This window comes from Lytechinus pictus, chromosome 2, assembly GCF_037042905.1.
Source record: "Lytechinus pictus isolate F3 Inbred chromosome 2, Lp3.0, whole genome shotgun sequence".
Lineage (NCBI taxonomy): Eukaryota > Metazoa > Echinodermata > Echinoidea > Temnopleuroida > Toxopneustidae > Lytechinus > Lytechinus pictus.
Genome location: NC_087246.1, coordinates 2,752,510 through 2,996,302, shown reverse-complemented (window position 1 = coordinate 2,996,302; position 243,793 = coordinate 2,752,510). Strand labels below are relative to the sequence as shown.

At 35.1% G+C, this 243,793-nt stretch overlaps 8 protein-coding genes across 13 annotated transcripts; 4 read left to right on the top strand and 4 right to left on the bottom strand.

Moving 5' to 3' along the window:
* Positions 1–257: 257 nt before the first annotated feature.
* Positions 258–29,767, top strand: LOC129253674 (ras-related protein Rab-34-like). The gene is made up of 8 exons (XM_064107328.1): positions 258–430; positions 3,058–3,146; positions 9,971–10,138; positions 13,494–13,558; positions 15,988–16,118; positions 17,628–17,721; positions 18,684–18,821; positions 22,693–29,767. The coding sequence occupies exons 1-8, from the start codon at positions 380–382 to the stop codon at positions 22,758–22,760; spliced, it is 804 nt and encodes a 267-aa protein (XP_063963398.1). The 5' UTR covers positions 258–379; the 3' UTR covers positions 22,761–29,767.
* A 3,465-nt stretch (positions 29,768–33,232) lies between these two features.
* Positions 33,233–53,091, bottom strand: LOC135156105 (ABC transporter B family member 1-like). The gene is made up of 6 exons (XM_064107320.1): positions 51,931–53,091; positions 47,738–47,864; positions 42,235–42,368; positions 41,628–41,798; positions 39,580–39,702; positions 33,233–38,655 (listed from the first exon to the last, which is right to left on the bottom strand). The coding sequence occupies exons 1-6, from the start codon at positions 52,153–52,155 to the stop codon at positions 38,452–38,454; spliced, it is 984 nt and encodes a 327-aa protein (XP_063963390.1). The 5' UTR covers positions 52,156–53,091; the 3' UTR covers positions 33,233–38,451.
* Positions 53,092–62,069: 8,978 nt separating this feature from the next.
* Positions 62,070–85,051, bottom strand: LOC129255007 (ABC transporter B family member 1-like). Of its 3 annotated transcripts, none has more exons than XM_064107268.1 (9): positions 84,933–85,051; positions 77,881–78,027; positions 74,938–75,182; positions 72,078–72,326; positions 71,715–71,832; positions 67,869–68,104; positions 67,259–67,394; positions 64,967–65,190; positions 62,070–64,089 (listed from the first exon to the last, which is right to left on the bottom strand). In XM_064107268.1, exons 2-9 carry the CDS (start codon positions 77,984–77,986, stop codon positions 63,991–63,993), a joined length of 1,413 nt encoding a protein of 470 aa, XP_063963338.1. In that variant the 5' UTR covers positions 77,987–78,027; positions 84,933–85,051; the 3' UTR covers positions 62,070–63,990. The 3 variants fall into 3 exon arrangements, with proteins under 3 accessions (XP_063963338.1, XP_063963349.1, XP_063963360.1); XM_064107279.1 differs by lacking the exon at positions 84,933–85,051 and adding an exon at positions 83,514–83,602; XM_064107290.1 differs by lacking the exon at positions 84,933–85,051 and adding an exon at positions 83,519–83,581.
* A 3,305-nt stretch (positions 85,052–88,356) lies between these two features.
* On the top strand, positions 88,357–107,353 carry LOC129255008 (phosphoserine phosphatase-like). 3 transcript variants are annotated; one of them, XM_064107306.1, is made up of 6 exons: positions 88,357–88,435; positions 94,519–94,669; positions 98,952–99,086; positions 101,472–101,617; positions 102,395–102,543; positions 103,390–107,353. In XM_064107306.1, the coding sequence occupies exons 2-6, from the start codon at positions 94,530–94,532 to the stop codon at positions 103,507–103,509; spliced, it is 690 nt and encodes a 229-aa protein (XP_063963376.1). In that variant the 5' UTR covers positions 88,357–88,435; positions 94,519–94,529; the 3' UTR covers positions 103,510–107,353. The 3 variants fall into 3 exon arrangements, with proteins under 3 accessions (XP_063963376.1, XP_063963370.1, XP_063963383.1); XM_064107300.1 differs by lacking the exon at positions 88,357–88,435 and adding an exon at positions 88,731–88,934; XM_064107313.1 differs by lacking the exon at positions 88,357–88,435 and adding an exon at positions 89,112–89,286.
* Positions 107,354–108,386: 1,033 nt separating this feature from the next.
* Positions 108,387–128,633, bottom strand: LOC129255009 (putative phospholipase B-like 2). Of its 2 annotated transcripts, XM_064107253.1 has the most exons (13): positions 128,429–128,627; positions 126,839–126,900; positions 123,641–123,887; positions 121,787–122,030; positions 120,599–120,693; positions 119,354–119,571; positions 118,590–118,681; positions 117,880–118,040; positions 116,584–116,676; positions 115,936–116,007; positions 115,010–115,162; positions 112,723–112,882; positions 108,387–112,098 (listed from the first exon to the last, which is right to left on the bottom strand). In XM_064107253.1, exons 2-13 carry the CDS (start codon positions 126,870–126,872, stop codon positions 111,928–111,930), a joined length of 1,740 nt encoding a protein of 579 aa, XP_063963323.1. In that variant the 5' UTR covers positions 126,873–126,900; positions 128,429–128,627; the 3' UTR covers positions 108,387–111,927. The 2 variants fall into 2 exon arrangements, with proteins under 2 accessions (XP_063963323.1, XP_054749532.2); XM_054893557.2 differs by lacking the exon at positions 126,839–126,900 and having other exon boundaries at positions 128,429–128,633.
* A 49,547-nt stretch (positions 128,634–178,180) lies between these two features.
* On the top strand, positions 178,181–201,732 carry LOC129255010 (mitogen-activated protein kinase 3-like). The gene is made up of 8 exons (XM_064107247.1): positions 178,181–178,303; positions 181,234–181,289; positions 183,310–183,499; positions 191,822–192,026; positions 193,240–193,398; positions 194,603–194,712; positions 196,153–196,271; positions 197,573–201,732. Coding segments are annotated over exons 2-8 (795 nt in total). The 5' UTR covers positions 178,181–178,303; positions 181,234–181,278; the 3' UTR covers positions 197,574–201,732.
* Positions 201,733–204,057: 2,325 nt separating this feature from the next.
* LOC129255011 (NADPH oxidoreductase A-like) lies at positions 204,058–220,672 on the top strand. The gene is made up of 13 exons (XM_064107242.1): positions 204,058–204,287; positions 206,277–206,418; positions 206,887–207,026; positions 207,769–207,913; positions 208,450–208,657; positions 209,363–209,579; positions 212,785–212,921; positions 213,741–213,899; positions 214,520–214,754; positions 215,845–215,928; positions 216,471–216,592; positions 219,481–219,626; positions 219,982–220,672. Exons 1-13 carry the CDS (start codon positions 204,134–204,136, stop codon positions 220,049–220,051), a joined length of 1,959 nt encoding a protein of 652 aa, XP_063963312.1. The 5' UTR covers positions 204,058–204,133; the 3' UTR covers positions 220,052–220,672.
* Positions 220,673–221,776: 1,104 nt separating this feature from the next.
* On the bottom strand, positions 221,777–229,748 carry LOC129253675 (lysophospholipase D GDPD1-like). Its single transcript, XM_054892094.2, has 9 exons — positions 229,557–229,748; positions 227,934–227,976; positions 226,982–227,117; positions 226,458–226,503; positions 225,795–225,919; positions 225,058–225,147; positions 223,845–223,981; positions 222,350–222,449; positions 221,777–221,967 (listed from the first exon to the last, which is right to left on the bottom strand). Exons 1-9 carry the CDS (start codon positions 229,690–229,692, stop codon positions 221,845–221,847), a joined length of 936 nt encoding a protein of 311 aa, XP_054748069.2. The 5' UTR covers positions 229,693–229,748; the 3' UTR covers positions 221,777–221,844.
* Between the last annotated feature and the right edge of the window lie 14,045 nt (positions 229,749–243,793).

The window sequence follows — 243,793 nt, the reverse complement described above, 5'->3', positions numbered from 1 at the left end:
CGTAAAAATTATCACGTACGTACGTAATAATACTGCGTACGTACGTAATAATACTGCGTACGTACGTAATAATTATCACGTACGTACGTAATAATTATCACGTACGTACGCAATAATACTGCGTACGTACGTAATAATTATCACGTACGTACGTAATAATACTACGTACGTACGTGATAATTTTTTTTTTTTGGTTGTCAAAAATGTCCGGTTTGGGGCTTCGTACATATCCCTCGACTGTGTTCCGTGTACTGTATACAGTATTCAATTTCTGGGGCCGGGAGTAAACGATCTGAACTACAGTAGCACTCACGTCACACTCATTGCCGCGATCTGTATCTGGAAAAACTCTGTAACGTTGATTTAAACAGTTATTAACATGAGGATCAGTCAAGCTGCAAGAGATAGAATTTTGACGAAATTTCCACAGGTAATCATCAACAAATCAGATCTTCTAAATGGATTCTTAATCAGTCTAAATATTTCACTTTATTAATGACTGGTGATGACCATGGTGATGGTTGTTGGTGCCGATGCGGTGTCCCGGGCACGCGGGCCGCGGCCGTGGCGTGCATGGTGGTGGTAGCGATTGGTAATGATTGGTGGTGGTGGTGGTTTGCAGAGTGTGGTGGTGGGGGCAGTGCAATGGAACGGTGATGTACTGATCAACTGATGTTTATAGAAACACGATTAAAAGTATAATTAAAAAAGTAAGGAAGAGAAATGGATAGAAAAATTAGGAGAAAGAGGAGGGGAAGAGAGAGGTGGAAGCAGCTTGCAGGAAGATGATATTCACACTCAGTCTCAGGTAGACTAGAAGCACTTACATGTATTCAATTAACAAGGAATATGATAAGACCAAAACTAAAGCTTTCGTTTTTTTAGTCTCTGTATTTGGTTGTTCTGCAAAACATGTCAGAAATTGTTCAATAAATCCCCAGAAACGATGGTTATTCCTGTCCTGTTCTCTACTACTCTGTTACTACTCCTCCTTATATTATAACCTCGTTCGTAGGATGAGTGCTCCTTCCCTGTGTCAGTTTGTAGCAAAATTCAAAATAAGGTTGGCAATGTTTGGCTTATAAATTTCTCTTGTTTTTGGGGACAAATGCTTGATTTTTTTACTGTATCAGTTTCTATTACAGATATAACTTGTAAGTTTAATTCTTTTAATGTCTTTTTCTTAATTAAAAATAGATATTGAAATATGACAATTTTCTTGCAATATTACTTTCCACCAATAATATGCCCAAAATTCAAATTTGTGAGCGCTCTGGTGAATACAAAAATGATCCCCAAGTTACTAATGAACAATAAATTGCACCTGCATGGAAATAAGTATTTTTGGTTACAAAAATTCCTTCCCTGTTTAGCTTCCAGGTGATGCAAAAGGGATTATTACTTCAAGGTCCAAAAGTGACATTTTAATGAACTTTTTAAGTTTATGCTGTGTACTGCATTGGCATACCATGGATTCCCCACAGGCAGAGTACGGTGGTTGCAGTGAACAAGTGGGTACTAGGTGTAAGAAGAGAAGAAAGGTGACATAAGGAAAATAATTAGCAGAGCCAGAAGAAGATAAAAGAAGGGAATAAGGTCTATGTTTGTAATAAAATTTAAAGGACAAGTTCTCTCTCTTGTATCCTTCCTCCGTTAAGATCGGAGATCGCTAGTATCAGAAGAAATGAATGCAGACACATCCTAAGTGTTGTTAGAGCTAGAAAAGTTGCTGAGGAAGTTTTGGCGGGTTGTGTGAGGATCTTTGCGAATGAAGTATAAAATAAGTGTGTGGAGCTGGGTTTTGCTGGCATTGTTAAGATGCACGGGGGAAGAAAGAGAATACACTCTAGAAAATGCTGAGGGTCTGTCTAAAGAAAAAACATACAAACAAACCAACAAACCTACAAAAAACCCCAACAAAAAGTTGATTTGAATCATTTTAAAGATAAAAATCCAACAAGCATAACAATGAAAATTTCATCAAAATCGGATTTAAAATCAGAAAGTTATGACATTTTAAAGTTTCGCTTAATTTCACAAAGCAGTTATATTCGCATTCTTGTCGTTATGCAAATGAGACTGATGACATCGCTCACCATTTCTTTTGTATTTTATTATATGGAATATGAAATATTCAAATTTTCTCCCTGTTGTCTTGTGAACAACGATTAATTCCTCCCTGAACATGTGCAATCAGCATTGTTTAATACCATACATGTATGGTTCAATCAAGTTGGTCCTTATTGTCAAATCTGTAAAAAATGAAATATTGTATAATTCAAACAATAAAGAACAAAAGAAATAGTGAGTGAGGGACATCATGGACTGTCTCATTGGAGTTGTGCATATCACTGTTCAATCAAGTTGGTCCTTTTTGTAAAATCTGTAAAAAATGAAATATTGTATAATTCTTACAATAAAAAAAAAGAAATTGTGAGTGAGGGACATCATGGACTGTCTCATTTGCATGTCACTGAGTTGTGCATGTCCCTGTTTTGTGAAAAATAAGCGAAACTTTAAAATGTCATAACTTTCTTATTTTATATCGGAATTTGATGAAATTTTCAGCATAGTGCTTGTTTGATTTTTCTCAATTCATTCAAATCAATATTTTTCTGGAGTGGACTTGTCCTGTAAAGATAAATACCAGTTGTGGTACTGCAACAATCTCAAAATGAGTTTGAACAGAATCCAATAAAATTATGTTTGTATGTATTATGAATAAAAAATATGTGCCAAGTGGCTCTGGAAGAAAATGTGTACATGTAATTGCTTAGAAATCAGCGAAATGAGCATGGAATTCCATCAATTTAAATGTCAGGTATTTTTCCGAGCAGTATTAATACATTGTCCCACATATACTTTTCTGTGTTAGTGATCATCAGGATTATTGGTTTTGAGCTAAGATTTCATGATTTCCCAAAGCTAAATTTACTTTAATGTACCAGATTTAGATATGATATTTTGACAATTAACCTTGATTTGCAAGAATTTCTCATGAAATAAGTGTTTGCTGCAACTGCTATCTTTTACCTTTATTATTCTCCTAATTTGTAGCCCTATAAAGATGAAACACCCTATAAAGAGACTGATTTTGATCCTAAAGTAAGAGATGCATGCTTGGCCAATAAGACTGGAACAGTCGGGTAAGAAAATTTCACTTCTTTATATTTCTTGTGTGTGTGTGTGTGTTAGGTTAATTTTAACTCGTCAGAGACCTTAGCGTAGGCCTGTTTCATGACGAGATGAGCGATACGTTTTTGTAGGAACATGTTTCCAGGGACCATTCTCCCTGTCTACCAAGATACGAAGATGACTGACAAATCAATGCTTTCAGGTTTACAAAGGAATTTGCCTTTCATGTCTGATATTGGTATCATTTTTTATCTTACCCTGAATATGAATGACGACTTTTTATGAATTCTTATATTTCAACAAATGAAGATCAAATAGTTTATAATATCTTACAATTTTCAGAATTGACATCTAGGAAGCTTATTTCGTGAAGTGACAAGAGAAGCTTGGTTACAAAATAGGAGAAAAATAAGTAAAAGAGAATGGTGACAGTTTGAAAGAAATGGGACTAGAAGAAAAAAAGTTATGGCTAAATATTTAAAATTGATATCCCAAAGACTTTGTAAATTTCAAATTAGCAACTGGGTATTAAATGTAAATTATGACAAGTGGACGGGATAACTTTCCTATAGTCCATGTAACTTACTTTTAATCAAGGATTTTTTGTGTTTCCCCGAGTACCTACATGGCGACAATTGCTCTGATTGAAAATCTGCACATAAAGCGAAACATAAAACCTAACCTCCGAACCTAAATAAACCCTAATCCTAGTCTATATATATATATATGTATATATTTTAACCCAAAACTCTATAACAATCCTAACTCTTATCTTATGACTTGTGAGATCTCAAGACCGGAGCAATTGTCACAGGAGCAGATGTTGTGTCACCAGAAAATAATACTGGTGGCATAAAGGTCTTCATGAAAAGAAAAATAAAACTTTTGATAATAATGATGATATTTTGTTTTTTTGCCATTTTGTGCATGGAAGAATAGTTCTAGACTTACATTGTACATATAAATCACTATTAATGTACATTCCCAAAGCAGCCAATTCGATATGTACATGTAGATTTGACCAGTCGGAGATTAAGTTTAAAAAAAATATGTGTAGTATAAAATAACAGAATAATTCTATGCTGCATGGAAAGGAAACGGCAGGAATCAAGTGACCCTTGTTATTGACCAACCTACAAATCAATATGTGTTTTCTGATGTCAAAAAATGAAGAAAAAAAATGGAGAGCCCTACTTTGCATTGACCTATCAAAATTTAAAAGAATACTTGAAGATAAAGACAAAGCCTTAAGTTTATTCAGGGTCATATATACTCCCCTTAAATCCCTAGATTATGAAAGTAGATGGAAGATGATAGGACTTTATTAGGCCTACATCACATTTCAAGTTTGAAGAGTGTGTCTTCCAAGTCGATATTACTACATGTACAGTGTATATCATTTGAATCAACTTATTCAAATTGAGTAAAAAAACCATGACTAAAAAGTTTCAAGAAAATGGTGTTTAACCTTTAAAGGGATGGTCCAGGCTAGAGATGTGTTTTATCTTTAAATAAGTAAGAGTAAAATTCAAAGAGAAAAATGCTAAAAATTCGATCAAAATCGGATAACAAGTAACAAAGTTATTTAATTTTAAAGATTTGCATTATTCTGGTGAAACAGTTCTAGGCATCCGCATGTCTTTATGAATGTTCATATTTAGGTGTGGCTGATGGTGCCATATCCCCACTTGTTCTTTTGTATTTTATTATGTGAAATTAGGTTTATTCAAAAATTTTTCTACCAAGAACTAAAACAATTGGATTGACAACCGATTAAGTGCATTATTTATTTATTGCCTAACTTAAATATCATAATGGAGACGCATAATGTACTCATGTATGAAGAAATGAAACGTTTATGATTTCATGTAATAACATGAGAACAAGGAAAGTGGGGATGTGACATCATCATCAGCCCACCTAATGAATATTCATGATGATGTGCATATTAATGTTTTCACAAATTATTGATAAATATTGATATTTAATGACTTCGTTATTTGTTATCAGATTTTGATGAAATTTTCAGCATTTTGCTCAGTGAATTTTACTCTATTTATTTAGATATAAATATTTTCAGCCCAGACCATCCCTTTAAGGAAGCATGATCAGATAATGCACTTCTCACAGTAGGCTATGTACCATCTGTGAAATATGAATCATCATGACAAAGAGAGAAAAACAACTGAAATATCAAATGTCAGAACTTGGTAAATTCATTCAACTCTGTTCATGTCATATCTAGAATCTCATGTCACATTTTCCTCTTGTTTCTGTGTTATTCTTATTATTCTTGACTCTTTGCTCCCTGTTAATAGCAATTAAATGCACAAAAATGATGATATGATAAAAAAAATGATGTTTTTTTTGGTATGAAATAACAACCTGCTGACTAAGTAATAAAAATGATAATAAACACAGCATTTTATTTATTTTGCACCATCTATATAGTAAACTATTCCGAAGCACAGCTTGATTTGGTTTTGCATGCCCTAAATGCTGCATTAATGCAATGATCATCATAGATTTCAATTTTGACAAATCCAACCTCTCCCTTATCTTTGATATATCATCATTTCAAAGAAATTGAATGGAGCGCTGTGATGATTGTGTTGATGTCAAGATCAACAGGTCATCCATAGGGGTCCAGTAGATTGACTCCAAGGAGGTATTTAATTTCATTGTTATAATTGGGGATGCTGTTCTGAAAATGAAAGGATTTCAGTTCATGACATCAGTCTAGAATGTTAGGTTGCTGTTCTAGGAGTAAGACCTGTAACCTGGCCCCATTTCATAAAAGCTTTTTATAAACAATAAATCAGGGTGCTACATAAGCACTTGCCCGATTGGGCATGCAAAATTTTCACAATAGAATGACCAAAATGTGGTCGATATATATGAAATTGACCCTTATTTTGTTCATGGCAATAACAAGGTAGATCAGTTCATGTCAAAAGAGAGAAAATGTCAATGGTTTATAAAACTGCAATACTTACTGTCTTTTGAAGAGGTAATACTTTTAACAAAGTTATTTAATTTTAAAGATTTGCATTATTCTGGTGAAACAGTTCTAGGCATCCGCATGTCTTTATGAATGTTCATATTTAGGTGTGGCTGATGGTGCCATATCCCCACTTGTTCTTTTGTATTTTATTATGTGAAATTAGGTTTATTCAAAAAATTTTCTACCAAGAACTAAAACAATTGGATTGACAACCGATTAAGTGCATTATTTATTTATTGCCTAACTTAAATATCATAATGGAGACGCATAATGTACTCATGTATGAAGAAATGAAACGTTTATGATTTCATGTAATAACATGAGAACAAGGAAAGTGGGGATGTGACATCATCATCAGCCCACCTAATGAATATTCATGATGATGTGCATATTAATGTTTTCACAAATTATTGATAAATATTGATATTTAATGACTTCGTTATTTGTTATCAGATTTTGATGAAATTTTCAGCATTTTGCTCAGTGAATTTTACTCTATTTATTTAGATATAAATATTTTCAGCCCAGACCATCCCTTTAAGGAAGCATGATCAGATAATGCACTTCTCACAGTAGGCTATGTACCATCTGTGAAATATGAATCATCATGACAAAGAGAGAAAAACAACTGAAATATCAAATGTCAGAACTTGGTAAATTCATTCAACTCTGTTCATGTCATATCTAGAATCTCATGTCACATTTTCCTCTTGTTTCTGTGTTATTCTTATTATTCTTGACTCTTTGCTCCCTGTTAATAGCAATTAAATGCACAAAAATGATGATATGATAAAAAAAATGATGTTTTTTTTGGTATGAAATAACAACCTGCTGACTAAGTAATAAAAATGATAATAAACACAGCATTTTATTTATTTTGCACCATCTATATAGTAAACTATTCCGAAGCACAGCTTGATTTGGTTTTGCATGCCCTAAATGCTGCATTAATGCAATGATCATCATAGATTTCAATTTTGACAAATCCAACCTCTCCCTTATCTTTGATATATCATCATTTCAAAGAAATTGAATGGAGCGCTGTGATGATTGTGTTGATGTCAAGATCAACAGGTCATCCATAGGGGTCCAGTAGATTGACTCCAAGGAGGTATTTAATTTCATTGTTATAATTGGGGATGCTGTTCTGAAAATGAAAGGAGTTCAGTTCATGACATCAGTCTAGAATGTTAGGTTGCTGTACTAGGAGTAAGACCTGTAACCTGGCCCCATTTCATAAAAGCTTTTTATAAACAATAAATCAGGGTGCTACATAAGCACTTGCCCGATTGGGCATGCAAAATTTTCACAATAGAATGACCAAAATGTGGTCGATATATATGAAATTGACCCTTATTTTGTTCATGGCAATAACAAGGTAGATCAGTTCATGTCAAAAGAGAGAAAATGTCAATGGTTTATAAAACTGCAATACTTACTGTCTTTTGAAGAGGTAATACTTTTTTTTCAATGATTTTTTCGGGCAAGTGAAATAGATTTTTGGGCAAGTATATTTGAACTATTTAAAAATTTACTTGCCCGACTGGGCAAGTGCTTCTAAAAAGTTATGTAGCACCCTGTAAATGCAAGGCTTTGTTGCCGATTTGGCTCTCAACAAATAAAATGGTTGATGTTAGTATGGTTGCTTTTTTGCAACATTAGTTTGGAGCCTGTCGTGATTACAGTATGTGTAGGAATAAGTTTACAGTGTACTTCTCAAAATTACTGGTCGTACTGTACATTGAGAGAGCTATCAACTATCTTCTGTACCAGTCATATCCCTTAAAAAATTGCTACAGCATACACTAAAGAAATTCTGTGTAGCAGTCATAAAAAAATGTGGAGCAAATGCGATACCAGGACAATTTTTACCTCTATGATGTTTATATATATGTTTGATATTTCACTTGTTATAACCTTTTCCAATTCACGTTTGACATCTCACTTGTAATGACCTTTTCCAATTCCAATGCCCCACTTCATAGATTCTTTCATGATTTTTTCCCCTTGGAAGACTTAACTGATTTGTATTGTATGGTAAAAGTATTGGCAGAAATTTTGAAGGAACATGATGATGATTATTTGTTCATGTCAGCAGAATGCTATGATCAACTTAAAAAAACACTATGATGTCAACACTAGGTACATGTAGTTTCAGACCGCCTCGAAGTTTGTCAGTACCAGGTATTTTATGATCGGGAAATTAACCCTGATTCAGAAATTACCAGGTACCGGTAATTTTGGAAATGTGAAAGCAAATTACGCGTAATCTCCCCAAAAGAGAATACCCGCGAAATAGTAGGTACTTGTCAAAATTACAAGAACTTTCGCGGGGATTTTTCCAAGGTCGCAGGTATTTTGGCAATGTGAAAGCAAATTAGTGGAACTTTGAGCACAGCGTGTAGTTGGGCGCGGGAGCCGTGGATGGCTGCTGAGCTAGCGATTTTGAATCTCGCACCTTGCTTGCTTATCAGACCCTATACTGCGCATGCTCGTAACTTCAGGAACTTATCCCGGGGCGGTATGAATGTGGGAATAATTAAGGGATATATACTTGCCTGAAAAAAAGTTCTCTTAATTTAATGGGGATTCTTGTGATCAAGGCAGTTTGAAACCACCTATTGAGGGATCCATTCTCATATTTTATCTTCATTATTTGGAAAGAGAAGTTTATTTGCAAAAGAAGAACATGTATATATGTAGTGCTCAGCATCAAGAGCAGACATTTTAACTCATTCATATCCTGGTATGTGCCAAAGTTCAATCGTTTTTGTCACTGAAACAATTTTTGCAGAATCAATGATTGCTTTTTATAGCACTTGTCAACAAGTGCTCATTGAAATTACATAGGTTGTGGATGTGATTGTAATCATACGTATTATCCATTTACCTTTATTTTTATTCTGATGCAGATTTTTAAAGGACAAATCCAACCTAGCAAGAAGTATGAATAAAAGGGAAAAATCAAACAAGCATATATATACACTAAAAGTTTCATCAAAATATAATGTGAAATAGAAAGTTATGATATTTAAAAGTTTCGCCTACATGTAATTTCACAATGAAACAGTTATATCTGCACAGTATCCTGGTTGGTATGCAAATGAGGGAACTGATGACATTACCCACTCACTTTGTACATGTATTTTATATGAAATATGAAATATTTCAATTTTCTCCTCATCATGTGAGACAAAGTTTTATTCTTCCCTGAACATGTGGAATTACCATTTGTTTTAACTATTTGTGGGTCAGTCAAGATGGTTGTAATTGTCAAATTTGTAAATATTGAAATATTGTATAAAATAATAAAAAAAGAAATAGTGAGTGAAGGACATCATCGACTCTCTCATTTGCATATCACTGAGTTGTGCGTATATATAACTTTTTTTGTGAATAATAAGTGAAATTGTAAGATGTCATTTAACTTCCTTATTTTTCATCGATTTTGATGAAATTTTCAGTGTCATGCTTATTTGATTTCCATATTGATTCATATCAGCATTTTGTTTGGGTGGACTTGACCTTTAAAGGCTATTTTAAAGGGGCTGAATGAGAATATTGTTTTTGCAACTCTGTGATCACTCAGTTCCCAGTTAACCATCAGAATAACAAAAACAAACTAATGCATCATCAATTTGAAAGTTCATCATTGATGCTGTCTTGCCATGTACTTTTCAAAGAATTGACCTATAGGACCTGCCTCATTCAAATTAAACTTTTGTTTCTTATTACAGTCCAGTTTTTAAACAATTTTCTCTGCAGAGCTTTGGTATTGTAAATATATTTTCCATTAAAAGATGTATTTTTCTTGTATTTTGCTGTCTTTAGTTTGCAGGTTTCCAAGGTGATAGTTGTAGGGGATGTCTCTGTTGGTAAGACCTGTCTAGTGAACAGATTTTGCCATGAAGTTTTTGATCGTGACTACAAGGCCACTATAGGAGTTGATTTTGAGGTGGAGAGATTTGATGTTTTAGGGATACCATTCAATCTCCAGCTGTAAGTATCATCATCACCACCAGCTCCATAGCATTATCATTACCATCATCATCATCATCATCATCATCACCATCATCATCATCATCATCATCATCATCATCATCATATCATCATCATCATCATCATCATCATCATCACCATCATCATCATCACCATCACCATCATCATCATCACCATCATCACCATCATCATCATCATCATCATCACCATCATCATTATCATCACCATCATCGTCATCACCATCATCATCATCATCACTGTGATCATGATCATTTTCAAAGTCAGCACTGCTGCTATATTGAATTGCATAATGCAGGTGAGACTGCCAGAGGCGCGCCACTTGTTTAAACTTACTACCTTATAAATCATCATGTGACCAATTTCAGATTTGACCACACTTCAGTGTATACATGTACAAAATATATATTCTTAAAACGGATACATTTAATGCAGAAAATTGTTCCCCTCTTCCATATTTTAATACCAAGCAAGAATAAGAAGGACTGATCTAATCACAGACTACAAAATGATTAATGCAAAAGGGTTAAAGTGTATTTCATAATATAATTTTAGATTCTTGCTGTTTTGTATTGACAATCTTTACTCAATAAGGTGATTGCTATCAAATAGTGTACATTGTGTGCAGTTCTTCCTGAATGTTACTGTGACTTTTGTCCATTTCATATTGTGAGTAATGCTCGTTATTTTTGTACATGTAGATCAAGTATTTCCCAATCCACTTTAACATGCAGAATTACACAAATATTCTCTGTACATGAATGGGGAAGTTTAAAAAAGGAACTAGTGCATGAAGTATATTTTACTTCCCTATTTGCATGATAGTGTACATCCAGACCATGTCATTGTTTTGAAGATTCTAAAAATATGAAATCTGATATCTCTACCCCTCCCCCATAAATCTTCACATTCATTGCAACTGTCTTCTCCTCTCAATGCTGAATGATGGTAACTGTACAGTATTTTATTCATAAGGTATCAGAGTCAAAAGATGTTCAAGTATATTATATAGCAACTCACTTTTATTTGTATAGGCTATTAAAGTTTGGGTAAAGTCCCTAGTTTTCCAAAAGCAAAATGAAACAATAAAAGGGAAACAGAGTGTTCCAGAATTTCCCATTGCCAGATGGATTTCACATAATTCCATGGAGAACACAATTTTTGGTTGGGATTACCAAGAAATAACAACACAAAATTATCAAAGCATACATGTATTTTAACTCTTGGTAAATCCCCCAAATGTGCACATGTGATGATTCCAATTCATTGCTACAATGTAGGTATAAACAGTGACATGTAATACTAAAACACACATGTGTTTTCTTGGATAGATTTTGTTATTTCAACTTCTAAATCCAAATGATTGGGTGCCAGATAAAAATAAAATATATCATTCTCTAAATAAGCATGGAATTGAATGGCAAATTCAGGATATTATGTTTATCTGTATGTTTTTTGATATCCAAGGACTAAAAGAAGGGCATTTTTTTATAAGAAAAAACAAAATATTTCTGAGAGAGGGGACTTGTAAAAAAATGTTTAAAATAGATTGTTGTGACTATGAAGGTTGCCTTTATAGTAATTCTAATTTCAATATAATACTCTCCTTGTGAAAAACTTTGCCATGACAGAGTCATTTTTATTTTTATTTTCAAATCATGTCCATGAATAGACCTATCTAGGCTCCTTGATATTTAGGGGTTCTTAAATCTCCTTTACTATCAATACATGTCAACATCCAGCTGAACTCTCAATTTAAATTCAATACTCTGTGTCAGGGTGAACTTTTGTTTTCTGTTGTTGAGGCATGATCAATGTGTGCAATTAGGTCTTTCAAGATATGAAGAACTTATACCCTTTTTACACAGGATTTTCTTAACCCCGGACTATCGCTAACCCCGTACTATCCTTAACCCCGTACTATTTTTTTTCCTTTTCACACATGCCAAATTGTTATCGCTAACCCCGGATAAGGATTGCTTGCTTTTCACACACGAAACTCGCTAACCCCGGACTAGTGGTTTTTGTCGATCATTCGTAGTACAAGTACTTCACTCGTACCTTTCTACACACGCTAAAATTTCCTTAACCCCGTACTATATAGTACGGGGTTAAGCTTAGCCCACTTTCGTTTTACACTAGCGATCTTAACCCCGTACTATCGCTCTTAGCACCGCAATTGCTGGGATAACCCTGCTTTTTTGCAGGGCCAAATAATCCCGTACTAAAGGTGGGGTTAGCCCACTTTGCAAAAATGCTGTGTAAAAAGAAAGTGGGCTAAGCTTAACCCCGTACTATAGGTGGGGCTAAATTGCCATTTAGCCCCACCTATAGTACGGGGTTAAGGAAATTTTAGCCTGTGTAAAAAGGGTAAAAGAGTATTCTGTAGACAATATATCGCCTGTACTGCAATTAATGAATTGACTATTGTTTATATCAAATTCGATCCTCAAAACAAGTAGGGTCTACATCAATATTGTAGAAATATGATACATGTAGCTGCATAATGAATTGATGAAGCAAGTTTTTAGAGCTCTTTTCATGTTTACATGATACAGCTACACAGTAAAGATATTTGGCAGTGGTATAGTGTACAAACCTCTTTATTACCCTATCTTTGATCATGATCCACTCATTTGTTGTTAAATGTGCAAATATGCCTAGATATATCCCAGAGATATGTAGCCAAGTCAAAAGTTTGGTACATGTAGTTTGGTCGAGAAGGGGGTGAATTATAAGGAGGAGGATAAAAAGGAGGAGTTATTGTTGAAGTCATTGTAGTACACGTAAATGTGGGAGCAGCAATAATTTTTAAACCAATCTTTTAGATTCGGATTCATCACAGTTTTGGTACCTCAGCATAATATTTTTATTTTTTTACTATTTTATTTCTTCTGCATTTGTATTTTTAAATATTATTGTTACTTTTACACTTTTATGTACTTTTATGTATTTTGTATTGGGTGTCGCACTCATCAAGCTCCTGCTTTTATTTAGGGGTACCCTAATCAATTAAACTCTATTTTCAATAATTGTGCATTCATGTGTATACATGTACATGATTTGTGTAGGCCCTTATATTGATTTTTAAATGATTGAATCAAATAAAATTAAGTGAATTAAAAATTGAAATGTTACCTCATATTTTCGCATCAGCAGCATTTATAAGAGGCCAAAATAAGGTGAACATTTTTAGCAATTTTGGACTAAGGAATTAGCAAATTTTTTCCACCGTGAAATTTCATGTCATACAATTGTCAAAATATGTCACTGTTTTTAAATGGATATATTTTTTTTAATATGATCCTGAAAGTCATGTTTGTTTGTGTGATTTCAGATGGGACACTGCAGGTCAAGAGAGATTCAAGTGTATAGCAGCTGCATACTACAGAGGAGCTCATGGTGAGATAATCATCAATACTGTGTACAGTACAAATAAGCATAAGTGCAATGGTACAAGACTTGTCATGTTATTAAGGTGTAAGAAAGATGCTCTCTCCTCCACCAAATGCAAAATCTTGTACCACTGCATGTAAAGTGCCTGAAAAGCTTGCAATGCCAGGAAGAATAATACTTATATAAGAATTATTGAAAGCCAAAACCAAAATCCCTGAGCAGCATATACATGTATGCAAGTGCATATAATATCAGCAGCAGGTGTGCGCAAATAGCCTGTACATATACATGTAGGCTTAATATCCCAGGGGGGGGGGGGGCAGTCAAATAAATTGCTGTATACACGCGCGACCCCAAAAAAACTTGTTTAAAGGTTTTTTTTTCAGTTTTGGACGCGGTCCGCACATGGACTCGTTAAGGGTATCAAAAACACAGATTTTCAAGACAAAGGGTGGTTTTGAAAGACTGGTCACTGGTCAATCACGGGGTCAAACGTACAGGTATTTAGGGTATGTTTTTTTCCACAAAGCTTTTTTTTTAAAGACTAGCCAAACGTGTTTAGGGTAGACTTCTATGTTTTCCCCAAAGCTTTTTCCTCCCCGAGGTCATATTTTGGCGACAACTTGTTTAGGGGCCAAAATGTGTAAATAATGCCCGCGAAAATCTTGTTTAGGGGGTTATTTTGCACATAGAGAATAACTCGTTTAGGGGGTGTTTGGAAATTCCTTGGTCACGCGTGTGTACAGCAATATATTTGACTGGCCCCCCCGGGCGTAATATGTATATTGTACCTACATTTTATAAAGCTAGTTGTCCGTATTCTGAACTCGGGTCTAAATTGAACCCCGGTTTAAAGGTTTGGTTTAACCATGGACCAACCTAGTTTAACTATGGAAAGCCAATTTGGGCAGAAATCTCTATTAGTACAGGTTCAGTTTATTTACTCACATGACACTCAAATCATTCATAACTGCTTGGAATGATAACTGAAGTAGTTTTCTTCATTATGAAAGCAAATGGAAACAAAATAGTAAACGTAGTATACAATGTAAACATAATTTTGGAGTTTTTGGCTCCCCATGATTTTAGCACAGAGTTAAACCATGGTCTAAGTTAAACCTGACTTCAGAATACGGGCCAGTGTATTTTATTGAATCATATTTTGATACCACCTATTTTTCAGATTGTCCTTGTGCAGTGGCATAAATTTGCTTATTCAGCCTCCCTTTCCTTGCATACGATTAGCTATTAAAGCGTTTTACAATGCAAACTATAAACATTTCAGATTTTCAGAAATAATTTGTCCATGATATCTACAGCATAATTTTATCTCTGCTTCTAGCTCTAGGTCTTATTGTTGCATTGAAATTTGTTATGTAGACTTGCAGAATTATAGATAATTGCTTAAAATCTGTGAAAATTCAGCTTTGATTATAGAGTTCTTGTTATGATTCTGTTTTCCAAAACAAAAAATAAATTATTTGAACTGGCCATGTAATGTAATTCATGGGTTTCTTTTTTAATTTCCCTTGTTATTCTATTATGATTTGTAGGCCCTAATGTTTACTTTTGTAAACTTGTATTTTCAATAGTCTTTTGTTTTTGTTGATTTTTTATTTAAAAATCAAACCTGAAATGGATTTGCATACTCCTTGACAGACCAGTACCATGCATGTAGTACAATGCAGTATCCTTATCAGAATATTACTATTTTTTGGTTACTGATTTACATGTACAAGTACATGTAAATGCTGTTCTTAATAAAATTTGCCACAGTCAGCTTATAATGACCTTGCCAATAGCTTTGACAAAACTGCATTAATGTGTCAGGAATATTCCTATTTCATTGATTTTTTCAAGCCTTCAACCCTATGGTCACGTGCATTCCTTGGCACAACATAGCTTCAAGACTGCAAAGTGTTTGTTATTGCAATGTTTCAAGTGAATATTAAACAAATTGATTATTCATAGTACAGAGTCCAACCTAGTATTTAAATAGTAAGCAATAATAATAAAAAATGCATTCCATTAAAAGATGGAGAAGATCAGGCAATATAAATGATTTCTGAGTAATCTTGAGTCTTTCAGTTTAGGGAAATCATGGGAACTGGGATGCTTGTTTCTCACATTTGTTATTATTTTGTTATTTTCTTTTTTTGGGGGGGAGGTAGTACAGATTATATCACTATAGTGTGATCAATCTCTATAAGTATATAGCTTGGTACCATAATATTGTCCTTGTTTCTGTATTCTCTTCATAAAGAAATTGAAGAATATCTAGATTATAATTGCAGTAATTATGCAATGCACACATAGGCATATTATGTATTCAAAAGAATGCAAACAGTAAAAACAAGAAAAGATCAAAGAAATTATTCAAACTGATATATTATGTATAACTTTTATTTCTCTTTTCTCTCCCTCTCTTTCTCCAGTTGTAGTTATTGTTTTTGATATGAAGGAGTTGTACACGTTAGACCATGCAAAGAGATGGTATCAAGAATCATTACTGGAAAACACTCATGATCCTCATATATTCCTTGTGGGAACCAAACGAGATTTATGTGTAAGTCAGGTTATTTGTTATAGAAACACTTCAAGGTTTAGTGGTTATTATAGATCAGTAGATGATGTGTTCAAATCTTTCTCCGGGTGTTCTCTGCAGCAAGAAATCTATCCTGATTGTGCTGCACTCGACATAGGAGTGGTAATTGGGGACCAGATAGCTTCCTTGAAACACATGACAGTTGCTTTGCTTATGTCAGGTTAATTATGAGACTACGTTTTAGATGGTATGTCAATATAATAAAGCAATATCGACTGGCCTCGGGGCGATACGACATATATCGCCCAAACTAGATTTATATCGCCCGAGTGGTAGACGAGGGTGATATCAATTTAGTATGTGAATATAATATGATATATGATTGCAAGTAGAATTGTTTTGGTTAATTTTCCCAGTATTTGAGAAAGTAAGTAAGCCTATACATTATGATTTACACTATGAATTATTCAAGTGACCAAAGTAATGCCCTCAAATAAGGGTACTACACAGTGCACCTATTTTCAAAAGTGAGTCACATTCAGAATTTCAGGGCTTTTCATTTTGGTACTGATCATATACTATGTTTTTTTTATATTATAAAACGGCAGGCAAAAATGACACTGGATAAAAGGACTTCATTTATTTTGTTTATTATTGCTGTGCATGAAAACAAAACCAACATCATGAAAGAAATTTTGAATACATTGATTAGTAAAAAAAAAAAAAGACCGTATAATATCTAATTATGCAGAAATTATGGCGTTGACAGTGTAATAAGTTCATCAATTTGCAACAGAGTATAGATGCCATAAAGTCTGTGCACAAGTCCTGTATCACATGCAGCTAATATGCAATTACACATACTGTATTAATCCTTTTATGGACACGGTATACTTCCATTATATTTACACTTGTTCTCATAAGAGCAGTGAAAATATAATACCAGTATATTTCACAATACGAATGTGTATGAATTTACAATTGGATTATTATTTCTATGGTTTGAAACAGTTGTTTCCTGATGAACATCCTGTTTAATATTCTTGACTTCCTTTTCAGCATTGACCCATATTGCTAAAGTGTTGGATTGTAAAAAAAAATGTTGATTCCTGGAATTCATATACCACTTGTAGTCGTCCTACATATAATGTGAAAATTGCATGCTTTAACTACATGTAGATCTTTATGTAAAATTATATTATACAGAAGCCTCCATAAATATTGATTTCTTTAATAAAACACTAGCTTTAAGAATAAAGAAATACAATGTTAACAATTATAGTTGATTTCGCAGAAAAATACATGCTATATTAACCAGTATTTGTCATCCTTATACAACTGTATTCTTTATACAACTGTATCTTCAAAGTTGATTTCTTGTAAATATAGATATGTTTATATATAACTATTTTTTCTTTATTTATTTTATTATAAAAAACAACTTTATATTATTATCATTATTATTATTTTCATTGATGTTGTTATTTTGATCACCATCATCATGTATGTTGATATATCCATTGTTTCCAGGAAACACAGGATGAGGTTCATGAGGTGGAGAAGGCTGCTATGGAGGTTGCTAAAGATATTAATGCAGAATACTGGACAGTTTCTTCATTATCAGGTGAGGGGGTGATAGTTGATGATCATGGTGGTGGTGGTCGTGGTGATGATGATGATGATAATGATGATAAGGAGGAAGAGGTAGAGGAGGACAAGGACTATGGCATTCACGGTACTGATGGTGACAGCAATACTGTTTTTTTTATATTATTGATGATGAGGATGATTTGATTACTAATGGTTATGATGGTGCTGATGGTTACAAAATAATACTGGTGTTCTAGAGCTTCATGGAATGAATCTGAATTGCAGATTTGTCTTACACCTTTCATCATTCTTGAGCTTTGTAATTACAAAATATGTGATTCCTGGGGGCCATTTCATAAAGCTGTTCGTAAATTAAGAGCGACTTTAAGAATGACTGGTGAACCTTTCTTACGAGTTGATCCATTGCCAATGAACATTTTGTTGTATACCATTCACCACAAGAAAGGATCACCAGTCATTCTTAAAGTCGCTCTTAACTTACAAACAGCTTTATGAAACACCCACCTGCTATGTTGTCTGAGTTCATAACAAAGAAATATTCAAAGAAGGACCATTGCACTTCACAATTACTCTTAAACATTAAGGGTTATGTTTTAAAACTAATTCATAGTGGTGGTTCAAATAAATGGAACGGCAACATAATGAATATGGTTTTGAATTATTATGACTTTATTTACATGTATCTTATCCTCTGTCAGAGATTGTGGTCCCTCCCCCCCCCCCCCCCGCTTTCTGGCAGAATACAGGGTCGTACAACAATGCCAATGTTCAGAAAAAACACACATGTTCAGTGATAACAAGCAATATAGCAAATAATGTACATTATGTTTGAAATAATGTTGACTATCAGAGATGCATGAATGAAATGCTTATTTTGTGAAAAGAATATGTAAAAGTAGCTAGTTGAATTAATGCATTGTAGCTTCAAACAAAACAAATAATTACAGATGATATCACAATTGTTCCTTGAACCAGGTCAAAATGTTGAGGAATTCTTCAACCGCCTAGCAGGTATAACTTTCAATTCATCAGTACTGAAAGCTCTGGATGATCTTGAGGCTAAGTCAGCTAGTCGACAAATTGCCATCTCACAAAGCAGTGAGAATAGAATAAGTAAGTGGCTGTAACATTCTTGAAGGAGACTTCAATCTTGGTCCTATTACATGAAATAATGTACATAGAATTCAAATAGTGCACTTTCCACCTTAATTAGATGCCCAAGGCGCTTCAGAGCAAATTACAGAAAGGAAAGAAAAAAAACCCACAATCCAGGTTCGAACTTTACAAATGAATACATATCTTGTTGTCTGTCAAAAAGCTCTGAACTATACAAGTACAGTATATTTTCAGGTTGCCCCTGAGTTTGGAAATACATGGTAATATGATATCTGCAATGGCTCTACAGTGCGTATAAAAAAAAACGGGACAGATTTGAAAAGTCTATCAAATTTTTGTTTCAAATAATGATGTCTATATTTTAGTGTTAATAGATGCTCTAAGGTCTTATCTTTGAAATGCAATTAAAAAAAAAAAAATGTTATTCATGCTTGAGCAAACACATGACGTTTTTGTTGGGGGTTCAAAAAGAGGCTTGCGCCAGAATTGCAGAATATGTGTAATACAATGATCAGACTTCTTGCTAATCAGGAGACTTCCTCTTGACCTTTTCATTATCTGTGCCACACTTTTCAAATTATGCTGTCAAATTTCATTTACAAAGTTATTTATTTAATTGAATTATTTTGTTTTTTTCATTTAAACTTCTCTTACCTTTTAATTTTCCTTCATAAGTAACTGAGGAAAGAAGATTTTTTTTGTCAACCCAAGCAAGAAGATTTGAATTATTAATTGGGAAAACTTGTGATTATTCAAATCGTTTTATTATGTGAAACAAATTATGTTATGTACCTTTAAAAGACATGAATCTATTTTTCAATGGGTCATTAATTCCTTGACCAAGTTTAATTGCTTGACAGGAAACACAGGAAGGGATTCATGTCTTTCAATGACCATGATGTATTGAGTGAATTTTGAAGGAGCTAGATATGGCAGATCGAGTAAAATGTATTAAAAAGTTGTGAGCGAGCGAAGTGAGCACGCAAATATTCCCACTTTTTTAAATTACAATATCAAAGTTTGTGATAGATTTTGACATAATATTCAGAAAATAATATCATATTTTACTTTCTATCTTTCCTTTTATTTCCTGTCCACTTTTTTCTTGGTCATGATTTTTGTCTCACCTGCATAGCAGAGTGAGACTATAGGCGCCGCTTTTCCGACGGCGACGGCGGCGGCGGCGGCGACGGCGGCGTCAACACCAAATCTTAACCTGAGGTTAAGTTTTTGAAATGACAGCATAACTTAGAAAGTATATGGACCTAGTTCATGAAACTTGGCCATAAGGTTAATCAAGTATTACTGAACATCCTGCCTGAGTTTCATGTCACATGACCAAGGTCAAAGGTCATTTAGGGTCAATGAACTTAGACCATGTTGGGGGAATCAACATCAAAATCTTAACCTAAGGTTAAGTTTTTGAAATGTCATCATAACTTAGAAAATATATGGACCTAGTTCATGAAACTTATACATAAGGTTAATCAAGTATCACTGAACATCCTGCATGAGTTTCACGTCACATGACCAAGGTCAAAGGTCATTTAGGGTCAATGAACTTTGGCCGGATTGGGGGTATCTGTTGAATTACCATCATAACTTTGAAAGTTTATGGATCTGATTCATGAAACTTGGACATAATAGTAATCAAGTATTACTGAACATCCTGTGCAAGTTTCAGGTCACATGATCAAGGTCAAAGGTCATTAAGGGTCAATGAACTTTGGCCAAATTGGGGTATTTGTTGAATTACAGCCATAAATTTGAAAGTGTGTTGGTCTAGTTCATAAAACTTGGACATAATAGTAATCAAGTATCACTGAACATCCTGTGCGAGTTTCAGGTCACATGATCAAGGTCAAAGGTCATGTAAGGTCAAAGAACTTTGGCCACGTTGGGGGTATTTGTTGAATTGCCATTATATCTCTATAAGTGTATTGGTCTAGTTCATAAAACGTGGAAATAAGAGTAACCAAGTATCACTGAACATCTTGTGCGAGTTATAGTAGTTTTCAAAATCAGCACTGCTGCTATATTGAATCGCGTGATGCAGGTGAGACGGCCAGAGGCATTCCACTTGTTTTAATTAAGGGGGGGGGGAGCAACCCGAGCGCCCGCCCATCTGTGTGGCTTTGTTCAAAAGGAACCATAATCTTTGTAGCACATAATGAAAGGATTTGAATAAAAAAATCCATGCTCTCCCATAATTCGGTTGTAAAGAAAAATTTTAGCTTGAAGAAGGAATATTCAAAGCTAACAGAGAGCATATTAAAAAGAAATAACAGAATAATTCAAGCAAATAAAGAGATCTGAAAATGAATTTTGACCGCATGATTTGAAAATTATGGCAAAGATAATGAAAAGGTTAAGAGGAAGTCTGCTAATTAGAAAGAAGTCCGATCATCATATTACTCATATTCTGCAATTCTGGCGCAAGCCTCTTTTTGAACCCCCAACAAAAACGTCCCGTGTTCGCTCAAGCATGAACAAAACTAAGTTTTTTTAATAGCATTTGAAAGACAAGACCTTAGAGCACCTATTAACACCAAAATATAGACATAATAATTTGAAACTAAAATTTTATAGACTTTTCAAATCTGTCCCGTTTTTGTTGATACGCACTGTATATGTAGGACAATTCCTTAAGGAGAACCTCTCTTGCATCTTGGAAGTTTTCCTGTGGTGAGATCTTATGTAGAACATTGCAGATATTACCATGCATTTCCACCTTCAGGGGCAACCTGGAGGCATAACCTTTTTTTGTGTTTTCGCTCTACTGTAATTGTGTAATTACTGTTAGGTGTTTGACCTTTGGAAATCCCCTACATCCACTTCAAATTGGTTTTACCCTTTTCCTTTTGTCTTTTGATATCTCGTATATTTGATTGTTTTCTTTTTGATTTTCATATTTTGTGTATTCTTTTTTTTTTTTTATAATAAAGTGAATTTGAATTGTCCTGCTCAAGGTTTGCCCTCCAGGGAGATAACTTCCAAGGGAGCTTTACTCCAGGAGATTTTTATGTTGGAATTATTTCCAAAAGAGTTAACCTCTTCATGCTTTTGACTTTCAATATAACTACCGCAGTAACAAAACAAAATCAACATTCCATGGAAATCGCCATTAATTGAAGGGTAACATACAAATGAGATTAGGATGGAGAGTGGTTTTCTTTTAATTCCAATGAGACATAAATCAATGGTCTCTTTATACAAAAAAAAAAAACCATGAGAAATTATATGGTGAAAAAGCAGTGATAGATTCAAATTTCTATACCATCAGTCTTGCAGGAGTCATTAACCTTTAGAGTCAACCTATATGGCAAGAATGTTCCCCAGACCATGATGAGTAATACTCATATTTATGCAAATGCCTTGTAATACATGTAGGCCTACATCTAAAAGAATTGACAATCTTATTGAGCTTCAAGAGTGGCAAATAATCACCCTTGGACCTCAGGTTAATAAAGACTTCATTTATGAACCTGGTCAGCTAATAAATTTGAATCGATATTTGATTGATCCAGTCTTGTGACAGGAAATGCAGTTTGAACTTTGGATCGGTCGTAAAGAGTATTTGTATCACACATTTTATTTTATTTTATTCTTATTGTTGAGAGATTAGTCTGCTTACCTCTTCAAAGATGTATAGTCAAAATAATAATCTTCCATCCAAGTGAAAGTTGGTTAATTTTTGGTTTAAACTTGAAATCAGGTGATAAATGAGGACATTAATGTATTATATTTCATGTATACAAAAATGTCTGTGTTTGCAAGAAGTAAACACAAGAGCTCACAAGGCTGCAAAACTTCTGTCAGTAAATATAATGTGTCAACTGTATAATGTTACTCTTGTTTTTCTCTCTAGAATTGAAACCTGATGATATAGATGGAAGGTCAAGGGATAAGAACAAAAAAGCAGGATGCTGCAATTGAGACAGTTACACTATCCTATGAAAGATGGAACTTGGTACAGGCACAGAGTCTGACGGTTGAAACAACCCCTGACAGAAGCAGGAGAGATGTCGCTCAAGACTTTGAACAACTCTACTCCTGTTTGTATGGATGCATCATCTAGACTCTTACTAGTGCTATTGACTGTCATTGGCTATTGCTTACATGAAGGTTAACTAATGTCTGTTTTGTGAAAAACTTCTTGGACAATATGGTTCTTTCTGTATGCATGTGGTTCTTGCCTATTTCATACTGGAGAGCTTTAATTCTCATGGTGATTGACTTCTGAAGTGGCTGATACTCTCGTGGGAAAGACTAACACAGGTCCATATCAAGTGTGGATGGAGACATATTCTGACAATCTTTTCAACAATAATGATTCAGTGAGGTAAACAAGAGGGAATAACATCATAACTTCAGCAATAGCTTATAAAACATGATGCTCACCAATTTGTCCCTCAAGAAGTGAGAATGGGAATAAAGTAAATACCAAGGGCCGTTTTTATACAGAGCTTTATGCATAACTGGTTACTCTTTCTCATGCTTAATGGGATACCCCCAATTTCCCAGTTTTAATATACTAGGAGTGCATGTGAATGTGATTTAGCACCATGTGTAATCAGTCATATGTGACTTATAAACAGATCTATGAAACACCAACCAGGTTGGTATCAGGAACATAAACTACTTGGACTCGTTCAAAACTCTTATTCACCGGGTAGGTATCAAGAATCATCTATTATTGTACTATACTGATGAAAAATCCTGTTAATAGAAAGATATGAGACCTTTGCTTTGAGTTCATCAACAATGAATGGATAAAGATCAATTAGTGACAATTTTGCTTGTTAATTTAAAAGTACATTTGATGTTTACAGTTAAGTATGGCAAGAAACTGATTGAGATTAATAGCACTGTATCTCCAGTTTGAAGCTCTGTCCATTGGTTGATTTCAAGTTCAGTATTGATGTTGAAAGCCCAAATTACATGTAGATTGCTTTCCCTTTCTCCAGCACCTAGGGCCCATAACACAAAGCTTATCAATCATCGTACAACTTTTTTTTTTACAATTGATTGCATTGGCTACAATGTACAATTATTTGCGAAAATCAAGCGTACGATCAATCACTAACCTTTGTGTTACGGGACCCAGATCTGAGTTTACAAGCATGGTTCAAATCACATCAGAGCATCCTGTCCCAAGGTCAGTCTCAATTGAATTTTGATGCTGTACTGATGTTCAAATTGCTTTAACACCAACACCAAAAGGTCAACGCCTTACTTGAATCACCCATTTGCAATTGGCAAGAAAACAAAAATACTAACTATCCATTCATTTCTTGCATCAAGATTGGATCTTGATCAATTTTGTCTATATTATCAGTTCTATGTAGTACTATAAAGGGCATTCAAAGTTTTACATTATAGCTTGTATTCTGAACTCTGTCTACTGTTCTGGTTTAACTATTAGCTAATTATGACACAACATCAGCTCATTTGACCTAATTTACAACTGGGAATGTTAATGAATAAAAATTGACGCATGCTATTAATTGGACTATTTAACTTGAAATTATGTTGTTCCTCTTTAATTGTGCTGTGTAGTAATAAAGTTGATTTATAAATCATGTGATCTGAATGTGCATTCAGTACATTGAAAGCTCATGAAAGTCTGATTGTCATGTTAAATTGCCATTGTTAAAACATGAGAAACCTGAAAATTTGTGGGAAAGTTTATATTATATCAAGCAATTTTACTTGCTGGTCAAGTCATCTTCTGCATTACATCTCACATTCATTTTTATTTTATTTTATTTCCAAGATATGTAGTTTGTACATAATTGAACAGTTAGCTATGTTATTTTGTACTTTTTATTTTTTGTTTAGTTTTATTTTTCATAGTTCTGTGTGTGAAGTGAGAATAATTTTGTTGATGACTATAAAGCTAGACATGATGCAAGAAAGCTCAGCAGCATGCTTTCTGTGTTTTCTGTGTGACAAATCATCCCTTTTTTGTATGATGTAGGCTTCATCTCTGAAAATTCCAATTTTGCATGAAAATCTCATGACATTAAGCACTTATAGAATGATATGTCCACGATTGGTACGAGATGGTGTCATATTAAGGCATGCTATATGCGTCAGGTCCTCACCCTCGCCGACTAACAAAAGTGAGGACCTCCCCACCTCAATTCTGCCGATCTAAATCATAGTCGACGTGCGCGTGAGTGACGTCATTTCAACCGCTCTAGCTTAGCATGAAGATCAATGCAATGGATCTTTTCCCTTATAGAACACAGTTTTCAGTGACTTTTCACAAAATTAATGTAAGTTGTACGATGCTTTATGTTTATCATATTTGAAATTGCTTTCTGAACACCAAAATATACAGGTAACTCTACCTAAGTCGACCTTCCATAATGTACATGTAAGTCGAATAATCGCTTAAGTAGAAGCCTTTTTTTCTTAGACCAGATTATTGAAAACATGTTATATACCTCTTATATGTCAAAATTTAAGTGGAATAGATTTCTCTGGTCCCAAGAGTTTTGACTAAGGCAGAGTTGCCTGTCACCATATGATATCCCCTAAGTCATGTAAAAAAGAATCAAAGCAAGTGTGCACAAGTTGCACCTTTGCATCACCCAACCAGGTCGTGACATGATGCTATGCAAGATCTTGCGGGCTGGGCAGCGTGTCATGACCTGCTAGTTATCTTGCTGTTTCATGTGGACGAACGTGCACATACAAGTTTAGTGAAATCTAAAATATTTGTATCTGTAGTGAGCATAGAGAGACAACTACGTTGACACACATGATGTAGGGATGAATATCACATGCAAAATGATTGTTGTAAAAAATGACTAATAAATGAGAAATGGGCAGAATAATTCTGACATTTGTGCCATGTGACATATCTTTACCCATGCGATACTCTACATGTTCCAATACATCTGTGTCAATTATCTTCATTGTGCTTGATTTTCAATGTGGAGTGAATTATTTAATGTTTCATTTGTTTAAACCTATTTATATGGGTCAGTTATTGTATGATAACAATTAAACTTGATTTCAAATAAAAACTTTCCCAGGAAATGTTGCTGGCTTCAACTGCATGAGAAAAGCTTTGTGATAACATGTTGAGTGATGTCATCAGTTTGTCAGCTCAAACACTTGAGAACAATTTTGTGCAAGATTTGTAAAAGAAAGTGATAGGCTCACAGTTAAGAGTCTTCTAGTTTTACCTCTTAAACCTTTATTTTTTTTTGCTTATATCATTGAGTTTTACATAAAAACATTGCTGAGCATTGTTGCCCTATGTCTAAATGAACTTTTCAAAGCACTATTTGAATTTTGTTTTTCTGAATTGTTAATTTTTATCCAGCCAAAGAGTACATCTCTACTTCTAGGTTTACCATTTTTTTCTTAAATAAATTTGCATTCTTTTCAGTCTTCACATATTTTACCGTTCTAGATGATCATTTTCATAGTTGAAGCTGTGTGCAGATATTAATAGTCAATATTACCAGATTTTGGCATGGTTCAAAGCTACATGTAGATATAAAAATACTTTTAACTTTATTTTCTCAGGTTGTGTTAGGTTAAACTTTGTCTTCTGATTTTTCTTATTACTTTCAATCCACTTTGAAAGAAATTAACTCATAAATCTTTATATTTTGTTTTCTTTAGATTTCTTTTACATTAAATATTTTTAGTTTTCTTCATAATGAAAACATATACCAGTTCATTTTTTTATGTCAAAACAAACTGATAAAATCTTTTCTCTGTGCTTATTATTTGAACTGAATTATATCCTCCATATCTTTTTGTTATAATAGTTTGCATTATCTATGTAGGTGCTCATGCCCTTATGTGCTATTTAGTTACCTATCTTGTTTCGCAGCTATGTGCATATAAGCTTGTATATTGTATTTTATATTTAGTTTATACAAGGATATTCATATCCTTCCTCTTGTTAGGTGCACCATTATGTCATACAAGACATTTGTTTTAGTTTAAATTAATAAACCAATTCTGAATATATTTCCTCATTCAGATGATATGATAGTTGGCTATAATTTGTACAATTGGGGCAATTTATAATTATAAATGTGCAAATCTGCAAAGATTTAAAGAGGTACTATTTATTTGGAGTGTTTCTTTGAAAATCACTTTTCTTTTCTACATTCCCTTTATTAAGAATCTCATTCTTAATTCCCACCTGAAGTCCTAATTACTAGTGCATTTTTTTAATATGCTGCAGTCATGTGTTTTTTTGTTCTAAAATCTAATACTAGTATTTGGAATACACATATGTGCAAATTTTGCTTGATGTGTTGACATCATTTCTATGGTAAATCATGTTTTTGATTTACATCTATGTAAGTAGTAGACTAAAGACTTACAGAAAAACAAAGAGAAATAAACTTTGACAAAAGTTAGTTTTAACAACATTCTAACAACATGTTAAGAGTCTAATGTTCATATATTGCTTGGGTAAGTAGTACCATTGAAAAAATGATAAAATTGAAGATTTTGAAATAAGAGATGAATTTTCTTTGGCCAGGAGTAAAAATTTAAGGGTTTCATAAAACTCTTCAATGTTACATATGACTAGTGACAATTTCTTATGCTAAATTAGAAACCCATAATATTCCTTGTTTTGACATATTCTCACAACCACATCAAACATGAAATGTTGAAATATTTCAAGTCATGTGCTTTCTGAAAATGAGAATTATGATCTTGAAAGATGTATACACTGTATGTAGGTGACAGGAATACAAATGACAGACAATAGCGTACCCAGCATCAACTAAGACAAAGAAATGTACTAGCACAAGCATAATAGTGTCACTATTGTCCCCAGACAATAGGGCCAATGAAATGCTTTGTAGGATCTGATGCTTGATACACCTCTGACAGAGAACTGATTGGGATCCAATGAAAGATTATAAATTATTTGTAAAATGGTGTATAACTTATAGATTTATTAAACCTCACATGTAATTAAATATGAGATCATTGATCTCTACTTGGTGTGAGAGGGAGTTGTATAGAGGTTACTAATTCAAGGTTGTGAGTAAAGCAGTCAATGCACAAAGATAGTGCAGCTTAACATGATGTACATGTAATCATCTTTTTGATATACTATTCCTCTTCAATATATAAAATATATTTCTTGTATTGTATTTGCAGTGTTCATACTATCAGATTGAAATATTTCTATCCACCTCATATAATGCTCTTCCATACATGTATATGCTGAAATCATAATCATTTCACTATGAACTAGTTTTTCACGTTGGGTTTGAAGTTTTTGATAATCTTAGATGTAATTTCATTCTTAAAAAATCAAAAGATGGATTGAGGATTGTAAGAAAGAAGGGGTACAAATGAAGCATATAACATCTAGTGGACTGGTGGACTAGTACAGGACTTAGTTTATGTACTTCATAAGTATATTTTTGTAAAGCATTACTAAAATTCTTTTTTTATTCTTGATTCTTCATAAATTTGTTAGCCTAAAAGGAAAACAAATGCTGCCAGGATTCTTTTTAAGACAGTGAAATTTTGAATAAAAGAAGATACACTGTTATTACAGTATATATTAATTTTGTAATTGTACTTAATGTTTTCCTCATGTTTTCAGTTTGGAACAAGATGTATTCCCATAGAATGATAAGCAGATAACCTTTTCAGTATGTATCGATAAAGGCCAAAAGGGTTTCAGTCAGGTGTAAAGATTGCTGGATTCACTATCAGTCTCGCTACAGATATACACTAATTTTCCTTCATTTTATTTCTCTCTTTTCTTAATTTTCTTTTGAAGCATTCCAAAGGAAATAATATCTTTTTCCATGTACTGTACTTGTCACAATCATTGATGAAATGGTTTAATCAACTCTTTACTTGTCACTGTCGCCAAGTGGTACCAAATAATACACATAATTCAAAAAGAGCTGCAATTTGTCTGGCATGTTTAGAGTTAAACTTTTTACCCTGGCTAAACCCTGTTTGTCCAAATTTTTTTAATTGTCACATGATCTAATTTTCATTAGGTATAATAGACTAACAACCACTTGGGCGAATTATCATTAATATAGAGTACTATTTTGGGTAATTGCTATGTCATCCCCCCCCCCTCAGAAAAAAAAAATGATTGAATTGAAGTAAAATAGAAAAAAGAAAGGATTAAAAAACAGGATATTAGATGAATTTGTTGCTTACAAAATGAATTGATACCACTTTGAGTTTGACCATATGTCATTAAGATCTCTGTAGACCAAGTGGTTTTTAGATCAAGGGGTGTGTCAATTAAATTGGATGCATTTTCTAAAAAATACATGTAACATTAATACCGTAGTCCATTCAAGTTTTCCATCAACAATCATATCATAAGAATTCACGAAGATGGTGTTTGAACCTGTGGTTTGACATTGCGATTTATCCAGATTTCATCTTTAATTACGCTTCAGCAAGTATATTCAAAACCACCTTTAAGAATTTCGGCCAATGTTTCAAAAGGAAGTCACTTCTAAATAAAGCATAATAAATTGAGAGTGTTTCATGATCCTTTAGAGGATTTATACTATGGTTTGAAATTGGATATTGACGAGTCAATCTATGAAACAATTTTCAGGGATACATGTGTGACTATCTAGAAAAGTAATGTTACGTTCTGGCTCCACCAACTTTCAGGCCACAGAAAGACATTTATGTATACAAATTAGCTTATCTTTGTTATTTTAATTTTTGATATTAATATATCAACTTGGCTCTTTCATATAAAAAAGACAATTACTGAGTTCAGAGGAACAAAGTTGAGTTCTTTTCTCCAATACCTTGGTAAGAATCATAGATTGAATATGTATAAAGTTTTAGCTCATGTGTTAGCATTAAATTATAGAAAGTACTGTATACATATATACAAACTATCAAGATTTTTGTAACTATGAATAAAAGAACTTATTAAGAATGAGAGAGAAGTGTTAATGTTGTATGATTTGGTCTCTTTTCAAGCTCATCTTCCAACTGTTTGACCGGAATTTAGATAATGAGGTATTAATAATTTTGATGATGATAAATCTGTGTAGTTGTTTCTTCTGCAAAAAATAGAGAAATGTTTGCCTCTAAAGGGTGAGATAGTTGCATATCCTACCTGCTGCAACATTACAAGCTAATGCATGATTTTCTCATTTATTATTATACATGTAGTCAGGTACCTGCCATGTAGAGCACATAACCATCTGAGACAACTAACTTTGCTAGTTATGATGAAAAGAAAATAGATTTGATTCACTCAACAGTCGGCATTTCCCCCGAGGATGAATATATGTTACAATACATGCATCTCCAAAATTTATTTTCATGAAAGGTCTAATTGCAGGTCAACATCTTTTTCTAAGTGGCATGTACCGTAACTGAACGATGAATCCAATAGTGCAAAGAAGAATGTGGATTAATCTGTAGAACAAGCATTGAAAACCCAGGTAAACTATAGTGCTTAACTGCCCCGTGGGGGGCTCTCACATACATTGGTGGTATAGGGACGTGCTGCTTTGATGACCCCCCTTTTCAGACCTAATTTTCAGTTCACTCTGAATGACAAAAATTATGTTCAGAAAGCCACCCGACCTGCTCGCATGACCATGAAATGCGCGCTAATGCCCTCCATTTATTTTGTTATGAAATGTCTTGCACAAACTTCTCATTAACCTCAGCTTTACTACAAGAACCATTCTTTCCGTTAACATCATTTCATGATATCTGTCATCTGCATCTCCATCTTCTAAATTTCAGATTATTTCATAATGGCTATGTCCACTCCTACATCAAAATTATTTGAATAAACAGGACAAATCAAACAAGCATAACATGAAAACTTCAGCAAAATCTTATGTAAAATAACAAATTAGAGGAATGTTTAGAGAGTTTTTTCCTGTTCAGCCAATGAAGGCATGCTCTATTTTTTATTTTTATTATCTGAAATTTTAGGAATTTCATTTATGTTTTGCTTCAACAAATAGTCTGACTCAATAGAGAGTATCTTTATCATAAAATCTATGAAAAGTGTCAAATGAAATTTCCAATTGGTGAAAAATCAAAGGCAAGTGTGTCATGTTGACCAGAAAAAAAAGGATCAAACTAAAATATATCAATAACTTATTGGTTTACATTGCCTAGACACATGATTATATATATATATTGCTGATGCAGTTTCTCCATGAAGACATTATCAGAACATGAGATAAAAGAAGAAATACAGCAAGACAAAGACACGAAAATGCAGATCAGAATAAATGTCTAATAAATCCTTTATTTACGATTTTAGTACACAATAATTACCATCAAGTAAAAAAAAAAAATAGTTCTATCTGATTCGGCTATCAGAAGTAATTCTTTACATTCCAAACAGTAATATTCCTTTTGAAAATCATTCATAGAAATGAAGAAAAAAAATCAACATTGAGGTTTTTGACAACTTCATATACAAATGAAATTTTAATAACAATATTCATCATGAAATTAAAACAAATCATGAAATGTATAACAGAATATATTTTTAAAATTATTTAGTTTCTTTTGAAGATAAAAATATACATCAATCATGGAAAAACTCAAAGAAATATTTATCAATATAAATATAGGAATTATTGGTCTATGTATGTTCCATATATCATCATCAATAACACTAAATAAACATCTTGTGACTATGTGTCTAATGTATTTAGTAAGATGAAGTGTGTGTGTGTGTGACATTGAAAATAACCTTTCACCCAGCAAACAAAAAAATATGAGCAATAATTTTTTTTTAAATTTTATTAGACAGTCTTGTAGTTTACATTCGACTCTAAGCGCGTGCAATTTTTTTGTGGCAATAAGCCGCCAAGATTTGAAGGGGGAGGGTCAAATTGACCCCAGAATAAACCTGGTCTGAAATAGCCCAGTTAAATTAGGGTTCGGAGGGAGAGTCCCTACAGTAATGTGTCCTTAAACACCTTGGCCTGTATTCTGAAGTCAGGTTTAACTTAGACCACAGTCTTACCATGGAGCTATTAAACATAGCTCCATGGTCTAACTCTGTGCTAAAATTATGGGGAGCCAAAAGTTCAAAAATTCTGTTTATATTGTATATTTCTAATGTTCACTATTTTGTTTCCTTTTGCTTTCATAATGAAGAAAAAATACTTCAGTTATCATTCCCAGACAATTATGAACAATTTGGGTGTCATATGAGTTAATAAATTGAATGTGTAGGGGAAGGCGGGGTAAGTTGTGACACTTTTTGCATTTTGCATGTTAGAATTGATATGACTAATAATCTTGTAGAAATAAGTACCTTGCCTTTAAATTTAATTTTTGGGAAATATATTTTCCACCTACATATAACTTTCTACCCCACACTGAAAGTCATTGTGACCTTTGAAAAAACGATGTCAAATGGCTCAACTTGCCTCATCTGCAGAGTAGGTTGTGCCACCTTCTGGGGTAAGTTGAGCCACAAAAACTATGTACAAAATGTATGCGGGAAGAACAAGCATGTCAATTTTTTATTCAGTCTTTTCACTTGCTAATTCTCTATAAATACTAACATCCTCTAAAAGTCTAAAAGTAAAAGAACTGTCGTGTGAATTTGCTCCTTTCTACCTGCATAATGGCTTTTAAAGTTTTTTAATTTTTTTTTTTACTATACATTACCATAAGAATTACCATGGCTCAACTTGCCCCATGTTGGCTGGCTCAAATTACCCCATTTCGAACTTAATGTGACATTTTCAATTCTATACATTCTTATGCATCCATAATGTAAAAGACTATGACAGAAATGAGAATCCATACCATGTCTAGCAATATTGTTCTTATTTCTTTATTATATTTAAAGATGTGTGTGGATAAAAAGCAATGATCTATTTCATACTTTTTTGGCTGAAATTTGTATTTTCCCTCTAAAAAAGTAGTTTTTGTTTCAAAGTTAAACACAATGTGGTGGGGTTAAGGGTTATGTAATGGGTCATCAATACATGACACCACAACAATGTCTGACTCATTCATTATTGGCCTGGGGGTGGTGGCTCAACTTGCCCCTATGCTCAACTTACCCTGCCTTCCTCTACTGTTAGGGATTTGTGCTCCAATTGGCTCTCCATGGTTAAACCACAACTTTAAACCAGGTTTTAATTTAAACCCCAGTTCAGAATACGGGCCCTTGTATTTAATGAGCATGCTATTATTCTTAACCACCAACCAAATGTTCCAAGATTTCAAAGTAACTGAATTCTAAAGCTGTAGCATAAAAGAATACACAAAAAATTAATAATTTGGTATTGATAAAGAGATGAAAATCTGTCTATTGAATTTCAAAGCAGTAAGATAGAATACAAGTTTTTGGTAGTGCTGATAGTCAAACAAACAGATGAAATACAGGATATCTAGGACCTGTAACACAAAGCTTTGTAATTGATTGTATTGTTTATTTTTATGATTGATATCACATGATAACCAATGCAATCGATCATCAAACTCAACTGTATGAACAATCTTTATGTAACAGGACACAGATCAACTAGGAATGTTTACATACATCATACTAGTCTATTCCCTGCCAGCTATCCAAGATGACATCATCAAACAACCTCTTAAAATGAGCGGCAGTAATTCAAGAATAGTGCACTCTACAACTTGCAAAGAGTTAGTGAGATTGTGCAATAGTGTAGAGAAATTATGAAAACTATCAAAGTTTTCTACAATCTAGACTAATATCACACACAAAAATATTAATCATCATCTTGTTTCAAGATTCAGTTTTATGAATTATTACTTTGTAGATTAATGATGATTGAAAAAGGTAGAGTGGCAGTTTGTACATGTCTACCTTGTTATTAAATTGTTAATGAGAGAATGATGTGCTTCAATTTTGGCAGATAGATGTTTGAAGTTAAAACAAATTAAGTCTGCACTATATGCAGTATTTCCAACCCATTATACTATTGAAATAGAACATTAACAAAAATTATTATATAATTCATAAATAGCGCCATGAAATGGGATTAAACTACAACACATACAGGGGCCGCGGAACCGGGGGGGGGGGGGGTTCAGCCCCCCCACTTTTTTCCAAAACCGTGTACAAAAACGTAAAAATGACCATATGATTGTGATTTTTAGCATGGTCAGCCCCCCCACTTTGAAAACCGTTCCGCGGCCCCTGACATACACTTATTAAAGTCAGAAAAATAGATTACAAATATAAAATTATTTAGTCTAATTTTTTTTTTAAGAAAAAAGAATTCACCATGGTCCTGCAAAATAAACAATACCATTGTGATCAATTACAAGATTGATGGTATCTTAATCTATAGGCTAGCAATCTGACACACCAGGTTTTATCAGCAATAACATTTAGATGTATACAATATACAAATAAAATGAGCAAAAGGCTACATTGACAAATTATCATTTTATTTAATCAGATGATGTTTGAAGGCTTGCATGTTGCATAGCTGCCAAGTAGTACTGGTTTCCAGTAATTATTACTGAAAGAAATGAGAAAAAAATACTGGTAGTTTCCCGCAAATTACTGATTTCTAAAGTTTCAGTTTATGTGTTGTCCTATGGTATTTCTGTGAAAATTCTGATTTTCTTACCAAAAAAAAAAAATGATTTTCCGCCTTAAAAACACTGAAATGTTCTTGATCTGGTTGGCAGCTCTGATGGTGCTATCGACAATCATGGAAGTGGTCTACGATACATGATGTGTTGTGTAAACCATTTCAGTGATATATTTTTTAATAATAGTCCTGGAAATGGTTTTAATACGTTGCACTTGGTACACCAAACAATACAGAGGATATTCATCAGAAATCATTTCTTGATAATAACAGAACCCATGGAATATGTATATTCAATCATCAGTATTGCTCACTTAATGTATCATATTCAATTCTACTCCAAAAATTCAAACCAAAGTTTTGATTAATCCTGAAAATTTTCCACCTATCTTGATATCAATTCAAAATCAAATTTAGTTGATAAATCACCCCTTGCACATGTTATGAACTTCAAAAGTGAAATACTCAAAAGTTAGTGAACCCCACCACAAAATGCACTCCTTCATACTGAGTGTTGAATGTAGACAACAACAACAGTACAATGCTGACCCAGGGCAACACTTTATTGAATGTAACATTTTTTCATCAGACTTTATAATTAAATATCTAAACATGGCAGATCTTGAACACTTTACATTCTCTGTTGGGGGTCACTAACCTTTTTCAGCACCACTGTAGGTCATAGGTGACAAGGGTTTAACAAAAGTGTGATTGATAAAAGTTACAAAAGTCAACATGTTTTTCCACATACATGTACATTCATGTTTGATGAATTGTAAAATATAAAAACCCATAGCACTGAAATGTTCATCAAGTGAATACATGTACATGTCACAATATATACCAAATACTTATACAAGATAATTAAAAGAGTTATAAAAAATCTTAATAATGACATCACTCATCATCAGGCTAAATAAATTGAGGAATAACACAAGTACTGGTCAAGGAAAAATGTGAAAACTACTAGAAAAAAATGCATTAGGTAACTGATGATTTTTCATGGCTGACAGGTTGAGAAGTGAAGTATCAACATTTGTTTGGTAGAAAGTAGAGAAAATTAATTATAAGAAGCATGTTGTAAAACTATTAATACATGATTTGAGTCTCCTACAAAGAGTAAGTAATTGATCCAATTAATCTCACCTACGGACGTCGACTAGAACACGGTCAATGTCATAACTCTACATCTTCTATTAATGAGCACAATTGATTGCAGAAGATATGAACAGGCTTAGTCCTACAACATCGTTGGAGTAAACTGAACTAAACTAAGATATTTATTGTCACGACCTTTTGTGAGACAGGGCCACGATCTACTATTTTTCACAGATACAACAGATAAATAAACAAAGGATGGGGGTAGGAATAAAAATAGACATAACATATCACATTTAACACACTGTGTGTGTTTAGAAGGTGATAAATGTTATTGCAGTTAGTCTTAGGTTCTAGCATTCTTACTACAATAGTCATCAAAAGGATGACAGAAAAGCTTTAAAAAGCAAGGATGTATATATTTTTTTAAAATCTATTCAAACACCTAACAATTAACATAAATACAAGACCTAAACAAACTGACTTCATGAGCTTTCACATTATTATTATTATTATTACTCTTCATAGTAGTGCACTTCAGAATACATTATTTCTAAATATATGCACTCTATAAATTATCATTATCATTACCAAATAAATTTTTATATGAACATTTAAAAATATGAAATGCCAAATCAAAAGTATTTTATGTTACAAGATATTTGATAGTATTTCTCATCAATACCAAAATTTAGAAATTTTCTTTGTTTAAAATTGTGTCTATATCAGTAAAACTATATTCAACAGACATTCAATGATATAACCCCCTTCTCAATATAAATCTAATAAATGAAATGAGAACCCCACTTGGCACTTCATACATGTATTTATTTACAAAGAATCTTCTAAAGTATCCTAAAGCCCCAGACCAGAACATGATCTATAAAATTCTATCACAAAGAAAGACGGCTGTTTCATTTATATACGTACAATGTATATTTATCTGTGTCATCATTTGCACTATTTGGTATTAAAAAGTAAAACAAAAATCTATTATTTACAATATCATGTCTAAAAAGGCAAGGATATTGCTAACATCATTAGCCATACTTACATCAGTACTGAAAGGTCCAATACAAATGAATGAATATTAAAACCAACATTCATTTCTATAACATGACTCTCAATAAGATACAGATATGAACACAGATCCATCTTCATATATGTTTACAATAAGAGCAAGAAAGATGAAAACTAATAAACATCAAAAGGACAGTATATGCAGAAATTACCAATTTTGGCCTGAAATGATTTAGACATGTTATTCATGATATTACATATAAACAGAAGTGGCCCAAACAAATGAAAAATCATGTGTATAATGCCAAACAAATCATTATAATACTGATTTGGGCCAATAAACAAAATATCAATTTGTTCCATGATGTCATGCATTTTAAAATTTTCGCTGAGTACAATATGGTTTGTAAATGCCTGTACAAATCTAAAATATTCTCTCGAAATATAAGACTGGCCCAGTGATGACTGCCACTATATAGAGAATGGAGACTCATGAATATCTATATGTATGTTGCATTTGGGATACAGTTGTATCAACAAATAATAGAGAGCTGTATTGGGAAAGTCTGGTTTGAAAAAAACCATAAAATGTTGAGATTCACCCCAATCGTAATCTAACATTTCTTTCACATTCTGGAAAGTTTCAGAACATGAAAGGCCACCATAGCAATGCAATAAGATAAACAAGATTTTGACTTTGATTAGACTCATGTTTGATCTGGTGTAGAAATTAATTGGGAATTCCAAATACAAGGGTTGCTGATAAAATGCAAATTAGGGTCTCACCCTGCACTTGCAATGCCAGGATAACAATTATGTAAATTAACATTCAGCAGCAAGATAATCTCCTCTTTCCCATACACTGAATAGGTAAAATTATTGCACAAATCCATTGAAGGCAAAAGAATCAGTGATTGGTTGAAAATAGTCCCTGCTTATGCTATATATGATCGTATTTCAATAACAAATAAATTCCATAAATCTATATTCATCATTCATGGCAATATCTGATTTGTTTTCATCTCAACATATATAATTTCAACATTTTTAACACAGAATTTCCTCAGTAGAACTTCTTGTCTGTGCATGACTATTATACAAACAGCAACCTATTTCAGGTCATTTGCTGAAAATAAACTGATGATTCTTCACCTTGGAACATGGAATAATAATATCTCAATGGCAGCCAAATTATTTCTAAATCCACTAAAAGGTCAGTGCTTTAAATTTCAAATTCAAATCACTCATTTGTTTGACTCTCTATCATCTTCAGTATGTTTCAATAATATAAATCTTATATTTTCTTGAGGTGAATCAACATAATTATGTACCAATAAGATAACTGTACTATACTAACTTCCCACTGCATGATAACATCACATATGGTCCAAATCATGTCATCAAATACTGAGTTTCTATTTCCATTTTAAATGTTGAAGGTACATTTTGATTACATCTCTTGAGTGCAATATCTAGGATCTTTATCATTAACATGTTAAGCAAAATTTCATATCTTGAATGAATTTTATAAGTTAGAAATTCAACATCAGGGTAAAAAATGAAAATTTGTCTAGAGTGTTTTTTTAAACTTGTATCCATCTACAAAATTTGAATACCAAATTAAATGAATGTAATATCAAATTATGTTTTTGATCTATTGACTCAGTTTATAACCTTCATACATCTCTATTGAATTGCATTTTCATTTCATTTTAGTTTTAAAATTTCAAATATACAATTAAATCAATGTTTGATGAACTCATAATTATACCTCTAATGTTAATTATAACTGCAATTAAATTTCAAAATATAATTTTCAAATTCATTGGTCCACTCTCCAACAGTTTATTCTATCTGCATTTAAATTTCAATTTGATATTCCATTTTCAATTTCAATTTCCATCACTGGTCTATTCTCCTGATAAAAGATCAATCCAGGCAACTTAATCCTCTTCCATCTCATCAACATCATCTAGGTCTTCATCTTCCAGGTTGCCATTCTTCTCAGTAGAGACCATACCAACCCCTCCTCCTTGTCCTCCTGTACTGAGCTGCCTAAGTACCAGTTTCTTGTAGACACCACCCTTATTGAGAAGTTCATCATGGGTACCCCTCTCTGCAATCTTACCCTTTTTAATCACAATAACCTGGTATGATAGAGAGAAGAGAAAGGGAAGAGACATATCAAATGACTATATTCAACAGAAATAGCTTGAATCCAGCATATAACATAGTGCCTGTTCTAAGGCCTGTCTATAAATAAAAACACATTACAGGGCATAACTTTACTTTCAAGCCATTGCGAGAACCGTGGTGAAGTTACAACAAATATCCATGCTCTCCCTATTTATTCTGTTTTATCAATATCCATTTCACAGTTATTGCAAACATGGTATTAGAGGCTTGCTGTGAGTTTCAAATGGTGTAAATACATGGCTGCCTTGCATGTAACAGATCATATCACACTCGACTTTACAATGAAATAATTGGAATGCCCTTTATCACCTCTCATCAAAATCCATCCTATATACTGGCTTTTTTTAAAAAGGTACATGGGGGAGGGGGGGGGGGGGGAGTATCAGGACACCAAAGTCTAGAAGACTTACAACAGGTTTTAAAAATTTGATGAAAAGGTTCAGTCAAAAGGAAAGGGGAGGGGGGGGTGTAGCTGCTTTGAACAATATTCCTGGATCTAACACAGTTTTATATATCTACTTTTATAAAATCTTTCATCATAAAGAAGGCTGTGTACCAAACATTTTCATTTGAATTTTTAAACGTTCAGGGTGCTTACCCAAATAAGGTAACTGCCATCATCCTGAATGGAATATTGATTTACAGACAATTGACATCATGTACAAATCATCATCTCACTACCCTCATTCCAACTATTACCATATATGGTAAAGGATTATCTGTGATTCAATATGAAAATGCAGACTAATTGCCTGAGCACCAAAGATGTAACAATATTACAGAGATTTATATTGCTTCTTACGTCTGGTATCAACAAATTATAATGCACTTCTCATGAAGTGTCAAGCTTGATTTAAGTTACGCTGTCTACTCACCTGAGATGCATGTTTGACTGTTGATAATCTATGAGCAATAACCAACACAGTTCTACCAACCATGGCCCTGTCAATAGCTTCCTGTACAAGATGCTCACTCTCTGCATCTAAAGCACTTGTTGCCTAGACAACACAAATTAATAAGATGGATCAGAATAATAGTCTCTCTGTTCATGTCATGCACGATATTTCACATGCATCTATACAATTTTTCATATCAGTTTGTGGGAGTTTCATTAATTGCCTGGTAACAATCAAACCCTACCTGAGTACAAAAGCAAATACATTCAATTCCTACAAATTTAATATACGAGTACACCTATGTGAAACGATGAACAAAGAATTACAATCAAATGTTAATATTGGTTTTATTTCTGCATGTCACAGGACTCTAATAATCAAGTCTACCCAATAAAAAGTTGGTTTGAATAAATAGAGAAAAATCAGACAAACAAATCTGAAAATTTCACCAAATTTGGATGTAAAACAAGAAAATTATCTTGTTTTATAAGTAAAAACAGTTAAATACATAGCCTGGTCAGTATTCAAATGAGGGAACCGATGGCATCACACACTCACTAAATCTTTTGTACTCTATTGTATAAAATATGAATTTTTGTTTTTCCTTGCTATAATGTGAATTAAGTTTGAATTCCTGTCTGAATGTGTGGAATTACCATTGTTGCAACATATGATTCAATTGAGCTTCCTTTTTCCACAAATCTACAATAATTAAAATATTATTTGATTTCAGATAAAAAATACAAAATAAATAACAAGTCTGTATCATCTAATCCTTCATTTGCATCTCACCTGTGTTGTGCATATATTGAAATCAATTAATTTAAAATGTCAATTATTTTCTTATTTTACATCCAATTTTGTTGATACTTAGTTTCATGATCTGTTGATTTTTCTATAAACAGTCAAATCAACTTTTGTTTGGGTGGAGTTAATCTTTAAGAGGGAAAAATATCATAAACATAAGCATACTTACTCATGCTTTGTTCTGCTATTCAATACATAGAGTATAATGAAGTGTACTGTGTGAGTAAAACAAAAATTGACACCTCACAAATCCTGAATTAAAGGAAAAATATGTCTTGAACACATAATTATTATATATGGCATGAACGAGTATGTTCTCCCAAATACCATATTCATGTGTTAATGCTTGGATAATCAGGAGGTATTCTTTGCAGTGATGTAAATTTTGATTTGTGCCATAGTAAGGCATGACTGCAATGAATGAATCCAGATGTCAATGAGTCTTCATCCTACAAGGGTTACATCAAAATCCATTTCACAAAACTTTTTCAATAATTTACACTATAATTGTTTGATAAACACTTTTTAGTATCAATTCTCAAGCTAATTTCATTGAAAAGGGATTTGAAAATATATTTTCTAACTATTGTAGGGTTATGACATCATTGGCATCTGGTGTTGATTTATTGCATTCATGCCTTACTTTGGTGCAAATCAAAATTTACATGACAGTTAAGAATACCTCCTGATTATCCAAGCATGAAGACATACATGTACCACATAAATATGGTATCAAATTATTTGGGAGAAGATACTCTATCCAGCCACATATTATAATGATTATTCGTTCAGGACATATTTTTTTGAGGTGTCAAGTTTTTTTTTTACTCACATGGTATTGCATAAATATTAATTTTCCTTCAAAATGAAATTCATTTTCCAAAATTTATGACAGACAAAACATACAAATCAGTCACTTAAACAATATGAACACACACGTCGGTAATGAATTACAATCCATACAGAGTACATAGTAAATGAATAAAAATACAAAAACACGGTAATGAATCACGATTCATACAGAAAACATAGTGAGCAAATTATAAGGGGAAAATAATAATATGAATGCCATTGTTTCTTTGGATTTTTTAAATGGAGATATATCAAATTTGTTTTTACATATAATCATTATATTTTAAATAGTATTGAATTTCATCATTAATTCATATTCATTTAGCATTGAGAGAAATCCAGATAAAACAAGAGTATATTATTCTCACCTCATCAAGCAATAGTATTGTAGGATCCATGATAAGAGCTCTAGCAATAGCTAATCTTTGCTTCTGACCTCCTGATAACATTATCCCTCTCTCACCAACCAAGGTATCATAACCTTTCTCAAACCCTGTCACAAAGTCATGGGCATTCGCCATCTTAGCTGCTTCATAGATCTATCAAAGAAAATATTTGAGACTTGAATTCAAACCGGACAAGAAAATTCCTGTTACAAAAATATTGTAGCTCAGAATAAGACCAGTGTATTGACAGAAACTGCTCTGCAAATTACTGAGCAATTTACTCATTTTTTTTCCATTGTTTAACCATACTTATTTTGCACGATATACACAAAGTACAGAGACTTCATTATGGCTTTGGTACAGATTCTATCCAAATTAAATTTGATTTCTTTACAAGTGTAAAGTGTTTTTACATTAAAAATATGAATCAGCAGAAAGAATACCAAGAACTCACACCTGTATTTGAACTGATGCATTTACTTTTTCTAGAAATACTTGAATAATTATAGAGTCATAATGACTTCATGACAAACTTTTGAAACATCTCTCTCCCTCCTTGGGTGTTAATTGTACTGTTTACTGATCTTACCTCATCATCTGTTGCATTCCTTCCATATGCTATATTATCTCTGATGGAACAAGCAAAGAGGACTGGTTCCTGACTCACTAATGAGATCCTTTGTCTAAACCACCTGGGATCAAGACTTGCAAGATCAACACCACCTGCAATAACAAAGTTCAGATACAATTATATATCTCATACAAAGATTCTTATCAATGATTGGTCAAAACTACATCATGTGACATAGTGCAGTTCTGTCTATCATTGTCTCACAGGTTTGAATTGCTATCAATTTCTATTTCCCTGTGATAGAGCACGTAAACCCTTGAAGAAGGGGCCATGAGTAGCTGTTTAACTATGCACAGCTAGCTGACTGCTGCAACTGTACATGCAGCCAATTGCTTAACTCATACTTGCCAACCATCCCGATTTTGGCGGAATCATCCCGATTTTTTATTGCCAATTCCGCATTACGAATATCAACCCCATAATTCTGATTTTCATTAATTTTTACATTGATAATATTGAAAAAACGGCTGGAGCGAAGGTTAGAACAAACTGAAGCTTGCGGACATCTGGATATTGTGATATCCCAAATAGCATTTTTCCACCAACTGAACACACTCTTGTACGTATTTTTTCACTTTGCCTATCTCACATGGCGCGCACATTGCAGAAGCGCGTGCAAACACAGCTAGAGCGACAACACGTGCAAATACAATGCACACTGCGACGTCGCGAGTATACCGCGCTGAATGCATTATACAAGTGCATAATACGTGTGCAAACGTAAGAATACAGCTCAACGATCGTCGGACTAATACTAATGGACAAAGGATATAGTTTTTCCGTGGAATTTTAAAGCCAAAATTACAATTTTAGTGTGTGGAAAGTGGATACCGTCGCCAATGCATCGTTTGGATTGTGAATGTGACTGTGATTCCGATCGTTATACAGACAATGCAGTGGGCAGTACAACACAGTGACAGTGAGTGAGTGAGTAGCGTACCGGTGCATTTGCAATTGCATAGATTCTAAGTTCATACATGTGCATTTAGACTTAGTCTGTTTTCGTGAAATAAAGTCAAAATGAGCAAACCCAAAATTAATCAGAAATACAAGAAGGAGTATTCTGAGAAATATCCAGTTATTTCACGGTCGGGTAATGGAGAGTATTTTGCCTGTCAACTTTGCCGTACCGACTTCTCTGTGTCTCATGGTGGATTAAATGACATTGAAAAACATTTAAGAACAAAAAAACACAGCTCTATCAGTAAAGCAGCGAGCAGTACGAAAAGTATCTCCACTTTCTTTGCTTCAACGTCATCTTCAAGTGTTAATGTTATTCGAGCGGAGACTTTATTTACAGACTTCATTATTGAACATTCCCTACCTATCAGTGTGGCGGACCACGCATCAAAATTATTCCCAAAGATGTTCCCTGACTCGGACATCGCCAAGAAGTATTCATCAGGACGAACAAAAACTTCGTACAATAGTAGAAACATTGGGGAAACATGCAATGTCCAATACTTTGGATATCATTAGAGTATGAGTATTAGAGTAGCCTTTTTCAATGGCTACAGATGGCAGTACGGACTATGAAGATTCAAAATTGTATCCCATTTGTGTGAGGTACTGTGATCCGACGGATGGCTTAGTCAAATCAGTCATCTTAATTTTGAGAGAGTGCAGTAAACCATCAACAGGAGAGAACATTTACAAAATCTTGGAATGCGAACTAAACGAACATAGAGTTCCGTGGGAAAACTTGGTCTGCTTTTCAGCAGACAATGCGTCAGTGATGCTGGGAAAAGTAAAAGGGGTTGCTGCATATCTGGTCAAGCGATCTCCTTCTCTCTACGTTGTTGGTAAGCATGGCTTATTTTCTTTATTTCTTTTACTTGAATCAACAGTTGAAAATAATAGAGAAAATCTGCAAAGGAATATTTTATTTCCTGTCTCACTTGTGTGTGAAAAGGACACATTAAAAATAATTATAATATTAATATTTCACTTGTTAGTAGCTCTAAATTTATTTCTTCTTTGGCCTCATAACTTAAAGCATATTTCATACAAAAACAAAAGCATTTGGTCGCATGTCATAAGTTGGATACACTAGTGACTACTACAAGGGTGGCAAAATTTCATTTGACCAAAAATTGTGTGATATGTTTGCTCATATCTTTGCAATGCCTATCAAAGTTTAAATGGTTGATATCTCATTTTAAAGCAAATTTAATACTCTTTCAGAGCTCTAAGTTTGAAAACATTTAGACATTACATCTATCACAACCATAACTTTCCTTTTTCATTGATCTGTTTGTTGAAGTTGATCCTTAACTAATTATAATATGGGTGATATGCTAAATTACCCTAATTCCATCTCACTTTTATTACAGGTTGCCCCTGCCACCTGATGCATATTGCAGGGGGTAAAGCAGCCAACCAACTGCCAGTGAGGGTAGATTATCTTCTTGTAGATATATATTACTACTTGGAAAAAAGTAGTAAGAGGAAACAAGAATTCAAAGAGTGCCAAAAGAAAGTTGGTGTACCGCTGCATAAAGTCCTCAAGCATGTATCCACCAGATGGCTTTCTCTGGGGCATTGTATTAAACGTTTACTGGAACAGTGGAATGCTTTGCTGGCATTCTTCAAGGAAGAGGAGAAGAAAGTCACAGGCAAACGTAGCAGAACAGACTATATCACTCCTCCAGCTAAAAAGCAGAAAACAGTTGATCCTGGAACATCAAAGAAAGCTCAAGTGCCTCTGACATCCAAGCCAACAATGGAAACGTCTAAGCAGCAAACATTACTAAACGTTGCTGGAACAACAAAGAAAACTGCACTACCAGCGACAGTCAAGACTTCAACTCAGAAATCAGCTCAAAGCCCTCTGACATCCAAGTCCACACTGAAAACAGCTAAGCAGCAGACATCAACAAGCGTTGCTGAAACATCAAAGAGCACTGTACTACCGATGATAGTCAAATCCTCAACTCACAAATTGGTTAAGCAGCAGGATTCAATGCAAACATCTAAAACATCACAAAAAGCTCAAGCTATATAAAGAACAAAGGCAGCTTCATCATTGAAAGCGGGTAGTGTCAAAGCCTCTGCTGCCAAAACACCCCTCTCAGCTTCCACTCAAATTCCTTGGACTTCAAGTTTACACAGAAAACATCTAAGCAGCAGACATCAAAAAGCACTGCTGAAACATCAAAGAGCACTGTACTACCGGTGACTGCCAAGGCCTCAACTCACAAATTAGCTAAGCAGCAGGATTCAACAAACATTTCTAAACCATCACAAAAAGCTCAAGCTGTAAGAACAAAGGCAGCTTCATCATTGAAAGCGGGTAGTGTCAAAGCCTCTGCTGCCAAAACACCCCTCTCAGCTTCTGCCTCAACAAAAGTGAAATCTGTTGTTAATATGATGACAAATCCAAATGTAAAACTGTACTGCTTGTTTCTATCTGAAACTATTCCAATTTTTGAGGAGGCCAACATCTTTTTACAAAAAGATGAGCCATGCATTCATCATCTCCACCGTGTTATGTGCAATCAACTCCGTGAATTACTGATATAAGATTTGTTAAACCTGCTGCTGTAATGGAGCAATCAAAGACCTATAAGGTAGACTTCAAAAGAGCAGAAAATCAGAAGACTGATGAAGAGTTGTACATTGGACACAAAGCCCGCACTTTCCTTTCAGAAAATGACTCGGTCTGTGATGTGAAAGAATTCTATCAAAGTGTTCGCAATTACTATGTGGCAGCATGTGACTACATGAAGAGAGCATATCCATTTGAAGAGAAGATCTTGATTAATGCAGAGATTCTTGATGCAACAAAGTAGTCCACAACAACACTACAACAGTGGTTGTTCTTTGCAGAGCGTTTTCCCCAGTCTCTGTCTGCAAATGAAAAGCAAAGCCTTGAAGAAGTATTTTGCCGCTTTCAAGTGGAGGAGTTCTCCAATGATATCACACATGCTGAGAGAGTTGACCAGGCCTGGCATTCCATATCAAAAATTACCTCAGTTGCAACAGGCTTGCCCAAGTTTCCCTCAATGACCAAAATCGCAAGACATATTCTCGTCATGTACCACAGCAATGCAGACTGTGAAAGAATTTTTAGTTTGGTCAACAAGAACAAAACAGAATTCAGGTCTCTCCTTAGTACAAAAATGCTGGGTAACCTTATGACAAGACAGATGGACCTCATGTCTCATGGAACTCCTTGCTACTCTGTGAAATATTCACAGGAACTTTTGGCAAAAGCAAAGAGTGCTACTGCAGCGGGTTTGAAGGGCTCAGACAAAGAATAGATGTAAGTCTTTCATTAAATCAGCCCTCTATCAATCTCATCCAAATTTTCATTCAGGATATATCCACAGTACAGTACAATATTGTAATGGAAATATATGTTTTTGAAGTTTAAAATTTGGTACAATTTCATGAAATGAATCCTGTTGATTTTCCTGTTTCATGCTTCATTACACTGGGACAAAATTAAGATTTTTTTCTTCTTTGTGGAAAGGTAAAAGGCACTTTAAAAGTGAAGGAAAACCCCTATTTTACGTTCTTAAATTCCAAAAATTTCAAACGTGGCAGGGGGGTACCCCCACACCCTTCCCCCGCAAAATGTCACTCGCTCGTTACTCTGATAAATGGATTCCTCTTTTTTTTTCTAAAGTTGGCAAGTATGTTAACTGGCCGGTAGATGCCTGATCAATATTGACTGCTCATGAGGTGATAAACAGCAGCACAGCACATTTAAATTACAAAGTGATCTAGTGAATCAACTTAGACTTGATTTACACTAATGGTCCTCAAATAGATATTAGTGGCCCATGAGATCAGATTTAGTGTAAGATACAACTTTATGAGTTACGATGATGTCATATAAATCAAATATGGACTGCTCTGTAGTCGGATGATCGTGGAAACCATCACTCACTCTCTGCTTTTCATACTGGTCCTTTTATCACGCTTAGACCACAACCTTGAGGTGATAGAAGGGACAGTATGAACAGCACCTCAGGAATGATAATTTACATGGTCATCCTCATGAGCAGTCAATATTGATCAGGAAATAAAAGGGTAAAGACAAACTAGAATGTAATCAGGTCACAAAGGTTATTTCTGGCAAGAATTTCATGAGAGGGCTTGTCAGATGTTTTCTCAAATGAAATATTTATTTCTAAAAAAAGAAAGAATAAGAACAGTCAGACATCCGTGCTTCTTAGTTGAACAAAAGTTGTCTGAAGACAAATGTTGATAATATGCTCTAGAGCCAGAAAAGGGATAGGGGATAACCTCGTAGTGACTACTAAAAGATTGGCTAATGTTCATTTATGTACAGAGATCTGTTTCATACAAGTACAGCAAAGATTTCATACAAGATACATGCAGTCCCTTTCAGACAATGAGTATTATGGGTGTTTGGACAGGAACATTTTGCAAAGTGTAAAGTAGCAGTGTGGTTCCCAACATAAAAGAAATAGAAGTGACAAATTGTGCTTACTGAATTTAACTTGTCCTGAATCTGGATTGTAGAAGCGTTCCAATAGATTGACAATGGTAGACTTGCCTCCACCTGATGGACCAACAAGAGCAACCATCTGACCAGGCTGTACATCAAAACTAACATCCTGTGTGCATGATAAAAACAACAAAATCTCATTATATTCTGGCCATGAATCTGAATATTAAACTCTTATGGGAAGCATCAATATTTGTTCATCTCCATTTCTGTTGATTTCCTCACTATCATGCATTTCTATATCATCAACACATACTTCTCTGGCATTATCCTCATGATTAACAGTAACACCAAACAACAATCAATTCCACCAATATCATCACCAACATCAATACTGGTAATTAATATTGTCATCTACCCCACAAAACATCCAACCCCCTATATGCAGGAACTTCCTAAAATGAATTTGTCTCTGCTTTCTGTTTCATATGAAAATGGTGTAATGCTCTCAAATTATCATTATCAAATTATCCACTAACTCACAAACTATTAGCCGTTTTTAACCGTTTGTACATTTTTTAATCTCCTTGATGTTCTGTGTTGATTGTAACTGTGCAGCACTCATAGATTGTCCTTTTTGTAAAGACTCAACTTTCATTGATGTAGAATTATGCAATTGTACGTTTTCAAGATGTGTACATTCTGTATTTCCTTTTAGTAGTATTGACAATAATGAATTTAAACTTTTTTTCAATGATACTAAAGCTTTATTAAACCATCAACATATCAATGATTTGAATAACTTAAACAGTAGCTTTACCAATGATTTTGATGAGTTTGATGTGCAATATGACCTTGATTTTAATTGTAAATACTACCTTGAAAGTGAATTTGAAGACTTTTATAGGGATAAGTGCTCGGATAACCATTTTAGTATGTTAAACTTTCACTCACGCAGTCTCTCTAAAAACTTTCAGGCTATTTCTGACTTTATAAGTACATTACCTTTGAGTTTCACTATTTATGGTTTCTCTGAGACGTGGATCAATGATAGCACTCCCATTTTGTTTAATATCACAGGTTATGATTTTATCAATAAAGACCGTAAACATGGAAGAGGTGGTGGTGTGGCCTTGTTGTTTGATGTTAAGTTAGATATTACAATCAGAAACGATATACTTGCCAATGAAGATGATTATGAATCCCTATTTATTGAAGTTAATTTGAAAAAGAGAAAAAATATATTGGTCGGTATTATTTATAGAAAGCCACAATCTAGCATTACTCATTTTAACGACATATTTCAGAATTGTTTAGAAGAAATTGATAGTGAAAATAAACCTTGTTATATCATGGGAGACTTTAATATTGATCTTATTAAATCAACCAGTGTGGGTTCAAACCATTTTCTTAATGTCTTATATGCCAATAATTTTCTTCCTTTAATTGACAAACCTTCTAGATTTTCAAACACCTCATATACTCTTATAGACAATATATTTACCAATAACCTAAATTGCAATATATCATCTGGCTTATTTTATAATGACATTTCAGACCATTTACCATTTTTTCAGATCACCAAAGAATATAGCCTCAATACTAAAGATAATGTTTGTGTGAAACGACTCATTAATAAAAATACTATAAATGAATTTCAAGAAAAGTTGTTATCTATTGATTGGAATGTATTATTTGATTATGACAATGCCAACAAAGCATATATTTTCTTAAATAATTTTTTTAAATCAAATAATGCAAATTTAAAAAAGGTAAAGTCAAGACCTAAAAATAGAACTAAAAATTATGGATTGATTCATCACTACCTAAATGATTAGAAAAAAACATAGACTTTATAAAGCATATTGTAAAAATAGATCTGTAAATAATAAAAAGAAACATGTTAGATTCAGGAACAAATTAAATAAATTACTAAAAGAAGCTAGGAGGAAATTTTATGTAAACAAATTTAATGAATGCAATGGAAATATTAAAAAACATGGAATGCTATTAGAGAGATACTCGGTCAAAAGAAAAAGAAGTTACCAGATTATAATTATAAATGATAATGATACAATCCATGGTGATGATAATATTGCCAACTGTTTTAATGATTTCTTTGTGAAAATTGGTTTACTTTCAAATAATTCTACAAACTTTGGTGGTTCAAATATTTTTACAAAGTTTCTTCCGGAACCATGTGATAAATCATTATTTCTTCACCCTGTTACAGATAGCGAAATATTTGATGTTGTGAAGAATTTAAATTCAACTTCCTCTTGTGGAATCGATGGTGTTAGTCCTATTGTCATAAAGAAAATTATATACTTGATATTGGACCATTGTGTAACATTTTGAATTAATCTTTATCTTCAGGCATTGTTCCTTCTAATCTAAAGATTGCTCGAGTTACGCCCATATATAAAAAAGATGATGTATATAATGTTTCCAATTATCGTCCAATATCTGTTTTGCCGATTTTCGCTAAAATTCTTGAAAAAATAATTTACTCCAGACTGTATGATTTCCTATGTAAAAATAATATTTTGAACCAGTCTCAATATGGATTTTTGAAGAATTCCTCCACTGACTTTGCCGTTATAAAATTACATGACTACATTGTTGATGCTTTAGATAAAAAATTAATTACTATTGGTATATTCCTTGATCTTAGTAAAGCTTTCGACTGTATAGATTTTCAAATATTATTGTATAAATTGCAATGTTATGGTGTTAGAGGTACATGTACCTCTTTACTTTGGTTCAAACATTATTTGTATGATAGATCCCAATATGTATTGTACAATGAAACCCTGTCTGACTCTCGTTCAATTTCATGTGGCGTTCCTCAAGGTTCCATTCTGGGCCCACTGTTATTTTTAATTTTTATCAATGATTTACCATATTGCACAGACAAACTCAAATTTATTTTGTTTGCTGATGACACCAACATTTTAATCTCCAGTGATTCGTTTTCTTCATTAAATACTTTACTTAATACTGAACTGAAGAAAGTCTCACTCTGGTTCTCTTCAAATAAACTTTTATTGAATACAGAAAAATCTAATTATGTACATTTTCATATCAACTCAAAAAGTAAACACAGCAATCTTTGGATAATTTTCAAATAAAAATTAATGATAAAATTATTGAACGTGTCCATCATACAACATTTTTAGGTGTTTTAATAGATGAAAAATTATCATGGAGTATTCATATTTCTACTATTACAAATAAGGTAGCAAAAAATGTTGGTGTTATCAGCAAACTCCCTCATATTCTCCCTCAACGAGTCCTTCTGACTTTGTATAATACATTAATCCTATCTTACCTAAGTTATTGCAATATTGTATGGGCTAATACTTATCATTCAAAACTACAACCATTGTATCTTCTCCAAAAGAAAGTAGTCAGAATATGCACTCGTTCTCATTATTTGGCACATACAAAAGATCTTTTTGTTCAACTGAATGTACTTAATATATTTCATCTAAATGATTACCAATGTGCAATACTTATATTTAAACATGAAAATAAAATTCTTCATAACACAATTTCCTGTATGATAAATCAAAATTGTAATATACATAGTTATAACACAAGAACTTGGGAAAATTATCACTTATACCCAGTTGCAAAAAATTTTACACTTCAATCTTTTTGACATCGTGCCCCAAAAGTTTGGAATAGTCTTTCAATAGAAATTCGGTCTTGTAAAAAACTTAACATATTCAAAAGGAAACTTAAGAAATACTTGCTGACATCTTAAATATTTTAGATATGCTGCTTTGTATAGGGTTGTGTGGTATCTGTCCTATTCTTCTGTTAATTTAATTTCAATATAGTTTTATATTTGGTTTCATTTTAATATTGACAATAATTTATTTCCCCCTACTAGGGTAGCCTGCTCGACAAGCCATCTGGCTTTTTGTGGCTTTCCCCTAATTCCTGTTTTAACTACAATATGTTAACATTATTCGTATATATTGTATACCAAATTATTGTTTAATCTTTGCTTTCCTGTTGTGTATAGAAATATGTAATTTTTTTTAAATGTTATTTTTATATGGAATTTGAAATAAATGAACTGAACTGAGTAATTCATGAAGTGAAGTAAAAATGGGGTCAGACTTATTTAAATTTGATTACATTGTGGCATTGCACAACTGTATCACCAATGCATTGAACACCACAACCAAGAGCAGCAAACCTTGACTGCTATAATCCAATCTAACCTGTAATATCTTGGACTCTGGTCTTGATGGATATGTGAAGCTAACTCCTTCTAGAGAGATCTCTCCATTGAAGTCCATGATCTCTTGACCCCCCTCTTCTGGTATTTCAGGTTTCCTGTCCATCAGCATAAAGATTCTCTCTGATGCTCCCACAGCTTTCATGAAATCACCATAGAGGGCAGACAAGAATGCAAATGCCATGGCCACATTCAATGTGTAAAGCATAAAGGCTGTCAAGAGATGAAAGTGAGTAGTATTAAAAGTTAATAATAACAAGGAGTTTTAAGAGATGGAGTAACAACGGTATCCAAATCAATTCATGTAGCTTTAAATTTCTAAAGAAATACAGAAAAATACATAGGTGCACTGGAGCTTTTGGTGGCGACATGTGATGCTGCCAGATTCATGGGAAAACTGGAAAGTGATTTGTGTTGAAAATAAATAATTTGGAATATTTTTGCAGTTTTATTTGATACAGATTTTAAACAAGACAAAATATATCCCAAAGCCTTATCATGGTCTAAAGTTGGGTGAAATATTGTATGATAATAGTTTCAAAATGTGAATAACTGTTAGAATTTGAAAAATTTTATATTAACATTTTACAAATTTCCACAATACAAAAAATTAAGATTAGTTTGACTGAATATATCTATCTGTGATGTTACGTGTCACAGCTGCGGCAAGTAGAGTATTCTGAAATCACACTTTCAATAGATATTGCAACGTTTATTTTTGCTTCCCCGTAAAAGTTAGCGATGTGTCTGCTCATAGTATCCGACCAGAGGCAGCGAAAAGTAATCATCATTACAAAAGCATACTTCCTATTGTATCTGACCAGTAAGTCTGTAGTTAGGTAGGAATCTTTTGTCTACAGTTGCAAGAAATTAGACAGTTATGAGCAATGTTGAAATTAGGCTGAAGTCATTCATTAATTCTGAAAAATGTGAAAATGTTATTAATACACAAGCACTTAGGTTTAACCTCCAAAATCACATCTTTACTTCTATGAAATGCCCATCTTTTTTCCATATTTTTTTCAAATTGTTTTGATTTAGGTGGAAACTATTAAGAAAGATCGTTTTCAGATAATGAAAGCCTACATGTGGGACTACTACAAAATCTACAATATTGTAGTTCTACATATTAACTTTCATGTGGGTTGACTGAGTGACATAAACTGAAAATGATCTTCAGAGTCAAAAAGAAGGGAATAATAATATTCTTCATTTTATTGGTAGTTTCCAACTCATTCAGAACAATTTCAAGTAAGTATAGACAGGGTTCCAGCTTTTCAAGAAAACAAAATTCCCTGATTTTCCCTGATGAAGTTAAAAAATTCCCAGATAATTATTTAAACCCACTCCCAGTTTTGCATGTTTTCTAAGTTGTTGCAGTGAATAACATGTATTTTCAGTATAACACAATACAAATCTAATTAGTACCACCATAACCAGTCATTCAATGGATGTTATTTTGATATGCAACAAAATATAACAGAGTCTGACTGACGACTGTGCTTTCGACTTTTGGGCTGATCAAAATTCCCTGATTTTCCCCTCGTTTGAGGCATGTTTCCCTGATTTGAGGTATTTTTCAATCAAATTCCCTGATTTTTCCCTGACTGGAAAAAGTAAAATAATTTTCCCTGATTTCCCTGATGGGCTGGAAACCCTGATGGAAAAAGTAAAATAATTTTCCCTGATTTCCCTGATGGGCTGGAAACCCTGATGGAAAATTGATTACCATTGCATGGATGTTGTGCTAACAGTTGTTTGAACGGCTTTGAAATGTTTTTGCTTGAACACATTAATTGCTGTGGAGATCCTCCAAGGGCGATGCGACCAATTTGTAAATTTCCCCCATGTAACCTGGATTACAGGTGCATGTTACAACCCCCAGTATGGTATTTTATGCTTCTCTTCAAAGCATTCATACCACAGTATTTGCTATGATATCACACATGTACATATAAGGGAGCTTGTCAAAAGTCCATGCACCGTTCTATACCGTCTTTACTGCATCCGGGTTTTCGCTTCGGCTTTCCTGCCCAACGTTCCCTTCTCTTCAAAGGAACGGCCGCCATCAAAGGCCCATTGATGCCACCGTTCTTTTGTTCGTCTTTCCTGCAAGTCTTAATTTCTGTCGAAATATCGAAGAATCTATTCTAAATAGCTCCCTCTACGACCAAAACAAATGCGTGCCTTCATATTGACTGTCGGATCGGAGAGTTCGGGTCACTGTTCTGAACTGTGGTTCGCATCTATCATGTCTGTAATGGAAGTTCGGGTGCATTTATAAAGCCACGGTAGCTTAATAAAAAATCACGCACGTTTCATAAATCGTTATGGATCTTTCGAATTTGCTGCAATAACCATGAAAACCTCTTTTTTTTTGCAATTGGAAGAAAGTCAATTCATGATGTTTTAGGTGGGAAAATAAGATTTCACACATTTTCGTTTCGTAGGCCCAAGCCATTCGTAGAATTCACGTCAATTTGTAATGTTCATTATAACTCGCATCTGAAACAAATGTCGGGAGCCCCCCCCTCCCCCCAAACAAAAACAAACAAAAAAAAAGACAGAAGGAAATAGAATGATAAAATAAATATGACCGGAACAGCTTGACACTATTACGCATAGATATATCAAAGATTTATTAGAAACTGTTGTTAATAGTTTGTTCAATTTTTGGACGGGCAACCATTTCCCCGGGATAATTTCTTTATCTCCTTGTTTTAAAGAAGCGGGACCAAAAGGGAAGGTGAAAAGATGAAGAAGAAAACTAACAAGTCATAGGGAAAGAAAAGGAAGGGGAAACAGAGAGAAATAGGAAAATAATATTGGGATGGAAGAAGAGGAAGGGTCAACAAAAATAGGAAGGAAAACAGTTGAAAGAGAAAAAAAAAGGAAATTTGAGAGGGGAAGAAATTTAGGATCGAGAATCAACGGGAGAGGGGGGACAAAATAATATTGAAATGGATAGAGACAGAAAATAAGGGGAAAGAAGTAGAGAGAGCTGGTGGACGATGGGGGAGAAATAAAGGGGGGAAGGGAGAGAGTGAAAGGGGAACAGAGGGAAATTAGACATGGAGTGGCCATGCTGAAACGGTTCTTTATTCATTCAGCTAACAAGAAGAGAATGAAGAAAAATGAAGCCTAAAAGCTCGGAGTTAAATTGGCCGCAACTTTAATCTGATTGCGAACCCCTTCTAGCAATATTTCATGAAAAGATATACAGAGCAAAAAAGTGAATAAAAAAGGAAAATGAGTCAAAGGAAATTGAGAGAAGAAAAAAAAATAACTATACTAAGATTTAAGAAAAACATGAGAAAGAGAAATGGAAAATAGTGTACCGAAGAAATATAGTTATCGAATTGCTAATGTAGGAACCTAAAGCACTTATACCACATCAGTAATTATCAGGATAGGAAAGATAACAAAAGCAACATGATTATAGGGGTTGAAGCGGGCTCCTATTTGCGGCGACGGAAAAAATGGATTAAAGATTCAAAGATAAAAGGAAGAAGAATTAATGCAAGGAAACATGACAAGGGGAAGGGATAAAGAAATGAGGAGGTAAAAAGATTAATAAGAAATACAAGTGACAAAAATGGAGTGGGAGAATTGCAAACAGGAAACCCTCTTACATCTGCAGATCGCTTCCCTAGCTCTGTCATTGCCCATGAGTTCTTGGACCTATGATAATTACCCGTTCCGCCCGATTGGAATGACTGTGGGGGAACCAACCCGTCGATTTAATTTAACATGAATCAGAAGACCATGCCGTAGCCAGTAGCGTAACAGGCGGGGGGGGGGCAAGTTGCCCCCCTCCCCCCTGGCGGATTTCACCGGGAAAATAAAAGAAAAACGGGAAAAAGAAAAAAGGGAGGTAGAAAGAAAGGGGAAGGAAAGGAGGAAAAGGAAAGGGAAAGGGAAAAGAAAACGAAGAAAAAAACATTTTTAATGGAAAAGGAAGGAAAGCGGGAAAATGTACGAAAGAAGAACATTTGAACAAATCATTCCGAACTAGGCCGATGTAATGCAAAAGCACGGTGGGAAATAAATTAAAAGATGACAAAATGGTAACAATAGCGGGAAACGAAGGTAAAATTTAATTAATAAAAAGCTTAATTGGAAAACGAAGAAAAAGGACAAGAAAAAAAAAACGACCGGGCTACCGATAATTGAAATTAAAGAGCGGAAAAAAGATGGACTGCATACAACATTTATTAAAATAGCGGCAATCTGCGAGGTTTAAATGACTTTGATATCAAGAAGTTTCGGGGGCTCCGCCCCGGACCCCAACCGCTCAGCACTGTGTATGGAAGGATGGGGCCATGACTCCCAAAAGTTCTATAAATAAGAACAAAAAACGGAGGAAAGAAAAGCAAAGGAAAAGTGTAGGATATGATTTTATTTACTGAATTTACTTGATTTCTCTATTATAAGTATTATCTTCGTTAGCATTTCTCCCATGAACAATATAGGGTATTCTCCCTATTAAAATCTTGACAATGGGGTCAGCTGAGTACATCAGCGCGCTGGCCTGGGTCATTTTCAACATCCGGCTTGCGGGGAATTGAAATAAGCATCAAAGGGGTCGTTTGATTGTCATGTTGCCACGAGAAAGCTTTTTTTTTTCTTTTTATATATACATGTATGTCTATACAATGTTGTGCGCATCATGCCACGGTCACATTATATTTTTCAACTTGTTTACACTTTCCTAAAGGTTAGGGTATGGTGTTGATAGAGAAGCGCAGAGCCCGGTTTTTTATTATTATTTCTCTTTATAGCAGACACGCTTCGTTGTGGGCTTATTCGCGTTATTACTATTTTTTAAATGCTGAATACCCAAAATATACACAAAAGCGAAGTGAGTTGTGTGCTGCCCTGGCCATGATGTCGACTCAAGACGACAGTTGTTAACACATGACCCCCCCCCCCCCCCAGAAAAAGAAAAAAAAGTAGAACCCTACATGCAGACGATGATGTTTATTTTTCGAATCTAAAGCCGGGCTGAGTGCTCTATAATGAGTTCGTAATAGATAAGTAAATAATAAAATGTATTCATTATTACATCAGCCATACAAATCTGACCTCTTTGTCATGTTTATCTTAATTTGTTATCGTGTATTGATTTTTTACAAACAGTATTATCTTTGATTTTTTTTTTAAATTTCTTAATACAGAAGAAAATCAGTTGACTAATAAATCGATTTTTACTCACTTTTGGAATTATTTTATATGATTAAATTGTTATTTTCATATAAAGAGTTTCAAATTTTCATTGGTATCATCTAGAGCTAGGTAACAAAATTTAATGACAAATTGTCCTAACCCCTTGCAAATAAACTCTTTATATGCAACCGCTATGATTTTATGAAAAGGGAAAGTGTAAAATAAACTAGAAAGAAAAGATTGAAAAGACATGTAGTGAAATTAAGGGGTTGGGGTTTTGTTTTTATTGTTATTCATAAGTGTACTACATAAGTACATTGTATTCTTTCTTGGAGTTTTGGTGGCCCTGAAAAGGGCCGTTCGGTTTATACTCAATCTTCAAGATGAAGATGAGGATGAAGAGGAAGAGTTTCTCCTCCTCATACGCACTTTCCGGCATTTGCCGTTGACGGCCTCTCTCATACGTCGCAGATTCTTTGGCGAGTCGAATCCTGGATATTATTTTGCGACCTGGCCGCGAATAGCCTGAAAGCGGTTATCGGAGACCAGTGGTGCAAGCTCTGGAAAGGCATTGCGATCTCCGTTGAAGCTGAAGGTGGCGAGTTCTCCGGGGTTGAATACCATGCCCATTAACTTGAGGAGCAACTGTCGACCTGTTGTAGCGAGAGAGACAGCCCGCTGGAATCGCTGCTTGTCGACCATCACCGAATGCTCGCAGTTTCCGATCTTTACCAGAGTCTCATCTTCTTCCACATCTTCGAAGAGGGGTGCCGTCCGTTGTTGTGGGCGAGACCGACTCATAACAACTGCATGAAGCTCAAGGAGGAGATTCTCCATTCGGACCATCCTTTCTTCAATGGCAGCAATTCGTGCATCTCTATCGCCAACCTGGCTGGAAGTTGCGGCGATGTCGTCGTCATCCCAGTGTTCTTCTTCTTCCGACTCTGATAGCATCAAGTGCAGATCGTCGCTTGTAGAATTCGCTTCGTTGGTTGAGTTGTCCATGACTGATCATCAAGTGGATATGAGAAAGCCCATAAAATACGGCGGTATTTAAACGTTTCAGGGAGGATCGCTTTCTTGGGTAATTTGCATAAATCTTCCCGGATGCTATACCTGCTAATCGATAAATGAGCTGAATAAACCAATCAGGATCGTGCGTTTATAATAATCCTTAAAGAACAATAAGTGTGATGCCGAGGGTAGCACGCGACCGGACCAGTATACCGTTGATCCCCATGATCGATAGATGCAGAAGCAAGCGATACAAAATTCATTTTTACTACTTAGAAGTATAATGCAAGTAAAAACAAAACGTAGTGGGGGTGATAATATTTTCTATATTTAATGTTCCTTCTGGAACTGATTTTGTACAATAGAATAGGTAGTATATAAATATATAGGGCCTATATATTAATACAGGGTGCTATACAAATATTCGACGATGCTCTATCTTCTTTCGATTCAGGTATAGATCAGATCAAATAAATTACGTTGGAATATAAACATGGAACTTTTCTACTTTGTTTTTATTAGACCTAATATTGATCATACACGTAGACTATCGATTATGAATTAATGCATACATATAATATTTAATTTATTTCACTATAATAATATATAAACCGGATACTTAAAACTTTACACAACTTTTTATATTAATTTACATTTTTATACTACTCAATGAATGCCCCTTTCTGAAAATAAATAAATAAATAAATAAATAAAATAACAAAATAAAAATAATAACGATAAAACACAGATGTTTCTGTCCTTTCCTTGTACATCACCTCGGCCTTTCCATTATGACATTTTTCCCTTCGTGATGGAGTTTTCTAATCTAAGAAAAATCTGATTAATTAGAGCAGGTTAAGGTTTCAGAATAATTTTGAAAAATTCAGAGATCAAACATTACTTGCAGAAAGGAATGTTTTTTCTGCATATGCACATGTTTTCTACTCTGTTTTGCGAGTTAAAGATTATTAATAAGGCTAAATTATTTTGATATAAAATCTGATCCGCCCAAGATTGGCATTTTATACCACTCAATGAATTCCCTTTCCTGAAGAGGGATTATTTCAAATTACTCAATCTTTTCCAATTTTTTGACGCTCATAATTTCTTCCTAAATCCATTTTTGTCACCCCACCCCAAAAATTTTCTTTGCCCCCATTAGCCCCAATACTTTTGAAAACACTGGCGGTGCCGTCTTTAATCTTGTTTAAAATTGTCAAAATAATGTTTTATCAGCAAGCTTTGCTTATCAGTATATTACATCATCTGATCGAGTTTTTTTTCTCATCTCGATCGTTCTCTGCATGGGTATAGTGTTTAATTCATTGTTCTAATTGTCATGTTAAAACTCTTCGATTAACTTTGATAAATGATACGTAATTTTGTCTTTAGAATTTTGTCGAGTATCAACAAGCATTCTAAATTGTTTACAAAAGTGCAGTGATCATCGGATTTTTTTAGATGTCACGAATCAAGCACCATTTCTCGATGATGTTCTATTTTAGAAATAATCTTTTGAGCACCAAACGAAGTATATGTTGTAATGTTATTCAGACCCAGATCGTGAAGTCTGTCCCGATAGATGGTTTACAAGAAAAAAATACGCAGACATTTTGGTCGGTCGCCAAATCGCTGGGAAAAAAAATGAAAAGGGCTAAATTTTCCAATAAAACACATTTGATTTCATACCTATCACATCACAATCATTTAGGGCCATGCTTATATAATACAGTAATAGGGAATGGAATGGTGACATGAACTTTTCTGACCGGGATTTACCAATATAATTATAAACTTAAAAGCTTTAAACCATAAAGAAGGAATATGAGCGGATACACTGCAGTTTTTTGTAATAAGAATAGATTAAATAGGAGGCCTACAAGAAGCATACATTGTGTGTGAATTTTATATCATCAAAAATTATGTTTCTTGGTATTATTCATTGAATGTGTGACTTTCGTAACTTTCAGTATTTTCATTTATTATAATCATCAAGGCTGCCACATTCACTACCACCGCCACCACCATCATCAGTGTTAATTATCATCACTATCATCAGCAGGATCATTATAGTCAAGTCAACAGCAAATCATCTATGTCATTATCGTAGTTATTGAAATTAGGATCATTTTGGTAAGGAAATAATAAAAATGAGAGAAAGGTTGTAGCGGGAAGGGGGGTGTGAATTTGTTCTAAAGTAAAATCAATGTGAGTAGAATTAACTTTGTTTTTATCTATATTGCAGTGATGGTAAACATCATTGCAATACTATTTAGGATGCCATGATGTTCAATAATTCAAGCTTAAAAATTCAATACTTCACGGGTGAAGATATGGGGCCGTAAGCTGCAGGGAGATAATTATGTAGAATAATATTAAAATTAGATCATTACTCTAAAATAGATGAAATGTAATTATTATATATTTATTATTTATATTAGTTTGTACACTTAATGGCCTAACGGCAAAAGCAAATAGGGCCATGATATAGTCTTCTCCATCAAGAGAATTGAACATTATTTTCCTTTCAGGATTAATTGCTGGGCATTATACTCATCGAACTGTTCTAAGTCATTGCCCAGGCCTATGATCATGAAAAAGCAAGATCACTGACCCGTATAGTAGAGAATCATTGACAATGGCATGCTCAGCGCGTTCGCCACAGAGAACAATGGGAGAGACGCGCACAGACTTTAGTTCCCCATATCCGCTGTCGTGATTATAGTCGTAATTTCAATAGATTAACTTACTTCAAAAGACCGTTGGCCGGTCCGATGGGGAATCTTTTGTACTATAGTGTATTAAAGTGCGTATATACAGTAACTACCGTCCCGACTTCTTTTGTGCTATTTAAAAGATTTCTTTCACCACCATCGAGTAGCAATTAGCACGTAAAATCGCATAAAATACCTGACAAAACGGGTCTAATGTTCATGATTACCAGCATCACCATAATCATTACTATTACCTTTCATATATTTATAATTATAGAAAATATAAAATTGACATTGGAGAACGATTGGAAATAGATAATGAATGATGATGATAATGATAATAACAGTGATGATGATAATGATAATAATAACAATGAAGTGATATTAACGGACATGATAATACGAATAATAATATAAGTGAAAATGTTGATGATCAAATTATAACAAATGAAGATGATTGGTATATTTTGCGGTATAATGAACCATGTATAACATGAGACACATTTTTCCTTTATCATGTTTGTTATAAAAGGATTTTTATATCATGATCCTGAAATACATAGATTATATTTCAGTTTTCAAACAAAATTAAGAAGAGGGAGAATGGATGGCCTTTATCTAATTATGGAAAAGTTTTTGCTGGTTGCCAAGTCCGATGCAGTATCAATCATGATTGCATACCGAGGTCGATGCGATTTTTATATCAACGTCATCATCCCCCAGAGTTTATCAAGTTTAATTTGAGTTTGTGTGCATTTTCGCAAAAATTGAAATTTGTCATGTTTGTAATACGAGATTATTCTAATTTTAGAGTGCTGTATCATCCGAACTGCATGCCATCCCGGCTATATACGTACGTTTTGAATTCATCGCCTAATTCAATTTCTGGATGCATGATACCATGCACTGCAGTTAAAGCGGAATGTCTCGGTCATATGTCAAAACTTAAGGTAATAATATTCAAACATATCAGCTCTTTTTTTAACTGTGATCCATATCCACTCACAATTTTCATACAAATCTCGAATTTTCCGCTTCCGCTTCGCATCAGTTGCTTATTTGTATAACTATATTTTTCATGATTACAAAAATTGCTTAGAATTTTCATTCTTCAGGTAGAAATGTCAAGATTTTCAGCTCACGCTTCGCGCTCACATTATTAACTTGTTGAAATATGTAACGTTTTCACTTACGGATATTACAAGCAGCCGTTAACAGTTCCCTTTTTATCAGAATGATCAAAACTCATTTTATTCATCTCGTTTAGGATGACAAACATTGCCAGAATGCCACTTTAGGACAAAATACATGAAATAATAATTTAAGAAATATCTCGCGCCTCGCGCTCGCACTATTTAAAAAAGGCTTATGAGACTATGTTAGATTTATTTTGATTTATAAGAATAAAGCTTAGAATTGACAATAGGACTACCCCTTCAAACAAAACAAAAAATCAGATTTGAGCGGCTGATCGCGGGTCATGCCTTTTGTGGATAAAAAAATTCCGCCCGCCCCCCCCCCTTCATCGCTGTGATGCCAACACTGAACAGTTAAATGTTCTTACTCGCGATGAACATGAACAAAGGTTATTTTGCCGAAAGCATGAATCCAGTTAATGCTTATTTAACCACATGTCTATCAGGGTTTTTGTATGAAAAAAGATGAAAAAAAGATCGGGCTCAGTGTGATTTAAAAAAAAAATCTTACCCGCGCCTGAACATTAACCCTTAAAGGACTGGGCTATTTGAGATGTATTTAGGACTGGGGGGATGATGCCCCCCCCCTTCTCATATCGGCCGCTGTTCACACGATCGCGCCGAAATTTGGTACGCACATTCCTTGCCATATAAACTACAAGATAGTATTAAAAAATTCTGAAAATAATTATTTTTTATTTATTATGAATAAGATATGCAAATTTATTCATGAAAAGCATTATTTGCATATTTTACACCCAATTTCACTTCAAAGTTTCTTCTTTTTTTCTGATCTCATATTTGTAACCTTATTTATATTAAACCCTAAATTAATCAAGCAGACCAATTAGAACGACAAATATTCACCCTTTTATAATTATATTTCATCTCCCATAGACTTTGTACACAAATTATGAAAATGAGCCATTTTCGGCATGACATTGTCTCGTAAAAAGTCAAGTGACGTCGCGATGCTTATACCCGTATGTCACAAATTCGGTCTCAAAAGTTGCGCGAGACTTCAAAAAAAGGTCATAAAATTTTGCGGGGCTATCTGTTTGCGTTTCAGAAATATCGTGCGAAGTGTCGAAGGGGGGCATCATGCTCCCCCAGTCCTTTTAGGGTTAAGTTTTAGACGGTCAACACGGTCTATTCTTGAAACTAAAACAACATGTTCATGCTATTAAGCTCAATTAATCTATCAAAACAATCTAAATCTAGTTGAACTTGTTACTACTGAAGCCTGAAAGCAGGAAGTATAAACATTTGTAGAAGCGTAGCTTTTGGAAAATATAACAATTAAACGTACACGCCACTGAACTATTATCGGCCTTTGCATGGATCCTCGCATTGTCAACATAGAGGGCGCTCATGCAAAAACAACAAATCGGATAGTTGCTTGAGAGGATTCATCGAGGTGTCACTGTAAAAGATAAAAGAGCCGCGTCCGTTTTCGCTGCAAAAGGGCACGCTGGCGTCTTGAATGGCAAGAGCACTGACCCGTAGGAAAGAAAAATGGACAATGGCACGCTCAGCGGGTTCGCCGTAGATTATAAAGGTAAAGACGCACGCACACTTTTGACAACACGCCTAAAGATGCTACCAATATTTCCTTTTTTCCAATAGAAATCTAATGACCATATTTCTTTTAAAAAGATTACAGAATTTTACCACTTAATTTAAGAAATCTTAAATGTATCAAGACTAATTTAATGCACATGGTACAAAATTCATTGTGGGCTACAGCTCCTTGAAGTTCAAGGCAATGTTTCATTAAATATTTCTCAGTGGTTTTAACTGATGAATTAGCCAATCAGATGCAGGGATTTACAGTAGCTTATAACACATATCTGTGAAAATCACTGACAAATCTCTAAATGAACCACTCCCCTGATCTACACTAAGTTAGTTAAGCCATAATTCAGAAGATGGGTCATATTTTGAAACAATATACTAACATGTGAGTTGTCCAACAGAGATTCCCTGTGTCTGGTCTGTTTGATTCAAATGAACCAACTTGCCACCGTACCAAAGCACAAGTGCTATAGCTCCCTGGAAGAAGAAGATAATATGAAATACAACATCCTAACATTCTAAACCAAATGAATACAAACAAAGACTCTCTATATAGTTAAAGCATGTTTTGTATTGGAAACATTCTCTTTCAAAACCACTTAAAGGAGAGTTATTGTGCCTTCTTTACAAGTAAACAATCAATACATCCTCCACCAGACCCAGGAAGTCATTGAAAAAAGAGAGGAGAAAATCAATAAATCCCTCTTCACAAACAATACCATGGTCAAGTTCATTGTTAGGGATTATGACTCATAAAACCTATACATGAAATAAGTTCTTTTATCAGATATACTTTGATCAGATTATCATGATTTTCATATCAATAGATAACTTGTATATTGAACTGTCCGGGCTAATTAAACAAAAACAAAAACAATCATGCCACTGAGAAGCAAAATAAAGGATTATACTTATATTGGAAATGTAAGAAGAAATAGTTAATAAAACATAATATACTGTTCTTTATTACATTTCCCAGATTACATTAGTTATGCAATAAATTTATTTATGACACGAAAAAAGTCCATGAAACACTACAACTTTGCTACACAAAATTTCCTTTTAATATATTCAGATAAAAGTCCTTGCCCTCCATATAAAATAGGAAATTATACCACGTACAAAGGTTCACTGCTAAAATAGTGCAACACACAGAGGGTATACGGGTCAATGCCCCAGAGTTAATTCGGGCAAAGATGCTTGAGTAGGATAAAATTCTCATTATACATCTATCAAATTATGGGCTACAAACTAAGTCGTTCCATAAAAACAAATTCAACATAATTATAGAAAGCACAATATACAATTCACAGAACTAGGAACCAACAATTATCTGGTTTCCTCTGTCCCCTACCTGCATGACCAGACCAACAATTCCATTGAAGACACCATTGGCTGCAGAGATACGCTTTCCAAAGAAGTAGCTCTTGTCAATCTCTTTCTCATAGCTTTGAATGGCCTTGGGTTCTCCAATGAAGGACCGCACAGTCCTGATACTGGACAGGGCCTCCTCTGCAGCAGTTCCTGCATCTCCAAGGGCATCCTGGAAGTTCTTCTGGAAACTCTGAACGTATCGTCCTGTCAAAGATTATAAGGAGCATTTAGTGCAATCATTTTCAATTTGATAATCCCTGTTCATTTTCTGATTCGATTATTTTCATGCAAATTTTACCAGTATTTCCAGTGCATCGGTTGGTTGGGCGGAGGGACCATTAGGTCACAGTGATTGAGTTTGCTCTCCTCTTTCCTGGCCACCAACTGATGCACTGGGCAAACTGCTATCAAATATTGCACGTACCTGTATAATTTTTATGTCATTTTATGTAATGTTTGATATTGCTTTGTAAATCTTAAATATGTTTGAAGTGCCGAATAAATAATAAATAAATAAATAAATAAATAAAAGCTGAATCAAACTGTCAGCAAAACTGAAATAATAAATCTTCCTGTTAATGTGAGAGATATCAGAATTTTGAATAAGGAGAGATATAAGTCTTGCAAGAAACATTTTTTCAAAAGACAGAAAACCTGAAACTGGAGAGTTTCCTCTCTTGCAATGCCTGTATTATAAAAAAAAATTCTTTTAAACTTTTCAAAATTAGTATTTACTCAAAAGAATGTGGCCTTCTATATCTTTGCAAACAGCACTGGTATTTTTTAAGATGATACAGAGCAAATTTAACAATAACAATAATAATGCATCTCAACGAATCAGGCCAACCAACCCCAATGCTCAATAGGTAAACCAGATTCCTCTGTATTGTGTTGCAGTTCAAATTGTAAATAATACAATCTAAACTACATGGATTTGGAGTGGTTGGGGCTGGTCAGTCTCTTGATTTAATTTGGGTCCTGAAGATTTGTTTTTAGGTCTGAAATTGAAGTCTTTCAGATTGAAATTACATGTAGAACCTTGGGATTCGACTTGGATCCAGAATTTGATTGGTCCTTCACGAACACAGACAATCTAGATTTATTTTTAAGCCATACAGGTTAATGTGAGGGCAGATATATTTTCTTTAATGAAAACCCTATGTATAAAAGTCTTTAGCTTTCTGAAAAAAAATTATGTTTACTTAAAAACAAAAAAGCAAAATGATGAACAGTTTATCAATTTTTACCTATGTTCCACCACGAGTTACTTTCGTTGCTTATGAATATATTTTCATCTCAGTATTAAACTCTTTGGTACCGGTACTTCATTTTACTATTTTTTTATGTTCATGTGTCCTGCGTAATCAATAACATGGCCTAGTCCTGGAATCTATTTTACTATTTGTTATCTGATGGGCAATTCCAAGCAAAAGTGGACATTTTCCAAAAATTTATATTGCCTCTATTTCAAATCTGGATCAAATTTTTCTATCAAAACTCATATGGGATTTCATAAATACAAAAGGGAAACATAATTAGCCACAATTTTTTTTTCTTACGCATCTCCTTATAGGAGAATCCAAACCATACAAAAAATTCTATACATGGGACTAAAGGTATTGTTTTTTACTTAATTTCAATTTAACAGAAAACTATTGCTTGTTTTGTAAAATTTTCTTTTGGATAATCTGAAGGTCATCATTTAACATCATATCAAAAGAAAATTTTAAAATTTAAGTTCATTTTACGTTGCCTGTGTGTGAATATTTCAGATGTCACTCCGTAACCGGGTATGGGTTTATGTTTTAAGTTGTAATTAATGAAAACATTTACCAATTTTTTAATGTAATGCAGCGTATTAAAGCTAGAACAACATAGAATCCAGTCAATAACTTAACATTGTGATAGCCATTTAAACTTCACATAGTTTTTTAGCAATATGTTTTCTCCTCAAATATGCATGTCCATTTTACGTCACTCCGTAACCATGTTTTTGAATATTCATATCTCATTAATTCAGTGGATCAAAATAACAAATGTTATTATTTTGAAAAGTGGGTTTCAGCAACTATTGTCAGGTACCATTTCTTTGCAAATAACTATTTAAATATGGGTGATATCTTTGTTTGAATGCTAAAAACTTGTTTCTGAATGTCACTCTGTGGAACTGCCCTGATATATACAATGTATTTGTCTTGTATTTTACACTGTGACTTTATTGTTAAATGTTCAAGAAAGTAACACAAAACAATATAAATGTATCTGTACTTACCATACTGCACTGCACCAATTGCTATAATAGGGACTACAGAGAGTAAGACACCAGTAAGGGATGCACTCTGACTGAACATGATTGCAATGGACCCCAAGATTTGAAAAGAATATCTGACAAGCATTGAAATGTTCACCTGTTAAAGAGATCATAGAGAGATAGCATTCATTTATAGTGAGAGACAAAATAAGATGCATAATAAATAAATGAAAAAAAATGATGAAAATCCATATTTTATTGTTCGAAAATTGACATGAAATGAAATACTCAGAAAATTTGCTTTGCCAAATTGATCGTGGGCCCGGCAGCCGCTGTGCAGCGCCAAATCAACGAGGCTCTATCCCTTTAATCGTTGAACGCCAAACAGGGTAGCAGCAACTCCCATCTTTTAAAATCTTTTGGTCTGATGCGGCCGGGGTTTGAACCCGCGACCTCCCGGTTTTGAGACGGACGCTCTACCAACTGAGCCAACACACAAACAAAAGGGAAAAGAGGATGAGGAGGGACTTGATGGTTGTTATGAAAAGAAAGAATGAGATAGAACTGCCCTTGATAGTGAAATAATGTATATGAAATGTGAAAGGGCTAAGGTGAAGAAGACCAAGCTCACCGTGACGGCATTCTGCACCACTTGAGTGTCGGATGAAAGTCGGCTGGTGAGCTCACCAGTACGGTTAGTATCAAAGAATGCCACTTCCTGTCTTATGATGGCAGCAAACAGGGTATTCCTTAAACGACAGACCACACGCATCCCAGCCAGAGTAAAGGACCAAGAACGGACCATAGAGCAGATAGCGCCCCCAGCAAAGATGAGGAATAAAATGAGGACAACTCTGTTCACACCATCTATTTGTTGTCAAAAGAGTGTAAGAACAATCACAAAATTTCATCAAAATCTGATAACAAATAAAAAAGTTAGTAAATTTCGAAGATAAGCAATATTAATGAAAACAGATATATGCACAGCATCATAAATATTCATAAGTGTGCTGATGTCATGTTATGCACCCACTTTCCTTTTTCTTATGTTATTACATGAAACCATAATTATTTCATATTTCCATATATGGATAAATACATGTATGTCTCTCTTGAAACAAAATTAGTTACAGTCATGATTATCTTACACATTTAATCAGTTGTCAATAAATTTTTTTAAATTCTTGTAGACATAATTTGAATAAATATAATTTCATGAAATAAAATTCGAAAAAAAAGTAGGAATGTGACATAATCAGCTTGCTCATTGCATATTCATGAAGACATTCATAGAGAACTGTTTCACTAAAATAATGCAAAAACTTTAAAATGCCATTACTTTGTCATGTACCTTGCCCAATATATTGATGATATTTTCAGTGTTTTTGCTTGTCTGACTTTATTACATCATTAGTGGTTTAAATTCCCGGGGGGGCCACTTCCATTGACGAGTGGATACCATGCGCGACCAAGGGGTCTCGAAAAGCACCCTAAACACGTATTTTCCAAATTCTGAAAATGCACCCCTTAACAAGTATTGGCGTCTGAAACCCTACCCTTAACAAGTATTGGAAACAAAACGATACTCTTGGCAAGTATTCCCTGAAATGAACCCCTAAACAAGTACATCGATATTTGATTGTTATGTCACGAGTCCATCGGTCGTCGGTTTTATTTTACCTTTACAGTTTACACACCATTTGGTTTAGTACGGCCCCAGCTTCCACACCTCGCGCAAATCGGACTCTAAACACGTAGTGTTGGGGCAAAAAGGACATCCTTTATAAAACATTTTAATTTTGTTTTATCATTCCCCCAAATATGACCCTAAACACGTAGCTTTCCTAGCGAAATAGATACCCTTTTTTCATTATTTTTGTGTTTTTGACACCCTTATCACGTTACGTACGTAACGTGCCCTATCTTGAAAAAGACATCCTTTTTACGTGTTTTTTTGGTCGCGCATGGTATCCACTCGTCAATGTAAGTGGCCCCCCCCCCCCGGGTTTAAATTAAGCCTGAGTCGAATCGATTTTAAAATCGGTGCTTGATCGATGTCATCGAACGCCGGTGCAGATTTTGCAAAATCGGTGCATCGAAAAAAAAAAAAAAAAATACGTCGGCCGGCCGATTCATTTGGTTCACACAATCAAACATCAAAATAAACAGTAATATCCAACTTGACTACTACTTACTTCATTTACATTGCCCCCAAAATGAAACCGATTGTGTAAATATGATGCCTATTCACCATTTGAAGTTTATCTCGATCATAGTTCGAGTCTTACTCGCCTGCCCAGCTCGTCTGCTCGTGCCGAGATAATCTATGCACAATGAATTTATGAATGGAAGTCGCCATTGATCGTGCAGGCGCAGTACTGTGCTTTAATCAAATCAGAAAATGGCCGGAAAATTGACCGATCAACGTAAAGTAAATCTTGCTTTTTCATGAACAATATTAATATCATGACCATAGAACATGATTTAATCGTAATATTTAACAACAATTTGCATATGATAATCATTCATATGAATTTAGAGCTTGGTGTGAAATGTTTGTATTTTGTTTCAATTTTAAATGGCAGACATCACATGACGATCGACTTGAGTAAGTGCACTGCACTTGTCTAAAAAAGATAATTATCACGTCAGGATTGATTATCGAACATTGTCAACATGTAGAAACTCTTTTGAAGATCGTAATATCACCATATAATAATATTTTACATGACAAAACAGAGAAAAATTACGTTTGATATTTTTTCCCCATCAATTTGAAGCTTGTTTGTGCCCAACTTTGGGCTCTGATTTCATGAATGGAAAATATGTCAGACGTCATCGAGCGCGCATGCGCAATGTGCTTCTTTTCTTGGAGCTCGGAGACGTCCAGAGATAGATGGAATAACAAATAAAAATAATTCCAGTAATTCTTCCATCTGAACATAACATACTTTGCTGACATCGTCAATATTTTTAGTATGGCCATAAAATCTTATTAAATCGTAATTATTCAACATCCAATAATAATTTAAATTTAGAGCTCGATCCGAGACATTCGTATTTACTGTATTTCGATCACAAGCTCTTGTGTCTAAAAAATGGATTATCATTATCAGGATTAAGTCTCGAACATCGCCAGAACTCATATTCCACAATCTTTCCTCACAATCGTTATATCAGCATTGAATACCAATTCAAATGACCGTCCAGAGAAAATTACGTATTTATTCCCATCAATTTATTTGGAGCTAATTTTGGATCCAACTACCCCGCCAACTACACAATCTCAGGCAAGTTACAGCGCTCTCCCCGCTGTTTGCACAAGTTAGATGGCGCTGGCAAGCACGCCTGTCGTTTCGGGAGAGTGAGTGTACAGTACGTCGGGCTGCGGACGGGGCGGCTAGGTGTGTGCGAGTCTGGACTGCGAATGCTAGTTGACCGAAAATCATTCGGATCGACTCTGCGTGATTCATGTCTTTAATATTGTTTCATTTTAAACTTATATGTTATCATCTGCAAATATTATTGTTGAAGATATTTTGGGAAGAATTCTGCATTGCTCCCCGGCCTTTTTTGTGTTTTGTGATCATGGAAAATACAAACGAACTTTGCTCTGTCATCTGCTTTTGCAACAACGCTCACCCGGCCAGCGCAGACCGTCAGTGCATGTAGTGTATGCATAGCACATGCATCGACGGCTGGCCGGAGCAAAAAAAATGACTCGATTTTCCCCGCCTTCAAATTTCGATGCATCGATGTTCGTTCGAATTAAAGCTGTCGAACACCATATGACTCAGGCTTAGTTTAAATCATATCATTTTCAGCCTGGAGTACCCCTTCAAGTGTGATCCTCTCTGTCAGTTTTATTATCTCCAAGAACAACAATTACAAAGCAGCTTTTCAAGGATTTGAAATTAAACGTGTTAAAACGCAAGTAGAATAGTCCACTATAAAAAGTACAAGAGCCATTTTGCGAAGCAGCACGAAACAAATGTATCATGGACAAACAGATATCTTTTAGGTGAGGTACCTGATCACATGGGGGACAAAAAATGCTAGAGTGCAAAAATTGCAGCAATTGTACATGTAGGCCATAGTCATAAAATACTAAGCATCAGGAATGTCATATCAAATCTAGAACCCACTAAACTACTGTCTTTATCAGGATAAGTCCATTTAATCTTGTGTAAATATTGACATTATCTCTTTACGTAACAGGGACTTGATTAAATAAATGCCCATTCATGCCTTCACATTGTCTGGCTTATCATGTGATAACTACCAAATGATACACAGTCACAGAGACTGACTCATATTCAGACTATGAACCCTCAATGCGGTTATGTTTGTGATTTCCAGTCAGGATGGTAATGATCCGCTTTCTAAAAATAGTTTAAAAAACTCTATGAATGTAATGTCTGTAATGGTGGTATTGTTCACATACAATGAAACAATATATAAAGCTCCCCTGACTCACCCATTGTTTTTGAAGTGACTGCTTCATCTACAACCTTTCCAAAAAATAAAGGGGCTGCCATGGAAGATGCACTTGATCCGATCAAGCCAACCATTCCTAGTGATATCAAACCTACTTCCTAAAATATGAAAAGAAGAAAAGTTGTGGGGTTTGTAATAATGTGGTGGTTGTTCTATATCTTCTCAGAGTGAAACAAGATTAAATATTGAAATATGCTGTAAGTCAACACACAATAAAATATCCAGTCAATCATATGAGTTTGGATAATTTAGAAAAAAAAAAGAAACACAGAAAGGTAACAGCTTTAAAAGGCAATAAAGAGATATATGTATTGCCACTGGAAACTAGGTTTAGTTCACTTACTGATTTAGCAAGAGACAACACTCTGCCCAGATCAGCTTTGCTTTCTTTCTTCTCCTTCTTTTCATCCTCATCATTGAGTCTGTTTTCAATGCGGATGATCTGCAACTTCCGCATAAAGTAAGGTCCTGCCAACGATGTAATCAACTCCAGAAATGAGAAGGCAACCGAAGATATCACAAGGATGTTGTAGGTAATATGCATCAGTTCATATTTGGGGTTGTTCAGAATAGCATTTAACACAAGGCCACCCTATATAAATAATATATAAAAATAGATATGAAAATATCGACATAACATCACCTCACCAAAAGTAAGAGCTACGTCTTTCACAAAGGAAACCCACAAGCCCTTTCCATCACATATATTCATATTCCAAATAGGTGAAACCATTGTGTAAGAAATTCACTGTGTTTATACAAAGCTCCACATTAACTTTTTTTGGTGGTGGCCCATTCGGGCCACCAAAACCATCAAATAATTTTTTTTGGTGGCCCGATATTAAAGTTTGGTGGCCCGAAAAATATCAAGAAACACATTAAAAATTAATAAAACAAACTTCTGAAATATTAATTCTGCAGCCACTACCACTAAGTTACTTTCACTTAATTATCTTGTACAGTATGTAAACCTTGTTTGCTGTTATTTTACTTTGCTAATTGGCTTGTGGTAAAATGTAAATTGTTTCTATCGTTGTAAAAATGAAATGATTGAAAGAGAATAAATGAATTTTATTGTTCGCAGGTTGTGTGGACTTTTTTTTTTTTAATCTCCGTATAGACACACACTCATAATGGTAAAGTAAATAAATAGTGCGTAGCAAACTCAGATAGATGTACAAAACAATGGTTTTTCATTTCTTCCTCTTTGAATCCTAAAACCTAGATTATGCAGGCCCCAAATCCAGTTTATTTCTGTTTTCTCTTTTGCAGCATATTATAGCAGGAGAAAATCACAGAAAAATATGCTGCAAAATTAGAACAATGCATAAAAGGGGGAAACAAATGAAAATAATTTTCAAAAAGTATATTACAAAAAGAAAACAAAAATAATAAAATAAGTGAAATAAAACAAAAGAAAGACAATGAAGAAAGAAAAAACAAAGAACAGGGGAAAAAAAAAAATTTAGAGAGAAAAAAAAGAACCGAAAGTGAAAGAAAAATGAATAAAACAAAATTAATATATTAAATCATGGGGAAACTTTTGAAAGGGGAAAATTAAGAAGCCATTACGAATATTTTTTAACAGCTGTGCATGGCAACAGTCTATTCTGACTGGAATATAATTAAAAGCCAAGCAAATAATTTTCACTTACCTTCTGGGAATGGCACATTTCTATTTTTATATCCTTTAGTTTGTATTATTTTATTTTCAGTAGAAACATATTTTTTAATCAGACATATTCAATGGGAAGGGGTATAAATGGTTTAACCACTGAAAAAAAAATGAAAGAAAAAAAATAAGAAGAAAACAGCAAAAGTTATATCTGGAAAAAAAGTGTGAGAAAAGTCCTTCCCTATATTTGCCAAAATGTTGGAAAAATTCACATTTCATATCAATGAAATGCCTTCCCAAAGTGTTTACTTTCTCAATTGGTTTAAGAAGTCATTTATAAACAAGAAAGAAAGAAACTGTCTGTTTATTTTTGGCTAGAAAAGACACAGCTTCGAAAGAAACCAAGTATCAACATACATACAAATGCACACGTGGGACTGTAATGTACTTGCCTATGTATTTTATGTGTATTAATTCATTTGGAAATCGGTCTTTTGTAGTCAAAAGAGAGGTCATAATTCCTCTTCCTAATGCTTGCAAATAATCAGGGTACACCAAATTTTCGTAATATAGACTGTAGAATGTCATTTCATTGGTGTAAAATGTGACTTTGACTCAGATTTTCAAAGTTCTGTGGAAGATTTCTTAGCAGCAACATTTTTTATCGCAGCTCCCGGAGTCTGAATAGGGTGAGCTAGATCTAGTATAGAGCACAGCTGTATGCAGCGCAGTGGCTTCATGCAAAGCTCACGCCAGCCGGCCGGCGCGGCTGGCTGGATAATAGCTACTGTATGCAATAGCTGTAGGCCTAATATGCAAACTTTGTGTGTGTGTATTTGTGTGTAGATCAACGAAAAGGGCGCATGACGAACTGGGTTGCAATTTGAACTGTAAAAAGTTGATAAATGCGTGCAAAATCGGGAGAAAAATTGCGCTACTTTGAAAATTATTGGTTGCCCGATTCGGGCCACCAAAACTTAACATTTTATCAATAATGGTTGCCCGAGGTGAATTTCTGGTGGCCCCGGGCCACCGGGCCACCGCTAATGTCGAGCCTTGGTTTATAGATCATATAGTGGGATTCAAAGTCATCACACTTTCAGAAGGTTTCCCATATCCTTCATAAAAGTGAGGGTTAGCAATGAAAAGACAGTTGAAAGGACGAAGGTAAGTGACTTTTCATATAAAGACATCTTTCATTCTCTGATCTTCACTACATATTTCAATGGATTACCTCGATATCGTGTTATGTAGATTATAAATCACATCCATATGTACATGTAGCTTAAGAATAAAATGTAGATATCTATGGATTAATGTCTGTCTGAAATAAGCAGTGTGATAAACATAATAGGCCCAGGTAAAGAACATCTAAAAGCCATAAGGTTTTGAAAACAGCATGTTAAAGGATTTCTCCTCCCCCTAAAATAAATATATCATTTGCTGGAAAAAGGGACAACCAAGATAGAGCAGCATAGTAGCCTGATTACATGCAAGAGAGTACCCTATTAAGAGATTACTTGAAAACACAATAATTTCAATATAATCTGATTCTAGTTGAATATCTATATTCCTTGTAAGAGATTACCTTCGTTGTTGTGTATGCCAAGCTGAGAAAACTGAAGAAAATGGTAAACATATGGCTTGACTTCTTCCATGACTTAAGAGAAGCATCAAAGGGATAATCCAAGAGAGCCAGTGAGTAGTCTTCCATCTTCGTGAAGGCATAGAAGAGAAAGAGCATCTTGAACAGGCCCAAGAGGGCTAACTCAAATGTAGAGCCAAGGATAGTCCATTGCGTCACACTGCTCTCAAGGTAGTTTGTATGACCACCTGTATTTAAGAGAAATTAAAAGAGATTTTCTTATCAGATTTAAAAAAAAAGAGAAGATTACATCACTGGTATACAGATGGGGAGCTGGGGGCAAAGGCCCTCAAAAGTTTCATGACCAAGAAAAAAATTTGAAAATGAAAGTAAAGAAAAAGGTAAAATATGATATTATTTATGTAACATTATGTCATTGAATTCTATCACAAAATAAGATTATTGTATCCAAAGGTCAAAATTTAACTCACTTGCTTCACTCGCTTGAAGAAAATATTTCAGTAATCTTGCCCCAAACGTCATGTCTGGCCTCTTCAAAAATTTTTGCTCATAATGCCAATGGGTTACATGCATAAATTGTCAAGTGTAAAATAAGAACTAGGTGTAAAAAGTAATACAGACATGAGTGGAGCCACCAAGTTTTCATCACCTTAGCCTCAGGGACTAGAGATAGAGATCTTACTATACGAGGCTATGTGCAGAACATACAGTGCATTTGTTTGCTCGTCATAAAACTGAGTGGATCAGCATTTGACTATTATCAAATTCCCCACAAAAACCTGATGATATGACTTTATACCAATTGAATCTGGTATTATTTCAAATGACAGAACAAGGGAGACAAGTCATCAGAACATACGTGGTCTTATCAAAAGGTTTACCCACGAGGAAACCAACATTACACAGAGGAAAAAAAAGAATCAAAAAACAAAATCCATCTATAGACATGGGTGTCAGATAATAATAAAATAAAAATCTGAATGCCTTAGGGTCCGTTATATGTTTTTATCACTAAAAAGAATGTTTACATCAAAATGGTGTACATTTCAAATAATCATTCCATATTCATAATATTCAATTTTTAGTGATACATTTTTCCATGTTACTCTTATTATGCATGGGAGGAATAATGTTAAAGGGGAATCCAACCCAAATAAAAAGTTTTAGAGGAAAATAAAAAAATTAGACAAGTAAAAAGGTGAAGGGTTGAACAATATCAGACAAATAATAAGTTCTGATATTTGTTTTAAGTTGTAAAAATATCATGATGCAAACTTTAAGTTGGCCGCATTGGTAATGATATAGAAGGCAAGGACTACTCTTCCATTTACTCCAATAAATAAAATGGCTATAATTTTGTCTTTTTTTCAAAAGTTTTACTTCAAATTATATTTTTCTTTTATGAGGACATAAAAAATACGCTGCCTTGGTAATATTTTGATAAATGCTCCAGGGGATAAGGTACTTAGAAGAAAACCCACAAATCCCTGATAATTAAGTACATTGCCTATGAGAAAGTTTTCCCTACCACTTGTCTTAATTTACTTAACCAGTTGCCAATTTGAAATTTGCATAGTCTGAGGGATCCCAATTTTAAAACAACCATAACTTTCTTATTGGTTGTCCAATTTCTTTTAAATGTTCACCATTCTCTTTTATTTTTTTTCTCCTCTCTCACACAACTAAATGTTGGATTCCCCTTTAAAGACCAGGGGCCCGTTGCATAAAACTTTTTACCTGAGAAAACTCAGGTTGTTTTTACCAGAGTTTTTGCCCTGTGTTAAAGTCAATGGCAGAAATCAGACTAACCTTAGTTTTCAGTTTTTACCAGAGTTTTCTCAGGTAAAAAGTTTTATGCAACAGGCCCCAGGGTGGTATTCTGAGATCCATTTTATCTCAGATGAAATAAAATATTTTTATCTCCGTTAAAATCAGTGAGATAAAATACCCTTAAACTCTCCAAATTGGTATTCTGAGAACAATTTTATCTTCATTTTATCTCTGTAAGACACACCTATTTTTTAATCAATATCCAATGAGAAACACGCTTTTATAGCTCTCTCACCTCACTCAACCAATTGAAATCCATTCCGCCAGGTGTGGCAAAGGAGTGAGATTGCATCAATTTATTGACTTCAAATATGCTTGCACTATACTCTAGTGCGTCTTCACAGAGATTTCTCTTTAAAAAATGACAAGAATCTCATTCTTTTTCAAAGTCTCAATCGCATCTTTTCAAGCATCATTTCAAAGACAATATTAATCAAGAAAAGTCTTATGAAATAATTCCTGATTATAGAGGAATAACGTTTTAGGTGTTATTCTGAATAAATATAATTCACCTAGAAATATTGATGAAATCAACGTCGCGGAGATAAAATAGCTCCTACCCTCTTTCAAGTCTATTTTACTTACTTATTTATTTTTTCTTTTTTTTTAAACAAACAAGTGCACGCCAAGTTACAAATAATGCATATAGCATTTATTTGAAAGCAGGATAAAAGAGCATTGTAGTTTGTACATTAAATGCCTTGCTCACGGGCATATGTGCCGCGGCCGGGGATTGAACCCCGGTCTTTCTCTGTATAGCCAGGCGCCTTAATAGACCACTCGGCCACGGCACCTCCACATTTGATTTTTTCTTCAAAGTAACATAGGTGCTCGCACTTCATCCGCGTTGCAATGGTAAGATATGCAATGTGTATGTCTACGCAAGCATTGTTCTGTCGTGTATCACCTATAGATACGCAAGATAAAATATATGTGCAGGATAAAATTGAAAATTTTATCTGAGAGATAAAATGTCATCTCAGAATACCATTCTCATTTTAAGAGATAAAATAAGATATTTTAAAGATAAAATGACCTCAGAATACCGCCCCAGATTTACTAAAATCAAGATGCACAATGTATCATAATACTCACCAGTTACCCATAGAGCAAGAGACGCAGAGCCATCTAAGAAAACTAGAAACCTTGCAAATGTACTGAATCTCCAAAATGGCATTGAGTATCGTACTTTTGCCATCATGTACTTGTCTAGTTGGATAAATTTTGAGTATTAATCCCCTCCTGTAAAGAATAAAGACAAAAAGTATATATATTTATTATTTTCTCAATATGCTTTTAGTTTAGTTGTTAATTATGAAACAGTGTAATGCGCGATAATAACATGTACCCAGGAGGTCTTGGATACATGTTTTGCCCACAGAGAATGTACTGCAATGTCTGATTCCTATGCAAACTAAAATCTCTATATTATGGAGCTACTAAACTATTTCTTTTTAAATCTTGAAATGACATTTTAAATTGTTAGTTTGGCCAAGGAGGGCAGGAAAGGAGTTGTTCATTCTATGGAAGCCCTGCAAGTAGATCTAGATGGAAATTAGATCCAAACTTTGTTAATGACATTCTTTTTTTTATAAAGTCAGATTCACTGAAGATGATCTCGCCATTCCCCAGTTTTGCATCTCTTTTTATGCATAGATCTTCAGTTGACCTTTGCTTTGCTTTGCAGAGAACTTGACAAGCATCTAACATGCCTTGCATGACCAGCACAAGGAGCAAGCATATTGAGAATGCCAAGATGTAGGATTCACTTTCACTTTGTCCAAATTACTTATTTTTACTCATAGGCAACATGTAGCTGGTTGCATGTCATTAGTTGAGTGCACTAAAAGGCTGACCTTAAAATCTATATTTTTGCTAATACTTTTGCAATACCTGACTCAAATTTAATGGTTAATATCAAATTTAATACTCTATCATAGCCCCTAATTTCAAAACAAGATATCATATGTTGACAGATTGGGTGAATGTTGTACACAGACAATTACACATTGAAAATGGCCAAATGGAAAAAAAAAAATTCTGACCTACACTTTTTTGCAATGCATGGCTCATTCATATTGAAGATAGATCTATATTTTAATTCTTTCACATCTCAAAATCTCCTGTGAATTGTCTAGTGAATATTGAAACAAGAAGAGTGTAAATTAAGGCTTAAGTGTGGATGGGAGGTGAACTAGGTGGATGCTGGAAATAGACACCATAAAATGTCTGAATGCATGAAGGATTGAAGAGACCAGGGTTGAAAAATGGAAGTGAAATATGTTACTAGCATGGTGTGTACTGTATGTGAGCTGGGGGTGGGATGACATAAACATAAGGGCAATTCCATGAACTTTAACTCAACTTGCAATTTTATTGAGAAAAACAGTAAAAATTCACCTAAAGATTTCACTTGAATTTAAAAAATAATCAAAGAATGGTTAGCAGATGTTTAATTGATTTTTAGAATATATGGGGCATTAGTTTTGAGTTGCGAAAAAGAAAAAAATGTCCTCCAATTCCATGAGTGGGTAAAAAGCATTCCACCCGACTGCTTAACAAGAATTTTTTTTTTTAAGTTTGATTTTTTTTACTATTCCCTTCCATTCAAAATTTGCCAAAGGAAATTCTCTTCATACTCCTTGTACTTGATAAGAAACAAAAAGTAGTAGCTGTATACATGATATGGTTTTAAAATAAATGAGGCCCCAAACCTGTAACATGAGTAATGATGTGCAACGTGAGTAACATAAAATTGTAATATTAATATGTTTTTCACAGGCTATGGTACAGTATTCTTTTACTTTGTGACTAAGGGGTAAAACAAAGAGTTTAGTCCATTAATGACCCTTTTCAAGTGGTCATTAATATTGTCATTAAAGAGAATCTGCCAGTTGTGTGATAAACGATCACCAAATAAGTTTGATCAAAGACCAATTAAACGACTACCCAAGTGTTTTTATGCATATTGTATACATGAAAAAAAATGTGCCAAATGGCTCTTGAAGAATATGTGTAATTGCTGAGAAATCAGCAAATAAATTCCATCATATGTCAGGTATTTTTCCAAGCAACATTATTACACTGTCCCATGTATGCTTTTCTGTGTTAGTAACCATAAGAGTTGTCAGTTATTGTACCATCTAGATCTATGATAATAGAATGACAATGAACTTGATTTAAAGACTTTTTGTGAAATAATTGTTTTCTGCAACTACATGTATGGCAGTGTATCCTATTGCCGGACACCTTTATTTCAGTGCTTTAAAAATGACAACTAGAGGAAATACAATCAAGAAAAAATCACACTTGCTATTCCAAATATTGTGAAAATTTTGAATATGATAAAATTATTTTATATTTACCAACCATTTTCTTTGCATCGCAGTTGCCGCATACCCCTCCACGAAAAACAATTATTTTCGTGCGCGACAAATTACATCATGATTCCGGACGCGCGCCGGACGGGTAAAGATATCTTTGATTATAATGATGTAAGAACAAATTTGTGTGATTTTTTTCTTCTTATATCATATCATGAGTAAATTCTAAGTTTTTATTTGCTTTTTATATCGAATCTGAGCAGATGTTGATAATAAATTAGTGTTTGATAACTTATTTTATTTTTTCTTGTTAGCTGCATGTTCCATGGCACTTTCCAATAATATATGCTCGCGTTCGTATCGTGACGCTCGTCAAGTTCTATCGATGCGCTGCCGATCGACGGCTCTACTCACAGTAAACCTCGCGCACGGGTACCTTGAGAACTAGCCGTCGACGGTCACCCACAATCAGTAGAGGCGCACGGCCAATATGGGAGACTGTCTCCCATGTGGGAGATTATCTCCAGTATCAGAGACTTTTGTAAAGAATTTGGGTATCCAATTTCAGAGACAGTCTCCAGTGTGGGAGATCAATTTCCTTTGTTTACATTTGCTGCAAAAGGATTACCTTGGCGGCAAATAAAATTGTGATAAGCAGATTCTTCATGAAAAATTACCCCTTTTCACCGTCTACTTTAAAAATTCACCGTCTACTTTTGTTTTGATAAGGATTTTTGTTGTCATTCACACACAAAACAATGGGCTTCTGACCTCAGTGAGACAAAATTTTGGGTGGAAAAAATCATGCTTTTGTTGGTGTTGTTTCTTTTGTCCTTTTGCAAAGCAAGTCTCCAACATGGGAGATTGTCTCCCATATTGGAGAGAGTCTCCCATATTGGCCGTGCGCCTCTACTGACAATACACCACACCTCATCATTCGATCGAAGGAGTGGACGAGATTGAAATTCGGCAAATCAGGCCCATATTTCCGTTAGAAAATATATCAATTGTTAATGTAAAACTATGTTATATGATATTTTAAGCATTTTCTGTCATTTTAGAGATAAATAAGGTAAAAGTTGGATTTTTCGCCTTGTTTTTGCAATCTTGTTCTATGTATTGCTCTGTGAAATTGAATTGCGGAAGTCTTACGGTACGAAATTGTTTTCGAACGCAGTAATATGCGCGTCCGGAATCATAATGTGTCCGGTCAATACGTGACTAGGCCTAGGCCTATACATCATTTAAATATTGACATCTAAACCGGATGGATGTAGCTATAATCATTGTCCTATCAAGTTTACTGTTTAGTTTTAAGCCTTTCTCAGACTTTTCATCAATGAAGATGAATAAATTTGTATCTTTGGTTATAATAAGTCTGCATGATTATTGCATATCTATGCCTGGCCAAATGCTTCGATACCTGATATGGTGAGACTACCACATATCGACCACCTCTTTTGAAACCGACCACCTTGCGCGCGTTAAAATTATTGCGTATTACAAACGATACGCGCGAGAGAGTAGGCGCAGTGTCCATAGAAACGGTAAGAATCGAATTTACAAGAAAAAAAGAAGCAACAAAAAGTAAAAATTTTGTAGAATTAATCAAAATTGTATTGACCAAACCCAAAACCCGCTGAAAAACCAAGAAATCCGATAGGAAACGGCTTTAGAACAAATATCCGTCGTCAATCGTCGATTCATGCGCCGGAGCTCGCAGTGGAAGTAGTGAAGCGATCATTTATTTAGCATGTTGACGTCATGGAACTGATTTGAAAGAGTAAAAATGTTTCGCCACCGCGACAAGAATCGGCCGTAAACTTAGTGTACCGCGGGTGGTCGGTTTCAAAAGACGGGTGCAAATGAGCAAATGGAAAATCGTCGCATTCGTTGATCGTCGATATATACGCGGATTGAATCGGAGTCGCCGAGCGAAACATGGGAATCTGATCTGCTCAATTTTCTGCACAAATGAGACGAAAACTGGGTAAAATTGATGAATATTTTCGCAGATACGATGCTTAGAAGATTAGGTGGTCGATAAGGGGTAGTTCCAACCATACCACCACCTAACTTTTACCATAAATTTATTATCAGGATTATCAGTAGAGGCGCTGGTCCAAAAATTGGGATTGTCCCAGAAAACAAGGATATCCTCATAAACCAAGACAAATCATGTCTTGATAAATTGAGACTGTCCTTGTTTATGGGGACGTTTTTTTTTCACTTCCCTCTACGGGACAAAGACAGCAATTACGGGAATTGAGAGTGCTAAAAATAGATTCAGTGACCTCAATTCCCCCCAGTTCACCGTCTATTTTTCATGACTTACTGTCTTCCCATAATCTTGTTATGAAACCCGATATGTTTACATTGACTAGCACACTTGATTGGTGTCGGCACTTGACAGGTGAATGAACTTTCCTAGATTTCTTGTGTGAAGAAATCCTTATAAACTGAGACAGTCCCTGTAAACTGGGACGATCCCAATTTTCTGACCAGCGCCTCTACTGATTATGGACTTTTTTTATGGTAAATTACTTTCAAAAAATTATTTCTAATAGGCCTAGGGCTAGGCCTACATTAACCCAGAGAGCTCCCGCCCGCGCAGCGGGCGGGAGCCCAGAAGCTTACCGTGTATTTTACCATTGTCACCGGACTAGGGTGATTTATGGTCTAAATATTTCTCCAAATGAATTGTGAAAACAGAAAGTATACAATTACCACGATTATATGGATGAAGGTCTAACGAGTGGCAGATTCCTGACATCTGGGCACAGTCTGGAACCTCAAAAAAACGAAAAGTTCTCTCCTTCTACCCCGTCTCGATCGGCCATTTTTGTTAAAAATCGTAACAAAATGGCCGATCGAGACTGGGTAGAAGGAGAGAACTTTTCGTTTTTTTGAGGTTCCAGACTGTGCCCAGATGTCAGGAATCTGCCACTCGTTAGACCTTCATCCATATAATCGTGGTAATTGTATACTTTCCGTTTTCACAATTCATTTGGAGAAATATTTAGACCATAAATCACCCTAGTCCGGTGACAATGGTAAAATACACGGTAAGCTTCTGGGCTCCCGCCCGCTGCGCGGCCGGGAGCTCTCTGGGTTAGGCCTACATGAAAGTTTCATGTAGGCCTAGGCCTATTAGTATTAGAAATAATTTTTTGAGTTAAAAGAATAAATGATTAACCTGGATAATAATTACAGATGAATAAAAGCATAACAAATAATAGACCAAAAGCTTCAGTCTCTGTATTTTGGTTGTTCCGCTGAACTACGTTGGCTCCACTCACCATACATAAATCATGGTAAATGGGGATTACAGTAAAATGTCAGAAATTGTTGAATAAATCCCCAGAAACGACGGTTATTCCTGTCTAAACAAATAAATACACTTACTGTACCAGGTCAACACTGTCCGCCAGCAGAAGATAATTAAGTTAGAAGATGACCGACTAGACTCAGAGTCAGACTAACGTTAGGCCGGCCGAGCGCGAGACTTACAGAACAACCACAAATTGGCATCTCGTACGGTACCAGGGGCCGATTGCACGAAAGGGTCTTTCCAAGGACCGTCTTTCGTGTCGCCCATCTTTTATGATACGCCATGTGAAACGCATTTCAAATAAATTATCTGCAAATATATTTTATTTGTCCGTTAAAATAAACAAAATATTTGTTTATAAAATGATGTGATATCTCATGAAATTGTATAAAATTTGATTTAAAAGCAAGCTTACGAATTTTATTTGTTTATCATAAATTTCAGAAACACCCCGCTTATAGCGCATCATAAAAGATGGGCGACACGAAAGACGGTCCTTGGAAAGACCCTTTCGTGCAATCGGCCCCGGTTTACCGTGTACCCTCGAGTCATCCAGGGGCCGATTGCACGAAAGGGTCTTTCCAAGGACCGTCTTTCGTGTCGCCCATCTTTTATGATACGCCATGTGAAACGCATTTCAAATAGATTATCTGCAAATATATTTTATTTGTCCGTTAAAATAAACAAAATATTTGTTTATAAAATGATGTGATATCTCATAAAATTGTATAAAATTTGATTTAAAAGCACGCTTACGAATTTTATTTGTTTATCATAAATTTCAGAAACACCCCGCTTATAGCGCATCATAAAAGATAGGCGACACGAAAGACGGTCCTCGGAAAGACCCTCTCGTGCAATTGGCCCCAGAGTTATTAATAGACTCTGCAGTCATCCAAGGCCTATCGTGTTGCTGCCCTCTCCTTTTGTTGGCCGTGAATTACATGAATTAGGCCGAACGATTTCATGATTTTATTTTTACACAAATTTTTGTTTCTCCGGCCTCATGAGGTAAGCCAAACCCTAAAATCTTGGATTTTGCCCAGAATATATTCCAAAATTATCATCCACAACAAAAATTTGGGGAAAAAACCTCTGAAGATTTGGAACCGAAGGCAAGAATACCGAGTAGGAGTAGGCCTAGGCCTACATATGTTAGGCCTAGACCAAAAGCTTCAGTCTCTGTATTTTGGTTGTTCCGCTGAACTGCGTTGGCTCACTCACAAAAGCTTCAGTCTCTGTATTTTGGTTGTTCCGCTGAACTGCGTTGGCTCACTCACAAAAGCTTCAGTCTCTGTATTTTGGTTGTTCCGCTGAACTGCGTTGGCTCACTCACCATACATAGACTGAAGCGGAGGGGGCCCCTACCTACAGCCAACGTATAGTGAACTAGCGTTTTATAGATCGCGATTTAAAACTTTTTTTAGGCAAAATTGACATTTTCATGGTTTCCATTATCAGTGTAATATAGATAACTTAAGCTAATTGCATACCTTGGGCCGGAGTTATTGAAAAAAATCCTCTGGATGATTGAGAAATCTGTCATCTAAGACATTTTCACCTGACCTGACGGGTTTTCTTGCAAGTTGCCATCTTGAATGACGTCATTATCGTTATTAACTTTTTCATGTCTCGATTTATCGCGATTATAACTAGTATCGTTTATCTTCGTGTAGTGTATCGTATCGTATTATTTTATTCGTATATTGCCATGTATAACGTTAGGTGTGCTGATTGCTGGTGGTAATTTTATTTGATTCATTAATTCATTTTAGTAATTATGGCTGACTACTGGTGTTGTAATTGTGACCGTAATTTGAATAATCATCCTAATAAAAGAAGATCTTTGAATGCAAAATTGGATCACCGTGATTACACCACTGCTGACGCTGTCGAATCATTGGGAATTAAAGTGACACCAGATCAAAAATCAAAAAAATTCATTTGCGACAGATGTTGCAGAATAATTTCAAAATTATCTGAAAGCAATTCAAATGTAATTGAAAATAAATCCAAATTAAAGAAAATTAGTAGAATCAATGTTTACCTGGGGAGGAAAGTGAAAGTGACCAGCTATGCTTCGCCATTTCTTCGGAAGAAACGAAGAAGACTGAGCCTATATTTTGGTGAAAAATTCCTGCGCTTCCACAGAGATTCCAAGTTATGACAGCCCCTCCCCCATATTCACGAAAGTGTATATTTAAAGGATGTTTGATTCGTTTAAGGTCCATAGTTATCATCATATTTAAAAGTCATTGGAATCTTATATTAAAAAATTGAATTATTATAAACATATTCCCATTACGCAGTGGATATAAATTAACCTCTGCAATAAGCTAAACGTAGTGATTGTCAAGGCCAAATTAGATTAAGCGCGGGGCAGAGCGGCCGAGTGAGAAATTTTTCATCTTTAAAATGGAAAAACTTGGCAAATTTAAGCACCTTGACTGCATTTAAAGATAAATCCACATACTAAAAGTTATTGACCATTTGATAATTAAAGAATATTTTTTTTCTGTGTTGAAAAGTGTGGGGGGAGGGGATGCATACCCCCACCCCCCTCTGGATTTACGCTCGTGTCATGAAGAGTAGACATATCTCACCAATCAGTGGAGTGACTACGGGGGACATGGGGGCACCCCCCCCCCCCTCGGCTGGCAAAAATATTTAAAAAACGGGAAAAGGAGAAAAAGAGGGAGAAGGGAAGAGAAACGTAGCTTTTGAGATATGTACATGGATATGGATTCCTAGAATAGGCCTATTGTCCTTAAAATGTCCCTGTTTGGGGTCAATAAATACAAACATTTCAGCAGTTTTGCATTGTTTAGCGAGACGGGCACGTATCATAATTACAAAAAAATGCTTGTGTCCCTTTTTAGGTCTGAATATCAAAGATTTTCAGCTCGCGCTTGGCGCTCGCATTATTTTTTATCAGTAATATACATATCCGTTTAATGGCACTGCCCTTAAAATGCCTCTATTAGTATACTCATTTTTTTTTGCTGGTCCCCCCATGCCGTGACACACGGTACGCCACTGTATGGCCAATGCACTAATGTCAACGTAAGCACGGACTGGAAATGTTTTATATTTAGACCTTAAATGCGGCAAATGTAGTAGTCATTAAAAAAAATCAATGTCACTACATACAATAATTTTGAAAAATCCGAATACAAGGAAATATATTTGGTGTATATTTATGGACTTGGAAACGGGATGATTTAGAACCATTTAATCTCCTTAAACAGGATTATTTATCTCATCAAACAGACAACGCAAGCACCAGTAGGGACTAACATTTAAGCAAATTATGTTTCATAAATAGTTCTGAAATAAAAATACACGTAATATAATTTCATATATTATAACATACTTTGTATTTTTCTCTCTGTGTTTTTCTTTCTTTCACTGCGCCTCGGGCACCCTGCCGAGTGGATTTGGCGCATTACACATCCATTATTATTATCATTATAACATAGGTCGACAATAATTCTTCTTTAACCCCACTTTCTTTCTTCCTTTCTCTTTCTCTCCTTTTTTTTCTTGCCAGCCGATTGGGTGGATCTGAATTGGCGTTCACTCTGTGTAGCATTAATTGGTCTGATTGTCTTTAAAGTTTTGCGTTTTTAGAATAGTTAGACCTAAAGGTCCTACATGAGAGTATAAAGGTCAATATGGATCTAATATTACGAGTCGTCTTAAACAAGCAGTATAGCCTCTATTGTGGTGATAATAGCGACGCAAAGGAGACACTCCCCTTTCCTTCAAATTTGAATGGTTCGATGATAAAGCCTATAATTGGAGCCCTCAAATAACACTTTGAATAGATAGCTATTGCAGAATTTTAACATCATTTCTTAGAGTTTGTTCCCCCTTTTTTTTTTGGGGGGGGGGGGTGTTTGAAGGTTTCTTAATCAGACATTTAAATATGATAGGTATAAAGATGTTGGAAATGTCTTTTCAAAATTGACTCATATCCCCCTGAGACGACAATCATAGCAACTCTGTACAGCGATTTGAACGTATAGGCCTATACGAGAAGATCCAGGACTTGACTGTGTGGATTGCAATAATCGACGTTATACTTAATTTCAGTCAGTGTTCACATAGAAAAGATTTAAAAACATTGAAATAAACAAATGCATTCAATGTGGCCAGTCATCAGAATAGCCCAACACAAAATAAATAGTGTAAAATGAAAGAAGAATAGAAAGAATAAGGTGTAAATAAACGTAATAAATTGTGTATTTGATTTAACTGGGACTGTATGTCTGGTCAGTTGGAGTAGTGGTCTATGGGAACTTCTAACCTATAAAAATATTTTCTGTTAAAATCATTTTTTCACTCATTTTATGTTCAGTGTTAGACTAGTATGCAGATATAGCATCATATAAGTGTTTTAGTGCCATTTGATATTCAATTGAAACGATTATGTAGTATAAATAGGCCATATGTTTATACTGCTTGAATTTAAGTGATCCACAAACCTAGATCTGGGTCTAAACGATGAAAGCTGCATTTTGAATGTCAAAGTTAATACTACGGTAGTTATCATTTTCCCAATATTTTATAATAAAGTAGGCCTATTAAAAAATTAATAACCTTTGATTTCCATATCGGAAAGACGGTGAAAATCGCCGACTTTCCATGTCCAGTGGGGAGCTGGACCCACAGGTCTCTCCCGTCCTCCAAACACTGTAGCGCTTCCCGCTGGTCAGGCTTGAGAGTGAAGTGTTCCCCGAATATCCCCTTGGCTACAGCATCCATCATGCAGGCCTTTCGTTTATGCTGCTTGAACTAAAGTGATCGTTTGATTGTCGTCTGCTACTTGTGATCGTAGCGGTTTCGCTCGCATAAGGAGCAGATCGTATAATATCGAAAGCAATATCGATATCACATTCGTGATTGTTGACGCCCTCTCCGTTCGTTTGTAAATATTTCACAGTTTGGCTGCCATATTGACTATTTTGATCGTGTTCAACCCAATTAAACATCGGTAAAGTATAATTTTTCATGCCTTTTAATCTATAATACTATATCGTTTAAAATATTGTCTTCACTAAATATCATGGTTTAAAAGTTTGATGGCTATACATCCTTAGATTGTAAATTCGATGTGTAAAATTACATCAAACTTTGGACTGTGAATTGACAAAAGGGTGGGAATGAGAAAACATGCGAGCCCACACGTATACCCTACCGTCGGTTAATGGGGATTACAGTAAAATGTCAGAAATTGTTGAATAAATCCCCAGAAACGACGGTTATTCCTGTCTATGTTAGGCCTAGTCCCACAGGCCACATATAGCCAATTTTGTTGCCTGAAATTCAACCTACACTTGAAATCTTAGTCTTACATCATTATTTTTATAATCAAGGATATCTTTACCCGTCCGGCGCGCGCGTCCGGAATCATGATGTAATTTGTTGCACACGAAAATAATTGTTTTTCGTGGAGGGGTACCGTATGTGGCAAGTGCGATGCAAAGAAAATGGTTGGTATAAATATAAAATAATTTTATCATAGGCCTAGGCCTATTCATATCATAATTTTCATAATAATATTTGGAATAGCAAGTGTGAATTTTTCTTAATTGTATTTCCTCTAGTTGTCATTTTTAAAGCACTGAAATAAAGGTGTCCGGCAATAGGATACACTGCCATATTAGGGTGTCTGAAGCCACACTGAAAAGTGTCGGCATAAAACGGGCTGATTTAGCCTAGGCTAAGGGAAAATATGGCACATTTTTTTCGGAAAGTTCAGGCTGCTAGAAAAATGTGATCTGAATTGATTATTATCTTGTGTTTGGCATGTTAGAAAGAGAAAATTCAGGGCTTCTTTTGACAGTAAGGACAAGTTTATATGATCATTTTTTAGAGATAAATTGCAAACCCTTATTTGTGTGTGTGTTGAGATTGCCATTTCCCCATGCGTTTTCTATGGGAAAATGAAATGTCTGTTTTGCACAATTTTTTCACTTTGTCACAATTTTTCATTGTGATCTGGTTTCTAAATCTTTATAAAAATCATACCATCAGAATTCAGAAAGAGCATAAAAAATCCTATTGGAATCTTTATGGACAAGTTTTTGGCATTAATAATAAATTCATAACAGCTCTCGGAAGCTAAAAATTCGGACTTGTGTGTGTCCATTTCTTAACTACACAGTCTATGGCAGAGAAATGCTGAAATTTGACCTAATTTAGGCTAATTTCATTCTTCTTTTTTGCAGCCAATAATTTGATTTTTTTCAAAAATGTTACATTTCTGTCAGTCTGAAGGTCATTTCTCTTCAAATTCACAAAGAAAATGTGATAGTTTCTTGAAAATAAGAAAAATAATTTTTTTCTCCAGACACCCTACTAGCTAGTAGTAGTACTAGTATGATGGTGGGCCCCAAGTCTGCGCACCTAACAATTTGAGTTAAGATTTAACATGAATTTCTTCTTATTTCACAAAATTTTTCAATTAATAATGTTCCTTTTAATAATATTATTAAGATTAAGTGTACCAAATTTCTCATTAAAAATGAAAGAAAATATAGGATTTTCTTGGAAAAAACCTTGGGCAGTCATTTCAGATTGAAAAAAAAGGGGAAGGCCCTACCCCATGTCTGCGCACTCATTCACTTTGCACACGATTCGGGTATTTTGATGAGAAAGGCTGCACATGAAATGCCCTAAATTTATTATTTTTCCACCATTTTGAGTCGGAATGAATACCTGTCTATGTATTGCATGTGTAAGTTCGTGCTCATTGCGTATCTTCTTTTACTAGAATCGTGCAGATACGCGTGTGCGCAGACATGACCTCTCTTATAATACATACTAAGTTACATGTACTATTTGTGCAGGATCTCTCTGCTGATCTCCGAAGCTAACGGAGGAAGAAGAAGAAATTCAACAGATTTTTTTCCACGAGCACGAGTTGCTGTGACTCAGAATCTGAGTCAGATTTTTTAAATGAATAGGGGGGTCTATCTAACTTATCTCACCTGTTAAGAGTAATGCACCCGAATTAAAGTAATAGACATGTGCCGCCACTCTAGTCTATGTCCACTCATTCAATGAACAAGGTTATGATATAACCTTGTTCTCAGTTACATTTACATCTCCATGTGTGGCAAAATAAGGGTGGCAATTTTGGCTTATTTTCTCTTTTTCTATGGGACAAATGCTTGATTTTCTTACACTGTCAGTTTCCAATACAGCTATTGATCATATAACTTGGCTCTTATGTAAATTTGATTCTTTAAATTATTTTTCTTAATTAAAAATAGAGATTGAAAAATGAAAATTTTCTTGCCATATTACATTCCACCAATAGAGGGCGTACACAAAAACATGCCCAAAATTCAAGTTTTTGAGCGCTCTGGTGAATATGAAAATTATTCCCAAGTTACTAATGAAAATAAAATGCAACTGTATGGAAATTAGTAATTTTGGTCACAAAAGTGATATTTTAAGGATTTTTTAAAGTGTGCTATGTACAGCATTGGCATACCATAGTCCTACCTGTAGATTCCCCACAGGCAGGATGTGTGCAGTTAACGAGTGGTCTATGTCCATGAGTATGACTAACGTTAGAAGAATAGATCATCTTGTCAAACTTATTTTACAAAACAGTAAAGTTAAACTTAATTTGGAACCATCTCACAGCCCACTCAAGGGTTCATTACATGCCGTTGCGCACAGAAAAATCAAGCCATAGAAGTTGTGTGTTGTGGACACCAGAAGTAAGATCCCAGCACGCGCGACCCACTAGTTAGAAATCCACTGCCAAATGCGGTTCATGGTGCGATGTTGGTATACTAACCTCGCAATACGTGTGAGTGCACAGCCGGGGGGGGGGGGGGGGGGTAGACCAAAAGCTTCGGTCTGTGTCATGTTGGTTGTTCCGCTGAACTCCGTTGGCTCCACTCACCAAATACAGAGACCAAAGTTCTAGCTCGATCTGTACACTGTACAGGGGACTCAATGGCCATATGTTTATGTATTAAGTTGGATAAAACAGGGAAGTGAAGTTGCGCGACAGCCGAAGTAAGTCACTGTTTTTTCCCCTTTTAACTTATTTTTCCCCATTTAGGTGCATTTCAGGCCAAAACGGAATAATCTTTATTTTGGTACAGTTCTTTTTATGTACAGTATTTTTATGAAATAAACACAAAAATCGATAAGCCCCGTCGGGGGATTTTGCATTGTTAACCCCCAGGGTTGGCGCGTTTTAAACGGTGTGTTTTAAAACATGTTTTAAAACGCGTTTTAAAACACCTGTTTTTTTTTTTTTTTTAACGTGTTTTTAAACACCGCATAGACTTTTTGTGTGTTATAAATTTGCATGGATGTGATTTTAGATGAGTGTTTTTTTAATACCATTTTTTATTAAGAGGTGTATTATTTCCTTCCAACTAAAACTCTTTTTCAACACACACCACTCCTTTTCTCCTCTTTCCCCCTTTATTCTTTCTTTCTCCATTGCTTTGTCTTGTTCCTCTTCTCCCTGTTCAATTGTGCACATCAATGATCCAATCCACATTAAGAATATTATCATTTTAACAAACATCTGAGTGTTGTGCTCACTTTTTGGACAGGGAAAGAAACACTATTTTCAAATGAGCTCAAATACATGTTAAAGAAGTACTTGAATGAAATGGAAGTGGTGCACAAGCACAATAATATTTTACAAATAGACTGTAAACCTGACATCATACTCTTGAGGTACACTGTACACACAAAAGCGGTAAAACTTTGTGCTTTGTAAAGATGAAGAAAAGTACTTTAAATAGTGTAAGATAATCAGCTAGCTAGCAAACCTTAACCCTAACAATTCCAGGGGACCTTAATGGCCCCCTAAAACTTTCTATGATAAATCCATAAACACGACAGGGCCACGACATATCGTTCTAGACTATTTTTCGGATGCATGCATTGGTGTGCGGTTATGATACATGTATACACACCACAAGTGCATATTATCAGATCCCGAATTGCTCAAAAACGTGATTTCATGTATAAACCCAATGTGAGTTCTTGCCAAAATTTGTATCTGTATCATTATTTGTACTTATTGTTAATGATTGGAAAATTATTGCCAAAATTTCTATTAGTAATAAAAAAAAGTTTTAAAAATCTATACGTAAGAAAAAAAAAAAAGTTAAAAAAACATTACCGGTAACCTAAATAGACTGGGCTATTTCATTTCATAAGAAGACTGAAGGCCCCCCTCCCCCTTATGATCTGGGCCCCTCGATCGCGGGATCACAACGAAAATTGGCACGCGCATTACCCATGGCATAATCTAAAAATAGGAAATAGGGAATATATTTTTACCATAAACAAGGAGAAATTAATTGTTTTAATCGATAAAAGGAAAAATAATGACACATTTATGAATTTTGGCTAAAAACAGTATTTGCATTGGATTTGGGCAATTTTGGGTCTCCATGAACTTACAAAATGTTGCGTGATTTCGGAACCGCATACCAGGGGGTCGCGATTTTGGTCTCATAAGTTGCGTTAGACTAAAAAAAGGAAAGTCTGTGAGTGACGCATTAAAAAAAATTTGCGCAGTGGATTTATCGCGAAAAATTACGAGGGAGGGCTGAAGCAGCCCCCCCCCCACGTCTCATTAGGGTTAAAAAACATTTTATAGGCCTACGATTTTTTTAAATCCTTTTGTTTCTTTAAATTCTTCTGTTGGAAATTCATTAACAAAATAGTGGTCATCTCTTATTTAAAACATCAAGAGCTTAAATCATACTCTATTTAGTGTCATTTAGTGTATAGTTTCATTGATTTACAGAAAATTGCATCATTCGTTGAAAAAAACGTTTTAAAACGATTTAAAACAATAAAAAACGTTTTATTTTTTTTTTTTTTATAAAAAACGTTTTTTATTACAACCCTGTTAACCCCCTAATGGTGGCTGCACGATAGCGAGCCGTCTGTGTACGAGGAGAAATTGAAAAAAAATTTAAAATGTTTAAAAACTCCTCGAAACAGACGGCTGCAAGCTGTTTGGGGGGGGGCACCGATTCCGCCCCCTGGAATTTCAATTGCGCGAGCGCCGCAAAAGTTGCACGGTAGTGCGATAAAATCTACAAGGCTGTATGGACTATGTCTATGCCTGGTAAATAAGATTTTTTATTTAATGAATTAATTAGGTCGTCTATGCATGAATAATGAAATAAAACATTTGCTCTTGAATCGACTATCATAAGGCCCCAAAACTGCTAATTTTCTATTCACAGACTCTTTGTAGGATCCCGATCAAATGTACTTAAAAAAAATTTGGTATCGCAAATTGATATTTTTGAAATATTTTTATGGTGTTTAAAGTATGTGACGTAATTCATTCATCCAGTTTTCAGGTTTGTCAAGACAATGTTTCATTTTGAAATTTTACCCATTTCTAGATCAAAAGCATTTTTGGTTTCTATTTTCAAAATATGATATTTTTACAATGTTCCATTAAAACCCCAGGATTAAAACATTTGTCAGAATTATTTGGGATTTTTTTTTACTTTGTGTTTATTTATTTATTTTCATCTAGATCTATCTTTCTGTCCTCCTTTCTCGCCTCTTTCTTTTCTTGTTTCTTTTCTTCCATCCTTAATTTAATTCTTTCTTTCATTCCTTCTGTCAGTTCTTTTTTTTTTTCTATTGCTTCAAATTTTCTTTTCTTTCTTTCTTTCTTTCTTTTTTTCTTCTTTCTTTTCTCCTTTCCTTCGTTCCTCCCTCCCCCCTTTTTTTTTTTCCTTTATTTTCTTCTGTCTTCATTCCTTTCTTCAATCCTTTCTTTCATTCTTGCTTTCCTTCGCTCTTTCTTTCTTTCCTTTGCTCTTTCTTTCTTTCCTTCCCTTTTTTTTACTTCCTTCCCTTTTTTTTACTTTCCTGTCTTTCATTCCTTCCTGTGTATAACATATATGTCTATTTTTTTTTCTTTCTTTCTGGATAATTGAGGGCTGAATTTAAAATGATGCAGAGGCTGAGACAAGACCTGTCAATGCATGCCAGCTGCCAGCTTTATCAGAAATATCTGAAATAAAATATAGTTTTCTTTCTCCCTATCTCCACCAGCAATATTCACCATGGCAACTCTTGAGGAGACAATGAAAATCTTCCAATCGTGTGATGCAGTTTGCTTTGATGTTGATAGTACTCTCATTCAAGATGAATCAATTGATGAGCTTGCTGCATACTGTGGGGTTGGTGAAGCTGTAAAAGATCTGTAAGTACTTGCATATAACAAAGTCAGCTTTCATGGGGAATTGGTTAATACTAGTATTGTTTTTTTTTTTACTGTTACTGAGTAACACTAACAGGTAGTCGGGTACTGTCCATCATCCAGAGTAGAATTGAGTTGAATAACCCTAGACATTCTGTAAATAATGCTATAATTCACCATTGTCTTAACGAGCAAACAAAACTCATCTGAGTCTTTCCGGTCAACAAATAGAATGTTGGGGATGGGAAAGGAAGATTTAACAAATACAGAACAGCTGTATTGGTTTCCAGTACTTTTCACAGACTTTTTTTAGCAAATCGATCCGCTCCATATAAAGACAGGATGCATTTACTAGATTCTGTTAAGTGTTTGGATGAAAAAGCTGTTTGTAGTGATGGAATTTACAAATAATTCAAAAAGTATCATTATCATTATTTGAAATGTGAAATTGCTGAACAAATTTTTGACTAGTATAGTAACAGAGTAATATCCACATTGAACAAAGAGATAGAATGAGTGAGAGAGATAATTTTTTCCTATAGATTAATCTCCCTCTCCTTCCCTATTGCAAATTACTTTTTAGGTTGTGATTTAAAATCTTCATGATATATTGCATAAAACTTAATGGTTATCAATTATTTGCAAATAGTTTAATGAAATTTTAAGTAAGTAGGTGAAGGTCAAATATCATTTTGGGGTCAAAACTCATATCAAATTTTTAAAAATCTAAGCAAAAGTTAATATACTAAAGTTTGAAGATTGTGTTGAAGTTATAAGTCTGTATTACTATTATGTTACATTTGGATATATGCTAACAGGTATCAGAAATTGGATGAGTATAAATGGTTACTGGTTCAAGGTTAATGGTCATTGTAGATTTATAAGCTTGGATAAGAATTGATACTTTTTTCAGTATTTTAAGAATACTTTATACAAATTATATAAGATTGTTATTTGATATCACAAATAATATGAAAAGAATAACAAGTTTGAGGTCACCATGTTTTATTACCAAATGAATGTTGTTGTTTCTTTCCTCTCCCTTTTAGGAAAATTAGTCATCCAAGTTATTTTCAAAGTCAGCACTGCTGCAATTGACACTGTATTTTGGAATGAACAAAGAATACCAATATCGTGTACATTTCATTCACAAAATTAATTCATGATATTTCTTACCTCAACGAACATTGGTTTATAATGCACTAATTGTGCCACATTTAATGTATTGCAATATTGCTTGGGGGAATACATATAGGACTCATGTACGTAAACTACAAGTTCTTCAAAAGAAAGCTATAAGATATAATTCAAATTATCTGGCTCCAAGTTCCCCGCTTTTTTTGCAGTTGAATATGTTACCATTCAATGAAATGATCTCGCTGAATTGTGTTATTTTCATGTATAAATACTGTTGGGGGGTGGGTTGAGTTAGCCAATTAAGACCGTAACGGAGCAAACTTTACAGATGCTACGGGACACCAGATCTGAGCTTCTTTGACTTTATTGAGGTTTGCCAAAACCAACAAAATGAAAGGAGTAACAAATCAACAACCCTGCAATGACAGAAATGAAATAAGATTATCAATAACACCATTTCAAAAACATGTCATTAGCACTTGCATCACACAATGTACATAATAGACTGCAGATATTGGATACATGGCAAAATATTGATATTGAAAGTGGGGTGTATTCATCTCTATCATTTACTGAAATGATAAAATACATGCATTCCTCAAAAACAGCTTGTAAATATTATCGTTGTAGCTATCATCTCAAAACTATTTAGTAGTTGTAATAAGCATATTACTCATATTTAGTCAGATGACATAAGAATGCATCATACACTGTATACATCACGATATTCTATTAAAATGAATCATTTATACACAGAAATAGAAGAGTCCATGTAATTAATGCCTACCCAAAGTCAGAGGCTACTGGTGGTTACACATCACCCAGGATACCACAAAGGAGTAGCAGCTTCTACCATTATTCGAAATCTCAAGACTCGAGGAGGATCAAATGAGTCGGACCAGCTATAATTAAAGAAAGCAACAATCATAACCATAAGATAATCATAACTCCAACTCATGATAAAATTGCTTAGAATTCCCTGAATTAATATTTAAAATTCTCAAACAATTCTACTACTTTCAGTGTGGATAATCATTGGTAATGATATACTCACAAATATCTGTTTTCTTTTGCACAAATAAATAATCCAATTAGTAAAAACTATGTTCATTAATTCCAAAGTTTTGATCAAGACCCAAGTACTTGATAGAGCAAGTAGCTCTATCGAACGGAGTCAAACTGCATATTTCTGTCTATTGAGCTTAACACAACCATTCTCTATTACAGTTTACCCATCTGATACTGCAATTAAAAGAGTAATTTAAGTCTACAAACAATCTGTGTAAGCAAAGAAGTCATAGATCTAACTTCTTAGTTCAGAACCATAATCAGAAATCATCACATCATATAATATAACGAGGTCAGCTAGAAGCATACCTTACCATGGGCGCCGCCATCTTGAAATACAATGTTTACTATAGAACGCCCTCTATGTTATCTTTTAAATAATCTACTAAAACTTTCTCTTCAATTCAACAAGTAATCCTAAATTTCTGACCTTTCAAATATCAAGTATTACTTATATTCATTATTCCCAACAATGTCTAGCACAAAAAGTAAACCAGTAAATATCCTCATAATTTGTAAGTTACAACTCGTCTTTGAACTTGACCGAGATACACTTGCTTTGCTAAAGTCATGAAAGTAAAAGTGACTAAATTCAATCTTAAAACAAGTCATTCTTTTCTCAAAATTTTGTCCATGATAGTATAGAAACGATTAGTTATTAAATTAATTACATTTTACTGTAATTCTATGCAAAAATAAGATAAAACGACACTTACATCAGCCCTTTCCCAGGCCTGCTTCGATTGCAGTCCGACCTGCACCAGAACCAGGACGTGCAATAATCTACCTAACGTAAAATGCCAACAAGCAGTGGGGTCACGGAACCACCCCAAAAAATATCATTCCGCTAAGGATTTGTTAAACTTTGAAACAGCCAATATGAAAAAGATACAAGTATATATATTGTTTTCACTCAATATTACGAGAAAACAAATCCTTAAATCTGTAAATTACATAACAAGGATTAGAAAATAACTAGAATTATATTTTTCGAGTGTACATACATCGATCATCCTAACCCTATCTAGTGATCCGGCCGATCAAGAGAATTCCAAACACCTGTACAAAAATAATATGCAAATTAGGCACATTCTTCTCGAGTAACCTAAATGAAAATTCCACTTTCCGACAATACCAATCCCTGCATTGTTCTTTTTCAATTCAATTCAATTCGGTTTATTAGATATAAAACAGAATACAATGCTGTAGTCCGAAGACTAATTGTGCAATGTTTACATTGATTATTATTTACATTTGAAGATTGTATATACACTTAAAAAAATTATTCACATATAAATGAGAAACAGTTGGTTGATTAATTGAGTCATGCATAAGTGAGATTTCAGTAGATATTACTAGCAAGGGATTCTGATAATTGTGTATTGGGGAAAAACCTGTTTTAAACTTACAATTATACAACAAAAAGGTCAGATTGGTATAGAAGATGTATCTTCAGGATAAACAGAAATAGCAAAAATTAAAAGGCTGGAGAGCTCTCACACAGTGCAACCTGAGGCGCCACTATCGGATAACAATATTTTTTACAAGAAACTTTTGTGGTTAATTCTAAGATTCATAATTATAACACACGTCAGAGACATCATATTCACCAACCCTTTGCTAGAATTAATGTTACATTGAAATCCTTCAGAACAATTTGCGTTAAAGAATGGAATATGTGTCCTGCTGATATAAGAAGTAGCAGTACCCTGTCTCGGTTTAAGAAATTATGTCATAAATACCTACTTGATGAATTTAAGATCAGTTGTTAGTTGCACCTGGGGTGACATGTTTGGAGTGTGAATGGGTGTGTTTGTCTGTGTGAGTGTGTGTATGCTTGCGTGTGGGTAATGTTCCTGTTGTGATTTTTTTCTTTTTTTTTTCTTATAGTTATTCCATGTTTGAGTAAAATATCATATGCAGGGGCCCCTGATTACAAGCTGTGCTTCTTTGGGGTCCCAAACCTGTCATTTGATTCAGTTCTTTATAATCTAACCATTTATTTTGTTTGTACTTTGTTCTCCTTTGACTGGTTTGAATAAATTCAATTCAATTCAATGATTATTATCATTCCTTTTAGAACAAAGCAAGCTATGGGAGGTCAGATGAGCTATAAAGAAACCTTAGAAGCCAGACTGAACCTGATCAATCCTAGTAGAGAATTGATGGAGAAGTTTATTCAGCAATCTCCTATCAAATTCACCAAGGAAATACCGTAAGGATATCAATTATCAAAACAAATATTGTCAAATAGTTTTGAAAAGAAACTTGAATTAATTTGCAGTTCTTTCAGTTTCACTCACTTTTATAATGTCTTACTTTTAAAAATATACTGACATATTTCTGCTGCCATGCTGCTTGCATGCATTCTTTATTGATTTAATGCACTGCTAGGCTGAATAAATGTTATAATTGCAAATATTTATTTGGATAAAGTTAATGCTTCTAACTTTTCATGTACATGTAAGCTTCACACTCCTTTTTTTGTCTCGCCTGAATGAAGTTTGGGAGAGACCTAGTAATTACTTTTCCTGTTAGTCCGTTGGTCTGTTTAGTCCACTAGTCTGTTCCAAAATGTTAAATCTTTTGTTCAAATTGCTCTCATTTCTTAATTTGTGTAGGCCTATTAATTATGTTCATACTTGTTTTTATGATCCTTGAGTAATCAGAATTATAGGTTCAAATCAAAGGTCATCTAGAGGTCAAAAGGTCAAATGATATGAGGTCATGATCATCCTTTTTTGAAGTATTTGTTCAACTCGCTTGATCCTTGGGTAATATGAAATTTGACCCTGGCATGAGAATGATGGGGTCAAATGTCATCTAGGCATCGAAAGGTCAAATGATATGAGGTCATGTTCATCCTTTTTGTTTTGTTAAACTTGTTCTCATTTCTTTTTATTTCTGCATCAATTTTGATCACACTTGGTACAAATTATCCTTGGGTAATACCACAGGTATGTTATATAGGATGATGGTGTCAAATGTCATCTTGGGTTCAAAAGGTCAAGTTTTTGTTCAAATTGCTCTTATTTCTTTATTTCTTCATCAATTGTGTTTACCCTTTGTACAAATGATCCTTTGGTAATACCACATGTGTGTCTACAATCAATTCGTCCACAATCCACATGGTCTAATTGCCAATTTGTCCACTCACCATTTCATCTAATAACCAATTGGTCCAATAGCCATTAGCCAGTTAGTCCATATACCAATTGGTTTGATTGGACTAAGTGTTAATTGTGCAAAATGAATGAAATTGAAATGGATATTAGACCAACTGTTTTTTGTTTTTGCCTCCGACGAAGATTCTGCTAGGATCGAAAGCTTAGGCCCCTATTGACTTTCTAATTTACTCCATTGGCTCTCTTTTATTAGATAAGCAGTTTTCAGCAGCTTCTTTTTGCAACTGGTTAAGAGACGAAATGGTCATCTACGAAATGGTGATTAGACAAAGTGATGATTGGACCAAATGATTATTGGACCAAATGGTTGTTAGACGAAATGTTGATGGACGGAATGGCATTAGACTAATTGAAATTAGGCAATGGAGCTAGTAGCTCCATGATTAGACCATGTGGTGAGTGGAAAAATTGGCAGTAGACCAATTGGCAATTTACCAAAAGATCATATGGCATATTCTATAGATCGCGAAATCAGGCAAGGCTTGTGGTTCGTGAACCATTTCAAGTTGTCATGTCGATATGGGTGCATGCATGTCAATATTTCTCAAACATTGAAAACATTTGTCAATATCAATGTCGGTATAAGGTCACTCGACAACATGTTGACAAACCACAAATCAGGTATTCTACATTATCTGAAAAATTCTAAAACAAAATTTATTTTAATGGCAAGTGTAGTCATTCTAAATATAAAATAAACCTGAAAATAGAGGAATACACCAATATATTTGTGAGTGTATATACCCTGTTAATGCTGAATAGGTATTGCATTTTGCTTTTTAGTGTCTCTAATAAATCACTTTAATGTTACACAAAATCAAACCCCATTTTATGTTTAAAAAAAAAGACAATAACAGGATGTGCAAAGTACAAGGGGTTTGGAAGGAATGATTACAAAATATTTGGAATAATAATCATACATTAAGTGTTATTGCTTCCTTCACTGTAAAATGAAAACAAATAGTATCATAATCCTATTGTCATTGTCGCTCTTAAAGGTAAAAGACAATAGTTGCAGCAATCAATTATTTCATGAGAAAGTCTTTTAATTTAAGGTTATTGTCAAAATATTATCATACATCTAGATCTGGTACATTGAATTGAAACTTATCTTTGTGAAATCAGTCATGAAATTTCAGCTTATTTCTGATGATCACTGACACAAAAAGGCATATTTGGGACAGTGAATTAATATTGCTTGGAAAAATACCTGACATTTGATGGAATTCCGTGCTTATTTTGCTCATTTCTCAGAAATTACGCCTTTTCTTCCAGAGCTATTTGCCACATATTTTGTATTTATACATACAAACACTTTGGTGGTAATTTTATTGGATTCTGTTCAAACTCATTTTGAGATCATTACCACAACTGGTAATTTATCTTTAATGTTTTTGTTGTTATTATTTTTGTAGGAATTTGGTGAGCAAACTTCAGGAGCGAGGAACAGCTATCTATTTAGTAACAGGAGGATTTACATGCATAGTAAGAAGCTTTGCAGAGAAACTCAACATCCCAGTAGAGAACATCTATGCTAATAAACTTCTCTTTGACTATGATGGCAAGTAAACTATTCTTTTATTTTTTCTTTATTCATTCAGTAATTCAACTATTGATGTATGTGTTTATTCATTCATGTATTATACTAACTTCCTCATTAATTTGTTTGTTTTAGTTATTTTTTCTGTATCCTACTAATTTATCATTCCATTTTGTTGAAATTTAATTAAGGCCTTTAAAACAAGATTTTCATCAAGATAGAATTTATTTATCTATCTATCTATCTATTTATTTGAATTACATGTGTGTGGTGAGCATCAGGATTCAAATATCACTACATGAAAAATCACAGAATTTCTTTTTCAATAAGTTCTTTCATCTTCATAGGCTTTTCTTCCCTTTTCAATCATAAATTATTTATGTATTATTGTTTCTGTATTCAGCTTGTTTAGTGGGTCTTCCAAATTTTGTGTGTTTTGTTCATAATGCATTTGCTTTTGAATGATATAATTGTGATAAACATACGTACATGCGAAGTCATTTTTGCCTTGGACCCACTGAACAAGATTGTATGTTCAACCTAAAAAGCAAATCAGGAACAATCTTGTAACTGGCAGAATCCTTGACTAGGCAGGCAATGTCTCTATACCAAATGACCATTACTGGTCCATGCATGGCACTGTCATGATAAACTACAAACAAATAACTAGAAGCCAGAACTGTCTTTAAATTATTCAAACATTCCTAGAAAAACCTATATATAAAGAACAATTTGCCTTGATTGTATACCTGAAAGAATAAATGGGTATGAATATCTGATTATTATTTTGTTATATAGGGAAGTATGTGGCATTTGATGAGTCCCAGCCAACATGTAGTACAGGAGGCAAGCCAAAGGTGATGTCTATCTTGAAGGAGAAGTTTGGCTATAAACACCTTGTCATGATAGGAGATGGAGCTACAGACATGGAAGCAGTCCCTCCTGCTGTAAGTACATTCATTTAAACTTTTCAACACAATATTAATTTTCTATGCTAACTTGCATTAATTGTTCACTTTGGCCCGAAAGGTGGTACAACCACCGGTTGAACCCATGGTTTATGCAGATTTTCTGTATAAATTACGCTTATTTTCTACGTATATTGAAAAATTTCCAATACTGATGCGCGCTTTTGTAATACCATTGTCTGTTGCCATGTTAAATGTGCTAATTTATTCATGAGTCCACTGTTTTGGAGAGTGGACTCATTTTTATATGCAATAGATTAGGCGTAATTTATACAGGAAATCTGCATGAGCCATGGGTTCAACCGATGGTTTTCAAAACCACCTTTGTGACTTTGGGCCATAATGATTCATATTGGCATCAGTAACACTATATGCTGCTACATAATTTCAATTGTGCAATGGTTAATACTAGTTAAATATGAACAATCCTGATACGAAACATTAAATGATAGTGACTTAGAATGTCCTGATTAGAAACATTAAATGATAGTGACTTAGAATGTCCAAACATGTTGTTAGATAAAGATTGAAAACCTTATTTGGATTTTCAGAATTTATGACATAAAATTCATGGCACATATTATTAGAAGTAAAAATTTCATTAATGTTAATTTTTTTGGTGAAAATCGTAATATTGGTGAAAATCATAATAAAGGTATAACCATTCTTATTTATATCCAGTTGCGATAGAATTTCAAAGTTATCGTTCATTTTCCTATATTTATTTAAAAAAATTTTTAGGGTGAACTTGGCCTCAGAAGATTCATTTGGCTACCATTTGTTAGAACATTGTTAAACTTGTGGTTTTTTTGTCTTCTGATATAGGATGCCTTCATTGGGTTTGGAGGGAATCAGATCAGATCTAAGGTACAGGAAGGAGCGCAGTGGTTTGTGACTGACTTCAAAGAACTTATCAATGTATTAGATGCATCGAGTGATTCATAATAGTAGTATGGTCATAGAGATTGTAGACAAGTGTCAGATGCATATTCATAAGATTGGTTCTGTGCTCATACTGTATTTGCCATATTCAATTCAATTTTCCTCTAAATTCCGTTTAATCATTATCAGGAATTGAGTTGAGCGGGCCACCAGGGCTCTTATTCGTTTAATTGTCGTAGTGATCAGATCTGTGCAATGCCATTGGTTTAACATTTCACAATTTTGATTTTGCACACTTCAACCAATCATAAGTACACCTTCAAAATGACACTAGCAGTAATGAAGATAAAAGAATAGATGGCCTGGCCATATTTAGTAGGGCATTGGATTTCCTTTGTCCAAGTCAGATGTACCCATTGGCCTTTTGTACAATGAATCCTGGGCTCCGTAATACAAACGTTTGCGATGAATTGCAAATATGAAAGAACCGCACTGATTGGTCCCTGGTCACTATTTCAACCCTAATGCGCGTGTAACATTGATATTGATTGGTCAGTTCATTTAGCGATTGATCGCTAATCTTTGTGTTACGGAGCCCAGGTGGGTGTTTCATAAGTTAATAATGACTTTTAGAACGACTGGTTATCCTTTCTTGTGGTAAATGATATTCACCATTACATGTTCATTAGTGATTATTTAGCGCGTAAGAAAGGATCACCAATTGTTCTTAAGCATTACGTCAAACCCCCGTTTGGAGGAAGACCGCAGTTCAGATTGCAAACTGCGGTGTTATACCCCATTTTCCATTTGGGATCTCCCAAAAATCATTTCCAAGCCCTCATCAACCGGGCTTGGCCAGGTAATCCAGGGGTAATCCCCGCTGTCTCAATAGGTGGTTTCAAACCGCCTCGATCACAAGAATCCCCGTTAAATTACGAGAACTTTTTTAGGCTGAAAAATACCCATTAATTATTCCTGCATTCACACCGCCCTGAAACATACCCTTCGGGATAAGTTCCTGAAGTTACGAGCATGCGCAGTATGGTCTGATAAGCAGCAAGGCGCGAAATTCAAAATCACTAGCCCAGCAGCAACCCATGCACGGCGCCGCACCCAACGACACGCTGGGCTAAAAGTTCCCGTAATTTGCTTTCAGACCGCCAAAATACCCACGACCTTGGAAAAATCCCCGCGAAAGTTCTCGTAATTTCGCCAAGTACCTACTATTTATCGGGTATTTTCTTTCGGGGATATTACGCGTAGTTTGCTTTCAGACCGCCAAAATACCTGGTATTTTCTGATCGGGGTAAATTTCCTGATCAGAGAATACCTGGAACTGGCGAACTTCGAGGCGGTCTGAAACCACCTACTTTCACCTCCACAGGCCAGTATATGAGCGTTGAGCAAAGGACAAAAAGATAAACAACAGCTGTGCTATTACGTAAGACTTCTCTGCCTGTAGTAGGACCTTCGGAATGAAATTATTGTATTCGATATTTAATCACGTTTTCAAATGCATATTGTATTCAGTAATCCAATGTTAGTCAATTTTCAATTTCGAACGAAGAAAATCGACCTCGAAATAAGGAAAGTAAGCGAATAAAAATGACGGCATGCTTTGCAGCTAGGGACCGCACTCAGCGCTGCGCATGCATCCCATCGCGTGTGGCCCCCTGCTGTGACTGTATATATGCCGGGCTGTTGTGTTATCTTCGGACCGACGTCAAGAAACAGGTGTTTTGATACTTAAATTGCTTGCTTGGGGCAGTTAGGGTTTGTCGTACTTGGAGAAGAGAATTGATGAGAAGGGAAACTGGGGTATAATGTTCTCAAATGGAAGTTTTTTGTCATGGTCACTCTTAACTTGCGAACAGCTTTATGAAACGGCTCCCTGGCCTTATTTCATGTGTGTAGGGTGTCCTCAATATAGGCAATGTCTACTTGCTCATCTTCGCTTCAACACTTTGTATACATCCACATATTTTGGAATAAACCTAAGAAGTATGCCTTTGTATCAGAGATATTATTCTTGTCCTTCCTCTCAGATAGACAAGTTTATAATCTGAACCCTTTTATCATATTTGATAAACAATTTGTTCAATCAGACCCTAGCCCAAGTCCCAGATTATCCTTCATTTTTATGTTCTTATCCTTGTTATTTACCTATCATGATTAAAAAAAATAGTTGCCAATGTTCCATTACTACCTCAAATAGTAGTAACTTTAAGATTGTATTTCAAGTTTCAACACTGTGTCAGAATGTGTGTGAGTTTCTTAATTATTTCATCATGAGTCCATTCTTCTGGTTCCAGCGTCTATTGATGGTTACGATAGGACATTGTGATATTAAATGACAGGCAGATCTTGTTCTTAAACAAGAATTTTAACTTTTATCTCTTGTTCCATTTTGTCACTGCAAAGCAATGTGTATCTTCTAGACATTACTTATCTTGCATTCTTGTTTTTTGTGCTTTATTATCTGGTGTGTAAATTCTACAAACTTTTTCCTCTCTTTTGCTATAGATTTTTTATAATCTTTTGAAGGTATTTTTGCTTTAGTTCAGTTTAGTTTATTTTCAATATTGGAAGCTTTGTTTCCATTCATCCAACTTGAAAGTTATCTAAACCCATATCATCTTTCAAAGTTCAAACGCTATAACTTTATTTTCTCTGGTGCTATTTCTTTCAAAGTCTTTCCATATTCCCCCTTTTTTGTAATCTTTCACACACTTCAGTGTATTTCCTTTTTTCCTTGAAAGATAAATTCCAGGTGTGGTAACGGTCATAAAATGAATAACAGAATCCCATGAATTGACCATTGGGTGTTTGTACACGTATGAATCGATAAAAATCATGTGTCAAATTATTGTAGTAGAAAATTATTAATTGCTCAGTAATAAGCAACGTAAGCAAGACATTCTGCACTAATTAAATTCTTTGATATATTGACCGTTATAATATACAACCTCCAAACTTGTGGTAGACCAATTGTTATGGTTTAATACCAATCCATTGAAAAGCAAGTTCATCTGATTTGAAACCTAGGGAGCAGTGCATGAAACAAATGATTTTTTTTTTCACTGTTATGAGCTATTTGTTATTAACTACTGATATCCTCACATTTGATTGGCTCAAGACAGATTTGAAACAAAAATTGATGTATCGGGGATCATAAGTCATAAGTAACATTAAAAGCCCGCTTCTTGATGTTGTCCTTATTTCTTGTTAGAATCAGGAAAGTATGTTCACCCTGATATTAAAGTTGGTTTCAATAACAGCAGAAAAGTAGAGAATTGGTAATAGTAGGATAAAAATCCGTCAAAGAATAATGTGAATATGTATTTTCAAAGCTTTGATTTGTGACGTCATGGACGAACAGCTCTTCCATCTGCCGTGTGATAGGGATTTTTAAAATTCAATTTTCTCATGAAATTGACAGTTATTTTATTTGCAGGGTGGATGTATCATCAGACACGTAATTTCATACCCGTTTCTGTAAGAAAAATATTCAAATTTTAAATATTCATCGTGTTCAATTTTAGAATTTGAATGTATGGAATTTATATTACATGTACATGATATATGAGGAGCTGTTCGAGATCTTTAATATGTCACAATTTAAGAATTTATTACTCTTATTCCTTGGATTTTTATCAAACCTTCACCAATATTTTTCTGTTTTTTTCTGCTAACGTTTGAAAACTTATCGTCAGGGTTAATGACTAAGGAACAGAAACTGAATGCTGCCAAGGATATTTAAATCATGTTCTTTTTCAATATTTGAATATGTATCACTCAATATTTTGCCTTGAACATTGTTATTCCTCCTTGTTTTATCTGATGTCAAATGATACAATTTTGTATAAGATATTAAATTCAACCTTATAGGATGAAACAAGAATTTGCATTTATATGTGGTAATAATGTGCATGGTATTAGTCTCTTATTTGCATGTTTGGTTAGACAACCGTTGAGTCACTGGTTTAACATCTGTCTCGAGATCAGCCTTGGACTATGAAAGCTTTATAAGTGCCACCCACATGTTCAGATAATAATCTTGTTATGTATACATCCCTTAGAAAAAATGACCAGATGACGAGATCTCGGATCTTGTCATGTTGACATCCTGTGGGAGAGATGATCAGATGACAAGATCTTGGATCTCGTCATGTCTACATCCTGTGGGAGAGATGATCAGATGACAAGATCTTTGATCTCGTCATGTCAACATCCTTAGGAGATGATCAGATGACAAGATCTCGGATCCATGATCATGTCATCTGATCATCTCTTCTAAAAGATGTAGACATGACGAGTTATGAGTTATAGCACGGCGGATTTATCGTTAAAAAATATAGAGGGGAGGGGGTGGAATCCGCCCCCCCCTGGCCTTTAAGGGTTAAGTTACAACAGTGCTTCTTATCCAATCAAAACCAATGACCTATCTTAAGTTGTCATTGAATGAAAACTTGTCAGTGATGGCAACATTCAATAACCCTTAGCAGCATTCCACAAGGTGATCTGTCTTAATCATTGCATCTGATTGATTCAGGGCAAGTTGTTATTTCTTGGGATGAGATTCAGGAGAGTAGTAAAGGGCAATTCTAAAATTGAAAAAAAAACCTTATGAGCCATCCAGAAAGAAAGGAGACTTAGAAAAAATATTCTGAAATTATGATCGATGTCCTTTCATTTGAACATTTTTAAATTTGAACATATCCTAAATATCTGAGAAAACAATGTCAACACAAAAATATATACTATGCATCAGGATGACTAAAAGAAGTATCTGAAGTAGTATCTCATAGGAGATAAGGTGAAAGATTACACACAGGTACTGAGAATATCTTTAATTTGTTTACTAAACGTTCTTTACTGGTAAAATCTATTCAAAATTTGGAAATGCACAGACCTCATGAAACAACAACAAAAACACACCCATGTATTTACGTGAAAACAATATTTTTATTCTTTCACTTTCCATTCAAAATAAAAAAATACACATTAGTATACAACAATGAGAATGTGAAATGTGGACTTTGCAAAAGTGGCTTTGAATGAAAAAAAAATTGTTTTGCTTATAATTATGGAGCATATATTTCAAGGATACATAGATATTACACCAAAATTAGTTCTGACATATGTTAGAAAAGGAAGTCGAAAGCAGGGAAATTTCATTGTTTATATGGGGAATATTTTCCAATAAGATCTCTATTCCATTGAGACATGTATGATTGGAATGCATAAAATACTGATATTTCGTTGAGAAAATATTTTTTTCACAATCATGAAATTTTACCTTTTTTTTTGTAGCTTTCACATGCATGGCTGCAAGCTTCATCAGACATTCAAGTCATCACACTAACCAGATAAATCAAAGGTTTATCAATATACTACTCTGATTTTACTGTTTATTCATTAAACTCTATTCTTATTTTATGATGTAGTTATACTTTGTACTATTTTTATATGGAGAAACATAATATAAATGTTTATATGAAGACAATACATAAATCATACACCATGAGGGGAAAAGCATGATGTATGAGGAGTATCACAAGAACTAAGATTTGACTAAAATCACACCTTAAAGGACAAGTCCACCCCAACAAAAAGTTGATTTATATAAAAAGAAAAAAATCCAACAAGCATAACACTGAAAATTTCATCAAAATCGGGATGTAAAATAAGAAACTTTTGACATTTTAAAGTTTTGCTTAATTTCACAAAACAGTTATATGCACATCCTGGCTGGTATGCAAATGAGGAGACTATGACATCATCCACTCACTATTTCTTTTGTATTTTATTATATGAAATATGATATATTCTAATTTTCTCCTCATTGTCAAGTGATACAACAATTAATTACTCCCTGAACATGTAGAATTAGCATTGTTTACTACTATATGGTTCAGTCAAGTTGGTCCTTATTGTTAAATCTATAAAAAATGAAATATTGTATAATTTAAACAATAAAAAACAAAAGAAATAGTGAGTGATGGACATCATCGACTGACTCACCTAGTTGTGCATATCACTGTTTTGTGAAAAATAAGCGAAACTTTAAAATGTCATAACTTTCTTATTTTACATCCGATTTTGATGAAATTTTCAGCACTATGCTAGTTTGATTTTTCTCTATTCAAGTTAGCATTTTCCTGGGGTGGACTTGACCTTTAAAAAGGTAGGCCATCACTGCCAAGTGTTCCTCTCACCCGTAGGAGAGATATAAGGAACACTTTCCTGGGTAGATTTCTACCATGAGGAAACCACCGTCTTTGCACCCCCTTTCCTCATAGGACAGTTCTTCTATAACCACTTTTCACCATCATTGTTATAGAAAGATGATGTATCATTGTCAAAATAATAATATCACTCAAATCACACATTCTTCATAGGACCGACTACTAGAGTGAAACCTGTTGGTCCCAATTTAAGAGCAATTCAAGTCAATTTTGTTCTCTGTGAAATACTCCTCTTTAACTTCACTCAAACCTCTTTACACTCACAACATTGCACATAATTTATTTCAGATCATGGAAAATATGCAAAGATCAAACATGAAATGAAAGCCTTAACATGATCAAAGAAGGTTTTTTTTCTGTAGTTTTTTTAAAGGAAATTGCCATCTATTCCAAAACCTCCCCCCCCCCAACATAATGGTATTTGTATTTCATTTCCAGCATGTATTCCAACAGAATTGAAACACACAACTACCTCCAATTTCAGAGTATGGGCAAACTTCCATAATAAGTTAACTCTCCAAAAGTCAGAAATTGGCACAAGTCTGTCCAGTTTTTTTACCAGATTATACAAATCATGTGTTATATACCTCATATAATTCAAACAGATATCTGTAGTCTCAAAATATTTGACTTACTGGTAGTCAAATTTATTTGTAATATTCTTGTTATACAGTGCGTATAAATTAAAAGTTTACACTTTGAAAAGGTTCTGGGAATTAAGAATTATAAAACATGAGGATAATTCGTTTAAATATATTCTTGGTTTTCGGTCTCATCTATCAAATGGAAGTAAAAAATTTGAGAGACTGTTGCACTTAAGTGAGCACTGTGCATTTTTGTAAAGCTCGCAGAAAACGGTTTGTGCAGAAATGCTCATTTTCACGCTGAGTAAAGGAAAAAAGGCAAAAACAAACTGATTGTGGTACATTTCTCACACTTTTCTTTTACATTTTCAGCCAATTAAGCCAGATACATATAAACATTTTGTAACAACTTTGCCACACAAATTAAAATTTTAACCTGAGGTACCGGTAAGCTCAACCTTTATCTTTTTTGTGCTAGCTGGATCTGAGGACATAACTGAATGTAAACAAAAGTTTATTTCAGACATCTCCAGCAATAATTTATCATTAAAAGTGGGTTTATATTTCATACTTCATTTAATACCGTACTAGTTTCTCCACACTTTTCCAAACTTGACAATGAAGGAAAATCAAGCCTAAGCCATTTCATGTGAATCACAGCATATCACGATAGCCTCGGTGTGTGTGTGGGGGGGGGGGGGGCCAATGGCGCTCTCTGAAGTGTCTTGAGCAGGAAACAAATTAAAAAGGTAAACAATATCTTCAAATCAATCTGCCTAGCTACTTTTATTCATATAACTATTTCCAAGTTCTGCACAAATCATTTTCACGAACTTTTCAAAAGCAAGTGGTGGCCACTCAAGCGGAAAGATTTTTCAACAGTTATATCGTGGAAAAATATTCAAGATATTACAAATATATAATTTTACAGGATTATTTCAAAGTGTAAACTTTTTTTATCTGCACTGTATACCCCTTATATGAAAATACATGAGAAATATTTTGGCGCCATCTACATCAGTGACAATTAAAATTAGAATCTTAAAATTAGAATCAAGTACAAATTTGATTTCTTTTAATTTTTCTCCTTTAAACAACAATTTTCCACAGTGCTCAATTAAAAAATAAAAAATACTCTAAAATCTACATGTGCATGTTTTAATCCTTTACCTCTTTCTATTTTGGATTATTCCTTGCAGCCTCAAAATTCTGTCCTGTCTCAATTCAAATCCTTCTGTCAATACTCATTTTATTACCTACTCTTACATACAATTGCAAATATTCTGTAGAATCACAATGTGTAGAATTCCAGTTAAAAGTGAACTCCACAAGTTCTTTGGTAACAGTTCCTATTTTTATTACAAATCAGTTAATATGTTGTATTCATGTTGTAACACTGACTTCATCAAGACTGGACAACATTGAAAGTTCTCTCCCACCTTCCTTTTAGCACCCCCCCCCCCTCTTCTCTCTCTCTTGCACACACTCTTGCACTCTCTTCCTCTCCTCCTTTTCTACTGTGACATGAAAAATTAAGGGGTTAGGCCCATAATAAACATCTTGTTACCCTCTATATATATATATATATTCTCTTGAATTCTTTTATGTTTATTGTATCAAACATCCCAATGACCAATGTCTTCCCTCGTCTAATCAGACCATACCACCTCAATGGGTTTGAAATCAAACAAGTCAGGATGACCTAGGTGAAGAGTTTGGTTGAATTCAGACTTGCTCCACTGGAAAGGAGGTTGTTGATCATGGGTTGGTCCACAAACAGCAATCATTGAAAGACTCTTCATCATTGAACTTGTAGTTACCTAGTAAAATAAACATTTACAAAACTTTTCTAAGTATATATTCTTAAAACAGAGCTGTAAACAATGATAATAGATGTAAAAAGCACCAGATCCACTAAAGCAGAGTGCTAAATAAAGGCAAAATGAAAGAAAGGAGAAGAAAAATATACAGCAAGAAGTAAAGACAAGACTAAAAGACAATTAAGAAAAGGAGGCATTAAATAGGCACTTCTTCAGGTGACGTTTTGACAGAAACACTATCTAATATACCAAAAGGAGATCATTTGGGAGAGATCAACGAACATGTGTATAAGCATGAACCCTCTATATCTTTGTGGAGATGGGAATAATAATATAACCATAGTTGGACAGATGTAATTGTCTGGCAGGAGTGTTAACTGTTTGCTATAACATCACCAATATACTTCTAACCAAAGTCAATGGAAGGACCTGCTAAGTGTTACATCTAGGGTTGTAGCTGGAATCTTATTTCATCACAATTGACAATGAATGAGTTTGTAACAAGCAAACCCAAAAAGATAAAGTTCTCGCAAAAGACAATTAATCACAGGAGTTAGATTTAAACTCACTGATTGAGAGAAATGGGTCAGTAACTCTTGACCATGAGGTTTTTAACTGTATTACCTTCATGTCTGTAGCTCCATGTAAACGATGACCAAGAGCTGAAAATGGATAGTGACCTTTGACCGGATTCAGATCAGATCTTGCAGCGATGGCATTCTCTGCGCTGTATGGTGGGTTGCAATCACAAGCAGACAGTGGGTCATGCTCAAAGTTATTATACCTGAAAAAGAATATAAAGAAATTATATTTAATCAAAGTTTCAAGTGTAAGTAATAAATTATAATAAGGACAATTCAATGGTAGAGATATAATTCCAGCACTAAATTTTGATATATTGTGCATTATCTTCATTTTCAAATTCTATAACAGTAAAATAAATTAAAAATATAGTGAGATTTGCTTCATCAACCACCTTTTTGGAAGGACCAACTACATATAAAGACCACTAGATTGGTTTCCCTAATCATTTTTCCATTTAATCATGTATTAAAAAAACTTGTCAATAAAGACCACTTGCTCATAAAGACTTTTGGCTCCCTTTACCGCGTCTTTATAAACAACATTCAATGTAATTGATCTGGATACAATTTCTATTTCTTGTATGGAAATGTCCAGATTTGGCTAAATGTAAAAAACCAAATCCTAATCCTCATCCTATTCATTAAAGCTGTTCTTGTCATCCCTTCGCTTGGCTCCTAGATTCTTGGGTTTGTCCCGAATGTGAAGTGTCATACATCACTAGGTGAAGCTGGAACACAGGTTGTGATCAGTACGGCGCATAACACACTTGATTAACTCAACATGAGATTGAATGCTAGTAAATGTCAAGTGATGAGAGTAGACTTTAACTTTAATCCTCTCCCACCACTGAATGTTGAACTAGGCAACCAGACTCTGAATGAAGTAAACGTGGTAAAAATACTTGGTATCTTTGTCCAATCAGAAAATACAATTTCGTAGCTGAAAAGTTAATTAAAACCATTCACAGATGGGCAAGAAGGAAGTAACTTTGTGATTATGGAGTGTGCAGCGCGAATTCAAGAACCCGCGAATATGTTTTGAAGGCACCCAGTGCGAAAAATTAATCTCGCAAAAATAAAAGCGTTTTACAGTACATGTCCTGAAGGTAAAAATGAGCCTGAATAAGACTGAAGTGACCATTGCAATAAAGAGAAAGCCAATTAACTACACTGCTATTGAAATTTACCCAAGGTAAATAGACTTCCATCTATTCATAGTAAATCAGGGTACTTCTAGACTTCATGTCTATTCATATTTCCATACCTTTTAATATTGTTGTATAGAAATTTGTAACGTTCCCTGCTTACACACAAAGCTGTGCAAGTTATAAATGAATAGAAATTATTTTCTCCACCAACACGTGAGTCTTGAACAAAATTTACATGTATGCTTGTAAACTTACTGGCCCGAATTCACAAAGGTGGTTTTTAAAACCATTGGTTGAACCCATGGTCTATGTAGATTTCCAGTATAAATTACGCTCATTTACCGCGTCTATTAAAAAATTTCCAATGTAGATGCGCGCTTTTGTCACAGTGCGCGAAATTGACGCCTATTGCAGTGGTTATCCACGCTATTTTATTCATGAGTGCACTGTTTTGAATTAATGAGTCCACTCTTTAAACAGTGGACTCATGAATAAAATAGCCTACTTAACCATGGCAACAGGCGTCGATTTCGCGCACTGTGACAAAAGCGCGCATCAGCATTGGACATTCTTTTAATATACGTGGTAAATAAGTGTAATTTCTACAGGAAATAGGCATAAACCATGGGTTCAACCGATGGTTTTAAAAACCACCTTGAGTTATAGAAAGCTGGACAGGTGTAAAATGAATGAAAATAAATATGTTCATTTACATGACTACTGTGGTCTGTTCTTATTAGGCAACATGCTAGTTTGTTGGAATATTTTTAATGAAAATGCAGTTAAAAAACTCCATAATTTTTCTTTAAAAATCTCAATGTCAACAGTGTGATTGAAATCTGTGCAATGGATGCTAGATGTGTGCAATGCGATGCATAGAGGTCTATTGTATGTGTGTACGTACAATAGAATAAAATATGTTTCATGTGCATTGTGGTTGAAATGGATTAGAGTTGAGATCTGGATCATGTTATTTTTTTAATTGGCACCACCCCTGGCCTTTGTAAATTTGTAGAAGATTGATTGATTGCCCAAAATTAAAGATCTAGCACTGATACTGATCTCAATCTTGTATGTTAGGTTGGTCTGAAGGTAATCAGACGATATGAAGAAGAGAAAAGACAATCAGGACAAAGAGCAGAAATGAAGCAAACAAAAATTAAATCAGAGCTCATCTACCTCATGAGATTTATCATAGATTTCAGATCAGTCACATCCGTCTCATTTCTTCTGAAGATGTTTGCTCTCGCTGTCTTATTGTATGAAAACCAATTACCATACCTGCGCTTATTGGCAGGCCAGCCACTCTTGTCATAGATGTCCTCAAAGAACCTGAACATGATAAAACCAAGCAATCATAATGATCTCAACATGAAGAAAACTTGTGCATGGGTCATTGTTTTCACCTTGTGCTCCTTGATGCGAACAATATGAAAACATGCAGGCCTGTGTATGCATCCTAGATGAAGAGTAATGACCTGAATGATTTCTGTAGCTACGACTGATCGGATCAGGTTTACAATATGACAGTTCACATACCTTCTAATAGAATATTATGACACATATAGTTGTCCATGATTTTGATTTAATGGATTTAAACAAAACTCTTTCTTAGACATATCCCTGGTATTGTGGTGTCTATGGGATATTTACATTCATCACAGTTTGGGTTAATGAGCCTTAGCATTACCAATTTTGCAACAATGAATTTTAAACAATTTTCTCATCAGGTTTTGTTACTTGAATTGTCGAAGCAGTACTGAAATTGCTAGAAACTGATATAGAATAAGTTTTTAAGTTAGAAAGTTTTCCAATTCACACAGAGAAATTTGTTTTTACATTTCCATCATACTGTCAATCAAGGATTTCTTTAAAACATATTACACCTTATGAAAATATCGAAAAAAAATATCGAAAAATGGGTGAACGTTTGTAGATCTTATTACTCATATCTCTAATGTTATGTATTTTAATAAATTTAAGGGCATTCCATCAAAATTCATCAGACCAAACAAGTGTCTTTGGCTTGATTACATGAGCTTCAATCTGATATAATTTTTACTCTATATCTCAGCATGCATGCATATAGTGATGGGGATACTTACGGTATGTTATAGGATGGCCAGTAGGAATGCTCTCTCAAGTAATATGTCATGTCTTCTGCCTGTATTGTTCCACTTTAAATGAAATGAAAGAGAAAACATGTCAGAATATACTATACAATTTGAAGCAGAATGCTGACATATAAAGTGGCCATGGGCATGGCATACAGTGAATCTCAATCATGTTCTATCTCAAGATCCTCGCTTGATCAAATAAAAAAAAGTCCAAGTGTAAAATTATAATATTCAATCAGCTCAGGTCAAGTAAGTCATAGGCTATTGATAACACGATCAGTATCGTTCTTTTGAACCCAGATCGGTGTTGGAGCTCTGTTCAGCAGCCTTTTCACACTCTCAACACCAACACTGAACACTAAACTTAAAATCACTGTGCATTTATCAATGTGCTTCTGATTGCAAGCTTTATTTCTACACTACAGTTTTCCTGGGATTTCACCTGTAGTTTGACTGATTAATCCTTTTTCTTCCATGCGCTTGGGATTCATTATTCAGTTAAATTCATCTTTAATCTTTCAACTTTTGCAAACCATGCGAACTATCTATACAAAAGTTAATAGCAAAGAAGGCTCTGGACATTGGTAACACTGGAAGGCATGAACTGAAAGACCTTGGAAGGTTTAAATGACTTACGGGATTTGTTCTAATACCACAAGAAGTCCATCTGAAGGAGTCTGACCTGGAGTAAACTTGTTATAATCAACAATCATCCATTGATTGTTGTACCTTTAAAAACAAACAAAAATAAATATCGGCATTAACCTACATTGAATTCTCTCTAAATAATCAAAAAATTATCAAAAATCCACAAAATGTTTGCGATGGGAAACTCCGGTATCTCATGCCTATTTATTATACATGCACATCAATTTTCACTGAAATCCTATAAATCTGTTCAATTGATATTTAAAGAGAAATTTTGCATGAATCTTCTCAACCTGATAAGATTAATTCTAAACATTCACAAGGAGCCGTCTCACACTGAGTGGTGATTAATCAAATTAATTTCAAGTATGGCTTGCAACATTGTAATCTCGAGTGCACGTGTTTAAGATTAATCTTTATATATAGTGGGATGGGGGTCCTTCTTTATATCTGGTAATCAGTCATATTGATTATTTTACAGAAAATAATCATACAAATACACCATGGCACTCGATCTGGCTAAAACTATTCACATCGAAGGGACATCAATATTACCCTTCTCCCGAGGGGCAACGGCCCAATTAAGAATGGTACTACTGACGTCCCTGGATGTGACCATAACCATGAGTTATCGGCCAAATTGTGGTTTCGGGAACCACCCGTCAATTTGTATGCGCGCTCTTGTGTGCAAAGTGAATGAAGGTGGAAAAAGGGAATCGTGCGTGTGACTAAATAAAGTGCTGCTGCTAAACAAAGTGAACGGTGGTTCCCAATTTCATGATATATTAGGTGTTTACACACTGCAACAAAAAAGCAGATTCTGCATCGGCTTTTTCATTGCGTGTAAACGCGATTAACTTGCATCGGCTCGCGGTGCAGAATCTGCAATTTTGCACCACTGACCAAAGTAGTAGGTTCAGAACCGCGAGCCGATGCAGAATCGGCTTCTTTCTAAGTGTAAACAGAAAGCCGATGCTGCATCGGCAATTGGCGCGCATTTTATTTACTTTACCATTATGACGTACTTGTAAGCGCACGCAGCCAGCGTTGTCTTTATTATGACGTATATTGTTGGTGCGCTGATCATTTCAGGTTTTTGCTACGCGAGCCGATTCTGCACCACGAGCTGTGACAGCGTGTAAACGCGGTGCAAGATAAACCAAAAGCCGATTCTGCATCGGCTTTAGGTTCTGAACCAAAAGCCGATCACATGTAAACACGGTAAATGCCGAGTTATCTATTAACATAATGATGCTTTAGGACATCATCAGCATTTAGACTTACGTGCCACTGTTGTATTTTGTAAAGATGTCCGCCCAGTGTGATGCATTCTTTGCCAATCGATTGGCGATTATATTCCTGGCCCATTCTAAAATCTGACCACTAGGCTGGACATACTTCCACAGTTCATTGTTAGAATTGCCGATGGTTGTCTCTATGGTCACCTAGAGAACATAAACATGAAACAGTGATTAATAATAAAACACCCTGTTGATATATACTTGAAATACCATAATACACAATCAGTCTCTTTAGTTTATATATGAAGAATACCCGGTAAGTAAAAAGCCTTAACAGTTTACATGTAGGCATAAAACTGCTCTATAGAATACATACCCTAGATTGCTTAGTTTGTGTTATCATATTGGAAAATCTGTTAATAGTGCTATAACACATATTTCCAAATTCCAATAGACCCATGCTTTTCCAGTCACAAATATTTATATGATATTTTACATTTTAAAAAATTAGTCTTTTATTCCACAAACACACAAAAAAGCTGTTTCAATGAAAAAATATCCAATTGAATAAATAAAATAGAAACAAAAACTTGTTTTATATCTTGGGTTTTATTTTTCAATAGCTTTCCTTTTTCAATCAATACTGGATTTCACTGTCACCATCACCCGTCTTCTTTCTCAAAATCTATCCAATCTTTAGTACTAGATTGAGTTTTTCCAAGGTTGCATAATACTCGTCATTGGTATACCTACCAGGCCGGAGTTGGTAATGTAGAAATCATCTCCAGACAAAACCATACCAGGGGCAGATGAGAAGGCTGCTGTTTGACCGGGGATAACTTCATCTAGAAATCAAAACATTATATGTATGATGCCTCTTTAAACACAACTAGGAATATCACTGAAGATGATGCTCATATGCCATTACCATGGCAATGCAGTTTCCAACACATTTGTAAAAGGAATCTTCCATGTCTTTACCCAAGTTCTGAATGTTGGTGCCAACTTTCATGAGCACTGGCCAGAAAAATGGGGAAGTAGTTTGATCCGCAATTAGTTTTCCAGGATTTTTGGCTATAATATGTGGTAACAATGGCTACACAATTTCTGACAAATTTGTCTTTACTCCAAGACCTGTGTTCCAAATAAAATGAGAATTGGTTAAAAAGTGAGGAAGTAATTCAAACTGCAAGATTTGCAATGGACCATCTGCCCGCTGACCGATGGTACGCTAATGATTTTACTGATTACTGCTATTAGATTCAACATCATACTATAATCAATCCTATTTGTTGTTCTTTGGGGAAAAGTCACAACGTGTTGTTAACATCAGCATAAATGTCTTTTTTCCAAGTTAGCATTTTGAACATTAAGGTTAGAAGGCAAGCTATAAATCAGTTATAAATGCAAACATCGCTAAAGGAATTATTTTACTCAAGTCATAAGGAATTGCCATAATGTACATATTTACAGAAAGCCATTGAATTAAACTGAACGTGAACATAATTAATAGATACCAGATGTTTCTGTGAGATGAAAAGCAAAGTTGTATTTTTTGATGGTCCTGAGCATGCCTTGGTATCCATCCCATGTGTCATGTGATGCAAAGAGGTCCGTGTTGCCAGGCAACAGTTTAATAAGCGCAGAGCAATGCCCATCTCCAGGCATTCTTTGCTTCCTGGATTTGCTGAGGGCACTCTCTAGATCTTCCAAATCACCACCGGTTTGGAAGAGACTGAACAGAATTTAAAGAAAAAGAAAAAAAAATAGGTTGCAATCTGAAAATTTGATTCCTCCTGTACATGTGAATTTGACATTGTTATAACCTTTGTTATTCAATTAAAAGGGTCCTTAATGACAAATCTGTAAGTGGAATGCATCTGGCAGTCTTGCCTGACTTATATCTCTCTGATATCTCCATAATGTATTAAGGAAATCTGCTTTCATCAAATTAATAAACTGTTTATGAAAAATTTTCCCTAATTTAATGATATCGTCATCCATTCATTAATTCAATCATATATTCTCTTAAAGGAGAATGAAACCATTGAAACCAGCTGAATTCATATCAAAGAGAAAAATCAAAGAAACATATTGTTGAAAGTTTGAGGAAGATTGAATGAATAATAAGAAAGTTATGAGCATTTGAATATTGAGATCACTAATGCCATGTAGTTCCTCCATTGGCAATGCGACCAAGATCTGTGATGTCACACACGTACAACTCCCTCATTACTTTAGTACTTATTTCACTTATATTCTCACTTTTATAGAGTCTTTCACAAGGTGAGACCTGTGTTCTCTTTATGAGAGGACAAGTACAGAGGTTTCACAACATTATATCATTGATGAATCGTTTGTCATATGATTAGAACGAGCAAAAAGAGATGTTTTGGGGTATATTTTCAGTGTCCAAAAGGGGAGAGTTGTTCATCTGTGACATCATAGATCTTGGTCGCATTGCCAATGGGAGGATCTCCATAGCATTAGTGATCTCGACATTCAAATGCTCATAACTCTTCTATTGCTAGTCCTATTTTACTCAAACTTTTGTTGATCTTATTCTTTGATTTTTCTGCTTTCACAAAAGCTAACTTGCTCCAAGAGTTTCATTCTCCTTTAACAATGCTTATATTCAATGACATAAATAAATATACATACTAAACATAATTAAAAAAAAATGGAAGAGTCTCCTATTATTCCAATGACCATTCACAGTCTAGGCTCAGACAACAAACAAACAATGAGTGGGGAATACTTACAGAAATCCAAATGGATCTAGGTCTATCTGAGGATTAGCTGGTAATCCTAAATAGCCATCCTCTAATCCTGATATCTGTAGCAATAGAAGATTCAGCTGAAGGGAAAAATGAGAGAGAAAGGAATACAAAAATTTGATAATGCATTTATTGCTTCATTAAAAATGTATGCTGAAGATAGCTCAATATAAGATCATGTTGATAAGCCGCAATTAATACAGGTACCTCAAAAAGGCCTAACCATATCATCCAGCAAGAATTCTGCTCATCTCTGCTTTTCCTTGCTTATCCTCCCTTTCAGCAATAGTAAAATACTGGGGAAAACCCTAATTGTGAAAGAGGCTGAACAGGATTCCAGCTAATGGAACAGCTACGGCTTGTTTTCATCAATAACATAGCTAATGTACAGTAACAATAATAAATGTTATAACCTACATGAGGCATTTTAAAGACTTATAAATGCTCTTTTGTTTCTTTTTAACTGATAACTAAACACAAAATATGTCATAATAACCCAGTCAGGTTTCTGCTATACATGTATGACTAGGGGGCCATAATATTCATACACCCCTCTAACTTCTTCACACTCACATAATTCATTTTGGTAGATAAACATTCTTTTCATAACACAAAAAGTACATTGCGCCTCTGTAGTACCATCAGTCCATAAAATCTGTATAACCAGATTATCTAATCCCGATGAAAAATTGTGTAGCATTAAGTGTATGTGCATGCCTGTACTGTAAAACACGAGCTGAGAGTTGCATGAATGTTGATATATTGAACTGAATCTTTTAGAAAACAAATACGCATAGCAAGGTTTGTAACTGGTACCATTCTGTGATCCTCTGAGTGAAAACAGAGTCAATTGATTTACTATGAGTTTGATTTTTGCTGACTTATTTTCATGACATGTGGCATCATGCCCGCAATATGGTCTGATTGGTATATCAATGTTCAAATAATTGGTGAATCATATCTTGCTTTACTTTTAGTTGAACTACATCTAGACAAGAGAGTGTCTCGTCCTTTTGTTAATAAACAATACTAACACACCTGACAATGTTTTAAATATAGCTAACATCTTCAATCTAGATTAAAAGACAAGAAAAGAAAAATATCAACTTCTACATAAATATCACCTAGAGTTTAAAAATAAAAAGGAGAAAAAATCATGAGTAAATCATCTACCTGATGAAAATATGGATCCTGAGACTTGAGTTTGATCTGCTGCTGCATCCATTCCAGGTTTGTAGTCAGGAAGGTTTTGAGTTTCTGACAGTACTGTGTCTCATCTTGACAGAATGTATTGATTGTATTAATCCAATTCATAAAGATGAATGTTGCAGAAACATGACCCTCAGCTAAACCAGCAGCATAGGCTTGGATGGAATCAGTGTAAGACCCATTGGTTGTCACTGTCAGATGAGACCATCTATCAAGAAAAAAATAGACACACTTAACCCTTATTTAAATGGGAGATGAATTTTGTGACTAAATTGTAAATTGCCACACAATTTTTTTAAACATGTCGCTCTGTGACTTTTTCCTTTCAAGTCTTGCGCATCTTCTGAGACCACATTTGCAACGCCTGGGTACGCGTTTCCGAAAGTATGTAACATTTTGTAAGTGCATGTCAGACCAAAATTTACTCTAAAACATAATGTTGTGAAAATGCAAATTGCGTTTTCAACCAAAAATCTTTAATGTTTGACTATTTGCACTTTTGTTGGTTCAAAGATCTATTTTATGCTGTTTATGATCACAAAAAGAAATACATAATTCAATAAATTCACACAAAACAGTAAAATACATAGGAAATTAATGTTTTGGCATTTTTTCTGTAGATTTTAATAAGAAATGTCAAAACTAATATTTTCACCAAAAATTAGCATTCTACAAGCTATTTAAAGTTATTTAAAAGGACAGGTCCACCTTAACAAAAAATTACTATTGTTTTCATATTTTATGGTTCAATCAAGTTGATCCTTATTGTTAATCTGTAAAAATTGAACTATAATTCAAACAATAAAAAAATAATAAATAGTGAGGGACATCATTGACTCTCTCATTTGCATTCATTTCACTGAGTTGTGCATATAGACCTAACTTTTTGTGAAAAATAAGCGAAACATTTAAATATCATAACTTTCTTATGTTACATCTAATTTTGATAAAATTGTCAGTGTTATGCTTGTTTTATTTTTCTATATTGTTTCGAAACAACATTTTCCTTGAGTGGACTTAACCTATAAAGGCAAAAACAAAATTTCATACACTTATTTGCATAACTAATTACTTAAAAGATACAATCAATTTCTAGAAAATTTTATTTAACAGTCTTGCAGTTTACATCTGACTCTACGAGAGTGCAAATTTTCACGGCGATCAGCAGTAGAGATCTGAAGGGGGTCAATTTGACCCCCACCCCCCTACCTGGTCTGAAACATCCCAGTTAAATTAGGGTTAAAGGGAAAATTGATCTTGACATCAAGAGGGTTAGGTATTACTACATGTATGTATTCATAAACAATAAGAGTTAAAAATGAAGGTTTGGCAGCCCAGTTAAAGCCAGGGGTAATAAGCAGGACGTGCTAGGAGAACAGTTTTCGGAACTGAAGTGACTACCCTGGGTAAATATGAAGACCACTGATGAGTACGGTATAAAAAAAAAAAAAGTAAATACTTATTTATTATAGAAATCAAAGGGGGACGTGTCCCTCTAACCTCTCGCTAGATCCCCCACTGGTTTCAGGGCAATAGTGACATATTGGGAAATTCACTACATGGGAAAGAGGGGGGGATAGAAGAAAACAGAACTTATGCATGTGAGGTCATACCCCCCCCCCCCCTTTGAGAATACAGAATTATGCATAGACAGAATTGTCAGAGATGCACCAGCTGCAGATTACCAATGCTTAAAAGGTGATGGGTGACTACATCCTATAGATGGTGTCACAATGACACCAATGCATATATATAGTAACAAATTTGTCCGAGGACTATTTCATTGCTAAACTTTCACAAGAAATAACTTTTGCTCACCCTGTCTGATTAATAGCATCTGTAAAGTTTGCCCATGCCACTGCATTCTCGATCCTGCCTTCCACAAGTTCAAAGGTCTCCTGGGAAGGGTCATAGGTCACGGATGCAATCACATTCTTGGATATGTTTGGGTAATACTTCTCCTTGATCTTGGCAGTGCATCCTGATTGGATAATAGCTAGGCTTGCACTCAAGCAAAGGTACAAAATTGATGCCAACTTCATTCTTTTCTCTGCCTTATTCTTTCCTAAACAGAAGAAAATCAAAAGCTACTGGTCAAAAATGAGTCTTTTAGGGCTATCCTGAGCTGATGTTGTGTAACTATGATTGATTGTTAACTTGGATCAAGACCGCATGTATTGAGGTCTATCACACTCTTGTGGTGGTAAAATGGCATATTAAACAAAACTTTGAATAGTATTCAAAAAAAGAACTGCTGATGATTTGACACAATTGGAGGATGTTAACCTGTCAATTTTTTTCATTTTATTGAACAAACTCACGCAAGTGAATAAATATGGGCACCAATAAATGAAATACCTCCAAAAACGTAATTTAAGATTATTGGCGATCATAACACTCTTTTTTGAAATAATTAAAAATGACTGATTTTTTTTAAAAATAGAAAAAATCTACATGCCTTGAACAAAACAAGCAGTACAAGCTTTGTAATTAACGGTCCACCAAGTCCAGGGCATAAATTAATCGACGGCCATCGACGGCCAGGCCGCCGATGCCCCTATAACTGGCCGTGATGCCCTTAAAAGAAATGAACAATTCACGGCCAAAAAGGCTGTGCCCTTTTTTTCAAGCTGGCCTACGTGCCCTTTTTTCAAAACCAGCTGTGCCCTTTTTCACTGTGAGATTGAAGTTTACAAAGTTCTCCCATATTTCACAAGCAAAAATACAAGAGAGAACAAAAACAAAGTTAACAACTTCCCTCAATTCAAATTGCAAGCCAGTTTGTGCTTAATTCTGTGATCTACACACAAACACACACACACGCAAAGTCAGCATAAATACTAGCTGCTCCACCACGTGGCATGGCCTGCCTGTGTGTGGCAGCGCAGGCATGCAGGATCACAGTGGTACTTTTGCAGACTTTTCTCGCCAGTTTTTCCACCCAAATAATCACAACTCGGAGGGAAATTTATTTTAAATGTACATGGATTCTCAGATTACTGATTTGGTGATGTAATGGGAGCTAGTTTTTGAGTTTCTGAGTTGTTTTGCCTTTTGTTTCGAGTCTTCTTGTTATCGGTGCGAACTTGTAATGGGAAAAGATGCCTGTGTACGTGTGATGCTGCCGCAATGTTTTACCTTTGAAATGTTATTCATTTCTAAAACAATTTTAAAAATATATCTAAAAAAACCCAAATATTAGTAAGATTATTGTTAGATGATTACATTTTTCTTTGTTTGCTTGAAGTTTTAACTTTTTTCCCTCTTTCTTCCTTTCATTTTTTATTTCTTTTCTATCATTCATTCTTCATATCCTTTCTTCTCGCCTTTTTTGTTCCATCCATCTTTCCTAGTTTTTCTTTCTTGATTCTTTCTCTCTCTCTCTGTTCATTTTTCTTTCTTTCCTTCCTTCCTTTTCTTACTTTCCTTCTTTTTTCTTTATTTCCGTTTTTCTTTCTTTCCTTAAAATTTTCTTTGCTCCCTTCCTCTACTTTTTCTTTTCATTCTTTCCTTCCATTCCTTTCTTGCTTTCATTCTCTCTTTGCTTCATTCTTTCCTTCCCCTTTCCCCCTTTGTTCTTTCTTTCCTTCTTTCCTGATTTTTCTTTCCTTTTTTCCAATTCCTTCTTTTTTCATCCTATCCTTCCTGAATTCCCTTTTCCATTCCATCTATCTTTGTTTCTGATCATTTCCTAGCATTCCTTCCTTTCTGTGTTCATTTATTTTCTTCATTCTTTCCTTCTTTAAGTCCCTCATTGTTTTTTCTTTCCTTCCTTCTTTTTCTTACTTTCCTTCTTTTTTTAATTTCCTTTTTTTATTTCATTCTTTCTTTCATTAATTTTTTTCTTTGCTTCCTTCTCTCTTCCTCTCCCTTTTCTTTTCGTTCTTTCTCTTCTTCCATTATTTTCTTTCTTTTTTCATTATTATGTGCCATGGTCACCAAAGTACATGAAAATATATATGAGAGAGGAAATCATTAAATTGGCATATCAACACACTAATTTCAGTCATGACATATTTTACAAATACAAGGTGCATCAGTTCATGTTAAAAAGAGGAAAAGGGCAACGGTACATGTACATAGAACGACACTACTTTCTTTTGATGCGGTAAAATCTTGCTTTGAAAGTTTTTTGGGGGGCAAGTGAAATATATATTCAGGCAAGTATTTTCCAACTAGATCTATATTGAAATTCACTTCCTTTATGTAGCACCCCGTACAAGAGTAAGTACATTTGACATCTAAAAAAAAGGATACCTAAACAGATTGGACTTCGATGCCCTTCTTGGAAAAATATTTTGGCCGTGGTGCCCTCTGTAGTGGCCTTAATGCCCTCCAAAATATGAGGTATTCAAGGCCAAACTGGCCTTGCCCTAAAAATGATGAAATTTAAGGCCTGCAAGTCTATAGTATTATAAAATGAAAAGATTGGACACTTCACGTGAGCATTAACTTCATGGACTTCACGTAATGTTTTGCATAGATTTGGATGTAAAATAGTTAAGGTACCTATTAACTAGTCTTTCCCTTGTATAGGCTATAGACAGCTGGCAGCCGTCTGTTTCCAGGAGTTTTTTAAACATTTTTATTTATTTTTATTTCTCCTCATACACAGACGGCTCGCTAGCGTGCCGCCGCCATTAGGGGACTTACAATGCAAATTCCCCCCGATGGGGCTCATCGATTTTTGTCTTTATTTCATAAAAATATATAAAAAGAACTGTACCAAAATAAAGGTTATTATTCCCTTTTGGACTGAAATGCACCAAAACGGGGGGAAAAAATCTTAAAAGGGGAAAAAACAGCGACTTACTTCGGCTGTCGCGCAACTTCACTTCCCTGTTTATCCAAACTTAATACATAAACATATGGCCATTGAGTCCCTGTACAGATCGAGCTAGAACTTCGGTCTCTGTATTTGGTGAGTGGAGCCAACGGGGTTTAGCGGAACAACCAAAACAGAGACCGAAGCTTTTGGTCTATCCCTTGTAGTGTCTTTGAATATAAATCGCTCACCCTCTTTAGACAAAAAAATTTGGAATCGCCGCATAAACTATTGTCGACGAGAACAGTCCGAGCTGAGAAGAAAAAATGGAAAAAAAAAAAAAATTAATACTGGAGAAAAATTGGAATCACATCGTTTGGTAAGTGACATAAATAAATATTTATTAATTATTTTATTCTAATTATTTTATTAATTTTAGTTGTATTATCCCATGGAAGTGTTGCACATAATATGCATGCGTTGTGCCTTGCCCCTTGGCTTGATTTTCCTGTGCACGGCGGCATGTTCACCCAAGGGTTCATTACATTACATGCCGGGGGGGGGGGGGGTTCTTATTTTTATTTGGCAACCAGTCAAATTTGACTATTATCGCCATCATAAATATTTTATTATCAACGTTTGTTTTCTTTGGAAAAAAAAAAGTAAATGAATAAAGTAAAATTCAAATATTTATTTCTTTTTCCTTTCTTTTTTTCTTTTCCTTCCTCTTTTTTTTTTCTTTTATAGGATATATCTACTAGGATTTAAAGTCGAGTAGGTGTAGCCAGGCGGCTTCTAGAGAGTAAAAATCATTTACTAACATAAGGTTACTCTCATACGAAGCCAGGGCTTCTATCTCATAGACCCACACAAAGGAAGCCAAAACCTGAAACTTTCACCCCCGAGATTTCTACTTTCCTTCTAAAAGATCTAGACCTAAATCATGTACATGGGATAAAACTTCATTTCCGACATTTCTACCCTCTCGTTGTTAATTTTAAACAAGAATTCATCAAAAAAAATCGAGCGTCCGTAACGTTGGGGAAGTACAATAAGAAACAAGATGGCGGCGTAAACATCGGGCAAGTCTCTTCCGTCTTTTCACAATATTTTTTTATTTTTTTTTGATGAATTCTTGTTTAAAAATAACAACGAGAGCGTAGAAATGTCGGAAATGAAGTTTTATCCCATTTACATGATTTAGAGCTAGATCTTTTAGAAGGAAAGTAGAAATCTCGGGGGCGAAAGTTTCAGGGTTTTTTGCGGTACACGTAGTCGTAGAGTAGATGAATAGGGAGGACTCCCTGGCTTCGTATGAGAGTAACCTTACGTTACTCGTTAGTAAATGATTTTTACTCTCTAGAAGCCGCCTGGCTAAGTAGGTGTGTCTCTCAATTTAAAATCAGGGCTTTTACTGAAAATATGTTAGTATAGACCTACTAGTAAGTAGTATGCAAAGTAAAATTGCACACAGAAAAATCAAGCCATAGGCATAGAACGTAACATTAGAAGTCATGTGTTGTGGACACCAGAACTTCAGAAGTGAGATCCCAGCACGCGCGACCCACCGGCACTAGAAATCCACTGCCAAAAGTGGTTCATGGTGCGAGGTTAGTATACTGATAATACTAACCTCGCAATACGTGTGAGTGGTAATGAACCCTTGGCTTGAGCCACTCATCCTACGAACGAGGTTGAGCCTTGAGTGCATCGATTGAATCATGACTAGGCCTATGTCTAAACAGTCTATGTCAGTGTCAGCTCAGTGTGATTCACTGATTGTGAATGGATCATCATGACATCTTCATCTTTTTTAGCTTTTTTCTTTGAGTTTGAGTTACCTTTGACTTGAATGAAATTTTTCAGCAACTAACTGATGATGCCTTCCACTGTCCTTCAGTACATGCAACGTCAGAAGTCGGGCCAAATCCTTTAAAAACTCAGAAAAGTTGATATCATTTGTGACTAGTCTAGCGTCCCGGGACTAGGAACGATCGCAGCCCGTGTGTGTACGTACATGGGATATGATATCTGTTTGTCACGTGCGCGCAGCTGACCGATATCACGTGAGAGTTCGAAAGCGTCACCTGATCGTTGTCTAAATTAGGGGGGGGGGGGGGGGTTCTCTGTCGAATATCGGGGGGGGGGGGTATTCTTATTATTATTTGGCAATCAGTCAATCTGAATATTTTTGCCATGCATCATAAACATTCGTTTTTCTTCTTGTTAATTACCCCGTAGGCCTAGTAGGCGTATGGATCACTTTCCCATATAGGCCTACCCATGAAGGAAAAACCAGTTCCACTGGACCAGTTAAGACCAGTATAATTTTAACTGGTAACTCTGGAAATTGGAACATCGGTTTACTGGTCTAATTGGTCATACTGGTCCAGTTAAAATTTTACTGGTCCAGTTAAAAATTAAACTGGTCTTGAATTACTGGAATTTTATACTAGTCTTGTTTCTGGTGGTTGTTACTGGTCTCACTGGTCTTCATCCTGGTATCCAATTCAAGCTGGTTTTTACTGGTATTTTCTACTGGTCCTCAAACTGGTCGAACTGGTCCTCGTACTGGTCTTACTGGATCAATTTATTACATGCATTTGGTTTGTTATATACCATTGTCAGTGAAATGTGATGGAAAAGATGGTTAGTAAATTCATTTTTCTGCTGTTATTTTAAATGTGATATATGAAATTACACATTTTCATTGTGAATTAGTTCACACACTTATTTGGAAAGTTTTTAAACAACAATGAGTGCCATTGCAAGGATATTCCATTCTAAATCCTGATTTTTCTTTTTAAAATAGGAAATATGCAAATGAGGTTAACCACGTGATCAGCATCATCAGAATTACTGGTATTACTGGTCTTGACCAGTTTAATTTCAAACAATGAATTACTTTAGACCAGTTGACTATATCAGAGGAATATATCTTGCTTTGATCTTAATCATAATTAAAGGAAATAATTATTTTAATGATAATGTTAATACTTGATAATTATGATAATATTAATAATTATTATTACAATATCGATAACAATGATAACAGTAATAAGAATGATGACAACAATTTTGATCATAATAATCATAATAATAATAATTATAATTATAAGAAGAATGATGATAACAATGATAACGATAATAACTTTCTCTGAATTGCAAAATTCATTTTCCATAATTCGTCAAATGATCTGACTTGAAATAAAGTCATTATTTATTGGACCAGTAACACCAGTTTGATGAAAAACAATTTAATTGGTATTACTACTTTGCTTCAACTGGAATGCAATTGTTTGAACTGGTCTCCAGTTGATTTTTACTGGTCCAGTTAAAAATCAACTGGTCCAGTAAACATAATACTGGAAACCAGTAAAAATCTACTGGAAACCATTTATTGGACCAGAAACACCAGTTTGATGAAAAACAATTTAACTGGTATTACTAATTGCTTCAACTGGAATGTAATTGTTGGAACTGGTCTCCAGTTTATTTTTACTGGTCCAGTTAAAAATCAACTGGCCCAGTAAAAATATACTGGAAACCAGTAAAATTCTACTGGAAACCAGTAAAAATTCTTACTGGTCTTACTGGTTTTTCCTTCTGGGTAAATTTTATCTGGGATATATCTGCATGGGTCCCATGCATGTGTGGGTCCTGGGTCCTGGCACCCCTTCCATTTCCGTAGGGAAAATGCCCTTTATTTCAAAATATAAAGTGCCTTTCTTTGAACTGAAATTGAAAAGTACCCTCTTTTCAAGATGAAATGTGCCTTTTTTTCAAAATGAAATATCTTTTCTGAAGTAACACAAACAGACAAATAAAACACAAAATTTTGACTTACGATTCGCGTTATTGTTTGAGAAGACACCCATCCTTTTCATGTTTACACAAAGTGCTTAGAATGACCAGTTTTAGGTCGGAATATCAACAATAAATTTTCAGCTCGTGCTTCTCGTTAGCATTTTTCGGTAGGTGAACATTCATTTATGTGTCACCAACAGACAGGCGCGTAGCCAGGGAGGGCGGTGGGGGCGGTCGCAAAACGTCCCCAAAAAGAAAAAAAAGAAGAGAAAAAAGAGAGGAGAAAATAAAGGAAAAGCGAAGGAAGGAAATGGATGAAACTAGCTTTGTTGGTTTTTCTTTTTATTATTTTTTCTCAAAAAAGAAACTCCTTCACTCTTGCTTTAAATTTATATATATGAATTTTGCTTCCGCGCTGCGCGCGGTTAAATGGCAATATTGCAGTTCTCCTTTGTTTCCCTAACCATTTCTCTAACCCTGTTTTCCACCTCAGGTATATGTGTTTCTTGCCAGTTTAAGTTCAAATATATACATTATAGGGCATGAAATTAGAGTAAGGATAGCCTGATGAAGTTATTTTTTTTTTATTGATCGCGGTCGGGTCGGCTCCGGGCGGGTAAAATCTTTATATCAATTTAATTCTGCCGTCACCTCCATCATGTCCATAGGCAACTTCTCCCGCTTTTCAGCTCATTACTAAACAACATACAAGTGTAATTTGGGGGCAAACAGGTTCCTAATTCAAATAGAGGAAGGTACAAAATTCGTGTCGTATTAAATAAAAAAGTACAGTATTTTTTTAAATCAAATTCTACTAAACTTCATGTAATTTCCCTGCACATTTATTTCCTGTCCTGTTTTGCGCCCTCAGTTTGAAATTTTGAATGACACTTAAATTTCTTTATCATTCAAAATAAAGCGCATCAGGATAAGTCAAAGAAATTATACATCATCTGTTATATAATTTCAATAAATCACAGAAGTTTCAACTTTTTGCACACTCTTTTCCTTGTAATGAAATTCAATAATCTTCGGGGAAAAACAATTAAATTAAGCCGATGGGGGTATAGAGATATCTGCATTTGATGAAACGTCCGCCCTTTGAAAGTTCAGAGTTTCATTGCTCTGCGCGGGGAGGAATGTCTTCCTCCCGGCATATATATCATCTTCTCCTATTGTGCACTGTCGCTAAATTGTTTGTAATCAAATCTGATCTTTCCAAGGGAAGAATTCAATATAACTTAGAGAATACCCTTTCTCGGGACCCTTTTCTTTGCAAAAAAAAAAAATAAAACCCTTCAGCTTCCGCGCTTCGCGGGGGGTTAATATTATTTTAATTTCCTCCATTTTATCCCTTTTTTGTGCGTTCACAATCACTTTTGAAAACAAGGTTCAAAATCACAATATCGTCAAATGAATTGGGGCTGATATAGGTACTAGAGACAAGAGAAACGGCTCCTTTTCATTTAAATTTATGAAACACCGAAAGCTTCGCGCTTCGCAACGGGAGGGGGAAACTCCCTCTACCTGCACCCACCCCATAGGGAGCGCGCTCTGTAAGTGTTGGCACGCTTCGCGTGCATTTACCGCCCCCTCCAAAATGCCAACAGAAGCCATCAACAGATGCCTTTTCAGGCCTTTTTCGTAATAATAAAAACCTCTCTGAAATTTTGATTTTTATGTCTAAATATAAAGGCCTATACATGAAAATATGAAGAAAAAATTTTATCTTATACGCCTATGTTGACACAGGCCTTTTTTTTAAAGAATGAAACTAAGATGTACTTTAAAACTAAAGTCTTTAGTTTAGGCGTTGGGACTACCCCTGTAAAAACCAACAACCAAAATCAACTTTAAGTGGCCGATCGGGGATATTGTGGATAATTTTTCCCCTGCCTGCTCCCCCCCCCCCATCGGCAAAAGCTTTCGCAAAAGCTACATCCCGCCTTTGCATAATTTATGTTCTCTTAAAGCGATAAAAAGTGTCGCCACGGTCACTATTAAAAAAAAAAAACTTCAAGGGAAAGGATGCCCTACAGGGGCGGCGATCCTGGAGGGGGGCACAGTGCCCCTCCCCTACTTTCTGAAGCACTGAAAAGTGCCCTTTTTTACGCAATAAAAATGCCCCCCTCCCGAAATTGTACTGTGTCCCTTTCACCTGAGAAGGACCCATTTTATTTGTGATCAGTGTCCCCTTGCCCTCTTGTAAGTGCCCTTTCTCTTGCCCCCTCCTCAAAATTTTCACGACCAGGAAAAAAAAGAGACAAGGAAAGAGAGAAGCAGGGTGAAATATGATATTTGTTTAATATTAGTTGTCAAAATCTATCACAAAATTTGATTTTTTAATAAAAACGTCAAAATATTTGCTCGCTCGCTCCGCTCGCTCACAGCTTCTTATTAATTTACGTGATATGACATATCTAGCCCCCTCAAAATTTGCCCCATTACGCCACTGTAGATAAGTGATTTTTCATTTGTTTTAAGATAGTGCCCTTTTCCCTGTGCCCCCCACTTTCAACTTCGCTCCGCCGCCCATGATGCCCTATATAACAGTAATTAGGGCCAAATTAATTTGACCACAAAGCGAGTTTTATATCTTTCAATTTCAAAATTAAAAAACCGCTCGCTCCCGAAACTCGAACTAAATATATATTTAATCAATCAGAAATATCTTCAAAAAGGTTTTCCTCAAGCAAATTACCCCGAAACGCACAACTACTTCACGCAGAAACGCAATCTAATGTGGAAAATGCATGTTTGCACAATTCAATTAAAATGCCCATTTTGACACGTAAGTGTCCTTTTTTGGCTCCCCCGACGAATACGTTCCACCGCTCCCGAGACCACATGCATTCACACCATGTGGGACCTAGTTGATTTCGCATTTAGAATTTAGAAAAGCCATCTGGGCAGTGGCGTACCTGGGATTTTTCACAGGGGGGGGGGGGGCAAAACCTAGAGATGAAAAGTTATGATATGCGTTTGAAAAAGAAATATTTTAAGCCGAGGAATTTTTGTTGGAATTCTTGAATAGAATAAGTAGACCCTATATCATTAATCAAAAGTTGGCACGAATATTCACCCTTGATTTCTTGAGTAAAAAACATGCAAGATTCATTTTCTAAAATAATGAGTTGGAAATTGCATTACAATGGTAAGAGCATAGGACGGTGGTATATCACCTTGAGTGGTATTCTTTTTCTTCGCCTTGCAAGATTGCCTTTTCTGTATACAATTTTTTGTTTTGCCTAGTTCTGCTCATTTTTGTTTTCCTTTTCTTTATTTGCGCCCCCTGAAAGTAGCGCCCGGGGCACCTGCCCCCTTGCCCCTCCCTAGCCTGATACGCCACTGTAAAAAGTAGGGTAGAGACTTTTGGGCCCGTCGTCATGGTCGTAAAACTCTGTCCTGCAATGCAAATTGTGTGACATGAGATTTTTTTTTTTTTCGCATCTGGAACGGAAACATTCAATCTGCGTTTCGTGTGCAAAATTCTGGTTGCTACTATGGTAACAGCGATATATCCGATTTAGGACGACTTTCCAAAGCCACATTTGGTTCCTCCCAGAGCTCGAGAGGCCGCCCGGGGGCCCACTTCCATTGAAGAGTGGATACCATGCGCGACCACGCGTAAAAAGGGAAAGAGTGGGCAAGTACGTTACGCATAGGCCTATGTAACGTTATAAGGGTGTAAAAAAACGATGTTTAAAATACTGAAAAGGAGGATATGTTTTCAATACTTGTAGGGTTTTACAAGCTTAATACTTGTTAAGAGATGCATTTTCATAATCTGGAAAGGCCTTGCTTCCCTTGTTAAGGGTGCTTTCCGAAACCGCATGGTCGTGCCTGGTCAGGCGCGGATCCAAGATTTCGTGGGGAGGGGGGGGGGGGGGCCCAAATTTGACCTGATTTTTGGCGCCCATGTGTACTTTTCGAAAAATGGCGCCCCCTCCCTCCCGGCCAGGCTAACTTAAATGCAGAGGCGGAAATCTCTCCCAAAAGGTAGGGGGGACACAGGGGCGGATCCAGCCTTCGCCAATAGGGGGGGGGGGGGGGAATTTGTGTCAGCCATATTTTCCCCGATCGGCAGCTCGAAGATGATTTTTGTTTGTTTCTTTGAAGGGGTAGTCCTCATTAGTCACTTCTTAGCTTTATTCTTATAAATTAATATATAATATCATAATCCTTATTTATATGATGCGAGCGCGAAGCGCGAGCTAATTTTTTTGGCAATTTTATGTATTTTTCCCAAAATTTGAACTGATTCTGGGCAATGTTTGTTATCCTGAAAAAGATGCGTATACAACTTAATAATTACTACAAACGCAAAGCGCGAGCAGAAATGAACTGATGGAAAAGATACCTGTTAAAGTAGCATTTAAAAATCAAATAATGTGAGCGCGAAGCGCGAGCTGAATTCTTTTTATATTTTCACCTAAAGAATGGAAATTCTAAGCACTTTTTGTAACTCAAGCAGAATAGGTATATAAGTAAACAATTAATGCGAGCGCGAAGCGCGAGCGGAAAATTTCGAGATTTAGTCCTATAATATTTACTGAACGAAACACTCTATTCATGTTTTGTAAATCCTGAAAAGGATGAGTATTAATAATGCGAGCGCAAAGCGCGAGCAGAAAATGTTTATATACGTTTTGAACTGGTACCTGTTGAAAGGGTACCTGTTAAGGACTGCTTGCACTTAGCCATGAAGGCGTTACATATTTCAACAATGAAAAAATGCGAGCTGAAAATGTTTGAACTTTCTAAAGAAAGAATGGAAAATTTTAATCAGTTTTTGTAATCGTGAACAGGATAGCTATATAATTTATCGATTGATGCGAGCGCGAAGCGCGAACAGATTTTTTTTTCTCGAGATTTAGACCTAAAAATGGGCCACTCTGTTCATGTTTTGCAAATCATCAAAAGGATGAGTAATATGGGGTCTTCCTACATTAATAATGCGAGCACAAAGCGCGAGCAGAAAATTTTTGATATTGTGCATCTGAAACTGGATAATGATTTAAATTAGAGAACAAGTTGAGTATCTGAATAAACATGCGCGAGCGTGTTTCATATTTAGACCTAGAATGTAGGCATTCTAAATACAACTTTAATCATGAAAATCATGAAACTTTGATATTCCGATTTAAAAAAAGAGTCAATTTCAGCTTTATATTTCATGCACTTTGTAGAAAAATTGTAAGGTGGATATGGATCGCACTTAAAAAAGAGCTGATATTATTATTACTTTGAGTTGTGAAATAGGGCCGGGACATCCTTACGACATGTCATCATATTAAAATGATGACTATCCTCCTATTCCTCTTGCTAAGCGCGAGATGAAACAAAAGGGACAATTTAATTATTAAATTAATATATTTATTAATGCCTAATGAGGGCGCGAAATCTGATGATATCATGGCATAAAAACTGGACATTTCACTTTTGTGATTATGAATAGGATGCATCAGGTAATATATTTTTAACCATTAATGCGAGCGCAAATCGCGAGCTTAAATTTTTGATAAACTGTCATGAAAATGGGATTTTAAGTAGTTTGTTGTATAATCAATATTGAAACATTTATATAACTCGCCAATCAAAATGCGAGCGTGCAGCGCGCTAGCTGATACGTCTTGACAATCAGACCTGAAAACTTTATGGAATACACGAAAATAATTAGTACCTGATAAATCAAAATTTGCGAGCGCGCAGCGCAAGCAGCAAATGTTAACATTCAGACCATAAAACTAACATTTTTACAGAGCACTTTTTAAAAACCAATTTGTAAATTACACAAAATAATGAAAGTTCGATTTCCGAGGTGAAATATGTTTCATGTATATTGTATATGTATATTGACTTCCAAACTTTTTTTTTTCTTTCAATCTTTATTGATCAAAAAATAAATCACAGTACAAATCAACAAGCTATTTACATGATTAAACAGAGCAGCACTTACGTACATGTAGGTATATACTTGTCAAGACAGATACATAAAACAAATTAGATATCAAATCTCCACTTTTTAAAATGTACAGGTAATTTACCATTTTTCTTCGCCAAAATATATTCAATATCCTTAATACCTTTGATACGAGCTTTGAATTCCACAATATTGGGGTTTTTGTTATTAAATTTACAAAAGTGAACATAGTATTTGAAAGCAAGGAAAATGAATGTTAGAAAATTATTACCTTGAATACCAAAAACCTTTACAAAGGGGGAAAGGATAATATTCGAATGTTGTTTTTGGTTTATTATAGATAAAAGATCATCCCATACAATGTTAACCACCGGACAATCACAAAATATATGTACAATTGTTTCAGGGTCTCTTTTACAGAATGAACAGTTTGGGGAATCTTTTCTCTTGATTTTAAATAAAAATGCATTAAGGGCAATTGTCTTATGAAACACCTTGAAATAAAATGATCTGAGGCGGCTATCAATAGTACTCTTAAAATTCAGCATATGTATTTTCTCCCATCTACTTTGTCGTTAGAAGGGCACGACTCTTCCCAAAAGGAAATACAATTATCTGGGAGACATTGATCGAAAAATATCGAGTATGCATAACTGCTAACTTTCCTTTTCTCTAATAATTTATCTACAACTTCGGAATGGATATCTAAATCTGGATTATTATGCCAATTTAACCATGGACCAGGAATATTTTGTAATAGAAAATTATATTTTCTTCTATCTTTTGCTGAAATTTCAAAGTCGAGAACTAACTCTTCAAATAACTTGTAACCTGGATGGGGTGGATTAAAGAGGTCACTTATAAAAACTATGCCCTTATTAAACCAATTTTCATAAAAGAAAAATTGTTTAGATTTGGATCTGTCATTTCTATTAAACCAAATACAATGTGAATAACCCAAATACAAATAATCATAACCAAACTCTTTTCTGGAAGCTTTATCTCTAAACAAGTACCAGGTCCGGATTGAGTCTGCAAGTAGGGAACAATTTAAATTATTCAAAATTTGTTCAGGTGCATGGGCCTTCCACAAAATGTCCCACATTGCATTAAATTTGTCTAAAAAGGAAACTTCAATTAATTTCCATCCACTATTGTAATTATCATTTAACAAAAATTTTACCCAAATCATTTTCTGAGCCAATGAAAATGTATAGGGATCAACCATCTTGAGCCCACAGGCAGAAAAGTCATTACAAAAATATTTCCTCTTTACTCTGTCCTTGCCTCCATTCCAAATAAATCTGTAAAATAAAGTATTTAGATCTTTAAAAATTTTGCTTGGAATTTTAATACACAAAACAGATAGTAAATACAGCAACTGAGGCATTAATAAAGTTTTAATAACACAGATTTTTCCAACAAAAGACAAATTTCTTGAGCGCCAACAATTCAATATATTCTCTATCTGCCTCAGTTTAGGAACATAGTTAAGGCTATACAGTGAATTAAAATTCAACGAGAATTGAATACCCAATGTTTTGAAAGAATTATCTCTCCATGTTAGACCTCTTTCAGCAAATGGGAAATCTTGACAACCTTTTTCCCTTCCTATCCAGATAGCTTCTGACTTAGATAAGTTAAGCCTACACCCTGAACTACTAGCAAATTTATCAAGCACTTGAAATGTTATATTAAAAGATTCCAAGGAACCATCCAAAAAAACAAGTTGAATCATCCGCCATCAATGAAATTTTCACTTCTTCATTTTGGATTGGAATACCTTTGATAATGTCATTTTGTATTGACTTCCAAACTTGATATTCGAACTCCATATTGAACAAGATATGAAAATCACCTAACAGGCAATGCGAGCGCGAGCGAAAATTTTATATTGTGGCACGAAAGATTCTTTTTATTTTCCAAGTCTTCCCCTCATCTTAGTTTATGCTCTCGTCGTCCTTCTTTTCTTTTTCTCCTCTCTTTTCCCTCCTTTTTCCTTCTTTCTTTCCCTTTTTTCTTTTTTGCTCCGCCAAGAGGGGGGGGGGGGGGGCGGACCCCTCGATCCGCCTAGTGGTACAAGGGGCGGGAAAATTTGACAAGCAAAAAAAAGGTTATCATCGCCAAAGTAAGGTCATCTCGTCCCAAATACATGTTTTATTTCGATTTAGAATGATCCCACTGGGCAATTTGTTACCGATTACCAATTTTACCGGTTATTACCGGTAATATCACCCGGAAATTTGAATAACACCAAATATTACCGTTATTACCATGTTATTACCGAAATTATAATTCCTGTTGATACCTGTTACTGTTATCACCCTGATGAAACCTACATTTAGCTAGTTACAGCAGGGTGATGAGGGGTAATAAGGGTAATGTTGAATGACTTTGATTGGTTATAACATTGCAAACTTTAGTAATAAGAGCAATCTTACAGCAATCCCAGCGAAATTTTCAAAGTCCAAAAAATTACTGTTATCACCCTGATGAAACCAACATTTTACCCAGTTACAAACAGGTTGATAAGGGGTAATGGGTAATGTTGAAACGCTTCCATTCCCAGAAAGCAAAGTATCTGGATCACATACGGTTCTTATCTGGGATATCTGGGTCCCATATGGGCCCACATGGAACCCAGATGAAAACATATACTTGAACCCACATGGTGCCCAGATAGGACTCAGATGGAAACGAGACCTCCAACCCATGCGGAACCCATTAATATTGGGTAAATGGAGTAATATCAGATGGTAATATCAGGAAAATGCTGGGAATATTAGTTACTCATGAATATTCATTACTACAATAAATGGCCAAAATTTTAGCTAATATAGCTGTAATAATGAATGTGTTTATGTTTATGCAATTATTCCACCCAGAAAATTTTCAGAAAAATGTGTAGTTTATATATCATATTAGTCATAATCATGACATTAATTTTAGAAAAATGTTTTAGGGTTGAATAATTGTTAACCATAATTTGTCAAGTGTTGTAAACTCGCTCAATATATAGAAGTAAATGACAGGGTTTGGTGGATAGGTGTAGGATAGGATTAGGATTAGGATGTAGGATTTTAGGATAGGATAAGATGATATGGCATAGAGTATGGAGTTGTAAAAATGTGCTTCAATGACCCTAATGACACTAATTGTTTTTTTAATGAGCCGACATTAATTGGGTAATATTGGGTAAACAGAGTAATATGAGGTGGTGATATCATTAAAATGCTGGAAATAGTAGTTACATCATACTGAGAAATATTGGGTAAATGGAGTAATATCAGGTCCAGGTAATAAGAGGGAAGGATTGGTCTACTATTTCCCTGTTATTACCCACTGTTGTTACCGTAGTAATATCCATGTTATTACCTGTTACAACCCGGGTAATGTCAGGTAAAATGCCCAGTGGGATGTATTTCTTACCGTCATAAAAGACAAAAAAATAGTAGGAGGGACATTTGATATTGTGTCCCCCCTACTATTTTGAGCAGGGGGGACACGTCCCCCCTGGGATTTCCGCCGATGCTTAAATGTAACTTAAATGCCTTAAATGTATTTTGAATTATCTTATTACATAATCACATTTAAAAAAAGGCAATTAAAGACCACTTTTTTAACGTGTTCTTGAAAAAAAAATCCATGAATATACAGTGCGTCCCAGAAAAAACGAAACCGAGATTTAGCGATGATTTATCATAACTTAATCAAAAATAAAATAGACAAAATTGACCTACCAATGTAAAGCTTAGAATCTCCTCTTTCATCTGATATTACTTAGATTATTCCTCATTCACGCATGAGTGAGCAAAAACAATTTGAAGGAAGGATACCAAAAACTCATTTGGCGGGGGTATATGAATTTCAAAAAGAAAATCACATGTCTTAAAAGTTCAATATGTGCTCTTTAATTTGATACCTCAATTACAGAAAATGGTCAAGAAATAACAAAGTTTAATATGGTTATTTGAAATAAGGCTTGAATTTCCATAATTTCACCGGTTTCCCACAGAAGCTATCGCATGGTTAACAAAAGACTTAATGCATGGCTGATCGTAAACAAAACGGAGTGTCGAGTGAGTTTGAACGCTAGCCTGTAAAACCTCTTCATTTCATGAAATTATTGAAATTCAAGCCTTATTTCAAATAACCAGAACTTTTTTATTTCTTGACCATTTTCTGTAATTGAGGTATCAAATTAAAGAGCACATATTAAACGTTTTAAAAATGTGGTTTTCCTTTTGAAAGCTAGATACAACCCGCCAAATTACTTTTTGGTATCCCCTCTTCAAATTGTTTTTGCTCACTCATGCGTGAAGGAGAAATAATCTAAATAATATCAGATGAAAGAGAAGATTCTAAGCTTTACATTGGTAGGTCATTTGTATATTTCATTTGTGATTAAGTTATGATAAATCATCGCTAAATCTCAGTTTCGTTTTTTCTTGGACGCACTGTATAATGTAATATCAATGGGTGCGCGAAGCGCGAGAGATTTTTGGGGGTCTCAACTTGGTTTAACTTTCCACCAGAGTAGGCCCTACTAGAATATTGTGTGAACGGGAGCTGTAGTTTCTTTACTAGTTGTTTAGAATAGCCTTCAATAATATCAATGATAACCTCTTGGGAATAATGCAATCTCGAAGCAATCGACTCATCAATCTCCTCATCAGTGGCGAAGCTGTAATTTATTCAGCAGGGTTGCACGGGGGGGGGGGGGGGGGGGCTTGTTGAACTTTTGTAGAGGGCACCAAGAAAAAATAAATAAAATGGGGGGGGGGTAGAAGTTAAAGAAATTCCGAAATTTTATTCTTAAAAACACATTGAGGTATCTCACAAGGCCTAAATAAATAATGATAACGCGAAATATTTGACATAATTGGAAAATAATATTATATTTCACCATAATCCCTTTCCTTTTCTCTCTTTTTTTTCTTGGTCGTGATTTTTTTTTTTTTTTTTTTTTTTGGGGGGGGGGGGGGCAAAACGCCCATGTCCTAACAGTCATTTCCTAGCTTTACTTTATAAATAACATTAATGTGCAATAATCTCATACGCCCTATGCGAGATAAAAAAAAAGATTAAATTTCATGCATTTTGACCTGAAAATTTAACATTCTGGGCAATGTTTGTGAACCCAAACAAGATGCGTATGTAACGCCTGGTCGAAAAGGGATCTGTGAAGGAAGTTTTGCAGTTAGCCATTAAGACGATACATATTTCAACGATTAAATAATGCGAGCGCGAAGCGCGAGCTGAACATTATTGATATTCCAGCCTAAAAAAATAGATTTCAAACCCCCATCGGGACACTCGATTCATGTTTTGTCACTTATGAAAAATGATGGGTAGTTTTTGGTATCTTCCTACATAAATAATGTGAGCGCAAAGCGCGAGCAGAAAATTTTTGATATTCTGATCTGAAACTGGATAATTTTAGCACGTTTTTAATTTGCGTATCTCAATAAACATGCGTGCACGTGTTTTAGAGTTAGACAGAATCTGGGCATTCTTTGCACGTTAAGAACCCACTGCACTATTCGTATAAGAGTAGGGGGAAACCCCGGTGTAGTGGTCCACCTGCATTCCCCCCAATCAGTTATATCGGGAGGAGAGACCTGCGGGTCATAGTGATTCAGTTCGCTTTTCGCTTCCCAGGCACAGGTGACGCCAAAACAAAAATAATAAAATAATAATAATAATAATTCTGAATACATTTCATTTTTCATCATGAAAATCAATAATGCGAGCGCGGATCGCGAGCTGGAAATAATATTTGAAAAGGGTCAATTTAAGCAATATATAAAGCACTGTGTAAATAGGGGAATTGTGAAGTGGATGTGGAAAGCACTTAATAAATGATGCGAGCGCGAAGCGCGAGCTGATATTTTATTATTATAGAAAGTCAAAAAGGGGCCTAAGCTTTCGATCCTAGCAGAATCTTCGTCGGAGGCAAAATGACAAACATATAAAGTGGAACAACCATAATATAGACCACAAACAAGCTACAGCAACACTAGAAACAAGGAGACAAAAGGGGCATTAGTGAGTAGAGAAGACCAATCAGGTTAGTGAAGGGGATGAAAGAAAAGGAGTAGGCAGACACAAAGGGAAGTTAGTGTAAGTAAGGCCAGTAAAAGACCTCAAGCCAAGAGGGATTGAAATAATGAGGCAGGCAACATCAAACAGGATCTGGAACAAAACAGTGATAATGGGATGAAAAACAAGAGAATTAGTGAGAGGTGGGTCAAACAGGTTACAAAGAAAGGCTTAATAAACTGGTGCATAAGAGTGGGGGAAAAAAAGAAAAAGAATGGGGAACAACTGATAATGTGCAAAAGACATATAAATATATATGATAAAGCATTAAACAAACTAAGAGAAGAAGGTAAGTGTAAATATGTATCTATAAGTGATATGTATATAAAAATATCCAAAAAAGAAATGTATATGAAAAAATAAATAAATACACATATAGTGTAACTGATATTGTAATCCGCTAGGTGTGACAGGAAAAAAACATAAGACTATAAAGTAGGGGGGGGGGAAGAAGAAAAAAAAAAAAAAAAAAAAAAAAAAAAAAACCTGTATATGTGAAAAAGAGGAAGCAAATTGCCTAAAAAGGTAAAAGCAAATATAGAAGAGAGGGGGTGTATTATGAAGAAACCATAGTATACATGTAAATAAGCAAATGTGGTAAATCTAAAAGAGGTGAGTGGAGAAAAAACAAATATATATATATATATATATAATAATTATTATATCGCCTGAGTAAGGAAGGAAAAATTGGAGCTGAGCTTGTATGAGATATGGGAGGAAAGTAGAGTAAGAAACTATAATGTAACTATTCAAAAGAGCTGAGGGGAAAAGTTATATGTATATATAAATTGAAAGTGGATAGGAAAGAAAAATCAGTCGTTCCCCTCTTGGATGTTCAGGCCATGAGGTTGGGTGGTGCGAAGTCGTCTCATCCAGAGCTTCTCCCTGCTAGTACGGACTGAGTCAGGACGGGTACCTAAAGATTCGATGCCCTGTAGCATCATGTCAGTGATGGAGTGGTTGGGGAGGTTAAAATGGCGGCCAACTGGAGTGTCCAGCTTTGCTGTGTTGACGGTGGATCTGTGCCCGTAGAATCGTTTCTTGAGTGTGGTCTTGGTTTCCCCTATGTATTGTACCCTACAAACTCTGCAAGTGATGAGATATACAACATTAGTGGTAGTGCATGTGATGTTGCCCTTGATTTGGTGAGACAGGCTGGTAGAGTTGCTGGTGAATAATTTTATTATTATTTTAAACTAGGATCGAGACATTTTAGGCCTAAGGACATTTTTTCATTATGTAAAAATGATGCCTATCTTTTATTCCTCTTCATAAAACTTGTCGATGTTTTTTCCTGAAAAAGGGACAATTTAGTTATGAATTCATAAAAAAAAATTATTTCATATTTATTAATCTAATAAGCCTAATGAGTGCGTGAAATTTGTTGACAGTGCACGAGGCCTAAAAAACTGGATATTTTATATTTTTTGTTATCATGAACAGCATTCATGGGTTGATACATTTATAGCAAATAATGCGAGCGCAAATCGCGATCCGAAATGTTTAAATGGGGGGAATTCAAGTAGTTGTTATAGAATATATAGGTACAGTGGCGTACCGTGGGTCACGGCAATTGGGGGGGGGGGGGGGGGGGGCACCACCACAAATTTGGTGTCACTTAGGGAGCGCGCTCAGTTGCCAGGTATGCTGACCTAATAGAGAAATTTTAAGGACATGCAATGCCATTAAACGGATAAGTATCTCACTGATTAAATAATGCGACCGCGAAGCGCGAGCTGACATTTTTTGATATTCAGACCTAAAAGGGACATTATAAGCAAATTTTTTGTAATCGTGATGCGTACCTGTCTCGCTAAACAAACTATGCGAGTGCGAAGCGCGAGCTGAAATTTTTGTATATATTGACCCCAAACAGGGACATTTTAAGGACTATATTTTAGGTATCCATTAAGAGTATAAATATCTCAGCATAGTCATCTAATTATAGTGGCATCCTTTGCTGATTTTGTTAGAATTACATCTAAACATTACCATACGCATCTCACTAATCAAATACTGCGAGCGCGAAGCGTGAGCTGAAAATTTATGAAATTTAGACCTGAAGAGGGGCATTCTAAGGCTTGTTTGTAGGAATCCACTAAGTCCTTACGTATTTCACTAACCAAATGATGCGAGCGCGAAGCGCGAGCTAAAAATTTGTGATATTCAGATCAGAAAAATCGACATTTTAAGGACTGATTTTAGGAATTCATGAAGAGCAGACATCTCACCAATCAACTAATGCGAACGTTAGCACGGACAGGAAATGTAGTCATGAAAAAGAAGCAAATGTCACTACATAAAACAATAATAACTCGAACTGCGAGGAAATATATTTGGTGTATATTGATTTGAAAACGGGATGTTTTAGTACAACAGGATTATACATCTCGTTAAACAGTCTATGCGAGCACCAGGAACAATGAAGACATAGGCCCTGAGCAAACTGTTTCATAAAGTCATGAAAAAAATGCTTCTTATGTAACATAATTATGATATAATATAACATTATAATAAACAATAATTTCTTCTTTCCCCATTACGTTTCTCTTCCTTTCTCCCTCTTTTTCTCCTTTTCCCCGTGTTTTTTTTTTTTTTTTTTTTTTTTTGGGGGGGGGGGGGCATGGGCGGAAATCTGTCCCGAAAGGTAGGGGGGACCACAGGGGCGGATCCAGCCTTCGCCAATAGGGGGGGCGATTTTTTTTCAGCCATAATATGTTAATCCCCGATCGGCCGCTCGAAGATGATTTTTGTTTGTTTCATTGAAGGGGTAGTCCTCATGGTCACTTCTTAGCTTTATTCTTATGAATAAACATATATATATAATATCATAATCCTTATTTATATAATGCGAGCGCGAAGCGCGAGCTAAATTTTTTTAGAAATATTATGTATTTTTTCCTAAAATTTTGAACATTTCTGGGCAATGTTTGCTATCCTGAGAAAGATGTGTATGTAAATGAATAATTACTACAAACGTGAAGCGCGAGCAGAAATGAACTGATGGAAAAGGTACCTGTTAAAGACTGCTTGCAGTTAGCCATGAAGACGTTACACATTTTAAAAATTAACTAATACGAGCGCGAAGCGCGAGCTGAAATTTTACCTAAGGAAAGAAAATTCTAAGCACTTTTTGTAATTTAAACAGATAGGTATATAACTAAACAATTGATGCGAGCGCGAAGCGCGAGCGGAAAAAAAATTCGAGATTTAGACCTAAAAACGGGACACTCTATTCACGTTTTGTAAATCATGAAAATAATGAGTAATAGGGGATCTTCCTTCATTAATAATGCGAGCACTAAGCGCGAGCAGAAAATTTTTGATATTGTTATCTGAAACTGGATAATTGTTTAAATAGAGAACAAGTTGAGTATCTGAATAAACATGCGCGCGCGTGTTTCATATTTAGACCTAGAATCTAGGCATTCTAAATACATCTTTTATCATCAAAATCAAAGCGAGCGCGAAGCGCGAGCTTGAACTATTTAATATTCCGTTCTGAAAAAAGAGTCAATTTCAGCTATTTATTTCAAGCAATATGTAGGAAAATTGTGAGGTGGATATGGATCGCACTTAATCAGTTAATAAAGAGCTGATAGTTTTCATTATCATTTGAGTTTTGACATATATGACCGGGACATCCTTAGGACATGTCATATGAAAATGATGACTATCATCATATTCCTCTTGCTAAGCGCGAGATAAAAAAAAGGGACAATTTAATAATTAAATTAATATCTTATTTATTAATGCCTAATGAGGGCGAGAAATCTGATGATATTATGGCCTGAAAACTGGACATTTCAAGCACTTTTGTAATTATGAATAGAATGCATCTATGCGAGCGCAAATCGAGAGCCAAAATCTTTGAAAAACTGTCATGAAAATCAATATTGAGACATACATAACTCGCCAATCAAAATGCGAGCGAGTATAGCGCTATCTGATACGTTTTGACAATCAGACTTGAAAAGGGATATTTTTCAAACTAAATGGAATACACGAAAATAAAAGGTACTTATTCAGACCATAAAGCTGTCATTTTAACAGAGCACTTTTTAAAATCAGTTTGTAAATCACACAAAATAATGAAAGTTCGATTTCCGAGGTGAAATGTGTAATGTATATTGACTTACAAACTTGATATTTAAGCTCCATATTGAACAATCACCTAACAGGCAATGTGAGCGCGAAGCGCGACCGAAAATTTTATATAGTGACATGAAAGATTTTTTTTATTTTCCAAGTCTTCCCCTCATCTTATTTTATTCACTCTGGAAAATTTGAAAAGCAAAAAAAAAAGGTTTTCACCCAAAATGTAAGGTCATTTAGTCTAAAATACATGTATTATTTCGAATGTGAGTGATGCATTTTTTCATCATAAAATACAAAAATAGTAGGGGGGACATTTGATATTGTGTCCCCCCTACTATTTTTGGTAGGGGGGACACGTCCCCCCTGTCCCCCCTGGGATTTCCGCCCATGGGGGGGGGGGGGGCAGCCGATGGGGGGGGGGGGGGCACGTGCCCCCCATGCCCCCTGGTAGTTACACTACTGTATAGGTATACAGAACTCACCAATCAAAATGCGAGCGCACAGCGCTAGCTCATAGGCCTTCATTTTTGACAATCGAGACACCTGAAAAGGAATATTTTGAGAATCTTATATGAAATACACAAAGATAATAGGTAGGTCTACAACATTTTTAAGTTTCGCTATATTTCACAAACCAGTTATATTCACATCCTTGTCGGTATGCAAATGAGGAGACTGATGACATCACTCACTCACTACTTCTTTTTGTATTTTAGTATATTAAATGTGAAATATTCAATTTTTCTCCGTTGTCGTGTGAAACAACGATTAATTCCTCCCTGAACATGAGCAATTAGCATTGTTTAATATGTTTATGTACGTTTATGTACGTGTGATCGATGGAGAGGATACACACCTCACTAATCAAATATTGCGAGCGCGTAGCGCCAGCTGAATTTGATATTAACCCCTTTTCTGGCCCTGAACAGAATACCTATCTCGCCAAACAAACTTCAAACTCGAGCACATTGATTTTTGTCTATTATCGTAAAAACGGGATAATTTAAATCAGCCGCATTAATTTAACCTTTTTGGCAGGAAATAAATTTCACTATAAGCAGGCAATACGAGCAATGTTGCGCCCCCGGTCGAACATGAATTTGCATGGAGCCCCCTAAGTTCAAGGTCAATTTGGCGCCCTCGGTTGAACATGAATTTGGTGCCATTTGAAATATCACTTTGCCCTCCCCCTTCTGAAACATCTATTTGTCGCCTTATGGTCAAACATCAAATTAGCGCTCCTCTAGTTCGAACATCAATTTGGCGCCCCGCTAGTTTGAACATCGATTCGGCGCTCCCCCAGTTCGAACATCAATTTGGCGCCCCTCCCAGTTCAAACATCAATTTGGCGCCCCCATCTAGTTCGAAAATTAATTCGCCCCCTTGTTCAAACATCAATTCAGCACCCCAGAGTTCGAACGTCAGTTTGGCGCCGCCTAGTTCTAACATAAATTTGGCGCCCCCCTCGTTCGAACATCAATTTGGCGCCCCAAGTTCGAATAGCAATTCGGCGCCCCCTAGTTCGAACATTCAATCGGCGCCCCCCGATGTCGAACATAAATTTTGTGCCCCTACGTCGAACATCTATTTGGCCTCCCTAGGTCGAACATCAATTTGGCGCCCCCAGTTGGAACATCAATTCGGCGCCCCCCTAGTTCGAGTATCAATTCGGCGCCCCTACATGTAGGTCGATCATCAATTCGCCCCCCCCCCGTTCAAACATCAATTCGACCCCCAGTTCGAACATCATTTTTGCATCCCTTCGAACTCAATTTGGCTTCCCTAGTTCGAATATCATTTCGCCCCCCTAGCTCGAGTATCAATTTGGCGCCCCCTAGCTCGAACATCGATTCGGCGCCCCCCTAGTTTGAGTATCAGTTTGGCGCCCCTAGCTCGAACATCGATTCGCCCCCCCCCTAGTTCGAGTATCAATTTGGCGCCCCCAGTTCGAACATCATTTTAACATCCCTTCGAACATCAATTTGGCGCCCCCATCTAGTTCGAAAATTAATTCGCCCCCTTGTTCAAACATCAATTCAGCACCCCAGAGTTCGAACGTCAGTTTGGCGCCGCCTAGTTCTAACATAAATTTGGCGCCCCCCTCGTTCGAACATCAATTTGGCGCCCCAAGTTCGAATAGCAATTCGGCGCCCCCTAGTTCGAACATTCAATCGGCGCCCCCCGATGTCGAACATAAATTTTGTGCCCCTACGTCGAACATCTATTTGGCCTCCCTAGGTCGAACATCAATTTGGCGCCCCCAGTTGGAACATCAATTCGGCGCCCCCCTAGTTCGAGTATCAATTCGGCGCCCCTACATGTAGGTCGATCATCAATTCGCCCCCCCCCCCGTTCAAACATCAATTCGACCCCCAGTTCGAACATCATTTTTGCATCCCTTCGAACTCAATTTGGCTTCCCTAGTTCGAATATCATTTCGCCCCCCTAGCTCGAGTATCAATTTGGCGCCCCCTAGCTCGAACATCGATTCGGCGCCCCCCTAGTTTGAGTATCAGTTTGGCGCCCCTAGCTCGAACATCGATTCGCCCCCCCCCCCTAGTTCGAGTATCAATTTGGCGCCCCCAGTTCGAACATCATTTTAACATCCCTTCGAACATCATGTTGGCGCCCTCCTAGATCGAATATCAATTCGGCGCCCCTACATGTAGGTCCAACATCATTTCGGCGCCCTCCTAGTTCGAATATCAATTTGGCGCCCCTACATGTAGGTCTCTTTCTTTCTCATTTTCCTTTCCCTCTCTTTTTCCTTCTCTTTCTTTCCCCTTTTCCTCTCCCTTCCTTCCCTTTTTCTTCTTTTCTTTCCCCCTTTCCTCTCTCTTTTTTCTCCTCTTCTTCCTTCCCCCTCTTCCTCTCTCTTTTCCCCTCTTCTTTTCCCCTTTCTCTCTCTTCTCTTCTTTCATCCTTCTTCCTCTCTTTTTTCTCCTTTTCCTTTCCCCCTCTCCCTCTCCCCCTCTCCTTTCCTCTTTTCTTTCCCCCTTTTCCTCTCTCTTTTTTCTTCCCTTCTTCCCCCTCTTCCTTTCTTCTTTTTCTTCTTTTCTTTCCCCTCTTCCCCTCTTTTTTCTCTTTCTTTCCCTCTCTTCTTTTTTTTTTAAGCCGAAGGGGGGGGGGGGGGGCAAGGCCCCCTCGGCCCCCCATGGATCCGCGCCTGTGCCTGGTATCCACTCATCAATGGAAGTGGTCCCCCCGGGAATTCGAATCTTAATTATCCCCCATTTCTGGGGAAAGTAAAACATAATGCCCATTACATTGTGTGTTAGAGGCATATCGTTTGTGTAGGAGTAAACAAAAGAAAAAACCCCGGCTTGTACGTATTCAGACGTATGCTGTGTACATAATCAACGCATGCAAAATGGTTTCGGCTGGAGAGGTGATTTGACCCATGGAATCAATAATATTGCCAGAGATCCACCAATAATCCACATTAAATGCAATATCGATTCGATGGACTGTAATGATCTATATCTAAGCCTTAATTCAGTAACTTTTTCCTTACTCAATATGTACTCGATTTGTTTGAAAAACCCGGGGAAAAACCACTTTCTTATCCACGTCATAATCTATTGTAGGTCCTGCATTTCAAATATCTCCAGCCATCAGTCGTAATGTACATGCATGTATGGTGCGGATGTCGCGGGAAAGAATTTTGCACACGAAAAGCAGATCTGTAGGGCCTGTAACCCCCCTGTAACACAAAGCTTAGCATTGATTGTAGAGCAGTTTTCTACGTTTGATTATATTGACTATAATGTACAATCAATTTTGAAAATCAAGTGTATGATTAAGCATTAACTTTTGTGTTAGGGGACCCTAATATTAGCGTCCGTGAGGATTGCGAAAGGTGGCTAATATCTCCTTGGTCTGTTGGTAAGGCCGGTTACTCCAACACAGCATATTGGATACTGCAGGTGTTGCTGCCCTCTACGCTAGATGGTTTGGCTCGAGTAGCTAGCTAGCAACTGAACTCATAGGCCCGTATTCTGAAGTCGGGTTTAACTTAAACTCAGGTTTAAAGTTGTGGTTTAAGTATGGCGAGCCAATTGTTACACAAATCACTAACAGTAGAGATATCATACTTCAGCTCATTGGCTCTGAATTCATTCATAATTGTCTAGGAAGTATAAAAAGATTATTGGCTTCACCATCAATGAATCAGGAAAGAGCACATTAAACATAAGAAACATACAACTTAATAACAAATTTGATACTTTTGGCTTCCCATACTTAAACCACAACTTTAAACCTGAGTTTAACTTAAACCCGACCTCAGAATACGGGCCATAGAGATGTATACTAATAATTAGTATACATCTCTATGACTAATATACATCTCTATGACTGAACTATACCATTTTAGAGCTAAAACTTATGGGCAGCTAAAAGGGCTAAAATTAACAATCTAAAAAATGAAGAAACTCTCAGAAATAAATGTAGTATATAAAAAATACATGTTGTCTTTTAGAAATAAATGCAGTCTCTCATAAAAAATTGCCGTGTCTTAGAAATAAATTAACTTCCTCAGAAATAAAAGTAGTATCTCAGAAATATAACATTCTGAAATAAATACATTACTTCGGAGGAAGTACAGTATATTTGACAAATGAATGTCATCATACAGAAATAGACAATCTCACAAATAAAACAATTAAAAAACAAGAAAACTCTAGAAATAAAGATTACTACAGAAATAAAAGTAACCACAGAAATAAAGACAACCGCAGAATCATAAGTTTACGCGGAATTAAAACAATTCTTGGAAATAAACACAATCACAGATTTGTATGTTTTATCTCAAAAATAAAGAAACTCTCAGAAATAAATGTTATATCTCAAAAATACATGTAGTCTTTCAGAAATAAATGCAGTCTCTCAGACTCTCTCAGAATACATTATTTTTGTGATAACATATATTCCCGCAAAAGCATGCAAATCTGTGATTGTGTTTATTTCCTAGAATTGTTTTATTTATGTGTTTGATTTTATTTCTGTAGTTATCTTTATTTCTGTAATTTTCTTATTTTAAAAATTGTTTTATTTGCGAGATTATCTATTTTGAACGATGAATTTCATTTGTAAAATATACTGCTATTTTATTAACAATACTTTTTTTTAATGAGTCTCATTCTTCTAATATCTTTTATCTTTGATTGACAAGATTTATTTCTGAGTTGGCTTTTATTTCTCAATTATATCCATTTCTGGTTAAATATGATTTATGTACTATTCGTCAAATGTAATGTATTTTTTTCTGAATGTTATATTTCTGAGATACTGCTTTTATTTCTGAGGAAGTTAATTTATTTCTAAGAAACTGCAATTTTTTCTGAGAGACTGCATTTATTTATTTCTTAAAGACTACATGAATATGATACTACATTTTATTTCTGAGAGTTTCATTATTTGAAGAGTTTAGTTGCAAAAGGGGTTAGGTACACTTTTTACCATTCCGAGAAAAACCATGTTTTTTATTCTCACTTACTGCAATACTCTTATGAGAAACTTAATTGTCATGATGTACTACCCTAACATGTGAACATAAAATTGGGCATAAAGGAAATCTACCTGTCTTCAATTTTTTTATATATATTCTTTTTAAAATTATCATTGTGGACCTAACCCCTTTTGCAATTAAACTGAAATGAATCCAATCTATTTTTATTAAAAAGGTAATTTTTCTTTGCTACTTTTATTCACGTTTTCATGTGAATTTCAAATTTTCTTTGTTTTCATCAGAACGACTAAAAATTTAGAGGTTTTGAGACAGAAAACAAAAAAATTATGAAAAATGGACCTAACCCCTTTTGACAAATGAGCCCTTCATAATACTAGTAGTTCACTGTAAAAACTGTGGTGTTAAAACTGACACCAGTTGGTGTTAATAGAGGACCACACCCCGAGGTGTTAAAATTACACCCTAGAGATTGAACATAACACCAAAGAGTGTAAATGTAACAACCAAAGGTGTTGTAATAACACCTATAGGTGTTAAACTAACACCATCAATTAAACACCGGAGTAAAATAACTGGTGTGGTCCTCTATGTACACCGGTTAACACCACATTCTTTGCTGTGTTTGTTTGCAAAAAGGGTTAGGTCCACTCCAAGAAAATCATTTTTTTTAATTCTCCCTGTCCCATATGGCAATATTCTTATGCGAAACTAAACTTTCATGATACCCTACCATCAGAACATAAAACTGGGTATAAACGCAATCTACCCGTCTTCATATTTTTTAAGGACGTTCCACAGTTATGTTTGTGCGCATTATGATCTGCGCATATTTTACACTCTGCGTGCTGACGTCATAATGGATGAACAGGTGATTAATTAGCTGTGGGTATGAGCTGATTTTTCTCATCATCTGCACTCTAACTGCAGATCCGATGCGTTATTTTATGAAGCTAAAAACTGGAATTATACCATCAATCATTTTTAAAAATATCTCTACAATTTTAAAATACTTTACTCTGCAGTGCTGCCAAGAATCACAAATATGACCCCGAGTTTTAATAAATGGTAGAGTGGTTTTGATTTTTTCTTCACATAGATACAAAGCATTTGGCGCATTTTTGGGTGTTTTAAAAAACACATTTTGCTCTAATAAAAACGCTTATAGTTTGAAAACAAGCACATGAACCCCTATTTTTTAATGTTTGCACCTCTCATGTATACCTTCCTCTGGTGAAAATGACATGGATTTTGAATAAAGTGCAGCATTTATTGTACTTTTGTAGTTTGTTATTGAAATTTCACATTTTTGAGATTGGGGTTTTGTTATCTTTTACGCCATTTTTAAGAACTGACAGTGCTGTTAGACTTAAAATTTGCAATCAAATAAGACTATAAATAGATTCTCCATTCTAACGATACAATTTTCAACTCTCTTGCGAAATTTGATGACTTTTTCATGTATTTTGACTGAGTAATAGAGGTTTAAACTCATAGTACTGATCTTGTGAGGTCTGAAAATGCCAAATTCGTTTGAATGCGCAATTCTTAAGAACATTCATTTGGGTGAACTTTGAAGCTCTATAGCAAAAATCAAGCACATGGACCTATGTTAATTTTTGCATATTTCGAATATCCAGGTTCTAAAGTATCTATGTGCAAAGTTTGGTGAAAATAATTTCACTTTAACTGTGGAACGTCCTTAAATATTCTTCTAAAAAAAAAAAAAATCTGTGTGGACCTAACCCCTTTTGCAACCATACTGAAATGGATCTAAACCCTTTTGAAAAAAAAAGTGATTTTTCTTTGCCATTTTAGATAACTTTTTAATTGGATTTTCAATTTTTTTTGTATCATCTTATAGAGCTACTAAAAATCTATAAGACTATACATTGAGACAAAATAAAGCAAATTTGATGAAAAATGGACCTAACCCCTTTTGCAAGTGAGCTCTTCATTTTTGAGATTGTTAATTTTAGCCCTTTTGGCTGCCCATAACAGATGAGCCGAGATATAGAGATCGATCCGAGCGAGCGATCGAGCTCATAAATTTTTTTACAGGAAACGAAGTTAAAAATGGCCGACCAATGTTCAACAAAACTGAAGTGGGCCAACGAATCGAGCCCCGAAATGGTGAGGGGACAGTGCTTCGATGTTGGTCCCCGCTATATCAATCCAAGCTACATTGGGGAAGGGGCTTATGGAATGGTTTGGTAAGTAGATCTAGTTAATAGTTAATAATATCATGTTCCACTTCCCAGTCACTTTCGAATTGTCAGTCAGTGTCACTGACTGAGACTGAGTGTGTGAGTGTGGGGCCGAACTTGCTGAACTCGGAGTCGGAGCGGAGTCGGAGTCGGTCTACCTCGAGCGAAGTTCATGCAGGCTCCACTCCACTCCGCTACACTACACTCCACCTACCCGAACTTCGGGACGGTGAACTCGATCGGATATTCCGAGTGACAAAGGTGGGATGGAAATGTTATTTATTGTAAAAATTATAGAAAAAAAATATAACGAGAAAGAAAAATAGTTTAATTTTTTTTACTCTTCACCCGTAATCCGTATTTCACTCCGTGTCCATCCTCCGGTTATCCTCAAAATTGGTGATTTTGGGCCAGTATCTTTTTCTCACAGTCACACTAATTATTCACGGCTGATTTCAAAACATCGTATGCGGTCGCGATCGGTCGCAGGTCATGAACCGATCGCGATCGCATGCGATGTTTTATTCTTACATTTTTACAATAAATAACATTTCCATCCCACCTTTGTCACTCGGAATATCCGATCGAGCTCACCGTCCCGAAGTTCGGGTAGGTGGAGGAGTGTAGTGTAGCGGGAGTGAAGTGTAGTGGAGCCTGCACGAACTTCGCTCCAGGTAGAGTCGGTCATGTTGGTCGCTACCACTCAGGCGTTACATGTACTGTAGCTTGTTCGTGCAGTCCATATCCATCCTCCGGTTAGCCTCAAAATTTAATTTTAGAGCCAACATCGACTCGAGTTCCTCACAAATAATTCGCTGCCGATTTCAAAACATCGCATGCGCATGCTTGAGCCGAGGCCGAGGGTCGGTTTCGGAGCTTGACCCTTGCCTTGGCCTTGCGCATGCAATGTTTTTAAATCGGCAGCGAGGGAGACCGGACCTAATTGTGTTATCTTTGGATAGGGTTTGACTTTAAAGGAGAATGAAACTCTTGGAGCAAGTAGCTTTTGTGAAAGCAGAAAAATCAAAGAATAAGATCAACAAAAGTTTGAGTAAAATAGGACTAGGAGTAGGAATAGAAGAGTTATGAGCATTTGAATGTCGAGATCACTAATGCTATGGAGATCCTCCCATTGACAATGTGACCAAGATCTATAATGTCAAAGATGAACAACTCTCCCCTTTTGGACACTGAAAATATACCCCAAAACATCTCTTTTTGCTCATTAATCATATGACAAACGATTCATCAATGATATAATGTTGTGAAACCTCTGTACTTGTCCTCTCATATAAAGAGAAAACCTCACCTTGTGATAGACTCTAAAAAAGTGAGAATATAAGTGAAATAAGTACTAAAGTAATGAGGGAGTTGTACGTGTGTGACATCACAGATCTTGGTCGCATTGCCAATGGGAGGAACTACATGGCATTAGTGATCTCAATATTCAAATGCTCATAACTTTCTTATTATTCATTCAATCTTCCTCAAACTTTCAACAATATGTTTCTTTGATTTTTCTCTTTGATATTGATTCAGCTGGTTTCAAGGGTTTCATTCTCCTTTAATACGTGCTTTGACTGTATTCATATGATAGAGAAATTTTCACTTATACCAACTGCCGAATTGAAGTAATTCTATTTTACTGCAAAGTTACAAGTGTAGAGAAATTTACATTTTTCCGCCAATAATTTATTTGTGTAAGGAACTCGATGTTGGCTCTAAATCGCTAATTTTGTGTCCAGAGGGAAATTTTTGACCGATTCACCAGGGAATTATCATTATGGGCTTTATAGTGGTTGCTTGTGAGTGAGCGCTGTGGCTTCTTGAACAAATACAGAACTTCAAGGGTGGGTATCAACTATGGGTGCATTACTGCTGCCGTGTACAGGAAAATTGCAACAAAATCCTGCAAATTTACAGGATTTACAGGATCAAGTCTTGTACCACCAAAAAACCTTAAACTTTCGCCCCCTAGATTTCTACTTTCCTTCTAAAAGATCTAGCCCTAAACCATGTAGTTATGGGATACAACTTCATTTCCGACATTTTTACGTTATTGATTTCATTTTTAAAAAAGAATTCATTCAAAAAACAAGAAAAATGTTATGAAAAGACGGGGAAAACTTGTCACTCTGTTTACGTCGCCATCTGGATTTCATTGTTTTTCGCTTGGCGATTAGCAAATCGCGCGGAAGCAAAATTTTGTATGAAGAGAGTAGAACATCTCTTTAAGGCTTTTATTCTTTTGACAGAAATAAGAAGGAAAAACAAATCTACACCCTTCTTAATTTTCTCCCTTCTCTTTTTTTCTCCTTTTTCTCTTCCCTTTTTTTTTTTGGGGGGGGGGTTATGACTGCCCCCACCGCCCCTCTGGCTACGCGCCTGTGATGTTCTATGATTAAAACTGACATCCGTATACATGTGGTAATTTTGCTTGAATGTTGATGTTGAATGTTGATATTAAATGGGCTATGCAGTCACACTGGAGAAGAGAAGTTAACAAAACTAAATATACAGTTTCAAGCAAATTTTCATGTCAGGAACATGACAATGATTAAATGTACATGTATGTAACATGAGTAACATGTAACGTGAGTGACGCTAATTTTGGTAAATTTGTCAAATACATGTATATATGATATGTTTCAGAAATTCTGAGCATCTACATTTTGTGAACCTCTTTGTCAGTTATAAAAATCATTTATAAACCAACTACTTGTTATTCTCCCAGTATGAGGACACTCTTTTACAGTAAATAAAGACATGAATTTATCTTGATAGATTTGTTGAATTATAAAAACATACCAAGGTGTATTAAAGGAATCATAAACTTTGTACAGAAAAGAGAGATTGTCAATCTCCTCAGTAACCAAAATATGGCGCTTTACAATATGCTATTGGTGCATAAATTGTATAATGTGAGTAATGTGGAATTGCCCATACAATATTTATTCCCATCAATTTGGAGCTCATGGATTCAACAACATCTCCGGCAAGTTATGTGCTCTCCGCTAGTATTGCACTTGTTGGCCAGCGTTTTGGGAGAGTGAGTGTACGGGCCAGCAACCAAAAAATTACACAGGGGCGGCGGGTGAATTCGCCCCGGAAAGTCCAAAAAGAGCCCCGGAAAAGGGCTAAAAACATTCACACGAGGGCGACTGCAAAACTCATAATCGCCCCCATCAACACTGTATATTTATGTAGCATTTCATGCATACGAACGTGATTGCATTTAAATTATACATTATACATTATATTGCATTTAAATGTGTACTTGTTTGCATTTGCGTGTGACCGCTTATATTACATTCTTGAGCTGTTTCCTACGCGCACACCAATTGTGCTACAAAATCCCAAACTGCAGCAGAGCAGCCCTGCACTGCTGACCAGCATCCCTTAAATGTGGCACACACACACACACACACACCCACACATACACACACCCACACATACACACACACACACACACACACAAACGCAAAAAAGCCGCGAAATAGCTCCAGAAATTGTAGCCCTGGAAAGTGGAAAAAGAGCCCTGGAAAATGAAAAAGTAGCCCTGGAAAATTTTTAAGTTTCTCCAAAAAGATCCCTGGAAAGAAAAAAAGTAATTTTTTGGTTGGTACGGGGCACTGTAGTATGTGTGTGTGTCTGTGACGTTTAGATGACTGAGAACCGTTTGGTTTGACTCATTCATGTCTTTCATGTTATTTTATTTCAAATGTATTTGTTGTCATCTGCAAATATCGTTTTAGATATTTAGGGAAGAATTCTACATGGGTCCCTTTTGTTTTGTGATCATGGAAAATATAAAGGATCTTTGCTCTGTCATCTGCTTGTGCAACCCTAAAAACCCCTCTGCACATATCAGCACAGTGGTACGTAGTGCGTGCAAGATGGAGCAAAAAAAAAATTGTCTTGATTTTCCTGCCTTTAAAACTTGATGCATTGATGTTCGATCAGATTAAAGCTGTCAAACACCGGTTTAAAAAATAATCAATGTGACTCGTGCTTTATATATATAAAAAAATATTTTACCTCCATTTGAATTTTTGCGGAAATATTGGATGGGGGAAAACCCATTAAGATGAAATCTTAAATCGGAAGGAGACTTTTTTCAGTGAAAGAGCCATATGGCCTCTTTCACAAAAAAAAAAAAAAAAAGTTTTATCTGTCCAAAATTGCAAGAAAAAAATCATCATTTGAAAGAATTTTTTAAAAGATATTGTATGCTGAAAAAAGAAGAATCATTTCATTTTTTCATAGTAAAGTTTGACATTGAAAGGTTAAAACTCAGATTTCAAGATGGCTGCTCACATGAAAACTTTTCTTAATTTGGGTAACTTAACTGCCACAAAATAGGGACATAATATTGACACTAATTTAAATTTATCAACATTTTCATGACAGAATGTACATGTAAAGTACAATGATGTGAAACCATATGACTTTTATGTTTCCACGTGCTCAAATTCGTGTATTGTAGATGTTAGATCTAGACCTGCCTTGAAAATGCGAATATTCCGTCTTTTTGGACAGAAATATAGTTCACTTCATTTTCCATTCAAATTAGAAATACTCATTGGTGAAATTATATACATTCATAATTCATTTCAAAGCAGTATGATATGAATTAAGGGAATGTTTGGTCATTTTTGGTCACTTTTCTTAAACAGTTTAAAAGTTTACCAAAATTTGTTTTTATTTTCTATTTTATTTATTCCACTTTTAAAATAACAAATATGTTCATAAACATCGTGTATCAAGATCAAATTAACTATCTAACATTAGTATTCAACACATGACTACAAAATGTCATAAAATTGAGGAGCCTATAAAGAGCAGAGCTTGTAGAAAATGAGGCTCCCATTTGGAGAAAATATAAGTTGTTGCTTCAAGCGTAAAAATGTGGAACTGAATAAATATTTATTGAACGTCGGTTAAACGTTTTGACTCAGGCCTACTTGAAATACAGATAAAGGGAGTGTTTTGAAAGATTTTTCTGCAGAATGATGATAATAAAAGGCAATTAAAATTAACAGTTATTTGAACAATGATTCAAGGGTGCGTTTATCCGCCACTTTTTTACCCTAGAATCATGATCTGAATCATGATTCAAATCATGATTCTGCAGAATCACGATTGCGTTTAGTCGAAATTGAATATAATCATGATTAGAATCACAAACATGAAACACGAAAAAAGGGGCATTTGGAAAGACGTTTCTGCAGAATCACGTACGAAAATGTTCAAATAAACGATATCGTGATTTGAATCATGATTCTATGACCTCACTGTTGTGTCTGGCTACTTTCGGTTTGACTCTTGCCTAGCTCAATGCGCTGTATGTACATGAATATGTACTACGCATGCATTTCTTGTCATGTTCAAGCTCTGTGTTGGTCATCGCATCGTCCACTACTTTTCATTTATTGGTCATGTCTTCAACTTCAAGTTCTATAGTAAATGAATTAACTGGACAGACAATGATCTCAGTTGTTGAGTATACAGTATCAATACTAAATTGGATCTACGCTGAAATTCACTTCCGAACACCATTTTGGATAAACTAACAAGATGAATAGAAGCATATGGACCCTATATGATAGAAGTAAACAAAATGAGGTACATGTATAGACTGAATTCTGGAAGCAAAAGATTTTTCGAGAGCCGAAACACGTGCGAAAAACTTCCTCTGTCAAACTGCGCACTAGTGATGCGCACTGGATTGGCCCGAATCTGAGGAGAAACAGCATTGGAATGAAGGTCGTGTAAACGCTGATTCTGTGATATTGTGATTCATGTTTGTGTTTTGAATCATGATTCAAATCATGATTCAAATCATGATTCTGGCTTGAGGTCGCATAAACGCAGCCCTAGTGTAATGTCATTTTGTCCATCTTTCTTTGTGTTCTTGCACTGCCCTCTGCCAGTGTTATTTTAACTTTCCCATGGTGACAATTGGCTTGTGCATCTTTTGCAATTAAAACTTGTGTAGAAGTTCAACTACACTGTATACATGTACGTCCTGAGGTGTCAAATTGCGCATATGTACATTATATACAATGCGCACTGGCTAGGCTTGAAGAAGGGAGATATCGCATTGGAGAGAGGGTTGATTAAAAACCCTGATTCTGCAGTGACCATGTCCATGATTTACATGTATGTTTGTGTTTTAAATCATGATTCATGTTTGTGATTCTAGCTTTAGGGGATACTCTGGGTTGAAAATGATTATATCTATATAAAAAAAAGTTTAGCAATATTTTATGAAAACAGTTATTTGCACATTGTCATGAATATTCATTAGGTGGGCTGATGATGTCACCTCCCCACTTTGTTATAATCATTTCATTTTTTCAGATATATGATGTCAATTAATGTCCAATGCATAATTTCTGATAATGAAATACAAAAGAAGTGAGGATATACTATTAACCGATATACATTTAACATCGTCAGTATGGTCTTTGAATATTCATGAGGACATGCATAAAACTGTTTCACCGAAATGATGTAAATAATCTTTAAAAAAACTATGTTTGTCATTCCAATCTTATGAAATTTTCAGTGTTGCGTTTGTCTGATTTTTTTTTTGAATTTGTTCAATCATATATTTCAGCTTGGAGTACCCCTTTAATATGTGGTCTCATAAATGCTGCCCAAGTTGTCAAGATTAGAGAAGCTACAGGCTTCCCATTTCCTTCCTGTTACTGTGGCAAACACAATTTACATGTACATGTAGGCCTACTTGTATCCTTACAGTATAGCCAGGTCAGTTTCAAGAGCTGATGTACATGTGTAGGCAGATACATAATACACATATATGTACAGTATACATGGTCATTATTCATAGACAAATCAATCAATGTACATGTATACTAGCCTCGTACACCTAGATGTTGGCTTGCATGTTTTTGCTTGGACTCTGATCTTATGTACTCTGTATTACTATTAGGCTTACTTTTTAGGTTTTATGAATGATGAAATGATGAAAATCTCAATGAATGCATGAAACCTTTCCTCTAAAATTATTTAAGACTCTCCTTTATAGGCTTACATGTACATGTGATGTACCTTTAGAATCCAATGTCATGAATTGATGTGATGTTGGTGTGATGCCTTGTTCTATTCTAGTATCCATGATATTCTCATAATCGATTATGACATTGGATTCTGACATTGGATTCTGAAGGTACTCCTTTCCTTGAATTGTACATTAAGTGTTCAATACTTGATCGAAATTCTGGAAGTTGGCTTCGCATGCATGTAGCACTTTTTCGATTTTATTTGAATTTACTTGTTTCAAATTCTATATAGCGATGTACATGTAGGTCTTCTATGCAGGCACATGTGTAAATTATAATGTACATTCAGTGTAGGTGAACTTTCTGCATTTGCTGAAAATAAACATGTCTGCATAATGTCAGTTGACAGCTGGGAACTCAATGTTTGACAAGTATTTGACAAATGTACTTGAATGTCAAGATTTATTGAGGGTTCTTGCATAAATATTTTGGTGAAGGGGCCTGGTAGATCATATATACTGTACATGCCTACATACATGTACATGGCAGATGAAGGTTAAGTTTCAGGAATTAAAGAGATACATACAACATGAATGCTGTTTGCAAACTACAGTAGGCCTACATGTGTATTTCAGTTACAATTATTATGCAGGGAGCAAGACAAAACTTATGAATGTAAAGTATACATACACAATTCAGACTGCCATAAAGTTTGTGAATACCAGAATACATTTACCCTGATCTACCCCGAATCTGAAAACACCAGGGCCCCTGTCTTACAAAGAGTTACGATTGATCCGATCAATCTCAAGTATATGGAAATCCATCATTGTCATAATTTTTCTTCAGGAATTTTGCTCAATGTCCTTTGAAAACAGAGATGCATACTGAATTGTAATGAAAACAGTGAATATATGAATATACGTCATTTCTAGAAAATATTTTGAACAAACATGTATTTTAGATGTTGACGTTGCTGGCTTTCCATAGTTGCGATTGATCGGATCAATTGCAACTCTTTGTAAGATGGGCACCAGGTATTTTTTGACAAGAAGCAAAATACATGTACTTGTCATATTCCCGAAAGATGATATACATTGTAAACTGTACAAAATATTTTTCAGTGATAAGCTTGCTTGAAAATTTCTCTTTTAATTTTGATAAATCAATGATTTGTTGGGGCGGACTTCTTGATTTTTTTTGCCAAATGTTGCGAATCCCACATAATGTTATGTTTTACCTTTTATTTTATTCATGTGCTTTCTGTATGGGCTGCATAGCCCCATGCAGCTGAATGGCTGTTTTTCTCACAGGTGTCTCGACTGTCTCCAGATTGGAGAAAAACAGATTCTATATTCACAATTGTGTTTTTTCTTTTTTTAGCAAGCATTTAAAATTTCAGATGATTTTTTTTCTCCATTTTTAGGAATGTATATACAGTGCGTCCCAGAAAAAACGAAACCGAGATTTAGCGATGATTTATCATAACTTAATCACAAATACAATAGACAAATGACTTATCAATGTAAAGCTTAGAATCTCCTCTTTCATCTGATATTACTTAGAATATTCCTTATTCACGCATGAGTGAGCTAAAACAATTTGAAGGAAGGATACCAAAAACTCATTTGGCGGGGGGTATATGAATTTCAAAGGAAATTCACATGTCTTAAAAAAAGTTCAATATCTGCTCTTTAATTTGATACCTCAATTACAGAAAATGGTCAAGAAATAACAAAGTTCTGGTTATTTGAAATAAGGCTTGAATTTCCATAATTTCATCAAATAAACTGTTTTCACCGGTTTGCCACAGAAGATATCCCATGGTTAACAAAAGACTTTATGCATGGCTGGTCGTAAACAAAACGGAGTGTCGAGTGAGTTTGAACGCTAGCCTGTAAAACCTCTTCATTTTATGAAATTATTGAAATTCAAGCCTTATTTCAAATAACCAGAACTTTGTTATTTCTCGACCATTTTCTGTAATTGAGGTATCAAATTAAAGAGCAGATATTGAACTTTTTACAAATGTGGTTTTCCTTTTGAAAGCTAGATACAACCCGCCAAATGACTTTTTGGTATCCCCTCTTCAAATTGTTTTTGCTCACTCATGCGTGAAGGAGAAATAATCTAATTAATATCAGATGAAAGAGGAGATTCTAAGCTTTACATTGGTAGGTCATTTGTCTATTTTATTTGTGATTAAGTTATGATAAATCATCGCTAAATCTCGGTTTCGTTTTTTCTGGGACGCACTGTATATAGCAAAACAGGGCATGACAAACCTGCTTGCCTGGGGCAAGTGAAAATGATGTGCGGACAATCAATTGCCCGATCGGGCAAGTGGTTTTGAACGTGAAAAAATATAATGACAGTAAATTTCAGTAACTTTTGGATAAATCACAATTATCAGCCAATTATCTCTTACATGTATACAATGTTCTAGTAAAAAAACAGTGGAAACATGTACTGTAAAATCAGCGCCAACTTACATATACAGTACATGTTTATCACCAGATAAACTCGTTTGAAAAACCCTGTGGGGGCTGCCATCTTAAATATATGTTCTAATATACACTGTGCGCATGCGATACTACATGTACATGTACATGTATCTTGCGCAATTTGCCGATGAATAAGGGCTAGAGAAACCCCTTATTTCGCCCTGTGTGCGCATGATTTATACATCGGTGCTACGATATGAGCGAGCCAGCTGATTCTCCTAAAGCTCGCTGCAAACTTTATGTTCGTGACTCAGCCTCAAGATTTGTGATCGTTCCCAACCGAGTAAATAATGAGTCGTCAGACTAAAATCGGCGAGTTTTGTCGTTACGATCAGTAGTGACTTTAGTTTTATAGCTCCAACGGTAGTGTGAATGAAGCTACTAGCGACACTGAGTAAAACTGAGTAGATCAATGTCTATGATGGCGATAAGAACTGATGTCATGATGACTTTGCTGAATTTTTTTGACTTTACTGTATATGTGTGTTCTTTACTACATGATTCTCATTTGTAGTTATTTCTCTTGATCTTTAAAATCAAGTGCAGATATTCTACATGTACTGTAGTACCATCATAAAAAATAACTATAGAGAGCAAAATAATTATTTTTGCAAAATTGGACAAGCATTTTTTTCGATCGGGCAAGTGATGAATTTTTTTTTGTAGAGGCCTGTAGCAAAATATTACTTCTGAAATTTCTGTTCCAATATCAAAAGGTATTTGAAATCATACATGTACCACAATGAATTATCATTTTGAATTTAAGATTTACATGAAGAGTAGGATGGTGGGGTAGGCATGGATTAACCCTTTTTTTCTACTGGTCCAACCTATTCATGTCGGACCAGTAGATACCCAGTTTTTCCATTTTTTACTGGTCCGAACCTAAAATCTACTGGTCCCCAAAAATAAAGAAAACATTTTAAAAAGGCGCAAGTTTATTTTGCTGTCCTTTCTTGTTACCCCCCCCCCCAAAAAAAAAAAAAAATGAAGGAATGAAAGTAAAAAAAGAAAGCAAGACAGAAAGAAACAAAGAATAAAAGAAAGGAAGAAAAAAGAAAAGGTAAAGAAAGGATAGCTGTGAAGGAAGGAAAAAGAAAGAACTAAAGAAAGAAGGAAAGGAATGAAGGAAAGAAAGAAAGAAAGAAGGAAAGAAATGAAGCAAGCAATAAAGAAAGAAAGAACAAGACAGAAAGTAATGAAAGAAAAAAAGAAAAAAGCAATGAAAAAAGAAAGGGCAAAAGGAGAGATGGAAAGAAGGAAAAAAGAAAAAGAAAGAAAGGAAGGAACAAAGGATTGAAAGAAGGAAGAAAGGAATTAAGGAAGAAATAAAGAAAAGGAAAAATGATAGATAGAAGGAAAAAAGAATGAAGGAAGGAAAGATGGAAGCAAGCAAGCAAGCAATATAAAAAAAGAAAGAAAAGGTAAAAGAATAGATGAAAGGAAGACCGTAAGACAAAGAAAGGAAGGAAAGAAAGAAGAAATGAAAGAAAGGAAGCAAGCAGTAAAAAAAGAAAGAAAGAAAAGGTAAAAGGATAGATGGAACGAAGGGGAAAAAGAAAGAAACAGAAAGAAGAAAGGAAGGAAGGAATGAAACTAAAAGAAAAAGAGAAAGGGCTGAAAGAAGGAAGAAATAAAAAACAAGAAAGGGTAAAGAAAGGATGGATGGAAGAAAACAAAGAAAATAATAAAGAATGAAGGAAAGAAAGGGTAAAAAGAAGGAAGGGAAGAAAGAAAGAAAGAAGAGATAAATATAGGATGGATGGACTCAAGAATTAAAGAAAGAAAGAAAAAAAAAAAAAATACAGAAAAATATTTTTTAAAGGACAGAAAGAATGAAAGACAAAGAAAATAGGGAAAATTATAAAAGAAAGACAGTAAAAAATTGAAAGATTAGAGGGAAGAAACAAAGAAATAAAGGATAGAAAGATAGAAAGAAAACAGAAAGCTAAAACTATCATCATAAATAATCAGTTTCTTTTTGGCTCAATCAAAATATAGCTACGAAAGAACCCAGTGTATCAACAACACACAAATGCATATGTGGGGCTATCATGTTTTCAGACGATATCACTCGAAACCCGATCTGTTTGAACTAAAACAGAAGTGAAAATTTCTCCTTTTACTGCTTACAAATGACATAGTTACCTCACTTTTTAGGAAATATGGACATTATAAGAGCTTTTCATTACTGTGAAATGTTAATTTTGACAGTTCTGTTAGAGATTTCTGCCAGAGGTTAGCCAAGCTTCGTTCGTGCAGCCTGTAGAAAATTTACCATGTGGGCTGTGTGGCTGGCCGGCTAGGTATACATGTACACTGTATGTTACCCTAGTAAAAATTGCATGCGATTCATTCTGTGTGTATTCTGTGTGTGAATGGCAGAATTTGACGGGAGGAAAATGGTTTGCAATTTGAGTCATGGAATTTTTTTATGTTTGTGTTGGACCAGTGAATTTGACCATTTCTGGAAAAGTTACTGGCCCAACAATGGTTTTTATTACTGGTCATGTCAGACCCATAAATCTTGCTATTTTTGGAAAAATTACTGGCCCGAAAATGATATTTTTTACTGGTCATGTCGGACCAGTAAATCTTGCTATTTCTGAAAATCTACTGGCCCGGCAGCGATTTTTACCGGTCTGGGACCGTCGGACCGGCGCTAGTGTCGAGCCCTGGTCATGCCTCACTATTTTTCAGTCATAGGATACACTTGTAATTCTTGAAAATAACCAGAATATCAAAATAAAATCAATGTTGGTAGAAATAAGCAAAGATAATAGTACATGTACATCATTCATGTCATATCTTTACCATTACAGCATGCACTTTATCCATATCTGTAGAATCCTGCAATGTAGAACCGTAGGGAGGTTGTGGAGGAGGGGGTTGCATATGATAAGCTTTGGCATGATATGCCAATGCTGATTACTGTTAACTGGCTGAGATGTGTACAAAACTGTATCTGAAAACTCTAACCAAGCCAAAATCCTCAAACAGAATTTAATTAAAGACTGTATTGCTTGATTTCCCTTGTGGCAATATTCATTAAATGTAAATGATTGCAGAATCCCAGTAGTTGGGAACAACAGAAAACGAAATGAAATCTTTAAGAAAATGTATGCACAATCCTTCCTTCCAATGTAAAATAAAAGGCTTACATTTCAATTTACTTGAAACTGAAAGAATACCAGGGTGAATGCATAATTTTTCATCTTGTAGGGAGAGTCCTTGATTCGTATGATGCCCCTATAAATCGCACACGTCTCATAGCAATTTTAAGAAATGCTCATAGATAATATTATCATCCTGGAACCAATATGTAATATGGTGTGTTCTCAATAGATTGTAATTATTATAAAAAAAAAATGATTGTAATTATTATTTAAAAAATGATCTGCTTTGTTATTTCAGAACGCACTTGTTTTTTTTTTCATTACCATAATAGCTTTGTCGGGGGTTTTCCTTAGAAAATGGAATTACATAATTTTGAATTGCATAAATGTGGAATTTATATTATTACACCTTTTTGCATATCTTGCCCAATATCTTAAGATACGGTACATCAATTTTTAATATAATCTTCTTCAGGAAATGTGGAAGTTCAATTTCACTTTGAACTGTTCAATTCAGCTTCATAATCACATAATCATAATACCAGGAATGCTCAAAATATGGTCCATCTTCCTCTTTATGTAAATGTAACTGCACATGATGCAAATCGATAACACAAAAATCAAATTTCTATAAAGGTCCAATTCTTTGGAACAACCTTCCACTTCATAGTAAAACTGGAAAAAAATCAAATGTTTACAATGACACCATCTTTTTACTTCACCTGATTGATACAGATTTGATTCAAGTTTATTTTCAACTGCTGTAAGGTGTCATTTTTATTAAATCCATTAAATGTGCATTGTACTTGACTGATTTTTATGATTTCTCACTACAACAGTACACGTATTGAAAATTATTTTTATGTTGAGTTATATTTTATCATTTTTATAGTGGAAATGATTAAATTGAATCTTTCTTTGCTTGCCCCTATAACTTATGCAGTACTGTAGTGTAATTTTGGCATAATAATGTCACTTTCTGTGGTTCAGTGATGTAAAAGAAAAATATATATTCATATTGAACAATTGGGCTCTTTGATATTTTGGGTGTTCAAAATGTGTGTATTTTGAATTTAAGAATTACATGTCGGCCCATATGGGCTATATCCTAGTGAACCATAATCATGATGGGTATGTTGCAACCATAGTTTCCTCTCTGACCCAATGAATAAAAGTTCGTCTGGATGAATACATAATTTTTAATACAGAGAAATATATTTTTATATAAAAGGTTAAGCAATAATTTTTAATCAGGAATAATGCTTTTACGTTGAAAGACATCCAGTTCTTAAAGATTATTACCTATTTTTTAAAGGGAATTACTGTGTTATCACATGAACATGTAGACCTTTCTTTTAAATGTATACTTGCCATGTGCAGTGGGGATTTCTCTTCTATGTCCAAATGAGACTGCATGAGAATGAGATGTGAAGAGGTCCATGGTCATAGTCATGCTAAATGTCAGAGGACTTTCCCCAAGGAATGCCTTCTTTCATCAAGTGTTGACTAATCCACTTTGCTGCTGGAGTCATGCTAGCTGAGCTTCCTTAAAACTGCAAAACCTTATTACCCAAGATTAAAGAAGACCATGTTTAATCCAGAGAACCACCCTTGACCATCCCAATATGGAACAAGAATTTGGCTAGGTTTTTTCCCAATTAAAACTGTAATTCAAAATAGTAAGTGTAACAGTGATCACTATCAAAACAGACATACATACGTTTATGTACAGTAGAGTCAAGTTCTCTGTTCTCCTGTAAATGCAACACGTAAAGGCCACCGCACACCTTACGACTGTTCGCGATCCAATTTTGGAACAAATCGAATTTTGCTTATTTTTTGAAAATGTGAATGGGACATATCATTTTATTTGAGGTTGAAATCAATTGAAAGAATACTAATATAACCATTTTGAAAGATTGCAAGCTTTTATTTTTGAGTAAAGGCCAAATTAGTTTCAAATCGTAGTCAATCGTACGACTGCTATGACGTCATTACGACTAGATATTGAATTCGCTTTTATTCTAAGGAGGATGATAGCATAGTCACAGATTTGAACATAGGTATTCGTACGATGATTTAGAACATTACACAGTAAGATATTCCAAGTCTCAATATTAGCATCAAATTCTACTACATTTTATTCTGAAATCGAGTCGCCGACCAGTCGTAAGGTGTGCGGTGGCCTTAAGTTGCAACATGTGCTGTTACATGTAGTTTCCATCACAACATCTACCCTTGTCAGTCGTAATATCCATCCTTGCAAAACTGAATCAAAGAGAGACAGAAGAGGGGGGGGGGGGGGCGGCTGTTTGTTTTGATAGCATTTTGAAAAAATGACATTCTGAAAGCACCTTAAGTAGATATTAAAAACACAACCTCTCACCTGATTTTGATACCTTAAAGGGGTTATTGGGCTGAAAAAGGTGATAAATAGAGTATAATTCATCAAGCAAAAAGCTATAAAAAAAATCATCAGAATCAGATGACAATTATTGAATTTGAAAGTGAAGCAATATTAGGTGAACCATGAAAACTGTTTGATGCATGCCATCATGAATATGTAATAGGTGGGCTGATTTCATATCCCCCATTTTTCTTTCATGTTACATGGAATCATAATTATTTTGTATTTTCATTCATGTGTTTATGATATAGATACGGTACTGTATGGGCATAGACCGATTGGCAATAGTGAATGTTTACATGAACAATCGGGTGACACGTGAATAGGCGACATGAAGCAGGTCTTATACACAAAATTGCGGGCCTCAAACTATTTGTAACAGGGGTATAATCTGGAGGTGGCTTCAAATTTCACGCGTGAAGTTGGCTTCAAAGCCGGCACTAAGTCCGGCTTAAAAAGCCGATGAATGTAACGGGCTTTTGATGCTGCTTTCTTATAGTACCAGGTGGGTGTTTCATAAAGCTGTTCGTAAGGTAAGAGCGTCTTTAAGAATGACTGGTGATCCTTTCTTGCGATGAATGGTATACAGCAAAATGTTCATTGACAATGGTTAGCGCATAAGAAAGGATCACCAGTCGTTCTTAAAGTCGCTCTTAACTTACGAATAGCTTTAAAAAACCGGCACCTGGTGCTTTTTAAAATATTCACAAGGAGTAGGGGCCAAAGAGTGGGGGCAGGGTAATACAGAAAGTCAAATGAGGTAGCTCCCAGTTACATGTACATGTATGACTGTAAAATATTTGGCTGTAAGACCGGTACAGTTCAACCCAACAGCAAGATGGTGTGTCATTTGATACATGTATCATGAAGGCTTGCAACGAAACGAATTGAATACATGTACATTTGCTTTGAAAATGTATTGCTTTTTTTACTACTGCATCAGGTTAATACTATGTACATGTGAATCCCATAGTACTGTATGCAGTCAGTGATATTATTGGTGTTTGTCAGAGTGTGACATAGCATTGTAGAATACTGTACATCAGGTCAATGATAAAAGAGCTATTGTAATCTTTGTGAATTTAATGTGTTTTGCACAGGTGAAATATGCAACATGAGCATGCCTTTATACTAAACCTAATTACATGTACATGTAGGCTCTACATGTATACATGTTGACAATGGTTGTGTTCACTGTCGATTTTCAAATTTAAACTGCAACATTGAAAATGCAATTACAAAATACAGAACACGATCAGGGGTGCACCGTTCAGTGTTGAAAATATAAAGCTGATTATACGTTGATTGCCTTTAAATTTCCTGCTCTCGTTAGCACAGCTAAATGCGCAGTTTGACCTGTGACATAGGTAAATTCAAAGATGTTTCAAAACCCAATCGTGTTCAATGTCGCATTTTGTTGCATTTGCGATGCTGAAGGTCGTAAAATCTGAGCTTACGTTTTAAAATGCATCTTTTTCGGCGTTTAAATTTTCCTTCGAATTGCGATTTGAAAGATAATTTACGTTTACGACCGGGAATGGGGGACATTGAACACACCCTATGAATCCAAGTCCACTACACCTCCCCCCCCCATTCACACTCATGAAACTCCATGGGTAGTTTGGTATCTTAGAGGCCGCTCTCATTACGCTTTCTAAAACTAGTTTACTGGAAACCGATTCAGGAAACCACTTTGGAAGATCGCTTTGCTAGCGTTCCCACTTGATCACACGAAAGTGGTTTTCAAAATCACTTCACGTAAAGCGCTCTTGTTGCTATGGAAACGCTCTCAGTGGGGTGACATGTTTCGCGCAAAATTCGAAACCGCAGCATAGGCATTCTACACCTGTCGTGTGGAGTAGCGCGCTCAAAATGTGCGAAGATCGCTTCCTGAAGAACGGTTGTGTCCTCACTTAAGCTAAAACCAGTTTAACGAGGCAAAGCGATCTTGAAAACTACATCGCGAGGTGGTTTTCCAAACTGGTTTGGAAGATCGCTTCCAAGACCGCTTTGACCGTTCTCACTATGCGTTAAACTAGAAACTAGTTTCCAGTAAACTAGTTTTAGGAACGTAGTGAGAACAGCCTCTTACACACAGAACAATATATTTATGTTTGTTTGTTCATTCAATCAGTCCAATGATTTATCAATCAGTTGATTGATCAATTTTATTAATATTGTTATTATTATCATTATTTTTTTTTTGGGGGGGGGTATCTTTAGTGTCTCATACTAAGAATATGGGTGTTGAAAAAGTGTCAGCAGTTTGCCATGGACTTCATTGCCAACTTTCGTACTGCCAAGTCAGTGAACGTGCTGTTCGAGCTATTGTATTGACACAACTTGACTATGCCAATTCACTCATGTATGAGTTAACTTATCACGGATGAGTCTTCAGAGGGTCCAAAACCGTGCAGCCAAGCTGATTTTCAAAGCTTGTTTATAGCACGATCATTTTAATCCACTGTTATTAAGGGAGCTGCAGTGGCTTCCACTGAAGCAATGAATTGTTTTCATGATTACATGTATGACCACTGTCTTCAAGAGTATCCATAATGAAGCTCCACACTTAAAGATAAATTCCAGTTTTGGTAACGATCTAAAAATGACTTTTTACAGAATCTAATATAATGACCACCTAAGTGTCTGTTTGTATGAATAAAAAATATGTGCCAAAGGATTCTGGAAGAAATTGTGTAATTGCTGAGAAATAAGCAAAATAAGCGCGGATTCGGTCACTTCCGTCGGGTCTTTATTTTAGCAATAATAATACACTGTCCCACGTGTGCCTATCTGTGTTGGTGATCTTCAGTGTGAACATTTTTCAGCGTAGATTTCAAGATTTCACAAAGTTCAGTTTATTCCTGTACCAGATCTAGATCCTCGATGATATACTGACAATTAAGCCTTGTTTTACAGACTTACTCATGAAATCAGTGTTTACTGCAAATACTGGAATTTCTCTTTAATTGACTCTGTCATCTACCCACATCTGTCTGTATGTCCCGGGCTTCGCTCCAGTACAGACAGTACTCTACTCCTAGGGAAAGTGATTTTCCGTTTCTAAAAATTGCCTTTTCAGTTTCAAAAAATCTTAAATTCCATTTTAGCATGTCTGAAAATGGAAATTCTGTTTCCCCATAGACTTTGTGTACATGAAAAAGTGACAATTTTGTTATACATAGAAAATCAATACGCAACAAGTTTAGCGATGTCAAAATGCTCGCGCAGGTCAAAATTTGTATCTGCCACTGTACTAACAACGCTTCAAAATCTATTGTAATCCGAGAGATGTGAGTACAAAAACTATTTAAAGAAACATAATCAACATGAATACATCCTCACCTTTCACATTATTAGCATTATTTTGGGGGTCAAATGAGATTTTATTAGTTATTTTATAGTGAAAACAGAGGAAGAAAATTCTGTTTGATGCATCTTTTCAGGTAAAAAATTCACTTATTTATCAAAATATTTCATTCAAAAGAAATGACCAATATAAAAGGGTAACATTTACTCTTGCCCATGGTACAAAAATAATCAATATTACTCAAGGAGAAAGTGGTTAAATTCTTTGAGAAAGAAAGTCTCACAATTCACGAGATTTTGCAGGGACAAGAATTCAGCCACGAGAGGACTTGGATAAATCTTGCTCATTTGCTCATTAACACAGGGGCTTGCGGACTGACTGTACATGTACATGTAGGCATTGTACGTGTAGAAATGACACTTTGTTCCGAGAATTGAAAGAATGAAAACATATGATGTGTGCTTTGGTCTTTTACTGTTTCACTATTTTTTAAAACTATTAATTTGCTCAAATAATTAGTTTTAACTAAATCAAATATTCCAGTATTTCGCACAATGATGCCTTTACATGTAGGTCTATACATTGTGTACATGTAGGCCGTATTAGGGGGTCTTATTTTATACCCCATTGAATATGTTGAGATTACAGGCAACTAGTCAGAAAAGAAGCGGAAATGTTATAAATATTACTACAATTACAAACATTGCACAAAATGGGTATTACAGTACATGTACATGTATTTGCCTCTCAAAAGTGGAGATGCTACAGTCTTCAAGATTTTATTTTTGAAGTGCTGCTGCATTTGCACTCCTGGCAATATGTATTTTGGCTAGGAGTCATTCTCTCTGCTCAGTATCCATGCTAGGGAACTGTCTCAAAAACCACTCAAACAGGAATCCCTTTAAAGGGCAACTTCACCCTGAAAAAAAGTTTATTGCAAAAATAGCAGAAAAGAAAAATTGTTGCCAAAGGTTTGAGAAAAATCAATCAAAGATTAAAAAAAGTAATTAGAATTGTAATTATTTGATTTCGATGTCATACATGTATGCAAGCAGCTTTCCTACATAATGTACATGTACATGTATGGTAAAAAAATCAATGAATGTCATTTTCTCAGAAAAATTGAAAATGGTTTTTACTGTACCATCAGTATATCATTATCAATAGATAAATAATTTCACACCCGTTTGATTTCTAACAAGGAAACAAAAGTTAGTCATCTCAAACCATTGAAAAATCGAGATTTCTGCATTTTATTCAAATTATATTACATATAAAATATGGGGCAGCTGCTCGTTTATTACATCACCATTAAAATCTAAAACTTAAAATTCTAATTTTCTTAATGTTTAATGGAATTTTCCTCAAACCTTCACCAATATTTTTTATAATATTTTCTATTATTTTTACGACTAACTTTTCTTCAGGGTGAACTTCCCCTTTAACACTGATATACATGAGCAGTGAGCTAAAAACCATCTGGTGGCCCCATTTACTTGTGGGGGGGGGGCTCATTATCCCCACTCCCCACTCTCCTGTAGAGAACAGGGCTGGGTTCTGAATTAAAATGTAAACATGAACACGTGAATCATCATTTCTTGGAAGACAAGATTGTTCATTTGCATTAACATTGAGAATGTATTAAAGCTTTATACAAAATTATCTTCTGTTCTAATCACATGTTCATGTGATATAAAAGCCCATCTTCTAGGACTAAACATTTGGTAATTACTGAGGGTCAATTTGACCCTTAGTAATTAACAAAAATGTAGTGGCTGTTGAACATTTTTTTCATTCTTAGTGTTCTTTGAGCACATGCACATGGAACATAATACGTTTTCTATAATTTGGCCTTTTCACAAGGCATGTAATATCAATACAGTATTCTCTGATTGGGTAGTTGTACATGTACATGTAACCCTGGCCAACAGAAAAGCCAAGGAGTCAGTCCTACTGCACATACATGTACAGTACTCGTAACAACGTTTCTATGACAGTATCAAAACTAAAGAGAGGAAAAAATGATTTCATGGAAAACACAACTTTTCAGGCAAACAGATTTGAATTACTCAAAAGTCAGTGACAATCATTGTAAATCTAATCAGTGTCATACATGGAGATCTATACCATGAATTTTGGATTTACTGGTATATCACTGATGAGCGAAATATTCATAACTGCCAATACATAAACTGTATTTAACTGCTAATAAATTAATTGTAAATTTAAATCATGCAAAGTCATTAAAGCAAAATCCAACAAAAAACAACTTTGCATCAGTGGAATATATGCTGATCAAAACTGTTCACAGTGTTTTATAGCCCCGGGGTTTATAGCATGTACATATAGGCCTATTATGGAATTGTGTTTCACATGTAACAGTTCATGTATGTAGGCCTAAATTATAATGTATATGCCACTGAAGAAAGATGGGAACCCATGAATGTGTTATTGTGCTATACATGTATGCGTTGTGAAGGATTTTAATGTATTTCACAGATGTCTGACCATATCAAGACATCCATGTCATATACATGTCATATGATTGGAGCCCTATCACATGAATATTTAATGTTGGTATGAACGCAGCATGCATGCATGTACATGTATATTAAGTGTATTAAATCTAACATTGGAACAGAAAAAGTATGACCAAAATTAATATAGAAGAGTGTTTGGACCTCTATTCAACCATCTACATGTACACTGTACATACATGTACAATGTAATTTAGGCCTGCATGTACACATGTATGTGTATACAATTGAAATTATTGTAATATACAAACTGTTTTAACAATTATGAAATTTTAGCTTGTCAGTGATATACCAGTAAATCAAAAAATTGTTATTTACCCTGACTCGGGTTAAACACAATTTTTACAGGAATTGCAAGCAGCTCTTGGAAAAAAAAGAATGAAATTTACATCCTTAAAGGTGAATTTCAGCTATTTCTTATTATAAAAAGCTTATCTTTGTTTTTGGTAAATTCCCCCTTGCATGTCACTATTTGCTTTCATTACTACTATGTGCTCTCAAATGCTTGTGGTTTGAAGGATATGGATAAAGATGTGTTTTATTGGATATTAAAAGTTGCTAATTTCAAAATTACATGTACATCAGATTTTAATTATATCAGGTGTTGATCGAAATAGAATATCTGCATATTTTTCTCTGGTGTATAAAACATCTTCTCAAGCCTGGAATGGGGTGAAAATTTCAGGATACAATGTTCTGTAGCTGTCTGATATATCCAATTACTAAATATGTGAAGTAAGTACTCAAACAGCTATTTTAAATGAAAATAAAAACATCACAGAGAGAGAGTGCTAGATTTCAATTTAAATCCTAATGGCCTGAAAAATGCCATATTCAAATTATAATGGGTTAAAATGTATACTATAACTATGCTTAAATATTGCAATGTTTGATGATACTTGCTGTTTGTTCACATTACTGATTCTTGACCCAAACTAAAGACAGGCTTTAGTTATCTATCATTCAGATAGAATGAAAGGAAGTTTAAATTCTCTTGCTACAGCAAATTCTGTAAAAGTACAATCACCTACCCTGCTGCAGCTAACTGAATATTACTGTTGAAAGAGATTTTTTTTAATTTGATTGCAAGTTTTCTTTTCCAGCATTGTCTACCTGAAGTGCCCCCCTTTAATATACATGTACACTGGTACTTGACATGGAATGATTTATATGTATTCAAGAGGACATTAAATAATGTCCTTTGTTTAACTGGGATCCAGTGAAATCATAATGGAATAGCATCATGTCTACAGTCTATAGGCAGTGCTGCACCATCCCGAGTTTGCTCAATCTCGAGATTTTAGCCCGATCGGCCCACTTCGCGATTAATCTCGAGATTCAAGAAACCCCGTCTCCACCATCGCAAGAAGAGCGATTCCTGCTCGAGTGAGGCAACAAACCCGATATTCTGAGCATGCGCACTTTCGGATCTTGGAATTTCAATGGCCCACGCTTTTGAATAACTTCCCGCGATATGCAAGCAATGTACTCCTTTCACTAGCACTTTCGCCGAATTCGACCGGTGTTATGCAACAATCCTCTCAGCTCAGCAAGTGAAGAAGTGATGTATTCTTCGATGGCGGAGTAGGAGGCAACGACAAAGAGAGAGAGAGAGGGAGAGAAGGAGGAAAGAAATGCTATTTGCTCACATTTTGTGAAAGAATTAAGACGACACTGCTGTCAGTGTTGTTATTGACTATGACCATCGTCGATAATGAGCGCCTCCCCATCGGTCTGGTCTCTCCCAAAATCCATTCACTGGTGGGACACCATCGTTGCTGATTAGGCAATTGATGAACGCTATTCGCAATAATATCTATTCGCATGTATAAAGTTGACTTTCGCACGTGTTTATGTTTTGACCAAGGCGGAAGTGGAACGCGAATTGCATTATGGACTGACGTCATGAATAAATTACCCCGAGTCCAATCTCGAGTGCGTCTGCACCTATGAATTAGCGGGATAATTCGTAAAATAGCGCGCTATTACGCAAATAAACCCGAGTTGACTTGGGATTGCAATCTCGAGATTAATCCTACGAACTAGCGCGATAATTGCGTCTCCACTGCAAACTATCTCGAGATTTTTCAGATCGGGATAATTTGCCGGATCAGAAATAGCGCGCTAATTTGAAAACTCGGGATGGTGCAGACGGCCCTTTTGAATAATATGTGCTGCCCCGTTTTGCAGTTAAATCTAGATTTAAAGAGGAAGTTCACCCTGAAGAAAAGTTTGTTGTTAAAATAGGTACCAGAAAAAAGAATAAAAAACAATTCTGAAGGTTTGAGAAAAACCTATCAAAGATAAAAAGGGATCGTTTCACTTTGTGAGCAACTGATTTAAAAAATCCTCAAACTGAGATGAAACATGTGTATGAGTGGCTGTATTTGTCCTAAAAAACCTTTGTTCCTGTAGATATGATACCTTGAAACTTTGGGGATGGTATTTTTACACTAAAGGCCTAATGTTTAGCCCATTTTCAAGAACCAAAATGATTTTTTTCAAAAATCAGAACAAAGTGAAATGATCACTTTAAAGAAAGTTATTAGAATTTTAAATTTTTGATATGTGACGTCATAGACATGTACGGGCAGCTGCCTCTTTGTTTAATATGTTATATAAAATGCATAAATATCATGTCATGATGACTAAACACAAAAATTATTTGAGGAGCGGGTTTGAAATAATTTGTGATAATACTGAAGGCGCAATAGAATATTAGAAACCATTTTCAAGTTTTGTCGAATTCTATTGATTTTTTACTACATGAAAAATAGAGAAGCTGCTTGGATATATGACATCACAAAGAAAAAGAAATTAAAATTCTATTTAATATAACTTTTTTAAAATCTTTGATGGATTTTCCTCAAACATTCACCAATATTTTTTAAATTATTTTCTCTCTTACATGTATTTTTGCGATGAGCTTTTTCAGGGTGAAATTTCCCCTTGAATAATACCATATTCAATCTATAACCTTCACTCTGAAGTAATGAAGAAACAGAATTATTAGCATCTGTTGAAATAAAAATGTGTCTCATATTTCAATGTTTTTTTTCTCTGTTTTGTTTTTCCATTTGCAGTAGTGCAGTTGACACCATAAAAGGTGATAAGGTGGCCATCAAGAAAATCAGTCCATTTGAGCACCAGACATACTGCCAAAGAACCCTGAGAGAGATCAAAATACTAACACGCTTCTCTCATGAAAATGTGAGTTTATTTTCTCAGAATTATTTCATTACTAATTGTTAGCGGTTTAGCTTCCTATTATAATAAAACTTTTTCGTAATTGTTTGAAAGTTACTGTACTGTCTGTGTACAGCATATGTATATTAAGCCATAATCTTACGTACAATTTTCTTGCTCCAAAATAGTGGTTGAATTTTAAATAGAATTTTTCATTCATTCTTTTGATCACTGCATGTACATGTATGATGATTGGTCATCATGTTTTTCAGGGGGAAACAAGAGAAGTATATCCTATCAGGAGGTGATTAAAAAAATAATAATTTCATTGATTCCAAATAAAAGTTTGTATTTGTTGAACTCATTAGCAACCAAAACATGAGGGCAAGTTAAGATATTGTGCATCTTACATTTGGGACATTCATATTTTCTACCTCTGAAATTTTTTTAAAGAGCATTTGGATTTTTCTGTGATGTTATAGTATGGCAGATGCATGAAAAGAATGTTGTGGAGTTTGACGACATTTGGTCTTGGGTAATTTTTTTCAACAAAAATGTACCACTTTACATGTATGTATGGGACCACAAAAAGGAATTTTTCAAAAGAGATTCAAGTTAAAAATTCTCTGAAAGCATTTTATTGATGAACTTGTGTTAAGCTGTGAAGAAAAGTACAACACTGAACTCTATTTTATTAAAGTTTTTAATTAAAAAGCATATTGAAAGCACACCATGTATGGGACAGAAGCCCCCAATGTATGCTTCTGAATGTAATTCTGAACTTCTTCGTACTGTAGCTTCATATTCAGTTCTAAAAATGAAATGACACTATGTAAGAAATAAAATGGCCTTGGGAGTGGTTACTTCCCTAGTTATGGAAACAAACAGAAGTTATTTTTTTTCTTATGAAATTAATTAAAAAATTTATGCTCCAATTCATTCGTGTAAATCCCTCAACATTAAATTTTCTCACAAGAAGTTTGCATTGCAAGAGGATCTCGATGTAACATTTCATAATTTGTGTTTAAACATTAATAGATTATACACTGTAGATGATAAACTGCCCCTTCAGTGTTTTTGTCTCATTTCCCTGTAGATCTTTACTATTCCAATGCCAAAAAGAAGAAATTTGTATTATTTCACTGTTCAAACAATATTTGTTTTTGTGATATTCTTACATAAAGACCTTTTGCCTGTGTAGGTTTAATAATAGTAATGGAGCAATGCCTCTGGAGCTGCACAGCTCTAAAAAATTGCTTGTAAACAGAGAAGAAGAGAATATCATCTTACCAGTTTATGTATGTGATCTGTAATACAATATTCATGTTGTTTACTCTTGCCCATCTTCAAACTGTACTACTGAAAATTTTCACTTGGCTGTGCAAATTTTGTATAAAAAAGTGTATACATTACATTTGCAGAGCTGCCAAATAGTAGGATTTTGTCGTATTCCGTACGATTTTTCACTTAAAATACGACACTACGATTTTTCTAAATAAAATACGATTTTACGAAAATATAGCTATGTGCATCCGTGTATTATGTGTGTGTATATCTCATTGGCATTACGTACGTAATACCGCGCTCGTATATAGCGAGCGCGGTATTACGTTGTGTGTGTGCACAACAGGCAAGTACGATGTTCCCAGCGCTAGCGCAGCCATGGCCAATCCAGGACTCATGTGTGCGCGCGTGCATGCTTATGCATGTACTGTGTGCGAATCTCGCGGCGCTTTATCATCTTTGGTGCGAAGCTAAATTCACTGTGTAGCTACCGGTACGGTACTAGCGCGCTGGCCTGGCTGACGATACCGCATGCTCCGGCCGGCCTCGTACTCGTCTTGAGCACCGTCGTCGTTTGTGTCTGTGATCATATTTTGAACAACGGACAAAGAGAGTTAATTCTGTAATATTCATCATGGCATCGAAAGGATCTGGATCATCACGGAGACGAACATTCCTATCCGAATATACGACTAGGTGGCAATGCATAGTGGCCAGCAAGAAGAACGATTACACCGCTCGATGTACGGCATGTGCATGTGACTTCTCGATATCGCATGGCGGTGCGAAGGACATCAGCTTGCACCTAAGTCGGCAGAAGCATCGACAAGCTGTGGAAGCCATGAAAAACGTGACAACACTTGCTACATTTTGGACAAAAACAGATTTTTCTGTTATCAGAGCGGAGACGCTGATGGCGAATTTTTTTATAGAACATAACTTGCCCTTTGCAACGGCGGATCACTTTACCCAACTTGTTAAGGTCATGCTTTGAAATGAAATTCAGTGATAATCTATTAAGTAAGTGCAAAGGAGCAGCGACATCAGCAGCTGCATCAGGGTCCCACATGTAAATGAGGTAACCTATCAGTCATGCATGTAATTATGTTACTATAAAATGAAGAACCTATGAATTTACCCCCCCTAATCCTATTCAAACCTGTCGTATACATAATGTACATGTAAAAATTACAGTTGGCACAGCAAAATAATGAGATGTATGATAGGAAAGTACACGATGGGTATGAATAGGATTTTTTGTCTAAAAATAGGATTTTTGGGGTTAAATAATAGGATTTTTGTTGAAGTGTGGTTGGCAGCTCTGCATTTGAGGCTGAATACCAAAGGTGTACAGCATGTGTAAATGAGAGTGAAAATGTTAAATCTATTACCATAATTTACAAAATTATCATTAATCAGCTAGGAAAGCTTACGTGTAAAGGGGGTAGGAGAGGGGGAGGGGGGTGGATGAGAAACAGGTTTAAACAAATTGAGTGATTTTATGCAGTTTGCTACTTTTGTTGTCAGTTGACCTATCACACGATAAGTTGTTTTTAATCTTTGTGTTTCATGTGAAATTACTCCATGTCTGAAGAGAGTGGTGTATACATGTACGTACAGAATGGTGTGTTGATATATTTTTTCTCATTTTTTTCTCTCTTTGATCACAGATCATCGATATCAAAGATATTATCAAAGCAGACGCAGTTGATTCCATGAGAGATGTGTATCCTTTTTGAACTCCACATAAGTTTGTAAAATTGAATAAAAAATAAATGTGAATAAATTTGTTTCACTCTTCCCTTACTACATGTATGAAGGGGAAGTTTAACCTGACAAATAGTTTATTGTACAAATAGTAGGAAAAAAATATTGTTCAAGGTTTTAGGAGAATCCTTCATAGATTCAAAATATTAGAATTTTAATATGATTTGTGATGTCATATGTGAGCAGCTTCCCCATAAATCGGTGAGGTATAAAATCAATGAAATGTTATTTTCTCGAGAAACTGTAAATGAATCAACAGATAAACAATTTCACACCCACTCCTGAAAGGAAAAAAAATGAAAGTCATCAAGAACCATTAAGAAATTGAAATATAGCATATGGGTCAGTTGCTTCTAAATGACATCACAAACAAAAACTTAAAATACTTATTATAACTTTCTTAAATATTTTATGGATTTTCTTCAAACCTTCACCCAAAATTTCATTAGTTTGTCAGGTATTTATATCTCATAATATGCTTCAGGATAAGCATCCTCTTTAACCCATCCACTGTTTACCACTATGAAACATACAAGGCACATGATTTAGGCGTTTACATAAGTATATATCTCTGTATGATACTGGTTACCTAGCAAAATTAAATGGGCCTAGAAATACAAAATATTTAATACACTTAAACTTAGATGAATAAAAAGGTAGAATTGTGAAAATGTGATAATCATACTGTGAAAGTCAACAAGCATAACACTGAAAATTTCATCGAAATTGGATGTAAAATAAAGTATGACATTTCTAAGTTTTGCTTCATTTTACAAAACTGTTACATTCACATCCTGGTTATTATGCAAATGAGGGGATCATTGACATTGCCCAGTCTCTATTTTTGTATTTTATCATATAAAATAATTACTTGTATGTAATTTATAATTTCCTCCTGTCATATGAAACCAAGTTTTATTCCTCCCTGAACATGTGGAATTTGTTTAGTCATGTTGATTGTTATTGTCAAATCTGTAAAAAATTGAATATTGTTAATTCGAACAATCAAAAACAAGAAATAGTGTGTGAGGGCCATCCTCGACTCTCTCATTTTTATATCACTGGTTTGTGCACATCTTTTTATGAAAAATAAGCAAAACTTTTAAATGTTATTGAACTTTCTAATTTTATACATCTGATTTTGATGAAATTTTCAGCCTTATTCTTGTTTGATTTTTCTTGGGTGTACTTGACCTTAATACTAAGAATATTTTAAGGATGAAAATGCAATATCCAATACTGTAGCTGTTTATGGTAACCCCCGCCCCCTAAACTATACCATCAAGGAAAACTCATCATTGGAAAGCTGTGGAAAAGTATATCAAAATCTGAAGATGTTTAGGACAGCTCAGGAAAACACTATTTTAGAGTATTAAACCTTCTTTGACCGGGAAGATTTCTCTGTGGGAATTAGGAGACTGTTTTCAGACAATATCAGGTTGCTGCAATTACCATAGTTCTAATTCATGAGTCCACTGTTTTGAAGAGAGGACTCATGAATGAAATAGCTTACTTAACCATGGCAACAGGCGTCAATTTGGGGCACTGTAACAAAAGCACGCATCCGTATTGGACATTTTTTAATACATGTATACGCGGTAAATAAGCATAATTTCTACAGTAAATCTGCATAAACCATGGGTTCAACCGATGGTTGTCAAAATCATTTTTGTGAATTCGGGCCAAAGGGTTTTTTCAGCTGTCCTCATTATTTTTGAATTTTGAGATATGAAGTTATGACAGTCCACAGTTATGTATTTTCCACAATGTAACTGAAGTTATTTTTTTATGGTCTCATAATAGATGTTGCTGTATTATTGCTATAATAGTGCATGAATTCTTTTATAAGCAAAGCCAGTTTCAATTTCATTTTGTAAGAAGTTTCAAGAAAGCTACTTTAAAACAGAAGAAGAAACATCAGTATTTTATTGTTGCTATTTCGGTAGTATTTCCTTGACTTGTTGGTGATCCCCATTTAGATATATTGTGCAAACTCTGATGGAAACAGATTTGTACAAGCTGCTGAAGGCCCAGCCATTGAGTAATGAACACATCTGCTACTTCCTCTATCAGATCCTCCGAGGGCTCAAGTATATCCACTCAGCTAATGTTCTTCATAGGGACCTCAAACCAAGCAACCTGCTCCTCAATACTACTTGTGATCTTAAGGTAAGTGAAGTGGGCATCTAATCAAGCTGGTTAAGCTTGGATCATATTTCATCCATTGCAGTATTAAGATGTGCTGGAGATGGGAAAAATCCTAGATACTTGTTATTTTTCTTTGGACTCACCTTGCTCTTGGTCAGTATCCTAGAGATGACATTTTGGAAATGTCTGCGGTCCTAGTCGTATAGGCTAATACTTTCTCCCATAGGTGAAAACATGCTTGATGCAACATTTGCTTACCAGATAGTGGAGCACATGATATTCAGAAACACAGAAACACTAAATCATCAATCTGCTGTAGAGGTACATTGTAATAAAGAGCAACAAAAAATGTCAGGACATTATCCCCATGTGCATCATTTATATTTACATGTCTTTGCAAATATGCCACATCATTGTTAGGTATCTTGTCTATTTATTACCACTTCAAAGAAATTTATAATACCATGCAGCGTTTATGAAATTTTTTAAATGTGGAAATTTTTTAAATCTCTAAATCATGACTTTTGAGCTTCTGGAGTAATACTTTACTTCTTTTACAGGTTGGCAGTTCTGATAAAATGTGAAATTGAGGGTAGGACATCCAAAATGAAAAAAACTGTAAAATTCACCTTTTTTCTTCACTAGCCACAAAGGGTAACTTCAAGGTAACTTCAAAATGAATAATAAAAATATCTTGTGCATTGTAATTTTGCGATACAGTTATGTAAAAAATGTACACCGATGTCAGTGTTGTAAATGATAGTAACCTAAACGGCCCATTGTTTCCACATTTCAATCCCACATGTTCCAATTTGAGTGTGTTCATCCAATGTTGAGATTGCCAACAGAGCTCTCTGGTGTATGAAGTCATACATGTACATGACAGCAGTAGATATTGATGGGAGTATGAAAAAAGGAGAACATAAAGGGAAGGATAGAGGTATCTTAAAAAATAAAGATGAATTGAAGGATCTAGAATAGGCCTATAATCAAAGAAGGATTTAGGAAATGAAAACAAGGGAGAGAGGTTGAAGTGATGCAAAAACAGGGGAGGGAAAATGTTACCAAAAAATACAAAATAATTTGAATTAAGATAATGGAAGGGGTATAATGATGTCCAGGAGGGCTGGATAATGAAAAAAGAAGAAAATCAGATACTGGTAGATGGGGAAATATTAATATATCTTTGACAAATGATTGAAACCATAGATATGCCTCTAAAGAAAGGGAGGACATGATGGTGAACCAAAAATATGAGCAACAGACTGATGTGATGGGGGGGGGGGGTACATGTATGACAAAAATAAGACAGAATGATCTCCATGTAGATCTAGTGTGACTTAAACTGAAAGTAATCTTTTAGAGTCAAGAAAGAACTTAAGAGAATATTCTTCTTTTTCTTGATAATTTCCAAATAATTCAAAGTGATTTCAAGGAAATATGGAAAATAGATGGTAATTTCATGGATGTAAAGATGTGAAGTGTCGGTAACTTTTGGGGAAGTTTTTTTTGTTTGTTTTTTGTCCTTGCAGGTGAACCACTTGTTTATTAATAGAGTCTAAACATTTTTCAAAGTAAAGGTAATGAATCAGGTCTCATGTATAATTTGATGCATTAATATTGTAAAAGGAGATTTCATTTGCTTTGATTTTTTTTGTTGCGATAGAATGGAAGAATCTGCACCGATGTGTCCGAGAATACATGTATGCACATAAAATATTTGATTTTATCCCTTGTGTGCTGATAAGCAGATTTCTGTGCACATGTTTTCATGAGAACCAATTTCAAATAGGATTCCCCATTTGGCTCCATGGGAATCGAATTGCATTTCTGGCAACATGTCATTACCATTCGAGTCTGTTAATCACCCAAGGCTATAGGTAGTAATTACTGAGATTATTCAAAGCCTTCTTTATTTACCTTTCAGTTCTAAATTGATGTTTGTATCTTCAAACATCGTATAACTGGAGTTTGTGCATAGTGACTAAAAAGGCTTTTATTTTTCTTCTATCATCAGTGTCAAATGAAAATTATTGACATTTCAAATGCAAACATGCCTGTGCTATTGGCTGATCGCATATTGCATACTTTTACTTCTAAAATAAAAAAAAACATTTCCAATCGGATTTGCACCGTCATACTCATTTATGAACCAAGTACATATTTATAAGTTACTGCTAGTTGTTACCTACTCTTCCATTAAATTTCATTTATCATGTTCTTTATAGCCCCTACATGTACATGTACAGTAGGCACATGTAATTAATATTCCATTTCCAAAGGTTTTTGCCTTTTTGTTTTTAGCGCGACATTTGCAATGGCGGGATTCTTGCCTCCATGATTAGATCTAGCCGCAGTGGTCAGCGGGCATGGCAGCCAGACCCTGCCAGAGTTGTGGCGATTAAATCCATCGAGATGCGCTAGCTTGCATCTCTCCTCAAAAACCACAATTCTCAATGACTTCAAAATCATGTTAAGAAAAAGATGTATTCTCCTTATCTTATTCTTAAAAAGGTTTTTAAGCATGTGGAAGAGCAAGTGTGCACAAGTTGCACCCTCAAGACTGGTTTGTTATGTGATGGTATGGCTAATCCTCCAGGCCAAGCAGCAGGTTCCAGCCCACTCACTATCACGTTGTTTGATGTTGTGTCCGGTATTAAGGGGGACGTTGACTGAAATTAACAATGTTCTTCTTCAGTGGATAAACGTGAGCAGTCGATAAGTTGACTTTCACTTTCCATTGATGAGTACTACGTCCATGTTGCAGCAAATGAAAACTCCTTTATTAGCTGATGATGCAAGCCCCATCTGATTGTGAATTTCTAAATGAGAATTGAATTGAAAATGAGTCTTGGCTTGTAACAGGATACATGTACAGTGAAATAGACTTCAATAGATCTTTTTTTCATCAGTCTTATTTTTCTAAATAGTACATGCTACCAGTTTGGAACTTGAGCAGGTTCAAGTAGATTTCACCTCAATGTAGCTTACATTAAACTACAGTACATTAATTTGAAGGGGAAGACACACTTAATATTTGGCTTTGTTAATTTATTGATGATGCTGGATTACCAGACCATCATACTCTGTTCAAAACACTGAGTCCAATGATGCATCACGATAGTCCCATCTCGTTTTTCACAGATTCAAACCACAAGATTTGAGAATTTCAGCTTTTTCTCAAGAAGGTGCTAAAATGTTGAGCTTGAACAAGCTTGGGCTGATGTGAACTCTCCACACTAGCGATCTGGAGCTCCACCTGGCCTTCAGCTTAATGACGTCTTTAGCCTATAAATGTAGCAGATGTAATAGTGATTTGACACAGCAGCATCAAGTAAAAAAAGTCCCAGACATCAATCAATTGTTTGTTAACAGACAGAGAAGGCCATTAATGTTCCATTGAAACAAATGAGTAACCAGCTTCTTTATGACAAGAAATAGGTTCTTTCTCTGATGGGAAAAATAGTTGTTTATATTGTTGATTACTCAATATAGATTGCATTAGACTTGTTTACATTGGCGGCCCAGAAATGAATACTCCCTGATACTGATGAGGTTTTTTTTTTTTTTTTGGGGGGGGGGGATGGCAAGCCAATTACTTGTACATGTACATATATGTACATGAGGCTTTCCTTGGATTGGTACCATTATTAATCAAAACTTAGCAACATAAGTACTATTATTATTATTATATTAATACCCCAGCCAACGAAGTTTGAAGGGTATTGGTAAGTAGGAATCAATGGGCTGGTAGGCGGACATCAGTCTGTTGCAAATCTTGTGGTTCAAACCACTTTTTAACCGATTCTCATGAAATTTGAAACACATTGATCTTAGGGTATAGATGTGCGAGATCTATATATTTTGTGTGTGTGTCGGAAATCATGTTATTCCATGGTAATGGTACATTTATATTATGGCAAAAATTAAGTAAAAAATTTTCGGTTTGAATCACTTCATTAGTTTTCAACCAATTCTCATGAATTTTGGCTCACATTTTTTTTGAGGTAAAGATGTGTCAGACTCATTTTTTGCATGTGTCAGAAATCATGTTGCTATGGAAACAGCATTATATTTGCGAAAATTAGGTAAAAATCTGCTTCATCATTTTTCAACCAATTCTCATGAAATTTGGTCACGTGCTTGGCGTGGCACTTAAAGGAGAATGAAACTCTTGGAGCAAGTTAGCTTTTGTGAAAGCAGAAAAATCAAAGAATAAGATCAACAAAAGTTTGAGTATAATAGGACTAGCAAAAGAAGAGTTATGAGCATTTGAATGTCGAGATCACTAATGCTATGGAGATCCTCCCATTGGCAATGCGACCAAGATCTATGATGTCACAGATGAACAACTCTCCCCTTTTGGACACTGAAAATATACCCCAAAACATCTCTTTTTGCTCATTCTAATCATATGACAAACGATTCATCAATGATATAATGTTGTGAAACCTCTGTACTTGTCCTCTCATAAAGAGAACACCTCACCTTGTGATAGACTCTATAAAAGTGAGAATATAAGTGAAATAAGTACTAAAGTAATGAGGGAGTTGTACGTGTGTGACATCACAGATCTTGGTCGCATTGCCAATGGGAGGATCTACATGGCATTAGTGATCTCAATATTCAAATGCTCATAACTTTCTTATTATTCATTCAATCTTCCTCAAACTTTCAACAATATGTTTCTTTGATTTTTCTCTTTGATATGGATTCAGCTGGTTTCAAGGGTTTCATTCTCCTTTAACGTATTGTTAATACGTACGCAATAATATTACCTATGAAGTATGAATGTACATACATGTACGTAATAATTGATAGACCAGATTGAAAATGGTGACTTTTCAATTTTCATAGAAATTTCATTGTATTAGAATCCTATCATTTCAGAGGTGCGCATTAATTTAAACACTCAATTGATTTCAGTTGGTGAAGGTTTAGTATGATACTTGAGCTTGAGTGGGCAGATTCGAACTTGCTTCTTGTCAAAACCAGGTTACTATATAAAAGCTGAAGTGAAAGGTGACCTACTTTCATCCATCTTGCCAGGGGCATAATTGTCTTGCCCGATAATGATATTAATGAGCCGTCTTCTTCATCTAGATGTACACTGACAAATGACTTTGTGATGATTTCATCTCCAAACCGAGCCATGTACCTGTAGTTTATAACTGGGTGTGTTTTACTCTCTGTGTGTACAGTGGTGGCTGAGTGTAGGTTACACGCATCAGATAATGGGATTATTTGTGTCCAGATCAAGAAATAGGTTCTGGATACATGTTTATTATTGTAAAGGTTGCTTGTATCATCAAATTTTGCATCATATGTATAAAGATATTAATCACATCCTTTTAAATCTTGCCACCATCTTTTCAATTTCTATTCCAGCTGTTAAATATATATTTTTCTGCTTTTGGGTATTATCTGAAAATACAAATTGATGCACATGTAATGCACATAATATACTTCTCTCTCTCACTTTCTTTCCTTTCTTTTGATACTTTATTTTTGCCTTTAGCATTTTGTAGTATACATTATGCTAAAGGCAAAAGTATGTTTTTTTTAACCACACAAATTGTTATAAGGATTTTTATAGCTGTGATAGATTATTTTAAACCTTGCTTCAATCCTATTTTTTTTTCAAAAATTAATTATTTACTGCTTATCTGCAAAACTGGATTGATGCATGTGTGTGTTAGAGTTTTAACAGATGAGTATCACTATCAATTAGAATTATGTCTGGGACCAACATTTAACACCGGAAAGACATGACGAGGACTTGAACCTTGAATATCTGCATCAATTTGTAACTTACCTAATGTAGCTTGGATTACAGGTGCGTGCCACAACGCTCAACATCTTCAGAGGGATTTAAGTTATGTAAATTATGGAGAAGATTAATTGTTAATAAATTCTCCTCCCCCTATAAGTGCTGATACATGTATATACCTGTAGATGTTCCAAGTAATTATACCTTCTTCTCATGTGAGGAAGGTATGCGTAATCTCATGGATTTACCTTATGCAAATGACTCTCTCCTACTTGTCATCTGTATATTATTAGAAAGTGAATATTCCACATGCTGTTGCATGGACAAAAGGTAATCGTATTGTTACTTGCTTCATTTTAAAGTGCTCTAAGATGTAGATTTATTAAAAAGTGAGCACTTGACCAAACTTTTGTGACCTTTGTATGATGGAACTTGTGTTTCGCTCATTCTCTTCAGTCCATATAATTTTGACCTGGCAGCAGCATTCTTAACCTCATGGAAACTGGGCCTGCATTGTGACCTGCCACCCCCAAACCAACAAAAAGTCGCCCAAAGAGAATTAAAAAAATTAATTGAGGTTGATAAGGTACATTCTAAGTTTCAAAATGATATATAACTTGTGAAAATTGATCAAAATTAACCCACATAAATACTTGATTGAATGCAGAAGAAATGCAGCTCCGGCTTTAATAAAAAAAAAGTAGAAATTAAGGTTTGAAGTTTGGGTTCACTCAAGTGTAAATGTGTACACTGTGCGATCTCAGTATTAACTTTCAAGCACTTGTCAAAACTGGCAATGTAACCCACGATCACTTTTCCCACAAATGTAATAACGCACTTTACCTACATTTAGCGCATGACACTGGCACTGGTCCGATGGTCCCAGACTGGTACAAATTGCTGTCGGGCCAGTAACTTTTCAGAAATAGCCAGATTTATTGGTCCGATATGGACTTTGCGAAATGCAAGAAATGGTGTCATATGAATGGTAAACAAATTTGAAAATATGGGACCGTGGTAAGGGTAAGCAATATGCATATATATTTGCTGATCATCTTCAATATTGACATTGAAGTACGTTTTTTTGTGTGAACCATATCACATACTTAATTGCACAAGATTCACAGGGATATACCATTGATATTTTTGGACACTCATAGTATTCATTTTGTTGCCAGGGAAGAAAATAGATGAATTGTAGGTGAGTTTTTATTTTTTTATTTTTTTATTTTGGACATAAATATTTTCCATGTAAATCAACATTGAAATCTTAACCAAAGTTAAGTTTTTGAAATGTCATTTTAACTTTGAAAGTATATGAATGTAGTGCATGAAAACTGGACATATAAGTAATCAAGCATCACTGACCATCGTTCCTTAGTTTCAGGTCACATGACCAAGGTCAAAACTCATTTAGGGTCAATGAACCTTGCCCAAGTTAAGGTATTTTGTTGAGTTGAATGCCATCATAAATTTGAAAGGTGTTCTGCTTTTTCTGCTAGCCTGTCTACATGTAAACTGTATACAAGCATCTAGATCTTGCTCAAGCAAGGTAATTGTGATGTCACAAAGGAATTTTACTTTCACAACAAACCAATTGAGGGACAGTGTACTTTTATTTTGTGTAAAGCCCAGCACGCATTATGCGACGCGATTGCACCTTGATCCGATTGCAAACCCACAATGCACTGCAACTGTGACCTGCGTTGTTGCAGTAGGATTGCAGACCAAATCTAAGACATTTGATGTCAAATTTTCTGCAATTTTGCTAATTACAGCCTATCAGATTTATCCTAGACGATGGTGTCATGGCCAATTTGCTGCACATAGAATGGCTGCAGATAACACATATTTTCAGAGTATAGCCAGAGATCCGCAGGCAATCTGCATACTTTCGGGTTAACTGCATGTGACTTGCGGCTGCTGTGGATCTCTACTGGTGTTCTAGTTCATAAAACTTGGACATAAGGGTAATCAAGTATTACTGAACATCCTGCCTGAGTTTCAGGTCACTAGACCAAGGTCAAAGGTCATTTAAGGTCAATGAACTTAGACCATGGAACCTGCAGGATATTACGTGTAACTCACCCGAAACAAGTTTTGATCATGTTCAAAACTTTTCTGCGGGTATATCAGACTTCTGTGCGCTGCTGCGCGCAACTGCGTGGGAGATACAAGCGAGATCCTGCCAATGCGGGTGACCTGCGGGTAGCAAAAATAATTACCTTCAAATCACATGCAAGGCTTGCACGGAATGATGTAATGATGTGACATAGCCTTTAGTATGCAAAATATATTTCAGCACATCCAATTGATAAGAGGGAATACATCAACTATTTGTATGATCACTTCCTGGGTGATCATACTCAGGTTATTGGAATAGACATCTTTCCTTCAGGTGAGAAAAGATAACTACATGTACATGTAAAACCAGATTGCCACAAAAGTGATTATTCCATCACCTTCTGCAAAGGTATTTTTTATGCTATATGGGTTTATATACATGTATCCAAACAGTGTATCAGAGCAGTAAAATGCAAGTACTTGTATGCTTCTTTATCCATTTTTTTCAGATCTGTGACTTTGGTCTCGCACGAATAGCAGATCCTGGCCATGACCATACTGGTTTCTTGACGGAATACGTAGCAACACGATGGTACCGTGCACCAGAGATCATGCTGAATTCCAAAGGTTACACCAAGTCCATTGATATCTGGTCTGTAGGTTGCATTTTGGCAGAGATGGTGAGCCAGAGACCCATCTTTCCTGGAAAGCACTGTATCCTTTTTACTTGTCTCAATATGATGAGAGCCATCTGGGGTTCTGATGATTGAATGAATCACCATACACGTAAGGCCAAGTAAAATAATATATGTATCTTGTCCCCGCCCGCTTCAATTTTTGAAGCCGCCTCAATTTATATTTTATTTTTTGTTCAAAAAAGAGAGAAATATATTTTTATCATAAAAAATCAGGCAAGGAAGATTCTCATAGTGGACTTTATAAAGTTTTCTCATGTTTTAAAAGCAAAAATACAGAAGAGAGAGAGAAACACAAAGTTAGCAATTTTCCTTGTTTCAAATGGCAAGTCGTTTTGCACCATTTTCTTTTCTAGCTGGCCGCCTATAGCATGCAAAGCCAATTGCAAACAGCCTATGCACTCAAGGGAGCTGTGATGCAAAATCTTGCTTCTAAGAAATCTTACACAGAACTTTAAAATTTTAATAAAAGTCACTTTTACACCAATAAAATGCCCTTCTTCAGTCCATGTTGCTGAAATCTGCTGTACCCTGGTCATTTGCAAGCATCAAAAGGAGGAAATATCACCTCTGTTGACTCAAAAAGATTGAGTTGCAAATGATTCAATACACACAAAAACACATAGTGGGTAAATCACAGTCCCACATGTGCATTTTTGTGTGGGTTGATACAGGGTTTCTTTCGAAGCTCTATCTTTTCTGGCCAAAAATAAACAGATGATTCCTTTCTTTATTGTTATAAATGACTTCTTAAATGACTTTTGAGAAAGACTATACATTGGGAGGGCATTTCATTGGTATGAAATGAAGATTTTTCTGACATTTTGGCAGATATGGGGAAGTACTTTTATTACAGTTCTTTACATCTTTTTTTTTGCTCTGTCTCCTACTTCTCTTTTTTTTTTCTTTATTTTTGACAGTGGTTAAAATATATTTTTTTAAATCTTCTTTTAGGTAAATTTATTTTGTTTTCTTTTCGTATTGTATTTCTTGAAAATTCTATTTTTTGTTTGTTTCCCCTTTGTTTCCACACAACCTGGGAACAATGCAATTCATTTATTCTCTTTCAATCATTTCATATTTACAATCATAGAACAATTTATATTTTACCACATACAACATATAAATCAATTTGCAAAATATAGTAACAGCAACAATGTCTGCAAATTGAAGTTGTCAAATCTGTGTAGTAACCCAACGGTTGTTGTCCTTGACTTGATGGTGAATCTCAGATCTAGATCAGCTGAACCACATCCTTGGAATTATAGGTACACCAACCCCAGATGACCTGAAATGCATCATCAATGTGAAGGCTAGATCATACCTTCAAGGACTGCCCATTAAGGAAAAAGTCCCCTTTGGAGTTATGTACCCCAAAGCATGTAAAAAAGGTAAGTAGCTGATTTGAGAGATAGCTTTGATAATTGTCCAATACATGATTTTGATGACAATAATGATGGCGATTATGATGATGATGTTGAATACCTTAGATGATATTTTGAGGGATTGCTATTTTGTTGGATATTAAAGGGCAAGTGACCAGTCTACCTTAATAAAAAAGTTTATTTGGCTAATTTGAAAAGAGAAAAACCAGACAAGCTTCACACAAAATTCCACCAAAATCGGTTGTATGTTAAAATATTAAGAAAGTTACAATATTGTAAAGTTGCACTTAATTTCACAAAATTGTTTATGCATATCGTATTCAGTATGCAAATGAGAGAATCATGTCACTTGATATGTCTTTTGTATTCTATTATATGAAATGTGTAATATTTTGATCTTCTCTTCACTTTAATGTTAAAATCCTTCTTGACAGTGTGGGATTCCCATTGTTGTAACCTATCGCCTTACGAGGAAGACTTTCCTTATTGTCAAATGTGCAAAATATGAAATATTTTATAATTTGAACAATAAAATACAAAAGAAATTGTGACATCACCGACTCTCTCATTTGCATATCATTGTATTATGCATATACACATAAGTATTTTGTGAAAAGTATGAAGCAAAATTTTTAAATGCCACAACTTTCTTATTTTGCATCTGATTTTGATGAAATTTTCAGCATTATACTCATTTGATTTTCTTATTTAAATTGACTTCTTTGGTTGGGGTGGACTGGACCTCTCAGGAACAGCTCTTAGACTATCGAAAGCACTTTGTGAGAAGTGATAGCGTCTAGGCTGATGGCGATATGAAAGAAATCAATAACTTATGCAAAGTGACCTGAAATGGACAAAAGGGCATCTGTAACATATGCAAAGTGACCTGAAATGGACAAAAGGGCATCAGGAAGGTCATGCATGAAGGATTTTGAAAAATGAAGTTGTTGTGCAACCAGAGATGTTAACGAATATAGATATGAAATTTTGAATGAATTTGAATAGAGGAAGGGGTCGAACAGCGATGCACAACATTTCGGGGAGACCAAGAAAGAGGAGAAGAAAAATAAATAATCAGAACAAAATAGATTCAGAGTGTGATAAAAAAGAAGACATACCACAGATAACATTGCATCTATTATGTACAATTGTTTTTCTTTTGTGATAACATTCTAAGACTGGTTTAACTATTATTTTCTTCCTTACAAAGCTGTTGATTTGCTGGATAAGATGCTGTCATTTAACCCTGACAAGAGGATAACCGTTGAGCAAGCTCTAGCACACCCCTACTTGGAGCAATACTATGACCCAGAAGATGAGGTAGGTTATGATATTTTTTAAAATTTCATTTCATTTCAAGGAAGACATATCAAAGATCAATACAATAGATTGACAGGAGAATAATGCTACTGTGACTCTTGCACGATATTTTAGTTTATGACTAGTTTGCGCATGGAATCGTGCCATGTCGATCCATCTGAAGTATGTAGGCCAGTGTGCTCAAAATGCCATTATTAAAACAAAAAATTCACCAAAGACTGAATATCAACCACTTTCAGTCCTTTATTTCTTTATCTATGTTTATAGAACTTTCTCAAGCCTATATTTCAAACCTTCAATCCACCTAGTAGAGCTATGGAAACACAAGTAATGAGCAGGTGTTCTTGCTTGAAGTTAGCGGCATGTATTGTTATAATCTGATTTTGTGGATGTGGCCATTTTGTCTGTTGAGTTGTAAACAGAACAAAATGCAGCTTCTGCTCACTGGGATTATAATGCTAAGGGCCACATCACAATAATTCAAACTTTCATAGTTACTGCTTTGTCCCCCCAAAAAAGATGCATTCAAATATTGATATTTTATTTATATATTCATGTTAAATGTCCTATTCAGTCGAGAGGATATTTTACAATGGGGATGAGGAGACATAAAAAAAACCCAAATATAAGTATAAGGGCTTAGTCAAAGCAGCCAGGCACTGGAGCACTGCTGCTGGCATCACAGGTTTGATTCCTTGAAATAAATAAATTAGAAATTCACCGAATGAAAGTCCACCACTTTAAAATTGTTTCATATGACTTGGTCAATTTGGAAACATGATTTCCATGCAAGACTTCTCACTTTTCTTACTTGAATTTATCAGCCCATAATGTTACGATATTGAATTTGCGCTGCCATGTTTGTTTACAATTACACTCCCTACCATTCTTTGCTTCTCACCGTGAGATGGTGCTATGACTCCAGCGGTCAATGTGGAGTAGTTACAATTTACAAACCAACAAATAAAATATTGCAGTGCCCATATATGATGCAATATTATAATGCTACAGATGGATAGATTCAAAGCATTACAATCGATAAATCCTCCTTCGTAATCTTATTTCCATGCTCAACTTGGTTTATAAAAGATTTAAAATTTGATATTTGAAAGTTTTGATATATTAAAAGCCTAGATTTTATTCTATATTTTGCTCTCAAATTACTTTTTTTCCCATAAAGACACAGAATTTCTATTATGTATTCTGTGTTTCACCATTCCACCAGTCTCTGTCAGAAAATCATAGGTCAAAACAACTGTAGGACTCGCTGCTACATGGAACAAAATAATGAGTTTGTTTTATACTTAAAACACAAAAAGAAAACAATACTCCACCTCACAATGTATCCAGTGGTTCATTGTGCTATTGAACATTATCATCCTAGCTATGTTGTTAAGCATCTATGTATAAAGTATATGTACCATTGATTTTTGTTTCCAGCCTGTGAAAGAAGAACCGTTCACATTTGCCACAGAGCTGGATGACTTACCAAAAGAAAAACTGAAGGAGATGATCTTCGAAGAAGCCAGTAAATTCAATCCACCACCAAAATCTCAATGGTAAGAGTTTTTGTAGTTTTACACTGGGCATGGGAGCAATCATTGAACACTTAAATGATTTGAATGGCTTTCCACCAGTCAGTAAATTACAACCAGTATTCATATTAATATGTTCGGCAGATCCCGAATAGAGATTTAGGATATTAAAAATACCTAAATGCACATTATATTATCATTATGGATAGGTGATCATTCTCTTGCATGTTTGTCAGCTGGTTGCTTTGAAACTTCATTCACATTGTAGTTACGTCATACATCAGTTTTAGGTTTTATGAAGGGGTCACAAATTATTTGATTGCCTTAATATTTGGAACAAGAATACATGACTGCCCGCTTGCTATGCTTACATTTCAATGTATTTGTTGCGCTTACAATGTTATAGCAACAATATTTTCTTCACCTAACAAAGTTAATTATTTTCACGAAAGTCTCTGCCATCCAGCAGTTGCTGTTTGCTGCACCGAGCAGTACGCTGCAAATAAAAGATAAAATGAAGTTGGAAAAACAATTGTTTATCTTATACCAGAGACCACGCAAAAGGGCATCTTCACAAACAATTACAAGGTGGATTAGAATGGTAATGAAATCATCAGGCATAGATACAGACCTGTACAAATCCCATTCTAAATGGGCAGCATCCACTTCTCTTGCCAAATGAGAAAATGTTTTTTTGAAGTTTTATAACAAGGCAGTGGAGGTCTAGCAAATGCCCTTCACATATTAAAGCAGTTTTGTATCCAATGATTTACAGTGTCTACAAGTAGCAGGTTAGACTGGTTTGACTTGAATTTGGCTCTTGTGACTAATGAGTCGAAATAAAATAGAATTAAGCGAGAACATACAGTTTGAAATTTGATCCTGATCTTATGAGTAATTGGAGGATAGAGAATACATGCTCTCCTCTCCTGCCCTTACTCAGGATCTTTAGCTATATTTACATATGCATAGTATTTGTTTTGTTTTCTTTAGTAGTCACAGTTGCTCTGAAAATAGAAATGTATACTTAGTAGGCGGTATTCTCTAATCTGCAGTTACTTGTAAATTAAGGATCAAACAGTAAGTTCCTGTTTAATCTTCCTATTTGCCAAAACTTATGTATTTCAATTTGATTTTTAAAAATTAAATTGTTTTATAATTCTGTTTTCAGCCATACCACTTAAAGATGAACATAGTAGTTCATTGCTGGTATGGAAATGGTAATTTCAATTTTCTCTGAAGGATCAGATATGATTACCACACTAAATTCTTATCACTAATTGTGCAACTATTTGCACTTCATCATATGTTCTTTCCTCTCTCAGATAGCTGAAATTTGACAAGTGGAACCTTCCTGACAACTGCCGTAAAGTACAGAGGGGACAACAAATGGACAGATTGATCGAGATGGAGAGGAAAGGGCAGAGATATTTGTATATTATATATTTTTCCCTTTAGGTTGGTGTAGTGTAGTAAAAGCAGTGGCTAAAATTTGACCATGTTTTATGAGAGTATATCTTCAACTCTGTATAGGTTCAGTGGTAAGAGTTTTCAAATGGGGACTCTTATAATAGTATTATGAGTTATTTGAGATCTGTTAAAAGGAGGCAATATACAAGACAGGAGCAAATGTTGAAATCACCAATAATTTTTTTTTTGAAATTCCATGAATACTTCTCAGACTTGAACCCACAATCTGGAATAAATACTAATGCTCTTACATTGATTCTTTGAGTGTGTAATGGAATTTAGTGATTTTTAGAGTCTAATCTGAAGGTAAATTTGTAATTTACAATTTCCACATTAGGCAAATATTCACATCGATATATTGGTATCACCATATGAAAATTGTTAGAGAGGACCCTTAAGTTTGCAATTTGTTATTTATTTCCACTGCTTCTCGATGGTCTAAGGGGTTGAGCTGAATAGGTTAATAAAGTAAGGAAGATGATTTGCATGAATGATTTATGATTGTATAGTTATGGATGATTCTAAATTTAAAGGAGAATAGGGTGTGTCTTGCATATTTGTACACGCTCTTGAAATCATGCATATATAATCTAATGTACAAAGTTTATAATGTTTATACGTAAAATAGAGAAACATTGATGATTATATCAACAGATGTTATACAAAAATGTGAATTAGATGATCATGTTTGTGTAACATTTTTATTGTTGATGTACATGTATTGTACTTTTTATTCTTGAAGTATATGTATTTGAATGCATGAATTTTCTTGAGGGAAATCTAGTTGAAAAATATGTGATCATGTATTATAGTTGCATGGTATTTCTGTGCATGTTGGTGAACAAAATGCATTTTGAAGATAACCTGTTGGCAATAGTGCCATATCCACCAATATGAAATTACAGTCCTCTACTATAATTAAATGCTCTTGTGAAGCAGATTTGCTCTTAGTGGCATTTGTATTGAACAGTCCTTGATTTGAGATAACTGTACTATCCATTAGTTACAATATTATGGTTGTGCGGTCCCCTATTGTTAGTGTGAATATATCACAATAGAAGCCTGTGTATGAAGGACATCCACAGTTAACCCTGCATTCACACATTGATATTATATATATCAAGTGATTGTACATATAATATGGCCATTCATTTAGGTTATTTCAAGCTATTGTTTGAGTTTGAATTTTTGCTCAGAATTCCACCCATAGGTTGATAAACATTACTGCCAAATGATATTGCTGAAGACATTTTAAAAACATATATCCATTATACTCTATAAGAGGTTACTTACTCTTAATCATGCCTCCATATTGTACACAATGTCTATGAGAAAGGAAATCAGAATTTTAACAAATGAGGCTTTGTTTCATGGAAATTTTTTTTTCCTAAATGTTTTTATAATTCTTTATTAAAATTTACATTTAGGAGTATTTATTTCTCTAATCCTGCTATTCGACCTTGCTGGATAACCATAAAAATCAGAAGATATTTGATGGCTCAGAGGATATTATTTAGAAGTACAATTTGTCATGGTGATGTGAAAACACCTGCAGCACCTCTTATTTTTTCATTGCTTTGGATTAATAACCTTTGATCATATGTGCACATTGCATAAGGGCATTTCTTTGTGATGTGACGTACAGAAATATGCTAAGGATATTTTTGGCTGAAGCAATCAATTATGGGTCATTCATAGTCATTTTATTGAACTGACTTAAAGGAGAAACAAGATAAGGAAAAAAAAATGTTAATATTCCCTTGGGCTTTGCCAACACTGTATTACCTGTAAGTTATAAGTGAAAGTAAACTTTTATCTTTCTCTATCACTCTGAAAAGTTAGGGATAGGATAGTGTGAACCATTTCCCCATGTATATATGTCCGCCAGAGCTTCGCACTTGTTGGAAGATTTCCTTGATATGGGAGTAGAATATGTTTCCCATGTATATTGGAGTAGAATATGTTTCCCATGTATATTGGAGTATGATGAGGAGAGGTGATAACTCTCCTAGTTACGAGTCTTGAAATGATTTGTAAGCAACTCAAGTAATGTAAAATATTAGTTTTCTAGTGTCCCTGATGTAGAATGTATGATAAGGGATATGGATGATACAGTAGGTGTTTCATCAGAGATAAGGCCATTGCATCACATTTCCAATGTTAATTTGCTGCAGGATAATCAAGGATGACTTTACTTTGATATTGTAAAAAAGGCATTTTCCTTATTTAGAGATTTGTAAATTGAATGAAAGTTTGTCATTCCAAGTGATTTCTGTAACAAAGTGTATATTTTCTATTAATCACATGTAAATCTTTATTATGGAGCTATGTGTTACATATGTAGGTGTGAATTGACACTGTTTAATGATAGTGCACAACTTTTTGTCCACCTGTACAGAATAAATAAGGTTCTTAAAGAATATTCTTTACTGAAAATTACAATCATTACATTTTACTTCTCAATAATAGAAAGGGCTAAGATTGTACATTTTTTATCATGAAATGTTTTCTTTGCCCATAATACATTTCTTGACAACCTTGGAGAGGAGAAATCTATTGATTCTAGTCCTAACAATTCCCTTTTTATTGTTAAGTGTTGTATTTCATGACATTTAGACCTTGAGATTACCGGAACAAGGGAACCATGTTGGCAAATTCTAAATCTCTGTCCCCAAGGCAATTCCAAGAGAGGTATTTGACTACCGTATCATAATTTTGTCCTAATAAAGTCATTGTTAACTCCTTAGTAATAATGTGAAGCCACACTGCTCTACACAAACACAAAGGTGGCTGCTGTAATCATGTCTTTGTTGACATATATACCACATCCATGGTTCTTTTCTGGACGCAGGGCAGGTCAATCACAACACACAATATATTAATATTTCTCTTTGACTCGCAACCTTCTACCATGTGCTCAGCAGGTATGTGGATCTGCTTGTTAGGCATGAGTTAATATAATTTCATTATTGACATATGCTCATCGGGTGAATCTTTCAAAACATTTATGCTTCTTACAAAATCTATTCAGTTCAGTACCAGTCCTCTTGAAGATGTTACTTAGCTCTCAATTTACATGTTCACTTGTCAATTGCAATGAAAGCAGTGAACATAGCTGAGAGAATGAACTCAATATCTTCTAATGAAAAACTCAAATTTCCACAAAGAATCAACAGATTTAAAAAGATATAATGGTCACTACACTCTTATAGGATTGGAATGTCAGAAAGTACTTTAATAAAGCTTTTAGAAAGGCTTTGAATGGATCTCCTTGACCCTGTCAGGTTTTCCCAATATCTATCTACTCTATTGGGTTTTCATGAGGAAGGTGAAGAGCTGCCACCATTTTGGTATTGTCATAGTAGCAATTACTTTGCCTCAATAAGACTGGTGAAGACTCACCTATATATGTCCCTTCTTTCATCTTGTATTGTGATACACAAACAAGTTCATGCAATTAGGAAAATAAAAACACTACTGAACTGTGATATATGCATTAGGTAGCTCTTCTATAAAAGTTCACTTTATTTTTCTGTATTCCAAAGACTAAAAATAATAGGAAGTTAATATTGTAAGATATATTGCAAGATTTTTATTGATCTTTTAGAGATATGACTTGCTTATGAAAATATATATATAAGTATATGTTTGTGCAAAGTATGTGGCACTTTCCATGACAAATAGATTATGCAGCAAAAATTTAGAAAGAAAAAAGTTATATGAGTGTCTTGTAAAACTATTACAATATATCCTTTACGCATGTGTATAGTTTGGTTGCCAACTTTGTTCACTATGTGAATTTGATGTCGTTTTCAACTTTTGTTATACAGAATTTATAATATTATAATAATGTAATTGGGATAAGTTATGCTAGCATGCCGCAGCATAAACATTGTAGTGTTATGATCTTAGATGCAGAGTAAAAAAAAGAAGAGATAATTTAATATTGAAGGAACTTCTGACAAATTATTATAGCTTCAAATTCACAATAAATGTACAGTACTTCACAAAATAATTTGATTGTTTAATTGCATTTTTTTGTTTGCCAAACTTCTTTCTCTTTGATTTTATTCTTGTTTTCTACTCTAATCTCTTGGCTTATCTACGGAGACAAGCGTTATATGTGCCCTTAGCCCTACTTTCAGGGGGTGCAAAAAAAAAAAAAGAATTAAAACCTTAGATGTTAAAGATAATGAACAATGCAACTCAAAGAAGACATCTGCATAATTAATTGGAAGTCATGTAAAAATTTCAGCCCCAGCAATGATTGATGGAATGGATAAGATTCCAATGCTTGCTTTTCTTATCAGATGAAATATCAGATGGAAATATAACCCTTGCTCACCAAGGGTTATATTTTTTAGTAATGTGATGATGATGATCCACAGCATTTATTTTGGGCCATATTTTTGTTAAAAACATCCATAGGTGCAGGCTCATACAATTAAACTAATTACTTCACATCTGCTGAAATGAGTGAGTTTTGAGGTACAATTGAAGAGTTCAATGCTGTTAATTTTAAGTTCATGGAGCGATGAAGAGAAGGAGTTCCAAAGCCGTGGAATATTAGATGAAAAGGCACAGTCACCATAACCCCTTAGGTGTGTAATGGGTACGTGAAGAGTGACACCAGTGCCAGATGAGCGCAAGCCAGGCCGTAGACGACGTTCTATGAGGGAGGTCAACATATCCTGGAGCTAACCCATGGACAGCTGTGAAAGTCAAGAGAAGGATTTTGAATTCGATCCTGGACTTAATTGGTAGCCAGTGCAACTCTTTTAGAACAGGGGTGATGTAGTCATATTTTTTGTACCAGTAAGCAGGTTAACAGCAGCATTCTGAACACCCTGGAGTCTGTTCAGCATAGTAGAAGGAAGACCAACCAGCAGACTGTTACAATCCTAAAGGTATTCACTTTGTATACAAGCAGTTTTACTTCTAAGATAATTAAACACCATATAGGCTAAACCAACACTCGTCTTTCAAACATAATGGTATTGGGTTTGGAATCCCAGCCATGGCATGTTTTCGTTCAGCAGGAAATTTATCCACATTGTGCTGCTCAAATTAGTTGAATGGATATCCCAAGGATTAATTCCTTGAATGCACTGAGCACTCATCTGGTAAAAAGCATAATATATATCCGGTTTATATTTATTAGGTGGCCTGTCAGTATGACAGATGACCTATTATTCATTTATTGTTATTTATTTTTACTGCCAATGTTTGTCCCACATTCCAAATTGGCCATGTCAGTTTCCTTCATTTTCATATATGGGAGTCACTATGGACTATATAGCTAGCCTCTTGTCGAGGCCCTGGCAGCTGCTCTTTGTCGATTATGATCCCCAGCGAAGCGTGAAGTGAAATCACAAGCCCTCATATAGAACATTAATCGGGGCCTGATGGGAGTTAAACATGTAGATGAAATGGTTATGAAAAACATTCTCAAGTATTTTTAACAGTGGTGTCGATCCGCAGCAAGTTCTATTCATCGGGGGGGGGGGGGGGAATATTAATAATACAATGATCGATGCCCATGATTTTGGATATGTGATTTTTTGCTCGATCGATATTTTCCCACACATAACATAACAGAAACATTTTTGGGGCCAGGGGCAGGAGAATAGCTGCTTGGTCAGATCGCCTGGAGAGTGCAAAAGCAAGTTAAATTTTAGGGGCGATTTAAACCTATTAAAACTTGACATGTAAATCAACTTTTGAAATCACAAACAAGAAGAGTACCTTAACGATTCAATAGGCAATGAGTGCGAAACGTGAGCGCCCGAGCGACTTTTGTGTTTGTTTTCTGCCTATATAATGACCTTGTTTCTTTCAATTTTCTCCCTTTTGAAATCTTTTTTCGTCTTTTCCTGGTGTTTTTTCTTCTTTTCCCCCTTTTTTGTGCTGTTGACGAACTGCAGGGTGCAGCGGAACCCCCTGAACCTCCCTTGCTACCAAGGAGGACCTGTAAAGAAAACTCCAGTGGAATGTTGCGAGCGATCGAGCCCGCCCCCCTCCCGGTTTCCTCCTCATTGAACTATATTTCCTCCAGAGATATATAACGCCGCTACGATGTCGACTGTATCCGTGATGCACCAATTTGATTGGATGAAAGTTGTCTCGCACTAGCCATTGCGGAAAAGTGCCGAAAATAATAAGCACTCTAGTCTACGGCATAGCTGTTTCTTTTTCTTCATCTATTTGATGTCATTTCCATTTGCTCACAGATGACTCTTTAAGATTTTTTTTCGTAAGAAATTATGATTTCTTGCCCCAAATTCTCATTTAATGACCTCATTTAGCCCATTAAGGCACTACCTGAAGGAGAAAATTTGTTAGTTAACTTTTCTCTTAACCCGGCCGTATGGGCAAGTTCTTTGAATCAAGCCTAGTTTGATGAACAGCTGATCCATATGCACCGTGTTGAAATGTTCGTTGCTGTGAGTACCGGTATTGCTGGTTTATCCATAATATTATGGATTTACATAAGAAATATCTTGAAACCAAGCTCGAAATACGGATTGAACGCTAACAACTTCGACAAGTACATCGACGACTTGAAATTAAGTAAGTAGATTTTAATTCTGTTGCTCAAATCAGGCAAGGAGACGGAACTTTTTGGGAGATTTTTCGGCGCGGCAAAAGCAACGCAACGTTCGACCTAGACCAAAAGCTTCGGTCTCTGTTATGTTGGTTGTTCAGCTGAACTCCGTTGGCTTCACTCACCAAATACAGAGACCGAAGTTCTAGCGCGATCTGTACAGGGGACTCAATGGCCATATGTTTATGTACTTAAGATCGGATAAAACGGGGAAGTGAATTTGCGCGACAGCCGAGGTAAGTCACTGTTTTTGTTCCTTTTAACTCGATTTTTCACCGTTTCTTGGCAATTAATGCCAAGAGGGAATATCAATTTGCATTTTGGTCGCATTAATTTTCAAAATGTTTATTGATTAAAGACAAAAATTGAAGAGCCCCGACGGGGGGATTTTGCATTGCAAGTCCCCTAATGGTGGCTGCACGCTAGCGAGCCGTCTGTGTATGAGGAGAACTTTAAAAAAAAAAATGTTAAAAAACTCCTCAAAACAGACGGCTGCCAGCTGTCTACGTTCGACCTAGACAGCTGGCAGCCGTCTGTTTCGAGGAGTTTTTAAACATTTTTTAATTTTTTTTATTTCTCCTCATACACAGACGGCTCGCTAGCGTGCAGCCACCATTAGGGGACTTGCAATGCAAAATCCCCCCGTCGGGGCTCTTCAATTTTTGTCTTTAATGAATAAAATTTTTGAAAATTAACGCGACCAAAATGCAAATTAATATTCCCTCTTGGCATTAATTGCCAAAAAACAGAGAAAAATCAAGTTAAAAGGAACAAAAACAGTGACTTACCTTGGCTGTCGCGCAAATTCACTTCCCCGTTTTATCCTCTCAGCTCTCTTAAGTACATAAACATATGGCCAGTGAGTCCCCTGTACAGATCGCGCTAGAACTTCGGTCTCTGTATTTGGTGAGTGAAGCCAACGGAGTTCAGCTGAACGACCAACATAACAGAGACTGAAGCTTTTGGTCTACGTTCGACCTAACCCAGGGAGCTCCCGAACGCCCTGCGCTGCCCGGGCGGGAGCGCCATGGGTTACGTTCGACCTTAACCTAACCAAGGCCAGGGAGCTCGGCCCGCGAAGCGGGTCGGAGCCCAGGAGTCGACCGTGCAAAACGAGGGAGACACTGGGGTAGATTTGGGTCTCAATAGTAATCTTAATAAAATGTGGAAACAGGAATTATGCACTTACCGCGATTACTTGGATGAACGATGAAGGTCTATCGTGACACACAAATCCTGACATCGAGGCACAGACTGGAACCTCTAAAAAAAAATAATCTCGGTCTCGATCGGCCATTTTGTTTTGAATTTTAAAAGGAGAGGTATCGCAACAGAACTTTTCATTTTTTTGAGGTCAGAGCTTAACCCCCGCGCATGCAATGTTTTGAAATCGTCAGCGAATTATTAATACGTGTGAGGAACTCCATGTCGGCTCTAAATCACCAATTTTGAGACTGATAGAATGGAAAAGAAGTGAAACTTTGTGTAAAGTAAGAATATTAGTTTTAATTGTTTTTAAAGATCGTGATGTTGCATGAATTTTATATTCCCCCCCCCCATAAATCCCACCTTTGTCACTCGGAGTATCAGAGCGAGTTCACGGGCTTGATGTTCGGGTAGGTGGAGCGTAGTGTAGCGGTAGTGGAGTGGAGCCTGCACGAACATTGCTTGAGGTACACCGACCCGAACCTCAAGGTGGTGAACTTGTTCGGATACTCCGAGTCAGGAATCCATTTAGTTTCAATTTTCTTTCAAGGAATAAGCTCAACATTTATTCTTCCATGTACACTGCTCTATCTGTGTAGGAATTGGAGGAGGGGGGGGGGGGAGATAACAATGCAATGCATGAATTTACCTATACCAATGGATACTTTTGGATGCTTCTGAATGCAGGCTTAAGAATAAAGTGCATAAACTTTGGTGCTTCATTAGGATCATTGACTCATTTGTGATAGGTCAAGAAGAAGATGACATTCATGATTGTGACACCAACAATGGAAGACAGCATCCACACTGCGCTGCAGGAAAACAGATTCTTGTTTTCTATGGTACAGAATATGGTTTCAGTGAAGAAGTTGCTAATATTCTCTTTAAAAGGTAAGTTTTAAATGAGATATTTTCTGTGTTTTTTTTTGGGTGTCATGTCTTGACCTTCAGGGATGGATTTGAGATTTTTAGAGAAAACTTTCTCTTATTGACTGCATGGGTATAGGCCCAGCGGAGCAAAGTGTTCGCTGTGTCATCATCTTAACTGTTTAGGACTGTTGTTCCAGAAATGGTGGGTGGGCTATACAGAGCATGCATACCTGTTACAACAATATTTGATGTTCTCCTACAGGTTTACATGAGAAAAATAAATTTGTGAATTAATGATGAAATAAGCTTTTGAAGAATGTATTGTGTAGATTTGATATGAAAAGAGAAGGTTTGAATCTGATTAAATCCATAAGTTATACAATCAGTGAATGAAAAATAAAAATAGCTAATGAATCTGGAAAATAATAAAGGAGTAGTTTAACAAATGAATCAATAATAAACATTGGATGTATGATGTTTCTTGAGCAGGCTTATAAATATTGCTGCATCTGCTGATGACGTTGGTCTCTGTCAACTGCAGCCTAGGCTTTTAAATGCCAAAGATTGGAAGCATCTCAGGCTAGAAGATGAACAACTCATCTTGGTCATCATCTCAACCAGTGGAGATGGTAATAAGCTTTAACAATAGAACTATATACATGCATACATGTTTTGCTTCAATTGACCAACTGCAGCCATAAGATGGAAGATAATGATAAAATATTAAATGAGACTCTGTGGTTAAAGCTGTTACCTTGAGAGATATAGTGATCAGAAGAATATCACAGGTTTTTGATGGAAAACTCTACAAGTAAAATGTTTAACTTTTCACCAACAAATAGTATTCCATTCTATGGTGGAAAGCAACATTCTAGAGCTATGTACATGTTCTTGGTTTTTATATGTAAAGAGTATGGAGATTTGGTGATTGATAAGCTTTCAAATTTCCTTCTGAGTTTGAAGCTTTGAACTGGGTATTAAAGTTGATTAAGCCTGGGAAACCTGGGCCCCATATTCCAAATGGTTTTCAATTACATTCAAATTGCAATTGATCTAAAAATATTATCTATTTTATAATCACACTTTGAGATTTAATAATCTATTGCAACACTTTGTAAGACTGGTCCTAGGTTCTTTTTAAAATCAGTTTACATTACGTCTATCAATATCTATCTATTATCTATCTATCTGTCTGTCTGTCTGTCTGTCTGTCTGTACGTCTGTCTGTCCGTCCGTCCGTCTGTCCGTCCGTCCGTCTATCTAATCTATCCAACCTCCCTCTACCTCAATCCATAATAAATGTATATTCATGATGAGTCAAGAATATTCATGCAATTATTTGTTTAAAATTAGTTGTTTCCTTTTTTGTAGGTGTTCCTCCCAGTTCTACGATGGATTGGTACAATTCCTTCATGTCTACCAAGTTTGATCTGACTCACCTCCAGTACTCTGTCTTAGCCCTTGGGGACACCAATTACCCTCACTTCTGCAGAGCTGGACGAACAGTCTATGAAAGGTAAGTCTTATTGAGGTAAGGGCCAGGGTTTTCTTACACACACACTTCAGTTTTGTAAGACCTCAGAAACAATAGAACACAGTTTCTTGTTTCTCGGTCATTAGGAAGAAGACAAAGATGGGGGTATAAGATGCTGTGAATGATGTGAGGCTGGTTAGTGCTTCGATAGTATCCCCTCAGTAGCACTCCCTTAGCATCTTGCTATATTCTTAACTACATTGATTGTGTAATTACAAACAACATCAACAAAGAAACACTGCACCAAAACTATTTCATTATGATTCCCTAAGCAATCTTCCCTAACAAATCTTCCCTAACAACTTGGTCTCCCTGTCATTTTTGCCATATTTTGTGCCATATAGAAAAGTGACATTTCCCTTAAAGATATTTAATGTAGATTTAAGGCTTGTTAATAAACACACCCTTTTATATTTTGATCTCAAATACCAAATTTGACTTAAATTCTAATTTTTAAAAATGTTCCCATTAAAATCATTTCCATTTCATTTCATCATTTCATGATTTGATTTTTACAGGTTTTGTGAGCTAGGAGCCTGTCCTTTCATTCCAATAGCCAATGTTGACATGGAGGACTGGACTGTTATTAATGATTGGATGGACAATATTCAGGATTACCTTCTTAACAATAGCATCAATCTGGTTGTCAAAGAGGATTATTTGTCTCCCCTTCTTATGGATGAAGATGGTTTTCATCGCCTCAAACCATTCATGGCAACTCTTCTTGTAAGAAACTCCATTCCTATCATCACAATTTCCACAAAATTACTTCAGACCTGTAGTATTATTATATTCAAATTTTAAGTGTATTTTGAAAACATAGGTTGTGTTTGACTTGGAAGCTAAAGAGAGAGTTGTCAGACATAGCAGCAACCAAAGGTTGTTAGACATACTCGATCCATGAAAAAGTTAATTCATACTGTATACGCAAGCAACTTGTGATAAATAATTTAGCATAACATTTCTGGAGTTATTCCACAAATGCTACCAAGACTCAAGTGCTAGGCATCCTACATATATAGGCTTTCGCATCCTACTGGTACCTATTCAAGACCTGAATGGAGAATGTCAAAATGTGGATTGACGCCTTGCCAAAGGTTGCAATAAAGGACACAGTAAAGGCGAAGTTATCATAAGACAATAAAGGACCCAATAATTGCATAGTTAACATAAGACAATAAATAAAGGACACAATAATGGCAAAGTTAACATAAGACAATAAAGGACGCAACAATGGCAAAGGTATCATAAGACAATAAAGGACGCAATAATGGCAAAGTTACCATATTTGCAAGTCTTTATGAAATGGGCTCCAGACAGAGTTTCACTTACTGTTAATAAGACTTAGTATAATTTAAGACTTAACTTGTTAAAGTCCATTAAAATATTATAGGTATTAATAACCTTTGTTTGTGATTCTCTTGTATGTAGATTAAGAAGGCACTTACTTATTGTGATGCCACCTCAGACAAGGAAACAATTCACTGTGAATTTTCAATAGAGGGCAGTGAACTGGTATATGAGGCTGGTGATGCTGTGGGTATCTATCCTACCAATAGGATTGAAGACGTGCAATGGGTTTTACGGGCCAGTGGGTTGAATGGAGAAGATACATGTTCTGTTCCGTCATCAGCTTATCAACCTAAAGGTATGAAGCTTATACTTGTAGCTGTTAATTTCAATGAGAAATAAATAAAAAAAATTCATGAGGATAGGGGCAGTGATTTAGTCTGTGTTTGCATAATAGACAGGAAAGCAGAATGCCTTAATACACAAATCTTGTTAATGCTGATTTAAGAAGCATTTTAGCATATTTCAAGGGTGCTGAGTTCAAATGTGCTGTTTTTCAACCTCAAATTTGCTGTTAAAATCCTCAAATCGGCAAAAACAAAAATGGCCACCATTTTAATGCATCAAATGGCCACCATTTTAATTGCATCGTTACTGCCTTCTAAATTGTCTCTCAAACCCAACAGAACAATTAAAATTGGGTATAAGTATGTAATTATGATACTGTGGATTTAATAAATAATGAGATATAAGGTATTATATTATTTATTATTTATTACCTTGTAATGATAGTCCCTGATGAATAGTGTAGACTGGAATGCGTTTCTGCTTCTTTGAAGTTCCAGCCTTCATACAAATTTCTTTACATCTCATCTTGTCAAAATATGCAATCAGTAGCAGTATCATGTGCTGCAACAACTGCAATCTGGGCACTGGATTGAATAGCATGGAGGACTAGACAAAGTGTCCACTTCCCCATGATTGAAGTACCAACTTCTGTATCAGTGCACTGGATTTCTATTAATTCAGCAAAACCTCCCACTACTGCAAGTGTTTGTGGTGTGATAGCTGACGCCTTTGTCATGAATTCATTGGAAAGGAAGGCTTCCAGATTTGCTTTGTTCTCACAAAGAGACAGAAAGCTTGACCACTTTTCTGGTGCAGGAATTGACCTTCTTTCTATGACTTGCATGGGCCTGATTCTACACCAAGCTTCTCTCCATTTAAGCAAGGAATGACTGATGCTCTCAGCTCCCAGATGTTACATCCTTTGTTATGACATTCTTCAGGTCAGGAGGAACCACATCCTTACTGAAGAAATTTGATTTTTGAAAAGCAGAAATTATTTTGTCTTCTAGATTGTCACAGGATTTGTGTGATGGCATGAGCTCATTGTGGACATCGTCGTTCTATGAATCAGTCATCATAATCAACAACTGCGCATTCTCAGGTGTCCAATGCTGTCACTGTTCTAGTTATGCCAACAATATTGCCACTCTTCATCCCAGTACCATTCAGCCATTCCTGGCTGTGTCCAGGGTCTACCTGATAGAACTTTCTCTTTGATTCTTTCACAACAAAGTTGTCATTCTTGAATTCTTGAAGGATTTCTGATTGAAGCCAATGAATTTCAGCCATATGTATACAGTAGCCAATCTGGCATGGTGGGTATGATCAAACATTAAGAAGGGGAGCATCCTATGAAAAGAAGAAATATGTAGGTTGCTAAGAAAATTAATAGAATGTTCATCATATCCATGTACTGAAGCCAAACCTGTGCAGTTGGGTCGTTTTTCTTTTAATAGTTCAAACCAGAATGCTTTAATCTGTTGGCAGAAATGCTACGAAGAGAGAATTTGCAGTGCTTCTGTTAATTCAAAGTTGCTGACTTGCATATTTCATGTAGTGTTTTCTTCAACTCTTGATCACAATCTTCTAAGTATCCATAGAATCAAGAAAGAAGCCGCAGCCACAGAGCTTGGTATGTAAGTCTGTGAACTCTGATAGCTTGTACATATGTATTTCCTCCCATGACATGCTGTGCTGCATTAGATCCCAAAAAGTCATTCTCAATCCACAGATCAGTCAAGCCAGAGTCTTGCATGTGCTGGCCAACGACTCAATGTGAAATTGTACTAATGTGAAATCCTCTAAGATGTGCTATGAGGATACGCTCATATTCTGGGAACTGACCACTTTAATTCGATCAACTTTGGATACAAGGCTTTGAGTACCAGATATGTCTGATTCATATCCTTAGTTTCGTGTAGTATTTTTTCGATGACAGTGTGTATAAGGTATCTATGTCGGGGTCTGAATGATCGGAAGATACCCTACAGTTGTCATTTCAGGATCTATAGAGTACTGTGCTTCTGATTGTCCAGGAAGGTTTTTGTTTTGAACATTTGACTGCCTGTTTAGTATAAATGCATGCAGCTCTGAAACTTTGTACTGTTGTTGATTCATTAGTGGATCCGCGAAACCACTTCTTTTGAGTATACTTGTAAGGAGGTTTGTAGGTTTTCTTAGAGTCTAGATACAGGTGGGTGTTTCATAAAGCTGTTTGTAATTTACAATCAACTTCATACACGACTGGTGACCCTTTCTTGTGGTACATGATATATCCCTGTGTAACTGACTTAGCACCCGAACACATGTTCCAGTCAAATTTGTGACATTTTAAAGAATAACCCTAATCTGGTCAAAGTTCATTGACCCTAAATGACCTTTGACCTTGATCATGTGACCTTAAACTCACGCAAGACGATCAGTGATACTTGATTATTCTTATGCCCAAGTTTCCTGAACTAGATCCATATACTTTCAAAGTCATGATGACATCTAAAAAACTTTATCAAGTTGGCAAACAGCGTTTTTGGATTCAGCACTGTTCAATTACTAGTACCTGAAAACAATAGAAAAGTCAGCATTAACAGAAATGCCTAAGGCACTTTTTGTGGGCATATATTGTAAAATGTGGACCTGTCTACAAAAATTGACAAGAAACATGGGGGAAAATAAAAATGATTTCATTTGGAAAGTCATAAATAACAGATCTTCAGAGTTGTATAGAAATTGTATAGATACAGTGATAAAAATACACTATTATTACAATATAAAGGGTAAAAATAGAGAAATGTTGGTGCTGTGATTCTCAGATGTTGTTAACACTTTGTCTATGCCATCTACCATTTCATTCTCCTTTTCCTCTGAATTGTGTTGAATGTTCTGTTTCAAAATGATTTTTATTGGGAAGTAATCAATGATATAAAAAAAAATTAAAATTTGATGTGAAAGCAATAACTAAAAAAAAAAGAATTTTCCAATGTCTTGTTCCTAATTTTATCTTTCACATAGATCTAAATTATGCATAGTTTTGATAATGTAGGTTGTATTTTGGCAGTATGAAAGCTTTTCTTAAAATTTCGGACATAGCGACATATAATGTATGGAAACTAGATTTTAAGTATTGTAGATAATACCAAAATATAATTTTGAATTACTTGGCTTATTGTTTCTTTGTTTGCTGTTCCCTATAACAAGTTTATTTTTCTCATTTTCAGAGAGCAATGTGACCTTAAGAGAGAGTCTACAAAATTATTATGATCTTAAAAATATTAGAGTGTCATTGCTACAATGTCTGCTAAGACATGCTGATGGTACTGTGAAGGAAAACTTGGAAATCCTCATGAAGAATGGGGTAAGCAATAGCAGATTCACACTGAATAAACTCTATAGGTGTTTTACTTTTAATATATAATTCTAGTTATTTAGTTTATTTGAATTGAGCAAAATTACCCCCAAAATTTCTTTTGAGAGATGATGCTAGTATTAAAGAAATAGCATTCCTGTATGACGAAGGGCAGCGTTAGAGTTACACCAAAACATCAGTGGAATTGAAGTTTCAAGTGAAGATTATTTTGCAATTTATATTTCTTGAAAATATGTATGGCATCATGGCTTTTGGATGAGCAAAATATAGTCCTGCAGTACACTGTAACTGCACATTATCATGAATTTGTTCTGACTTCAAATATAACTCGGTATGGAGATAAAATCTGCAACATATAATGGATTGTTATTAGATGATAGAATGAGATTGTTTAAAGTTTAAGAGACATATGTGAGGCCCATATCGGAATGAACATGATCTCATTCCATTGCCTGATGATGATGGGGAGGGGGCATTTTATTGAGACAATACCCATTTAATCTTCACTGCTATTTCTGATTATTGATGTATAAATCTATGTCATTTGCACAATGGAGTATTTTTTTTATTATTTTCTCTCCAAAATTACAGTGTATCAAAAGATGTAAGAAAAAAATATAGATTTTATCATATCTTTGCATCGACTTTTTATTGAAGATATAAATATGCATATTGTTACTTATAACAATATTAAATTAAATACTATAATCAAACAATCAAATAGGTTGATAAAATTACAGACTTTTTTGTTTTTTAATGAAATAAAAAACTTCAATTTAATTTCTCTTCTGCCTTTTATTTGTAAAGACCTCAAGGTCAAACCAAGCCCTCTCAGGTTACATGGAAGTAGCTGAGGTTGGTGATGTTCTTGAAGATTACCCTGTGAAGCTTTGTCAAGAAGAGCTCCTGGCAAATCTAAGGCCCCTTCAGCCTCGCTATTACTCTATCTCATCCTCCCCTATCTTGGTGAGTTCATACATGTATATTGTACCTGGTTACTTCCAGCACACAGACATATGGTTGAACAGCAATATATCTCATAATAGACAGTGTTATATCATGATATGGGTCGAATGAAATTTAGAATTATACTCTGTCAACATGTTCTTTAACACTCATTATTTTAAATATAAATTCCAACTGTAGAAGTTCAAAGAGAATCTGGCACACTGACCATCTAGGTATTTCTATGTATGAGTGAAATGTATGTACCAAACAATTTTGGTAGAAAGTCAGTATTTGCCCAAAATGTGGGGCATTTTTCTGATTTTTCCCAAATAATGATTTTAGACATGTCCATGTGTGGTTCTCTGTGTTTTTAGATCATCAGCATATTCATATTTGAGCCAAGATAACTTCACAAAGATTGTGAAATGTTTGGTATATTAGAACTTACTACTTCTAGATCCAGAAAGATATAGTGATATCAACCATGATTTTAAGACTTGTGTCAAAATTTCTCTCAAATGTATAACTTTAATCCCCGATTGATTTTGAACAGGAAAGGTGAAGGAAAGCAGATTACGGTTATAAGAAGTAATTGTAACCAAGTGAAGTGAAAATGAATTGTGTCCTTTCTTGAGCAGGATTCAAACAGGATTTGTGTAACAGCAGCTATCATCCGCTACTCCAACAGAGGGCGTCCTAGAGTTGGCGTGGCAACAACCTTCCTCCAGGATAGGCTTGACCTCCATGACCTTTGTCCTGTCTTCATCAGTCCAAGTCCAGACTTCCGATTACCCAAAGATAGGACAAAAGACATTATCATGATAGGACCAGGAACGGGTATAGCTCCATTCAGGGCGTTTATTCAAGAGAGAGGTATGATGATTCAGTTTTGGGCCCCTTCGCATAAAAGGTACTATTATATTAACTTTGTCATCCAATGGTAACTACCATGGTAACCCTGATCAACAGCCAATCAAAATCAAGGATTCCATGCAAGTTACCATTGGATGGCAAAGTTACCATAGTGGTAACTTTAATGCAACGGGGCCCTGATCTCTCCAATGAATTTTATCCTGTTTTTATTTTTTTTTTATTTAGAGCGGGTGGGGGCAGGTAAGGGCAGAGGATAGTACACTTTGCTCTTCAATGTTACTATTCAATGAACTATCTTCTGATAAAAAGTTTATACAGTTTGTTTTTATTGAAAATCCATCTAAAAAGTCCATGTAACACTTGATCACAACTCTGAACAGGAAAAAAAGAATTTACAGATTAGATACAAAAAACTATTTTATCAGTTATAACATTATGGTACACTTGAACAGAAGTAAAGAGGGGACTACAAATATCAATAACAACAAACAGAAGGAAACTTAAGAAGCAGGTTCTATTTCTTCAACACTTTATGTATATACATTTTCTTCTGTGCATTGCTTGAGTTGATAAAAACTATAAGATGATGAAATGGATCTTAATCCAATGATTGTTTGACAACAAATAAGAGCAAACATATGATCAAGAGGTATCCTACTAATCTCTATAAAAATCACACTTCAAATTTTCCAGTTGTGTATTGAATATCATGTTTTCTATATTGTGTGCACATTTTCGCTTAAGCATGACTTTTAGTCAGACTTGTTTGTAAAACATGAACTCCAGGCATTTAGTTTGCCTTACCCATAATTTTACTTTTGAAATGTCAAAACCAATCGGAACTATCAGTCATCAGTTTACTGTATATCCCTTTATGTTTTTAAAGTGAAATAGGTTCACATCATTTAACAAAGAAAACAATGATTCAGTTTTGTCATTAGTAGTGTTTCCCACACTCGATAACTTCTAAACCGTCTCTTTTGGAAGGTACTTTTTGACATTTATTCTTTTCTGCTCTCACTCGTGGGTATAATCTGTATGATATCATTGTTCTTTTCTGTTCATTTATCCCATTGGCATATGCCTACAGTTCATTTAGGTGCAAGCGGAATGAATCTGCTTTATTTTGGTTGCAGACACAATGCTAAAGATTTTCTCTACAAAAAGGAACTAGGTATGTAATAATTAGTAAATATCTAAGGTATTGTCATAATGCTTTCGCTCTTGTTCAACTCCTCCAGAAAATAACTCCCATGGTAACTTAGAATTTGCTTTTCAAATGAGTTTCCCCAAGTGATCCCTGGAAAGACAAATACAAGAGGGAGTTTTCACTGGGTGAGAGTTAAAAATAAATTCTTTGGGCAATTTTAACTCATGGAGCTATCCTCTCAGGGATTTTGTCCAGTTACACCTATAGACCCAGACCATAGCTAATAGTGATATTGACAAATGGGAAATATATAAGCTACATAGTATATCAATGTAAGTTTTATGCATATTCACTACTTGACAGCTGAGTATTTTGCTGTAAGGTATTTCACATTTCTTCTACTTCATCTAGCAATCATAACCTTGATCTTTCTTTTGTTCTCTAGTCATTATACTTCTTTCAAGACAAGCGTCTCTTATGATGGGACTATCATGTTCTGGTGCTGTATGATAAAGTCCCCAGTTTTTTCACATTACTGGACATTGTTTATTGTTGTTTATTAATAGAGAAAATGGTGGTTGATGGTCACCTAAAACTTCGTACTGCTTTCTCCCGGGATCAAGAGAAAAAGGTTTATGTTCAGCATCTCATTCAACAAGATACCCTGATGATTTGGAATATGATACAGGTACTGATACATCAGATATATCTCCTCTTCTCTCCATTTGGAATATCTTTTACTTTATATGTGTGTGTGTGTCTCTGGTCTTCTATTTTGCCCTTTGCATGAGCCACAGAGCTGGGGGGGGGGGGGCGGTGGGTTTGGCTGGTGAGGGCCCCACTTTTCCCTCTAAGCTTGTACAAAAAATATGAAATTACCACCTAGGTATTGTATTTTTATTGAATTATACTGTAAATAATTAAAGTTCTGTTTTTAAGTCAAATTGTAGTTTGAGAGCAATCGTGCAAGTGCAATCATGTGTTTATATTTTTCGTGCATTCAGATCTAATCTCCAGGTTGCTCTGCAGTAGGTGCTGTTTATAGTTTTCATCTCATAAAGGAATAGGGGTTATATATCAACTTTCATGAAATATAACATGTATTCTTGCAAAGCTCTTATCTTATTTCACTGGAACAATACATCATCTTGCAACTCAATATTACCTTATAAGAAGGAAAGCTTGAATGCTTGAAAATAAGCAGTCAGAAGACCAATGACCTTAAATCCCTTCTGAGGAATGTGAAAGCACGCAGTGTGTATCTACATGATATGGGGAAAAATTTAACTACAGAAAACAAGAAGTCCTTCTGGAAATTCATAAAGAGCTTAAGACAGTGTTCTACTGGAGTAGCCTCTCTGAACACTTCAAGAAGTATTGCCGTAACTCCGCAGGACAGGGCAAATGTCCTCAACTGCCAGTTCGAGTCTGTGTTCACTCAAGAGGACTGTCACAACCTACCTACACATATAACTTCTTCTTGTCCATCTACATGTATCAGTCAAATTGTGATAACAAGCCAGGGAATTGTAAAACTCTTGAAAGAACTTAAACCACAAAAGGCACCAGGCCCAGATGGAATCCTACCATCAGTTCTAAAGGAATGTGCAGACAGCATTGCTCCAATTTTACAACAGATCTACCAAAAGTCAATAGATACTGGAGAACTTCCTGAGGACTGGTTAAGGGCAAATATCTCTCCCATATTCAAAAAGAGGGATCGCTCCGAAGCTAGCAACTATAGACCTGTTTCGTTGACGTCTATTCCATGTAAATTGTTAGAACATATCATCCACTCAAACATTATGAATCACCTCGAGAAACATGGGATATTAAATAAAGAACAACATGGCTTCCGGAAAGGTCACTCCTGTGAAACCCAACTTGCTGAAACTGTCAACGACCTGGCCGAGACTTTGAATCACCAGGGCCAAGTAGATGTTATCATAACTGACTTCAGCAAGGCCTTTGACACCGTCCCTCACCAGAGACTTCTTCTAAAGCTGAACCAATCAGGCATCACAGGACCCCTCCAAATATGGATAAGAAACTTCCTTACTAAACGGTCTCAGAGGGTAGTACTAGAAGGCGAAGCATCAGCCTCTGTTCCTGTAAGATCGGGCGTCCCTCAAGGTACAGTTTTAGGGCCTTTGCTATTCTTACTGTACGTCAACGATCTTCCCAAAGATATACAGTCACATGTTCGACTGTTTGCAGATGACTGTATACTTTACCGTGAGATAAAATCACAGGATGATGGGAAAGTTCTACAACAGGACATAAATACCCTGTGTAACTGGGAAGCTACATGGCAAATGAGATTTAACACCGATAAGTGTCATGTCATGCACGTCACTCATAAAAGGAAACCCCTTCTAACCACCTATGATATGAATGGGAAACGACTAAACGTTGTCACAAGTCACAATTACTTAGGTGTCGAGATAAATAGCAAATTAACCTGGTCGGATCATGTTAATACTACCATATTCAAAGCGAATAGGGTTTTAGGCCTCCTTCGAAGAAACTTGTATAGTTGCCCCCGTAATGTAAAAGAAACAGCCTATAAAGTGTTAGTACGTCCAAAGTTGGAGTACTGTGCTTCTGTGTGGGACCCATACACGAAAGACCAGATCAGTAGACTAGAAGCAGTTCAACGAAGAGCAGCTAGATTCGTCTGTAAAGATCACAGGAGAACCAGTAGTGTTTCCCAGATGCTGAAGTCACTTGAATGGAAATCTCTCGAAGATAGAAGAGCCATCTCAAGACTTACACTTTTATATAAATCTGTAAATCACAGTGCTTCAATCAACGTAGGTCGATACTTAACAACTCCCTCTCAAAATTCTGTCAGGACACGGAAATCATCGTCAATCTCTTTCTCCCGACCAACAACAAAAAAAGATTGCTTCAAGTACTCCTTCCTTCTGAGGACTATGGCAGAATGGAATCTGCTACCAGTAGACATACGTGAAGCTAAATCGGTCGATGGTTTTAAGACAAGGCTAAACAAAATTCAAATGTCTACTTTCATCCGGGGGGCACACCATTAATTCAAATTCATCACTAGCCACACACGCCTGCAGCAATTATATCCCAATTGAGGAGTTTGCCTGCAGTAACAGGAAGAAGAAGAAAGCTTGAATGCTTGAAAATAAGCAGTCAGAAGACCAATGACCTTAAATCCCTTCTGAGGAATGTGAAATCAGTATCCTACTGCATATACTTATAAGATCATCTGAAAGTAAATTTGCTTAAAAAGTCTTTCTCCTGTAAAACAGAGGTACAAATTATTACACATGCTGTGTTACTCTATTTCTAATTGAAATAAAATCTACAATGAAGCAAGTATTGATAGACCTATATATCTGAGCGTAAATTGGTTTTAAACAAAAATCTTATCTCAATTTCATAAGAAGGGATGATTATCAATTATTAAAATAGGTCACATAGATAAGCCAGATGGATATTGGAGGGCATTGATCAACTTATTAAGGTTGATACATCTAGATGAAATGTATGAATGTCTATTATATCATTACTTACCTAGTTCATTATTTGTATATTTTATTCAAGGGAGGAGCACATATGTACGTTTGTGGTGACGCCACGCATATGGCTTCGGATGTTCATGAGGCCTTGCTAACAATCATCAAGGACAAAGGATCCATGTCAGAAGATGATGCATTAAAATATCTTAGAACCATGGAAGAGAATCATAGGTATCAAAAAGATGTCTGGGTAACCTAAACACATACAAAATACTAGGTCAAATTGATATACCCAATTCAGCAAGAGATTCATATATATATATATATATATATATATATATATATATATACCGATATATAAAACCTTGAAAGCAAAAACATCAACAACAAAAAAACCGACCGAAACTGAATGAAATGGCAGTTTTCGTCGTCCTCTGTTCACCATGATTTGCTATTTTTTAATATACCATTTAAAATGTTTGAGCATTTCATCGATTTTGGGAATTCCTACTGGGTTCAATCTAGTTTTTATTAACCTCTCATCAAACCTGATCTCTCAAGATTTAGATCATTTTTTACTCAACAGACCACATAATTTGTACAGAGATGTACTATTTCCATGTTTGGGGCCTGTATGTCAACCCAAGATCATATGATCACTACACAATTCATTTCTGCACCATTCATACAGTATTCTTGCTACGATTGTACAATGCTAATCATGATAGACCAAATGGACCTTAGTCTCAACGACCAAGTAAACTCAAGTAAGTGAGTGAGTGAGTGGGTGGGTGTGTGGGTGACTGAGTGGGTGAGTAATGTCTGAGGTTTGATTTTTTTATGAAGATTAAGATTGACCCAGATTAAAAAAAAATCTGACTAGTTAATATCTGTAAAAACATAGCACTCCCATGTTCTTGTATGTCATGTGACCTAGGTATTAACTGATGTGTGACATTGCCTTAAAATCTATTAACTAATGTTAATAACATTAAGATCATCAAGATGACATTTCTTTAGTGTCATCAAAAAAAATTGTCATTCCATTGATGTATTCCTGAATATTTTCTACAGATTTATTTTTTGTTTTTATTTGAATGAGTCATTCATTTGTATTTTAATGGTTGTATAGATATCTTTAGAAATCATGTATTTAATGTATTTAATTTTTTTATTTTGTAATGTAACCATTTGTTTTACAAATTCATTTTTAATGTGAATAATAAAAATGTTGAACCTGTATCTCCAAGATAAATGTATTTCGAAAGTGACTCATTAAACAAAGAAGATAAAATCATGTGTCAACCCATCATCTTTGACAAAGTATTTATTAGTTACTGGTTTAAAACAAGGTACACCTCACTCCCCAGTCCAGTAGATATGAATATAAATATTGAAGTGAAACAAACAACATAACAAAATTTCATCAAAATCAGATTAAACTTATCAAGTTACAGCATTTTGAAATGTGTATTTTTCCACAACATCCTTCAAAAAAAAAAATGAATATTTTATGGGGGCTACATTCCTTTTAGCTTAATGCAGCTGCTGGTTCAACCCATATTTTTAGGTCATTTTGTATTTTTAAAGCAATTGCCTGATAAAAAAAAAAAAACCTCTTTTACAAGTTTATTAAAGGGGAAGTTCACCCTGCCAAAAACTTTGTTGTAAAAAAAGCTGAAAAAGTAATAAAAATATTGGTGAAGGTTTGAGGAAAATCCATTAAAGATTACAAAGTTATTAGAATTTCAATTTTTTGATTTGTGACGTCATAAACGAGCAGCTGCCCCATATGTTATGTAATATAAAATGCATAAATTTCATTTTTTACTGGTTCGTGATGACTTATTTTTTAATTTTCTTTTTAGGAGCGGGTATGAAATAATACGTGTATTTATATACTGAAGGTACAATAAAAAACATTTTCAATTTTCTCAGAAAATTACATTCCATTGATTGTTTACTAAACAGTATATAGGAAAGCTGCTCGCATATGACGTCACAAATCAAATCTTTACAATTCTAGTAATTTTTTAAGTCTGATGGAATTTCCTCACACCTTTGCCAATATATTTTACTAATTTTTCTGCTATTTTTTTTAAAATAAACCTTTTGTCAGGTGAACTTCCCCTATAATAGTTTGTAGTTTGCAAATGAAAATTTATGGTAAATGGAATTATACAATTATGAGTATTTCCCTCATTTTAATCTTCAGGCAATTAAAAAGTTTTCTTTCAAGGAGAATAAAGTATTAATATTTAGTAATTTCTTTCAGTGCTTGCACTTTCATCGTTATTCCTCATGAATGTTAACTTTATTAACATTGTACCATCTTATCAGTTCCGGGGACATCTTTGGAAGAAAATCGTATCTTCCTTTGGCTAACACCATGAACATCCAGAACATGCCTCTTCATACATTTTTTTGGATTGGAATATTTCTCATTCTTTCACAACTTCTTCTTGTTGGTATAGTCTCTTAGTTTTGATGGATAGTCCGTGATCACTGCATCAGCACCGTATGCAAAGCCCTGTTCCCATTGTTCCTCTGTGTTCAGCACCCACATGAAAACCTTTGAGGAAGTAAAAAAAAATAATAATGACATTTAATATGTCATTATTGCAAAAATTATAATCACAATGATGATGATAGTATTAGCGGTGATAGTATTAATGAAATAATGTTAATAATGATGATAATAATAACAACAATGACAACAATAACAATAATAATAATAACAATAATAATAATAATAATGATAATAATGATAATAATGATAATAATGATAATAATGATAATATTAATAATACTAATGGTATTAATAATAGTGGTAAACACTGGTAATAATGATAATAATAGATATAATAATTGTAATAATGATAATTATGAAGATGATGATAACAAAGATTAGAAATGATAATCATTTGTGATAATGATAGGGTTAATCATAATACCTTTATTCCTCGACGATGTAAATGGAAGATCAAAAGAGGATTCAAAACCACAGCATCATAAATTCGGGGAAAGGTGGTAAATATCCAGTTTTTCATACCGCTTTTTCAGAAAGACAGACAGGAAGCAAAAAAATATATGTTAGGATTTAAATGTATTGTACTTTCTATGAAGTATAAATGAAGAATATTCTGTTTCTGTTTCTGTTTATGGTAACTCCCGCAGGAACTCGGCAGGACAGCATTTTGCTGGTAAATGCCAAGCTGGTATATAACCAATTACCTAGGAAACATTTTACGTCTAGGTTAATCAGTCATAGTGGCTGACCTCATAGACGACAGATATTACTCTCGGGCCTTTTTATCAAAGTGGAGACAATGGCAGAGTTGGGATACGAATTCACAACCTTGCGATTATGAGTCCAATGCTCTTACCACTGGACCACACGACCCGCTCAATAGAGGAATACATGATAAAAATGCTGTTTAAAATTGTATACAAAGCTGTTTATGAATTTACAGTAGGTGTTTAACAGTTTAAACAACCATGTTTAAGTTATTGGGAATTAAAAATATTAAAAATTGAACTTTGTTGTTTAATATTTCATACACTTGTTTAAGGTTCATATATATATGTAACATCGCCTTATGGAAATTTTGAATAGCATTTTTACTGTGTAAGTGACTTTTTAAATAATCATCCCAGTATGAATAACCTCCAAACCAAATAATAATGGTAGATTTGAATGATTTACCGTCACATCCCCAGCAACTGAAAATTTTGAAGTCTTATGGGGGAATCATTTTTCGTATGTGCAGGTGAACTCTTTTTCATGATTTGTGAATAGTGTAGATCAATGAATCTCAATGGGGTTATTTTCAAGGACGGGGGGGGGGGGGGGAGTGTTTATTGAGGTAGTAGTATACATTATCCGCATTTAACTGTTTCGTCACCTGGCACTTGCATTATGGATATAAACAAATCTAAAAAAAGGTTTCATATTCGGTGGTATCAAGTATTGCAAGATATGCTGACAATATTAGAAATGTATCTCTTCAAATAATGCAAGACATAAAATAATTGTGTCAAGGGTCTTAAAACCATAAATGAAAAGCGGGTTTCCATTTATTGATTACAAAATGCTCTGTTCTCAATCCTTGTTTGTAGTGCCTTTCATTAAGTGATTACACTGGAAAATTCTCAATGTATTGAACTAATTCAAACAAAATGTATCCACCAAAGTGAAGGGGTTGTACATTTGAGTGTGCTGAATGTAGCCCTCTTCTATTGGTAGTTGCTATAGGAATTATATTTTCTTGTCTCCCATGAATGTCCGTCCCGTTTATGTTGTCACAATATCTACAATGTTGGATAGATCAACTTAAAACTTGATTCTGATTCATCACAACTGTCATAAATTATTATTGTAATTATCATAATTCGTCAGTATTTCTGTAAGAAATTTCAGGAAATGAAAGAAAACATCAGATTACTTACGCATCTTTTAGAACCGATCCAAGTGGTATCTCTAAGAAACTCTCCTTGAAACTAACAAACGGGATAAGGCCAAGGTAGAAAACTTTCAGCAGACGATAGAAACTTTGCTCACTGAAGAATAATAGTAGTTCAGGAGCCTGTAACAAAATGAATAATAATTCTGAATCAATGACATTATTTTATCTGATTGTCAGTCAAAGCAGAGAGTGACTGTATTTGAAAATGCACTTTGTGTTTTTGGTGAATTTGGTGCTAGCAATTGAAATTGTGGAATTGAATATTGTATAGCCTATAGTGCCAAGTGTAGACAAGAATACTGTGGAGCATATTTTGAAGAAATGTTGAAGACCACTTCGTTGCTCTATAATAAACCTTGGGGTAGGAATTCATCGTGCTGCATTCAACCCAGGTAGCTTGATCATGATGTTGAAGTTAAAGTTTATTTATTTGAAAAAAAAATCATATTGTAATTAAAATAAATATACATATGATGGGGTGACCATAATTTCCGAACGTTTAAAAAATAATCGTGAAGTTGATTTTCAATCAAAAATTTCTCACAGCTTACACAAAATTTATCAAAATCATGAATACCAAACGGAAGGCAAGATCCTAAAGTCAAATTCGCTTGACAGAATTATAAAGTAGGTCAAGGGTTTCGCTGGTATCGCGATCTCAAAATTCCACGGCGATCGACTAGTGCGCGCTCGGCTGAAAAAGTGTCATAAAAAAGTGTGACCTTAATTTGCGCACGATCGTTTTGCAAGGCTTTAGAAAAGAAATCAAGCAGACATAGATAACATAATTGTATCAAATGGAAGTTAAAATGCCATAAATTCGGTTGGTATCACATTTTACTTACTTATTTGGAGAATTCCGCTTGCAAATTGGCGAACTCTTGACACTTGTCGAGAAGGTCGGATTTTCTCGGAGCGGACGCAAAAGGTAACAAAATTTGCCGATGTTTTGCCAATATTTTCATTAATAGAGAGACCTTACCTTCAAGAAAATTACTATACTGGGTAATTTTAAGTCGCTCTTTCTGTTGGTGATATCAGTTTTTCAAGATATTAATTAGATATTGAGGTTTTCGCCCGTGCGCAAAATTAGGGTACGCGCGAATTAAGGTCACACTACCATAAATGTTACAACTAACAAGTGCAATGTTATATTTTAATGTGATGTGATACTTTGTAAAACTATAGTAATTTACCTTTGCATGAAGCTTTCGCGTCATGTTTTCATTGGTGTTGCCAAGTATAGTGATGTCCTCTCTCTTGAATTCAATCACCATTTTGATCACCTGCAAATGATGAGACACATTTATCAATAAAAATATACATTCCTTTACAAACGTTTTTTTGATAATGAGCCTGTAAAAGAGATATGTTTTGATTCATGTTATTTTTGCAAGTCATTTATTCTATACGAGCACATGGCAATTCACATATAAGGTATCTGTACTTTTCACCCCAATATAAGCCTGTCCACCGAATTTATGAATTATTTTAATAGGACTTCGGTTTGGAAATACATCAGCAACAATACCATAAAGATATGTATAGCTGCTGTATATTGTGCATGGAGTCAACTTCAACCAAGTTATTAATCAACCAGTCAATTGATCAATAAATCAATCAACTAAATAACTGATCATTCCTTCAACCAATCAATCAAAGAATAATTCCTTGTTATATATCAATATATTAAAGGAATATAAATAACTATAAATTCTGCATTAAATTAATGAAAATGAATCACCCATTCCTTTGACCAATAACTTTAACAATCAATCAGTCAGTCAGTCTATCTGTCAATCAATCAATCAATCTATCTATCTATCTATCCTATCCAACCTCCCTTCCTCAATCCATAATAAATGTATATTCATGATGAATCAAGAATATTCATGCAATTAATCGTTTCAAATTTGTTTCTATAGTTCTTAACCTTATCAATGAGGGCATCATTGTCTGTCCCGACATCAAGATTAATTGGCACCCCTGGACATTGTTCAAAGACCTCTCGAAGCAATGGAATGTTCCTGTCATTGGGATTCCCGCAACATGTCTGACCTGAAGGATTACACCAGATAAAAATTTTAAAGATCTTTTTTTAAATTGAACTTAAACTCATTTGTTCTTTTTAGAAATGGTGATGAATGAACTAGACATCTAACTGTCCAGTTTAGGTTGTTAAAGTAAACTTAACTTTCAAAGCTATTTTAGGCTCAATCCTGTTATTATTGGGTATCTTTATCTAGGTCTTCTCTTTCTCTTTATATTCCCTTCTTCTTCATCGCTTTGTTTCTTTTCTACCGATTTTTCTTCTTTTTCGTCTTCTCCTCTTCTTCTTTCTTCTTCTTTGTCATGTTAGTAGTTCTTGTTCTTCTAGTTCGATTCTTCTTTCCTCTTTCTTCTTCTTCATTCGTCTTCTTCATCATGGTTGTTGTACTCATTCTTCTTGTTTTTGCTCTTGTTCTTTTTTGTCGATGAATGCATATTTTAAAATTTTATTGGTATAGTCATAGGCAAAAATCAAGATGCTTAGAAAAATCAATTTACAATTCGGCAGGCAGATTTCTCTTGTTTCTTACTCTAAATGAAAACTTGCCTTTTGCAAAATCCAGTTCCAAAACAGGTTTTAGGCATGGAAGATCCTAAGGAATGAAAATTTGCATGAAATAAATAATAGAGCATCATTATCCGATTACATATTTTCTAGGTAAGAGTTCTTATAAAAAAAAAAAAACCTAGTGTACAGACACAATGTTACAAGTTCTATTTGACTTTTATTTCATTTTCACAATAGAATATCCGCTGCGAGAAACCATTTTTCTTTATCTAATTAGCCCTTAATATTAGACTGAAAGTTAGATGCCGTTTGCTACTTTATCTGTTATTAAATTTGTTTACAAGGAAAAAGTAGCCTTATTTATGAGTTTAGAAATAAGATCTGCATAAATTTGAACATGATAGTATTTATCAAATTTTTTTTGTTCCAATGTAAAACATGAATTCTGTGCAATAAATTTGCATATCATTTATTTCTTTAACAAAACGTTTTTGCTTCATCTCAGCAAAAATTTGATTATACCAGCTGCATATGTACCATGGAATACCCTTACATGTGTGTACCTTGTAATCTATGTCATGAATGTAGACATCTTCACCGGTCAGGGTGAGTAAATGTGGGTCGTGTGACACTACCACGTGACTATCCCTCGTCAAATAGCAATCCAGCTCCAGCATATCGACATCCTTCTCTGCAGCACTTCATGTGATTTGGGGGAAAGTAATATATTATACATATATACATGCATATAGTGTGATGCAAATAAAAAGTCAAAGACAAAGTGTGTTTCAGTATGCAAAGGGAGATGATTTATTTTGTTTGGAGAATAAGCAATTTTGATGAAGATCGATGATGATGATTATTATTCTTATTATAACCACTTCCCTCGTTTGCTCTTTCCTGTGACATCAGAATAACTTCTTCTCTATTTCACATGCCACAATAATTGACATCTTCCGCACTATTATTATTATTGTTATTATTTTTGTTGTTCTGTTAGTATTGCTTTGTTTACATTTTCAGTTGATATTGTGATTTGTTACTACTATTGTTAATTGAAAGTGGTATTGTAAATTGGAATTGTTCAGGTAAATTAGGAATTGGTATTATTATTTTAGGTGAAATTGTTATTCTTGTTCATGTGCTTGGTTGAGTTTAGTGTGGAGATGGCGCTATCCATCGATATCCGATGATTTCCGCCAGGCTAAGCACAATGCAACTAAAATGTTTTTTTTTAATTGTGAATTCAATGACTATTTAGCCAATGGCTGCGAAATTAAATAAAATATACTTTGAATCTTGATATGGACATTTATATATATATACAATATATAATTTGAGGAAGGACATTTGTGAAAATTAAGACATAACATTGTTTGTTCAGATTCAGTCACTCAGTTCAGTTGTGCCGATTACAGTTCACATCCTCCACTCCCAGGGAAACATTTCAGGTATACATGCATCATAATTAATATCCCCATCTAAGATATTATTAAATATCATTGGAGGATTTACCGTTTAAATGCTGTAAGGGTATTTTCCAGTTCTTCCCCTGCACCTGTAACCATATAGTAACAAATGTATTAATAATTATGAATAACACATGGAGTAAAAAAGGAAACAAAATTGTCTTATTTAAGGGATTATTTGTTCTATAAATGTGTGTTCCACAGAACCAAGAAAACTAAAAATAAATAACAAAATATGCAACCCTTTTTGGATGTTGCAAGAAATATTTGCATTCGATTGCAAATTATGTTTCTTATTTACTATTGACATATGGGTAGCTATAGAGCAAATTGATTTTTACTGCTTGTGAGAAGAAGACCAGCAATCGATTATGAATTTGCAATTATTTGCCGAATGGTTGATTTGGGACACAAGGTTGACTTGCAATTGATCGCAAGTTTCGTGCAAATCAATAATTTATTTTTTATTTTTTTCACCCCATTTTTGATCAGACGCATTCACCAAATTTGATAAGCAATTTTTAAGAGAGCATTTGTCATAATGACTAATACTAAATCAAAAGAAACAAACGATATTCATTCGTGGTGATGTGTAAAAACAAATGATCACACAACATGATCAGTGTGATATTATCATGAATTATAGCGCCCCAATAAATTAGTGGTTCAGTGGTCCTGACTGTCGTCTTGTAATCAGATGGTCGAATGTTCGAATTCCACCGCGGAATATCGTCTTTTGGTAAGGCGTCAATCTACAACTTGTCACTCTCAACTAAGGTGCTAAATTGGTTACCGGTATAGGGTATGCAATTAAGGGACATATTCATGGTTTCTTAGGGGCAGGCAAATTTGAAATCATGAGAGCCAGATTTTTGCTTACGTATAATGTGTCAGGTAAAGAGGACTAGTACGCGACCCTCGTTCACATGTGCAGATCTCCACTCATGTAATTAACTTATTTTGCGAGAGAGCGAATCAAGCAAGCAAGCTTAAAAAAATTATATACAAATTTTGCGAGCGCAAACGGTGTGCTAAATTTTTTTATTATACTGACCCGGAAACTGTACATTTCAAGCACATTTTGTATCATGAAAAAAAAATAATAATGCGAGCGTGAAGCGCTAGATGAAACATTTTATGTATTGACTTGATAAAGTTCATTAATCATGAATATGATATGTATGTTAATAAGCAAATAATGCGGGTGTGGAGTCCAAACTGAAATTAAAGTTTATAATCTGAAACGAACAATTTAAGCCTTAATTGCTTACGTTATTTTTTCGGAAAATGCAATCAAACCTAATCCAATAGATACAGAGCTCGAGGCGCACATGCCGATTATACAGGGAGTTATTTCGAGGAATAAAGTGTTCGCTGGCAAAAAAAATTGAGTCAATTCATCATCAACATGTACAAACTTAAACCAACGAAATGCCCATTAATATTAAGGAACTAATCAAAAGCATGAGAAACTACGTATAAACCTATAAAGCGTTCCAAGAGGTAGATACGTTTGTTGGAGGGAAAAATTGACATTTCATTAAACCGTGATAAATTGTTTTGATGGTTTAATTAGCGAAAGAAAATACTGAAAAACGATAAGCTTATTCTCTAACATCATTAGACAAGAAATGTAAATAAATATAAATATAGCTGATTGTATACCAACCTCCTCGATGTGCGATTAACTTGCCACGAATCTGATTTTGCTTTGTTTTGTGGATTAATTCCGGAAAAATGAAGAGTACAATCCAAACAATCGAATAAAGAGCACCAATTAGCATAACACACATCAACCACGCCATACTTTATAAATGAAACACCAACCAGCCTGCTACTGCTTACATATGGCTTGCAGATAATTCTCAACAAGATTAGTGGCAGAATCAGGAAACTTGAGATGGAAGGGGGTATTGCAGCATACATATCAAAGGGAGGTGTTTCGTGGCAATGGCCAAAAACAACTTACGCTTTCCATAGCGTCGCCATTGTGTATGATTTTAACAAATTTTCCCATTATGACGTCTATTATCGAATTATTTATTCGGTGTGTTATTGATTTGATAAGTATAAAGAGCAGATGGCACGAAATATATCGGATTGAGCAGTGGCTTAAATACAACAACAACAACAGGGTGTATGTGTGTGTGGGGGGGGGGAGGCTGTCTAACAAGATGAAAAATACATGATCAGATGTAGATATTGACACATTTTAAACACGTTTTTATAAAATCAATGTTTGGGTGGAATGAATGAAAGGGGGGGGGGGGGATGGTGAACTAGAATCCATTCACATATTTTCGTGGGAATATGGCGTCGGTATACCGGAGTGTACACAAGACTTCCATTCACAAAAACCCACACACAAAACGATAGCCCAACAGGTGTTTCCAAGTTTCAATTCCATTTTTTTCACAAAAAAGTTCCACAGTACCACAATATGATTTACTTGTAATTTTTTCTTCTATAGACAGGATTGTCCCTACTTTTTATGGTGTTTCTTTAGTAAAGAATGCTACAAATTGAACGTAAAATTATCAGGCATGACAATAAATGATACAACCGAAGCATAGCTAGTGCGAGCTAGTGGCATTGTTGCAGTATCCGATTTCAATTAGAAATCTACTTCAGAAAATGTATTAATGTTTCCCTTAATGGTTAGAAAAAAATAACATTGAACATGTTTAAAGTCCTACATGTTCGAGTACAATTTCTTACTGGAGCCATGGAGCTATTGTGTTAATAGCTCCATGTTGGAATCGTCCGTGTACTACCTGGCAGTCCAGCGCGTGAAAGGAGTGTCGACATCGATATATACCGGCGCCATCAGCGGTAGACTCTTCATATACCACCGTTTTATTTTTATTCACCAGCGATCAGTATGGCTCACTTTGAAGGCCTTTATCAGGGGCCGATTCACCGCCACTTTATTAATAAGCGTGTATAAACCTAAGAAATAAAGAACAAAGAAAAGTGTATAAACTTACCAATATAATCAGTGGAAGGAACAAAGGAGCAACAGATGCACCAATTCTTAGTAAACAAGGAAATATTCTTACAACAGAAGCAGAAATAGATGCTAGATGGGCAGAGCATTTCAGTGAAGTACTGAATAGACCGCCATCATTAACCGATGCAGACATCCAAGAGGCAGAAGAGGATCTCAACATAAACATTGACCCTCCATCTAAATGGGAAATAGTATCTGCCATTAAATCTTTGAGAAATGGTAAATCTCCTGGACATGGCAACTTAAACGCAGAATTATCCAAAGCACACCCAGAGGCTGCAGCAGAAATTTTCGAACCACTATTTAAAACAGTGTGGAGTAAAAAACAAATTCCAGATGACTGGTCACAAGGTATTGTCAAAATTCCAAAGAAAGGGAACCTGAGAAACTGCAATAACCATGATAACTGGCGTGGAATCACCCTCTTATCGATTCCTAGTAAGATTTTTTCGAAGATAATTGTGAACCCTATAAGTGTAGTAGACCAGCATCTCAGAGAAGAGCAAGCAGGATTCCGCAGAGGAAGAGGATGCATAGATCAAAATATATTCTCACTGCGTAACATCATAGAACAATGCACAGAATGGCAGAGACAAATGTATATCAACTTTGTCGATTTTGACAAGGCATTCGACAGCATCCATAGACAGAGCTTGTGGCGAATACTTCGTTCATATATAGGATACCAAAGGACATTGTCCAAATTATTAAGAGCTTTTACTCTAACTTTACATGCAACGTGGGAAATAGTGACATAAAATTTGAAGTAAAATCAGGAGTTAGACAGGGATGTGTCATGTCTGCAATCCTCTTCATAATCACCATTGACTGGGTAATGAGAAGAACTACCGAAGATCACCAGAGAGGTATCAGATGGTCCATATTTTCCACCCTGGAAGACCTCGACTATGCCGATGATCTTGCCTTATTTTCACATACACACCAGCATATGCAAACAAAGACGACACGGCTGAGTGAATATGCCCAACAAGTTGGCCTTAAAATCAACGAAAACAAAACAGAGATAATGACATTGAATAACACAAATCCGTTACCAATACAAGTGAATGGGAAAAATGTTCAAGTAGCGTTGTCACAAGTGATGGTGGGGCAGAAAATGACATCAGAAACCGTCTGAATAAAGCAGTAGTATAGCACAATAACAAAGCTGTGTCCTCTCCACCCTACTATATGGATCTGAGTGCTGGAGAATGACGGAGAAAGACCTCCATAAACTGTCAGTCTTTCATACAAAAAGCCTCAGAAAAGTTCTTCAAATTTTCTGGCCAAATAAAATCACAAATGAAGAACTACTTACGCGATGTAAACAAGAGAACATGGGAACCGTAATCCTCAGAAGACGATGGAAATGGATTGGACCATGTAGCTCTCCACTGGACCCCTGAAGGGAGAAGAAAAAGGGGTGGCCCAAGATCACATGGCGCAGAACAGTAGAGGGAGAACTAAAAAACCTAAGGCACTCCTGGAGAACTGTACAGATCTTGGCCCAGGACCGACAGAAGTGGAGGACATTCGTTGCTGCCCTACATGACAATGGAGGCATAGCGGGCAGTAAGTAAGTATAAACCTTACGAATGACCATCTGATTGTGATTTTGTAGGTGGTTAACCCACCCCCTCCGCATACACACAAACCCATCCACACATACACACACACACCCGCACACACACTTTCGAAACCGTTCCACGGCTCCTGTATATTGTGGCTCTGATTGGATTTTTACAATATTAGACAAACATGACATTTTACGTCTTGAGCTTAACTCTAATCCGCGAAATATTTCCTGGATATTATCTGTCACGAATTAGATTTTGTTTAAAAGGGTGACATATTTGCTCACTCGCTTCCACCCCTCTCGCGACTATTCAATCCTTCTGTCGACGATCTTCACTGTTTTCCAACCCTTGGTTTACACCACTGGATATGACTTAACATACATTTCATTTATGTATTTAGGTATTACCCACCCTGGGCAGATAATGATATAACTTTTTTAATTTTGGATGCAAGAAATTCTGGATTCAAGATTATTCTTGAGAACCTAAATTAAGCAAATTTGGATCGTAAATGCCTAAATTAAGTGTAAATGTGAAATATTGGTCTTGTCGGAATCAGAACGCAGTGTATAGTGACATTGAATGGTATCCACCACTTCATCTACTTTGCTTGACAATAAAATAGCTGTCCAACGACGTGGATTCAATCTTGAAGTCGCGACTCTCGTTTACGTCCGCAATAGAAATCGCCATATCGTCAGCTGTCTGCAACTCGTCAAATTTTCACACTTATAGGAAGCAGCGGGCATGGAGCGAACAGTGTTCGAATCACTTCACACGAAAAACTACCAGCGAAGAATATCCAATAAGTTTTCTTTACTTCACAAAATAAAAATGTTAGGTCCAGGCTGCTTAATGTTACAAGACATCATAGAACCAATGCATTTTGGCTGCTAAAAAGGAAAAATCATAAGAACAAATCAAGTTTTTAAAGGTCAAGTCCACCCCTGAAAGATAATTTAATAGAGAAAAATCAAACTAGCATAACGCTGAAATTTTTATCAACATCGGATGTAAAATAAAGAAAATTATGACATTTCGCTTATTTTTCACAAAACAGTGATATGCACGATTCAGTGACATGCAAATGAGACAGCCGATGATGTCCTCCCTCCACTCACTATTTTCTTTTTGTTTTTTATTGGTTGAATTATAAATTATTTCATATTTTACAGATTTGAGGTACGGTCCAAATTGACTGAAACATCGTATTAATGCTAATTCCACATGATCAGGGATGAATCAATTGTTTCACTTGACAATGAGGAGAAAATTAGTATATATTTCATATAATAAAGTACAAAAGAAATAGTGGATGGCGTCATCAGTCTCCTCATTTGCATATACCGACCAGGATGTGCATACAACTTTTTTGTGAAATTAAGCAAAACTTCAAAATGTAATAACTTTCTTATTTTACTTCCGATTTTAATGAAATTTTAAGTGTAATGCTTGTAATTATTTTTCTCTTTTTTATTCAAATAAACTTTTTGTTTGGGTAGACTTGTCTTTTAAATGAATGTTAGATGATAATCACTTACTACTGGGAGAGACTCTAAACCCGTCATTGTTTTTTTTAACGGTGCTCTCATTAAAAGAATAAACGCGCCAATCAAAATTTATCTTATCATCTCACTTTAATGTTTTTATTATATTGTTTTCGTTAGATAAGGCCTTATAATCTAAGAGACAAACAAATGAATATTCGTCATAGTTTGAGTCCTAATTTTGTTTACCCAAATCCTGAACCTGTCACCACCTCCATGTTGGATACTTTTGAACATACCTCTGCAGATGAGATCCTTAATCTTCGTAAACTGCCTCCAAAATCTTGCCCATTAGATACAATCCCTACCATTCTTTTAAAGATTAATTGTGCCTCTACTTTCGCTCCAATAATTTCTGATATTGTAAACAGAAGGATAGCTGAGGCCACTGTCCCATTAGCTTTGATAACGGCCCTTATTCGTCCTTTATTGAAAACAAAATCTTTAGATTGTGAATCACTCAAAAATTACCGACCAGTTAGTAATCTTCCTTTTTTTTTGTTCAAGATTATCATAGATTATTTCATTTGATTTGATAGCATTTATTCCATTCATCATAAAAACAAATACAAGGCACATACAAAGTTTACATAAATTACATGGGAAAATTGCAGATATTACAATGATAAAATCTGGGAAACAGTTGAATAAAGTACATGATTTATAAATGAATGAGGAGGCAACTAGAAAGGGAAAGCCTTATTAGCGCTGCCACCTTTACAAAATCTGGAAACTGAATATATATATATATATATGATATTGTAAAATACATGATGTAATAAATACTGAATACCAGACATAAACATTGAACAAAAGGGGAAAATACAAAAAAAAAAACCAAAAAAAAACTGATCATACATTATTTGAATATTTACTGAGAAGTTGGGTTTTATATCTCCTTTTAAAAACATTTAATGATGGACTAGATTTAACAGAACATTTATTTGTTAGAACATTATTTATTTGACCCGTTTCAGTCTGCCTACCGACCTCGATCATCACAGTGTCGAGACGCTCCTCACTAATGTTTCTAGTTTTGTCTTACATAAAATGGACAGTGGATCTGTCACAGCAATGGCGCTCCTAGATCTGTCGGCCGCATTTGACACCGTAGACCACACCCTACTTATTAACACTGACTAGTTTAGGTGTTCAGGGCAAGGCCCTACCATTGCCTACAATGGCTGAAATCTTATCTCTCATTCCATTCACAGTCAGTCCTCATAAATGGTGTTACCTCTTCATCTAGGCCACTGGTATGCGGCGTCCCCCAGGGCTTTGTTGGAGGGCCCTCTTTGTTTTCCATTTATTTGACAGGGCTTCAAGATATTTTTAAATGTCACTCTGTTCACTATCATTTATATGCAGATGATATTACGATTTTTGTATCGTTTTCACCCAATCAAACTAGTGCCACACAAGCCCTGTGTAATCTTGAAAGATGCATAATGGACATGGACACTTGGTTGAAGTCAAACTCGTTACTTTTAAACCATAGTAAATGTGAGTTTTTAGTTTTTGGCTCAAAGTTTCAACTTAACAAATTCAACATCGATTCAATTTCTTTCTCAGGCAATGACATCCCCTTCTCAAAATCATGTCGCAATCTTGGAGTTATTTTTTATTCTCACATGTCCATGTCCAACCAGATTGATTACAAGCATTTGCAGATCAGTTAAAAAAATATCTCACTCGCTCAGCAACAGAGAAACTGGTACATTCACTCATTTCTTCACGATTCGATTTTGGTAATAGCATCCTTTACAACTTACCAGATTCTCAACTTGGAAAATGGCAAAGGTTGCAAATGCAGCTGCGAGTATTGTAACTATATAGCAAGCGCAGCAACATCTCCCCTATTTTGAAAACTCTTTACTGGTTGCCCCTGAAGGAACATATAGTCTTTAAAATCCTTCTTTTGATTTTTCATATAGTCAATGGTACTTTCCCCAGTTACAATGGATCTTTGATGCATAATTACCAACCCTCAAGAAATTTACGATCCTCATCATGTAATCTCTTACAAATTCAAGTTGCTAAGAAATCATGCGGGGAACGGGCCTTTGCTCATGCAGGGCCTAGCCTATGGAATTATCTCCCACAGAGTTAAAAACCCAGACTTCAGTGGCCACCTTCAAGGGCAACCTGAAAACATACCTGTATAAGAGTGTTTTTTGATAGACATTGACTTATTGTTCAGACATGTATTAAATGTAAATAGTTTTTGTTGTTCTGCTCTGAAGCGCCTTGATTGATTGATTGATTGATTTTATTCGTCAAGAATATCACAAGAGATTACAATAAAATTGAAGAATACCTTGACAGGATAGCACATGAAAGCCGAAAGGCTTATTTCCAATGGGGTCCTATAGTTAGTATAAAACATTAACATATTGTAACAAAAAGTATAAACTACGACAAGTACTGGAATGTGGTTTAAAAAAAAAATAATAAAATACATACATACATATCCATCAGTCAAATAATATGCAAACATCTGAAGCAAACAACAATCCTCCTAATATATGAAACAAGATTATATTTCAACATACCCTACATTATCTACAATACTAGAAACCAACTGTACAAAATGTGTGATTTTTACTGGTTATATTGCTCTCGGGTAGATTCCAGTTTTAGGTGCTTCTTTAATGCACTCTTAAATTGAGAAAATACTTTAACTGCTTTTACTTGATTGGGAAGAGCATTCCAAGATTGGATGCCATTAAAATAAAAAGTGTTCCCTATATGTCCTTCACGTTTTGGTAATACAAAATTAAAATTACTATTTCGAGTACCGTACCTATGGATATTTGATACACGGGTGCAATTATTTGCTATATAATGATCTAATGTATCCGAATAGAATATTTTATGCACGTGGTGTAATACTAATTGTTGTGATCTGTGATCTACATGAAGTAATCCTGCATTTCAAGTTCTTTACATCCGACATGTGCTCTTGGTCCTAAAACATTTATGTATCTCACAATTTTATTTTGAATTATTCTTAGCTTTTTCTTATCCGTAACACCCAGACTACCGTACCAAGCCGCATTAGCATAGTCGAATAGACATTGTATTAAAGCAAAGCATAAAATACGTCTAGACTTCATATTCAAACAGGTTTGATATCTATACAAAAATTTCAAGCGTGAATTTGCCTTTTTGACGATTGAGTCTACCAAACCCGTCCATGATAGGTTACTTGTTAAATTAATTCCCAAATATTTCACTGAATCTTTTCTGTCAATTACCTGATTATTGTATGAAACCTTGAAATCGTGTGTATATCTTAACTTTCGTTTCGAACAAAACAAAATGCTTTCTGTTTTCCCAACGTGTAAACTAAGCTTGTTGTCAGACATCCATTCAATGCAATTTGCCAGATCTGCACTAAGTTTTTTATCAATTATCTTGGGATTTGTATCTGAATATAGCAAGACACTATCATCAGCATATAAAATTAATTTAGATTCGTTTATACAAGTACACATATCATTGATGTAAGACATAAAAAGAATGGGGCCTAAAATGCTTCCTTGAGGGACTCCGCATTTAATAGGCAGTGAATCAGAAAGAACCGTCTGCATGGTAACTATATTGATGACGGTTAGATAAATATGATCTAAACCATGTCACACAAGCAGAGTCTAAACCCATCACTTCTAATTTCTTTAAAAGTATGTTATGATTTACAGTATCAAAGGCTTTTTGTAAGTCTAGGAGAACCATTCCAACCATGCGCCCATGTGAAATTTCGTTCCTGATAAAATCTGTTAAATGTATTAAACAAGTTTCAGTGGAATATCCGTTACGAAAGCCGGACTGAAATTTATATATTAGCTTGGTTTCTTGAAAGTATTTCTCCACTTGAGCATGAACAGATTTTCCAAGATTTTTGACACTACACTTAATACACTTATAGGCCTATAATTACTAACGTCAGTTTTATCTTTCTTTTTATGTAGCGGGGTAACTTTTGCAAATTTCATATCATCAGGAAAGGTAGAAGACATAAGAGATAAATTAATAACATAATTCAAAGGTTTGTACAAATTTCTTGCCCCATCTTTTAAAAATCTTGCAGGTATCATATCTAGACCAGTACTTTTTGATATTTTCAACTTATTTAGTTCACCTAAAACAAATTTTTCTGTAACAGGGGAAAAGTGAAAACTACCTTTTGAAATACCCTTTTCTTCATAAAACTTTTGAAATTGGTCACTTTCTGCATGAAATTTGTTTGTATTTACTGGTAATTTACAAACTAGCTTGTCGGCCACAGTCGTAAAGTAACGATTAAACTCATTTGCAATATTAGCCTTATCATGACTTAATTCACCTTGCACATTGATAACCGTTTTTTGATCAGATTTCCCTTTACTTTTTAGACCTAAACCTTTCAAATTCTTCCACAATTGTCTAGAGTCATGTTTGTTTTCTTCGATTTGTTCTTAAAAGTATTCGTTTTTGGCACTTCTTACCTTCCTTTGAACTAAATTCCTTAAAACTTTATATTTTCTTTCAAGGTCTAAATTGCCAATATTCCTTTTCATACTTTTATAAGCTACATTTCTCTCTTTAATTAAAACAATAATTTCATGGTTCATCCTTTTTCAGTTGATTGCTTAATTCTTACCTCTTTCAGAGGTGCGCTTATATCTATAATTGATAAGAATATAGATTTAAAAGTTGCCCAAGCCATATTTACATCGTTATATTCAGTTACCTTGGACCAGTCTGATCGGGATAACTTTAAGTTGAAATCATCTACATTATAACCTTTTAATCTCCTGATGGATACAGTTCAGTGGTGCCCAAATACGGGCCTAACAATCTTTCTTGAACAATAAATTAATAAATGATCACTTATACCTAGGTCAATAACACCACTTTGACTAATATGCTCTACTTGACTACATAATATGTGATCTATCAGGGAGGAAGATGTCTGAGTTGTACGTGTGGGCAGCTTTACAAGTTGGCTTAAACCACTTAGATTAAGTATATTCTCATATTTCTGGGATAAGGGAGACTTTTTCGAAAGGCAAATATTCATGTCCCCTAAGACTATAATTTCCTCATCTTTTTTAAATTTTTCTAAAGTGTCAGAGAGTGATTCAATGAATTTATCATCTTTAGGGGGTCTGTAAAGAGCACCCAGTGTAATGGGCTTTGTAGAATCTAATAAAGATGGAAAGTGCGCTATACAAATCTCATGTATTATTATCATTATTAAAGATGATGTGTGAAAGTTGCTATATTGTATTTAAAGAATATAATTATGTGCGTGAGGGCATGCCTCTATGATTCCAAGATCTCTCGATTTCTTCAAGCTCTTACAGATACGCAGTTGGTTCACTCCAAGCTCTGTTTTACCCGTCTGAGTATACGTTGGGAAACTTGATCATATCCCAGTCTAAGACCGCGTTTGACATTAAAAACAGATTCAGCATCCCGAGTCCGGTACCCTGTTGACAGCTAGTGTTCTCTCCTCAAGGAAGAGCAGATCTATTTTTTATATCACACTCTTGCACATTATAAAACCTCGTTTGTTCTTTTGGAGCAGGGGCCTTGGGACGATTTTTGAAGAGGGGGAGCTGGTTTGGAAAAAATTACGTTTTCACTCCAAAATGAATGTGATTTTGGTTAGGAAAAAAATAAACAAGCAGAAAACAATATCAACAAAAAAACAAAAAAACAAAACACACAGTGGCGTACCGTGGGTCACGGCATTGGGGGGCACCAGCAAAAATTTCAAGTCACTTAGGGAGCGCGCGAAGCGCGCTCAGTTGTCAGGTATACTGACCTAATAGAGATATTTGAAGGACATGCTGTGCCATTAAACGGATATGTATCTCACTGATTAAATAGTGCAAGCGCGAAGCGCGAGCCGAAAATTTTTGATATTCAGAGCTAAAAAGGGACATTTTTTGTAATCAAATTTTTTGTAATCATGATAATAACTGTCTCGCTAAACAAACAATGCGAGCGCGAAGCGCAAGCTAAAATATTTGTATATATTGACCCTAAACAGGGAAATTTTAAGGACTATATTTTAGAATCCATTAAGAGTATAAATATCACACCATAGTTATCTAATGCTAGTGCCATCATTTGCTGATTTTGTTAGAATTACATCTAAACACAGTCATGAAGCACCTTTTGTAGTCATTGTAATCATGATTATCATACGCATCTTACTAATGAAATACTGCTAGCGCGAAGCGCTAGCTGAAAATTTAGGAAATTCAGACCTGAAGAGAGGCATTCTAAGGCTTGTTTGTAGGAATTCCCTAAGGCCGTACGTATTTCACTAACCAAATGACGCGAGCGCGAAGCGCAAGCTGAATTTTTTGTATATATTGACCCCAAACATAGATATTTTAAGGACTATGTTTTTAGGAATCCACTAAGAGTATACATATCTCACCATAGTCATCTAATGCGAGTGCCAAGCGCTTGCTGATTTTGTTAGAATTACATTTAAACACATGAAGCACTTTTTGAAGTAATTGTTATCATGATTATCATACGCATCTCACTAATCAAATACTGCTAGCGCGAAGTGCGAGCTAAAAATTTAGGAAATTCAGACCGGAAGAGGGGCATTTTAAGGCTTGTTTGTAGGAATTCACTAAGACTCTACGTATTTCACTAACCAAATGACTTTGATATTCAGATCAGAAAAATTGACATTTTAAGGACTGATTTTAGGAGTTCATGAAGAGCACAAATCTCACCAATCCACTAATGCGAACGTTAGCATGGACAGGAAATGTTTTATATTAAGACCTTAAAATAGGGCAATCACTTTAAGTAGTCATGAAAAAGAAGAATATGTCACTACATAAAACAATAATAACTCGAATTGCGAGGAAATATATTTGTTGTATATTGATTTGAAAACGGGAGGTTTTAGTACAACAGGATTATATATCTCGTTAAACAGTGTATGCGAGCACCAGGAACAATGAAGACACATTGAAGCAAATAATGTTTCATAAAGTTATGAAAAATATATATTACACTATAATGATTTTAAAGATGTTGGCAAACTTTGTATCTCTCTTAAGGGCACCACTCACGATGGAAAGGATTTGGAGATGGGATGCGTCTTACTTAAAGTGCAAGAGTTTTTCGTTTGTCTGTTTGAGATGAAACGCACACTTTCCTGGACAGATGGATGCTGATCGCTTATACATACGTGAAATCGATTTCTTATTGACTATTGTTTAACATTAGTTTAATTCACATGTCATAACAAGTTTGAATCTTAGGAGTATTAGTTCCATCGTGTTCCCTAAAAGTACTTTAATTGCCCCAAAATAGATGACAAATTAAAACATTATATTCCCTTTTCAATATCATTTACAGATAGTACTGTACATAATAGCATTAATTTTTTATCATAGGCTGTAAACTATGCTTAACAAATCTTTATTATACTTTATGACATCGATTGAATAAAAAGGAGGTAATCGCATTCTTAAGCATGAACTATGGTCCAGCTCACTCTGTGTCGGTCTATATCATGACTGTCAGAAGACAAAATTAGAATTAGTCGTGAAATGACTTTTTGTCTTGGTTTGTTCCTGCTTTTGAAATGTTTCATTGTTGAGTATTTTCAAGGAATCATGCTATTTTGCAAATTTGAATTTCCTTTCCTTTAATCTGTTAATAACAATGACACGAATGTAAACTTTACTTTAGCTAAATCACTGTGCACTGACAATAAATTGAACATCTTGTTAATAAATAAATGGGTGATTTGTAAAGGGCTTATGCCACATGGTGTGCCCACTTTACTCAGTAATATGAATGAAAATACAAGTGTGAAGCAGGTAAGCCTACCCTCAAAAAAATATCGGTAAAGTAATTAAGTCGTTAGAGCTTTTGCTCAGACTGTGGTTTCACATCAGCTCGGTAATCCAGATGTATCATCACACTATATCAAACTATTCTACTGTATTGTTACACGATGACCCATGTCTTAGGTAGATAGTACATGCATGCACGGCATAGGTCGCCAAGGCCCAACGCCTTCAGATCGCATTAACCACTCGGGCAAGTTCGTCTGGTTCCTGTGAATGGTCGGCAAAGTCTCATCTACGCGCCTTTCTTGTGTATTACTCTACCCCGTGTAATATTGGCAGCATCGGCGCGCGTTTTCATTCCTCGTCCGAAGTTTACTTTTTCAATCACTTGTTCGCACTCAGCCATGTCAGTGCGATGTCGAAGAGCAAATGGAGGATTCGTTCGACAATATGACGAGATGTTTGTGATTGGATGACTGTAAGCGGCCAGCGATGGTAAAGCCCATGGTGAAGCGAGGAGTTTTGTCCCGAGATTTGAATCTAGTTGCGTTATCTGCAGGCTTCCATGTCTTATACGTTGACGTTTTGAGTTACTTAACACTTTGTAGAATTGACACCTGGGTTACTTTATAGTTATCGTTGACACCTGAGCTATTCGGAAACCATGGGTTGGAAAAATATATGTGCCCTTTTCATATTTCTGGATATTACCCTTCAAGTACGAGGTAAGACAGCATCAGCTTTACCAGAACCATTTTTGTCACTTGGATGCAATTCACTGATAGCATTAAAAATAATCATCTCTTTATCCATTTTTGTAGTTTTCATCGCGTATGAACATCTTCACATGAATGATTTTGCTGTTTGCTATTAGATTAATGACGTCATGCCTGTGATTTCTCTACAACATTAGTGTTTTATCTCTTTTGAAAGGAGTATAACTTTGTGTTTTTTAATGATTGTGGTTGGATTTGATTGTTTTTAATTCACATTTGTTCCTTTTCTCACTTAGGAAAGTAGCAGCAATTTGCATCGTAGATAGGCCCGTTAGATTTAGTTATGATAATCACAAATAATGCACTTAAAAACACAAAATACGAAACTCATTGAGGTTTAAATGAAGCGATTAACATGATCTGCTAATGAGATCTACCTGCCCAAGACTAATCCAGATAAAACAGTGACTGGATTAACTACGGAAACCTGCGACAATGTATTTCCCTCTTCTATATTTTTTTTCGAAAGTTGATTTCAAAAGTTTGTCAGAAGGCACATTTTAAAAGAAAGTAAGCGCTGTCAAAATTGAGGTTTGACAGACAAGGACCGACGAGTGCATCGTTTTCAAAGGGTTTATTTGCATCCAGCGTGGTAGTGTTTACATTACCAGTTTAAAAACATTGTCACTCGTGCTTCTTTTCAAATATTGATTTTGGTTTGACAGTTGGGCTATTCGTTGAGAAACAAGACAAACAAAAACATGAAGTCGTTTTAAAGACAGATAAGCGCACTTGTATATATATATATATATATATATACAGTGCGTATCCAAAAAAAGTTTACACTTAGAAAAAATCCTGTAAAATTAAATATTTGTAATATCCTGAAGATTTTTCAACATTTTAACATTGGTACAGATCCATTTAAGCAAATGACGATATAACTGTCGAAAAATATTTTCGCTTGAGTTAGCACCACTTACTTTTGAAAAGTTAGTAAAATTGATTTGCGCAGAACTTTGAAATAGTTATGCGAATAAAAGTAGACCTTAATCATGAAGAACACGTGTAAAATTGATTTGAAGATATCTTTTACCCTTTTTTAACTTGTTTTCTTGCCAAAAACAATTCGAAGAGTGCACTGCGACCCACCCCACTCCCCCACACACCGAGGCCATCGTGACGATATTTGCTTTACACTGAGCTGTGATTTACATGAAATGGCTTAGGCTTGAT

Bases quoted from the DNA above. Each gene is read 5' to 3' on its own strand.
- LOC129255010 (XM_064107247.1), top strand. The intron at 183,500-191,821 runs GTAAGTGAAGTG...CATTTTTTTCAG, and splicing joins ATACTACTTGTGATCTTAAG to ATCTGTGACTTTGGTCTCGC. The intron at 192,027-193,239 runs GTATCCTTTTTA...GGTGAATCTCAG, and splicing joins CATCTTTCCTGGAAAGCACT to ATCTAGATCAGCTGAACCAC.
- LOC135156105 (XM_064107320.1), bottom strand. From the start codon at position 52,155: ATGCTTTACACATTGAATGTGGCCATGGCATTTGCATTCTTGTCTGCC. The intron at 47,865-51,930 runs GTTAGATTGGAT...TCATGCACACAG, and splicing joins CAGAGTCCAAGATATTACAG to GATGTTAGTTTTGATGTACA. The intron at 38,656-39,579 runs GTGAGTAGACAG...CTATCATACCAG, and splicing joins CAGTCAAACATGCATCTCAG to GTTATTGTGATTAAAAAGGG.
- LOC129255011 (XM_064107242.1), top strand. From the start codon at position 204,134: ATGCACCGTGTTGAAATGTTCGTTGCTGTGAGTACCGGTATTGCTGGT. The intron at 214,755-215,844 runs GTATGATGATTC...ATATGCCTACAG, and splicing joins GGCGTTTATTCAAGAGAGAG to TTCATTTAGGTGCAAGCGGA. The intron at 215,929-216,470 runs GTATGTAATAAT...GTTTATTAATAG, and splicing joins TCTCTACAAAAAGGAACTAG to AGAAAATGGTGGTTGATGGT.
- LOC129255009 (XM_064107253.1), bottom strand. From the start codon at position 126,872: ATGCGGCGATTCCAAATTTTTTTGTCTAAAGAGG. The intron at 120,694-121,786 runs GTAGATGATTTA...TTTTCCCTTCAG, and splicing joins AGGATCCATATTTTCATCAG to CTGAATCTTCTATTGCTACA. The intron at 112,883-115,009 runs GTAGATGAGCTC...ATTCTTTTTCAG, and splicing joins TCTATGATAAATCTCATGAG to GTATAATAACTTTGAGCATG.
- LOC129253674 (XM_064107328.1), top strand. From the start codon at position 380: ATGAGGATCAGTCAAGCTGCAAGAGATAGAATTTTGACGAAATTTCCA. The intron at 431-3,057 runs GTAATCATCAAC...CCTAATTTGTAG, and splicing joins TTTTGACGAAATTTCCACAG to CCCTATAAAGATGAAACACC. The intron at 18,822-22,692 runs GTAAGTGGCTGT...TTTTCTCTCTAG, and splicing joins AAGCAGTGAGAATAGAATAA to AATTGAAACCTGATGATATA.
- LOC129253675 (XM_054892094.2), bottom strand. From the start codon at position 229,692: ATGGCGTGGTTGATGTGTGTTATGCTAATTGGTGCTCTTTATTCGATT. The intron at 227,118-227,933 runs GTAAATCCTCCA...AATCACATGAAG, and splicing joins ACCCTTACAGCATTTAAACG to TGCTGCAGAGAAGGATGTCG. The intron at 223,982-225,057 runs GTAAATTACTAT...ATTTTGTTACAG, and splicing joins CGCGAAAGCTTCATGCAAAG to GCTCCTGAACTACTATTATT.
- LOC129255008 (XM_064107300.1), top strand. From the start codon at position 88,907: ATGTGGCAAGTGCGATGCAAAGAAAATG. The intron at 94,670-98,951 runs GTAAGTACTTGC...CATTCCTTTTAG, and splicing joins GGTGAAGCTGTAAAAGATCT to AACAAAGCAAGCTATGGGAG. The intron at 101,618-102,394 runs GCAAGTAAACTA...TTTGTTATATAG, and splicing joins ACTTCTCTTTGACTATGATG to GGAAGTATGTGGCATTTGAT.
- LOC129255007 (XM_064107268.1), bottom strand. From the start codon at position 77,986: ATGATGGCAAAAGTACGATACTCAATGCCATTTTGGAGATTCAGTACA. The intron at 75,183-77,880 runs GTGAGTATTATG...TCTTAAATACAG, and splicing joins TCTTGCTCTATGGGTAACTG to GTGGTCATACAAACTACCTT. The intron at 64,090-64,966 runs GTAGGGGACAGA...TTCTTCTTCCAG, and splicing joins TTGTTGGTCTGGTCATGCAG to GGAGCTATAGCACTTGTGCT.